Source organism: Typopeltis vanoorti, chromosome 15 (genome assembly GCF_054136105.1).
Source record: "Typopeltis vanoorti isolate ZY-2024b chromosome 15, IOZ_Tvanoo_1.0, whole genome shotgun sequence".
Lineage (NCBI taxonomy): Eukaryota > Metazoa > Arthropoda > Arachnida > Uropygi > Thelyphonidae > Typopeltis > Typopeltis vanoorti.
Genome location: NC_143563.1, coordinates 49,361,277 through 49,609,374, shown reverse-complemented (window position 1 = coordinate 49,609,374; position 248,098 = coordinate 49,361,277). Strand labels below are relative to the sequence as shown.

Sequence of the window (248,098 nt, the reverse complement as noted above, 5' to 3'; positions counted from 1 at the left end):
AAAAAGATACTACTTGATATATCTAAGAATCAGAACAGTGACTTAAATTTAGTCAAACACTGTAGAAAGAGCATCTGAGTGTTTTTAGTATGAAACAGTAACAAGCAAATTCTACCTGCTGTAACTGGTTGTGGGGTGAATATTATCGATTCCACTACTTTTGTTCAGCAGAGGTATTCAACTGTACACAGCCTTCCCCAAATTTAAACAGTTAAATACTGCATTAATAAAACGTAATCAAGTAAATGAAATAAAAAAGAAATAAAATGGAAAGCATTGGAAATAGCGAAAAGCTGTTCAAAAGATTTCCGAGTAGTTTTTCGAATTTTTCCTCGCGTGAAGAATTTCATGATAAACTATCGAATCAGCAATATCCGGACGCCCATTTGTGGTAGTGGGTATGGCCAGAGTCGTACCAAGATAATTTTACACCCCAGGCAGACTCCGTTTGTGATGCCCCTATTTTTTTTTTGTTTGTTTGTTTGTTTTGTTTTGTTTTTGTTTTTATTAATACTTACGGTAAGTCCTTTCTAATTGAAAGAATAAGTATTTTTTCAAATTATTAATAATTTCATAACTTCATTATTTCTACTTATTTTTATTCACTCAGATATACTACATAAAAAAGAACAAATAAAAATGATTACAAACAAAAATTATCGATTTTACACTCTAATTTTAATTTAATCAATTATATATATACATTTTTCTTGATTTTAAATCTGCGAAAGGTTTATTCTTTGACTAATGTCTATTTTCTGAGCAACATTTTCAATAGATAACAAGGCTAAGAATTTAATCTCACTTCCCATTGTCGATCGCAAATATGTTTGATAAATTTTAATTTGCTAAAACTTCTTTCAGTTGTTGCTACCGTTAAGAACTGTTAGCAAAATTCTCAATGCGATCCGCGTATCTGGAACTATATTCTGCAAATTGCTTGCTTTTAAAAATTATGAAGTTTCTAACGGCGAATTGATGTTTCTCGGAAGTAAACTGTTTAGAGATTTAATTTCTTCAAAGAGTTCATTCCCGTCGATGTCACTACAATTTTAGATAAGAACTATTGGCCTTTTACACACAAAAAAAAAAAAAAAAAGATAATTAGTTTAGTTTAGATAACTGTAGTTTTGGTGCCTTCTGTTTGGCGCCCCAAGCGAGTGGCCGGTCAGCCCGCCCCTTAATCCGGCACTGGATATGGATATGTCCTTCCTTTTATATCTGTATGAGACATGGTTGTGATTGTACATCACAACCATGTCTCATACAGATATAAAAGGAAGGACAAGGTCTTGCAATTTTCATAGACATATATTAACAGTATAAAGGACAGTGCTGGAGAGCTCAGTCACTTTTGATGTGTCACTATCAGAGTGCGCTTTTTTGGGGCAGGGGATGCAACAGTACGACGTACCGGCACCTTTATTGTGACACGTGACATGCGGATGAGGTATGATCTTAAATTTCAATTTTCCTGCTAGCAAAGAATGCATACCGACAACCGTTCTTTTATAATATTTAGAAAAAATAAAGAGAAATGTTTGGGAAAATTCTGTCCTGCTGCGTATGCCCTGATCAACTGTAAGTGATGTTATTGTCAAGTGGAAACGCCCAGGAGCAACAAGTGCACAATCGCGACCTAGTAGGCTACGTGTTATCGCAAAGTGGGACCGCCGAGTGATGAAGCGCTTGGCGCGAAAAAAATCTCTTGTTCTCCACTGAAACACTCACTACGAAGTTCTGACATGCCTCCGCAAGTAACGCCAGCACCGCAACTGTTCGTCATGGCTCAAAAAACATGACATTTTATGGCTGCATAGCCGTACACACGACCTAACATTAGTAAGAGCAACGCTAAACGTTGGCTGGTGTGAAGCTCACCGCCATTGTAGTCTGGAGCAGTAGAAACGCGTTCTCTGAAGGGATGAATCACGCCTCACTATTTAGCAGTTCGACGGAACAAGTCTGGGTTTGCCGGATGAGAGAAGAATGCAACCTGCCCAAATGTGTTCCTCTAATTGTGAAGTTTGGAAGATGAGGCATCATGATCTAACGCTTTTTTCATTGTTTGAGCAGAGGGCCCCCCTTAGTTCCAGTGACAGGGAAGCTTAACGTCGTGTCCTATAATGACCTTCCAGACAGTTCTGTGCTTCCAAGTTTATGGAAATATTTCTATGAAAGCCATTTTATGTACTAACAATGCCTACATCCACAAAGCAAGAGCTGTACAGGAATTGTTTAATGAGATGGGTGTTAAGGACTTGACTATCCTGCATAGAGCCATGAGCTCAATCCCTTCAAATATCAGTGGAATGAACAGATATGTTGAGTGCGGACCAGGCCGAATGGCTCGATATCAGTCACCGATCTAACCAATGCTCTTTCTGTAAGAATGGAAAGGGATTACTGTAGCAAATTCTAGTGGAAAGCTTTCCTAGAATATTAAAGGCTGTTATAGAAGTAAAGGGGAGGTGGAGTGAGTTGGGATGAGCAGGCATCCGGATATATTTCATCAAATAGCGCACCTAACTGATGAATTTGGTGTAATTATTTGTTCAAAACAAACTCTAGTGGAATAGTCAAAGTGTGAGATCGTAGCTACCGACATTTCATATCACCTACATCATCTGGTATGGGAAACGTTTTCATGCATTTCAAGGGATAAATTTTGCTTTCCAATAGGTTTCTTAGAAAAATATGACCTATTTGTAAAAAATAAGTAAAACCTCACTTAACTAAAAGCTTTTGTGTTTGTGTATTTTTATTGACTTGCAACAAAAAAGTTAAATTATTTGACTATTTGCTAAAGATTTAATTCAACGCATTAAGCCTCGTAGTGGTTTTCTACACGCCAGTTCATATACCTATAGATATGGTAAACTTCAGTTCTCAATACTTGTAGATATGCAAATTCCTATAGTTGCTTTGCAAATAAAATATTTATTTGAGAAAATTGATATTGATAAAAATATTGAAAAAATCGACATATTGAAAAAAAATCGATAAATAAGATTTTTATGGCTTAAATTCTTCCCATTCAAGTTACGTTAAAAATTAAGCTTTAACAGAGTTTATGACTCGGCGCACAACGGGAATTTCGTCTGCCACTTTTTCATATACTTCATCAGGATGCGCCATCGTCATTGTTACGCAATTGCAAAATTATTTGGATGCCTTATTTTTCTCCTATACGGCATACCAGGTTAAAAGCTACTTGCCATTACACAAGAGATAAAGCGTTATAAAAACGACCCAGTAGCGCTCCCCCCCCCCCAAAAAAAAAGAAAAAGAAAAAACACTACAAAATTTTCTAAAACTATTTTCCTAATTGAAATTTATTTTTTTATTTATGTTGTGTCGTGTCATCTATTTCTATACTATTTATGAATTAGCGGTCACATAAGGTGGGAATACCCTATAGCTCTCGGGAATCACGGCAGCCGTAAACGCAAGGCGAATGAGGCATGAACTTGATGGAGGGGAAATAGTCTTCTCTAGAGAGTTGCACTGTAGTAGAAGCTGATGGTGAGTCAGTGGTGAATCGAGTTTGTTAATTACAAGTGTCCAGCATCTTTTGCAAAATAGTGTATTGTGTTATAGTCAGTATCTAACAGTGTGATACTTTTCCATTTTTATGTTCTGTAGTTTCCCTTCATCGGAGTCTTCCTGTTATTAAGGTCATTATATCCGCTGTTGATTTCTCTGACGGTATTTTTATATCCGTGATGAGTCCTTAGACTCATGAAAGGAAGTCTAAGGACTAAAAAAATAATAATAAATAAATAAATAAATAAATAAATAAATAATAATAATAATAATAATAATAATAATAATAATAATAATAATAATAATAATAATAATAATAATAATAATAATAATAATAATAATAATAGGCCTGTGTAGCTCAGTGGAAGTGACGCTTGCATTCTCTGTGCTTGGCCGCTCGAAGTTAGACCTTGGTTCAAGTCTAGTCGCCCACTGGAGGAACTTTTTCCAAGCCTACCTTCAGCCGGTTCCCGAGTTAGTCGATCTCTGGCATGGGCAAGTAGGTTTTTTCTCCCGTAAACTCAAGAAAATCGACCGTAGTACCCACATCCTGTTTGGACTTGATGGCAGAACTTGTTTGCTGGTCTCTTCATCAGTAGCCACCTATAATTAGTGATAGACATGGGCCAGCTATCTCTGATTGGCTACCAGTGGATATTGAACAGCCCACTTATTCTCCAAAAGCTAGATAGGGTATAAAGGCCTCGCCAACTCCCTATTAGGGAATAAAAGGCCTTAGCAGATTTATTATTTATTTTATTTTTATTTTATCTGTTTATTGTAAAATTCATTTGTTCGAAGAGCAAGGCTGTCTATGTTCCATTTTTGTCATTTTCTACAGCATTTAAACATGCCTAGTCATCTGCCTTTGCCTGATGTTATACTTTTATATTTTGTTTTTTAACAGAGAAATTTGTCTGGGTGGTATTAGCAAATTTGTTTTCGGAGAGAAAACAAATTTGGTCGGTTTCATGAGTTATGGAGTTAAAGCTCTAGTTTCCAAGAGAGAAGCCTTCTTGTCCATTAAAAGAATTGACTAATTCGAGAACCAGTTGAAAAGGAAAAAAGCCCAGAGATAGTTCTTCTGGTCTTTTAGAATCGAACTTCGAAAGGTTTTTCTGCTGATGGCTTAGCGCTATGATAGCAAACGTTATTTCCATATGACAACACAGGCAACCGTAATAGTGTTATTAATCTGCTATTATTGTTTTCGCCACTACTCATTGTAATCAGCTTTTTTTTTTTCAACTTTTGTATGAATTGGATACAACAAATTTCTGTTTCATGTATCATGTCTCGTAGTACTATAATCTCTTGAAAAGATTAAAATACTTGATTTACTTAAGAGAGGCGTCCGTAGAATTCATACCCTTCAGACTGAATAATACATAGTTTCAGAGTTGGGAACCACGAGATGGCGGCAATTGTCTATCGTACTTGCTTCCCCGGATGACAATTAAATTCATTGATAATTTTGGACTAGCTGTCTGTGATAGGCTAGGAGTGGAGACTGGCTACCCCCAGATTCAAAATGGTAGAGTTAAACGGCCTCATCTACTCCCTTTGTGGTCAAGGAATTTGTGAATAACAGATTTATGAACTTTAGATATCCTCATGATTTAATTCATTACAATATCATATCATAAACACTGACATAATGGAATCACTTACACCTTCTATCTATCAGCTTCTTCACAAGCTTTCTACTGCCATGAGGAAAGACGCATCAGGAATAACTGTCCCTATTTTTTACACAATGTAAAAACAGATGGCCTATCTCAAGATGCCACTAAGAACAGGCCAGAGGCATAGAGGTACAATAACATTGATAACCGCGAAGTCAAACAGAATTGCCAACAACTACTCAACAAACTGAAAATCGGGAAACAAAGCTTGGATGACGAGGAATGTGTCCCACTACAGCATAAGAAAAGCTTACACATATGTTGCTCATCTCGTTAATCTCACAACAGAGATTAACGAGATGAGCAATACACAGAAGGAAGCTCTTGAAATGTACCAGAAAAATCCTACCAGTACACTCAAATCTCCGGAAGAGCATTAAAACCTATGGTTCACTGACAGAGTGAAGGAAGCAGCCTAGGATCTTCCGAAAACTGGAGAGGCAGAGATACCAATAATGAAGAGAGAAAAAGCCAAAAGTGAACTCCTCACTTATACAGAAGGTCAACTTACCACCAAACAAATTTCATATTTTCCAGAAAACATGCAGGGGAACAGTTTCCCTACAAATTATCTGTAGCCCTCAAGTCAACGACGATAATCTCAGAATTCATATCATGGCTCCAAGATATACATTCCAAACTGAAGTGAAAGAATAGAACCAAAGGAACATTCTACCAGTTTAATGGTTTGGAAAAACAACGCCAAGGTCAAAGTTAGAAAATTCAATCCTGTACACTCATTATCCATTAAAAAAATATATTCTGCATCCTGTCTTTAATTGTAAGAAAGACGTGTTTCTTTTCTACGAAATAAAGTAGTTCTTGAACAGATCGGATTACATGATGCAAATTTAATTCTCCTTCAAGAAAACAAAGTCAGTTCCACATCTAAACTTTCAACAAGATGGAGAAAATGGTTTTATGAAATGCATCAATTCCAAAGTGAACATCGTCATAGTGCAGGAATTGACCTAGATAATCCCATGGATCACCGTCAAAACTGGTTGATCGATTATGTAGCAAGCAATACCATATATGCTCAACTAGAAATGCCAAATCAGAACATTCTTCAAATCTTTGACATCTACATATCATACCACAATGCCTTAGCAACAAAAATTGTGATATTCATACAGAACAACTTTTCTGCAGTTGACATGGAACAAGGCATCATAGGTGCTGACTTCAACTGCACTCTTGACCTCAAGCTAAATATATTTGAGTGTGCTGAATATCGCAGCATACTCATCAACTGTCTCACAGCCTTAGACAACAGTCACGAACTAGCTGATTTCTATCGGCACGTGCCAATATGTAGGAAAGAGATCTTTCACCTGGAGATCAACTCACAAAACAGATGGTATACAACATCAATCACCGTTGGACAGGTACTAGATATCTCAACATAATGTTCCTCTTATTTGAGGCATTCTTGACACATCTTCCTTCGTCTCAGATCATTTCATTATTAAATTTCAACTTTCCATCTCCTTAAAACTATCCAAAAGAAAAACGCCTACTAGATCTTCAACAATATCCTCATGCAAGACCCACAATGTGTAGTTCGTCTGTAGTCTTTAATCTCAGGGATAATCCGATTCATAGTCATGAACCAATTCAGAAAAAAAATGGTTCTGTCGAAAACCACAAATAAAGTCTTTCAAAGAGACATATCTGGATCAAACAACACTTCAGGACTAGCTCCAATATCACCCATCATATCATTCTGTATTTCAGTCAATGCATGCACATACGGAATACATAACTAAAGGAGCCCTTCTCCGATTGCAGCACACAACTAGAAATTAATCAGATGCTTTTAACAAATACTTCTCTCTTCAAGCAAAATGTGATGGTTCAAACATAATTTTATCCCCTGTTTATAAGATAGCAGCACCATCCAAATGAAATCACATCTGAAATACTACAGTACCGGCAGACTTTACAGCTTTACTGGAACCTCCAAGGAAGATATTAGATAACTCCTGAGAGAAACCAAAAGAATACCCCCAAACTACCCAGAAAAGTCTATAAAAGCCGATTATAATGAAAGAAATAAAACAACATATAACTTCCTAAGGAAAAAGAACTCCTTAGGTATAGATGGATTTACATCAGAGTTCTCCCAGGTTTTTTTAGGAATCATTTATGACCGCTTCTTCTCAAAACATTGGAAGAAGCATACTCTAATGGATTTCTACAATGCGCTACAACGTCAGTAATAAGTCTCATTTCCAAGAAAGGGAGATCTGTCTGACCTTTGCAACTGGAGACCTATATCTTTAAACAATATTGCCTACAGAATAATTTTAAGAACCACAGTAAACCGATCGAACCCGACCCTTCCTGATGTTGATTGCCACCCCCAAATCTACTCGGTGCCAGGGTGCTCAGTACTGTTAAGTGCTGAGCGCCCTGTCATGTACAGTACTACTGTACCTGATAACCTACACTTAATTCTGATCTTATTCACATTGTTAATATTTACAATGAAAAACTACCACTGAATAGTCTCTTGCAACAAAATGCTTTGGACAGAATTAACCACGAGTACCTTTAGAAACTATGAGATAACACGAATATTGCTCTTACAATTACACAGATAATTAACACACAGAAATATACAGTTCTGTTTGAAAGGAACCCACCGCCTTATTCGCATCTTTCCCTATCTACAAGGGATAAAACAAGGCTATACTCTGTTAGGAATATTGTACATATCAGCCATATAACACTTCTTTGTAAAATTGCATATCAGCCTACTATCCGAACGAAGTCAAGCCTGTGGCCTCACTGGAATATCAAAGTATCAGCATATGCTGATTATGTGACAATCACAATAAGAAACGAGGAATAAATGAACGTCATTCACGAAGCACAAAAAATGTACTCGGAAACTTAACGAGCAAAATTAAAGAGGATAATGCTATAGCTTATATTCTGGGAACTGGAAATGCAGATATGATATTCCAATTAAATGCAGCTGGTCAAGTGAATGGGGGAAAATAGCTGGGGTTTACCTAGGCAACACCCAAACCTGTAACATGAACTGACAGAACTATTCAACCGATTCAATAAAGTATTGGGAAAATATTAATTTACAAGCAACGTCCTCTCTCGAAGGGAGAGTCATCATCATAAACCAAATGCGTTATTGATGATTTATGATTATGGAAAAAGGCTTCAGGTGGTGGTGTAAGAATTTTGAGAGTGTGCCAAAAAATGGCAGTCAACATTTTTTGGCACACTCGAAATTCTTACACCACCTGAAGCCTTTTTCAATAATCATAAATCATCAATAACACATTTCCTATGAAACAAAACAAACTTGAAATCCTACTCAGAACTACGCAAGCCACTCCACAGTACTGGTCAGAGCTTGGTCTCAATTGCAATCAAGACTGCATTCCTTCAGAATCATCTTCCTCAAGATCTTTCAGATGATCTCGCACCTATTCACCTAATCTAGAATATTCTTCACGTAATATAATATATTCAGCAAAAAGTTACCAGAGGTCTCCAGCTATCCGCACTGCTCAGAACGATTGACGCACCAATACCTTCTCAACAGTCAAGCTTTTTTGTTTCGAAATGTTATCCAGTGCTCAAAATGCTAAGAACTTTGCACACAGTATCATCCTTGTTACCTGTGCTCACATGATTTCTCTTCACAAATAGACACATCGTGGATCAAAATGACCATCGTCTTCTCTTCCCTAATTGGATCTAGTCAGGAATCAGAACAATTGTAGGCTTCTTACGAAGAATATAATGTGCAAAATCTTGAACAGCTGCCAATAATAAACCACAAAGCAAAATTACAATTTTGCCAGTTAGTTAAATTTACCAGTAAGTTAAATTATCAGTCGCAAAATTCTTCCCAAACCTCACAACAGCAAAAGGTATCCAAATCCCCACCACAATTCACAAATACCTACAAATACTGTACAAATACATCCAAATCACATTGCTGGGTACTTTTATACCTTTTTACCCACCGACTACAGGAAAATCTACAGCTTGTTGATATCACTGAATTCAGCCATCCCACCTGCATCATCTCTGCACAATCATCACCTTCCATGAGACAGCAGGTATCAAAGCTGACACAGAAATCCAGTTTCGGTTGTGTTGTATAACATCCTGCTAGTACCAACCACTGCACATATTCAAGCACATCGACTTAGATCACTGAATATACTGCAACACTGGAACATGCATATACTGGTACAGGTTCCAATGGAACACTGGAACCTGTCCTGTAAATACAGCAATGATTAGATATCCTGGACACTGCCTCCACTATCTGCAATCAATCACACAGACTGTAATAGATAGAATTTGCAACTACCACTTTATCGCTGTAAAGGTCATCATATACACTTTACATATACATTTCCACTATAAAATAAGACTCACCCATAATTTCCCCAAATCCAGGGAAAACGTCAAGTGGAGCCTTGGAAGGAAACACTTGAGCAGACTGCTCCTAAAATATCACCGCCAACACGGAGAACGAGAAACTTTATCCCATTTTGCAGAAGAATGGTGCCCACACATTCACCGCCAAAAGCTGATAAACGTCCCCCACCTCAAGTGCAACTTATATCTTCATCGTTCTTGTAAACAGCTCTATTTAATTTCGTCTATAGACAAGAAACTACACAAACTGCAGTGTGCTCTCGGCATAAAGAGACACATAATTTTTATTATTATTATTATTACCTAAAGCCTCCAGGGAGGTCACCTACTCTACATCTCTCCGTCTCCACCACTCGTTTAACCAACTGCAACTATCTTCGTCATCTATACCAGCGTTTCCCAAACTTTTCCGACAAAGGAACACTTCACAAATGCTGAAATTTTCATTACTAAATAACACCTTGGTTATTTAGTAATGCATTAATTAATAATTAATTGTTAATTCAGCTGATTTTTTACTATTAATTAATATTTGATCATTAATTGTTAATTAATTAAACATCAATTAAACATAAACATCATTAAATTAATTTGTGTTGATTTTCATTGACATATCCCATTCTGATCACCAAAAATTTATAATATTATTATAAGTACTTACCAGTGAATGCAGACTCTTCTCCTGTGTGCTGGTAGTTTACCCCTCCTTTTGTACATCCTGGAGATCACTTTGTAGGCTGGTGGTGGATGACACTATTTGTTGTGTCACAAACGCCTTCAATAAGAGATTTCTTAATACCAAAAATAAACAAAGTCCCTTGTCTCTTATTCATATTAAAATTTAAATCTGTAGGCCTATTACTTTTAAAAAATCGCGGCCCTACGGTTATGAAACTTTCACCCTGCAATACGAACTTGCAAAGAAAGTATTCAGTATTACTATATTTGAGAATCGGATACGGACTACCTTCATCTTCAATTTTAGTGAAACTTTTTATTTATACTTCCTTGCTGATTGGTCACTAACATTTGCAACATTATTTCTTTCAGTTTTGAGAACAGAGGATAAGCCGCCCGTTGTTGTAATCGGCTTGCAGGCAATTTTTTTGATCTATCATAAACAGCGATATTCTCTTTCCCGATTGTTGAAAGATTTTGATGTGTGAAAATTAACGATAAATCATGAATACTTCCATTTTTTAAAATACACTGCTTTGTCACTAACATTTGCTACACAGATGTTATTAGGCATTCTGGGTCTGAGCTTTTCGACATATTCACGAATATTATTTTCCTCAGAATATATCCACTATAAAATATTTATTCATGAAAAATGCTTAGAAACTAAAATGACAAATTCCAGGAGAACTTCTTGTAGAACATTTATTCACCTTTCGAAGAATGGAACACTGGTGTTCTGCAGAACACAGTTTGGGAAATCCTGATCTGATTTGCCGACCACCACCACTAGTATTTTCGCAGACAATCACAAACATCCATGCTCATGGTGGGATTCAAACCCCCAACCTTTTAGCTGGAGAGCTGATACGTTGACCACTCTGCCAACTAGGTCGGCCGATAAAGTTCTAAAAAAAATCAACTAACGCCTTTTATTCCCTAATAGGGAGTAGGCGAGGCCTTTATACCCTATTTAGCTTTTGGTGACTGAGTGGGAAGTTCAATCTTCACCGGTAGCCAATCAGAGATAGCTGGCCCATGTCTATCATTAATTATAGCACCCACCGATGAAGAGGAATTTCTTCTATAATCTACTCTTTCCCCTTCATTATACCCTATTCCTCCTATGGGTTTAAATTCGGAAGAAGGCTAGTTCAGAAGCCTTCAGGTAGCAGCCCTACCACTGAACTATTCCATCGTCAGGCTAGTCCCCTGACATGGAGAACATAATCCTACTTGTAAGCTGACAGAAAAAGATAATCGGATTGAATCTATGGGAAACGACCCTGGAATGGAAAAGGGAAAACGAAAATGGAAACGACAAAATATAATACACATAGCAAACTGGAATGTAAGAGGAATAGCATATAAAGAAATAGAATTAGACCAGTTACTAAATGAAAGAAATTTTAAAATAGCAGTAATCACTGAAACAAAAAAGAAATTAAAAGGAACTATGAGAACTGAAAATTTTAATGTGATATACAGTGGAGTCGACAGAGACCAAAGAGCACAAGTAGGAGTAATGATTTGGATACATAGCTCCCTTTCAAAACAGTTAAAACATTATAAATTATGGAATGAAAGAATAATAGAAGCTAGAATAAAAATAGATAGAGGCTATTTAACAATAATTGGTTTATATGCCCCAGAAGAAGGAAGAGAACAGGATAATATTGATTTTTATAATCAGCTACAAAACATATATAATAAAATAAATAAAAATGATTACATAATTTTAGCAGGAGAATTAAATGCAAGAATTGGAAACACGAAAATTAATAATAATATAGGAATACATGGAGAACACACTCTAAACAGAAATGGTAAAAAATTGATTGACTTTGTAGTTTATAATAACCTAAAAATAATGAATTCCTTCTATAAACATATAGACATACATAAATATACTTGGGCAGCAAGAGGATGGAAATCAATATTAGATTACTTCATATTAAATGAAAAGACATCAAAATTTTCACTAGATGTTAGAGTTCACAGAGGATATGAAATAAGCAGTGACCACTTCCTTGTTAAAATAAAATTAAGATTACCACCTAAATGGCTACAAGTAACAAGAACAGAAAGAAAAATTGAAACATTTGTTTATAAAACTAGACTATTGAATGACACAAATGTACAATGGATATATGAACAAAGAATTAACCAGTATCTAAATAAAATAAAATAAAATGAAGAAATAGAAATAGAATGGCTTAATATAAAAGCGATACTAAATGCAGCAGCAAATGAAAGCTTAGGAAAGACCAAACAATTCAATAAAAGAAAAAAACTGAAGATCTGGGATGATACAATCAAAGAAATAATCAAAAAGAAAAAAGAAGCCTATCACAAATGGTTAAGCAGTAAAAGATTAGAAGATGAAATAGAATATAAAAGAATAAGAGCCAGAGCTAAAAGAGAAGTCAGAAAAAGACAGAGAATCATGGAATAAATTTGTTTCTAATTTAGAACATGATTTATATAAAATAAGACCCAATGTATATAAGATTTTGAAACACCTAAATGCAGATACCAAAGAAAACATAAAATTAAACACTGAATTGAAATTAGAAGAATTTCTAAATTACTACACAGAACTGTGGACAGACAGATATTTTAAAAAAGACAACTGGCAAACAATTAACGAAAATGAAAAGGAAATAACTGAAGAAGAATTAGAAATCAGCCTGAAAGAAACAAGAAACGTAAAATCACCTGGAGAAGATAAGCTAGGTTGAGAACTATATAAATACGCAGGAACAAGATTCAAAAAAGACATACTATTTTTAAATAAAATTTACTCAACTGGTATCCCCCCCAATAGAATGGAAAAAAGCAATTGTGATTTCTATCTTTAAGAAAGGTAATAGAGATGAGCCTAAAAACTATAGAGGTATCAGTATACTAAATTCCTGTTACAAAATATATAGCAGAATCTTAAATAGCGAACTAATGAAATATTCCGAAAACTTTATTCTAGAGGTACAGAATGGATTTAGAAAAGGACGATCATGTATAGACCCAGCCTTTTGCCTAAAATTAATAGTAGAGAAAAGAAGAGAATATAATTCGGAAACACATATTGCATTTATTGACTTTGAAAAAAGCATTTGACAAAGTTAAAAGAAACATATTATTTAACATATTAAAAGAAAGACAAATACCAAATAATATCCTAAAAGCTATCACAAGTATATATGAAAATAATCAAATACAAATAAGATTAAATCACCAGCTATCATATGCAAGAGAGATAAACCAAGGGGTCCGACAGGGCAACTGAGCAACTCTTTTTAATATCTACTTAAATGAAATAATAATAAAATGGAGTAAACATTTACATCAAGGAATTAAACTTTCACCTACAGTTAACTTAAACACTCTCCTCTTTGCAGACGACCAAATAATAATTACAAATTCTGAAGATAACTTACAGAAAGCTATTTTAAATCTAAATGAGATATCCAAAGATTATGGTATGATAATATCAATGGAAAAATCAAAAACTATGGCCTTTAAAGGACAAGATCCAGCAAGAACTAAAATAGTAATAGATAACAAGATCTTAGAACAGGTGAATTCATTTAACTACTTAGGATGTATGATCACATATGAAAATGAAAAAGATGTAAACTTAAAAATTGCAAAATATTTAAAAATAACAGGTGTAATTAACTCTATATTTAAACCAAACCTAGTTCAAAAATAAACCAGGCTAAAAGTATACAATACATTAGCCTTACCGGTCTTAATGTATGGAAGCGAAATCTGGACAATAAAACAAAAAGACAAACAAAGATTAACAACAGCAGAAATGAAGTTTATGAGAAAAACTGCAAAGTATACCCTATTTGTTCACAAAAGAAACGAAGATATTATGAAAGAATTAAACCAAGAACCAGTAATAGAAAAAATTAAAAAATATAAACATAAATGGATGGAACACGTTTAAAGAATGAAAACAGAAAGATTACCAAAACAAGCCTTAAAGTACAAGCCATTAGGAAAAAGAAAACCAGGACGTCCTCTTAAACGATTCAACGATGACTTCTAAGGCCGGAACAGGCCATGCTAGGCCTAAATGCTTGATACGTATGTTGATGATGATGACCGATGAAGAGGCTGGCAAACAAATGCTGTCATCTCTTGGTACCTAACCCTAACAAGATATGTCATAATATCTTATTATATTACGACATAATATCCTGAAATAAGGTGGGTATTACGGTCTATTTTCTTGAGTTTACGAGACGAAAAACCCGAGTTTCCGAGATGAAAAACCCGCTTGCCTGTGCAGAGATCGAATAACTTGGGAACCTGTCGAAGACAGGCTTAAAAAAAGTTCCTCCAATCAGCGACTAGATTAGAACTGAGGTCTAACTTCAAGCGGGCAAGCGCATGGGACCCAAGCACCAATCCAACTTGGATAAAGTTGGATAAAGTTTAATTTTTGCGCTTATTTTCTTGCGAAATTAAAACTTTTGTTTAAAATGTTAGTGTTCGGATTAATTTGTTCGCTACTCTATATACACCTCTCTATCCTTTGATGAGTTCTTAATTCTTGGAGATTTAATGTAATAATAATATATAAAGCAATAAAGTAATAATGTAAAAATAATAATATACATATAATAACATATATAAATATATGATAATATATAATATATAAAGGAAAGTTACTGACACTAGAGGGACAGCTTAGTATCTTTCGAAACACGTTGTAATGATAACAAAGTCGTAGTTTAGCGTTGATATGTGTTATTCAAAATTTAGCATAGATGTGTTGGATTTGGAGTTTTATTAACCACCAGAATTTTATGAATATGCATGTCTTAAGCTGCATATAATTGAAGCACACCGTTATCCATGTTTATTGTTGTTCCTTTTTAATGTATATTTTGCGAATATCAGTACGCAATGATTTCATGCATTCTTTTGAACTTGTATTGTAGACATTCTTAAAGGTAATATGCGTCTGTTATTAAGATGGTATTTGAGGGTGTTGGAGAAACACCCATGGAAAATTCAGTCTGCAACTACAGGTATAACACCATATAGAATTTTTGGATTTTTTTTTTCTTAATCCTTTGAACAATTTCATTCATTCATCTTCCTCTTTCTGCAATGAAATAGGTTGTTAGGAATGTATATATCTATTTATTTATTTATTTATATCTATTTATATATATATATATATTTATTTATTTATTTATTTAAAGGACATACAGTAACTTCATTTTTTTGGACTTAGAAAGCTACAAAAATGGATTGAGCGGTGGAAATGGAGAGTTGAAGAGTAGGTGTCCTTCCTCGATGAGTCCTTGGAGGTTTCACATAATAATAATAAACCCAGTTCTTCAGAGGTGAAGTTGGGAGTTCTGAATTGGCTTGATAGAGGTTGATGTAGCATTGACATTCAAGGGACCAGGACCATAATTACACTTTTCCTAAGGTGGGAGGGGGCCCGAGGCTTAAATTGGCCCTAAATGTTTGGGCCGCCTCGTGCACCTGTGCATAAGTACGGCTCTACAAAAGACCACTGGACTGAGTGATGATGGTTTAATACAATGCGCAAAGAGTGCTCAATCATCCACAATTAGCAACGAAATCTCATTGTCATGCAGTTGAGAAAATGGAAAGGATGCTGGCTATATGGATCAAACCAGCAGAACATGCCTTTGTCTGGGGCAGTTATATGAGAGAAGGCAAAAAAATTTATATGATCTCATGAAAATGAAAAACAACTAACACCTTTTGCTGCAAATTGTGGGTGGTTTGGCCACTATGTGAGTTGCTACCCATGTGTTTCACATTCTCAACATGACTGGAGAGGCTGCAGCTTAGATCATGTTACCACTGAAGAATTTCATGAATTTCTCTTCAAAGTGAAAATAGGAGATTACACACTGAGTTTCCATTGAAAAATAATTGATAAAGTAGCCTTCAGTCTCCTACTAGTCTTCAACTTCAGCATGGCAAATAAAGGTGTGATTATGGTGTATTAATCATGAAAATAAAGAGCTACTTTAATAGTTATTTATTTTATAGTATTGAATATTTTATTTGCTACTGTTTTACCTTAACATGTATGAAAAATAGGTGCATTTTTGATTAAATTAATTTTGAAAGATAGGAATCTTGCTCGATTGGGAACATAACCTCTATTATCCCATGTTATAAACCTTCTGTTTTATGCATTTTCAATATACATGGCGATTCTCAAGAAAGCCAGTCCCTCATATAATGAGAGTTACTTGTTTGCATGCACACACACACACACATTCTACAAGCAAAAAATGTGTTCCTCACATCCATGCTAATCATGTTTCTGTCATATACCTACTCTTCTGCAACCAGTTTTTGTAATCCACAAGGCTATCTTCATATGAAACGTTCCATAATCCTAACACCTACACCCAAATCCACATTTCCTTTTCCTCAAAAAATGCATTATGCCTTTTTAGTGGGTACTTTCATGGACACTGCTCTGCTGAATTGAACTTGCTACTAGTATTCTCCACTCTTCTAATCTGAGCATGAGAACACCAGTCAACAGTGTCAGACCTCGACCATGATGAACAAACTTCTCATCTTCCTTCATCATCTTTCATCATCCACTTCTGTTCTTTGGAACATTCTCTTTTCCCACTAAGTATCAGTAGATTATTTCTTTCTCTTTAATCACTTACCTGCACATGGTACTGTTGTATAGGTCTTGTGATTCTTTATGTGTGGGGTTATTATGGAAAAAAAAACTTGTACTCTCACTTACCTGTCATCTCTCCATCTCTAGCTCCTGGACTATCTTGCCTTCCTCTCATTCTCTCTTGTCACCTGGTTGTCCTGTTCTCTCTCTCTCTTCCCCTCCTACTCTTGTTGGCTTGATATCAATTAAGCCTTTCCTGTCTCTTAACCTCATCTTTCATAACTTCTGAACTCATTTTTCATACATTCCACTTCTTCTGTCATTACTTCTCTGTCTATCTTTCCAAACAACCTCTTGCTTGACATTCACCCACCCAACATTCTTCTCCCTCACTCCTACTCTTGTTGGCTTCACATCAGTTAAGCTGTCTACTACACTCCCTTATGCAATATCCATTTCCACATGATGCTCATCATCCTCAATTACACTATCCGTTCTCTCTCAGCCAGTATATCTCAGTATATATATGTAGGTATATGTACAATATAAAACTAGTATTTAAATGATAAACTTAAAACAATTGTTCAGTTCAAATTGATCTTCTGTGAAACAACTGTTAAAAAAAAAAAAAAAGTAGCAAAAATCGCACAAGCCTATAGATTTTGAAATAGTTTGTCCTTAAACTTTCAAGGAGTATGAATGAATGGTACTGTTGAAACAGTACCATTCATATGTGAGAAGACAGACCATATGTTTTGATGGCTTATGTTAAAAATGCAACATAATTTCACAAGTTTCATCATTTCAAGATATTGAGAATAGTTTTGGTTATAAATTGTAAGGACAAACAGTATTTAAAAAATATCTTTTCACAGATAAGTACTTTGTATTTAAGGTTTAAAATAAATATAATTTTCATTATCTTGACTACCTTTCTATAATACAAGGTTTCTAAGAGTGAGCTGGACTTATAAGCAAATGGAATTTTAAGAGACTCTGAGAAATTTATTTACCCCCCCCCCCCCGAAGAGCTGCATTCATAAATTATTTTTAAGATTTTTGTACCTGATTCTCTCTTTTTCTGTATTATTATTATTATTATTATACAGTAACCTTTATACTAATACCTATTATGCCTCTCCTTAAACCGATTAACTAATTTCTGCAATCCATTCCACTTATCACCACTCCCAAATAAAAAATCTAGTCTGCAACTCTTACTAACCACACTCTTACACAAGTTAGTTCCATAGGCGACCTCTAGTGTTCTCTTTCTCTCTCTTTCTCTGTTTGTTATTTATTGGAAAAATTTACTTTGTCGATCTTCTTCTTCCTTAGCCTCTCTTTTCATCCACTGCTGGATATAGGCCTCTCCCTTAACTTTCCATTTCTGTCTATCTTTTGCTATTGCCTACTCTGTAGAACCCCTTCAATAATTTATAAGTTTCTGTGATGTCTCCTCTTTTCCACCTATCATCTAAACTCTGCAACCCACATACCTTGATTACTTGTCTCTGAATCTTCTCTGTCACCTACACAAGAAACTCACGTAATCAAATCTGTTCAAGTAGTCAAGATGCAGTTGAATCATAGCCTTTTAAAGATGGATGATAACCCTACCTACCTATCTTTACTTGTTATCACAACATCCAAGTAATTCTTTGAGCTATTTTACCAACGTTTGCCATCTGAACTTCAACTCTGTCCACCATTACTCCCAAATCTCCAGAATCATCAATTCCCTGCAATCCATTACCATTAATCTGATACACAATACGTAACATTTTCAATCCAAAGTGCATATAACTTTACATTTTGCAACATTAAATTGACAGTCATTATCCTTCACCTACGTTGCCTATTTATTACATCATCTCACACACACACACACACATACGTACATTCCATTAGTCAACTACTATCCTCCCCAGTTTTGTGTTATTGGCAAACAGTTGAATATTCCCCTTTAAATCATTCCCTATATCATTAATATACAAATTAAAAAGTAGTGGTTCTAGAAACCCTGAGTCACTCCACTAGTCGCTTTCATTCTCTTAGATTCCACTCCACTATATACTATTTCTGTCATTCCCTCCCTCCATCCATCCATGCTACCAGCGTCATATCCATTCCCATTTGCTCCAATAATTGTAATAGTTTTCCATGTAGTATTCTATCAAGTGCCTCTGCAAAGTCCATCAGTATCATGTAGCTGTTTCCCTTATCTGATTCTGCTGTCACTATATTATAAAATGTGAGTACATTACTAAGGCAGGATGTATCTTTTACAAAGCCATGATAGTTGCCATAGAATAGGGGTTCTCAACCTGTGGTATGTATGCCCCTTGGGGGGGGGGGGGGGGGTACATGGTAAAATTTTTGGGATTACGCCCTGAAAGCTCAAAAGTTACTAGATCTTGTAACAAAGTCGCTAAATTGTTAACATTGACGCTGATTAATTTCTGAGAACTGAGTGACAAAGCGTGCTGTTGTAGTTCATATCTGTGCACGTTTGTCAATCCTACTTCCTCTTCCCTACCTGAGCCAAATCTACCCGAACAACTGATCACCCAGTCAAAACATCCATTCTAAGTGAGTAAATGTGCCTTCTTACTGCTCTGTATATTTGTTGTAATTTTTCTCACTTGCTGTGCTTAGTTATTTTTAGTCTTCAGTTTACTGTGAAGTTAAATAAACGTGTTTCTAAAGTGTTTATCAATATATGTAATTATGAATACAAAATTTAATGTGTGTATATATATGTTTTATTTTATTCCCATTGTTATACTATAATTATAGTTTTATCTATCTATACAAGGGTTACGGCAGTTACATACACATTTCCAGAGGGGGAGGCACATGAAGCATAAAAGGTTGAGAACCACTGCCATAGAATATTGTATTCCTATCCATTCACTGCTAGATTTTATCTTTAACTAACTTTTCCAATACTTGAACCACCACTCTTGAGATGTTAATTGGTCTGTAATTTGCTACTTATGTCTTGGAGCCACCTTTGTAATGGAACTATCATACCCTCTTTCTACTCCATTGGAATTTTGACAGAGCTGAGACTTAGATTGAACAACTTTATTGAACAACACATTTGCGTAACACATGTGCTGACATGCAATCCAATGCTACTGCTGATGGTATGTTGACCTGTGCAGATAATGTGATTAATATTCTGAGAGCATCTCCTGTTCATCTACCTCAATTCTGACATCAGTCTCTGTCACATCAGCAACTGTAAAATCTCCACCTGGATGATACGCCCTTGCAAAGTGATCACTCATGAACTCGACTATTTCTTTTGCTTCTGTCACTTAACCTACCATTAGCATTTTTTAAAGTTGTCCGTCCATAGTAATTCTTCCTTGTTACTAGCCACATAACGAAAAAAACTCTTTTGGATTTACTTTGGCTTAACTAATTTTCTCTCATAATCTAATTTGGCCTTTCTTACTATACTAGTTACCCTTCTTGCTCTCACTTTATACTGCTCATGAGTATGCTGATCACCTTTTCTTTATATTTCCTCTACAACGTTTTTCTTGTTTTATATCTCTACTCATCTGCTAACCCCTCCCCCACTTGGTCTATCCTTCTGACCATGGGTATGCTGTCTGATACTGCTTCTATCAATCAATCTCTGATTACTTCCCATGTACTACTGACATTCTTTCCTTGTAGCTTCTCAAGCCATGGCACTACTCCAAGATGCCTTCTGAATCTGTCACAATTACCAGTGTTATAGTTCAATATAAACTGTTTCTTGTCACAAAAGTCCACATTTAGCAACCTCCCAGAACAAGATTGCAGGGTCACTCTCACTCCCTGATTGGAGGAAGAGTGTCTACCTTGGTTATGGATACATCTTCTGATACTGTTATGAGATCCAGCACTTTCAAACCCATGATCCCCCTCTGTAATATGTTGTTTCAGGTAATTATAAATTCTGCTTCCATCTTGCCATGTCCCCTTTCCTACCTCATATCTATGTCCCTATAATTGAATTCCACCATAATAATTGCTCAGCCTCCACTCATTGTGCTAATTTGCCAATGCATGTCCTCCACACGGATCCTCCCTAGACTATAGCAGCAAACAATAATATATTTTGTTGTATTGGCATCTATTACACACCGAATAGCATCAAATGAACCATCACCCCAGACCTAAAATCTTAACTTTTTTTTTTTTAAGTTCTTGTTTTTCAGCTATTATCAGCAATGCTGATACTAGTCAACATTGCTGACTAGTATCAATACTCTTACAATAGCTTTCACTTCTCCCTTTTGCAAACTAAGAGCTTCAATAACATCCTTGATCTTTGCACTTGGGAAACATGCTTTTATCACTTTTGCATTTTCATCTCCTGCCATATTCCATCTCTCATCTCTGAAAAATATAGTACCTTTTTTGCATTCTATCTGTAACTTCATTATTTTTCTGTCAGCCAGGTCTCACTGATGCCTATAATTTTTGGCCAAGTTGAGCTGACCAGTGCCAAAAATTCACCTTTATTTTTAATACCTCTGGTATTTGTGTACCTTCATTTCAACATCCCCCATCCCTTTGGACCCACAGTTCCCAGTTGTGTAATGTCATACCAACTCATTTGGATTTGAAATCTGTGAAACTGCATTCAGCATTGAGACTCATTTCTGTGCATACATTTGTCTCTAGTGTGTGTCTTCCCCCCCCCCAGTACTTCTAGTTTCCCCAATTTTACTTCCATCCTTTCACTGAACTAGTCTTTTTCCAAAGAACTAACTCCAAATTGTTCAAATGAAGTCCATTTGGCATATATAAATCCTTTAGTCCATTATATTCACTCCATACATCTATAATCTGCATGCCATTCCTCCTGTGCAGTCTTCACATGACTCATTAGCAATCATGGCCCTTCTCAATTCAGTCCTGTCATATCGTGGCAGCAGAATCACAATCTTTACTTTCTCACTCTTCTTTTCGCTTCTATCAGCAGCTCTTTCATGTCTTCTCTCATTGCATATTTCTCACCTATCAAATCATTTGTGCTAGCCAAAAGAATCAATGCTTTCACTTCTCCCTTTTGCAAACTAAGCACTTCACTAACATCCTTGATCTCTGCACCTGGGAAACATGCTTTTATCACTTTTGCATTGAGTATACCTCTTATCATCATATAAGTGACATACTGTCATGCTTAATTGGAAGAATGACTAATAGTGGTAGATCCACAGATGGACAATTAACCCCTTATGAAGAAATCAAGGCAGAAATGGAAATTATCTAACTTTTATCAGTTAGGTGATAAAAAGAAAACTGTCTGTAGAATTAATAAATGAATTAATAATAATAATTAATTTTTACTTGTGCCTATGACACGCTTTTTTTGTGTGTGTGTGAGTAACAGTACAGCATGATGTGTGTATGCACCACATATGCTGTATTGCATATATATATATATCACCATAATTTTTGGCATATACTCTCAAGGGATATACTGAATGATATTTTGGCATTCTAACAGTTATTTTATGACTTATTTTAAATCAGAATTATATATATATGTCTCTTAGCATTGATCAACTCTTATATTTTGATTTTCTGAATTTCTCTTTTGGCTTTTGTTTCCTATCATTTTTACTTTAAACATTTTATTTGCTAATCTTTCATCTCTTATTCTGTTTGTGATCATACCACCTTAGATTAGGTTTGTCAGGTTCTTTTTATAAAAGTGTGTGCATGCATACAAATGCAATATTAAAAATATTATACTGTCATCCTCATTTTTCTTAAATCTCGGTGTGAAACCACATGGCTTAGCACAGGAATACATGCCAAATGACTAGTTTTAATAAATGAATTAATAATAATTAATTTTGACTTTTGCCCATGACTGCCTGCTTTTTTTGCTCAACAATACAACATACTGCAAGTGGGCATAGTTTGGCATTAATTGCTAATTTAGTTGGCTGACATTAGTGTATTTACTCTGGAAATAACAAGCTGGGGCATCTTTGTGATTGCCTTTAGGTGGAAGATGGATTTCATTGCCCATTGTGAGATCACTGTCCCATTTATTTTCTAATTCTCGTAGACAAGCTTGTATGTTTGGTTATGCATTACTAAATCACTTAAGGAATTGACAACGTACATAAGAATATAAATTAAATTACACTTTAATAAATATTCCAGCAACTTCATGTTGCCATCTTTAAAAGGAACTTACAAAAAAGGCATGTGCACGTAGGCACTACAATACAGTAACTGAGAAATATTTATTAAAGTGTAATTTAATTTATATTCTTATATACGTTGTCAATTCCTTAGGTGATTTCATAGTTTATTTTCTAACTTTGCACTGAAACAGCATTACATACTATGGTCTCGCATGTTGGACCAGAAGAGGCCTAGGCCCCAGCAATACCCTGTACTATCCAACTCCAGACCTGGTAATTCAAGAAGTCATTCTCTGGTAAGACCTCCCTACCATTAGTGTGCTCTGCAAGGCTCACACAAAGAGAGTATCTTGAAATCAGCTCGAGCGAGTCCGAAGCTTAGTAAGTCCATGTAACTCTGCTGACACTATACACCTCTAAAAGATACAGTTGCAGATGTAAATTTTGGTATGATGTAGTGTCTTCCTAAAGTAGCCATACCAAATCTCAGTTTTCAGCATAGTAGGCAGTTTTCTCATGATGTAGAGTAGTTAGTGGTTGCCCAGCACTGACAACTTGCACATCAATAACGACTAACTCATCTCCTCTCTTTACTACAAGGTCAGGCTTCCTCAATCCATTGTTAATCCTATAGTGGGAGTTCTCCTGCTGTTATCCAACCTTAGTTCTTCAACCTATTCTCTATAATCCTCACTATTGCATTACATCTTCTGACCTGTACTCCATGTGTATAATAACATTAAGCTACATGAGCCAAAGTTTCTATACTCTTGACAGCCACCTCTGTAGTTCTTGTCATTGCTTATTCCCAAGTTGTACACGCTTGGATTGGCAGAGCATTGATTCTCATCCTGATTAAATCTATTCAAAACCAGGCAGGGAGCGAGTTCCATCCTTGCTCCATTGATGCTGAGAGGGAACATGTTTCGATTCTTGCAAACTACTAAATGGTGCAATTTTAAAGCCAATCGTTTTTGTTCAGCCAAGACATTCATAATCGGTGTTCTTCGTTCAAGCATCCATCCATCCAGAGGTACATCTGTAATCATCTTTAATATATGAAATCCTAGAGGCAGCAAGACACTTCTGAAGAGGAGATAGAAAATTTCTATAATCTAGATAGACGTCATCTAAGCACTAACTATCGCCATGAGGGAATACCAAGACCTCCATTTACAGTGGTATGGAAAAATCCTAGTGGCACATCGCGAGGAAGACATAATCACAAACGGACTGCTTAGTAAACTGCTACATCCATCCAGGATAATACTGAGAGAGAGAGAGACTCTTTACCTAGGGATAACTTATGATAGAGTCTAGGAAGGAGGAAATAATTCAGAATAAAGAGCCTCTGTTTGAAGTTTAAGTGGAGCTTTACAGAGAGAAAAAAGAAAAGATCTTGGAGTGAATGGGGAAGTGCATGCACAGACATGTGCAGGAAAAGCTCAAAGTTCTCAACATTCACTTTCTTGTCTACCTGACTGACAAGAGAAAGTGTACTTGACTTTGTCACATGGATGTTTAAGCCACAAACTTGAAAGAAGTCAAATGCTTGGTTGAGGAGTTCCTGCATGTCTACTCTAGTAGAGGCTTTGCGTATGGGGACAGGAAGAAAGCCAGTGTCTATGCCATGCCAAGACCAAGTTCTATGGTTGTGTCAAGAGGGTAGCCAATATGGCTTGGAAAAGAGCAAAGAAACCTAGCATACAGCATGGCAAAGTAAACTTAGTGTATACCCTCGAAGTGCCTGGATGGACATTGGTTTGGACTCCAGAGTGATGGTAAGGAAATTTGCAGAATAAATCTTTGATATGTAGGTGAGGAAAGCTCCTGGACATGCTGCAGTAGACAGAGCTCAAAGTATAGCTACAAGGGAGACACTGTCAAAGGCCTTTTGGAGGTCCAGGGATGCCATAAAGAGAGAGTGGCTGAAGTTGGTGTCAGGATTCATAGAGAAGAGAGGATAGAATGAAAATATTCTCAGCACAGCCATCTACAAACATGAAGGGTCTCTGCCTAAAATCATGGTGGATGTATGACTGCAGACAATTAGTTAACACTTTATGAAACACAGACACAAGAGAACAGGAGCAACTGTAATTGGATGGTAGTCAGAGGATATAGATGCATCTTCCTCCTTTGGAATGAGCACTGTTCTTGACTGGGAAAGATAAGATGGTACACGTTTGGTAAACAGAAGTAGATCACTTAAATCTTGCAAGATAGGCAGAGAAACCTGTCAAAGCTCCACAGCAGTAAAGCCATCTGATCCCACAGTTGACGAACTACAGTTGGAAGTGAAGACTTTATTTCATCAAAGAAAGATGAACCGGAAAGTTCTGCTTTTGAAATAGAAGGAAGGCCTAAATCAGGTAGGAATGGTGGAGGAGTGAAGAAAACTTCTCTCCAAAAGCAGACAAACTCCTCATGCATCTCACTTGAGGAAAGAGGCAGTGCTCCAATCCAGCATTGTTCTAGCACAAGTGCATCTGTTCCTCTTATATAATGCCTGCATTTGGGCATAAAGATATTTTCTTTCTTTCTGCTTGGACTGAACAGGTGATTCTCAACTAACCAGGAAGGAGAACACTGCCTGGAAAGTTCTGTCTTCAAATAATAATTCAACTTTACAGTAATAGATACTTCACTGAGTGAAGTATCTATTAATATAATAGATAAAGAAAGATTATCTAATAATATTCTTTAAAACTCTGTAATTATACTGAGGGAAAGTAGGCTCATTCTGAGATTTTATAAGACATACTTGAAGAAGAGATGGAATTGTACTGACCCTACTCTCTTAAGATGATAATGATGGAAGGAGGTATGGAGATATTCCCCCCCCCCCTCTGGGATCTTCTAACATGGTAATTTACAATGTGATCTGATTGCAGCTCCTCCTAGAGACAGAACACCTGCCTAAACCTCATTGATATGAGCTATATCTTCTGTAGCTAACAAGGCTTCTTGGAAGGCAAGATATTCCTCTTTAACAGTTCACCATGCCATAAGTTAAGGGGATAAAAATCCCTTCTTGTTTTTCAGCCAGTAAGCGAAACTAAGATCGAACACTACGATCTGTAACGTTTCATGCCGACGGACTGTCAGCGTATCCAAGCGTAAGTGACCACTTGGTAGTGACACACCACGGCAACTCGTTGCAAAGGTGAAGCAAGCTTCCTCACTGTTCTTGATATTTTCTCATAATGTCAAACACAGCTCTTAAGAGATGTAGTACTGTTTTACATTATGAGGAGAGGTCACTACCCAGACCGGTTTCAACCTTTTTTGAGGTCTCATCAGTGAGTAGCTAGACCTAATGTAAAACAGTACTACATCTCTTAAGAGCTGTGTTTGACATTATGAGAAAATATCAAGAACAGTGAGGAAGCTTGCTTCACCTTTGCAACGAGTTGCCGTGGTGTGTCACTACCAAGTGGTCACTTACGCTTGGATACGTTGACAGTCCGTCGGCATGAAACGTTACAGATCGTAGTGTTCGATCTTAGTTTCGCTTACTGGCTGAAAAACAAGAAGGGATTTTTATCCCCTTAACTTATAACAACCTCGCCAGAAAAAAAAAAAAAAAAAAAATAGCCTTTTGGCTTTTCATCTTAGTTCACCATGCCTTTGCACCTTCAGTACAAATTTCAGCATTAATAGCAACAGAATGTTTTGCATGGCAGTGAACACCAAAACTGATAGAAGTGGTAAAGTCTTGCTCACATTCTGAGCAGACAAAGTGTCTTTGAGATGAATGTTTGAAGTGACTTGAAAAAAGTTCCATTTTTGGTCTCTAGAGTAGAGTTTTATGACTAGGCTACCTATTGATGGCTTTTCATCATTTACTTTGGTATCCCATAATACAAAGCACACTTCCTTTTGGACATGTATAATACTGTGCATTATGGGATACAAAAGGCAACTGATGTGAAGCCATCAAACTTTATACACAAGTAGCCTAGTTGTGAAGATATTTCATGCAAACTTTGCTTGCTTATACTTGGATAAAAGATTAAACAATAATATAATTTCTTGGAAAGTTTAATTTAATTTGGAACCAAATGTAAAAACTTTCCACAGCTATCTCTGATCCAGAATGTTATATTCAACTTTGGTATTTCTTTAATTCAACTTTGGCATCTCTTCTGGGTCTTGCTTCCATGAGAGCATTTATTAATGTCTGTCTTTGGGGTTGCTTGCCGTGTGGAGAGTAGAAGAGGCTCTGCTTGGTGGCGGGTTTTTGCCTGTCACTGATTGAAGCCATCACCAAGTTTCTTGTCCTAGAATGATTCAGGTCAGGATGAGTTTAGTAGTGCTCCTTTAGGGTCACCCAATGAGATTTAAGTGATCTTGTAGGTCACTCAGAGTTTTTATCCCATCGTGAGGAGAAGGTTTATTGAAAAGAGTTTTAGATCACGAGAACAATTTAGGCGGGAACAACGGATATAAAAAGGAAAGAACGCTGAAAATTAAGGGGAGATTAGATTATTAAGAGAGAGACAAAGGAGAGGATTGGCATTAGGTTGGAATCGGAGCATTCGGCATCGGGAATCATAGTGCGATAATAGCGAGTCGGCAAGTCACTCAAGCATCTAATAAAGTCTACTAGTCGAGAAGCAGTTAGCTAACAAGTTGTAGAATAACAATTATAGCTACGGAAACAGCTGAGAGACTATTAATTAGACTAGCAATACTTGAATTGAGATATAATTTCAGGGCCGACCTGTCAAGGACACAGAATCTTGAAATAAAGCATCGAGTAACTAGGGAATAGTAGAATTGTAAAATTGAAGTTTACCGTTAGCTGTGTTTAGAATTGTAGTGTCTAAAGAATTAATTGAATGCCAGAAGAGTGAACAACTGTGCATATAAAACCTCAAGTTAATGAATTATTGTGTGTTGCCTTATTTCATGAGTGATCAGTAGTACTTTATGCAACGTTTGTTTATGTGTATAGTGACCGATTAATTCAGTTATTGCTTAGAGAAATTATTTTAATGAGTGCCGTATACTGTTTAAGTGTTTACGTATAAGTAGGTGAAGAAAAGGGATTATCAGTAAGATTATTCCAACCATTAATATTTCTATACAGAGAAGTGTGTGAGTTTCATCCTAGAATTTCCTTATATTAACAGTAACTATTGAGGAAGTTAGCAAGTGTATATTTAAAAGTGTTTGTTTGTGAAGAGGTATTACTGCAATTTTTGTTGTATTTGGAACTTAAGGAACTGTGAGAAGACTGTATTATAGAGACAACAGATTTACCATTGTATGAGTTGAATGATTGAATTTACCTGAGGAGTTAAAATGTTTGTGATATCTTAATTACTGATTTAAACTTAAGTGTAAAATTTTTGATTTTAAAATTAAATGTTTGTTTTTGTTTATCTAAAGTTGTATTTTGCCTGAATCTCTTTTACTGCACCATTCATAAAATATTCGAACCAAAGCAGGTAAATTAAGTAAGTCAGATATACTCGGCCAGTATATATTTTAAGGAGAAATAGTTGATGATTGATTTTTCTTGATTTCTTGAACTAATTCAGATATAGAGTGGCGCAGTCTTTAAATATAAATTTTCTCTATATTTGAATTAGAAATCAACTCACAACTCATCAATTAGTTAAGAACATCGTAATTGTAATCATGTTGGATCCAAGGTACAAATTAAGAAGTAGGATCCAACAATGGCAATATGCTATGACAATTAATGAGAGGTCATCAGCCTGTATATGCAGGTTTATTTTATTTATTTTTTTTTTTTTTTATGTGGCTTCCACCCATGAAAGGATTTGTGAATTTATAGTATATTCATATGTGGGTGGGTTAAGGATTTTTGTGGTTTAGGTGAGAGATGAATTCCATTGCCCATTGTGAGACCACCTCCCCACTTATTGGAGGCCTGAAGTGGCTTGAAAAAAAGTTTCATGTTTGGTCTCTAGAGTAGGACTTCTGAACTATGTAAAAAATAAATTAGAAATGCAAAAAATAGAAAATTGATAAAATAGAAAAAAAAAAAACACCTAAGCCCACCGAGAGTACAAAATGTATTATAGATTTGCAAACAACCTTTCTTGGGTGGGAGCAACATAAAATAAATAAATACACACACACACACACACACACACATTCATACATAATACACTCATGCTCATAGAAACTGCATCACATTACATAAGTATATATTGATTTTAGTAGTTAAATGGTCATTTTTATTGATTTATCATTAGATATTTTGTTGTATTGTATCATCTATCATTTCGCTGGTTTCTGTTTAATGTAATAATGCTCCTGTTGCATCAGAATTTTTCTGCTATAAATAGACAGCAAGAGCTAGTTTTTGATCTGTAATAGCTATGACTAGTTAGTGCCTCTGTAGCGCAATTGGAAGAATGATGGTACGTTGTACCCTTTGATTGGAAAATGCCTACTTTTGATTCTCATTGTGACAGGAAGAATCTCTATATGGAATTTTTCAATTGAAGGTGAGTTAGCTGATATCAGATATCATATGGAGGTATGAGGTTTTTTTTTTGTTTTTTTTTCCCTTTTTAAGTCTTATTTGGTGAAAGCTTTATGACAAAGAGATATAACATTTATGCACGATAGAGATTTTCATTTTACCACCTAGCTGAGGAATTAACAAAAAAAAAAAAAAAAAACTGCATTTGGAATCCTCTTGTAGGTATAGGTGTGAAAAATTTTATAGGCCCTTTGCAGTTGATTACAAAAAGTTATTTCTTTTGATGGAGAAACAACTATGAGAAATTTGTTTAAATAAGAAAATACAGGTAGCCACAGTAAAGATATTTTAATAAGATTATACTGTAAAATCCAGATGTTGCAGTTTGAATGTCATTAATCGTTTTCATTGTAGGATAAGGCAGGACATGTGGCATTTAATCAATTTAATGTAAGATTGGAGTTCAGTATGTATTTCAGAACACCAATCTTATATTCACTTTATTTAATGTCACAAGTCTAGTCTTGCAGAATGTACGATTAATGACACTATCTGCAGGATAATTTGGAATGAGAGAATGTTGCTATAGAAGCATCTACAAATGAAGACTTTGCAAGAAGAAGGAGGACAGCTCCAATTTTATCAACTTTTGGAAATTAAGTAAAAATGTATTCCAAAAAATATTTTTAGACTGTTACTTGAAACATTTTGGCAACATATAATATACATATGAATACACATTTGAGCTATCTATTATTAAGGTAAAATCCTTTTTCCTCAGAACTGGATGCTTAGTGGCTGTGTTAATGTGTTATATTATTATAATAATAACTGTATCCCCAGGCATATGGTTGTTTCGAAACCATATGCCTGGAGAAGGAGTGTCCTAGGTGTTTGATTCCCGTTGGAGACATGAAGAGCTGAAGGATCTTCCTCAGCCATAGCCAGGTTAGCTGGTCTTGAACATGGACAGCAGGATTTTTCTCCCCAGTTTCTAAGGTTTTTCATCCCACAAAGCAGGCAAACCAGCCTTGAGAACTCAACACCACTGCGGACATAGGATATGCCAGGGCATGGGGCTGACCACCTTATCCTGTGAACAGTTTAGGTCCAATGATTAATAAACCCTTGACAACACAAGGTAAAAGAGGGGGAAAGGAAAATGAGATGAGATGCATAACTCAGTTTTTGACTGAAAATAGAGCTGTCTCCTTTTTTTGCAGCAATGTCTACAAATTTGAACACCTATTTAAAGAGAGTGCTGTGGTTCTTCTACATTGTCTAAACCTAAACTTTCACAGACTATTCATGCCCAAAATTGGGAAAGTATTATTAACAACCAACTGTATATATTAGGTTCCTTAAAAATTGTTTATTTTTAAGGAACCTAATAATGTAAGTTTGCACCCTTGAAACAGCACATAAGATAACCAATGTTTATATAGTATAGTTTTAATTTGTTGTATTTGAATTTTCTCTCATTTGTTATATACTAAAGATAGTGATCCACAAACCAAAAAATGGCTTTATTATAGTTAAGTTTTGTCATTTTAAAGAGTTATGTGGAGACAGCAAGGTTTTTTGATGATAGAAACTGAAATTTTTCTTCCTACAAGTCAAGCAAAGCCATCCTATGAATTCATCACAACAAGTCATCGTGCTTTTATAATAATTCCATGAAGGGGGGGGGTCAAGAATTTCATTTAGAAACCTAAAAATGGTTTTATTCATATGAGCATTTGTACTTTTATTTGGCTGTATATTGTACTATATTCTTGAAGTAAATAAAACAGGATAAAAGTGTAGAAAATATAGTAGTATCTCCTTCAGTCATTGGCAATAATGGACATTATTACGAATTTTGTTCTTCACGGTCTAGAAATTGTTTGACTATACAAAATCTATCAGTGTACATCAGAACTGCAATCACAGGTTTGTTGCATGATTTTCAAGATGATGAAACTGGAAAAAGTCAGGTATAGAACAAGATATTATCAGGAATGTGAAATATTCTGTAAAGGCAGATTGTGGGAGTGCTATCCGTAAAGCCTGGTGGAGGTTAGGAAATGGAATAGTATGCTAGAAATGTGTGTTTAGGTTTTTACCAGATTAATATAGTTGAAACCACTGATAGAGTAGCAAGTTCGGGGGGAATTAGTAGAACAAGATACCAATTCTTGTAACCGGTATTGAGAACATACTGTTCTAGAGATATCTGGATTTTTATTTCAGTAAGATATTAATTAAAATTCCATGCTTTAAGCAGACAAAAAAAGACAGTACATATTGTCTATCAGATTGGATTTACACAGGATGATAAATCCAATTTTCATAAAATAAAAATCTTACTAGTAGCATTCTTTAGTGATTGCACATAGAATAGCTTACAAAAAAGATCACCTTTGTTAATAAACCCAAATTTATAGAAAAGAGATGTTTTAAAAAAGCTACTATCCCAAGGCCTTAATAAATTATCCTAATCCAAAACAATGTTTTTCGAACTATTTTGACTATAACCCACAATAATGTTAAATAAGGTTAAGGCTGCAAATTATAGGTTGATCTCTGTATCTGAAATTGTATTTAAAGTATTGGGGATTGGCGAGAGCTAGGATATAAAAGTGGATTGATAAGAGCAGTATTCTCTATGCTTTTCAGTATGAGTTTTTATTTAAAGGGAGGTAATGTTTTACCGACTTGCTATGTGCTATAACATGGTGATGAATGCTCTGGACAAGGGAGATGCATATACCATTGTATGTGCATCTCCCTTGTCCTTGGATTTTGCAAAGACTTTTGGTAACTAATTTGGAGCAGATGGGATTGGATGATAGTCAGTTGGATAGGTAACTGGCTCTCAGGTATCAACAAGTTGGGTACGGAGTGCAGTATCACAGAAGAGGAAGGTCACTATTGGTGTGTCATATGGGTTTGTTTTGGGACCATTGTTATTTAATTTGTATATTAATGATATTGGAATGGGTTTAACTAGTGATATACAGCTGTTTGCAGATGATGGAAAACTGGGGAGAGTGCTGAGAAATGAAGCAGATGTAGCCATACAAGAGGAGTTGAATAGATTGTATGAGTGGGCAACAGCATGAAACTGTCAGTTCAGTGTTGCAAAGTATACATTTGATGGGAAAATTTTGGAGGAAGTTGAGTAAACGAGACCTTGGATTGGTGGTAGGTAAGGATCCGAAGTTCAGAAGTCACACTGCATAAGTTGTGAAGTCATCACTTCAGATGATGGCAATGATGTGGAAGGCTTAATGTGCAGAAATAAAGAAGTTTAGGATCCATTGTATAAGGCCTTGGTCAGATCTTATATGGATTATTGTGTACAGATTTGGTCCCCTGTTTTTCATGGTAATGTGCATATATTGGAAGGGGTCCAAAGAAGACTGACTAAGGTGGTAACTAGTCTTTGGGATGTGGGATATGAAAAAAGATTAAAGGAATGCAGTTTGCAAAGCCTTGGAAGAAGGAAGAGAGGAGATGTGATTGAGACAATTAAGTTGATAAAGGATTGTTACTGGGTTAATGCGGAAAAAACTTTTCATGGAATGGGAGAAGGAATAGAATAAGGTGACATTCCTGGAAGCTGTGAGGAGGTGTGAGCAGTAAGGAGTATGTTATTTGCATGGAGAGTGGTTGATGAGTGGAATGCATTGCCTGAGATTCTGGTGAATGCAGATACATTGAATGTATTTAAAGCAAGGTTTGGTGGGGTTTGTGTATAGCAGTATACCTCCCACAATGAATCTTTGACTCCATGGTTGTCTGGTGTTAATTATAATAAGAAGAAATACATTTTACTTTACACAGCAAAAACAAAATAGTAAGAAAGTTATCAAACATGATTTTATTAACACTTACATGTGTTTATATTTGCATTAGTGAGTGTAAACATTTTCATTAGCATATAATAAATTTAGTTTAATCCTTTATTCAAGTGTGAGCAAAAAAATTTTGCACGTGGAAGTATCTTCGGAACTGGGGTAAGGTAGTACAACACCAGGCAGCTCATAGCAAAGGTGGACCAAGCTAACGTCACTCCTACCTCAATATCTCCCATAATGCAAAACACATCTCCTTGCGGATATGTATAATGTTATACATTAAGAGAAGGGCCACTACCCAGATTAGTTTCGACCTTTATTGAGGTCTCTTCAGTGGGAGCCAGGCTCAGAAGTGGAAATACCAGGCAGAAGCAATAGCGAGGTCATCTTTATCTATAGGAGTTGTCAAAAGGCGTGGCACCTTTTTATTAAATTACTCTGGATTTAGAGAAAGATGTTGAAAGTTTATTTTACACTATAATAAATTTAGTTTAATCCTTTATCCAAATGTGAACAAACAAAGTTTGCGCCTGAAAGTATCTTCAGGACTGGGATAAGGTAGTACAACACTGGGAAACTCGTAGCAAAGGTGGACCAAGCTAACATCACTCTTACCTCAGTATCTCCTATAATGCAAAACACATCTCCTTGCGGATATGTATAATGTTATGCATTAAGAGAAGGGCTACTACCCAGACTAGTTTCGACCTTTATAGAGGTCTCTTCAGTGGGAGCCAGGCCCAGAAGTGGAGATACCAGGCAGAAGCAATAGCGAGGTCATCTTTACCTATAGGAGTTGTCAAAAGGTGTGGCACCTTTTTATTAAATTACTCTGGATTTAGAGAAAGATGATGAAAGTTTATATTTCACTTGGTTAGGCTATAATAGTTTAATCCTTTATCCAAGTGTGAGCAAACAAAGTTTGCGCCTGAAAGTATCTTCAGGACTGGGGTAAGGTAGTACAACACCAGGCATCTCGTAGCAAAGGCGGACCAAGCTAACATCACTCCTACCTCAGTATCTCCCATAATGCAAAACACATCTACTTGTGGATATGTATAATGTTATGCATTAAGGGAAGGGAAGTGAAAAATAAACTTTCAATGTCTTTCTCTAAATCCAGAGTAATTTAATAAAAAAGGTGGCACACCTTTTGACAACTCCTATAGGTAAAGATGACCTCGGTATTGCTTCTGCCTGGTATCTCCACTTCTGGGACTGGCTCCCACTGAAGAGACCTCAATAAAGGTCAAAACTAGTCTGGGTAGTGGCCTTCCCTTAATGCATAACATTATACATATCAGCAAGGAGATGCATTTTGCATTATGGGAGATACTGAGGTAGGAGTGATGTTAGCTTGGTCCACCTTTGCTATGAGTTGCCTGGTGTTGTACTACCTTACCCCAGTCCTGAAGATACTTTCAGGCACAAACTTTGTTTGCTCACACTTGGATAAAGGATTAAACTAAATTTATTATTTTCATTAGCATGGCATCCATTTGTGTTTTAGAGTTAGACTTGAACGCTCATATAAACTCGAATCAATGTGTTTTTAAATCTAAGAAATTCCTGGGATCCACTTTGATATTTTTTATTCTATTTCATTTAAAAAAAAAAAAATGCTTGTTGCAATCTATTAAATCGATATCATGATCCACTAATGGGTCACAACTTGCAGTTTTAAAAATATTGATCTAAACCATAATTGCATCTGTAAAATAGATTAGTACTTCACATTCAATCGAATTATTTTGGTTTTGTGACCACATTTTTATTAAAAAAGACTGTTTTTAAAACTAAACAAGTACTAAAAAACAAACCCAACAAGTTTTATTAGTCGTCAGACTAACATCTTCAGGGGTAAAGAGAACTAACAGTTTAAAGCACAAACTATAAGAAATTACAAAAAAACAAGTTCATTTGTTGGTATTATGAACATCAAAAAAAGTTCGTTAATAAACCAAATAACAGATCTATACAACCATTAATACATGTTAGCTGGAAACAGTGCTATTTGATGTCACGTTCTGTGGTTCACTTTCACTCTATCTTAGGTCTGAAGTGGGTAAATTTTTGATAAACACTGACCAAACTTGATTTAAAATCTGACCTTGATTTTTGTTGCATTGTGTTGGAATTTTGATCATATTTGCTGCCTCTTTGAATTTTCTTGTGAAACAGTTTTTATCAATGTAGGACATGTTTGTTCTATCCCAGAGTACATCATGACCAGTTGAAGTTGTGTGAAATGTCAAACCAGACTTATGTTCTCTCTTTTTGTTGTTATTTTATGCATAACTGCTTTGTTTTAAATCTTTCATTTTTTTTAATACAATCACACTTTAGATTTTCTTTTGTGTATTATTTTTGCATATACTGTTCAGTATTACTGTTATTAGAATTAACTCTCTAAAAGATTCTGGTCATAAGTAGTGAAATATTAATAGCATAAAGTATTTTTTTTAGGAACATTTATGCTTATAATATTTTAAAATATTTATTGGGCCGAGAGTAGTATGCACAACTGTGGATGAACCCTGGCCACAGCCTATAACAGGCATGTAGACCATATAATATTATGCCTAATATATTTCTTGTTACTATGTTAATGAACCCAACATATCCTGCCATTACACTCCTATTCAACTTGAAGAAATAACTTCTATAGTTCACATAATGTTTATTATAAATCATTAAATTTATTTATTGTCAGTGCACTTGTTACCATCTTTCATCAGCCCATTTACCAGCCCACTCCCTTCCATGAGAAAAATCTGCATCTCACTCTATGCTGATCTACTATTACTCAGTTTTCTCTCCCACCATATAATGAAAATGAATCCTATATCTATCCTATAAGAATCCTTCACCAGTTTTATGTTATTCTTATAATATCCAATCTCATAATATCATCTTGACCACATATCCAAAAACTAGGTGACCAAATTTGTATGTGCTATTCAAGTTTGTTTGGGTCAAAACTTTATAAAGAACAATAACTTCTTGAACAGAAATTTTGTCACTTTTTCTAACTTTGCATTATCAGAAAACAAATGTCTATATATATATATATATATATATATATATATATATATCCCCCTTCAAACCATTCACTATCACTCATTTTCCTCAGTTCTTCTACTCCTTACATTTCTTTTTCATAACTCTCATGTCAATGACTCATTATTGACGTGAGAGTTATGAATCTCAATTAACTCAGACCTAGTGGGTTGCTGCAATACTAGGGACTGACTAGTAGAGATAAAAGAGTGGTAATTCCATTGTATAAAGTCCTGATCAAGCCACATCTGGACTATTGTGACCAGATCTGGTCACTGGTATTTGAAGGATGAATTAACTTGGAGAGGATATAGAGACATAAATAAAATGCAAACTACAGGAGGGACATGATTGAGACATTTATACTTTTGAGTCATGGGAGGTTTTCTGTATGTTAGAATAAGAGGAGACGGTGACAAAGATAAGAAGCCATCCCTGGAAGTTGCAAAAGAAGGTGATGAGTATGAGGTTGAGAAGTGGCTTTTTTTTGCATGGATGGCGGTTTGACTATGGAATTCATTGCTTGATAGAGTGATGAATGTACAGGCAGTGAATGGGTTTAAGAAGTGGTATCATAAGACTATTTTGATTAAAATGGGCCTCCTGCGATGAGCCGTATAACTTCATGGAGGTCCATAATAATAATAATAAAAAGATAAGAAGCCATCCCTGGAAGTTGCAAAAGAAGGTGATGAGTATGAGGTTGAGAAGTGGCTTTTTTTTGCATGGATGGCGGTTTGACTATGGAATTCATTGCTTGATAGAGTGATGAATGTACAGGCAGTGAATGGGTTTAAGAAGTGGTATCATAAGACTATTTTGATTAAAATGGGCCTCCTGCGATGAGCCGTATAACTTCATGGAGGTCCATAATAATAATAATAAAATATGGTCATTCTTTTGTGAAAATTCCATATTTCTGAACAGTATCAGAATTATCATCAAATCTCCATGGAGTCAGAATCATCATGAGAGGTTCTCACTGTCATGGGCAAAGCTTATCGAGCAGTGCATTAAACTTGTTCACTAATTTTGTCACTCACTCTCAGGCATTGTATTCCACTCTCCATGGAAAAAACAAAGCAAATAAACTTGCTTCTCATTCCCCTGCTCGTAGTCTCATACACAGCTTACAGGGATAGCCTTTTATTCATCACCTGTATTCCTCCATGCTATGAAAAATCTTTTCCACATTAATCTGGTAGCAACCCCTTATATGTCTCAATATCATCCCTTTCAATTCAATAGTACTAGGCTTGTCAAATGGCATTACAGAGATCTGACACTACCTGAGTTGCTATATCTGGACCACCCTTTCCGATATATATTCTTACATAATTGATTTAGATCTTTCTAGTAAAATGTCAAATTTTACTAGAAAGAGACCAGAAGTCTCCTATCTTTGATTGTTGTGAAAGTTTGTGCTCCAGAGCTCACTCTGGTTCTTTGTCACCTTTTTCAGTGTCCCATTTGACTTTTTACTAGAAAGAGATCAGTGGCATTTTTCTGATTGTTGTGAAAGTTTGTGCTACAGAGTTGACTCTGGTTCTTTGTCACCTTTTAACTCACTCTCTTGTATTCTGTTTGTATTATCTCCCCCTCCCCCCCCTACAGTCTGGGAATCAGCCCATATACAACACATTTACCATCAGCTGACTGGCCAATTTTCTCACTTCATTTCTCTCTAAAGTAATGGAGAAATCCATTAACAAATTCTTTGCAAAATCAAGCAGTATCATTATGTTGCTGTTTCTGTTATCCAGCTTAACTCTTAGAATATTATCATAACAAACTGGCTGCCCTTTTCTAACTGTAGAGATCAAGCTGGAAGGGGGAAAGCAAAGTCATTTGATATTAGCCATGATCTAACATGAATAGATAACCTATCAACCTGAATATCAGACAATCTTCGTCATTCTTCCAACAATGTGGACCTTTCCTTAACCAGCTATCCCTCCAAATACACTGTAAATATCTGCTCTTCTCTTGGCAACTATAATGAACAGTGCAAATTGAGACGCCCTCCTGGATTTCGTTATCTGTTTTCTATGGTCTGGTTATTATTTACACTCCCTTGATCAAAATCTGTTCTGAACTAATAACCAAAATAATCCACTGTGCAACCTTTCCCCCCCCCCCAACCTCTCTCCAAACCCTGGCTTTCAAAAAATTGTTTCCTCTGTAATTCATAATAAAAAAAAAGCAGGTCTTCAGCTGAAGTCAAATTCTGCAACTTCTCACTCAGCTTACACTATAGCCCAAAAAACAAGTGTATATCAGCAAATCCAAACAGACTTTGTAAGGCCAAAATGCGGTAATTTGCTTCATGCTCATCTGGAGTCAAGCCTTCTAGTTCTTGCTAAGGCTGTTGGGCATTACTTTCCCTCCTTCTGTTCACTTTTTTTTCTCACATCCTGATGGTACCATGATAATATCTAAAGCAGAACTCTTGGCATCAGTCCTTTCCTCTAGCCTTTGTTTAGATGACCAGGCAAATCACTTCCTGCATGGTAATTGCATACCTCCTCTGAATTTTTGACAGAAAAATCCTCATTAGTCATGATACTAATATCTCCTGGTCCAAATGATAACCCTCCAATAGTGCTCAAAACTTGTGCTTCAGAATTAACACCCATTTTGTATTGCCTACATAAGTTATGTTTGTCTGGAATCTACCCAACAGCATGGAAGTAATCCTTTATTCAATCTCTACCTAAAAAAGGAGATAAAAATCAGCCATCAAACTATTCTTCCATTGCTTTCATCTGATTACTCTCAAAAGTTGCTACATGAAACATTAGAAGCATAGCACATGAATAGCTGGTATAATGATTTGGATCCATAAATCAATTAAAGCAAAAATAACTCATTATACATACTAGAATGAAAGAATATTAGAAGTGTGATTAAAATTAAATAAAGAAAATTTAACAGTTATTGAAGTGTATGCTCCTGAAGAAGAAAATGATTACTTTTAGATAAAATTACAAGGAATATATGAAAAATTAAACAAAACAGACCATATAATTATAGCCAGAGATCTTAATGCCAAAATAGGAATGAAAAAAATTAACAATAATATACAAAAATTTGGAGAACCAACAGTAAACAAAAATGGAAAGAGACTCGTTGATTATATACAGTGGCGTAGCTGGAGGGGGCGGTCCACCCTGGGCAGCACTTTTTTGGGAGTTTTCACGTGAGACAATTTTATTTTTCAACTATTTTATTTATGTTAACTTAGTAATTTTATTACTTGATTAATAATTAGTTTTTAACAACTATACTTACAATGAAAATAAATACAATATAACAAATCCATTACATTTTCCTATCATACTATAATTCAAATTCTTAAAAATAAAACAATAAAATGCATGCCACAGCAATTGCTTTATTGGTTATTGCTTAAACCGTGGCGGTTGCATCTCAGCAAAGAGCAGGCACCGCACAGTCACTACACATTTGCAAAAACGTTTTTTTTTTTCATTCTAATTTTGTTTATAACTAAGACCATCGACAGGATTTTAGGGTCCCAGTAATAATAATATTTCTGCATTAGGGTATTTGCTTAACCCTTTTGATGCGTTTATGCAGTGTATAAAAATGATTTTTTAAAAACAAACTAATTATTAAAAATGTTAACAAGCATGATTCCGTTTTTATCCTAAAAAATGCTAAAATGCCCAATTCATTATTAGTTGTTTTTTTTTTTTTTTTAATCTGTTACACATTGATATCATTTGGGTTGTTATCGAAACCATTGAAAACATATTTATTGTATTGTTTATGTATGGTTAGTGTAGAGCAGGGGTGGGCAACCCTTGGCACGCATGCCAAACGTGTCAATTCCACCCAGGGTTCACCTTAAAAAATAAATAAATAAATACATATCCAACATCTTTGCTGACTTGTATATTTTAATTTAATATAATACAATTTTATTAAGTACAGCGATACCAAATAAAAATGCAATAAAGAAGCAAACCCTACCAACTGTTTTAGTAATAATAAGAAAATAAGAAACAAACATCCTATTTCCAAGCCATCTATTCAATGGTATACTGATGTTCAAGTTTCGTCCAGTTCAGTTCTTGCATCATTCGTCAGGCATCCAGACGTGGCATGACTCCTTGACCATCGTTTGATATATCTTTTCGTGTTTTGTAAAGAACGTAGCAGTTTTCTAAAGTGTGTATATATATTTGTGGATTTGAATTTTATTAAATCGTAAGTCATTAAAATATGGATCGGGAGTATTTATTGTCAATTAATATATTTAACTTATTAGATATAAAAGCAAATTTCCTTTAACATTGCCATAAACATATCCTATTTACTCGGATATAACTCGCACTTATTTTCCCCAAAAAATTAAAGCTAAAAATCGTGGTGCGAGATATATATGAGGGTTTGAGGAAAGAAAAGTCCTCAGTTTTTTTCGTAAAATCGCCGTATATATCTCGTACCAAGATTACTATTCTATTTCCTGCCTAGAGAGTAGTTTCCTTGTGTACATCCTACCCAAATAGCATCATCTTCTTTCCCATTATTTCAAGCAAAAATTAACAGTAATTTACGAGACTTGAGATACTTAATGAACAATCCTTCATGAATGACTAATGAAAGTACTTCTCATTAGTCATTGAAAACAGAATGCGAAATGGACAGCAATGGTACTAGGCCAGTAAAGATAGAACAACTATGAGATGTGCATATGATTGGTGCGGTATTAACAAAAGATCATGCGACTCAAAGATTAAAGCAAGCCGAAAATTTTTGAATTGAAATGCTAATTCTCTTCAACTGAATTCAATATCTGAAACTGCCATAACAACATTCACTCTATATGCCTTAGCTTTAACACGGTTGAATTTTATTACTGCTTTGTGTTTGAGCAGGGGAAAGACTCCCACACATCTAGTTTTTAGTTAGATACTGTGTTTGCCGGTGCAACATATAGTTTTGCTTGAGTCTAAATAGCATAGTTTCTGTGGGAAGGGGACATGTGATTAATTAGCTAGTGCCATTTATATCCCACTTGTCTCTAATTGCACTATATGTTGAGAAATATATTACATACACTGCAAATGTGTGTACCTTATTCAGTAATACAATAAAACGACTTGTTTTACTTGTGTCTGCAGTGACTGTTGTCTACTAGGGAGGACGTGTGGTTTACCATGGGAAGCAAGTTACTATCGCCTGATGTTGAACATGTTTAAACTTTTTTTTACCTGTGCGATAATTTATATGGACAATTTATATGTGAGGACGAGTTATATTTGAGTAAATATGGTAAGTTATTTTTGCTATATAAAATATGTTATCAATATTCAGGATTATGAAGTGTTATCTGCACGTGATTAGATTGCATGTGTGTAGGTCGGCTTATAATTGTAATTTTTGGTTTGCTTAAACTTGGTTGGTATATGCAGAGAGTGATTATGATGAGATTTTCCGAGTCCAAATTATAATTTTTGTCAGTGTCTATATGTCTCTGTCCATATTTTTACACTCCATAATCTGATTTTCATTAAAGTTAAAAGCTGTTTGAAGAAAGCAATTATTTATTGCTTTCTTCAAATATGTATTTGTATTTGTATTGTATGTATTTGCTTCCTGCTCTTTACAGATTGAGCAGAATGTCACAACCACCAGCAAAGAAACACAGATATTCAAATAAAAAGGATATCAGAGAATTTAAAGAATACTGGACTGAAAAATTTGGCATGATTAAGAAAGATAATAAAACATTATGCATTTTATGTTCCGAATCAGTTGTTTGTAAGACTTCTTCTGTAAAGAGACATTTTGAAACTGTTCATAAGAAATTAAGTAAAATACAAGTGAGCAAGAACAAAGAGAATTAATTTCTCGTGAACTGAGCAAGACAAAAAAAGTCCAATACTTTGATGAAATTATTTCAAGTAGGCCTAGTTCCAAGTTAGTTGTAGCTAGTTTTGAGGTGCCAAAAGTTATTGCCCAACACAGAAAAAACCACTCAGTGATGGGGAATATATTAAAGAAGTGTGACTAGAATGTGCTCCTTTTCCTTTTTGACAATCGAAAGATAAAAGTTATTCAGTGCATTTAAGATTTGTCTGAAAGTAGAAAAACAATTAAGGATAGAATACTTAAGTTGGAAAGGAATAAAGCAGAACAATTAACAAAATAGTTGGCTTCGTGTAAGTTCTTTTCTATTTGTGTTGATGAGAGCACAGACATTATATCATCAGCTAGGCTGGGAATTTTTGCTCGATTTTGTAGGGATGATGAAGTATGCGAAGAGATGATTAACCTTGTAACACTACTTGAGCATATCAGTGGGGTTGAAATATGTAAAGCAGTTATAAATGAATTATCTATTCGGCAAATTGATATTTCAAAAGTGATATCCATCGCAACAGATGGTGAGCCCAGCATGATTGGTAAAGAAGCAGGATTTGTAAATCTGTTTGCAAAACATGTTGGTCATACTAGGTTTTCATTGCATCATGTATAAAATATGTGTAAAAAACATACATGTGCAAAAGCTGGCCTAAAGGAACTTCAAGAAGTGATGCAAACAGTAACCAAGGTTGTTAATTACATTTCTCATGTGCTTTGAATAAAAGACAATTTCAGAATCTATTGAATGGTGTGGATTCGGTGTACAAAGGACTACTAATGTAAAACAATGTTCATTGGCTTAGTTGAGGTCTTGTTCAGAAACAATTTTTTGAATGCCTGGATGAGATAAATATCTTTTTTGACTAATTAAAAAAATGTCTTATAAAGAAATGTACAACATCATGTGGGTTTGTAAAGTGATGTTTTTGCAGATTTTTGCGAACATTTAAACGACTTGAACCTCAAACTACAGGACATGAAAACATCTGCAAATAAACTTGCAGATGTTTTTCTGGATAAATATGGATGATTTTGAATACAGTTGATTGATTTTTCAAAGTAGCTTAATTTGGAGGCAGAAATTTGTTGACCCTCAGAGTGTTGACTTGGAAAATATTGAAAAAGAGCGATTAGAGATGGGAGTAACAGAGAAAAGCGCTGGAAAAGAAGTACTAAGAACTTGGAATGCTATTCCCGAAATGTTTGTATGTTTAAAAACCCTTGCAACAGCATTATTATTCTTGTTGAGAGGCTTATACGCTGGTTAGACATAATAACTAATATTTAAGGAATTGACAGCTTATACTGGAAATATAGATTAAATAAACTTTAATATACACTTTCCTTGGAAAGTGTATATTAAAGTTTATTTAATCTATATTTCCAGTATACGCTGTCAATTCCTTAAATATTAGTTAACAGCATTATTATCCATTTTTGCATCTACATATTCTTGTGAATCGTTGTTCTCAGTGATGAACTTTGTTAAGTCTTGTAACAGGAATAGCCTTACAGATGAAACTAGTAGCACATGCACATCTCTAAAGGTTACAAAATATAAACCTGATATAAATTATCTGTCATTAGTGATGCAGCAGCAGAAGTCTCATTGATGTTAAATAAATAAAATGTCCAATATTTTTCTTTCTCTAGTTTTGATTTGATGTTTAATATATTTTGTAGGTAAAATAACAATTCATTTTATCTGTAATGTTTATGTATTGCTCATAAGGGATTAGGAATTAATAAAATTATCTTTAATTTTATTTTCTTTTATTGTGCTTTAGTCAAGTAAAACGATTATGAGCTTGTGCACTGCAATATATATTAGAAAAACTTGAAAAAAGTAATGTGTGATTGATTTTTTTTTTAAAAAAAATAAGAATTATTGTTTACTCTTTTGCTGATGTTAAAAATTGCGTTTTTAAATTGTGCGGCTTTATAGGTGCAAATTTCCGGATTTGCCAACTCAACATTGAAGAAATCAGCTTTGCTAAAAGTCAATATCTCTCAAAAATCCTTCGAGAAAATGATATAGACATAACTGTCATTCAAGAGATACTCGCATCTAATGAACAACAATTGAAATCTAGAGGAAAAATTGCAGGGTACGATATACTAGGAGCTACACATCACCAAGCTCATGGCTGTGCAACTTATGTATGCAATAATATAGAGAATGCTCACTTAATATCAGCAAATATTAATCAGAATATACACACTGTCATAGCCAAAATTGAAGATCTCACAGTGATTAACATCTATAAGCCTCCCTTGATAGAATGGTCACCTGAAGTAATTCCCATATTTCCACATCCTACTATTTACATAGGAGATTTTAACAGCCATCACACCATGTGGAATTACAATAATAATGGTGAAGCATTAACAAACTGGGCTGAGCAAAACAATCTTAGCTTAATATTTGATGCAAAGGACAAAAGAACCTTTAAGACTGCAGCATGGAAGAGGGAATACAACCCAGACCTCTGCTTTGTTACCCAAAATTTGCAAAATCAACCAATAAATACAACAAGACAAGTCCTTGAAGATTTTCCACACAACCAACATCGCCCGGTATTGGTAGAAGTAGGAATAAGCAACACAAATACCAATAATACGGTCTATTCCATGACCAAGGTGGAATTTTAAGCGAAGAAGTATGTTCCAAGAGGTTTCCAAAAGGAATACATACCTGGCTGGAATAAAGCCTGCGAAGAGCTATACCAAGTCTACTCAGAATCTGGTGACTGTGACATAGCTGACGAATTACTCCAGAAGCTTGATAATGAGCGCAGAGAAAAATTGATGAAAACTACAGAAGACTTAGACTTTAAAAAATCAAGTAGAAATGCATGGAGCCTATTAAAGAAGTTAGGTGGAAGTAACCCAATCACTCGTAAAGATCCTTTGGTGACTCCAGATCAAATTGCCTGTTGAATAATCTCGCTGTCTAGAGCCCCTCAAGATCATCAACACACATGGGAAGTTAAACGAACACTCAAAAACTTATGACAAAGTGCAGATGGCAGTTCCCAATTTTCAAGAGAATTTACCACAGACGAAATAACTGAGGTCTTGAAGTAGGTGAAAACTGGCAAAGCACCAGGCTTTGATGATGTTCGCCTTGAATTCTTGGTAAACTGTGAAAAAAATCTCGTCTATGGCTATCAAGATTCTTTTCTCACATTTTAAGGACTGGAAACCTTCCAACAGGCTTTAAGAGAACCAAAATAATAGCCATATTAAAACCCAACAAGCCTCAAAATCAAGTAGAGAGCTATCGCCCAATTGTGCTCCTCAGTTGCTGTTAAGCTCCTCGAGAGACTCCTCCTAACAGAATTGGGTCAAAAATATCTGAAGTTATCCCTGTTGAGCAAGCAGGCTTTAGGACTCAGCGTAGTTGTACGGACCAAGTACTAAGCCTTACTACCCATATCGAAGCAGGCTTCCAGAGATGTTTGAAAACCTCTGTTGTGTTTGTTGACCTTACTGCTGCATACGACACTGTATGGAAAAAGGGGATGCTATACAAGTCATACCATGCCAATCCATCATAAGACATTGGTAACATGCTTTCTGACATGTTCTTCCATGTGGTACTGGGAAACAAACTGAGAAAGCTGAACAATGGGCTCCCACAGGGCCCAGTATTAACACCAATTTTATTCAACTTATATACATCTGATCTACCGACAACTAGGTCAAAAAATTTGCTTATGCTGATGACATAGCCCTCGCCATCCAACACAAGAGCAAGTAACAGAAGATATTCTCAATGACCTTAGAACTATTGGGGAATACTTTCATAAATGGAGACTAACACCAAACCTCAATAAGACCGAGGTTAGCTCTTTTCACCTAAACACCAAATTGGCAAATAGGAAACTTCAGGTCAGTTTTAACAACACAATGCTGCAGCACCAAGATTTCCCTAAATATCTGGGTGTTACCCTGGACAGAACACTATCTTTCAAAAGACATCTGGAGAATCTCTCTTTAAAGATCAGAACCCGTAATAACATCATACAAAAACTGTGTGGTTCTACATAGGGTTCTTCTGCTATTACACTGCGATACTCCATGTTGGCCTTAGTCTGCTCTGCGGCAGAATATTGTTCACCAGTTTGGCATACTGGTCAAACAGTCCTCATATCAAGAAAATCGACACACAAATAAATGCAGGGATGAGGACAATAACAGGTTGTGTCAAATCCACCCCCCTCTACTGGCTTCCAACTTTGAGCAATATTGCACCACCAAACTTATGCAGACAAAATGCTCTAGTAAAAGAATACAAAAAAATAAATAGCAATCGCCTGTTGCCGATACATGAAGATCTCCCTATATATAAACATGAATCGCCTTAAATCCCAACAGTCTCCACTAATACTGGCTGAAGAACTAGTCAATAGCAATTTCAATGTTAATTTAAAATGGCTAGAAACTTGGAAAGAAAAATTGTTACCAGACTTAAACAACTATATCCTTCCCAACCAAAATCTGAAAGGGATTGAGCTTCCACGTCACCTATGGAAAAGCCTAAATAGGATATGCACAGGACATGGTATCTGTGCAGACAGTTTATACAAGTGGGGAAGAAAACCTACACCCCAATGTGACTGTGGGGCCATAAATCAAACCATCCGGCACATTGTGGAGAACTGCAGCATAAGAGCCTACCCTGATGACCTGAGAGACTTTTTTGAGGCAGATCCTTCAGCTCTTGATTGGCTATCTGAACTAGACTTAAAATTTTAGACTTTTTTTTTTTTACCTGATATTTGTATATGTGCATTACTTGTTTCATTTTTATTTTCTGCACAAATATGTATTTATATATTCTGATGTCATGTGTCTTTATTATGCCATACGCTAAATAAATAAACATTAATTTAATCTTACATGACTTACAATAATCGCTCTTACAATATTCTTTGATGTTACCATTCTAGTGCGATTTCTGATTATTTGAAAAGGTCTTCCCAATACTTAAAAAACACGAAATATTAATATGTTCCCCAAAATTTCGGTTGACACGTGGGAAAACTTTTGCATCAAAGATTTGGCAATTTTGCACACTTAAAAAAAGTTGCCCACCCCTGGTCTAGAGTCTAGATTTAAACAAATCTATATCATATTACTGCTGTGTCTACTCCCAAATTCCCAATTATGGCAATCAGGCAAAAACACCCACCAGTCTGACCAGTGGTGACAGTGACGAAGCCTCAGATTGTTATAATTTGATCTCGTTAAGCACGTGTAATTTTGTGATTTTACATCATTCTTTGTTTTTCTGAGTTGAGTTAGAATATCACGGTTTTTTAGATGTGCAGACTACAAAAATTAATTATTCCTTATTTATTTAATTTAATTTATTCCTTGTTTATTAGTTATTATGAATATATTGCTTTTTTCTTTATTATTCTTTCAGTTTTACTTAAGATGAAGCGAATAAAAGAAAGTGGTGGAGCCTTTAGAAAAAAGAAAAAGGAAGAATTACAAAAGAATGAAGGTGCACTACTGAAATACCTCGGTCGTGAAACTACTACTACTGAAGCAATTTTTGAATTCAAACCATCGTCAAAGTCAAGTGATTCTTCAACAAGCGATAAGGAATGTACTGAACAAAAAATTCCAGCTGTTGACTTAAAAGATGTTGATCTTTGGCCAAGTAAGATTAATGATGACACGCGGATCTTACTGGTACAACAAGATGCGTCTGTGGTTCAACATCTAGATTCTGATTTTGATGAAGTGATTCATGAGGGTGCGTCAATCAAAGAATGAAACAGAAAACTTACACGTGAGTGGTTTTTTCGAACTCTGCCAAATAACGAAAAAATGTTGAGGTCATGGATGGTATACTCTCTCCTTCCAAGAAAGCTCTTTACTGCTTTTGTTGCAGACAGAAGTCATTCAGATTTTGATTCTGCAGATGGATTCAATGTGTGGTGGAAACTTAATCCCAAAATATTTGACCATGAATCTAGTGTGGCCCATGTTCGATCTTTCACACAATAGAAGGAGTTGGAAATTAGAATCCGACATAGTGCAACAATTGATAAAAAGGAACAAGAACAAGTTGAAAACGAAGTGAAGAAGTGGAGGGAGATACTTTCAAGATTGTTGGATATCATTAAATTCCTATCTAAACAAAATTTGGCTTTACGGGATGACCAAGAAGGAATTCATTACGAGACTGATGATGAACCTGAATCAATGGGAAATAGAGAAAATTTTTTGGAACTAGTTCATTTGTTGGTGAAATACTATCCAGTGCTACGTGAACATATTCTAAGATCAAGGAAAAAACGTTTGCTAAATCCTATATGTCGCCTACTATTCAGAACGAGTTTATAGACATTTTGGGAGAAAAAGTAAGAAGAAAAGTTATTGAGCAAGTAAAAGAAGCAAAGTATTTTGCAATGATATTTGACAGCACCCCTGATATTTCTCATAAGGATCAAACGAGCCAAGTTTTACGCTACATTATGATCGACGGAAATAAAGTGAAGGTTGTGGACTCATTTGTTGATTTCATTGAAACAAAGGGTAAAACTGCCAGGAATATTTCAACTATGATTTTGCAAAAATTAGAAAACGACGAAATTGATATTCAGAATTGTAGAGGATAAGCATATGATAATGCTGCTGTGATGACTGGTCAACATACTGGCATTCAGAAATGCATCAAGGAAATTAATAGAAAAGCAGAATTTGTTGCATGTACAAATCACACACTGAATTAGGTGGGTGTACATGCAGCTTCTGTTGCTGTGAATTTTGTTACCTTTTTTGGAACTGTGGATCGTTTGTTCACATTGTTTACTTCTTCAACCCATCGCTGGGATATTCTGACTTCAATCACTGGTCAAAGTGTCAAGCATGTAGTAGAATCTCGGTGGAGTGCGGGGAGATGCTGTGAGTGTTGTAAAAAAAAATTGCTCGAAAATCTTAAGTGCTGTAGAACATTTTAACTGGTGAAGAAGAAAATAGAGTTACCAGGTCAGATGCTGGCATGCTGCTTGTTGCGTTACAATAGTTTTCCTTTCTGCGCTTTCTTGGCCTGTGGGAATCCATCCTTCTAGAAATTAGCGATACACAGGTCTACCAAAGGATTGAATATACAGCAATGTGACATAAAACTTGGGAGTTTGAAAGCATTTTTAACTGAAAATAGGAACGAATTAGTTAACAATTCAGTAACTTATGCCAAAGAAATTTGTGATCTGAGAATGGTCATGGATCACTGGTGTAGGAAAAAAAAACTGATGGCAGATGAAGAATCATGAGATGCTGAATTGTCATACGAAACTGAGTTGAAGAGAAATGTTTTTTTTCCTCGCTGGACAGAGTGATACAAGAAATCGCCACGAGATTTCAACAGCTCTTCATGTTCTTGCTGAAAAATATGCCTTCCTTACTCCATTGAATCTTTTGAACGATAAATACAAATGTCAACTAAATGATGATCACGATGACATTAATAAGGAAGAGTTCCTCGTTGAGAGAAAAAGACTTCAGAGTTTTATTTCTGTTGCTGCTACACAAGACAAAACAGAGACGTGGAAGGACGGTCCCCCCCTGAACGTTTACAGTTTATTCTAAACTGCGGTCTCGAGAACTCAGTTACAGATATTGTAATAATACTGCGAATTTTCCTCACGATTGCTGTAAGTGTTGCTAGTTGTTAGAGGAGTTTTTCTAAATTAAAATTGATTAAAAATTACCTAAGATCTACAATGATTACTTTGCATTTAAGAAATCTTGCCATACTGTCTATCGAACAGCAACTAAATGATGAAATAGACTTAGACAATGCCATCGATTTTGCTAACAGAAAAGCAAGAAAAATAACATTGTAGAATGTTGGAATTAAAGTTTTATTTCAAAAATAAACAGTGTTTTAGAAATTTTTTCACTTGGCTATGCTACCAATTATATATTTGGTTTAATCCTTTATCCAAGTGTAAGCAAACAAAGTTTGCGCCTGAAGTATTTTAGATATAGTATTATAGTGTTAGTTATTTAATTAATTAATAAAAATTTCATCAGAGATTATTAAAATTTTTAAATAAAATATATACAAATGGACAAATACCAATAGAATGGAATACAAGTATAGTAATATCTATATTTAAAATAGGGGATAAAACAAAACCTGCTAATTACAGAGGTATTAGTTTATTGAATACATGCTACAAAATATATAGTAGAATAATTAATGAAAAACTGAAAATATACAGTGAAAAAATATTATTAGAATGTCAAAATGGATTTAGAAAAGGATGTGATACAATGGATGCATCTTTCTGTTTAAAACTACTTATAGAAAAAAGAAGACAATTTAATTTAGAAACTCATCTTTTGTTTATAGATTATGAAAAAGCATTTGACAAAGTAAAAAGATATATACTGTTTGATATATTATAAAGAATAAATATACCTAATATTTTACTACATGCAATATTGAATATATATAAAGATAATAAAATAAAAATAAATGAAAAATTGTCTGAAAAACAATCTATAAACCAAGGAGTAAGACAGGGATTCTCTCTGTCTCCAACACTTTTCAATATTTACATTAATGAAATATTAATACAGTAGAACACCTTAAATAATCAAGGTATAGAAATTTCTCAGAATAACAAAATAAATATGCTATTATTTGCAGATGATCAGATATCAGATAAGGAAGATAATTTACAAAGAGCAATACAGTATATAATTTAAATGTTATAGTAGAACAGTTTGGAATGAAAATTTCCATAGATAAAACTAAAACAATGGCATTTTGTGGACAAACTCCAGTTAGAAGTAAAATAATTATTAATAATAAAATAATAGAACAGATAAATGCTTTCGGTTATCTTGGATGTGAAATATCATATGAAGGAGAGAAAGGCATAAAATTAAAAACTTGAATTCAATTAAAATTAAAAACTTAAATTTTTACAGATTATATGCCTGATAAATAGAACACTCAATCCAAATATAGTACAAAAAGAAACATGCTTGAAAATATACAATACTTTAGCAGTGCTCACATTATTATATGGTAGTGAAATTTGGGCAATTAACAAACAAGATAAACAAAGAATAAAACAAGCAAAATGAGATTTATGAGAACTGCAAAATACACATTATTTCACCAAAAAAGGAATGAAGACATTTTAAAAGAACTAAAAACAAAATCAGTAGAATAAAAACTAAACAATTATAAGCAAAAATGGATAGAAGATGTAAACCGAATGGCCAACACCCGATATCCTAAACAAATACTAAAATATAAGCCAATTGGGAAGAGAAGGCAGGGTAGACCTCAAAAAAGGATATACTGGATTGATAATGAGACCAGAACAGACCAATATGGTCTACACCCATAATTAGTATTATGATGATGATGAGCCTTATGTAATATATATATCAAGATAATAAAATATCTGTGAAGTACAATAATTCAATATCAAGCTGGAAACCAATAAATAGAGGAGTACATCAGGGTTGCCCTTTCTCACCGGTTTTATTTAATATATACACAGATAAAATCATAAAAGAATGGAAGATAACTAATGAAGGAGGATTCAAGATAAACCGTAACACCAGATTAGCTACTCTTCTTTTTGCTGATGACCAAATAATCCTTGGAAACAATGAAGATGAACTACAAAAATCATTATGCAGTCTAAATAATCTGATAAAAACATATGGTATGGTATGGAAATATCAACAGACAAAACAAAAGTCAAGGCCTTCACAGGTGCTAATCCAATAAGAAGCAAAATAGTAATAAACAACAAAATAATAGAGCAAGTAAATACATTCAAATATTTAGGTTGCACAATGTCTTATGAAAATGAAGCAGATATAGAACCAAAGATATCAAACTTTTTAAAAGTAACAGGCATTATAAATAAAATTTTTAAACCCGATTATGTACAAAAACACACACGAATAAGAATCTACAATATAGTAGCTAAACCAACCTTACTTTATGGCGGTGAGATATGGACAAAAAAGCAGATAAAAGAAGAATTGAATCCTCCGAAATGAAATTTCTGCACAGAACTGAAGGAGTCACAATAATGGACAGAATGAAAAGCAGCGAAATCAGAAAAAACTTGGAATTACAACCTCCTTAAATGAAACAGTTATTTGCTGTAGAGAAAAATGGAAAGAACACATACTGAGAATGAATAGAAGCAGAATACCTAAACAAATTCTAAATTACCACCCAAAAGGTACTCGATGCAGAGGAAGACCCTTAAAAAGATGGAATTGAGTGCAGAACAGGCCACTTGGCCTATAAACCTGGAAAGGAAGAAGATGATGACTCTTGAAAGTGATGGAGAAGGCCATTAACAAGCCTCTTCTTCTGTACTTGGAGACCTATTATTTAATCAGTGATCCCCAATATGGATTCTGCCATATTCTGTCTCAGATAGTAATAATAAAAAATCCATGTGCTCACTCTTGATATCTCAAAGGCATTTGACCATGTCTGGCATTGAGGCTTTCTTAACAAGCTATCATCTTATGGTCTCTTCTGCCCTTTGTGATTTATTGTCAGCTTCCTTTCTCTCTCTCTCTAGTTGTTCTTTGTATGCCATGGTGGATGGTTTCCTCTAATCAGATATCTTGATGCTAGAGTATTCCTGGATTCTGTATTCTCACCCACACTCTTCATTCTATACATGAATGACTTCCTCTCTCTGACTTCAGATCCTGTTCATAGTTTTGCTGATGACACTGCTCTCTATTCCTCTTCTTCATTTGAGAAACCCTTCAGTATAGTACTCTAATGATTAGCTTCAAGACCTGCCATAACCAGTGTCTTAAACACTGATTTCCTCACCATTCTCAAGTGGGAAGTGAAGACAACTTAGTGAATTTCAGCTGTTAAAACACAATCCTATCTCACTACCAGCAAGAAAGATTCTGCTTCGCTCACTCTTACTTTAATAATGTTCCGATATTCTTTCAAGATCAGTTCCCCCTTTTTGGACAAACTTTAACATCCAGCTTATTCTGGCATCAGTAGTCTCCTCAGCCTATAAAATCTTGGTATTCTGTTTCTAACATTTACAAATCTTGAATCTGACCAACTTTAGAATGTTGTTTTGCATTTGGGGTGGTGCACCCAAATCCTTCCTAAGAATTCTTGATTATATACAGATAAAGCCACTCTACCTAAAATGTGACCTTTCTCTGAGAGACTTCCTACAGTCACTTTCCCATAATATGTTTCTGCATTAAGCTTTTTTTATAGGTACTTATCAAAACACTTTTGATAAGTGTTTTGACAAGTACAACTGCTCCTTCTGTAGTATCAACTTTATGATGCAGCTAATCAATTTAATTCCTTCCTGATTTATCCTCTGACCCTAGGGTATGCAGTTTGATATTACTTTCCTCATGGGTAATTATCAGCTAAACTAGCCACCACCATTCCTCTGCTTTCCAATAATCATGTAAGAGCTAGATAATACAGTACAACTCCAAGCAAACCAATGTTTCATCATCAATATACATATTTAAAAAAAAAAAAGAACTGTCACTATAAAAAGTATGTGTACATTACTAAAGCATGATCTGTCCTTCATTATGCTGTGCTTCCCTCACTCCCTCTCAATAGGGTATCATATTCTTATCTACTCATTCCTGAATTTTGCTCTTAACCAACCATAGTCTCTTTTATGTAGTGGAGCTCAAATGTCCTCAATCAACTTCTTATGAACTTTGTCAGAGGTATGACGTAATTAAACAACCTTGTCAGTGGCCATCATCCCTTGCATCTTGTAACACACAGGTCAGTATTTCATTCACTCTTCTGACAGTATTCACATTGAAATTTTGTAATATTCTAATCATTTCCAGTTCACCTACCACTCCTTTCACATCAGTATTTGTCATCTTTGACTGCAGTATCTCCATGTGGATCTTGAAAAATGATCACAGAATTCAAGTGTTCTTTCTGTTTCTGTCACCTCCTTACCATTCTTCTTTTTTTACTCATTATAAAGTGAAAGAACTCTTTGGGATTTTGTTTATCTAACTCAGCTGTTTTATCTTTCTTGCCATGGGCACGTTTCTTGCCTGTGCTTTATGTTTCTCATAAGTTTGCTGGTCACCTTTCTTTTTGTGTTGTGTTCACAACAATTTGAAGTGTCAGCTTAATGATGCAGCTCATCAATTTAACTCCTCCTTGCTTTATCCTCTGCTCCTAGGTTATGCAGTTTGATATTACTAGGGTATGCAGTTTGATCATACACTGCTTACATCATTCCCTTGTAGCTTCTTCCCTCTCCCCATATGCTATGGCACTGCTCCAAACTCTCTCCTAAATTTGTTATAATTACTAATCTCTCTAATTCTATACATAATATCCTTAACTGTGAATTCATCATGCCACCTTCCAGGTCCAGAGTGTATGATCACTGTACCCAGTTGGAGGCAAGGAACCTCAGTTATGAACAGATCCTCTGATACTATCATCATATCCAGCACTCTCAAACTCTGAGTCCCTTCATCACATGCTGTTTCAGATGACTATCTCTTTAGCAGCTGCATAAATTCCATTTTTTCTCTCTCCCCATCCATTCTTTTCATTCAGTCTGTCTCCCCATAGGTGTAGTCCGATAATAATTTTTGCTCTACACTCATTGAGCTATTTTGTCAGTGGTTGTCCTCTTCATCTTCCTCTGCCCTGAACTTTTGCAGCAACCAACTATATATTTTGTCTTGTTGGTCTCCGTCTCACACCAGAAAGCCTTAAATGCACTGTATTTCACATCCTTGCCTTTCTGCTGAACTTCTTAGTTGTGCTTGGTTGGTTGGTTGCATTTCTTCTGCTTTATCAGGATATGCCACTTTCTCCTCCTTTCCTTTTCTCTCTATCCTTCCTGAAAATACAATATCCTTTATATTCTGTTCTTATAATTTTATTATCCATGCTCTATCAGTTGTCTCATTATTGCAGAGTAGAGTTAACCGGTGCTGAAAGCTCCTGACTTATTCCTGGTGCTTCTGGCATTAGCAGACAGTATCCCTCTGCATACACAACTACCTACCTTTGCTTCTTGTAATGACTGTCCCACCAAAATTCAAGAACTGAGAAACTATAGTCATCATTTTTCAATTAGTGTTTCACATTCACTTGCCTGTATATATATCATCTTCTCCCCCCCCCTCATAGCTCTACTTTCCTTGATTTTATCCTTGAAAACTTTCACTTTTTTTTTATCAGCCATTTAAACCTAAAATCCATTCAAGTGCAATGCAACAATCATATACAGATTATTTTGTCTGTTGAATTCACTCTATACTACAAAGTGCACACCATTCCTTTTGCACAACTGATACAATGACTTGTTTGCAATTGTTGTCCTCTTTTTCAGTTTGTCTTATCGTAAAATGCGAACAAACTTCATCTAACTTTCTCAGTCAACTTTTCACTTCTTCCAGTAACTCTTTCATTCCGTACCTGTTATCTTTCAGATCATTTTATACCTGTGAAGACAGTCTGCTCTTTCAGTTGCTCTGTTGCATTCTAAGTGTTAGTAACATATTTGCAGCTAGAAAATACAATTTTATCATCCCCTCCCCCTCTCCAATCAAGTGCACTTCTTATTATGAAATATATCATACTGTATTCTCTCCTAGCTTATCCTGCATTCACTCACCTCTGCTTTCTTTCTCTTCTCTAATCCAATATAGCACTCATCAGATATCAAGTTGGCCACAAGAATAATGTGCTAGCCTCATGGCCTTAGCTGCTTTGGCTGTAGAAGACAAAGACTGAATCTCAACAGTTGGAGAACAGCTGGCTGTAATTCCAAAACAAACTACTTACCAGCTGTTCTCCAACTGCTGAGATTCAGTCTTTGTCTTCTGAAAGAACTCTCTGTATGTGCCCTCTCTCTCTCTCAAACATACACATTACGACATCTCACTATTCTCTCCTTTGTATTTTGTTCACTTACACCCATTCCTATCCACTCTCTGGCATTCACATTTTCATACATATTGTCACCAATGTTCATCAATTTGCTTTCTTGTTTTTAATATGAGCTGCACCTCTGGCACACTGTCTCACCACTCACTTTTAAACCATAAACCATTCATCCTTAATAACAAGCACATCTGACACACAACATTCACAGTATAGTGAATATAACGTGAATGCTGACTGCTTTAAATAATGATGATTAAAGAATCATTGGCCATCATTAGTATATTTTGCATGGGGGTGCTGTATACCACACTAAAATCATACATTATACAGTAATAATGTATTACTGTATAATGCAAAATGCCAAACTGAAACAAGCATTTGCTCTTCATTACAATTATCTTGATATATTAAATCTGGCATAAATTATAATAGAATACAATACAGTATTGTTACTTTATAAATAAAATAATCTTATTTGGTGCTCTCTGGTATATTGATATTTCATTGCTCCTCTTTTCTCTAATGTCTTTCTAATTTTTAATTTTTTTGCTTTAATCACTCTTCTAGGTTTAATTATGGCATCAGGTGATATCATAAGTCAGACTGTATTGGAAAAAAAAACATGGAAACATTTGGAACCTCAGAGAATAGTAAGGTTTGCTTTTCTTGGAACATGTTTTGTGGTAAGCAGAATTACTCTATAATACTGGTCTTTTATTTATTATGAAAATCTTATGGAGACTATTACAGTATTTAGTTAATAATCCCATCCCTGCCAAAGGTTATGTTTTTTGCCAGCAAAAGTTGGTCGATTGGTAGAGCCTCTGCTACTAAAGGCTCATGCAAAAAGTTAAGCAAGTTTGAGTGTGGTTAGTAGTTGGCACGGATCAATCATTCGATACTGTTGGCACACTCTCTCTCGATGAGTCTTTGGGCTCCCTGGTGGTGTCACATAATAATAATACTTTTAATTAAAGTGATCTTAATTGCTTCACATCAGTGTTATGTGAAGCAATCCAGCATATATTATTATTGTTATTAAGTAAGCATCTTCACAAGTCTTAAGACCTACTATAGCATACTATGCATGAAGAATATAAGACACAGGCCAGAAGAGTGACTAGTGTGGTAAGGAAAGTGAAACTGGAATATGAGAGGAGATTGGCCCTAAGATCCAAAGAAAATCCTAGGGAATTTTTTAGCTATGTGGTCAGTAGGAGGAGAAATGACTGGAAAAATGATATTGTGGGATAAAAATGGAAATAGAGTGACTGATGCCTAGGACATAGTGGAATTGTTCAATGAACACTTTATTGGAGTATTTCATCCTAGAGGAGTCAGTTTTAATGCTAGAGGGATAGGACTGGTTCGAGGTTTAGAGGTACAGGAGGAGAGTGTGTTATAATAATAATAATATAGGAAGCCATACTAACTGTTCACACAATATCATACCTTTCCTTAAATTCATTTGCTGACAGTGCAACAATACACTCATAGCTGCCAAATATGGTAACCCATTCTACTTTCACCACTCTAGCAGAAAGTATAGCCCTCACATCTTTGTTAGCAAACTGTTATTCAGATTCCAGGGTTTTCTTCTTCTCACAGTTTCTTTTCTTTTACTTACATCCAATACCCCCCCCCCCCAGAGTAACTTATATAAATGTGCCTTGGGATAGATTATCCCCATGTGTGGACATAGTACTCAGTCCAGTACTCCTCACTCCCTTCCTGTCTTCATGAAAAACATAATTTCCTTCCATTTCTGTTCCTGCTAAGATATCTTCTCATCCAACCATGTTTTACTTATTCCAATATTTTTAAGCAAATAAACTTGACCAATGTAACAATTTCATTCACCTTATTTCTGATACTTCTGGCATTCATAAATAAGCATAAAATGCATTTTTTGGTCTATAACCAGTCTTACCCATACTGCCCTTCACCTGTAACTTTTCCACGCTTGTTCCTCATCTGCTCATCCTTGTTCTCTCTCTCTCTTCCATATATCTTCTCAAACTCGCCTACTCCCCATTTATTCCAGTCCATTCCTATGCTGATCATCCTCATACATGCATTCATTACTGCTTTCAGAATTCACTCTCCTTACACTGAGTCACCTTGGCCCACCCCATTTCCCTGTCTAACTTGTATTTGTGTTTTCACATTCTCTCTCATCTCAATTCACAATCACATCAGTCTCACCTGCTCCACTCTCCTGCTCATTTACATCATCTGTGACTTCCACTGATACCTTGTTTGCATCACTCATTACACTTCCTTCTGGAAGCAGCCTTTCCAGATAACTCACTCCAAAACCATTCAGCTGTAATCCATCACTCTTATACAGTTTCATTCGTCCCTTAAACACCCCCCCCCCCAGGCATTCACAAACTGCACCCCTTTCTCTTCACACATTTCCACTAACACTCTATTCAAAATCTTTGCTCTTTGCTGCAACTCATCATTGTCATACCTGGGCAACACACAAACTACTCTTCCTAACATACTGTTGTTTTTCACTCTTCTCAGTAATCTGATATCCATATTCACATTCTCACTATGCCCAACCAAATCATTCATTCCAATCATAACCACTAATTCCCTTGCATGCTAACTTTTCATATCCAGCACCTCAATCACCTCTTAATCTTCCCTCCTGGAAAACAGACCATGTGCATCCTCTCATCCCCAACACCTTTTTAATAGAATTTCCATACAGTGTTACTCTTGAGTTATTTGCCTATCTCTTTTTCTCCACTGTCTTTTAGTTGATTCTTTCATACTTTTCCATTGCATCACTCATTACACTTCCTTCTGGAAGCAGCCTTTCCAGATAACTCACTCCAAAACCATTCAGCTGTAATCCATCACTCTTATACAGTTTCATTCGTCCCTTAAACACCCCCCCCCCCCCCCAGGCATTCACAAACTGCACCCCTTTCTCTTCACACATTTCCACTAACACTCTATTCAAAATCCTTTGCTCTTTGCTGCAACTCATCATTGTCATACCTGGGCAACACACAAACTACTCTTCCTAACATACTGTTGTTTTTCACTCTTCTCAGTAATCTGATATCCATATTCACATTCTCACTATGCCCAACCAAATCATTCATTCCAATCATAACCACTAATTCCCTTGCATGCTAACTTTTCATATCCAGCACCTCAATCACCTCTTAATCTTCCCTCCTGGAAAACAGACCATGTGCATCCTCTCATCCCCAACACCTTTTTAATAGAATTTCCATACAGTGTTACTCTTGAGTTATTTGCCTATCTCTTTTTCTCCACTGTCTTTTAGTTGATTCTTTCATACTTTTCCATTACATCACCATGTATTTAATTTCATTTGTATTGAAACCAACTCAATTCTCATCTTAATCATTTCATTCTTCAATTTTTACATTCCTGCAATCATTCCAGCCCACTCCATCAGTCAGGCTTACTTCCATTCCTGCATTTATGCTCAATTTTGCTTTAGCAGTCATTTCCATATTCATAATCGCATTCTTATAGTCTCATAGTCAATTATAGTCTCACACTCGCCCTTCTGGCTATCATTCTCAGTCTTGCACCCATTGCTGCCTGTTATTTTCATTCATTTCCTGAACATATTCTGTTCAGGAACTGATAGAAGACATGAAAACAGAGTGGTACTTGTATTGAGTGATGAGACAAATTAGATGAAACAAAAATGCTAATATCATTTCTGTGAAATGAATAATTTAATGACAGGAAAAAGTTTATTTAAACATAAGAAATATATAAAATGGCCTGGATAATGCCTGATGGATAAAATAAAAATGAGATTGACCATTTCACAGTCAAGACTAGCCTTATAAGTTCATACTTAGATGTTAATACAAGATTTAACCATTACTTGTTGATGGCTAAACTTAAAGTCGAGTAGGAATAGAAAATGAACAATCTTAAAAGGATAGATAAGATATTACAGCTAAGTTAAAAATGAATGAAATGAGAAAAATTTTCCATTATGATATAGAATTCATTTGAAATTTTGGCAAATGAGAGAGTAGCACAAAGTGGGAAAAAAGAAAGTTCATAAGATTAAAAAGAGATGAAAAAACTTTAGGATAGTATATAATAAAGTGGTATGAGATTGTTTAGGTAGTAAGAGGGGCGAAAAATCGCAACAGAAAATAATTATCAACAAGACCTGGAAACCAATAACATAAAGCTGAAAAATTCAAATGATGTATAAAAATACTAAAAAAGTCTAAAAGCATTAAAGAAATGTGTTAGAGAATTTATGGAAAGAAATATAAGTTAAAAGAATAGCAAAAGATTTTAAGAGCCATTCAATTATATATGTCAGAAGAAACTGAAAAGGCTGCAGAGTTAGGTGAGATTGGATGATTTTATGAAATTTAAAAAAAAAAAAAAAAAAAAAAAAAAAATTAGTAAAAGAAGGAAACAAGAAAAATGTAATAAAGGGCGTACTAATGCCTAAAAGGGATGAGATTACTGAAGGATAGAGATGTCAGGTATGACAGAAGCACCAATAATCAAGTATTTCTGTCATACCTGATTTATTATTAAAAAAAGTATTGCTTCTATAAGGGTGAATCAGAATTATTCATTATATAATTCTATAATTATTCATTACAGAATTATATGGGCACTCCATGGAGTCAAATGACTCGTTGCAGGAGACCCACTCTTATCCAATCTATTCACTGTTGGGGCACTAACAACCACCTCTGGCAATCCATTCCACTCATTCATCTCTAAGAAAAGAACCTAGTCTGCACACCCTTACTAACTACGCTGCTAGACAGCTTCCAAGTGTGACCCCTTGTTTTCCCTTCCCCTACTCCCCATGTATCGAAACATTTTTTCTGTGTCATTCTTATAGTATCCCTTTAGTAGTTTCTATCATATCCCCTTGCCTCCACCTGTCTGCTAAACTCAGTAATCCACACACCCTCAATCTATCCTCATAGTGAATATTACACAGACCTGTCCTCAGCTTGGTCACTCATCTCTGAATCCTCTCTACCACCTCCCAATCCCCAAGAAACACAGGTGACCAAATCTGCTCACAGTAGTCAACATGTGGCCGAATCATAGCCTTATAAAGAGGGATATAACCTCCCTATCTTTATTGTCAATGTGCTATTCAGCATCCAAGTAATCCTCTGAGCTATTTTGCCAACTCTTGCAATATGTCCTCTGAATTTCAAATCTCTATCCACTGTCATCCCCATATCCCTAGCCTCATCAATTTCCTGTAAACTAGTATGATCAGTATGATACAAAGTGTGTAATCTTTTCATCCCAAAGTTTCTTTTCATTCAGTTGACAACCATTGTCCTTTGCCCACACTGCCAGTTTATTTAAATCATCTTGTTAATATCCTTGTAGATAAACTTATAGGGAAGAAACTTTAAATTTTTTAGAAAATGATAATATATACTAAAATATTAATTAAAAATCTTTAATCGATACCTTCCTATATTTCAGCAATGTTACATTGCCATCTTCTGGGAACATAAAACTATGATATGTGCACGCAGGCACTAACAATGAGCAAATGAGGCTGATGAAGACAACTGAAGTTGGTCCTAGAGTCCTAAAGGAGCCCCCTAGCAGACTAAATTGAGTTGTCTAGGATGTTTGGCTGATGTTCTTAGGATGCAGACTTCCCAAATATGGGGCAGTCTCATGCACCCAAATTTGTTGAGGTTTGGGAAATGTTTTAGTGCTGAGGCTGATTCCAGGAATAATCTTTCATACTTATATTTGCTGCAGTGTAGTAAATTGGCTTTCCAGTTTACAGCTGCAAGGGACTTGGTATACTCCATGTAGGTCTAGGGGGATATGGCTTGTCTTTGGAGCAGATAATGGATTCCGATTTCTTATATGGTTTGTAACAGGTAGTCAGGTTATATTTTTTTACGATTTTTGTTAACTTTTCAGGGTAATTTTCCAGGTGTGCCCTGGATATAAGTGATGGTGATAGATTACACTAAGTGTAATCTCTGTTATGAAGGGGGAGGGGGGTTGTGGTTAAACAATATCAGACTGGATGTAGCTGGTGTTCTTACCAAAGCTAAACCACCAAAAATCAACATATCTAAAGAAGAATTAAAAGCTCTACAAGAAATGAAGACCAACAGCAAAATAATCATCACCAAAGCAGATAAGGGGAAATGCCACTGTTGTTACTTCTTGACCTGTGGAAGTGACTAGCAAATTAAACCTTTCAACTCTAGACCCCCCCCCCCCCCGAATATATGGACTACCAAAAATCCATAAGCAGGATTGTGCCATTACATCCCATTGTAGATGGCATTGATTCCCCCACATACAAATTAGCTAAATGTTTAGCCAAAGTGCTCACTCAAAGTGCCCCAAATTTGGGAAGCTTGCATCCTAAGAATATCAGCCCAACAGCAAGACAACCCAATTTAGCCTACTAGGAGGGCACCTTTAGGACTCTAGGACCAACTTCAGTTGCCTTCATCAGCTTCATTTGCTCGTTGTTAGTGCCTGCATGCACACATCATAGTTTTATGTTCCCAGAAGATGGCAGTGTAACATTTCTGAAATATAGGAAGGTATTGATTAAAGTTTTTTAATTAATATTTTAGTATATGTTGTCATTTCCTGAAAAATTTAAAGTCATCTTGTAAGATATCTACATCACTTTTATCAACTATTACCCTGCCTAGTTTTGCATTATTGGCAAACAACTGAATGTCTCCCACTTCCATCTGCTATATCATTAACCCTTTAGCTGCTGATTTTATATTCTGCTGACATTGTCCTATGTGCTGAATTAATTTTGCAAAAAGTTTATAAATAAAATTAATTAAAATTCTTGCAAGCAAGAAGTGCGGACAGCATCATACATTCTTGATATACACTTGTTCACTCACAAAAATGGCAATAATAGTGTTTTATAAAATTTGCATAATCTGCAAGGGGTGTCCACTTGAGGGTGCCATTTTTTTCCGCACTCGAGTTAACTTGACCTTAGCAGTTAAAGGGTTAATATACAAATTAAAGAGTAATGGTTGTAGTAGAGCCCTGGGCACTCCACTAGTCATCCTCATTCACCTTGATTCCACTCCACCGTACACCATCTTCTGATGTCTATCAGCCTCATATCCATTAAAAAAAAATATATATATATATATATAAATATATATATAGATCTGATCACCTGGGTTTCTTTGAGATTAGGAAGTGGTGGAGAAGATCCAGAGGTGAGTGGTCTGTGGAATGCTTCCCATGAGGGTGGATTGCAGAAGTTGGTTGATAGGCAAAAAATTGGGTATATGATGGAAACATAGAATTAATGCTGGAGAAATGTTTCAGAACTTGACTAGAGGGACAAAACAAGAGGTCATCCCTGGAAGTTTGGGTAAGAGTGTGGTTAGCAAGGGTGTAAGGACTAGATTTTTTACTCGAAGAGTGGTGAATGAATGGAATGGGTTGCCTGAATCAGTTGTCAATGATTTGTTTGTTAATGGTTTCAAGGAGAGGTATGATAAATATCATGTTGATAGTTTGCATCTCCCATGATGAGTCTTAGGACTCCATGGAGGTGCCTGTGTAATAATAATAACAATAAGAACAAATAAATCGGAGTACTGTACATAAATGTAATACCATTAAAATTTTGTGCAGTATTCCTTAATTGAAATTTATACAATATTAGAGAAATTTCTCATTTTTATGTGTGTTGGCTATAGATTAACAAAATAATTTTAATGGTTTATCACAGCACACCATAGCACATAAAAATAATAATTAAATATTTTGCATATAATATTATTTAGGTATTGTTACTGAGTATTTTCAAAGACTTAACAGCAGCAAAGACAAGCAAAGCATAACTGAATAGCAACAAGAAAATTCAGGCAAGTGATCAAACATTCTGACCAGCCCCATTGACTGCACCCAGTGGGAACTGGGTGCAGTCAATGGGGCTGGTTTTTTGGTGATTCAGGACAAGAATAACAGTCTAAGTATTTGGCAGTTTTTACATCTGAATTTGTTTAAATTAGGAGAGTTTCTGTAAAGTTTATGCTGATTCCCAGAATAACTTTTTACTTTTTGAAGCAGTCTTTGTAGAGCAACTATTTTTTTTTTTCTATTTCTGTGAAGGGTGTTGAGCACACATGTGCTCAACACCCTTTACAGGTTAGTTCACTTTTTCCATATTAATTCATTTAGCGTTTGATCTACAAGATTGTCCATAATAAGGAAATATACATTGGCAATGTATTCTATACTCCTGGTGATGACAAAGGACTTAATCTTTTGGAAATTATGTTCTTAGTTAATCTTTTATCCAAGTATAATCAAACAAAGTTTGCATGTGAAGCTTCTTAGTAGACTAAGTTGTATATGAATAACTGTTGACTTCACATCAATTGCCGTAGTATCTCATAATGCAAAGTATACCTTCTTTAGGACATGCATTAAGGGAGGGGTCACTACCTAGACTGGTTTAAATTTTTATTGAGGTCTCATCAGTGGGAGCCGGACCAGGATGACAAATATAACTTGATATAACCAAGCGAAAAAATATTCTGTGACTATCTCTGACCCACAATATTTTAATAATAAGGTGATGATACAACTTTTTCTACTTCTATATGGAAAATATAAGGGTGGAAGGGGTGGTGAAGCACAATACATAGCCTCTCTCACTCAAATGTCAGCCTCGCCTTCCCGTGGTCCATCCTGTTCTAAAAGTACAAATGAGGCACTGACGACCAAACACCCTAACAGAGTAAATGCTGTTAGATCTGCCTGTCCAGAGGTGTTAGGTAGCAGCCCTACCACTGGACTTACCCAGTGACAGGTTAGTAACCTGCCCTGGGGAAATTCAAATTACTTTCTAGTCTCATCCAAAGAAAAGCTGGGCAAACTATATCAGGGAAAAGACCACAATTCAGGAAACAGTAAATGAAATTGGAAAAAGGAACACATAATGAACATTGCAACATGGAATGTGAGATGCATCGCACACAAAGAACTTGATAAACACTAAACCAAGCTAACAAAAAAGTACAAAAGAAACAACAACTATATACACACACATGGACAAAGAAAAAGCGCACCAAGAAGGAAGCATAGGATTCAACTGAAATTTTATTGGTGTAATGATACAGGTGAGTGATGCACATGATGGCAAAAACAGAGCTGAAAGATAATTACAAAGGAATCTGTGGTACGCAATCCGGTCATCATCAATAGTGTGTTGCACCACCTCATGCGGCGTTACATGCTGCAATACAGTCCGGCATGGTGGCAAACAGACACCTGATGTTGTCCTGCAGCAAACTGGCCCACACATGTTGGATGCTGTTCTGCAAATCCCTGATGTTGCAGCATGGTGGGAGCTGGCATTTCAGCTGCTCCCAAACGTGCTCGATAGGGGACAAGTCCCGGGAGCAGGCAAGCCATGGAAGTGTCTGTACACGATGTAGGCAGGTCTGGGCAACCCGAGCCATGTGCAGACGGGCATTATCCTACTGGTATAGCACTCCTGGTATCCCGGCCAGGAATGGGAAAATGTGGGGCTGTAGGATGTCGTCCACATACTGCTGTCCCGTCAATGCGGCACGTACCACTGCGAGGGGTGATCGGCTATCGTAGGCTATGGCTCCCCAGACCATAATGCTTGCAGTGCAGGAGGTGTGGTGCTCAATAGCAAGGTCGGGATTGTGTCCTTGACCAGGGGTCCTCCACACCCAGACACGATGATCATCTGTCCCCAAGACGAAGCGGCACTCATCACTGAAGACCACACGTTGCCAGTCTGTGACGTTACACATCGCTCTCGCCTGGTGCCACTGCAAACGGAGTCGGCGATGTTGCAGTGTTAATGGAAGCACATGTGAGGGGCGCTGGGATCGTAGATTCACCTCCATGAGGCATTGGGAAATGGTTCATGGGCACACAGGAGCCTACATCTGCCTGTATAGTGGGCCGGGTCACCGTGGGATACCTCTGTGCTTTCTGCACAATCCGTCGACCTTCTCTAGCGTTGGTCCTCCTGATCCAACCAGTGCCGCTCTGCTGTGTGGCAGTGCCAGAGTGTGTCCACAACTCCCAACACTGTCGGACGGTATGGTCAGAACGGTTCATGTGCATGCCTATATGGCATGCTGACTGACCTCGGTTTTCAGGCCGATGATCATGCCTCTGTCAAAGTCCATAAGTTGCTTAAATTGACGTCTCTGGTGTCTACCCGGCATTATTGTAACTCTGTACTCTAACTTGCATCGGCCGGTGCTTTTCGCTTTAATCAGCTATCGACTACACGTCGGCTTTATAAGGCTTGCTCCACTTTTGTTTTGCTTAGTTTTGCCGTTGTGTCATGTTTTCTTCCAGGCACGCTAATTTCTTTGTCTATGTGTTTACAAATCTACAGTGGAGTAAAAAAAAGAAGAAAGAGCAAAAGCAGGTATAATGATTATGGTACATAAATCCCTAAAGAACAATATTGATATTACAAATATTTGAATGAAAGACTAATAGAAATTAGACTCAAGACATTAAGAGGACACATAACAATAATTGGTGCGTATGCACCAGAAGAGGCAAAAGAAAAAGACAGTAATATATTTTATAAAGAATTACAGAATGCCATAGATAAAACAAACAAAACTGACTATTTACTACTAGCAGGAGATTTAAATGCCAGAATAGGAAATAAAAAATACGAAACAAACAGGTAAATTTGGCAAAGATACATGTAATCAAAATGATTGCAGACTGCATGATTTTGTCATTTATAATAATATGAGAATAACGAATTCAGTGTTTAAACACAAAGAAATACATAAATATACTTGGTCAGTCAGAGGATATCATCATCAAATTCCTGCCATGTACCCTCAAAGGGTGTACAGGATATGATAGTACTACATGAAAAAAAATTACATCATTACTAACTTCCTATCTACAATTTTCCTCCAAATCAGTCTGTTACTTGTCAAGACTCCAACATTATCAGATCTTATATTTCTATCGTCTAAGGCACTTTGTACCGTATCAATTCACCTATATTTTGGTCTTCCTCTGGGTCGTTTTGCTGCCAACCTGGCAGAGAACACTTGTTTTGCTAATCTTTCCTCACCCATTCTATTTAAGTGACCATACCACCTGAGATTAGCTCTGCTAACTCATTCCTGGATGCTGACAATGTCAAGTTCTTTCCTAATATCCTCATTTTTAATATGATATTGCCATTGATGCCATCTGTTCACGCCCCTAATCTTTCTCAGGACTCTCATATCTGCGGTCTCTAGTCTTTGGTCAAGTGTTTTACTTCTGGCCCAGCTCTCAGATCCATAAGTTAAAACTGGCTTGAACACTGTCTTGTATACAGCTAATTTAGTGTTTCGAATGTCAATAGAATCAACAGAATCAGCAAAGCTGGTATGGTGGGAAGTCAGTTGAATAAACTTCCCACCATACCAGCTTTGCTGATTCTGTTGTCTATTTCTATATTTAATTTACCATCTTCAGTAAAAATCGTGCCTAAGTAGCTGAAATGTTTCACTTGTTCCACAGGTTCTCCATTCACAACACAGTTGACATTTTCAATGATTCTGCCTATTTTCATTGTCTTTGTCTTTTTATTGCTGACCTTCATACCATATCTATTACAACAGCTATTCAATTTAGTCAGAGAATCTTGCAGACTTGTAGTGGATTTATTTAGAAGTATAACATCATCCGCATAAAGCAAAGAGCTGACATTAACATCTCCAATTTTGATATCATGTATAATACCACTTTCCTTTATAATATGATCCATATAGATAATGTCTAACAGATGAGCTTAGGTGTTGATGGTTATTCATGACTTATTTTTCACGGTATTAACAACACCACAAACACTTTTAACAACAAAAATGTTTTATTAACGCTTATATTTCGCTGATTTTCAACTCAGCATCATCATCAGAGCACAACACACATGTAAACGTGACAGTGAGTGAGTGAAACAATATAATTGCAAAAGACAAAAGATCTAAAGTCCAATTTAGCCAAAAATAGGACTTTAGATCTTTAGAAAAAAACAGCAGTTATCCAGGAGTTTTTCTTAGGATAACCGTCTCCCAAATTTTTGGCAAATTAATGCAACCATATTTGTTAAGGCTGGGAGAATTCTTCAAAGCCATTGCTGACTCAATAAAATAATCTTTCAGATCTATAACAACTCCTAAATAGCACATTCGTTTTCCTCCATCTAATCCTGTGTGAAGGAGTGTCCAAAGCGTGGTCTGCCAGTCCCAACTTGCCATAGTAATAGTAGCGAATGTATCTTTCATTCTTCCAGGCAGATGTTCACTGATCTTCCTGTTTGCCCATAATAGGCCAAATCACAGTCACACGGAACTTCATACATTCCTGGGTGTGCTAAAGGGTGAAGTTTATCCTTAGGCGAGTGGATCAGAGTTGCCAGCTTGACATGAGGTTTGAAAGTGGTGCGAAGGCCATGTTTCAACAATACTTTGGCTATCTTTTCCGATGTACCTCTGATATAGGGAATAGAAATGGTCAGCTAAAACTGCTGCTAAAATTCCCCCGGATATTTTTGAATTATTTCAATTTACCATGAATGTAGGTTACTTTACATTGGGGGGGGGGGAATTCTACAAACAGATTAATGGTACTGCTATGGGTTTCCCCCTCTCTCCTTGCTAGCAAATTTTTACATGGAACACTTTGAAAACAAAGTACTTACCACAGCTACATACAAGCCACAAGTGTGGTTACGCTATGTAGATGATGTGTTTGCCATCTGGCTCCATGGACAAGACACTTTGGATGCTTTTGTCACCTACCTAAACAGCCAACACCCCCAAAATTCACTTCACAGTAGAAAAAGAATCAAATAACTGTTTACTATTTCTTGACACATTAGTCACCCGCCTTTCAGATGGTGCACTATCTTTTTCTATTTACAGAAAGCCTACACACACAGGAAGATACCTACATAAACAATCACATCATCATCCAGTCCAACAGTATTTCAACGGCTACAATCCCTACAAAATAGATAAAATACTACATAGGCTTATTACTCTGCCCTCCCCTAATACACAAGAATACACCATGACCATTTCTATTCCCTATATCAGAGGTACATCGGAAAAGATAGCCAAAGTATTGTTGAAACATGGCCTTCGCACCACTTTCAAACCTCGTGTCAAGCTGGCAACTCTGATCCACTCGCCTAAGGATAAACTTCACCCTTTAGCACACCCAGGAGTGCTAAAGGGTGAAGCACACACAACAGGAAGATCAGTGAACATCCGCCTGGAAGAACATGAAAGATACATTCACTACTATTACTATGGCAAGTCGGGACTGGTAGACCACGCTTTGGACACTCCTTCACACAGGATTAGATGGAGGAAAACAAATGTGCTATTTAGGAGTCGTTATAGATCTGAAAGATTATTTTTTGAGTCAGCAATGGCTTTGAAGAATTCTCCCAACCTTAACAAATATGGTTGCATTAATTTGCCAAAAATTTGGGAGACTGTTATCCTAAGAAAAACTCCTGGATAACAGCTTCTTTTTTTTTTTTTTTTTTTTTTCCCCCGTTAGAGGGTGCCAAAAATAGGACTTTAGATCTTTCGTCTTTTGCAGTTATATTGTTTCACTCACTCACTGTCGCGTTTACATGTGTGTTGTGCTCTGATGATGCTGAGTTGAAAACCAGCGAAATATAAGCATTAATAAAACATCTTTGTTGTTAAAAGGACATATAGATAATGAATAACAGAGGGGATAATGTACATCCTTGTCTCACACCAGATTTAACATTAAACCATTCTGTACTTCAATTCTAACTGCTGACTACACCTCAAATAAAGACTAAATATTGCTTGATATAACTGCAGCATATTGAATAGCTTCTCTCTTGGCACCTTGTCATATGCCTTTTCCAAATCGACAAAACTTAATTACAGATCTTTGCTATATTCTCATGCTTTCTCGACTATTTGTCGTAAAGTGATGATCAGATCCTGACAGCCTCTATTTGGCCTGAATCCAGCTTGTTCTTCACCAAGCTTTTCTTCCACAATTCTTCTCAACCCTTTCTCAAGTATACTTGCATAGATCTTGCCAGGAACACTCAGTAGGGAAATACCTCTGTAATTCTCACATTCAGTTCTATTTCCCCTTTTATATATGGGTACTATGAGACCTCTAGTCCAATCATCGGGAATTCGTCCCTCTGTCCAGGTTTTCTGAACTACGCGGTGCAGCCACTGTAAGACTCTTATACCACCATACTTCAGCATTCCTGGTCGAATATCATCTACTCCTGTTGCCTTTCCACGTTTCAAGCCTTTGATGGTTTTTTCTGCTTCAAGTATGGATATGTATTCCTGACTGCATGCCTGGTCAGTGTTTTTTACCACTGTGCTGTCATCACTGCTTGTTTCATTTAGCAGTTTTTCAAAGTAATTACTCCATATACTTCAAGGATATCTTTTTCTCCTGTTTTCATGTCACCTTTATCATCTCTAACTCCTTTTACAGCACTCTTTCCTCCATTCCTAAGCTTCTTCAACAACCTCCAGAATATTTTGCTACCTTCTTGATATTTATTTTCTATATTCTTGCCAAAGTCCTCCCATGACTTTTGTTTAGCTAGTTTTACACAGTGTTTAGCATTCTTGCATTTGTCTCTATATTCTCTAAGAGCCCAAGCTGACTTATTTCATAGGAACTTTTGATATGCTTTCTTCATTTCGTTCACTGTCTCTTTAACTTCCTGTGTCCACCATGGAGTTCTGATTTTTTTATCCTTGCAAACACCCTCACCACATGCCTCTCTGGCAGAATCAATCAATGTTTTCTTCAGAGTTTGCCACTGAATCTCCAAGGTTTGATTCCTGTTCTCAAACTCTTTCATTTTTTTTTTTCAATAATCTTTGTGTATTTTAGTCTACAGTTCCCATCTGTGAGCTGCTCAACTTTTATTCGCTTTAAAACTTTCTTACATGTTATTCTTTTCAATATGAAATTCAGTTTTATTCTGCTCAAGACTAAATAGTGATCACTTCAAATTTCAAATCCTCTGTACACTCTGGTGTCCTGCACCAGGGAGAAAACATCACTGTTAACAATAACATAGTCAATGAGACTTTTCTTATTCCTAGCCTCTTCTCTCCATGTGAATTTGTGCACATTTTTATGTTGGAACATGGTGTTAGTAATAACCAGTCCATGTCCTGAGCAGAAATCCAACAGATATTTGCCATTATTATTAGCTTTGCTCTTTTCTCCAAATTTTCCCAAAACATTTTTGTATGTCTCACAATCATTTCCTACTCTGCTATTTAGATCCCCAACAAGGATCAACTTTTTCATTGTGTCAGTTGCTTTTTCTAAAGCCTCAAAAAATTCCTCTACTTCTACCTTAGTAGAACCTTCTGTGGGACCATAGGCACAAATAAGTCTCATTGTCCAGTTCCCCATTCTCATATTTGCCCACATTACTCTACTTGAGACTGACTGCCATTCAAGAAGATTAGCCTCGTATTTAGTGTTGAATACTATGGCTACTCCTTCTTTTCCTTGATTGTCATTGCCTGAATATAACATTTTGTATTTATTGCTCAGAAAGATCTCACAAGTTTTGGTCTTTTTTGTTTCAGTCATCCCTATTATGTCGATCTGGTACTTATCTAATTCCTCCATTTCTTTGCCATTCAGGCTTCTTATGTTGATAGTATCAATCTTTAACTCTGGTGATGTTGAGTTGGGGTTTGTCAGAGTCAGAGGATACAAATCAGTAATTGAGTACGTTATTGCAAATTTTAAAATAGCACAGTTAATTTTAGATATAAGAGCATATTGAGGCTTTAAATTAAACTGTGATCATTATTTGGTATCAGCAAAAATTCAATTTAAACCAAAGTGGCTAAAAACACATAAAATTGAAAATTCTTACCATCCAAGCTACAAAATTTCTTCATCACAGGATCTCCAAGTTAGACAACAATATCAAAAATGCACAAACTTAAAAACAGAAATCACACATGAATCAAGTGACATAGAAGATGAAATTTGAAACAAATTCTCACAACAGTAACTTTAGGAATAAAGTGCAAATGGATTAGAAAAAGCCGACTATGAGACTGGGACAAAGAAATGGAAAATATAATAAAAATCAAAAAAAAAGGACAGTTACCAGAAATGGCTAAATTCCTAAACAATAGAAGCAGAAAGAGAGTATAAAAGAAATAGTGCAATTTCAAAATGAGAAGTAAGGAAAAAACATAGAGATGGAACAATTTCCTAACAGAACTAGAAAAGGATTTATTTAAGCCACAACCCAAAACCTATAAAGTAATAAAATACATGAATAAAGAAATAAAAGAAAAGATAAAAATACAAACAATAGATTTTAGAAAAATAGGTGACCTATTTTCAAAATCTCTGGACAGATGAGAACAATGAAATAAAATTTTATAAAACAAAGAATGACCTAATAGAAAATGTTAGAACTGAAAAATACAATAAAGAAGGTGAGAAATAGGAAAACACCAGGAGAAGATAATATACAGGGTGTTCGGGATAAATTTGACAGTTTCGTAAGGAAAAAGAAAATCTTCTTTGTATCTATTAAATTTAATGAATTGACAAAAAAACATTACAGGCAGAGTTAATTACAATACTATCAACAAGATTTACTCAAAATAACCACCATTAGCATCAATCACAGCTTCAATTCTGCTTCGGAACCTCGAACAAGCTGATGCTACAGTCTCCCTGGGAAGGGCTGCAAAAACTGTTTTAATTTTATCCATTAACTGGGCTTTTGTATTACTGGAAGTGCGATTGGTGTCTTTTTCAACTGCGCCCCATACAAAATAATCCATGGGGTTAAGGTCTGGGGAGTTTGGAGGCCAAACATTTGGACTGGTGAAGTCGTAGAAATTTTCAGACAACCATTTTTGACTTTTCCCAGAGGTGTGGCAAGGGGCCGAATCCTGCTGCCATACATACGGCCTACCATTGGCTACCCTTGTTATCCAGGGCTTGACTACAGTTAGCAACTCCACGAACAAAGCCCGAATTCCAATGCCAGGGTTCTTCAACACCTGTTCCTGCAGATTTGCGAGGAATTCTGCTGTACGAACGCAATCAGATCGTCTGCTAGGGATCTTTCTTCTTGCTACATCCTCGTAGTCACCATTGCAAGTCTCTAGTTCATGCCTGATTGTTTTTACTGTATTCAGGGAGCATTGGGCAGCAGTCGTAATATCCTTATTTTGATGGCGGGCACGAATCATCATGATACAAGTTATTCTCTTCCATGATTCAGGTGGGTTCCAGCTATCCATCCTTTCTGACATCTTGTATATGAATGAAGAAGGGTCCAAACTTTTAAATGAAGAGAAGTGTGTGTTAATACATGTAACTTACGGAAAAATATAATTAATTATAAATATGTCAAATTTATCCCGAACACCCTGTATATATAGAACTATACAAAAATGCAGATCAAAAATTTAATGAAAGACTTCTGAAATTTTTTAATGTGGTTTGGATGTCTGGAAAAATTCCTAACTCTTGGAAAAAAGCACTGGTTATCCCAATCTATAAAAAAGGAAATAAAGAAGATTGCAGTAACTATAGGGGAATTAGTCTGCTCAATACAGGATATAAAATATATGCAGGAATATTAACCAGTATTGTAGAGGACAAACTACTAGAAGAACGAAATGGTTTCCGAAAAAACCGATCCTACATAGATCCAATTTTTACTTTAAAATTATTAATAGAAAGGAGAAGAGAATTTCAAGAAGAAACACACAATGGCCTTTATTGATTATGAAAAAGCCTTGACAAAATTAGTGGGCTAAAATTGTTTAAAATATTAACTGATTTAAACATACCAAACCAACTTTTGCAATCCATTCAAGAAATATATACAGGAAATAAAATAGCACTTAAATTAGAACACATCTCAGAATGGAAAGATATATCAAGAGTAGTATGACAAGGATGTACCCTCTCCTCTGCTTTTCAATATAATATATAAATAAAATTATAACAATCTGGAAACAGTATAACCCATTTGGTATACAAATAACTCCACAAATGAAGATACACTACTATTTGCAGATGATCAAATAGTATCAGCTATATCAGAAGGTGATTTACAAAGATCATTAAAATCGTTAAATGATATCTCAAAACAATATAATATGACTATCTAAAGAAAAAACATATAATGGCATTCAAAGGAGAAAACCCAATAAGAAGTAAAATAGTGATAGATAATAAAATATTGGAACAAGTAAATACTTTCAGATACTTGGGATGTGATTTATCATACGAAGAAGAAGAAGAAGACATAGACACCAAAATATCATACTTTGTCAAAGTAAATGGCATAATATATAATATATTTAAGCCATCGCTAGTACAAAAAAACACTAGAATCAGACTATATAAAACCAACTCTACTATACGGAAGCGAAACATGGACCATAAAAAGGAAAGATGAAAAATGAATTCAAACAGCAGAAATGAAGTTCTCAGAAAAACAGATGGATATACCAAGTGGGACCATAAAACAAATGAAGAAATCTTACAATCCCTGAAAATAAAACCAATTAATTACTACATAAGACAGTATAAACAAAAATGGCTAGAACATTTAAATCGAATGGACAACAGCAGACTACCAAAAATATTATACAGATACAAAATAAGTGGAAAAAGAAGAATTGGAAGACCAAGAAAGAGATGGCATGAGACTGGAACAGGCCACTTGGCCTTAAATCCATGTTAGGAAGAAGAAGAAGATATGGAAAATATGACTTCTGCATTCATTCATATTTTGTATCTCTCTCTCTCTCTCCTGGGTCTGGCTCCCACTGATGAGACCTCAATAAAGGTCAAAACCAATCATGGCAGTGTTGCTATGTTCCATCGAGTCGTTTTCGACTCCTGGTGATTCTATGAAACATGCATTCTCCATTCAGATCTGTCCCTGGCCATATCTTTCATAATTCCCAAGTGCATTCCAGTTGCTTCTTTAACTCTATCCACCCATCTAATTCTTGGTCTTCCTCTTCTCCTGCTTCCATCAACTTTAGCAAGCATCATCTTCTCCAGACTGTCATTTGCTCGCATAATATGTCCAAAATATGACAATTTTTGCTTGATGATCATAGCTTTGAGGGAGCAATATGGCTTTATTCTGTCCATCCTGATTTATTGGTTTTCTTTGCAGTCCATGGTGTTCTTAGTAAGCATCTCCAAACCCATAATTCAAATGCATCCATCTTCCTTCTTTCACTCTTTCTCAGGGTCCAACTTTCACATCCATACAGTACCATAGGGAATATCATTGCTTTCACAATTCTGATTTTTGTTGCAAGACTAATATCTTTATCTTTAAAGATCTTGCTTAAATTTGTCATTGCTTTCTTTCCGAATAATAATAATCTTCTAACTTCTTCAGTACAATAACCTTCGGAATCCTAGGAGCACGAAATTGTTAACTGCTTCCATTTTCTCCCCATCGACTTCAAAATCATTAAGTTCACGTTGCCATAACTTTTTTCTTTTTGAAGTTATGTTTAAGACAATATTTAGCACTTTCTTCTTTAACTTTCATAATAAGTTCCTCCAAATCTTCTTTACATTTTGCAAAGTGGTATCATCTGCATACCTCAAATTATTAATATTTCTTCCACCAATTTTAATTCCAACTGAAGACTCCTCCAGCCCTGCCATTCTTAAAATGTATTCGCTGTACAAGTTAATCAGGTACGGAGATAAAATACATCCTTGTCACACTCCTTTACCTAATGTGAAATGCTCAGTTTCTCCAAGATCTATTCAGACAGCAGCTTCTTGTTCATAATTAAGATTCCTCAGAAGGATAATGAAATGCTCTAGTACTCCCATTGTTCTTAACACATTCCACAGTTTCACATGATCTATAGAGTCAAAAGCCTTGCTATAATCAAGGAAACAAAGGTAGATATTATTTTGATATTCCTGTGCTCTTTCTATTATCCATCTCACATTGGCGATTTGATCTCTTGTTCCTCTGCCTTTTCGAAATCATGCCTGTTCATCTGGCATTTCTCTCTTCATGAATGGTTCCAGTCTTTTCTGAATGATCTTAAGTAAGACTTTACTTGCATGAGAAATCAGTGCTATAGTTCTGTAATTTTCGCACTCCCTTGCATCACCTTTCTTCAATAAAGGTATATAAACTGATGGCAGTGGTCCTCCCTTTAATGCATGCTGGAAAGGATGTGTGCTTTGCATTATGGGATATTAAGGTAACTAATGAAGTCATCAGCTTCTGTATACAAGTAGTGTAGTTCATGAAGATACTTCACATGCAAACTTTGATTGCCTCATACTTAGATGAGTTGGTTAGTGGAAGTCAATTTATATATTGGTTTATAATGCATGCTAATTTTTTCTCCAGAAACCTCCCTAATATAATGAACTACTGGAGTGATCTATTGTTACCTGCTAGACATGTTATTTAGGGATTTTTTTTAATTTTTAATTTTTTTTTTTTTATATTAAGAGTTATATCTATTAATAGTGAAACTATTTTATGCCTAGCCTGGTTGGTTAAGTTTTTGTGAATGTCTTTAAATGGAAGATGAATATTGTTATGCAGTGTAAAACCACAGTCATGCTTAATGAAGTTGCTTGGTCATTGGTTTCTAGAGTGAGCTGGATTTTTGAATTATCTAAAATTAAATTTGAAAAAAGAAAAAAACTAAAACAAACAAACCAAAAACAAAAACCTTATCCTAGCCCCCTTTACAAATGTGGTGTAGGTTTATAACCTTTTTGTGGGTTGAAGTTACATTAAAAAAAAAGGGGGGGATATGCTAACAGTTTTTACAAGTATAATGTCAAATTGGCAGCTGAGCCTTCTGGTCCTTTGCTAAAACCATTGGGCACAACTTTTGTCAATCAACATTTCCACTGCTCTCATGTCCACCTCACCAAAAGACAAGCTAAATTATGGGCATCACTTTTCTCTTCTAATTCCTGCATTGATGACAGGACAAAGTCTCTTCTTCCCTCCACTTTATCCAGAATTGCTTTCTCCTGTCACTCCTAGTCTTCTACCAGAAAGAAATCAGAAGAATCCTTAATAACTGAATGCAAACAAGACATCCAGTTCTGTTAGTTATCCACCTATTGTGTTGAAAACTTGTTCCTTAGAAATAACCCAAGCCCTATATCACCTCTTCAATCTATCTTGTTCAACTGGTATTTACTCTACAGCATGGAAACAGGCCCACATCCATTCCATTCCAAAGAAAGGCTATAAAAATCATCCAACAAACTACTGTTCAGTTACTCTCATCTCTTTCTCTCCAAAAATATGGAAATGGTCATCAACAGCCAAATTCTGGAAACCTACCAACTAACCAGTGACCAACAATATGTATCCCACTACTCAATCCTCAGCCAATCTTCTAGCCTTCACCACCCACTTCTGGACTCAAGCCATGGAAAAATTCAGAGACACTTACGTGGTTGCTCTCAACAATTCAAAAGCATTTGATCAAGTTTGGCACAGGAGCTCAGCACTCTATGGTCTACCTTTCATCCTGTGCAACTGGATCTCCAACTTTCTCACTGGTTGCTCATGAGTTATAGTGGATGGTTTTCTCTCTTCAGATATCCCATCCTGTATATAAATGAAATGCTCTTACAGACTTCAAATCCTATCCATAGTTTTGCAGATAACAGTCCATTCCATTCCTCCTTTTCATTTGACAAACCTTGTAGGAGGATTTGCTGGAATCCTCAAGATCCACCATGATAATTGTCCTGAATTCTGATCTCTTAGCTATATCTCAGTGGGATAAGGACAGCATTGTAAACTTCAGTGCTGAATGCAAACTGATCCTTTGCAAGAAAGAGCTCACTTCCTCCCCCCCTCTCCTAATCTTTAGTAATTTCGTGATATCCAAAAACAATCAGATTTCCTTTCATGGACTGACTTACACTTCCAACCTTTCCTGGCACAAACACATCTTAGCCATAGTTTCTGCAGCTGCGAAAAAACTTGATGTACTTTTTCACTCAAGATACTACTTCATACCTTTATAGCTACTAACTCTGTACAAATCCCAAATCTGCCAAACCATGTAATATTGCTCACAGCAATATTTTTAACTATTTGCTCTTATTTCTCTGATGAAAACAGAATAATGGAGCTTTGTTGAATGGTAACACTTCCTCCAGCATTTCATTATGTTGTACCATCTAATTGTATATGGGATTTAAACTAATACAGCACACTTTGGTTGGTTAAATCCCAAATTGCCAGCTTATCTTTATTTGTTCAAAATGGTGAACTGTATCAATGCTAATAGGGTGTGACAAGTTGTTTGGAGATCTTCATTTATTTATGTAACTTTAATGAAACTAATGTACAATTAAAGTTACATATTATAGTTACATTTATTATAGGTTTACAACCTTTTGGTTATAAACCTGTAATAAATCAGTACCATGAGTGGGAATCATATTAAAACAAAAAAGAATAATATTTTTAAAGAGAAATTGTATTTGTTTACTAGATTTTTATATTAGAAGTTCTGAAGCTCTGCGATGTGACAGCTTTAGATCAAAAAAGTCCTTAAAAATTTACAATTTAAGGACGATAATTATGGTGAATGGCTGTTTTAATAGCAAGCCTCATTTTGACAAAATGCAATGAAATGAGCATTCCACTATTCTTATGCAAATTTCTGTTCATCATAAAAAATGTAGAGGATCATGGATATGTTATATAAGTGATTACAGTTCCCACAGGGAGAAAAAAAAAAAAAGTCCTCCTCCTAATCCACGATCCTCTCTAGAATGATTTTAGTAATGCTATCACCATCTTAGGCATATCAAAACTTTTTTATTTTTTCTTTCCTTCAGCGACTTCATAATATAGCAGTTATAAATAACAAAAATAGATGCAAAAAGATATAGCAAGTGCTGGGTACTTATTGATTTGAAAGGGCACAAATATCAAAATAATTACAATTCAGCAGGAAATATTATGCATTGGTTAACTGAACAAAAGACACAAAATATGAAGAAATATAAAGTTTTGTCTGACATATTTCAGGAGGTCAAGGGACCTCCTAGATGAGTCTTTGACTCCATGCGGTCTTGGATAATAATAATATTTTAGTAAAGAGATAGAATGTCATCCATGATTACAATAAAATTAGTTTAATCCTTTATCCAAGTGTGAGCAAACAAAGTTTGCACCTGAAAGTATCTTCAGGACTGGGTTAAAGTGGTACAACACACCAGGGAAACTCGTTGCAAAGGTGGAGCAAGATACCAACACTCCTATCTCAGTATCTGCTATAATGCAAAACACATCTCCTTGCGGATATGTCTAATGTTATGCATTAAGGGAAGGGCCACTACCCAGACTAGTTTCGACCTTTATTGAGGTCTCTTCAGTTGGAGCCAGGCCCAAGTAGAGATACTAGGCAGAAGCATTAACAGGTCATCTCTACTTATAGGAGTTGCCAAATGGTGTGCCACCCTTTTTTTTAATAAATTACTCTGAATTTAGAGAAAGATGTTGAAAGTTTATTTTCCACTTGGTTAGAGTATAATAAAATTAGTTTAATCCTTTATCCAAGTGTGAGCAAACAAAGTTTGCACCTGAAAGTATCTTCAGGACTGGGTTAAGGTGGTACAACACCTTATAGGAGTGTTGGTAGCTTGCTCCACCTTGCAACGAGTTATCCTGGTGTTGTACCACCTTAACCCAGTCCTGAAGATACTTTCAGGCACAAACTTTGTTTGCTCATACTTGGATAAAGGATTAAACTAATTTTATTATACTCTAACCAAGTGAAAAATAAACTTTCAACATCTTTCTCTAAATCCAGAGTAATTTATTAAAAAAAAGGTGGCACACCATTTGGCAAACTCCTATAGGTAGAGATGACCTGCTAATGCTTCTGCCTGGTATCTCTACTTGGGCCTGGCTCCCACTGAAGAGACCTCAATAAAGGTCGAAACTAGTCTGGGTAGTGGCCCTTCCCTTAATGCTTAACATTAGACATATCCACAAGGAGACGTGTTTTGCATTATAGCAGATACTGAGATAGGAGTGTTGGTAGCTAGCTTCACCTTTGCAATGAGTTGCCCTGGTGTTGTACCACCTTAACCCAGTCCTGAAGATACTTTCAGGCGCAAACTTTGTTTGCTCACACTTGGATAAAGGATTAAACTAATTTTATTATACTCTAACCAAGTGAAAAATAAACTTTCAACATCCATGATTACATTTTAAAAATTTACTAAAATTCCAAGAACCTCATTCTATATGGGCTCCTGCTAGTAAATTTGGCAATGCTAACATCAAAATATGAATAAGTAAACATTTTAATTTATAATATAAATAAATATGTAGTGTTTTTTTTAGGCACCTGTTCTTAAAACTTGGTACACATGTTTGGAGAGGCTTTTTGGAGCACAGGGGTCTGCAGTAGGACTGAAAAAGATGTTTGTGGATCAGGTAATATGTAGTTTACTTTTTTCAGTTAGCAATATTAACTTTTTTCTTACCAAATAGCTAATATTTTCTTAAAGTTATTAGTTTTTACATACAGTAACTGTTATTTAAATGTCCAGTATGCTTCAGAAATCAGTGGGCTGCAAGTTTCAGTATACTTTTTCTCTCTCTCTCAGTCAATCTCCACCACAGCTGAAAACTTGTTGACCAATTGTGTTAATTTTCATCATCTGTCTCTTGTATCATTTTAAGTGCATCCTCCAACCTTAGTCCAGCAATTTAATCTATCCATTTCCCATAGGAGCCTGTCTCTTCTAGCTCCTGGCATCTTGTGTTGCATGAAAAGTTTTTTCAGTGTTCTCTGCCTCTCTTTCTTCTTGAGATGTGTCCAAAATATCTGAGGATTTTTTTCTCTACCATGCTACAGAGACCCATTTCAAAATTCAGTTGACCTCTGATACTCAGGTTGATTCTTTTCTCTGTCCAAGGAATTTGAAGTATCCAGGTCCACATTTCAAAACATTGATCTATTCTAATTGCTTTGTTCAGTGTCCAAAACTCTGAGCCATAAAAAACCACAGAGAAAACCTGAGATCTGACCAGTCTGATCTTTATGTTGATAAATATTTTTCTATTCTTCCAGATCTTTGTGGGCTGAGTCATTGCAGATCTCCCTATTGTAATTCTTCTTACTTCCTCCATATGACTCCCTTTGTTAGAGAGCAATGTGTCCATATTGATAAACTGATCGACTGCATTATTGTTAGTAAGCTGTTCTGAAGTATTTCCATATAATTCTTATTTAGGATCATTGCTTTGTTTTATTGATGCCAATCTTGAGTCTTTATGTTGACAAGCTATGCCATTCTATTCTTCCAAGAAGTTTATTCATGTCATTTTCATTTTCTGTTATTATGTCATCAGCTTATCTTAAGTGGGTGATTCTTGAGTTGCCTATCAGTATGCCTTTCTTCCAGTCATCCAGAGATCTCTGGATTATCTCCTTACTCACAGAGATTGAAGAGTCCAGGAGATAGCATACAACCTTACTAATTTTTAAACAGAACTAATCTGATAATATGACTGCAGTTTTGTTATTGTTGTAAAGTTGACATTAACTGGATAAGATGTTCTGAAAACCTAGAGACATCAATTTCCAATTTATGCAGTTGAAGACTTTGGTGTAGTCAGCAAAGCATAACTAAGTACAGCTATTGAATTCTCTTGATTTCTCTATAAGGTGTCTGAGATTTGAGATCTAGTTTCTGGTATCTCTTCCCATTATAAATACTACCTGCTCCAAGAAATATGATCTTTCAAGTACTCAAGAGAGTATTGTATAAAGAGAGAAATGCTAAAATCAAACAAATAAAAAGAAAGTGACATGCACATGCTTTCATGCTACAGGAAACAGTGCAGTTAATTAATGCTAGGATGTGATATTGATAGACTTGAATAATGGAACATAACTAAGATATTTCAATATCTTAAATATCTAGAAGACTTGTAGCAGGGATAAATAACCACATATAATATTATATGTGGTTATTTATCCCTGGACTCCAGAAATCCATTCTCCACAGGTGAATGATCAGAGACAAGTGGCAAGTGAATTTTTAGCCGTGTTCTAAATGCATTCAATCTATATATATTTTTTTTTATTTTTTTTTTATTTTTTTTTTTTATTTTTTTGCATAATTTGCACTTTGCATTTTTAAAATATCATCTCATTTACTGTCAAGCTATTAATCTTGGTTGGCTGCCAACAAATTTATTAAAGAAGTTTTATTTCTAGCTCTCTGGAAATAAAACTTTCCCTTTTAAAGAATCAGCATTCCCTTTTAAAGAATTGCAAAAACACTTTCAATTTTAGTTTCAGGTTTTTTTTTTTTTAAAGTCATAAAGTAAACCATTCATCATAGCTTTCTTCTGTCCTTTTATCTCCTTTAAGGTCCAGAACTTTATTTTTATTTCTACATTAATACGAACTGTCATGAAAGACTTTGTATTTTTCATAGCGATTAAAAAGTTAGCCTACCTTATCTTCTTCATTTCAACAGTTGTTCTGTCATCATTGTCATAACATAGCAATTAATAACTTTTAAATGTTTTTCTTTCTGTATGAGACTTCATAATATATCTGTTTTTTGAGTTCCAAACAAACCTCATTATTCTTCATGGCAATATTAGTTGTTCTTTTTACTCCACCCATGCTACACTATACATCACACTTCCAGTTTTCATTTGTTGTGAAGTGAGAAAAATGAGCTGCCATTACATGTAATAGTTGCAGCATTTACTTGAAAATAAATGTCGAACTTGAACTATGAGAAAACATCAAAGCTTTAAATCTCATGAGTACATCTAATCACCAATAAATTTTTAATGAAATCAATGCATTCATTTAGCTCAGTATTAGCCTTACACGTATTCTACCTGATCTTACTTCCTACAATATGCACTTGGTATATCATATCTGTAGACTGGTCTTCTACTCCTCTTTCCTATACTCTCTCTTACTTCTTACTCCCCCCCCCTCCCCAGTGCTATTAGAGCAATTCAAAGATGAAGGGGTGACTCTTTCCTCTTAAACTGTAGTTTCCACTATCTACCAAAAAAAAAAATGCAAGCCTAGTCGTCTTAAGGTGGCACTAGGATACCTATCATCATGCTAGTCACTTAACATAGGGAAACGCATGTTACTTTCAAGTCTCAACAAAATCTAAACTGGGCAGAAAACATGGGAAAAGAACACAAACTGGAAAAGGTTATTTTTCTTTTGGAAAAAGAAAAATGTGGTGAAATATGCTGCATGGAACATTAGAATCACAGCACATAAAGAAGAAGAATGATAAAATTTTAAATGACAAAAATATAGAAATTGCAGTTCTTACAGAAACAAAAAGGAAACTTAAAGGAACGAAATAAACAGCTAATTAAAATATCATATATATATATAGTGGAGTGGACAAACAAATACATGCAGAAGCTGGTGTAATGATTTGGATCAATAAATCAATTAAAGCAAAAATAACTCATACATACTGGAATGAAAGAATATTAGAAGTGCGATAAAAATTAAATAAAGAAAATTTAACAGTAGTTGGAGTGTATACTCCTGAAGAAGTAAAAGAAGAAAATGATTACTTTTACAAAGAGTTACAAGGAAAATTATATGAAAAATTAAATAAAACAGACCATATAATTATAGCCAGAGATCTTAATGCCAGAATAGGAATGAAAAAAATTAACAATAATATACAAAAATTTGGAGAATCAACAGCAAACAAAAATGGAAAGTGATTCATTGATTATATAATATATAATAATTTAAAAATAATGAATACATTGTACAAACATAAAAATATACACAAATATACATGGTGTGCATGAGGACAAAAATCAATAATAGACTATTTTATAGCAAATGAGAAAGCAGCAAACCTCTTCCTAGATGTTAAAGTCAGAAGAAGGCTAGAAATCGACACAGATCACTGTTTAGTGCAGGCAAAACTAAGGTTTCTACCAAACTGGATACAAAAAATATAAAAAAATAAACAAACTAGAGAAACAAAATCTAATTACAAAGTAAGACTACTAAATGATTCAAGTATAAGAAATTTATACCAACAGAGAATTAACAACTACTTAGAAAAAATACAAGAAAATGAAGACATTGAGAAAGAATGACATAATATAAAAGAAATTATTGTATCAGCAGCATATGAAAGTCTAGGAACACACAAAAAATATCATAAAAATACTTAAGTATAAAGAGCTAATAAGCTTCATTTCAGCAATGAAAATTGCCGATACTTTATAGTTTACTATATTCGGCAAGAAACTCTCTGATTCCAATCCTTGAGTTTCTTATTCGGTTTTAAAACTATGTGGGATTTAATATCCCCTTAATTTAAGTAATCATAAAAATAAAAAATTACATATATGGTGCATTGAAATAAAAGCAGTAATTGAAAATAAAAAGCTGGCTTTTAAAAGATGATTAAGTAGCAATAAACAAGATAAAATTGAATATAAAAAAAAAGACAAGCAATAGCCAAAAGAGAGAGAGAGAAAGCTGGGAAAAGTTTGTATCATATCTAGAAAATGACATATACAAAATAAGATCCAATGCATATAAAATACTAAAAACACATGAATAGATAAACTGCAAATATAAATTGTGAAATAGATGTAAAAGAATTCTTGGATTACTTGACAGATCTTTGGATGGATAATACCGGCATCAAAAATAATTACACCAGAAACTTACAAAATACTTTAAATGATAGAATAACAATGAAAGAATTAAAGGACAACCTAAATAAAATAAAAAATGGCAAATCAGCAGGACAGATGGGATAAACTCTGAACTGTATGACACCACACTCTCAGGCAAGGCATTCCAATCATTCACAACTCTGCATGAAAAAAACCTGCTTCTCACTTCCCTACTCACACCCTCTTTATAGAGTTTCCAAGAATGACCTCTGGTTCTCCCTTGATCTCCCACTATTTTCTGTAGAACCTCTCCAGCATTGATCCAGTAACAACCCCTTACTAACTTGTAGGTCTCTATCATATCTCTCCTCTTCCTCCTGTCCACCAGACTCTGCAAATTGCATCTTCTCAATCTTTCCTCATACTCGACATTCCAGAGCTTAGAAACCACCTTAGTCAGTCGCCTCTGGACCCCTTCCAACATCCAACTTCCTTCCCAGATTTGGTCGCCTGAAGACCAGGTGATTAAATCTGGGCACAATAGTCCATGTGTGTGGCCTAATCAAAGCTTTATACAATGGAACAAGAATCTCCCTACTTCTACAAGTCAGTGTCCTCTGCATCATTCCCAGAAGCCTTTGTATTGTCTTCACAATTTTGGCTATGTGTCCCCTAAATTTCAGATCGTTATCTACTATCACCCCCAGATCTCTTATTTCCTCCACCTCCAACAATATATCCTCATCAAGCATAAATTATGCATCCCATCTTTGTTTTCCAAATTTTAAAACCCTACATTTTGCAACATTGAACTCACATCCCCATTCCTGTGCCCAATCACTCGATCTATTCAAGTCTTCCTGTAAGGCCACAACATCTTCACTACACTTCATGGTTCGTCCCAACTTTGCATCATTTGCAAACAACTGAATATCTCCATCCAAATCTTCACCAATATCATTAATATACAAGTTTAACAGTAATGGACCTAAAACAGACCCCCTGAGGCACTCCACTAGTGATTTTCCGTTTCCTGGATATCGATCCCCCATACACAACTTGTTGACACCTATCAGAAAGCTAGTCTCCAATCCAATGCACTAATCTAATATCCAACCCCATCTGCTCTAGTTTGACTGTCAACATATCATGAGTTACTCTATCAAAAACCTTTGCAAAATCCAAGTATATTACTGTGTATCCTTCTCCTCTGTCCAAGGAAGCAGTCACTTTATTGTAATAAGTAAGTAGATTACTAAAACATGACCTCCCTTTAGCAAATCCATGCTGTCCATCAAAGATTATACCTTTGTTATCAACCCAACTCTGGATCCTAGTTCTCACAAGCTTCTCCAACAACTTAACCACAACACCTGACACACAGATAGGCCTATAGTTTGATGCTTGAGTTCGATCACCTCCTTTATGAAGTGGCACAATCTTGCCCTCCTTAGGAACTTGACCGAGTGCAAGACTCGTATTAAAAAAATACGTCAAGGCAGGTGTCAACTCCCTGGTACATTCCTTCAACGTGATGATATATTATCAAGTTCCACAGCCTTATTAACATCTAGTTTGCTCAATTCCCCATACACCTCTTGCTTACTTAAAGTCAGTCTCTCCTCCCCATCATCAACTGCTCTCAATCTCTCCATGAAGTCACATTCACAATATTGAAAGATCTTTATGAACTGCTCATTAAGTATCTCCACCACATCTTCTGCAACAGTTGTCTTTATACCATTTTCTCCAATCAATGTCATCCTTCCATAATCATTCTTTCTTTTGCTGGCTATATATTGAAAGAACTTCGTATACATATATACAGTGAAAAAATATTATTAGAATGTTAAAATGGATTTAGAAATGGATGCTCTACAATGGATGCAGCTTCTGTTTAAAACTACTTATAGAAAAAAGAAGAAAATTTAATTTAGAAACTCATCTTTTGTTTATAGATTACGAAAAAGCATTTGACAAAGTAAAAAGATATATACTGTTTCATATATTACAGAGAATAAATATACCTAATATTTTACTACGTGCAATATTGAATATATATAAAGATAATAAAATAAAAATAAATGAAAAATTTTCTGAAAAACAATCTATAAACCAAGGAGTAAGACAGGGATGCCCTCTGTCTCCAACAGTTTTCAATATTTACATTAATGAAATATTAATACAGTGGAATACTTTAAATAATCAAGGTATAGAAATTTCTCAGAATAACAAAATAAATACGCTATTATTTGCAGATGATCAGATATCAGATAAGGAAGATAATTTACAAAGAGCAATACAGTATATAATTTAAATGGTTATAGTAGAACAGTTTGGAATGAAAATTTCCATAGATAAAACTAAAACAATGGCATTTTGTGGACAAACTCCAGTTAGAAGTAAACTAGTTATTAATAATAAAATAATAGAGCAGATAAATACTTTAAGTTATCTTGGATGTGAAATATCATATGAAGGAGAAAAGAGCTTAAAATTAAAAACTTAAATTTTACAGATTATAGGCCTGATAAATAGAACACTCAATCCAAATATAGTACAAAAAGAAACACGCTTGAAATTATACGATACTTTAGCAGTGCCCACATTGTTATATGGTAGTGAAATTTGGGCAATAAACAAATAATAAAAACAAGTGAAATGAGATTTATGAGAAGAACTGCAAAATACACATTATTAGACCAAAAAAAAGGAACGGAGACATTTTAAAACAACTAAAAACAAAATCAATAGAAGAAAAACACTAAACAATTATAAACAAAATGGCCAACATCCTAAATAAATACTAAAATATAAGCCAATTTGAAAGAGAAGGCAGGGTAGACCTCAAAAAAGGATATTGGATGGATAATGAGACCAGAACAGATCAATATGGTCTATACCCGTAATTAGCGTTATGATGATGATATTCTACAGTAATCAGAACAATATACCATAGATAATCTATTATTTAAAAAAATATTAATTGTACTTTTCTCACAGTATAATTTCATTAACATAAGCCAGTAATTATAAACACAAATTAAATTTGATATAATCTAATTAAATACTGTAGTACATCTATATATCTTATTCTTATGACACCTTTATCTCTTAACCCCTTAACGTACCAATTAAAAATCAGAAAGCATCGTTTTTCTGCCAATTTTTTTGGGCGAGGGTGGTTTGCTGGATCAAATTCATCATTATTTTAAAAATAATGATGAATTTGTGCAAACGCAAACAAAATAGCTGATACACGCCATTGGCAACTTTTCTTGGCTGAAAGGAAATAGGCACAAGATTGTCTAGCGTCTATATTCAGTTGTATTTATATGTGAAACCAATATTCAAAATCAATTTGGTGCAATAAACAAAAGACGTATCGCAGATGTCTTTGTAAGTAGGGACCAAATTATAATACAGTATTGTCTTAAATTTATTTTCTCAGCTCACAATATGAATTAACTACTGCAATCAAATGCTTGAAAATTGTAAATAATGATGTTTTTAAATATTGTTATTTAAAAAATAGTTATCTTCAAACAAGTCAAAGACCTGATCATGCGACTGAGTGCATCATGAAAAGTGAGTCTGGCTCCACGTCTTTCCTATTAAATTATTGTTTATGGGAAATTTACATAAATTCATCCTTTATTATGAACAATAAGCAAAAGAAAACACAAACTGAGTTGCAAGCATACACTTTAACCCCACATTAAAGGAAAGCATATTTCTGTGTAATTACTTATAATGTATAGTGAGAATTGAAGAATATGTTACTTTATTTTGGCACCTTTTCTTTTTTTTTAAAAAAATCACCTATAATTATATTTATGTAAAGTGGAACGATAACTTGGGTGAGTAACTTTTTTTTTTGTGTGTGTGTGTGTGTGTGTGTGTGTGTGTGTGTGTGTGTGTGTGTGTGTGTGTGTGTGGTTAATAGATTTAAGTTGTATTTCTGGAGCACCATTAATACAAGAACTTGTGCAATATCTGGTTGTTAATAACCACACAATATCCAACTTGAGCTACAAGTTTCATGCTGAATACTGAGTGGTTTACTGCACATTCACTACATGTCATGTTTAATGATATCTGGTGTCTTTAACTATTAATAAATTTAGTTAATCCTTTATCCAAGTGTAAGAAAACAAAGTTTGCGCCTGACGTATCTTCAGGACTGAGGCAACTCGTGGTAAAGGTGGACCAAGCTCTTATCACTCTTTGTCTCAGTATCTTCCATAATGCAAAGCACATCTCCTTGCAAGCATGTATAATGCTATGCATTAAGGGAGGGGTCACTACCCAGACCGGTTTTGACCTTTATTGAGGTCTCGTTGGTGGGAGCCAGATCCAGAAGTGGTGATACTAAGGCAGCAGCAATGGAGAAGTCAAATTTTGTGGAATGGCGTGTCATTCTACTTAGCCCATTCTATACACGTATTAAAACCGTCAACTGCCTGTTCATGTTTTGCTTTTTTTTTTCTTTGAGTTCTTTATCATCATCATAGTCTTCTAATTCATTCTGTAGTGTCATATTTATAATTTCAGCATCTGATTTGATTTTGAATTCACTTTCGGTTCTACCTGTAACCCATTCCGTAACATCTGTTTGTGAAATTTCAACATCTGGATTTATATTTTTAACCAAATTATGCAAGTTTTGAATTTCCTCTTTTTGTGTATCACCATAGTTATCTTGGTAAATTCTAGAAGGCCACAGTTTTTTCCTTGACGCTTGAATTGCTTCAGGTTCGACGACTTCCCAAGCAGTAGCAACTGAGAATGCTACATTCTTCAAACGTATATTTTTTATTGATGTGGTAAAGTCATAATTTTGGGAAATTACATTTAAAAGCAGTTTGGATTACTGGAGGATTCGGACTAAAGAGGTTCGGATTAGCGAGATACCACTGTACTTAGCAATAAAGAGCTCCAATAAAATCTGTAACATCAGGATACACTTTTAGCAAAAGATTGAGACATAACCTCAAATGGGACTAAATAATGTTGACTTTTATTTTAAATGCATATTATAGAAAATTACTCTAAATGTTATATCTAAATATTATGTCTCAGTTATATTCTGTGTGTATTTAATTTTTTAGTGACTGGTATCACCTGCATTTTATTTTTATAGCAATCAGTATAGCTACGGCTCTTGGTTACAAACATTGTACAGTTCCTTCTAATCTATTTCCATTTTCTCTTCTTTATTTCTAAGTCTTTTCTTTAACTATCAATCTCAACATTGCACTCGAAAAATAATTGTAAGATATATATATTTTTTATAAATATTATTATTACATAACACCTCCAAGGAGTTTAAAGACTAATGGAGAGAGGAAACTTACTTTACAATTCTCAGTCTCCACCAACTATAGCGAACTGTCACTACCATCATCATCTATACCAACATCATTTAGTGCCACTACTAGTATTTTTTTTGTCTGTAAGTTGGGTGTGTTCTCAGGGCCAGTTTTTCTGTATGTGGGATGAAAAACCTGCCACTTCCATATGAGATCAGCTAACTCACATTCAATTGAAAAAAAAATATATAAAGATCCCTCTTGTGGCAATGACAATTGAACTTAGGCCTTTTCCAGTTGAAGGGCACAATGTACTGTTCTTCCAATTGCACTAACATATGTAGTATTACTTTTTACTATTTATTATTATCACTTGTATTGTTGTTCTAAATACTTGTTACATTTATTGTATTATATTTTCATTTGTGCTACTACTACTATTTTAATGTTAATAAATTTCAATTTTTCAGACTCTTTCTTTATTCTTTCAACATTTGCTCTTTATTCTATATGGTTAAAATAAATTTGTATATTTTGTTTTCTAGTTTCTTCTGCTTTCAGAAAATGGAATTTTATCTATTCCCAGGGATTTATTGTTCCTTAATATGCTAATGTGTTATTATATACTATGTGTTATGAATATACTAATGTGTTATTACCACTAAGTTCTTAAGTTGATGATAGCTCTACAGATACATCTTCTACAGTATGAGCAAGCGTATAATTTTGAGTTGCAGAAATAATGTTTCTATTTAGTAACTCATGGAAATATTCTCTCCATCAGTTTTTTTTTTTTTTCTTTGTTTGTTGACATATTCCCTTGTCTGTCTTTGCATATACCTAGCCCAGGCTTATATCATTGAATTTGCTTAATTATGTTATATGCTTATCTAACCTTTGTTCTTCAGTTGTTGTTCTGTTTGTGCATATTCTTTCATTAAGGACTAATCTTTTCTTCCTTTGACAGTCACCCTTGTTCTTCATTTCTTGTTTTATTTGTGCATATTTTTTCATTGAGGACTAGTCTTTTCTTTCTTTCTACAGTTTCAATTCTTATGTTTTCCTGGCTTAATCTTAGTTGGTCTTGCCATAAATTCTTTGCATGCTTTATTTCTTTTTATTATTGTTTGAGCATGTTTTTCTTCAAACCAGTTTCCTTTCTTTTGCTTATTTTTGTATCCAAGAATTTCTTTTGCAGTATTTAGAATCCATATATGTCCAGCCTCTTTCTATATCTTGCTATTTTTGGCTTCTATGTTTTCTTTAATTTTTTGTTTGCAGATGATGTGAAGCCAGGAAGGGTATTAGTAATAGTACAGATGTGGCAGCCCTGCAACAGGATTTCAATAAACTGGAAAGATGAGCATCTCTCTGGGGGGACATCAGTTTTGGGGGGGGGTATCAGTTTAATGCAGCAAAATGTAAAGTCTTGAAGTTTGGGATACATCAATGGGAAGTTGCAAACTCTGTTGGAGGAGCTGTACTGGAGGAAGTAGGGGAGGCAAGAGATTTAGCAGTGATGATTGATAGAAACCTGAAATTCAGGGAACATGATAGGTATTAGACAGTTGTGTATGGTGGGGCAGTATCAAGGAGACAGAAGGTTACAAGTGGGGTCCCACAGGGCTCAGTACTGGGACCTGTATTGTTTAACCTTTATATCAATGACACTGTCAGTGGATTGCATGGAAATATTCAGTTGCTTGCAGATGATGTGAAGTTGGGAAGGGTTATTAGTAATAATGCAGATGTGGCAGCCCTGCAAAAGGATTTGAATAAACTAGACAGATGGACAAATGAATGGGGGTGTCGGTTTAATGTAGCAAAATATAAAGTCTTGAAGTTTGGAATACATTGATGGGAGGCTGCATACTCGATTGGAGGAGCTGTACTGGAGGAAGTAGGGGGAGACAAGAGATCTGGGGGTGATGATTGATAGAAAACTGAAATTCAGGGAACATATTGCAAAGGTGGTGAAGGTAACCCAGAGGATTGCTGCAATACTGAGAAGGATGCTGACCTGCAGAGATAAAAGAGTTATCATTCTGTTGTATAAGACTCTGATCAGACGACACTTGGACTATTGTTCTCAAATTTGGTCTGCAGGATTTGAAGAGGATATATTAACTGTAGAAAGGGTACAGAGGCAGATAACAAAGATGGTTTCAGCACTCTACAATGTTACTTTTTAGAATAGGCTGAGGGAATGTTGACTGCAGAGTTTGGTAGATAGGAGAAGTGATATGATTGAGACCTAAACTGTTGAGAGGTAGTTACATAGCTGACACTGTGGAGTTAGTGGAATGAGGGAAAGGAGCGAAGACAAGGGGCCATCCCTGGAAGTTATGAAAGGAAGCTGTGAGCAAGAGAGAGTGAGGAGTGGTTTCTGTGCACAGAAGGTGGTTGAACAGCGGAATGCATTGCCTGATAGAGTGGTGGGAGTATTAACAGTCAGTGAGTTCAAGGAGTGGTATGATAGACTTTGTGTTTTCTAGAAAGGGCTTCCCATGATGAGTCTTTTGACTCCATGGAGGCCTGAATCATAATAATAATAATAATGAAAAAATTGATTTTAACTTTATTCTTCTTTAAGCATCTACAAATTAAACCTTAGTGCTCTTTCATTTCTTTCTTGTTTTTTTACTGAGATGCTGCACTTATACTTAATTTTGATCAGGTAATGATCTGAATCACACAAGCTTCCCTATATCGTATCCATAATACTCGATGCTGATCTTTTATCTATAAACACATGATCAGTCTGATTAAATGTTGTACTGTCTGGGATATCCATGTCCTTTTATGGATGTCTTTATGAGGAAAGCATTTAGAAGATATAACCATTTTTTTACTTATAGCAAAATCTATCAGTTTCTCTCCATTATTATTAGACTGGATATGTAGACTATGTTTACCAGTTGTTTCTTTATATATATCTTCCTGTCCAATCTTGGCATTGAAATTTCCAATAATTATTTTTGTCATTAGATGGTGTTGAATCATACAGCATCTCTATTTTACAGAAAAAATACCTTTTTATATATATATATATATATATATATATATCTCATCCTTTTTCTTCTGTTGGTTCATGAGCATTTATAACTCATAAACGAAAAAATTTTGTTCTGATTCTTATTTTGCATAATCTTTCATTTGCAGATCTAAAATCTAAAGCATTTTCTTTATTGTGTCTATCTGCTATAAATGCTACTCCAAATTCATGTTCCTCTACTTTTTTGCTTGAAAAAATTTCTGTTCCAGTCCATCTTGTTTCTTGTTGTACTGCCACTAATTTTAATTCGTATCCATAGATTTTTATATGAGTGCTCTAAGTTCTCCTGTCTAATATAATGTTATTGTATTTCATGTCCCAAAATCAAAACCCATTACAGTAGATCCTTGGACAACGCAGGGGTTAGGGACGCCAACCCCCCATATTGTTCAAAAATCCGTGTATAACTTTTAGCTCCCCAAAAACTTGGCTACTGATAGCCTACTGTTGACCAGAAGCCTACCAATAACATAAACAGTTGATTAACATATTTTGTGTGGTCTGTATGTATTTCATACTATATTCTTACAATAAAGTAAGCTAGAGCAAGTGAAAATATATTTACAGTATTGTACTGTATTTAATGGTACCATAAGTTTACATTGTCTGTTTACAAGATGGATTGTATGTCTGTCAGTACCTACATTAGTATTGTCTTATATGATACGAAACACTGTAGATATTATATGCATTACTAATACTAGACATCAAAAATGAAAAGATAATGTGAAAAAGAAATTTATTTATTTATTTTCAGGCACTGTATGAAGATTCATGGTCAGATTCATTCTAGGATTTATGGTAGCCTATATGCTAATGAATGAATGAATCATTATAAAATTTTTATTTTATGGTAATTAACTAATTAAGTTAATGTTATACAGTTATGATTCAATGCTGCATCTTTACATTTGTTTACATTTCTCTTGACTGCAAATAGCCATATTCGATTAAGTGTTTGTGTGTATAAGTTTTGATAAATTTTAACTTTTTTTAATAGATCTGTATATACTTTATGGTAGTAAGTTATAAAATATACTAGTATCTACATATATTTTATGCATTCATGACATACCTAACATTTTCTTAATTTTTTTGATATTTTTATTCTACGCGATTCGTTTGAGAGTTTTTTCGAATTGTCAAAATCTAAAAATTTTTCCAATATATTTATTAAAAAAACCACATATAAGTGGATCCATGCACTTCAAACCCACATTCTTCAAGATTCAACTGTAGTTGTTTCTTGAGTCATACACATTTGGTCTGTCCAGTTTGATGTTTAACAAGTAGTAGTTTTCTAGGAATGCAAAAATATGTCATGTATCTGAAAATCCAATTTTGCAATCTCATTCAATATGATGAGAATTACTCTATGCTGAAAATATGTCAAAAAAGCTTTTTACTTGAGTTTTTAATTATTATGTAGTTATGAAATATAAGCATGATTTTAATGCATTCTTGAATTAGAAAGGTTGCAATATGAAGTCTTTTTACAGGGTATGTTTGCACCATTTTTTCTGGCTAATTTCTTGGTGGTATCAGAAACACTTCAGCATCATTCCTGGTTCCAGATAACAAGCAAACTGCAGAAGGTATATGCAGGTTTACATTTGTGTGTAATAATTTTCATAACTGAGTGATCATTTGAACTTATGATATTTGTACTCATCATAATTTTTTTTAATTCATTTATGGATATTGATTCTAATTAATCTTTAAATGGGAGATACTGTTATATCTGATTCTATAGTGCATGAAAACAAATAGAAATATATGTTTAGGGTGTGTGAAAAACAACAGTAACCCTCTGATTATCCTAAATAAATAGAATTTGTGTGATCTGTCACATAAACATTTTTGCTTATTTTGTAATTACTTATCAAGAAAACTTAGAACTAATAACAATGCAAGTGGATTATGGGATGCCATGTGAACCTAGTTGAGTTAGTGAAAGATCATTTTCTGGATGATATTCAATATTTATCTTCCTTTTTAAAATAGAAAATCCTGTGTGTCTGCAGATAAATCATGTTTAATTCAAGGTGTATTCAGTCCTCCCTACTTTTTAGCATAATAGCAATGGCATAATTTTTAATTTGAATATGAACTGACCATTAGTTTTGATTAAGTCGATATTTTAAAATATAGTAACTAATCCAAAAAAAAAAAAAAACTACGTCCTTCCTGGATTTTCCTTTAAACATGTCTATGTGAACTACATACTTACTGAATTTCAACCAAGTTTGTGTGGCACAATCACTCCCATGAAACAGCATAATCTTCAACTAATACATTAGCTACTACAGTATTAGAATTAACTGCTAGCGAATATCATTCAACAGCTGCTTAAATCTGCACAAGCAAATTCAGACTCTGTTGGTTCATTTTAATTCCTAATTGATTCTACTTATTAAAATAACTTAATAGATATAATTTTTATCTATGCAACTTAATACATTTGTTCCTTTGAACTCTGATAGTGTAATATCATATACTTTAGATGTGACCAAGACACAAGCTGATATGTGCATAATTTATGACTCATTATTTTGATTTATTTTTCGAATAGTTAACGGTCCATCTCCCTGGCAATGTCCACGTAACATTGGATGAAATGTATTAGATCTTTTGAATAAATTCTATATAATTTTTGCTATATATGTAAGCAGTGAAAGTTATTTTAATATGTCTATTGCACATGTTCCATTAAAACTATTAATTGCATTTAATTGAAATGCAAAATGAAACATAATTAAACATTTAATGAGGATTAATTTGATATCTGACAACTTATGGTCAAGTAATTTAAACTACACTGGCTTGCATTATTAATGTAAATATACATGGAAATAGTTCTCTTAAAAAATTATATTCATGTGATATTCCTTTAATATGTATTAAAATAACTCTATTAGAGGTACTAATGTTTCTATAATTATTCATCTGCATAAAAAAAAAAGTTAAATATTTTGTTTGTTAAGAAATCAGTGCCTATTCTAGTCCTTTTGCTAGCATATATAGATCTGTTTTAACAATCTATAATTTAATTAATTATATTAATTTATTAATATTAATAAAATGTATTCATTATATTTCTGCACATATAAGAAGCAGAAATAGCTCACATGTTCTTCATTCGAAGGTTGTTAATTGGATTCAGGAAAAGATCATCTCTGCTTCTTATATGTGCAGAGACATTGGAATATTTAACTCAAATCTAAAGTTATTGATACCAAAAATCTGGACAGAAATTCATTTTATTACAACAGAAATGGCAATCAGATTTAAATCAAGTAATGCTTGCAAGAAAACATCCCCCTGATGGAAAGTTGGTTATGTTATTATTAGTAGTAATAACATAACGTGATGGTGGTGGTGATGATGATGATGATAACATCCTGTTATCATCATCGACATTCTCACAGGATCTCCATGAAATCGAGAAACTTATTGTGGGAAGCCTTGTCTCACAAAGCTCATCATATAATATCTGAAAATCATTAATCATTTCACACATGCAATACCTTTTTGGCAATGTATTCCACATCATCATCATTGCTCTCCATGTAAGAAATCTACTTCCCATTCCCTTGTGCAACTTCTAGGGATGGTCCCTTATCTCTTTTTCTTTTTTTTTTCCTGGAAAAATCTTTTTATAATCTATTTGGTAATCACCTTTTAATAATTTATCTCTCTCCTCATAGCTGACATTCCAAAGTCCTGATATTATGTTTGTTATTTTCTTCTGTACATGTTAATGTTCTTCATCCCTTGAAGTCCAGATAGCAAAATTTGCACACAGTAGTTTGTATATGAATAACCACATCTTTATCTCTGCAAGTCATTGTCCTCCTTTACCATTGCAACAGTCTGCTGAATAGTCTTCATGATATTATTATTATTATTACGTAACACCTCAAAGGAGTCCGAAGACTCAGCGAGGAAGGGCATCTACTCTACAACTCTCCATCTTCACCAACCACAACTACCTTCATCATATACAATAACGCTATCTTCCGCCGACCACTACCACTAGTATTTTCACAAACAATCACAAACATCCATGTCCACGGCGGGATTCGAACCTGCAGCCTTTTGGCTGGAGAGTGGATACGCTAACCACTTGGCCAACCAGGCTGGATATATAGATAAAAAATTAAAATTTTGTGGATAAAATTAAAACAAAGTTGTAATTTTTATTAAACAAATAAATAATATGATATAATTATGTCACTATTTCTTTTAATGAGATGGATGAGCTTCTCGGTCTTGCAGAATTACTGGATATCTGGCTCAATATTGGTCAACTGCAGTTGAAGATCGGCACACACACTAAGTGTGTGTGCCGAATTCTGTATTTTCTTTTTATTTGAAGGAGCGATGAAAATCCTTTCTCGCAAAGATAGGTTGTAGAATATTGCATGACGATTTTCGATGCTTCTTCAGATAATTCGGAAAATTCACTTCTTACTGAAGGCGAGATCCAGAATTAAGCCAAACCACGAAAACGGAATTGCATATTAAGCCCACTGTCACTTGAAAGCTCAATTAGCTGTTCTTGTTTCGATAACGAAAGGTCGTTCTCATGAATGCAAGCCTGAAATGGATCGTGAACCCACAGAAATTTCTTATAATAGTTACACGGAAAATATGTTTCCAAATTCTGTTTCAGAGTTTTGAGGTGGACACAAACCCAGTGGTTAAATTTCAAACTAATAAGTTTCGGGACCCTATACAAAATAACCAATTGTATTTACCTTTTGAATGCTATCCAAGGAAGCTCCAAACATCCCCGTCCCTTTCACCACCCGTTCGTAATCAGTCTACTGTTGATATTGACTTTATATACACATTCAAAACTGTAAACAGTTGTTGAATAATAACACAATAATGTAGGCATAATTACCGTAAAGGGAGAAAAGCACAAAAGAGAAAAATGTTCCTACAAAATAACCAATTGTATTTACCTTTGAATGCGATCCACTGGTCGAGTGTCCAGCAAGTCAGCAAATCTTTCCTTTCGTTCAGCATGTTAATATTATCGCATCGCAACTGATGAGAATTCTGTGTTTCTGTGGATTCATTACAGACTTCTTTCTCTTCAGAAACTACACACAAACTGTCATTACAAACTCATTTTGTATTATCACTGTCATCCAAGCTATTTTTCCGTTTAAAGAAGGTACCAATGTACTTATCATCATCATCAATTTCCTGCCATGTACCCTCAAGGGGTGTACAGGATATGATAGTACTACATGAAAAATTTACATCATTACTAACTTCCTATCTATGATTTTCCTCCAAATCAGCCTGTTACTCATCAAGACTCCAACATTATGAGATCTTATATTTCTATCATCTAAGGCACTTTGTACCGTATCAATCCACCTATATCTTGGTCTTTCTCTGAGTTGTTTTCATGCCAACCCCTGGCAGAAAACACTTGTTTTGCTAATCTTTCTTGCCCATTCTGTTTAAGTGACCATACCACCTGAGATTAGCTCTGCTAACGCATTCCTGGATGCTGACAATGTCAAGTTCTTTCCTAATATCCTCATTTTTAATATAAAATTGCCATTGATGCCATCTGTTCACGCCCCTAATCTTTCTCAGGACTTGCATATCTGTGGTCTTTAGTCTTTGGTCAAGTGTTTTACTTCTGACCCAGCTCTCAGATCCATAAGTTAAAACTTATTTTGAAACTGTTGTATACAGCTAATTTAGTGTGTCGACTAATTTCTCTCTTATTCCATATGAATTTATTAAATTGACTTCCTACTATACCAGCATTGTTGATTCTGTTGTCTATTTCTATATTTAATTTACCATCTTCACTAAAAATCGTCCCTAAGTAGCTGAAATGTTTTACTTTTTCCACAGGTTCTCCATTCACAACACACTTGACATTTTCAATGATTCTGGCTATTTTCATTGTCTTTATCTTTTTATTGCTGACCTTTGTACCATATCTATTACAACAGTTATTCAATTTAGTCAGAGACTCTTGCAGACTTGTAGCAGATTTATTTAGAAGTATAACATCATCTGCATAAAGAAAAGAGCTGACATTAACATCTCCAATTTTGATATCATGTTGAATACCACATTCTTTCATAATGTGATCCTTTTAGATAATGAATAACAGATTGGATAATGTACATCCTTATCTCACACCAGATTTAACATTAAACCATCTTCCTGTACTTCCTTCAATTCTAATTGTGACTTACAACTCAATTAAAGACTAAGTATTGCTTGATATAATGCCCCATTGACACCATTTAACTGTAACGTATTGAATAGCTTCTCTCTTGGCACCTTGTCATATGCCTTTTCCAAATCGATAAAACTTAAATACAGATCTTTGTTATATTCCCATGATTTCTCCACTATTTGTCGTAAAGTGAAGATCAGATCTTGACAGCCTCTATTTGACCTGAATCCAGCTTGTTCTTCACCAGGCTTTTCTTCCACAATTCTTCTCCACCGTTTCTCAAGTATACTTGCATATATCTTACTAGGAACACTCATTAGGGATATACCTCTGTAATTCTCACATTCAGTTTTATTTCCCTTTTTATATATGGGTACTATGAAAGCTCTACTCCAATCATCGGGAATTCGTCCCTCTGTCCAGGCATTCTGAACTATGCAGGGCAGCCACTGTAAGACTTTTATACCACCATACTTCAGCATTTCTGGTCGAATATCATCTACTCCTGCTGCTTTCCACGTTTCAAGCCTTTGATGGCTTTTTCTACTTCAAGTATGGATATTATTCCTGACTGCATGCCTGGTCAGTGTTTTTTATCACTGTCCTGTCATCACTGCTTGTTTCATTTAGCAGTTTTTCAAAGTAATTACTCCATACTTCAAGGATATCTTTTTCTCCCATTTTCATGTCACCTTTATCATCTCTAACTCCTTTTACAGCACTCTTTCCTCCATTCCTAAGCTTCTTCAACAACCTCTTTGATTGTTGAAGCAAAAATTGGTGGCAAAAATTAGAATATTTTGCCACCTTCTTGATATTTATTTTGTATGTTCTTGCCAAAGTCCTCCCATGACTTTTGTTTAGCTAATTTTACACACTGTTTAGCTTTCTTACATTTGTCTCTGTATTCTCTATGAGCACAAGCTGACTTATTTGCCAGGAACTTTTGATATGCTTTCTTCTTTTCCTTCACTGTTTGTTTAACTTCCTGTGTCCACCAGGGAGGTCTGATTTTTCTATCCTTACAGACAACCTCACCACATGCCTCTCTGGCTGAATCAATCTGTGTTTTCTTCAGGGCTTGCCACTGAATCTCCAAGATTTGGTTCCTGTTCTTAAACTCTTTCATTTTTTCTTCAATAATCTTTGTGTATTTTAGTCTTCAGTTCACATCTGAGAGCTGCTCAACTTTTATTCGCTTTAAAACATTCTTACATGTTATTCTTTTCAATATGAAATTCAATTTTATCCTGCTCAAGACTAAATAGTGATCACTTCCAATTTCAAATCCTCTGTACACTCTGGTGTCCTGCACCAGGGAGAAAACATCACTGTCAACAATAACATAGTCAATGAGACTTTTCTTATTCCTTGCCTCTTCTCTCCATGTGAATTTGTGCACATTTTTATGTTGGAACATGGTGTTAGTAATAACCAGTCCATGTCCTGAGCAGAAATCCAACAGGTATTTGCCATTATTATTAGCTTTGCTCTTTTCTCCAAATTTTCCCAAAATATTTTTGTATGTTGACAATCATTTCCTACTCTTCTATTTAGATCCCCAACAAGGACCAACTTTTCATTTTTCATTGTGTCAGCTGTTTTCTCTAAAACCTCAAAAAATTCCTCCACTTCTACTTAGTAAAACCTTCTGTGGGACCTTCATAGGCACAAATAAGTCTCATTGTTCAGTTCCCCATTCTCATATATGCTCACATCACTCTACTTGGGACTGCCTGCCATTCAAGAAGATTAGCCTCGTATTTAGTGTTGAATACTATGGCTACTCCTTCTTTTCCTTGATTGTCATTGCCTGAATATAACATTTTGTATTTATTGCTCAGAAAGTTTTTGCCTTTTTTGTTTCAGTCACCCCTATTATTATTATTCGTGATGCCTCCAAGGAGTCTGAAGACTCATCGCGGGAGGACACTTACTGTACACCTCTCCATCTCCACTACTACACAGAACCTCTACTATCAATTACCTAAATCAACGCCATCTACTGCCCACAACCACCACCACAGCTAGTGTTTTTTTTGTCTGTAAATTGCGTGTGTTCTGAATGGCCAATTTGTCTGTATGGAGGATGAGAAACCAGAGTTTCTGGGAGAAAAACCCTGCTACCTCCGTATGAGATCGGCTAACTCACTTTCAATTGAAAAAGTCCATATAAAGATTCCTCCTGTCATGACAAGAATTGAACTTAGGCCTTTTCTAATCGAAGGGTGCAACGTACCGTCATTCTTACAATTGTGCTATGGAGGCGCTTGATACGCTTTGCCATTCAGGCTTCTTATGTTGATAGTACCGATCTTGAACGCTGGTGATGTTGAGTTAGGGTGGGTTTTAGGATTTGTTTCAGTAGCTGACTTTTTTGCTATTTGACCTGGTTCCCTTGCGAAAACAACGGGTTCCTTGTTTAAATGGGTGACGCCCCAGCCAGCATGAAATTCCATCATGTTGTACCATCGTTTTTTATTTTGGTTTAAGCCAATAAGATTACCATTTGGTCAGCTAAATCCCAAATTGCCAGCCTATTCTCATTCGTTCAGTATCCAGGTAGATACCTAACAGGGTGCACCACGAGAAGGTGAGGATTGGACAGTAGATCAGAAGCCTTGGTTGGTTCTCTGTATTCCTTCAGAGGCTATGTGGATGTCTCCTTTCAGTTATATAGCTTTGACCCTTCTTCAACACCCTGCAATATATGTGGGTGATTTTAATAGTCATCATGCACAGTGGAAATATGAGAATAGTGATGAAAATGGAAAAGCCCTGGTACGTTGGACTGATATTAATAATCTGCAAACTTGTTTTTGATGCCAAACAACTAGGCACCTTTCACTCTGAATGGTGGAATACTGACACCAACGTTTATGCTTTTTGACTACTGACAGCAAATTGATGCCAGTCCCTGTAACTTGACAAGTACTCCCTAGCTTTGTCAAAACACACCACCACTCAGTCATTCTCCAGGTAGGCCTGGGAGTCCTTCTAACCCAATCATTGCCCCTCCTAAAATGGACCCTTTACAAGGCAAATTGGAGCATCATTACAAAGAAACTTGATGACCTTGTATGGCTCATTAAGCCTGAGCTGAATAACTATGAAAGATTTTCTGGAGCGATCCTGTCTGCAGCCCAACACTGTATCCCAAGATGATATCGAAAGGAATGTATTCCCTGTTGGAACATAGATATTATTAAAGAGACCTCCAGGGAGTCAGAGACTCATCAAGGTAGGCCACATACCACACGCACCAGCTATCATACTTATTCTTGAATTCATTCACACCACTTGCACTCACAACATCCAATGGCAGTCCATTCCAATTATGCACCACCCTATGAGAGAAAAATCTAGCCCTCACTCCCTTCTCAGTAGCATTCATTCTCTGCTTCTAAGGAATCCCTCTTGTCCTTTCCCCACTCTCTATAAATTGAAAAATTCCATCAACTGAAATCCTGTATGACCCTTTCAGAAAATTGTAAGTCTTATTCATATCATCCCTCTTTCTCCTATTTGCTAGTGTCTGTGGTCTACAAATTCTCAATCTTTCTTCATAATCAGTATTCCATAATCCTGAAATCATTTCTAACACTCTCCTTTGCTCTCTCCAATATATCAGAATCACAATGGAGACCAGACCTGTGCACAATAGTCCAAGTGAGCTCTTATCGAGCCCTTGTAAAGAGGTGAAATGACATCCTTATCTTTACTTGTAAACATTCATTTCAGCATTACAATTATCTTTTGTATTTGCAATCTTTGTTACATGGCCCCTGAACTTCAGCTTACCATCTACTAACACTCCAAGATCCCTAGCCTCATCAGTTTCTTCCAGCATAATCCTAGTCATATAATATGACATAGGATATCTAATCATGCCCAAGTGCATGACTTTACATTAAACTGACATCCATTTTCTCATGCCCACAATTCCAGCCTATTCAAATCATTCTGCAAGTACTGCATATCAGCAGCATTCCTGATTACCCTACCTATCTTTGCATCATCAGAAAAAAAGGGCCACAAGTGTGCCCTGTGGGGCCCTCAAGGAAAGAACTTTTATATCCTTCTGCGTAAGCCCAAGCTGTTTTAAGTCCTTATAACTATCTGCACTCCATACGCCATGTAAAGAGATGGTGGGCACTGGTAAACCTCGGAGTTGCCCCATGCTCCTCCCATATCTCACTAACTAGATCTTGGTTATTTTTATAATAATTTACTTTATTATTATGGCTATAGGCTAGTGGGTGCCCTGTTCCCACCACCTGGGCATATACTACCCAAACGTCACCATCTCTTTTAATCACTAAGTCTGGCTTACGCAAGCCCGCGGAGGTCCTATAATGTGGTTCCACTGCAGTCTCCCAACCTTTGTTCTTAGAGCAGTTGTTCAGAATGGAGACCATGGCATCATGCCTCCTAACATGGATCCCATGGGTGCAGAAGCAACACTGGGCTATATGAGACAATGTCTCACTGTAGTGGCAGCCAGCCCTACTGTTGGAGTCGTCACTACCCCATCGAGCTGTGTGGGCTCGAGTAGGCAGGGCATTAATCCTTGTCCTGATAAGGTCAATATACTCGAACCCAGGGAGGAGTCTGGTGCCATCCCTTACCTAATCATGCTGGGGAGGCACCAGATATGACTCTTTTAAGGAGCACCGTCTATAGAACAGTGCAACAGAGATACCCATCTCTTGTGTTCTGCGGGTGCTGACTCGATTAAAGTACCTTGATAATGGGACCAGCCTTTAGCCCGCCTAAAGTCTTCTTGTATTAATGGGCTATAGAAAGCCTCTCTGCAGATGTGGGAAGAAGATAGTTATAACTGCACGATTCTTGACAGCCGCAGGCGTGGGATCAGCCATCTAAGCGATGGAACCCCAAGCCCACCATCCTTCATCCTCACATGGAAATATGCAGTAGGAGTGTCACGTGGCAGTCGGAGCCATGATCTCACAGCTGAATTTTTTTATTTTTTTGCTTTCATAACGTTGGTTTTAATGGCCTGTTCTTGTTCTGCAAAAATTACCGAATCTGTTTCTTTCTTTATCACTCCATTTCTCAACCATATATATATATATTTCTTCAAAAATAATCAGAATAGTCAGTAAAAATTCTCTTTGTTATAGAGAGAAGTTTTAAAAAAATAACTGCTAGTAGCTTGCTCTTATATATTTTGATTTGATGTCTTTATAACACTTAATATCTATATGATATTGCATCATGCTTGTTTTGTTTACAGGATTATTTCAATATACTGAAGTCCAATTATTTGGTATGTATCTTGTAGATCTGAAAATTTTAATAGCTAAATTATAACAGTAGGACTGATAAAGTATATGCATTAGATCACTATACTTTGCCAATATTATAATTGCTTATAATTGATTTATAATCTATATCTTTCCTGAGTTGTTATCATATGTATATGTAATATGTATACATGCCAAAATGTGTAGAATGTGTTTGTGGAGAGACTGAACAGGAAATGAGAGAAGGTATGGATATGTTGAAAATGTGATATTCTGTTGGACTATGAGTTATCGGTAAAAGAGAAACTGACTGATGGAATGAAAGTGAGTGTAATTGCAGAAGCAAGAGGCTGTATGAATCACAGAACAAAAGTGAATGAGACTGTGGAAGTAAAATAAAGTATGACTGATGAAACGAATGCAAGTGACACTATGGGAGCAAAGGAAAGTAGGAATGAGGAAACAAAAGAAATGAATGACAGACTGACAGATAGTGTAATTGCCAGGATGCAAGACTTGAAAAATGAGTTCATTAGAATGAGAAGTGAAATGAAAAATATGTGTAGTGAGATGAGAAGCTTAATGAGTAAGAATGAGGGATGCAAAAGGATGATTAAGAAAAGAAGAGAAAAAGAGGTGATAAATGACCTGAGAATAGCGATGCATGGAGATTCCATTATTAGAGGTGTAAAAATGAGAAAAGGTGTTTTCCATGAGGGAGAATTAACAGCATAATGGATGTTCTGGGTATGAGAAAATGACAAGCAAGTGAGTTACTGGTGGTCATTGAAACAAATGACTTGGTTGAATATTAGGAAGTTTTTGAGGAGAGTGACAGATAACATTGTGGATGGAAAGGTAGTCAATGTGTAGGAAGGTAGCAAAGATATGATAGTAATGAATTGAGACAGAAAACTTAATCATAAATAGTAGAGCTATGTGAGGAGAAGGTGGTGGAGTTTGTAAATTTGTAGGGTGAATTTGAGGATAGGATGGATTTGTACAAAAGTGACAGGTTGTATTTCAGTAGATTTGGCATGCCATCTTTAGAAATTGTTTCTACAAGGAGATGCAACGAGTGATGTAAGCAAGAGCATAGGAAAGTAAGAGGTGAAGCAAAAAATCAGGAGACAAGAACTGGACTTAGTTGAAATCAGAGGACATAAATTATACATTTTTGGTCGTTTTATAATAGAAATACAATTTTATTAATACAGACCAGTATTTTACAATAAAAACATTTATTCAAACCTACCAGTTTCGCCAGCAAACTGTCTGGCTTTTTCAAGGCATTACGGAGATATGAAAGTTAGTAAATGCAAATTAAAAGGAACATAAAAAACATTGTAAACCAAACTAGTATCTATGGTTACACGTTTCGCGTGACAGAGATGACTTATTGTTCTTATTCATTATCACGCATGCGTGTTTGTTGTAGACTTTGCAATGTGATTACTGGCTAGCTGTAGTTCAGATTGATTGAGAGAGATGATCAAGTTTTTCCACGAACTGTTTAGAATTACACCCTGATTTCTGTTGAGGTTTCCGCCGGTTATTAGTACTATTGTGGCTTCCTTAAATACACAATGGCTGTAGTCGTCATCGAGATATGGCATGGAGCTGTTTTTGCCATTCTATCGTGTGGTTAGACGTGCAGAAATGATGTGCTAAGCCGGAAGAGATGCTTCTGTTGTGGTTTACATCACCAACATGTTCTTTTTGTCTAAGATCCATGCCATATCTCGATGACGACTACAGGCATCGTGTATTTAAGGAAGCCACAATAGTACTAATAACCGGCGGAAACAACAGAAATCAGGGTGTAATTCTAAACAGTTCGTGGAAAAACTTGATCCTCTCTCTCAATCAATCTGAACTACAGCTAGCCAGTAATCACATTACAAGTCTACAACAAACACGCATGCGTGATAATGAATAAGAACAATAAGTCATCTCTGTCACGTGAAACGTGTAACCATAGATACTAGTTTGGTTTACAACATTTTTTATGTTCCTTTTAATTTGCATTTACTAACTTTCATATCTCCGTAATGCCTTGAAAAGCCAGACAGTTTGCTGGCAAAACTGGTAGGTTTGAATAAATGTTTTTATTGTAAAATACTGGTCTGTATTAATAAAATTGTATTTCTATCAGAGGACATAGTTGAAGTATTCAGTGAAAAGTTTGTAAGGGGTGTTTCATCCTCATCAGTGTGAAATCATGAGAAGCTCAAGTGTGGAGGAAATAAGAAAAGATAGCTTAATTGTGCACAAGCAGGAAATATACAAGGAATTAAATAAGCTTGATATCAATAAGGTTGTAGGATGTGGTAATATATCACCATGTATCTAAAGGGAAATATTCCATGGAGTTGCACTAGCATTGACTTGCCTGTTTAATAAGTCTTACCACAGCACAGTTCCCAAAAAAGAGTGGAAAGAAGGTAAAATTGTTCTGTTGCATAAATGTAGTAAAATTGTTCTGCTGCATATAAGGCTGTGGCTACAAATTATAGGCCATTCTCTATATCTGAAGTTGTTATTAAGGTATTAATGAGAACTAGGATAGATACAAACAAGGGTTTGATAAGAGCTTTCTGTGATTGTCAATATGGGTTTAAGGGGAAGTCATGTTTTAGAAACTTGCTAATGACTGTAACAAGTGCATTGGCCAGGAGAGATATGTATAAGCTGGTATACTTAGATTTTGTGAAAGCTTTTGATAGACTAGACCATGACAAGCTGTTAAATAAATTAAAACTGATGGGAATTGACAAAAGACTAGTGATTTGGACTAGTGACTGGCTGTCAGATCAGAAAGTTGTATATGGGAATGCAGTATCCTGAAAGAGGAGTCACTAGTGTGCTTCAGGAATCTGTATTGGGGCCATTGTTGTTCAGTTTGTATATTAATGATATTGGGATGGATTTAACTGGAGATATGCAACTATTTGCAGATGATGCCAAATTAGAGAGAACAGTGAAGAGTCGAGCAGATATTGTGGTCTTACACAAGGACTTGAATAGATTGTATAAATGGGCAGGTAAGTGGAACTATCAGTTATATCTTGCAAAGTGTAAAGCTCTGAAATTTAATAAGCAATGATGGGATTCATAGGTGAGGAAACTTTGAAAAAAGTATAGGAGATGAGAGATCTGGGAGCAGTGGTAAACAAGCACCTGAGGTTTAGGGGGGGCCATGTTGCACAAGTTGTGAAGTCGCCACATCAGATAATGGTATGCTTGGGACCTTGATGCAGAAATAAAGAGGTTATGGTTCCATTGTGTGAGGCCTTGATCAGGCCTCATATGGATTATCATGAACAGATTTGGTCATCTGGTTTTCATGGTGATGAGAATATGTTAGATAGGGTCTAGAGAAGATTGACTAAGGCGATAATGTTCTTTGGAATGTGAGGTATGAAGACAGATTGAAGGAATGCAATTTGCAAAGCCTGGTGAATAAGAGGAGAGAGAATATGATTGAGTCCTATAAGTTGGTAAGGGGTTGTTACCAGGTTAACATGGAAGAAATTTTTAATTTTTCAAGGAAGTGAGGAACAGGTTCTTTGCATTAAGAATGCATTGCCTGAATGTGTTGTGAATGTGGACACATTGAATGAGTTTAAGGCACAGTTTGATGAGATTTGTGTGTGTTTGTGTGTAATAGCATGTACCTCCCATGATGAGTCTCGGACTCCATGCAGGTCTAATGTTAATAATAATATGAATATGTCTGTATATATTTCTTTATTCATGCATGAATAAATTATGATCTTTCTGAAATTTTGCTAGTCAGCGATCAAATAAACTAAATATTTTTAGAGCATCACTTCCTGTATGCTTAACATATAATTATAAATGGAGTTTTCATTGTGAAAAAATACATCTGACACCACAGGAGTACACTTATGTTCATAAGCCAAAACATTATGACCACCTGCCTAGTAGCATGTTCACCCCTACCCCATTTGGCCAAGATAACTACTTACATCTGTGTTGGCATTGATTACACTCAGTGGGTCTTAACCTTTTTAGTGATCGGCACCCCCTTGAATCTAAAAATAAGTTCTTGCACCCCCTTGAAAAATGTGTTTCTATTTCTTTATTTAGGAAATTACATCTATTGCAAGATAATTTTTTTATTGAAAAATAAACACATACATTTACATATACATACAAAACAATATCTCAATTTTTAATGGCTATGTTGTTGTTTATTCATAATAATACTTTTGAAGTGCGGCTCCCTTTTTGAAAGAGCCATGCATAAGTTATCACTTGCATTTAAGCAATTTCTGGCTTTTGTTTTTATGTGCAAAAGTGATGAAAATTCCATTTCACAGAGGTAGGTGGTGGCAAATGGTAAAAGTGTCTGCAATGCTGCTTTTGCCAGCTGTGGATAAGGTTCTAACTGTGTACACCAGAATTGTTCTAAGTCCAGTTTTTCAAATTCCATTTGAATACATGCATTGGCTCATATTTCAATAATGAGATCATCTTTTATTAAATAGCTGTTTGATGAGATTTGTGTCAAATAGAAATGGATCCAGTATCCATCTCTGAACTTTGCTAATATTTCCCGTGGTAAAGTATCCATGAAATGATTCACTCAATTGTTGGAGGTGTATTGCAATTTCAGGTATAATTATTATTTTCTCATTTTCCAGAATGATTGAATCGAGCTAAGGAAAGATTGTAAAATTCCCATTTTCAACTCGACGTTTCCAAATTTTTAGTTTTTCAATAAATGAAGATAATTTTTCACTAGCTGTTATTATGTTCTTACCAAATCCTTGCATTGATGTGTTTAATTCATTCAGGTGGCTAAATATATCTGCTAAGTAGGCTAGTCGAAGTATTGCTTCTCTTTTTTCAAAAGCTTTAACTAAATCACAGTTTTAGTTAGTAAGAAACTGTATAATTTCCTCGTGTAATTCAAAAACCCTGCTTAGCATGCAGCCCTTGGAGAGCCACCGTACTTCGGTGTGATAAAGACGCACAGCATGAACAGCACCGATTTTCGATTTGGTGCTGTTCATACTGTGCAAGTTTGCACAAAGCACGAAAGATACGATGATTAAGCGCTCATCCTCGGATATACTTTACTACATTTACTGCTGTAGTTAAGTGTTGTTTTAAATTCTCTGGCAAAGCTTTCAATGCAAGTGCATGACGGTGCAACATGCAATGCGTTATTGTAACTTGCGGTATTTCTGTCTTGATGTATGAAAAAAATCCAGAATTTTTGCCCAACATTGCAGGGGCACCATCAGTGCAAATTGAGCCTATCACATTCATGGGTATTTGATGCTTCAAAAAAAAGTTTTGGAATCTGCTGAAGTTTCCTTTGTGCTTCAGAACCCAATACAATTTTTGGATTTTCAAGTGCACATGGTTTTACCAATTCCTCAGCTATTGTATGACCTTTTCTTTTCTTAGCACATAGATATGCACTTGATAAGAAGCTTCTAACAAGGGCTTTTGAACTGCCATAACGTCAAATTTTGTGATAGTACCACTGGTATCAAATCATGCCTTCTCAGACTTCAAGGTGTTAAGAGTATGTCCTGCAGATTCACCACCATGCTGATTGTTGAAATGCTCTAACAACTTTGACAGTTTAAGATTGGAGTTTGAAAATATTTTGCAACATAAAATGCATTGCGGTCGTTGCATACCATCTTTTTCTGTTGTACGAGTGAATCCATAAGCAACGTAATCGTCTTTCCATTGGCATTTTTTCGACATAATGAGGGTTACTACAATCAATAAAATAATATAATTTTTCAAAATTTGCAGAAAATCTTTATGTAATCAATCGATCGTATCCAGTATGGGCTGTAGTCACTGATTAATGTTAGTAAACTAAAGAAAATAAGTATTCGTTTCTGCGTCAAGCCACCTTGTGTATATAGTGTTCATAGTTTATACAGCAATCCCTCGATTAATGCGTTCTTTAAAACAGGCACATTAATCGAAAATGCACTAATCGAATATAATGACTTATGGGAAAATGTATACTTCGTTCCTCAAATTTCTTTTTTCACCCTTAATTTTTTTTTTATAAAAGAATTAGGGTATGTTAAAGGAAAACTATGAAGCTGAAAGACAATAAAACATATTCAGAATATAAATTTATTATTCTGCTTCTTAAAGAATTGAGCTAACGTAGTTTGGCTGGCATTCTGTTTCTTTTTTCATACAACTGGCGATATGGCCCTATTGCCTCTTCTGCATTTACTGGTTGTCTCTTCACCAGGGTCAGTCTCTAAGCATTGCTGCTTAAAAACTTCAATTGTACGAAAACTATTTTCAAATTGTTTCTGTGAAACCTCTTTGGGCTTGTCAGTGATTAAATTTTTTTCATATTCTTCAGGATCTTCCCTCTGTGCATCTAATTCTTGTAGAAAGGCTTATACATTGGCAACACATGACTATTAAATTATTTAAGGAATTTACAACATATACTGGAATATTAATTAAAAGAAAATTTAATAAATACTTCCTATATTTCGGCAATGTCACATTGCCATCTTCATGGGAACATACAAATATGGCACATGAGACACCATCACACATAAAAAAACTCGGCCTACTTCAAAGCCAGTATAGAAAGCCTCTCACTCCAACGCACTGACATAATGGTCAGTTTTGACATCTCCTCCCTATTCACAAATGCCCCTCTCAAGGAAACATTAGAGCTCATACAAGCCAAATTTCCTCCCAGTACTCAGCCTTATTTCAGTTCACAATGAACTCATGCTATTTCGTTTGGCAAGAAAAATTCTACAAACAGATAGAGGAGATAGCCATGGGTTCACTGCTTCCCCCCACTCTTGGCCAACTTCTTTATGGAGACTTTTGAAGAGAAAGCCTTAAACTCTGCCCCACAAAAACCCACTATTTGACTTCGTTACATGGATGACGTGTTCGCTATTTGGCCACATGGCTCAGATACATTCCACTCCTTAACACACTTAAACAACCAACACCTCAGAATCCTGTTCACCCTGGAAAACGAGGACAACAACAGTCTCCCTTTCCTAGACACTAATATCACTCGCCAACCTGATGGATCCTTGGCTTTCTCTGTTTATAGAAAACCCACCCATACAAGCAGATACATTCACCAGTAATCCCCCCCCCCCCCGACAACAATATGGAGTTATATTTAAACACTGTATAACAGGGAAAAATTAATCTGTTCAGATGACAATGCCCTAACCACTGAACTAAACCACATCCGTAATACTTTCTTAGCCAATGGCTTCAACCCCAAAAAACTATTAAAATCAGTAAACCACAACCCCCCCCTCCCCATTCACAATAAAGATTACACTAAATCTACCACCATTCCCTACATTCGGGGCACCTCGGAAAAAATAACCAAAATCCTTAAAAAATATGACCTGACTTCTTGTTACAGACCATATAAAAAGTTGGCATCCCTTATCTGCTCTACCAAAGACCAGCCACTAGACCTACCTGGGATAAACCAGGTCCCTTGCAGCTGTAAATTGTCCTACTTTGGCCAAACAGGCAGGACAGCGAATATCAGGATTTCAGAACACAAGGACAACATCCAGTTTCACCAGTATAGCCACTTTGGGCTTGGGCTTGCAGACCATGCTTTAGATACCTGCCACAAGGTACGTTGGAAGCCAAAGTAATACACCGTAGCAAGTTCAAGTACGAAAGATTATTCATAGAATCAGCCTCAGCTCTAACAAACATTCCAAACCTCAACAAATTTGGGTGCATGAGACTGCCCCAAATTTGGGAGACTTACATCATGAGAACATCAGGCCAGTGGCCAAGACAACCCAACATAGCCTGCTAGAGGGCTCCATTAGGACTTTAGGAACAATAGTAATTTATCATCTTCTGCCATATTTGTATGTTCCCATGAAGATGGCAGGGTGACATTGTCGAAATATAGTAAGTATTTATTAAATTTTCTTTTAATTAATATTCCAGTATACGTTGTAAATTCCTTAAATAATTTAATAGTCATGTGCATCTAAATTTAGCAGGTCGGAATCACTCAACTTCTCAGAATGAGATTTAATTAACTTAGATTCATTTGAAAAGCATCTAAAATCATTTGCACAATGTGCTTCCAAATGGTTTGCATATTGCTAGCAGTAATTTCATTTGAATTTGCAACTTTATAACCAGATTTGGCTAGAAAAGTCTTGGAAAGCATTCACTTCAAAGAAAAGCTGGTTTCATCGACATTAAATATTTGATTAAATCACAATAGTCTCCTCCTTACACAATTTTCTTCAGAATCTCTGGATATCTCCTTATCTGCACTTGCAGCTTTGCCTGCGATTAGAATATTATGTAGGCTATTTCTCTTTTTGAAATGCTCAAATCGCCCAGCACTAACATGGAATTCTTCTTCTTTTCCATCATTGATAGCCCTTTATTTCCAGGTTACAAAGAGACAATGCTTGATTTAATAAGGCCAGTGTTTAGCGGGATCCATTTTTGGTTACAATCTTCAATCCATGTAAAAAGAAGTCTCTCTAATTCAATCATTATAATACTTTGATTTTCAGTGCATGCATGATGAACTTGAAGCAGCCTTACCTTTCTCTTTGTATTCATCAGTTGATTCACCCATTTTTGTGTTCTTGTCCTATCTTTGCTCTGGACTCGTCTTGTTCATTATTTCAAGTTTTTCTTCCAATCAGATTACTTTTCGAATAATTTTCATACTTCTATTTTTTTTTTTTTTTTTGCTCACTAATTCTTTTACTCATGATTAAAGGTTAGGAAAATAATTTAAAATAAAAAAAAGTAAGAAACACAATTAAGACGTATATAGGTGCACTAATTGAATTTTAGAGGCATGTTAATCGAATTTGTGCGCCTCTAATGCTTTATTAATTTGATTAATGATGCAATAATCAAACTCGCATTAATCGAGGGATTGCTGTATAGCATTTATATATATTTAACGTTTAGTTTAGTAGTTTTTTGTGAATGATGGTGGCCGCAGCTCCAAATACAAATGACTTGTCACCAAGTCCTCCGCCATTTAAGGATGGTATTTTGCGTAATATAATAAAGGATTTTGTGGTATGTATGTATGCATCCCTGGAGTTGGATATGTGGTGGGTGAGTGCGTATATGTGCCAAATGTAGGCAATGGGAGGAATTTAATGAATTAGATATTTCGATAACCGACCTAGTTGCATCAGGGATGGGAAATGAATGCCAGGAGAAAATGACGAGCAAAATATGAATGAAACAATAAGAGTTGGGAGCGTGGAAGGCTTGAATGAATTAATAGTTGAAGTTTTCGGAGATGATCTTGATTGGAAGAATGAATGGCGAGTAAGTGACTAACTTGCAGAGAGAGAGAGAGAGAGATAGGAGCTGAAAGAGGAGGTGGAATGTCTTGGGAACAAGATGAAGTATGAAAGATGAGATTAGCCGAATGGAAGAGATGAATGCAAGGCGAATCAGAGTAGGAGTGAGAGAGAGAGTTATGGGAATGTTAGAAGAGGAGAGAATAGAAACAGTAGTAGAGGGGGAATGATAGAAGAGTAGAGAATAGGAGCAGTAGAAGAGAGGGAATACATCGACATGGGAATGGTAGAAGAGAATGGGAGCAGTAGAAGAGAGGGAATGATAGAAGAGTAGAGAATGGAAACAGAAGAGAGGGAATGAGAGAGAGGTATGGGAATGATAGAAGAAGAGAGAATGGAAACAGTCCGAGGGAGGAAATGAGAAGAAAGCGAGGGAGTGCTGGAACCAGAGATAGAGTGATGCCAGGACAGCAGATAAGCAGGGGAACACAGAAAGGGTTAGAGAGAGTGAGGAATTCAGGTGAGCAATCAAGGAATAAATTGGTGAGAGGTGTGATGTATGGAGACTCAATGATCTGTGGTGTGCAAGATAGGATGCCAGAGGAGTGTTTGTCTGGAGGGACGATGGAAAGTGTGACTATGGCAATTAAGATGGGTGAAAGGATGGATGAAATGATTGTGATGGTGGGCACAAATGACTTGAGAGGCAATGTAAATCAGGCAGCCAGAGATCTGAGATTCTTGCTTGAGGTTGTACAAAAGAAAACACAGAGAGGAAAGATTGTGCGTGTGTTACCCAGGTTTGATAGTGACAAGCTGAGCAGAAGAGCAGTAATACCAAATAGCATAATAGCCAGAATGTGTCAGAAGAGAGGATTGGAATATGTGGATGCTTGGCGGGCATTCAAGGACAGAATGGAACTGTATGCGAGCGTTTGCATTTGAATGAGGAAGGACGAAGGCATCTGAAGAGATTGCTGTTTTCTGAACGAGTCAGTGTGTCAGTGCAGGGAAACTAGAATTCCCAGGGTGGATGGTAGCAGGGGGTGGCCTCTTGGGGGAAGGGGACAACATCAGGTAACACTGAGTCCAGTGCAGTCTAGAGGGGGATAATAAGTATAGAAGCAGTGACATCTTTATGCTTTATACTAATGCCAGAAGTATCTGAAATAAAAAAGATGAATTGGTGGCTCTGATAGCATCAGCCTGGCCAAAGATTATCGGGATCTCGGAGATGTGGTTGACGGAAGATGATATAATAACAGGAATTGAAGTAGCAGGTTACAGCATTTCAGCAGGATGGTGGTGGAGTACTGTTTATGTACTCTAAGAGTGGAGGCTTTGGAAGGCAGTGACACTAATGGTTTTGAAAGCATATGGTGTGAGGTAAAAGTGGCCAAGACAGGATTTTTAGTAGGGTGTTGCTACAAACCAAGAAGTACAGAAGGTAGGGAGCAGGAGATGTTTAGGCAGTTGAGCTTGGCAAGTGCAAGAAGAATGATTGTTATGGGAGATTTTAACTACAGCAGTATAAGCTGGGAAGAGGAAAATGCATGTAGTAATAAGGGGATGGAATTTCTAGAATTCTTGAGGGACAAATGTCTTAGGCAACATATAATAGAGGGAACAAGAGGTTCAAGAGTTTTCGATTTGGTCATAGCATCAGAAGAGCTGATGATAACTGAGATGACATCTTTTGCACCAGTTGGAGAGAGTGACCATGTGGTTCTGACTTGGAAGATGAATAGACATGCAGGAGTATCAAAGAAAAGGGAACATATGTGGAATTATAATAGTCTTAGATATCAACTTGGGGCAGTTCCATGGAGGGTGAAATTGGAAGGCCAGGATATCATTAGTGCTAGGGAAATTGTGAAGAAATATTTATTAGCAGCAATAGTAAGCTGTATTCCACGAGTGAAGAAGAGGACACAATTTGGTGTAAAGTGGATGACAAACAATATCAAACAGGAACTGCAGGTGAAAAAGAGATTATGGAAGAGATATAAGGAGAGGGGTGGAGAGCAGATGCACGAAGAATATAAAACATAAGCTAGGAGAGTGACTAGTATGGCAAGGACAGCAAAACTGGAATATAGAAGAGATTGGCACTAAGATTCGAAGAAAATCCTAGTGAATGTTTTAGCTATATGGCTAGTAGAAGGAGAAATGATTGTGGAAGAATGACATTGCGGTATAAAAATGGGAATGACTGATGCAGGGGACATAGTAGAGTTGTTCAATGAGCATTTTATTGGACTATTTCATCCTGGAGAAGAAGGTTTTAATACTAGAGAGATAGGGCAGGTTTAGAAGTGCAAGAGGAGAGAGTGTTCCAAATACTGAGTACTCTGGATGTCAGCAAAGCTGTGGGACTGGATGGTATTTCACCATGGGTTTTGAGAAAATGTGCTAAAAAACTGATAGCTCCACTGACCTGGCTTTGCAATGAAAGTCTGGCTATGGGAAAGGTACCCGAGGAATGGAAGGAAGGTAAGATAGTGCCATTGCATAAGGGTGGTAGCAGACTGGAAGTGTCTAATTTTAGGCCAGTTTGTGTGTCATCAGTAGTTGTTAAGGTCTTGGAGAAATTAGTGAGGGACCATATACAGCGTTGGGAAGATGAGGGTAACGTTATCTATGAGAATCAACGTGGATTTGTTAAAGTGCTCTTGCTTTAGTAATATGATTGCCTTTTATAACAAAGTGACAAGAGCAGTTGATGAGGGAAAGGCATATACTGCCATTTTTTTGGATTTTACAAAGGCATTTGACAGGGTGCCACATGATAAGCTGATATTTAAGTTGCAGCACATGAGTTTAAATGTTGGGTCAGTCAGCTAGATTCAGGATTGGCTGTCTGATATCAAAGACTTGTGTATGGTGGGGCAATATCAAGGAAGCAGAAGGTTTCAAGTGGGGATTCGGCTCAATACTGGGACCTGTATTGTTCAACCTTTATTTTAATGACATTGTCAATGGATTGCAAGGGGATATTCAGTTGTTTGCAGATGATGTGAAGCTGGAGAAGGGTTATCAGTAATAGTGCAGATGTGGCAGCCCTGCAAGAGGATTTGAATAAACTAGACAGATGGGCAAATGAATGGGGGTATCGGTTTAATGCAGCAAAATGTAAAGTCTTGAAGTTTGGGATCCATCGATGGGAGACTGCACACTCGATTCGAGGAGCTGTACTGGAGGAAGTAGGGGGAGACAAGAGATCTGGGGGTAACGATCGATAGAAAACTGAAATTCAGGGAGCATATTGCAAAGTGAAGGTAACCCAGAGGATTGCTGCAATACTGAGAAGGATGCTGACCTGCAGAGATAAAAGAGTTATCATGCTGTTGTATAAGACCCTGATCAGACCACACTTGGACTATTGTTCTCAAATTTGGGCCCTAGGATTTGAAGGGGATCAATTAACTGTGGAAGGGTATAGAGGCAGATAACAAAGATAGTTTCAGGACTGTACAATATGAGGATCGACTGAGGGAATGTGGACTGCAGAATTTGGTGGATAGAAGGAGGAGAGGTGATATGATTAAGACTTTTAAACTTTTGAGAGGCAGTTACAGGGTGGACATTGGGGGAGTTCTTTTGCTTGGTGGAACAGCGAGAGGGAGCAATGACAAGGGATCTTCCCTGGAAGTTACGAAAGGAAGCTGTGAGCAAGAGGGTGAGGAGTGGTTTCTTTGCATGGAGGGTGGGTGAACCGTGGAATGCCTTGCCTGAGAGAGTGGTGAGAACAAGAACGGTATGATGAGTTCAATGAGTGGTATGATGGACTTTGTTTCCTAAGTAGGACCTCCCACGATGAGACTCTTGACTCCATGGAGTCCTGAATAATAATATTATATGTATATATTAAGTATAATAATATACAAATGATAAAAAAGTAAATAAAAATTTTATGGTGGAACTACATTAAACATATCTCTACAGTCCTCTTATATTAAGTTTTTTTGTGTGTTGGGGTTCTGCCATGGTGTTCTGGATGCTATATAGGTTGTCAACGGGTCCTCCATATTCTTGGAATTACAAATCCATCATTCTTGCTGAGATTCAGTATCTCACAAGCTTTCTTGAACTTTCTTACAAACTAGATTTTGGTGCTGTATAGGGACTTGGTGCCTATCCAGTTGATTCTGTGACATATTTGAATTGCATGGTCTGACAGGCCTATTTTACCATAGTAGAGTAATTTAATGTGCTCTTTGTGTTCATCTTTTCTTATTGGAACGGTACACTATGTTTTCTCTGTGTAGGGTAGGTGTCATGTGCACTGAATTTTGTAAAACCCTGGATGGAAAAGTAGGAAAGGGGATATTTGGATGAGCTGAGTTTACTTTTTATTTTACAGGCGGTTTGAAGGTTGTCTTACTGTTGTATTTATGTAGAGTTCTATTTATTTTTTCTGATATTCTCCTAATGTATGGTAATGGCATTTTTGTAATATTTTTTGCTTTTAATGGTGTTATTGTGGAGGAACTTGTGAACTGTTTTTTTTTGTTGTAGCCATTTTTTATAAACATTTGGCTAATAGTTTCATATTTCTGCTTTGGTACCTCCATCATCTGGATGGAGAGTTGTAGAGCAGGTGCCCTCTGCTAACCACTCAAGAGGAGGTAGTCCCTTGAGTGGTTAGCATATATACTCTATAGCCAAAAGGCTGCAGGTTCGAATCAATCATAAACATCCATGGGCATGGATGTTTATGATTGACTGTAAAAATACTAGCGGTGGTAGTGGGCAGTATATGGTGCCGGTGTAGATAATGCGGTTTGCTGTAGTTGATGGATCAAATTTTTGAGGTTCTGTGTTTGAGAGTGCTGATAATGTCAATAACTTCAATTATGAGATGATTACATATCTGTCACCAACTGCCAAGAATCAGCTGCTCATGTTCAGCAGAATATTCTGTAAGAACGTTTTTATGGGTACCTGGCAAAAGGTAATTATTATTGCCTTTCCTAATCCAGAGAAAGATCCAAAATCCTCAAACTATTGGCCAATTGCTCTGGCTGCTGCCTGTGCAAGAACACAGTCTGACTTCCATAAATATCATTCCACAATCAGTCAATAGTCCAGCTCGAAGTGTCCATTTGAGATGCCTTCCTAAAATGAGAGCACTTAATATCAGTTTTCTTGATATGGAAAAGCACATGATACTGCTTGGAGATTTGGAATATTGAAATATCTACACAACTTTTGTCTCAGAGGGAATCTCCTTAACTTCATCAAGAACTTTTATCCAACCAAATCTTCCAAGTCCGAGTAGAAGCCACTCTCTCCCAACTGATATAATCAAGAAGAGGTAGTCCTCTTGAGTGGTTAGCGTATATGCTCTATAGCCAAAAGGCTGCAGGTTCAAATCCCACCATAGGCATGGATGTTTATGATTGTCTGTGAAAATACAAGTGGTGGTAGTGGGCAGTAGATGGTGTTGGAGTAGATAATGCGGTTTGCTGTAGTTGATGGATTAAGTGGTGGGGATGGAGAGTTGTAGAGTAGGTGCCCTCCCTCGATGAGTCTTTGGACTCCTTGGAGATGTCATGTAATAATAATACTAACTGAACAACTTCCTTCAGCTTCTTCCCAACCAAGAGTTCAAACTAGGACAAATTTTAATCCCAGTTTTCACCAGAAGCCGAGTTCTTGAGACTCTTTGACAACAAACTCAGTTTCATCCCTCACATATGCCAGTTGCGAGATGAGCTGTAAAACTGAATATCCTTTGCACCCTATCTTTTACCTCTTGCACTTGGAGGTTCAGATGTTCTTTGCTTTGATTGCACTCATTAGATGAAAACTTGATTATGGGTCCCATGTCTATGCCTCTACCAGAGACAGTGCCCTGCAATAATTGGATCCTATCCACTATCAATCCATAAGAACTACAAATATAGCATTTTCAACTACGCCAGTCCCCAATCTCTACATCGAGGCAAATGAACCGCCTTGTCACTTCAGCATCAACATCTGTCTCTATTATGTATGATGGATATAAAATCCCTGCTAGACCACTCCACCTGGCCAACTATTTTTTTTGTCCCTGGCAGAAGAATCTGTGCAGCACCCAGATGGCCATATAGCCCTTTGGTTTGCAAATAACAGCTCTCGTACAAGCTCTAGATATTGGGATATATGATGGTTCACTGTATTGTCTATCCCAATATTTAGAGCTTGTACGAGAGCTGTTATTTGCAAACCAAAGGGCTATATGGCCATCTGGGTGCTGCATAGAAAATAGTTCGCCAGGCAGGATGGTCTAGCTGGAATTTTTGAACCATCTGTCTATACAGATGGTTCCAAATCAGAGGATCTAGTTGGATTCTGTTTCCAGACAGCATAATATCTGCTCCTAATCTAATGTAACATTTCACTCCTAAGCTATATGCAATAAAGCTCGCTTTAAACTACATAAGACTGAACGCTAACCAAAGGTGCATCATATGTACAGATTCACAAAGTTTACTACAAGCAGTACAATGTCTAGAGCTCTCAAATCCAAAATGTTGTCTCTCAGTTATCGAAGCTACACCTTGGATCTATACCTCTGTTGGATTCCAAGTCATGTTAGGATTAAAGGGAACGAGGCTGCCAGGGGCGAATTCTCCATGCTTGCTGCGCAAGCTCATTAATTGAGAAAGAAGTAATATTTATTTGTTAATAAATGCATGCATTTATAAGCATTCCATTTAGGCTTTTATTTTTGTAGACAGAAGACGTCTTAAGCTAGTGTGGCAATAATTGAGCTTTGCATTGTGTATCGAAGGCCGATCTCATCTAGTCAAAGCTACCATGTCTTGCTCAGTTGTAGGAGCCTGCGGGTCCTCGCAGCAGCACTGTGATTTCTTGTGCATGCATAGCCATTTCACGTCATCTCACTCTGTTGCTTAAACACAGGCCATACGCAGTCAACGTAGCTCTAGCCAGTGAGCTTCAGCCAGCCTTTACGTGTGCATGTTGCTTGGGAAAATTAAGTTACAACCAACTTTTTATGACGATGTTATTGACCAGGTTCAAAAAGAAGATCCGTAGGGTAAAATTTGTATTCAAGTAGCTAAATTGAAAAAGATAGAATATCATTTGTAAAATAAATGTTATATTTGTATGATTAAATGTACATAAATTTCTAAATATATAGTTTTAAATGGTCAGTAATTCATTATTTCACTAATCAGACTTCAATCAAACCTCTCACTCCCTGAATGATAAGAGCAAGTGTGAATTTCAAGACCAGCATTCACCCCTGGAGGCTGGATGCTGCAGCTAGGGCAGCTCATTTCTCAAGCTTTCACCATCTACCTGTCTCATATGCCAAATTATTGGAAGCAAACTTTTATACCAGTGACAGTCATCATGTAATAGACAAATCAATAATAAGCTCCATCAAATCAAGCCTGAAATCAAATCATGGCAGTCTGATCTGCACTGGGACCATAACAAGAAAGTTGTTCGTACTCAGCTCTGCATGGGTTATAGTCATCTCGCATGCTCCTTCCTACATGCATATGTGTAAGTTATGTGGTACTAGACTAACTATACATAATTTAATCGACTATCCTCATTCCATCATCTGTCTGAATGAGACTAAATTAGTGACTGCACTTGTTCATAATCTGTCTGAGCACTATATACTCAGGCAGTTCATCAAGTGTCACCTCCTGTTTTTAAATTTTTACAGATCATCTAATGTGAATTATGTAAATGTTATATAAGTTTTTAACATCTGGTGTTTTATGAATTTTTCTACTTATTTTTATACTCCGTTTTACATTAGTTTCTACACCATTACTTTGTGTACTGGTACAGTATGACCATAGCTGTCCTTGCACTTTTAAATCCAAACAAACAAACAAATAAGCCATGTATCGCAAATGATTAGAGAGAAAAAGTAATTTATTGATATGTTTATTGAAGACCTGAAGGCTGTAATCATTTGGGAAAACAGTATTGGAGGTGAGGGTTCCAAAAAAAAAGCAGAAGTGTAGGAAAAGAAGGGAGTGGAGGATGACAAGTTGGTTTGATAAGTTTAGAGCTGAACTTTATGGGTGTTAATGAGTAACTGCTGATGATCGTGCATGATTATGAGAAAGTGGAGGGATGGTAGTGGGCAGCCCCATTAGAGCCATGCCCATAGAAATACCTATTAAAAAAAGACATCATGCAGCAACAGAACATCTATGGGAAAGCAACTGGAGAAAGTCAGTAATCAGTTAAATGAATTGTTCTCTTCTGAATACAGCAAGTGTTATTGGGGAGGTCTTTGGTACACCACCCCAAATTGAACAGTATTCTAAGGTCAAGCAGATTTGTTTATAAAGTATCAGGAATTGAGCAGGCGAGAAGTACTATTTGGAATGAAAAAGAAAACAAACCTTGTGGGGAGAGAGGAAGCTATGAATCTTGATGTGCTCTTGCCAAATAGTTAGATGTGAACATTAACACAAGGAAAGAAAGTTATCTTTCAACGCTGAGGCACATGGTCTTGCTTCTGGAGAATGAAACTACAGGATTACATTTTGGTAATATTAAATTTACCATGTTATCTTTACTTCACTTGAGAATGGCAAAGAGATCAGTGTTTACAGAATTGGTTAAAGATCTCGAAGCATGAATCGCTTGAGCACAAGATTTTGAAAATGAAAAAGCGGAGTGCAAAGTGTCTGCAGTTTTTCCTATCCTCATGTCATACATGAGGATGGGGAAAACTTTCCTTCCACACTGTCATATCTGATTATTCCCATTTTTACATTCACTGATCTCAGTAGTTCATACACATAGACTCACTTATGTTTCCATCCTAACAGCTCTAGTTAGAAAAAACATCTTTGTGACTCGTATTCACTCTCTCACTGACCAACACTTTCATTAGATACTTAATTGTAGATCTATTCTGATGCACACAATTTTTCATATATTAATCTTTTCATCCAAAAACCTTTCTCATTTTACCCCTATCATTTTTACCTTACAAAACTTTTTTTTTTTATTCTCTCCCCTTCTTTGCATTCAGAAAGCAGTTTGGTCAGTCAGTCTTCAACTACATCCTTAATCACTGAATTGCTATACCACTCCATCCTTTCAAGCTCCTGCTTTGTCTATTGTAAGACTTGATGCAAGCATGTCATTTCTTTCTTCACTTTGACTTCACCAATCTCTTCTTCCATCATCTGCTTTGCTTTTTTGCTTTCATCTTCATTCATTCCCATTTACATTCCTATCGTCCTGCTCTAAGATACTAACACTTGCATCCTTTATCATGTTATTAATGATGCCACTACCTTGCTCCTGACATGATACAGTTTTGCACACCCTCTCCTTTTTTAACCTTCATTCTCCATCTTCTCCAATGAATACATATACATTGCATGTGCGTTGTACAATTACTCATGTTGAACACATCAAATAGCGATTTCTTTTTATTTTACACTATGACTGCTACTGTTAATAAGTTTTAAATCTATAAACACAGTAATCCTCAATTATTCAAGTACATTAGGAAATCATTTTGCTTGCCAGATAATTAAGGGTACAGTTACCTCATGTCGGAGGATTAATGGAATATTTAAAGCACTAGGAAAGGATTAAAAACTAATTTTAATACTTCCTAATTTTTAAAAAACTAATTTTAATAATTCGTCTCAGTCACTGAGACATCTTCATGGATTACAATTAACTCTTGTAACACTCACTCAAAGACAACACAATACTAAATGAAACATGGGTGACTCTAAAGTCCTCTTTAGGTGGTGCGCCTCTGTGGGCATTTTTAAGTGGCCTAGGATTTTACATCCTAGGCCACTTAAAAGTGGGACCTCTGACAATTATTGTTTCCCAAATTTTTGGGAAGTTTTATGCATCCATATTTATCTAAATTTGGTTGATTTCTGAGTGCCACTGCAGATTCTAAAAACAGTCTTTCCTTTTTAAATTTAGTATGATGGAGCATGGTGGTTTTCTTCTAAGAGATCCTGTGGGTTTTATCCAATACATGGACTGCAAGGCCAGATTGACCATAGTCGTAATTGCAGATGTACAATTTTTGTTCTTCTAAATGGATGGTCACTGATCTACCTGTCTGTCCGAAGTAAGCCAACTTGCAGGAACAGGGTACTTTACTTCGAACAGACAGGTAGATCAGTGACCATCCATTTAGAAGAACAGATATCGTACATCTGCAATCGTGACTATGGGCAATCTAGCCTAAAAGACCATGTATTGAATACAACCTATAGGATCTCCTGGAAGAAAACCACCATGCTCCACCATAGTAAATTTAAAAAGGGAAGACTGTTTTTAGAATCTGCAGTGGCACTCAGAAATCAACCAAATTTAAATAAATACGAATGCATAAACTTCCCAGAATTTGGGAAACAATTGCCACTTTACATCCTAGGCCACCTAAAAATGCCCATAGAGGGTGCACCACCTAGATTGGACTTCAAAGTCTTTCATGTGTTTCATTTAGTATTGTGTTGTCTTTGTGTGTGTGTGTGTGTGTGTTACAAGAGTTATTTGAAATCCTTGAAGATGTCTCGGTGACTGAGATGAAATATTGAAAGCATTAAAATTAGTTTTTAATCCTTTCCTAGTGCTATGCTATAAATATTCCATTAAGCCTTAACATACAGGTGCAGTTACACAGTGCCACACTAGAAGTCAGTTGATATGTAACCAAATTATAGTTGGATTATAAGCTCTATTTAAGTCCTCATTGAAATCAGTGTGTAGGCATACTCGCACTCACATGCACACACACACTCTTTGAAGAAGTCTCTACCCAGTTTTCTAGCTTTTGCTTTTAAACAACCACTTTGCATTTGATAAAAGCAAATCATTCTTATTGGCTTGGTGCATTGAATGGTTAACATACCCACTCTCTAATCAGCAGGGTACAGGTTTGAATCATGCCATGAACATAGTTGTTTATGACTGTCATTAGGTTGGAGGTGAATTTCATCATCCAGTGTGAAATGGCCACCCTATTTACTGCAGGCTTGAAGTAGCTTGAAAAATTTCTATGTTTGATCTCTGTAGTAGGGTTTCTGGACTATTGAAAATAAATTTGAAAAAAATTTTATAAATAATTTAAAAAAAATTCTTAGACTGCCCGCTGTACTAATGTACTATAGATTTACAACATTTTGTGACAACAAAAAAAGTTATTTGATTTAAAAAGTAATTCTTTGGAAAAGCATCTAATAATAATAATAATTTCCCCTGTAGATCACAGTGAAAAATATTTGCATAACATTCTATATCATTTTAATATTGAAAATTTTTAAATGTAATTCTGTTATTGCTTTGGGTAAGAAGTGATTATTTTAATGCTGATGATAATTCTAAAATATCAAAAAAGTGTTGGATACTGGTTTTTTAGAACTAACTAAACTAAATTATTAATCATCATCAGACCTTCATAAATCAATGACACATCATGGTAGGTCCTCTCAATCCTATGGAATGCTTATCCATGCGTTAAACTCTTAACTGATTTTGCACTCATCACACTCTCGGGGAATGCATTTCAAGCAACAAACTTGTTTTCATCCTTCACATTATATATATATATATATGGGGGGGGGGGGGCTATATTTTAAACTTATGTATATTTATTATAAATCTCATATTGCAGGTATGGCCAGCAGCCCAGTTGGTAACATTCTACATTATTCCATTTAAACATAGGTAAAGTATTATATCATATGTTTGCATTTAAACATACATGTTTATGCTTTAGTAATACACTTGTTTATTCTACACTGCAATAAAGAATCATAGCTTTTGCATAACATTATACATTCACAGTCCTATAAATACACTTTATTTTTCTAAAAATAAGGTGCATTTCCATGGATGTTCATTGACACATTGTGGATAGGTCTACCAGAAAACAATTATCCTCAGTTGCATGAAAATGTAGCAAAATATGCTTTGGTGAGAGTTGACTGTATTAGCTTACATTCAGCAAATAACATAATTATTTTAATATTATCATTTCTCAAAATTCATTAATGCTTCATTCCTAATTTGAGGTTATCATAGAAAAGGTGTACAGTGAATAAAGTCTATTTTCACTGTAGAATAAACTCAGGGACTGAAGGAATAATTTATTATGAAAAGTTGCTGTATAGTAGTGAATTTTCTTTAGAAAAGCACTGTGTTATTGAGACTTTTCATAAGTCTGTTTGAGTGAGCAAATTTATTATAACATCATCATCAAATTCCCACCATGTACCTCCAAGGGGTGTACAGGATATGATAGTACTACATGAAAAAAATTACGTCATTACCAACTTCCTATCTACAATTTTCCTCCAAATCAGTCTGTTACTTGTCAAGACTCCAACATTATCAGATCTTATATTTCTATCGTCTAAGGCACTTTGTACCATATCAATCCACCTATATCTTGGTCTCCCTCTGAATCGTTTTGCTGCCAACCTGTCAGAGAACACTTGTTTTGCTAATCTTTCTTCGCCCATTCTGTTTAAGTGACCATACCACCTGAGATTAGCTCTGCTAACACATTCCTGGATGCTGACAATGTCAAGTTCTTTCCTAATATCCTCGTTTTTAATATAAAATTGCCATTGATGCCATCTGTTCACGCCTATAATCTTTCTCAGGACTTGCATATCTGTGGTCTATAGTCTTTGGTCAAGTGTTTTACTTCTGAACCAGCTCTCAGATCCATAAGTTAAAACTGGTTTGAACACTGTCTTGTATACAGCTAATTTAGTGTTCCGACTAATTTCTCTCTTATTCCATATGAATTTATTCAATTGACTTCCCACCATACCAGCTTTGCTGATTCTGTTGTCTATTTCTATATTTAATTTACCATCTTCAGTAAAAATCGTGCCTAAATAGCTGAAATGTTTTACTTGTTCCACAGGTACTCCATTCACAACACAGTTGACGTTTTCAATTATTCTGGCTATTTTCATTGTCTTTGTCTTTTTATTGCTGACCTTCATACCATATGTATTACAACAGTTATTCAATTTAGTCAGAGAATCTTGCAGACTTGTAGCAGATTTATTTAGAAGTATAACATCATCTGCATAAAGCAGAGAGCTGACATTAAAATCTCCAATTTTGATATCATGTTTAATACCACTTTCCTTCATAATGTGATCCATATAGATAATGAATGACAGGGGGGATAATGTACATCCTTGTCTCACACCAGATTTAACATTAAACCATCTTCCTGCACTTCCTTCAATTTAAACTGCTGACTTACAACTCAAATAAAGACTAAGTATTGCTTGATATAATGCCCCATTGACACCATATAACTGTAACGTATTAAATAGCTTCTCTCTTGGCATCTTGTCGTATGCCTTTTCCAAATCGACAAAACTTAAATACAGATCTTTATTATATTCCCATGCTTTCTGGACTATTTGTCGTAAAGTGAAGATCTGATCCTGACAGCCTCTATTTGGCCTGAATCCAGCTTGCTCTTCACCAAGCTTTTCTTCCACAATTCTTCTCAACCGTTTCTCAAGTATACTTGCATGGATCTTGCCAGGAACACTCAGTAGGGAAATACCTCTGTAATTCTCACATTCAGTTTTATTTCCCTTTTTATATATGGGTACTATGAGAGCTCTACTCCAATCATCGGGAATTCGTCCCTCTGTCCAGGCTTTCTAAACTATGCAGTGCAGCCTCTGTAAGACTCTTATACCACCATAAGACCTTCACATTTCTGGTCGAATATCATCTACTCCTGCTGCCTTTCCACATTTCAAGCCTTTGATGGCATTTTCTGCTTCAAGTATGGATATGTATTCCTGACTGTATGCCTGGGCAGTGTTTTTTTACCACTGTGCTGTCATCACTGCTTGTTTCATTTAGTAGTTTTTCAAAGTAATTACTCCATACTTCAAGGATATCTTTTTCTCCTATTTTCATGTCACCTTTATCATCTCTAACTCCTTTTACAGCACTCTTTCCTCCATTCCTAAGCTTCTTCAACAACCTCCAGAGTATTTTGCTACCTTCTTGATATTTATTTTCTATATTCTTGCCAAAGTCTTCCCATGACTTTTGTTTAGCTAATTTTACACACTGTTTAGCTTTCTTACATTTGTCTCTATATTCTCTAAGAGCACAAGCTGACTTATTTGCCAGGAACTTTTGATATGCTTTCTTCTTTTCTTTCACTGCCTCTTTAACTTCCTGTGTCTACCAAGGAGTTCTGATTTTTTTTATTTCAGACAACCTCACCACATGCCTCTCTCACAGAATCAGTCAATGTTTTTTCAGAGTTTGCCACTGAATCTCCAAGGTTTGATTCCTGTTCTCAAACTCTTTCATTTTTCTTCAATAATCTTTGTGTATTTTAGTCTTTAGTTCACATCTGAGAGCTGCTCAACTTTCATTCGCTTTAAAACTTTCTTACATGTTATTCTTTTCAATATGAAATTCAATTTTATCCTGCTCAAGACTAAATAGTGATCACTTCCAATTTCAAATCCTCTGTACACTCTGGTATCCTGCACCAGGTAGAAAACATCACTATCAATAATAACATAGTCAATGAGACTTTTCTTATTCCTAGCCTCTTCTCTCCATGTGAATTTGTGCACATTTTTATGTTGGAACATGGTGTTAGTAATAACCAGTCCATGTCCTGAGCAGAAATCCAACAGATATTTGCCATTATTATTAGCTTTGCTCTTTTCTCCAAATTTTCCCAAAACATTTTTGTATCTCTCACAATCACTTCCTACTCGGCTATTTAGATCCCCAACAAGGACCAACTTTTCCTTTTTCATTGTGTCAGTAGCTTTCTCTAGAGCCTCAAAAAATTTCTCCACTTCTACCTTAGTAGAACCTTCTGTGGGACCATAGGCACAAATAAGTCTCATTGTCCAGTTCCCCATTCTCATATTTGCCCACATTACTCTACTTGAGACTGACTGCCATTCAAGAAGATTAGCCTCGTATTTTGTGTTGAATACTATGGCTACTCCTTATTTTCCTTGATTTTCATTGCCTGAATATAACATTTTGTATTTATTGCTCAGAAAGATCTCACCAGTTTTTGTCTTTTTTTGTTTCAGTCACCCCTATTATGTCAATCTGGTACTTATCTAATTCCTCAGCTAGCTCCATTTCTTTGCCATTCAGGCTTCTTACGTTGATAGTACTGATCTTTAACTCTGTTGATGTTGAGTTGGGGTGTGTTTTCAGATTTGTCCCAGTAGCTGACTTTTTGCTGTTCGTCCTGGTTCAATGCCGAAAACAACAGGGGCCTTGTTTAACTGGGTGACGCCCCAGCCGGCATGAAATTTTGTCATGTTGTACCATCATTTTTTATTTTGGTTTAACCAATAAGAATACAATTTGGTCGGCTAAATCCCAAAATGCCAGCCCATCCTCGTTTGTTCAGTATCAAAGTAGATACCCAACAGGGTGCACCACGAGAAGGTGAGGATTGGACATTAGGTCAGAAGCTCTGGTTGGTTCTTCGTATTCCTTTAAAGTGCCAGATGCCCCAGCCGGCATAAAATTTTGTCATGTTATACCATCATTTTTTATTTTGGTTTAACCAATAAGAATACAATTTGGTCGGCTAAATCCCAAGTTGCCAGCCCATCTTCGTTCGTTCAGTATCCAAGTAGATACCCAACAGGGTACACCACAAGAAGGTGAGGATTGGGCATTAGGTCAGAAGCCCTGGTCGGTTCTTCGCATTCCTTTAAAGGCTATGTGGAGGTCTCCTCTCAGTTATACAGCTTTGACCCTTAACCACCCCTTTATTATAACATTGTTTGATATATCAAGAGTTGAATGTATATTTATTTGAAAACAAAATATTATCATCAGCATACAGATTTGCTGAATACATATCTCAAATGTGTAACTTGAGTAAAATCATTCTATTATGCATGAGGGTTATCATAATTTTGTAGAGTAATGATACATCTTTATATAGACAACAAAGTTTATTATTATTAATACACCATGTTTACCTAAAAATCAGATATTAAGATGAGAATTCAAGAATAATATCGTATTTACTATAATAATGAAAGGTAAAATATAGCAACTTTTGATTATGATTTTTAAGCCTTGCTTGCTCCTTTCATATTGTAAAAAAAAAAAAAAAAAAATTGTTAAAGGTTCAAAGTTACTTAACTGTGAGGAGACTTCCATATAGAATTTATAAAGAATCTAATAAAATTGACTGTGACTTCTCGACCAGTCTCCATTCCTTCCTTGAAATGTGCTCCATTATCAGGCATTTACTTGAATATTAAATGAACTAGATGGACTTACCTGACTTAGCCAACCAAGTATTAGTAATAGCGTTATTTTTATTTTCACCCTCCATGGAGTCATATAACTTATTGTGAGAGAACAATCTCTCTCTCTCTACAGACTATGTTACACATCATACCTTGCCTTGACCATTCAGTTCAGCATTGGTACAGTCACTGCCTACTCACTCACTCATTGACATTCTCTATGCAAAAATTTACTTTTTACTTCCTTACTCACATGGTCTGTATACAGCTTCAAGGAATTGCTTTTTGATTTATTTAATTTTTTTTCTGGTTAACTCTCAGTCTATCCCCATATTCAATATTCCAAAGTCCTGAGACAGTCTTAGTCACCTCTGAATCTTCACTACCACCTCCTGGTCACCAAGAAACCCAGATGACCAAATCTATGCACAGTAGTCAAGATGCAGCCAAATTATAGCCTTATAAAGAGAGATAATAACTTCCGTATCTTTACTTGTTAGCTTTGGAACTATAGGAACAAACAAGCCTCATTCAGTTGCATGTTTTGAAACGTATTTACATTGCCCAACTTAAAATTGGCCTATCTTTAAGTTTAATGTTTTCATTATCCATGTAATCCTTTGAGCCATTTTACCAACTTTTGCAATATGCCCTCTGAACTTTATTTCTCTGTCCACCATTATCCCTAAGTCCCTAGCTTCATCAATTTCCTGCAGTCATGCAGGATATCTACATCACTTTTATCAACTATTGCTCTCCTCAGTTTTGCATCACCAGCAAACAACTGAATATCCCCATTTAAATTTTTCCCCATGTCATTGATATACAAATTAAAAAGTAGTGACCCTAGTATAGAACCCTGAGGTACTCCACTAGTCACCCTCATTCTCCCAGATTTCACTCCACCATATACTACTCTCTGATGTCTGTCTGTCAGTCATCCTCCATCCATGCTACTAGCTTCATATCCATTCACGTTTGCTCCAACTTTTGTAATAATTTTCTATGTGGTATTCTGTCAACTGCCTTCATCAATAAGAATAAGATTAGTCAAACGGGGATTCAGGAAAGGAAGGAAGAAACAGATGCAGTATTCAGCACTAAACTTAAAGATAGGTTAGTTTTAAGTAGGACAACGTAAACCAATTCCAAAATAGAAAATTGAATACGAGGCTTGTTTGTTCCTTTTAGTTCCAATGAACAAACCAGTAGGAAAAGAGGAGAAATTTTTTGAGTCTTCAGTAAGGACAACTGAGAAAGCTGTCAAAAGCCGAAACTTTTATATCAATAGAGCCTTACAATTATTCTTGGTTTTAGTCATTAAATCTCTTTATAAAAATGTATCAAACAACCGATAAAAATTTTTTTTTTTTTTTTTTTTTTTTTTTTTAATTTCTATTTTAAGGACATGATCTGGGGAATACACTTATATACAAAGAAAAAAACTGCACTACAATCTACATGGTATACTAAAGTTATTTTGATTTGGTCAACCATTAAACATATAAGTATACATATAAATTAAAACAAAACAGTATGGATGGTGGCCAATAAAAGCTGAAATAATTGCTTAGAGTCTTAAAGTCAAGGTTTGCTGGAAAACTTGAACTAAGTGAGCTGAATGTGTGCCATTTCAAATTCTTGGGATTTTTATGCCACCGTTATTGTTAAGATTAGAATGATTAATCAAAATTTCACAGGATTCTTTAAATTTGCTTTCATAACCAGGTTGTCTTATGAAAACGTGGTATAAACGCAAATTTAAAGAAGCTTTACACCCTACACCAATCAGTTTGTTGAGGGTGTAAAGAGCATTATCTGAGAGGCCTTCTTCACCAAAATTGTTAAATTTAATGTGTCATTTGTGTTCTTTTTTAAGGTTAGGAATTGTTACACGTGCAGTAGATATGATAAACTTCAGGGTGAGCCAATGGGGGAGAGGATCCTTAGAGGAGTTAAATATGTTTAATTTTATAGGTGGTTTAAAAGTGGCATTAAAATTATAATGGTATAGAATTCTATTTATTTTTTCTGATAACCCTTTAATGTATGAGATAATTGATGAAGTTTTATGAAGAACTTTATTGATAGTATTTTTACTATAGCCGTTATTTATAAATGTATTGCTAATAATTTGTAATTTTTGTTTAAGAGCTTGTTCATTAGAGCAAATGGTTATAGCTGTTGTGTTTGAGGGTGTTAAAGACTCCGATTTCAATAGTAAATTGCATGCATTCATGTTGTTTGTTTTATGTCTGAGGAAAGTGTTTAACATTTGGTGGCCATGTTGTAGGATTTCAAGTAAAGGAATCTAGAGCACGTTGCTCTAAAGCTTCCATATCAAATTTAGTAATTGCAGGGGGGGGGGAGGATAGTGGTGAGCTCATGGTCATATCTTCCTTTTTTTAGGTAAAAATTATTTTGCCACACAAAGCCGGAACATGGTATGGGGGCAAAGAGAGCCATAATGCCGGACAGAAATTTATTCTGTAAGAGAAGAATTGTCACTGATTGGAACATTTATGAAAAGGGAAGAAATGCAAAAACTAACTAATAAATAATCTTTGCCAAATGCTGTGTTTTTAATTTTGTTTATGAAGTCTTGTGTGTTCTTTATATAAGAGGTGAATGACCTACCAACTCCTTGAGTGTCGATGCTAATTTATTGCCTAGGTGATAATTTGGGCTGTCTATACCCTGAACTATCAGCCGAAGCAGAATGTTATGTTTGTGTACCTTGGGAACACCATATATTCTGGGAGAATGGGTGTAATTGGGTAATAGTTTTTTAACAGTGTCCGATGCAGCTTTTTTTTTTATTTTTTTTTTTTATTATTATGTGTGTGTATACACCAGATGATGACCTTAATGCAAAGGTTGAAACGTCGAGTGATTATTTTGGTTTATATTAAACTGCAGTTTTATTATAACACGATAGTTGTTTCCGTAATGATTATAATGAATTCTGATCACCATGTAACCATGAAGGAAAGGATCACCCTCTGTCCAGAAAGAACCCAAACATTATTTTGAAAATAGAAGAAACTAGTGGCGCCACCCCTGTTTTATCTTTATGTTGTCGAAAGCGGCAACCTTCATTAGTGTTGTGTCAACTGTTTATGACATTTGTTTCATTAGAAGCAGAGTTATAGTGACAATGTGTTTAGACGAACAGTCGGTCGTCACAATATTCGTGCCATACGTGACAAATTCTCACTATCAATCACGTCAAAATTTCGAGATAAAACTCATCATTGACCGTTTGGCCAGGTAGAATGAATTCTTTGAGGATAATGCCCTTGGAATCGTAGAAACAAATCAGCATTGTCTTTACTTCTGACTTCTCCAAGCGACTTTTTTTCGGATGCCCCTCTTCTGGTGGTTTCCACTCAGCACTCTGTTTCGGCCTCATACTGAAAACACTATGTTCCATCACCAGTAATGATCGTTTCAAGGAAGTTTGGTTTTATGAGTGGTTTTTAATGAGGTTCCTGCAATGTTCAATTCGATACATTTTTTGGTCGTCAGTCAACTTGTGGGGAACAGATTGTTAATTCAATTAACGAAGGTCCAAACTGTTGTGCACAGTAGATTTTGGAATCCCCAATTCGATACATTTTTTGGTCGTCAGTCAACTTGTGGGGAACAGATTGTTAATTCAATTAACGAAGGTCCAAACTGTTGTGCACAGTAGATTTTGGAATCCCCAATTCATCTTCAATCAATCTCACATACGATTTTGGGTTTTCTTTGATGAAATCACGCACTTTTTGGATGTTAACCTCACCCAGTCCAGTTTTTGGACGGCCCAGATTTTCATTGTCCTCAAGCGTCTCGTGGCCACCTTGAAATCGCTTAAACCACTCATAAACTTGAGTATACGGGATAAGCATTCATCACCATATGCTTTTTGAAGCATTTGATGTGTTTTGGTAAAACGTTTACCAAGTTTAACACAATAGTCAATCGTAGCTCTCTGTTCGAAATTCATTTTCTGACCGTTCATCAAAACTCACTGTCACTCTTGGCACTAACGAAGGTTGCCACTTTCAACAACAAAAAGATATAACAGGTGGCCCCACTAGTTTCTCCTATTTTCGAAAAGTTCAGTTTCTTTTTGGACAGAGGATGTATATCTACAGTTTCTTTTCCCTGATTGCCTGAATATAACATTTTGTATTTATTTCTTTGAAATATCTCACCATTTTTTTTTTTTTTTTTTTTTTTTTTTTTTTGTTGTTGTTGTTGTTTTGTTCAGGCTTTCCGGCATCTTATGTTGAGAGTACTAATCTTAAACTCTGGTGATGTTGAGTTGGGATGTCTTTCAGGATTTGTTCCAGTAGCTGACCCACCCTGGTTCCCTGGTGAAACATTTTGTATTTATTGCTCAGAAGGTTTTGTATTTATTTATTTTGTATTTGTGAAACATTTTGTATTTATTGCCTTTTTTGTTTGTCACCCCTATTATGTTGATCTGGTACTTATCCACTTCCTGAGCTAGCTCCATTTCATTGCCATTCAGGCTTCTTATGTTGATAGTACCGATCTTGAACTCTGGTGATGTTGAGTTGAGATGTATTTCAGGATTTGTTCCAGTAGCTGACTTTTTACTGTTCACCCTGGTTCCATGGTGAAAACAGTTGGGGGCCTTGTTTAATCAGGCGACACTCCATCCAGCATGAAATTCTGTCATGTTGTACCATTGTTTTACATTGTGGTTTAAGCCAAGAAGAACCCAGTTTGGTTGGCTAAATCCCAAATTGCCAGCCCATCCTCATTCGTTCAGCATCCAGGTAGATACCTAACAGGGTGCACCTCCAAAAGGTGAGGATTGGACATTAGGTCAGAAGCACTGGTCGCTTCTCTGCATTCCTTTAAAGGCTATGCAAATGTCTCCTCTCAGTTATACAGCTTTGACCCTTAAGCACCTACTCGGAATCCTATTACCCCCCCCCCTCTCATGCCTACCAATTTCCATTCCCTCAATCTCTTCTCACATTTGCTCTGATATGCCAAATTCCTGGTATTATCTTCGTTATCTGATCTGGTATCATTTCTCAAGTTTTTTCATCTCTGAAAAGCCTGGTGAAATTTATAACACAGTAACAGATGTGGTCAAATTTAGGCCTTATACAATGGATTCATGGAATATTATCATTAACATTACAGTAATACTAGTTCTGAAGTCTTAACTGATTGAATACAAAACTTCCATTTTGGAATCTCAAAGATTGAAACCTTATATTTAGCGATTAAATTGGTATCTCTATTCATTTGTGTACTTTCAAGCTCTTCATTAACCAATGCATTAAACACTGATCTCCTTACACATTGTGTCATACTGCATCAGCCAATCATACACAATACCCACAGGAGCTATTACATCATTGGCTAATGCAGTCAAGTCACGACATCACTGTCATAAGTTAATGCAATCATTAGCATAAAGTGAAGTCTCGTAAGGTGAGCAAGTGTTTGTGTGACTTCCTGGATTACACTCCCATTTACTCCTGCATCAAAAATAGTATACAAGTGATTCCTACTTTGAGCAATTAACACAAGTATGAGTGATGCCTCATACTTGTGTTAATAATGTAACAAAAAATTTTTGCACTTGCAGGGAAGTAATGTTTGCAAGTCAGAAAATGGTCATCACTCTGTTTGCGAGAAAGGCATATCAGCTTTATTTAGGATGCAAGATTGGGGACCAGGACAAGGCCTGGGCGGCATCACAAGGAAAAAGAAGTGGACAATAGCGTACTCGAATATACCCTCTGCTCTCCAACCTGTTCTGCACGGCAAAGGACTTCTCATTCCAAAAGCATTTTCCATCAATTCAGAGGATGGAGGCAAACTGATATTGGGTTCTCCTGAGCCTTCAGCATCTAGTGTGTCATCTGCACCAGACATTCCCACACAAGAAGTGAATGATCTTGTTCACAATCTGGAGCTCTCCAAGGCGAAAGCAGAGTTACTGGAATCAAGACTTCTACAATGAAAAATGTCTGAATTACTTCATTTCGCACTTGTCAAGAGCAGTTTGTGCCTTACTTCCGAAATTCATTAGATGATATAGATCATCTAATGAATGTCCTTTGAATCAAACATGACCCGCATGAATGGCAATTATTCAGAGACTCATCAAAATTGAATCTCAAGGTAGTGTTGCAGCATAATGGAAACCAGCTTCTATCCATTCGTCGGACATGCTATCTACATGAAAAACCAATGACAACCTAAAACAGCTGTTGAACTGTCTTCAATACAACAATTACAGCTAGCATCTGTGTTGATGGGTCTGCAGCTGGGATATACGAAGTACTGTTGTTTTTTGTGTGAATGGGACAGCTGAGCAAGGACTTTGCACTGTGTCAAGAGAGCCTAGCCTGCGAGTAAATCTCTGAAGATCGGAAAGAAGAATGTGCAATGCCCAGCACTGACAGAAATGCACAAAATTCTGCTACAGTACCTACATATCAAACTCGGTCTGGTAAATAAAGTTTATAAAAGCCATGGACCAGAATAGATCAGCTTTCAAGTACCTGGCTGAAAGTTTCTTGACTCAGTGAAGCAAAAATTAAAGCAGGAGCTTTTGTGAGTCCTCAGATCCGAGCACCTTTCATTGATGAGATGTTTGAAAACCTCTGACAGGGTGATGAGAAAAAGCTTGGGATTCATCTCATCTGGTGTGAACTAACTTCCTCGGAAATGTCAAGGCAGAAAACTACAAGGAAGTGGTTGAGGATTTGGCTGCAATGAATAAAAATAATCAGCTGATGCCTTTTATTTCCTTATAGGAGTAGGCAAGGTCTTGGAAACTGAGTGGGCAGTTCAATCTCCATCAGTAGCCAATCAGAGATTGCCGACCCATGTCTATCAATAATTATAGGCAACACCAATGAAGAGATGAGCAAACAAGTGCTGCCATCTCTTGGTACCTATCCCTAACAGGATATGTTACTGTCTGAAATAATGTGGATTCTGCAGTCAATTTTCTTAAGTTTATGGGATGAAAAATCTTAGTTTTCAGGAGAAAATACCCACTTGCCCATGCCAGAGATTGACTGATTTGGGAACCAGTCACTGCAATATGTTCCTTAAAAATGCACTTGCTCAATTTCCACTTGGATTCCTTCCCTGACAACTGCGGCATGGTTAGTGATGAGCATGATGAATGTTTTCATCAGAAAATTGCAACAATGGAGAAACGATACCAGGAATAGCGATCCACATCCATGCTGGTTGACTACTGTTGGACACTTGCTAGAGATGATCCTGAGCAGCTATACAAGCGCTAAGCAAAGCGATGTTGGATGTAGAAGTGGACATTTACTGGTATATGTGATAAGTATGTAAACTATTCTGGATCTCACAAACCATAGCCAATTTTGCATTTTCATTGTCATATTCGTGTTCAGCACCTCAAATTCTAAGAAATGACTAAATGGGGGCATGACTTTTGTAAAATTTTGTTGTCCAGTGTTATTAAGGAAAGTGCACAAAAAAATTATCAGCTATGCCCTTTGACCTGATTTTTTAATGAGAATCTTGCAGTGACAAAAACAACCACTGCACAAGCATGGTCCTTGGAAAGAAGTTTCCAATTATATACACCCTCTGTGCAAAAAGAAACCAAGCTTTTCAAAAATAGAAGAAACTAGTGATGCCACCTGTTGTATCTTTTCGTTGTCAAAAGCGGCAGCCTTCGTTACTGTTGTGTCAACTATTTATGACATTTGTTTTATTAGAAGCCGAGTTATATTTCGCTTGGGCCAAACGGTCAATGGTTAGTTTTATCTCGAAGTTTTGAAGCAATTGATAGCGAGAATTCGTTGATTACGGCATGAATATCGTGATGCAGGAAGCTGGTCACTTTTGCATGATAATGCACTATCTCATCGTTCGAACATTGTGAGACAGTCTTCGAGCAAAAACCAAGTTTGTGTGTTGGATTACTCGCCGTATTCACCTGATTTAGCACCCTGTGACTTCTTTCTCTTCCCCCGACTTCATTTGCCAATGAAAGGAAAGCGATATGACACCATCGGAAACGTTCAAGCAGCAGTAACACGACCCTCAGCAGTATCCCAAAAACTGATATAAAAACTCATTTAACGAATTAATTGACCATGCCAAACGCAGTATTGAAGCTGAGGGAGAGTATACTGATTGAAATAAATGTTTGAATAATTATAATTGGCCTGTGTTTTATTTTCTATCAAAAGTTGGGTTTGTTTTTTGGATACAGAGTGTAGTATTAAACACTAAATATGAGGATAATCTTCTTGAATGGCAGGCAGTATCAAATAGAGTGATGTGGGCAAATATCAGAATGGGAAACAGGACAATGAGACTTATGGTCCCACAGAAGGTTCAACTAAGTAGAAGTGGGGAAATTTTTTGAGGCTTTAGAGAAAGCACTAAAAAGAGAAAAGTTGGTCCTTGTTGGGAATCTAAATAGCAGAGTAGGAAATGATTGTGAGACACACAAAAATACTTTGGGAAAATTTGGAGAAAAGAGCAAAGCTAATAATAATAACAAATATCTGTTGGATTTCTGCTCAGGACACGGACTGGTTATTACTAATATAATGTTTCAACATAAAAATGTGCACAGATGCATATGGAGAGAAAATGCAAGGAATAAGAAAAGTCTTGTTGACTATGTTATTGTTGATAGTGATATTTTCTTACTGGTGCATGACACTAGAGTGTACAGAGGAGTTGAAATTGCAAGTGTTATATATCGAAAAGAAGAACATGTAAGAAAGTTTTAAAGCAGATACAAGTTGAGCAGCTCTCAGATGCGAACTGTAGAATAAAATACACAAACATTATTCACAAAAAAATTAGAGTTTGAGAATAGGAACCAAACCTTGGAGATTCAGTGTCAAGCCTGAAGAAAACATTAATTGATTCGGACAGACATGTGGTGAGGTTATCTGAAAGGATAGAAAAATCAGAATTCCATGGTGGACACAAGAAGTTAAAAAAGGCAGTGAAGGAAAGGAATAAAGCATATCAAAAGTTGTTGGTGAATGAGTCAGCTTGTGTTCTTAGAAACTACAGAGACAAATGTAAGAAATCTAAATACTGTGTAAAACTAGCTAAACAAAAGTCATGGGAAGACTTTGGTAAGAACATAGAAAATAAATATCAGGAAGGTGGCAAAATATTCTGGAGGATGTTGAAAAAAGCTCAGAAATGGAGGAAAGAGTGCTGTAAAAGGAATTAGAGATGATAAAGGTGACATGAAAGCCGAAGAAAAAGGTATCCTTGATATATGGAATAATTACTTTGAAAAATTGCTAATTGGAACAAACAGTGACAGTACAGTGGTAAAAAACACTCAACAGGTAAAAAAACACTCAATCAGGAATACATATCCATACTTGAAGTAGAAAAAGGCATCGAAAGCCTCAAATGTCTAAAGACAGCAGGAGTAGATGTTACTTGACCAGAAATGCTCAAGTATGGAGATATAGGTGTGTTGCAGTGGTTGCACTGTATAGTTCAGAAGGCCTGGACAGAGGGATGAATTCCAGAGAATTGGAGTAGAGCTCTCATAGTACCCATATATAAAAAAGGAAATAAAACTGAATGTGAGAATTACAGCAGTATTTCCCTACTGAGTGTTCGTGGTGCGATTTATGCAAGTATACTGGAGAAACGGTTGAGAAGGATTGTGGAAGGGAAGTGTTAGATCTTACGTTCTACTCCGATGTATATTCTTAACTGTTGACTGACTCCACATTCGAATACAAAGAAAATTTTTTTTTTGACTGCACCATTCTATGTTCTAATTTGCATAAGCAATGTTGTGTGAAACCAACTATCAGCTAGCACAATATTGTTATCAACTTAATTCAGGCCGAAATTCTCATTATATATATAGGGTTCCCACCGAGAGTCGAACTATTTTAATGAGTGGTGCAATAAAAGAAATCAGGCAAACACAAGATTCAACTCAAAAAAATTATTTAATGCTTTAACACATAAATTTACATTAAAACAAGAATTTCTAGTAGGGATAATACAATTTGAGAATGAATAAGTTCTCATTAAGACATTAGTAATTTACTCAGCCGAGTATATCATTTACGATTAGAATTTATGCATATAAATTCTACTCTTCTTATTATCCAAGATTCCAAACACAATTTCACTCTAAACAAAGCTATCGTTCAATGTACTTCAAATATTGATTCAATTTAACTATTCAGAACAATCACAAAGCCCAAGTCATCAGACATTCATTAAGCAACCTTTAAGTTTATCAATCTAACACAATAGTTCTCAGAAAATTCAGTCTCAAATTTACATTGTGTTCTCTCATAACAGGCTTCTTTATATCACACATTCAATCTTGAACTATTAATCCAAAGATACTTCATATTGTTATATCGTACTGGCTGCACCATTGTTATATTTGGCTCATAGCGTTAATTTATTGATTTATATAATGTTCTTCTTCTTCTTATATCTTTTATCTTTTTCACCGTTATATCTATTAACACAATTTGGCCGATTCTTAGAATGATTACGTATGTTAAATAAATTGACAAAGGATTGACTTCTGAATAGAGGTCTGATCCTCAGCAATAATGGTCTGGAGTTACCTCCTAATCAGATTATTTGTTCAAGCTCCTGATTATTTATTTGTTCAAGCTGTGCCAACCAGATCAATAGGTTAGAAATTCCTTTTAACCATGAAGTAACCCTCAGAAAATATACAAAGTAAATCAATCTATTAATTACTCCTTATATCAATTTTATCTATCTCTCTTAAAATACTTTAGATTGCAGTCATGGTCTCTGTCATATATTTCTCTCCCGCTCAGATTCAAATATTAGCAAGCGGTGCATTGGATTCAAATCAAGGCACAAAACAGGTTAAGGTAATCAAGATACATTTATTAGATTCAAAAGATTACACATTTACAATAAAAAAAAACACTCAATAGGAATAGAGTCATCCCAAGTTATAAGGTTAGACATATCAACTGTAATTCACATATCACATCTAAGAATAAGCTCATTTCACTACACAAAATCCTAGCTAGCATCCCTTAAATATCTTTACTATCTTCCACATTTTCTTAAAACATTCACATCGATAATTCTGTAGATCATTACTTATGGCAAATTAACTACTACTCATTCAGACAAATATTAAAGAAACAGCTATTTGGTTCTAAACACTGGTATCTAAAATCTCACTATAGTCCATCATACAAGTTTAGAGTTATATAACCTAACATCTCGTTTCTTCCATGACATTATTTGGTTCTTTGTTAACAAAGGAATTATAAAGGGTTTTACATTACCACATTCCTGTAACTTATTCTGTCTATCCTTTCTTTATAATTTCCCTCCGAATGTTCAATCGTGTCCTTGGTGATTATAACTCACGGCTAGGTTTGACCTTCTTTGTTCTGTCCTTTCATCGCATTTTCGACTGGAAACAGCATGGATTGAATCGATCCACGTGGACATATGTGGCGGCCAGTTTCTTCAGGATTACTCGGAAAGGTACCTAACATTCCTTGTCTATTCCTCTACCCCCCCCCCCCCACACACACACACACACATCGCGAAACAACAGCAGAGAATAGCTGCCCACTATCGACTAGACCCCGAACTGGGAACTCTTCCCGACTCCACCAGAACTTTCCAGCAATTCCAGATGAAAAAAACCTAAAAGCCTTCAACAGGGGGGGACAAACCCGTTTTATACCCCGTATCTCTAGCACCCTTTTTCACCCAAAACTTCCTATTTTTTTGCGCCCGGCTCCTACTTCATTCCTATCTTCCGTACAATTTCCCAGAAAAAACATTGTGCGCATGCCGTTCGCATATAAGCAAATTGCCGTGGGCTACAATTTATCCAAGTTGTCGTTAATGGACTTTGATCCTTCGTTATTATGCTCTAACATATATCTTTATAGAGAAACTTCTTACATTATAATCTTTTTACAAAAAAAAATGACATCTTTCACTTTTAATTAATATTACAAAGTTTGTATTAGTACAATTCTTTAAACAAAATTGGTATCTTCACTTATTTACAAGCATTTCCCCTTTTAGTTTTTTTCTTTTTCTTGTTAAATTCTGAATGAGATATTTCTTAGTAAAAATATTTTCATTCAAAATTCAACAATATATTACGTTTACGAGAAAATGTTTCACTGTGTCACACATTCAATCTTGAACTGTTAATTTCAGCAATATGAACTATATCATGTTCTCCAGAAACAAGCTTCGCTACTTCACACAAAGCATACAAAAGATATCATTACCGGTATAGACAGCATAGCTTCCTCATTATGGAGAATCCTAGAAACTCTCCTTGGTTTTTGAATACTTTCACTTTGAGAACACACAAATATTATAGAATCCTGGGTTTCAGTAACTGATTAGTTAACTTGGGAGAATTTATCTTCTTGCTCGCAATTATATAACTTTCAATATTTCTTACTCATTCTTATTATCCTTTCGTCCAACGCTATCCTTCTGCGAGGCGATAGGAATTTATAAAAGAATAAGAGCTCGAAGAAAGATAAGTCAAAATACAGAGCAGTTCCCAGTCCTTTTACTCCGTTCAGCCCCAGGTTATTTCTCTCTTGCTTACTGTTGTGTCCTTCTTTTTCATGTACTACTCATGACATCCTACTCCCCCTTCCTGCCAAAATCTGGTTCTAACTGGCTTTGTTGATACCGAACTGGCTTCTTGTATACTGTACAGTAACTCACGATAAGGCACGTGCTGGATAAAAATAACATAATTTCTCACAACAACCAATCAAGTCTTATTTTGAAGAATTACTTGGATACATTACATTTTACTAATAACATAAAAAGATTGCATAATTCACAATTTTTATCTCTGTATCAGTAATATTAATTTCATAATAATAAGTGATATTTAGTACACAGTTTTCATAACTGCACTTCATCTCAAAACATTAAATGAACAAATAAATATTAATAAACATAACTTGAAAGAAATCATATGAATAGCATACTATTAATAAGAGATTATTAGTCTGATGAGCAAATTTGGCTTAGGGAATGGCTGATTATGTTGGACTCTGAATGAAGTATTAATAATTTCCAATTCTCCTCATTCAGAATCCAACAGAAGCTTGGTGAAGAACAAGCTGGATTCAGGCCAAATAGAGGCTGTCAGGATCAGATTTTCACTTTACGAGAAATAGTATATGACATACTATATATATAGAAAAAGGCATATGACAAGGTGTCGAGAGAGAAGCTATTCAAAACACTAAAGTTATATGGAGTCAATGGGGTGTTATATCAAGCAATATTTAGTCTTTATTTCAGTTGTAAATCAGCAGTTCTGTTATTCATTATCTATATGGATCACATTATGAAGGAAAGTGGTATTAAACCTGATATCAAAATATCAAGTTTAATATATATAATGGGGTGTTATATCAAGCAATATTTAGTCTTTATTTCAGTTGTAAATCAGCAGTTCTGTTATTCATTATCTATATGGATCACATTATGAAGGAAAGTGGTATTAAACCTGATATCAAAATATCAAGTTTAATATATATAATGGGGTGTTATATCAAGCAATATTTAGTCTTTATTTCAGTTGTAAATCAGCAGTTCTGTTATTCATTATCTATATGGATCACATTATGAAGGAAAGTGGTATTAAACCTGATATCAAAATTTGATATGTTAATCTCAGCTTTTTACTTTACGTAGATGATGTTACACTTTAAATAAATCTGGTACAAGTCTGCAAGATTCCCTGACTAAATTGAATAACTGTTATAATTTTTTTTATGTACATCAGCAATAATGACAAAGACAATGAAAATAGGCAGAAGCATTGAAATATCAACTACATTGTGAATGGAGAACCTATAGAACAAGTAAAACATTTCAGCTATCTAGGCACAATTTTTAGTGAAGATGATAAATTAAATATGGAAATAGACAACAGAATCAACAAAGCTGGTATAGTAGGAACTCAACTGAATAAATTTATATGGAATAAGAGAAATTAGTCAAAACACTAAATTAGCTATATACAAGACAGTGTTCAAAACCAATTTTAACTTATGGATCTGAGAGCTGGGTCAGAAGTCAAAGACTAGAGACCACAGATATGAGAGCCCTGAAAAAGAGTAGGGGCATGAACAGATGGCATTAGTGGCAATATCACGTTAAAAGTGAGGATATCAGGAAAGAATTTGACATTGTTAGCATCCAGGAATGTGTTAGCAGAGCTAATCTCAGGTGGAATGGTCACTTAAACAGAATGAGAGAAGAAAGATTAGCAAAACAAATGTTCTCTGCCATGTTGGCAGGAAGATCAAGATGTAGGTGGATTGATACAGAAAAAAATGTCTTAGAAGACAGAAATATAAGATCTGATAATGTTGAAATCTTGACAGGTAACAGATTGATTTGGAGGAAAATTGTAGATAGGAAGTTAGTAATGATTTAGGTTTTTCGTGTAGTGCTACCATATTATCCTGTACACCCCCTTGAGGATACACGTCAGGAATTTGATGATGATTATGAAGTTATTGAGAGATGTTTAGTAAATAGATAATGGGGAAATTTTCCAAAACATATAACAAAGGAGCTATCCCAAAGTTGCACTAGAAAAGTTTTTTTTTTCTTTTTTTTTTGGGGGGGGGGGATGGATCAGCTATATTGTGAATGTATTGCCTAAGAGTAGTGAGCATGACAAGATCAGCAATTTAAAGTAGGGATTTCAATGGTTGGTAAGGCATCAGCCAGGTACCTGACAGAAAATCAGGTGGGTACTCAAAATTACTATTAAGCAAGAGAAATAAGAATGCACAGAAGTGTTAATTAAATCAACTCGTTTTTGTTGATATGTTTTTGCAAGCAAAAAAGCAAAGTAGATATACACACCTATGAAATTATAAACTAAAATGTGTACTCATCTCTTTTAATCTCTACTAATCTCTGCCAGCCTGATTGGCTGAGTGGTTAGCATATTTACCCTCCAGCCAAAAGACTGTGTCGAATCCTGCCATGGGTATGGATGTTTGTGATTGTCTGTGGAAATACTAATGGTGGTGCTGGTGGACGGTCGATGGCATTGGTGTAGTTGCGGTTAGTTGTAGTTAGTGGATTGAGTTGTGGAGACAGAGAGCTGTAGAGTAGGTGCCCCACCCTAGATGAGTCTTTGGACTCCCTGGAGGTGTCATGCAATAATAATAATAATTAAAGAAAGAGGGGGAAAAATGTTCTAGGAAATAATGCATTTGTTATCCAATAATAATTTAAATCAATTTTATCCAAACAATTGAGTGGATAGCATACCTGCTCTCCAACCTACAGGTTGTGGCTTCGAATTTCACTGTGGACATGGATGTTAGTAAAAGTCTGCTCTGGACAAGCTTGTATAGCTCCTTGAGTTTATAAGGCTTGCCTTTTTTAAAAAACAGTGGTAGTCAGCTGGAGCTGAGGATTAGCCTTTCTCTAAATTTAGTTATTAATCCCATCTGCAAAAAAAAAAAAAGGGTTCTTCATGTGCTGATGTGAAAGAACGTGTTAAGTAATTAGACAGTTTGGGCAATGTGTTTTGATTCGTCCTCTCTTTCATCATACATTATAGGGATTCTATTTTTCATGCGGGTAGAAAATTATATCCTGGAATTATATATAAATATTAAACTTTTTAAAATCCACTGACAAATGACAACTAGAGGATTCCTTAATTATCATATTTGTAATAATATCTGTTTCCTTTCTATAGAACAGTTACATTTTGATGAAGCAGAATAAGCTATGCTTTTTTTTTTTTAGTTTCTGTGTAGTTTAAAAGTGAAGCATATCCTGTGATACGAGTTATGACAGCCAAAAGGCTGTGGGTTCGAATCCCACTGTGGGAATGGATATTTTTGTGATTGTCTGTGAAAATACTAGTGTGGTAGTGGGCAGCAGATGATGAGGTTTGTTGTAGTTGGCAGATTGAGTGGTGGAGACGGAGAGCAGTAGAGTATGTGCCCATCCTCGTTGTGTCTTTGAATTCCCTGGAGGTCATTATTAATAATAATAATGTTTAGCAAGTGATTTGTAGAGCTGCTATTATATGAAGGATAATAGTTTTTTTATAATAGAATTTTATCAAACATTTGATGCTATTTTTTTTAATCCAGGATATTTTCAAAATATTGCCAGAATTTGCTTTCTTTTGAATAGCCATATTGCTTTATTTTGTAAATAATCTGCCAAAAAAAAAAAGAATTATTCTTTAATAAACATAAAAATTTTATGTTTATTAAAGAAATAAAGAAAAAAAAACAAAAAAAAAAATTAAGATCATAGAGTACAGCAAGTGGGGTGCTAAAGGGTCAAAGCTGTATAACTGAGAGGAGACCTCCACATAGCCTTTAAAGGAATGCGGAGAACCGACCAGGGCTTCTGACCTAATGTCCAATCCTCACCTTCTCGTGGTGCACCCTGTTGGGTATCTACTTGGATACTGAACGGACGAGGATGGGCTGGCAATTTGGGATTTAGCCGACCAAATTGTATTCTTATTGGTTAAACCAAAATATAGAATGATGGTACAACATGACAAAATTTCATGCCGGCTGGGGCGTCGCCCGGTTAAACAAGGCCCCCGTTGTTTTCGCCAGGGAACCAGGGCGAACAGCGAAAAGTCAGCTACTGGAACAAATCTGAAAATAAACCTCAACTCAACATCACCAGAGTTAAAGATCGGTACTATCAACATAAGAAGCCTGAATGGCAAAGAAATGGAGCTAGCTGAGGAATTAGATAAGTACCAGATCGACATAATAGGGGTGACTGAAACAAAAAAGACAAAAACTGGTGAGATCTTTCTGAGCAATAAATACAAAATGTTATATTCAGGCAATGAAAATCAAGGAAAAGAAGGAGTAGCCATAGTATTCAACACAAAATACGAGGATAATCTTCTTGAATGGCAGGCAGTCTCAAGTAGAGTAATGTGGGCAAATATGAGAATGGGGAACTGGACAATGAGACTTATTTCTGCCTATGGTCCCACAGAAGGTTCTACTAAGGTAGAAGTGGAGGAATTTTTTGATGCTTTAGAAAAAGCAACTGACACAATGAAAAATGAAAAGTTGGTCCTTGTTGGGGATCTAAATAGCAGAGTAGGAAATGATTGTGAGACATACAAAAATATTTTGGGAAAATTTGGAGAAAAGAGCAAAGCTAATAATAATGGCAAATATCTGTTGGATTTCTGCTCAGGACATGGACTGGTTATTACTAACACCATGTTCCAACATAAAAATGTGCACAAATTCACATGGAGAGAAGAGGCTAGGAATAAGAAAAGTCTCATTGACTATGTTATTGTTGATAGTGATGTTTTCTCCCTGGTGCAGGACACCAGAGTGTACAGAGGATTTGAAATTGGAAGTGATCACTATTTAGTCTTGAGCAGGATAATATTGAATTTCATATTGAAAAGAATAACATGTAAGAAAGTTTTAAAGCGAATAAAAGTTGAGCAGCTCTCAGATGTGAGCTGTAGACTAAAATACACAAAGATTATTGAAGGAAAAATAAAAGAGTTTGAGAACAGGAATCAAACCTTGGAGATTCATTGGCAAACTCTGAAGAAAACATTGATTGATTCTGCCAGAGAGGCATGTGGTGAGGTTGTTTGTAAGGATAAAAAAATCAGAACTCCCTGGTGGACACAGGAGGTTAAAGAGGCAGTGAAGGAAAAGAAGAAAGCATACCAAAAGTTCCTGTCAAATAAGTCAGCTTGTGTTCTTAGAGAATATAGAGACAAATGCAAGAATGCTAAACAAAAGTCATGGGAGGACTTTGGCAAGAATATAGAAAATAAATATCAAGAAGGTGGCAAAATATTCTGGAGGTTGTTGAAGAAGCTTAAGAATGAAGGAAAGAGTGCTATAAAAGGAATTAGAGATGATAAAGGTGACATGAAAACGGGAGAAAAAGATATCCTTGAAGTATGGAGTAATTACTTTGAAAAACTGCTAAATGAAACAAGCAGTGATGACAGCACAGTGGTAAAAAACACTGACCAGGCATGCAGTCAGGAATACATATCCATACTTGAAGTAGAAAAAGCAATTAAAGGCTTGAAATGTGGAAAGGCAGCTGGAGTAGATGATATTTGACCAGAAATGCTGAAGTATGGCGGTATAAGAGTCTTACAGTGGCTGCACTGCATAGTTCAGAAAGCCTGGACAGAGGGACGAATTCCCGATGATTGGAGTAGAGCTCTCATAGTACCCATATATAAAAAGGGAAATAAAACTGCATGTGAGAATTACAGAGGTATTTCCCTACTGAGTGTTCCTGGCAAGATCTATGCAAGTATACTTGAGAAACGGTTGAGAAGAATTGTGGAAGAAAAGCTTGGTGAAGAACAAGCTGGATTCAGGCCAAATAGAGGCTGTCAGGATCAGATCTTCACTTTACGACAAATAGTCGAGAAAGCATGGGAATATAACAAAAATCTGTATTTAAGTTTTGTCGATCTGGAAAAGGCATATGACAAGGTGCTAAGAGAGAAGCTATTCAATACGCTGCAGTTATATGGTGTCAATGGGACATTATATCAAGCAATACTTAGTCTTTATTTGAGTTGTAAGTCAGCAGTTAGAATTGAAGGAAGTACAGGAAGATGGTTTAATGTTAAATCTGGTGTGAGACAAGGATGTACATTATCCCCTCTGTTATTCATTATCTAAATGGATCGCATTATGAAAGAAAGTGGTATTAAACATGATATCGAAATTGGAGATGTTAATGTCAGCTCTTTGCTCTATGCGGATGATGTTATACTTCTAAATAAATCTGCTACAAGTCTGCAAGATTCTCTGACTAAATTGAATAGCTCTTGTAATAGATATGGTATGAAGGTCAGCAATAAAAAGACAAAGACAATGAAAATAGGCAGAATCATTGAAAATGTCAACTGTGTTGTGAATGGAGAACCTGTGGAACAAGTAAAACATTTCAGCTATTTAGGCACGATTTTTACTGAAGATGGTAAATTAAATATAGAAATAGACAACAGAATCAGCAAAGCTGGTATGGTGGGAAGTCAATTGAATAAATTCATATGGAATAAGAGAGAAATTAGTCGCAACACTAAATTAGCTGTATACAAGACAGTGTTCAAACCAGTTTTAACTTATGGATCTGAGAGCTGGGTCAGAAGTAAAACACTTGACCAAAGACTAGAGACTTCAGATATGAGAGTCCTGAGAAAGATTATAGGCGTGAACAGGTGGCATCAATGGCAGTATCATATTAAAAACGAGGATATTAGGAAAGAACTTGACATTGTCAGCATCCAGGAATGCGTTAGCAGAGCTAATCTCAGGTGGTATGGTCACTTAAACAGAATGGGTGAGGAAAGATTAGCAAAACAAGTGTTCTCTGCCAGGTTGGCAGCAAAACGACCCAGAGGAAGACCAAGATATAAGTGGATCGATACGGTACAAAGTGCTTTAGACGATAGAAATATAAGAGCTGATAATATTGGAGTGTTGACAAGTAACAGACTGATTTGGAGGAAAATTGTAGATAGGAAATTAATAATGATGTAATTTTTTTCATGTAGTACTATCATATCCTGTACACCCCTTGAGGGTACATGGCAGGAATTTGATGATGATGATGAGTACAGCAAGTTTAAACCTAACAGTATTACTGATTCATAATGTTTAAACATCTAATCGTATAAAAATAAAGAACTTTTATTATTAAAAGACCAGAAGATAAATGATAAAATATACAAAGAGCCAACAAGTTTCACTAGCCACTGTCTAGCATTTTCAAGGCTGAACTGGTGTGAAAACAAATGCATTAAGTTACATTTCAAAACATACACTTTAGTAACTGTTAGGCCATTACATTTGATCATTCTGTTTGAAGGCGTGCATGTGTTCGAAAGCTTCAGTCAGATTCCGGTACATGACCACGTGTTGTGTAGTTTTTTGCATATTGTAATTCTGTCGAGCTGAGAGAGATGATGAGATTTTTCCATATGTCTTTAAGAATAATACCCTGATTTCTATTTAAATTATTGCCTGTGCGTAGTACCACAGCTGCTTCTTTTAAAGTTCTGTATCTGTAGTCATTCTCGATGTAAGGCATAGAACTGTTTTTCCAATCTATAACGTGATTTGATGTTGAGAAATGATGAGCTAAACCAGATGTGATGATTCTGTTATGATTGACATCCCCCACATGTTCCTTCTGTCTTATTTCAAAACTTCTGGAAGTCTGACCAATGTAAGAAAGGCCACACGTGCATGGAATTTCATATATTCCAGGACATTTGAAGAAAGGTACCTCATCTTTAGGTGATCTTAAGATTTGTGTGATCATGGTAGTTGGTTTAAAAACCACTCTGATGTTATGAGCTTTTAACATTCTCGCCAATTTTGTGGAAACTGAATTAATATATGGAATGACACCTGTGGACACATATTGGGGCACCGTAACACGTTGTTGGTGGTTGTCTTTAAATAGCCATTTGTTTAAAATGTTAGAAGGGTATCCATTAAGTGATAGCTATTAGTGACAGTTCTCTCTGCACATCTGTTTCTTTTGAAATAGATCTTAAGGCTCTATTACGGAGCATGTGAATGATGCTGCGTTTTTGTGATCTATGATGGTTGGACGAATAATGTAGATATCTACCAGTATCTGTGGGTTTCTTGTAAATGGACAGTTGGAAATTGTTATCTTCTCTCCTCACTAGGATGTCAAGAAAAGTAAGTTCTTTGTTCTTCTCTAGTTCTATAGTGAATTTGATCTTATTGTGTAGTGAGTTGATTTTGTTCAGAAACACGAGAAGGTTTTCCATGATATCTTTCCAGATGATGAACACATCATCGACATATCTCCACCAAATTGACGGTTTCGGTACAATGGTGGAAAGAATATCCTTTTCAAGTTTTTCCATAAAAAGGTCTGCACGTGGTGGTGACATGTGGGGGATGTCAATCATAATAGAATCATCACATCTGGTTTAGCTCATCATTTCTCAACATCAAATCACATTATAGATTGGAAAAACAGTTCTATGCCTTACATCGAGAATGACTACAGATACAGAACTTTAAAAGAAGCAGCTGTGGTACTACGCACAGGCAATAATTTAAATAGAAATCAGGGTATTATTCTTAAAGACATATGGGAAAATCTCATCATCTCTCTCAGCTCGACAGAATTACAATATGCAAAAAACTACACAACACTTGGTCATGTACCGGAATCTGACTGAAGCTTTCGAACACATGCACGCCTTCAAACAGAATGATCAAATGTAACGGCCTAACAGTTACTAAAGTGTATGTTTTGAAATGTAACTTAATGCATTTGTTTTCACACCAGTTCAGCCTTGAAAATGCTAGACAGTGGCTAGTGAAACTTGTTGGCTCTTTGTATATTTTATCATTTATCTTCTGGTCTTTTAATAATAAAAGTTCTTTATTTTAATACATCAGACCAAATATGTACAATTTAAGTTCATCTAATCGTATAACTGATTCACAAAAAAAAAAAAAAAAAAAAAGTTTAAACAATAGCCATTGACCTTTGTGGGTGCTCGGTTTAACATTCTCAGAACTGAAAATTTGGAACTGGCTATGATTGATATGGGTAGGTACCTGTTTCAAACCTTAATTTAAAGGTATACTACTTTGGTAGATGACGTCCGGAATAGACCTCCATCTTGATCCATGTTTGGTCCCTTGATAAGAATAATAAACATTGCCAGACATTTATAAGGAAAATTTGAGAACCCTACATTGCCCTGATGATATATGATTTTCCTTCAGTGTTACTTGTTATGTATTGGGAGCAGATTTTCTAATATATAAAAAGATACACAGTAACACTAGTGAGTATAACTTATCATGAAATGAATTGGAAAATTCAATAAAAATTGAACAAAAAAAAAAAAAAGTTAAATCATTATTTAGCAGAATCAATTGTTTCCAAAAGTGTTATGGAGGTCTCCTTGTTATTGTTTTGTTTATTACGAAACCTGGATAGTTTTATATGCTTTACCAAGGCAGCGTGTATTCCAACACTTTTGTGTCACTCATGTAACAAAATATAATAACCTTGTGTATTATTGCTGCTTATGTCCATAACATTTTTATGGGGTTTTAAAATATAGCTACTTGAATATAAATGCAGATTTTTAAATTGAATGTTGTCATGCCACACTGAAAAATGTAGTTTAATGTGTTTATGAAATGTCATACATGTTTTGCTAATGTAAAACACAAATTCCTATTGTAAAACTTCATTTATTCTGAAACCAACTCAGTACCACATGAAACTCCTGTAGTTTTCAATAGAAGTTAATGCCCAGATCTTTTGACTTGGGAGAAACATGATGAATTAAATCACTGTTAATTAATTTGTTTAGAAGCAACTATTTATATATTATAGAACTGAAAAACTATTATGTAAAAAAATACAGAAAAATAAGTTTCTCAAAGAAAAAATATATATATATTTGCTCTACATTAATTTTTTAAAATTTATTTTATTTTTCTTTTAGGATCTTGTTTGTAAATGTCATAGCTTTATTTTGGAATACTTATTTGGCATCAAAAGCAAACAGAACCAACATCAAGAAAGCTGAATAGATGCCAAATAAAACATGTACTCATTGCATAAGATGTAAATTATTTTAATTTTTGTATAAATGCTTTTTATATAAACATATTTGCATTAGAAATGTTAATTTGTATATGAAGAAAGGAGAAAAAAAAGGCATCATGAGCAAAAAATAATTAAGTTATTCTTATGACATTTTTATCATGTTGTGGAAAGGAGTAAATAACTGCACAGATTACTGTTTAAAGCATCTTAAAAACAAAATATAGAAAAAAAGAAAGCAAAATAGTTTGTGACCAATGGGTTGGTCACAAACTATTTACTGGAAGTCATAACCTTAAAGCTGCCTTTTCTACTGATGTCGTTTTTGAGAATTTACCTGTCGTATAATGTCTATTGTTCTTGCTTGCTTTTTATTTAGTTTTTTTTATGCGACTCTCGCCCATGAGGGACATCAGTACAGTGGGTAGGCTAAGAATGTTTTTGATATTATTATTATTTGTGTTTCTATTATTTTTACGACTATTTCTGCCTGTTTTCATTTAGGAGTGTCCCTTATTTTAAATACATTGGCTCTTTACTCAAGAATTCTTAGGGTATTATAAGTGTATTTTAAAGGTAAATATATGCAGATTAATAGAGGAGGAAATTTTGCATATACCTTGTTTGGAAGTTAGAATGTCTTCTTTCTCCATACTTCTGCTGTTTGCTGTTACAAAATGGGGGGTTGAAAACGTGGAGGTTCAGAAAACATGGGGGGGGGAATGTTTCATAAATATAGAAACACCTTGTGTTTCTATATTTTTACATTATCTGGAAACCTTGCTCTAGAGATCTAACATGGAACTTTTTCAACCAACTTCAGGCCTCTAATAATCAGAGCAGTGTTCTTAATGCCTGAGAATGAAATTCATCTCCACCTAAGGACACTGAGAATCATCTATGTACAGTGTGAATTCAAACCTACAGCTTGTTGGTTGGAAAGCAAGAATGTTAACCGCTTGCCCCAATCAGCCCATCAAAATAAACTGACAAATTAACCTTTGTATTCCATTCCATCTGGGTGCTATAAAAAGAATCTCTTCAATTGAAGACAAAAAAAATATATGAAGAAACCCGGGTTTATTGGTTATATGATCAAATATAATTTGGTTAGGAGTAGAATACAGAATTGGGTTAATGGACATAGGATTCTTTATAATGGTTAGCATGGATTTTTAAAGGCTAGGGCTTGTTTTAGAAATGTACTTGTATATTATGATAAGGTATGTTAGATAAAGAAGACTCATGTACAGTACTATTCTTGAACTTTGCAAAAACATTTGATAGATTACCTCAAATTGTTGGTGTACAAGCTGCAAAGGATGGGAATGAATAGTTTATTGGTTATATCAATCAGAGATAGATTTTCTGAACAGTACCAAGTTGTTTATGATAAAGCATTGTCTTAAAAAAGGAGGGTAACCAGTAGTAGGGGTCCTTGCTGTTTAACTTGTTTGTAAATGATATTTCATGTGGATTGACTAGGGATCTTCAGTTGTTTGCTGATGATCCAAAGTTGGGGATAATTATAAGGAGTACTGCTGATGTTAATTCCCATCAGGAAGATTTGAATAAACTTTTAGCTTGGACAGTTGAGTGGAGTTTTAATATTAACAAGTGCAAGGTGTTGCATTTTGGAGTTCAGAGATAAAAGGCTGTGTACTATATTGATGGAGCTATACTGCAGAAAGTGGATGAGATTCGTGACATGGAAGTGATGGTTGACAGTGAATTGAAGTTTTAGAGGGCATACTGCAAGTGTTGCAAAGACTGCACATCATATTGCCAGTATGATAAGAGGTACACTCACATGTAGGGATAAGGAAGTGGTTATGCCACTGCATAAAGCACTAGTGAGACACTTGGACTATTGTGCTCAGATTTGGTCACCTGGTTTTCATTGTGATGTGGAGACATTGGAGAGGGTCCAGAGATGAATGATTAAGACAATACCAGGACTCTGGAATGTTGACTATGGAGAGAGAGGTTAAAGGAATGTGGATTACAGAGTTTGTTGGGTAGGAGGAAAAGAAGTGATATGATAGAGACATTTAAATTTTAGATATTTATCAGATTAATACAAAAGAGATTAAGGTGAGATGGGAAGAACCAGTGGTCATCGCAGAAGTTGTAGGAGTGTGAGAAGCAGATTTTTTACATGGAGAATTGTGGGTGAATGGAACACATTACTGGAATATGTTGTTGATGCAGGGAGTGCTATAATTATGTTGTCAGTAAATGAACTTCCCCACGATGAGTCTGCTGACTTTGTGGAGGGTGGTGATAATGTTCACCCTCTGGATAGCCAAATGGTTAGTTTATCTACTCTCCGATCATCATTCTGCAGATTTGTATACCACTGTGGGCATGGATGTTCATGATTGTCTTCAGGTTGGAGATATATTTCATTGCTTTGTGTTGAGACCACCACTGCTTATGGGAGGCCTGAAGTAACTTGAAAAAGTTTCATGTTTGGGTTTGAGAACAGGGCTATATAAAATTAATAAAAAATAATCATTAGCCTGCCCACAGTACTAATGTACTATTCTTTACAACCATTCATGATTGTGTCACATAAAAAAAAATAAAAAAACAATATCCTTTGGTAACACAATTGTCTAAATGGTTTCTTAATCCTCCCTTAGGGATTAAAGGAGAATTAAGAACACAAGAATAAAATGAATGATTCCTTTAGTGATGATGAAGAAAGTTGACTTTGTTATTATCGTTACTAAGTAGGGAAGCTTAGTTACAATACCCAGCATTGTAAATTACAACCAGAGCAACTGATCACTGTAACAAGGAGGTAGTGATGCATTATATTTTCCACTTAACAGCAAATTAATAAAATGTTTGCTTTATGCGGTATTAGTTCAACTGGTAAGAAATTCTACAATCATTGATGATCATCATCAATTTCCTCAAGGGAGTGTACAGGATAAATGACAGTATGACATGAAAATGTTACATCATTGCCAACTTTCAACAACCTTCCTCCAAATTACCGAATAAGATGCACCCCCTTTTTTGGAAAAATCTTTATCACTGAATATTATAATCAATTTACAGTATTTCAAATATAAAGTAATAAGTAGGTCTACTTTCAACAAATACCTAATCTAACTAGGAAAGAGTCCCATGTTTTAATCTTCTTCGTCAAAACACAGAAATTCATCTCCAGAGCTAAATGAAGAGACACTTGAAACCTCTTCTAAATCAGAATCTGAGTCCTCATACAAATTGTCCTCTGTACCATCCAGTGCATTACTAATGCCACACTTCTTAAATGATTTAACCACTGTCTCAGTTTTCGCAGCATCCCATGAAGCTTTGATCCATTCACAAACTTGCGAAATAGGCCTCTTCCTTCTTCCTGACCTCAAAATCTGAAGACTGCATCCAGCTGTTCTACTTCCCCTTCATAAATCCCTTAAATGGTTTATTAATACAGACATCTAAAGGTTGAAGCTGACTAGTTAGACCTCCTGAAATTACAGCTAACTAAGTTTTTAACATCTTCTGTTCTGTGAGAACGAAACTGATCCCATACTAACAGGGCAGGCTTTTTCAACAGTCCTGCACGGCGTCTAGACCAAATTTTATCTATCCATAACTTTATTCCTTCTCCATCCATCCAGTCTTTTGTGTGAACATGTACAAACACTCCTTTAAGCAGTTTTTTTTCTTTGGGTAGCGTCTTCCTTTTAAAAATCAATAGTGGTGGCAATTTTATCCCATCAGCACAGTAGGATGAAACGACCGTGTAGTAAGTTTTTTCATGCCCAGAAGTTTTAATAGTAACACTTTTTGTGCCCTTGGAATCTACAGTTTTGTTTGAGGGCACATCAAAAGTCAGCAGAACCTCGTCCATGTTTCCTATTTGCACAAGTTCAAAATTTTCTCGTTTCCTTGCATTAATGAGAATCGATGAAATTCAATTTGTAGACACTGAAAGTCCTGCTTTTCTGTGGTCTAAAATCCAAGTATTCAGTTTTGTCTCAAATTCTGGTTATTTTGCAGTTCCACTTCGTACACTGTTTATTGTGAGTTGCTTTTTTAGATCCTCTTCCTGATTCCATCAAGTTATCATCATATTCTCAGCTAGGAGTAGCCCGAAATGCCTTTCTGAAGTCCTGTTTCCATTTTTGTATGCAATATTGTAGCAATGCCGACGTTTTTCAGCCATAATTTGCCAAGAAATTTAGAGAAAATTTAACGGCAGAAATTTATCACCGTTCACAACAACCGTGACAACAATTGGAAAGTTTAAACAAACAGGACACAGCTGTGATCAGGGCCGGCTCTACCGACGGTGCAAGACATGCATTTGCATAAGGCGGCAAGTTTTTTTTTGGGGTGGCAAAATTCCTAGGGGCGGCCCTGGCTGTGATCATCTATGACAGCGCATGGGCATCCTCTAAACTCTACGTAACTGGAATGCTCTCACACACTGCAAGGAAGAAATCATGTATCTCGGAACAGAGAAAATTTCCAGAAATGAAAGTAATAAAAAACTGAATATCGGCGTATAAGAGGCACCCTGTTTTTCAGACCTATTATCGAAGGAAAAAGGTGCATCTTATATACGCCGACAAATACGGTAATCTATTATCTGTCAACTCCAGTAATATTAGCTCTTATATATTGTTCTTCTAAGGCACTTCTTATTGTATCAATTTGCCTACATCTTGGTCTTCCTCTGAGTCTTTTTTTGCTGTTCTGCAAAAAAAAAAAAAACTTATTTTACTAACCTTTTCCTCTCCCATTCTGTTTAAATAACCATGCCAAATGAGATTAGTTCTGCTATCACATTCCTGAAATCACTGAAACTAATATTTATAAAAGAGGTGACATGGCCTGTGGTCTTTTCTAATGGAGACATCATAATATTTCCTTTTGAAAATGGAAATATCAGCAGTCAAAAATTGTTAATATTTTCATCATTGTGATGTTCATTTTAATATTAGCATTAGTTTTTGGCCTTCATATAATCAGAAGAATCATCATGGCAGATCAAACTCTCACAGACCACTGTCATATCTTGCCATGAAGATGTTCAGGATTAGAACATTCTACCTGCTCTAGTAATCATTTCAGTAAAATTATGGACATTACAACCGTGTTAGGAATAATTACTTTAATTTCCTGACATTTCGTCCTTCATATTAAGGTCATCATCTGGAGTATACACACACACATACAAATGCAAGCTATATTACATTTCAAACAGTATGCCAAAGTGACAATGATTTGATCAACCATTTGGAATGCCCTGTAGTGAAGAAAGAAAAAATAAAAAACTACATCAAAACTATATGCTATTTATAACATCATCATCTGAGAAACAAATTCATATAAATAGTTTTAACACAGCAAAAGTGGCAACCTAGTCAACCAATCAGTGTTGTTATATTAATTAAGGTCTTAGATTGGTTACAGTCCTGATTATAATTAACTCTTAGACCAAAAGATTATGTAGGTAGAATATGTGCCATCTGTATTCTTGGGGTTTTTAGACCACTGTTATTGTTAAGATTAGGGTAGTTGATAAGAATTTCATAGGCCTCTTTAAATTTGCACTCATACCACATTTTGGTGTGATTTAAAGAACAGGTGCCTTTTCACTCATTCCTATGTAGATTATTCAGAGCATGATCAGAAAAGCCAGATTTACCATATTTATTAAATTTAATGTGCTGTTTATGTTCCTTTTTTTTCGATAAGAATTGCTGGTGCAATGAATACAATATGCAATACAAAATGAGCTACCGGAAGTGGATCCTTGGATGAGTTGAATAAGTTCTTTAATTTTGCAGGAGGTTTAAATGTGGCAATAAGGTGGTATTTCTGGATATCTGTTTATTTTATCTGATATCCCCTTTAATGTATGGAATGGCTACAATTTTATCGTAATCTAGTTGTTTTTGTTTTTTTAAGTGGAGTCTTGTGAAGAATTTTGTTGATAGTATTTTTGCAGTACCATTGTTCAGGAAGGTATTGCTAATAACTTTTAATGCATGTTTAAATGCTTATTCAGTGGAGCAAATTTTCACGTTATATATTAGCCAGTATGTGTAGGCTTATGGTAAACAGTGAAGGAAAGACTGCTGGAAGGAAGACGTGTGACAAGTGTAGCTAGAAAAGAAAGTGTGTTCTGACTTTCAATTTCAACTGTGAATTGTTATGCATTTTGTGTTTGTTTAGATGGCTGAGGAAAATGCCTGTCACATTGGTGGCATGTCCATACGTACCATTGCTGCTCAAATGGAGCATCCAAAATCAACAGTTGGTGATGTAATCAACAAATGGAGATATGCTGGCATCTAGTGCAGGAAATCACCTATGGCAGATGCTGAAAACGACTGATAGGGACAGGAGGGTGTTAAAACGGGTGGCATGCAAGACTGGCTACAATCAGCACAGACCATCCATGATGAGTTCCAGAATGCCAGTAACACCATGGGTGAGCATTAATACAAAAAAGAATTCCATCTACTAGGATTCCACGGAAGAGCATTGACACACAAGCCGAACATCACAATAACGAACACAGCAGCTTCTTGTCTGGCCTGGTGTAAAGAATGTGTGAACTGGACAATTGACTAATGGAAAACAGTACTCTGGAGTGATGAATCAAGGTTCACCTGTTTCCAGTGTGATGGCAGCCTGGTGAACACTTGTTACCACAGTGTGTGTGTTATACCCACAGTAAAGTTTGGTGGTGGTGAAGTAATGGTGTGGGGTGCATTCAACTGGTTTGGAGTGGTCATTTTCTCTGGTTCCATGAAGGCAGTACCTTCATGGAACCACAAACTTCAAGGAACCTCAGTACCTTGATATTCTGGATCAGTGTTTCTCAACCTGTGGTCTGTGGACCATAGGTGGTCCACAGGCAGACTTAAATAAATATATATTTTTTAATTATCCAAACAAAACTAATTAAAATTGAATAAGTAAGTAAAAATTATTAAAATAAAATGGATACTTAAAAAAACACTCAACAAATAGTGGCAGAATGATGAGTAATAAAAGAAGGGTGAAGTGAACAACAATATGACTTTATTGCTTCTGCCTTCCCTTGCTGTTTTGTCAAATTTTGAAGTAAACATTTGAACCAATTACTTGTTGTTTATTGATTTTTCAACCAAGGCTCAGATATCTTCAGAAGTGCTAAGTGATACTTGGACAAAGAGTGTCATGAGTTAACCCCAGTATTTATATATTTTTCGGAAACGTTTTTTAATAATGAAAAAGGTAGATTAGAACTATGATTTCGAAAAGAAAAGCAAATGAAACAGGTGATGCTAACTAATTGTGATAAAACAGGTGATGCTAACTAATTGTGATACATGTGTTGTAACTGCGAGTAAATCTAATACTACAGGGTGGCCATAAATTAACTTTCCCTCTCTGGAGATATCTGTAGCTAAAACTAATACACGGAATGAGACCACATTTTATATTGAGACTTTCGAAGGCATGGGGAGATGAAATCCGCAAAAAAAAAAAATTTAGTACCAAAAGTTGGCAATAAGGGAAATTTTGGCGCTGGCGGAAACGAAAGCAGTCAAATATTTGCAGGATTATGCAAATTTTACTGTGGGTACATGACAGCAGCACCACCAATTCCACTTAAAAAGGGATTGGGAACATTCAGGCAGTTATTTGAATGACTGACAAATTGTGCTCAATATGCGTCCTACGTTGCCTCAGCATGCTTTATTATTAAGTTGTTTTACCTTAAACAGTGCAATGCCGTAGCAGCCCTTCGGGAATTTCTCTATTTCTATTAGTCACGAGAACGATCTTTTGTTATCAAAAAAAAAATTAATTGAGCTTTCGAGTGATAGTGGGCTTAAAATGCAATTCCATGATCTTGGTTTGTCTTGATTCTGGAACTCGCCTTCAGTGAGAAGTGAATTTTCCCAAATTATCTGAAGAAGCATTGAAAATCGTCATGCAATTTTCAACAACCTATCTTTGTGAGAAAGGATTTTCATCGCTCCTCCAAATTTATTTAGAGGAGCGATCTTCAGTCAAAGATCGGCTCTACCAATCTTCGACTGAAGTTCACCAATATTGAGCCAGATATCTAGCAACTCTGCAAAGGCCAAGAAGCTCAACCATCTCATTAAAAGTAAATAGTAACATAATTTTCTCATATTATTTGTTTAATAAAAATTAAAATTAAGTTATGCCATTTATAACATAAGAAATTAAATTGGAAGTAAACAATTCAATGGTGATATACTTTCAATCGTTTACTTCCAATTTAATTTATTATGTTATAAATAGCATAGTTTTTCCCAAATGCCGGTAAACATTTGGGAAAAACTATGCCATATTACATAACTTAGTGGTTTGTAGAATTGTTTTAGGCATTTTGCTGGTCCTTGGGCTTAGAAAGGTTGAGAAACGCTGTTCTAGATAATCAGATGTTGCCTACACTGTGAAATTTTTATGGAATGGGCCCGTGTCACTATCAAGACGACAATGCTCATATCATTGTCGAATCTCTTATGGAATGATATGAATCTCTTCATATCATTCCATAACAGCTGAGTTTTAAACGACTGCCCTGGCCTGTGCAGAGTCCTGACTTTAATCCTATCAAACACTTATGGGACGAATTGGAGCAGTGATTGAGGTCCAGAGCAGCATGTCCTTGATCTGTTGCTGAACTCAGTGCTGCTGCTCTATTCCTCCATCAAAGCAGCACTGAACTCAGTGCTGCTTTGATGGAGGAATGGAGGCAAATTCCACCTGATGTCTGCTGCACATTGGTGGAAAGCCTTTCTCAAAGGGTGCAGGAGGTGATCAAAGCCAAAGGTGGACATACCCAATATTAGAGTTTACCTGCTGGTATTAATAGTAAATTGCTAAAGTGTCTGGACAATTATTGGTAGGTAGTGTATATCTGATAAGCCTGACTTTTTTGTCTTGATCATATCTTTTCCATGCTATGCATAGAATTCCCATAATCTGCTTTCATATTTAATAGTTCAGCGTTTCTGAGACAATGTTAGTCATTCTGCTTTGCACGCACGCACACACTGACATTTCCTTATCACAGAAATGAAGATGTGACCTGATCAGTGCCTTATTCATACAGAAGTAAGTAAGTAATAGTTCCACTGCTTAGCTGGATTGCATGTTACTTTTTCTACACATAATCAATGACTTGCCTTTGTGGATACAAAGGTAAGTCATTATGTGTATGGCATTTCCACAGCTGACAATTAAAACTTGGCTATTACTATCAAAGTAATCTTTAGGAAGGTTGACTTGTTTGGTAAGTAAAAAAAAGTAGAAACATACTCATTGTAAAGCCAGTTTCTCTTTAATATCATTAGAGAAGAGAACTGCTGCTATTATTAGGGATTGGAGAAGTAAAACCTAATGCATAAACGTACTTTATGGCAGTGCAATATTTTTATCAGTCACAGCATTACAGTAGTGGAATATGCTGCTTGTCTAGTTTACCAGATTTGATGTGCCCTAGAAATAGAATTTTTAAAAAAAAAAAAGCAGTTTTCTTTAAAATCCAAACAGAAATGTCAATACAATGACTTAATGTCAGAATTTTATATTCAGTTACAAACACATAACTTAGCTGAAGGTTTCTGTAAAAAAAAAGTTTGAAGACTGTAATAATAATAAAAAAAAAAAAGGTACATATAAATTTGAGTACAAAACAAAATATATAATTTAGAAACAAACGTGTTTAGATATGTAAGATTTTAAAATTCTCTTAGAGATATACACACCAATTCTTTTGTGAATGTGGTTATAAATCCAAGCAATGAAATAATGCACAAGTATCCAAATACAAGCATTAAAGTAAGATGCAAGCAATATACATGCAGAGCTGGAAACTGTTAGGTACACAGCATTAACTATTTTCAGATGCATCCCACTCTTCTGGAAAAACAGTCTCCTAAACTTCATTTCTCTCAACAGTTCTTAGGCTTGTAGATAGGACAAGCAAGCAAACAATCTGTAAAAATTCTAAAAATTGTAAAAGGCGGAGAAGTGACCAGGGCTTCTGGCCTAATATCCAATCCTCACCTTCTCGAGGTGCGCACCCTCTTAGGTATCTACCTGGATGCTGAACGAATCGGGGTCGGTTGGTAATTTGGTATTTAGCCAACCAAATTGATTCTTATTGGCTTAAACCACAAGTTAAAATGATGGGACAACATTACAGAATTTCATGCCACCTGGAGTGTCACCCAATTAAACAAGGCCAATGTTGTTTTCACCAGGGAACTCAGAGCAAACAGCGAAGCTACTGGAACAAATCCTGAAATACATCCCAAATCAACATCACCAGAGTTCAAGATTGGTAATAAGAAGCCTGAACAGCAAAGCAATGGAGCTAGCTGAGCAATTATATAAGTACCAGATCGACATAATAGGAGTGACTGAAACAAAAAAAGACAAAAACTAGTGAGATCATTCTGAGCAATAAATACAAAATGTTATACTCAGGCAATGACAATCAAGGAAAAGAAAGAGTAGCCATAGTATTCAACACTAAATATGAGTCTGATCTTCTTGAATGGCAGGCAGTCTCAAGTAGAGTGATGTGGGCAAATATCAGAATGGGGAACTGAACAATGAGACCTATTTGTGCTATGGTCCCACAGAAGATTCTATTAAGTGTGGAGGAATTTTTTGAGGCTTTAGAGAAAGCAGCTGACACAATGAAAAATGAAAAGTTGGTCCTTGTTGGGGATCTAAATAGCAGAGTAGAAAATGATTGTCAACATTGGGAAAATTTGGAGAAAAGAGCAAATAACTGGTTATTACTAATAGAATATTCCTACATAAAAATGTGCACAAATTCACATGGAGAGAAGATGCAAGGAATAGAAAAGTCTCATTGATTATGTTATTGTTGATAGTGATATATTTCTCACTAATGCAGGACACTAGACTGTGCAGAGGATTTGAAATTGGTAATGTTCACCATTTAGTCTTGAGCAGGATAAAACTGAATTTCATATCGGAAATAAGAACATGTAAGAAAGTTTTAAAATGAATAAAAGTTGAGCAGCTCTCAGATGTAAACTATAGAATAAAATACACAAACATTATAAGAAGCCTGAATGGCAAAGAAATGGAGCTAGCTGAGGAATTAGATAAGTACCAGATCGACATAATAGGGGTGACTGAAACAAAAAAGACCAAAACTGGTGAGATCTTTCTGAGCAATAAATACAAAATGTTACATTCAGGCAATGACAATCAAGGAAAAGAAGGAGTAGCCACAGTATTCAGCACAAAATACGAGGCTAATCTTCTTGAATGGCAGTCAGTCTCAAGTAGAGTAATGTGGGCAAATATGAGAATGGGTAACTGGACAATGAGACTTATTTGTGCCTATGGTCCCACAGAAGGTTCTACTAAGGTAGAAGTGGAGGAATTTTTTGGCGCTTTAGAAAAAGCAACTGACACAATGAAAAAGGAAAAGTTGGTCCTTGTTGGGGATCTAAATAACAGAGTAGGAAATGATTGTGAGACATACAAACATATTTTGGGAAAATTTGGAGAAAAGAGCAAAGCTAATAATAATGGCAAATATCTGTTGGATTTCTGCTCTGGACATGGACTAGATATTACTAACACCATGTTCCAACATAAAAATGTGCACAAATTCACATGGAGAGAAGAGGCTAGGAATAAGAAAAGTCTCATTGACTATGTTATTGTTGATAGTGATGTTTTCTCCCTGGTGCAGGACACCAGAGTGTACAGAGGATTTGAAATTGGAAGTGATCACTATTTAGTCTTGAGCAGGATAAAATTGAATTTCATATTGAAAAGAATGACATGTAAGAAAGTTTTAAAGCGAATAAAAGTTAAGCAGCTCTCAGATGTGAACTGTAGACTAAAATACAGAAAGATTATTGAAAAGAAAATGAAAGAGTTTGAGAACAGGAATCAAACCTTGGAGATTCAGTGGCAAACTCTGAAGAAAACATTGATTGATTCTGCTAGAGAGGCATGTGGTGAGGTTGTGTGCAAGGATAAAAAAAATCAGAACTCCCTGGTGGACACAGGAAGTTAAAGAGGCAGTGAAGGAAAAGAAGAAAGCATATCAAAAGTTCCTGGCAAATAAGTCAGCTTGTGCTCTTAGAGAATACAGAGACAAATGTAAGAAAGCTAAACTGTGTGTAAAACTAGCTAAACAAAAGTCATGGGAGGACTTTGGCAAGAATATAGAAAATAAATATCAAGAAGGTGGCAAAATATTCTGGAGGTTGTTGAAGAGGCTTAGAAATGGAGGAAAGAGTGCTGTAAAAGGAGTTAGAGATGATAAAGGTGACATGAAAACAGGAGAAAAAGATATCCTTGAAGTATGGAGTAATTACTTTGAAAAACTGCTAAATGAAATAAGCAGTGATGACAGCACAGTGATAAAAAACACTGACCAGGCATGCAGTCAGGAATACATATCCATACTTGAACTAGAAAAAGCAATCAAAGGCTTGAAATGTGGAAAGGCAGCAGGAGTAGATGATATTCGACCAGAAATGCTGAAGTATGGTGGTATAAAAGTCTTACAGTGGCTGCACTGCATAGTTCAGAAAGCCTGGACAGAGGGACGAATTCCCGATGATTGGAGTAGAGCTCTCATAGTACTCATATATAAAAAGGGAAATAAAACTGAATGTGAGAATTACAGAGGTATTTCCCTACTGAGTGTTCCTGGCAAGATCTATGCAAGTATACTTGAGAAACAGTTGAGAAGAATTGTGGAAGAAAAGCTTGGTGAAGAACAAGCTGGATTCAGGCCAAATAGAGGCTGTCAGGATCAGATCTTCACTTTACGACAAATAGTCCAGAAAGCATTGGGAATATAACAAAGATCTGTATTTAAGTTTTGTCGATTTGGAAAAGGCATATGATAAGGTGCCAAGAGAGAAGCTATTCAATATGCTACAGTTATATGTTGTCAGTGGGTCATTATATCAAGCAATACTTAGTCTTTATTTGAGTTGTAAGTCAGCAGTTAGAATTGAAGGAAGTACAGGAAGATGGTTTAATGTTAAATCTGGTGTGAGACAAGGATGTACATTATCCCCTCTGTTATTCATTATCTATATGGATCACATTATGAAGGAAAGTGGTATTAAACCTGATATCAAAATTGGGGATGTTAATGTCAGCTCTTTGCTTTATGCGGATGATGTTATACTTCTAAATAAATCTGCTACAAGTCTGCAAGATTCTCTGACTAAATTAAATAGCTGTTGTAATAGATATGGTATGAAGGTCAGCAATAAAAAGACAAAGACGATGAAAACAGGCAGAATCAGTGAAAATGTCAACTGTGTTGTGAATGGAGAACCTGTGGAACAGGTAAAACATTTCAGCTACTTAGGCACGATTTTTACTGAAGATGGTAAATTAAATATAGAAATAGACAACAGAATCAGCAAAGCTGGTATGGTGGGAAGTCAATTGAATAAATTCATATGGAATAAGAGACAAATTAGTCGGAATACTAAATTAGCTGTATACAAGACAGTGTTCAAACCAGTTTTAACTTATGGATCTGAGAGCTGGGTCAGAAGTAAAACACTTGACCAAAGACTAGAGACCGCAGATATGAGAGTCCTGAGAAAGATTAGAGGCGTGAACAGATGGCATCAATGGCAACATATTAAAAATGAGGATATTAGGAAAGAACTTAACATTGTCAGCATCCAGGAATGCGTTAGCAGAGCTAATCTCCGGTGGTATGGTCACTTAAATAGAATGGGAGAGGAAAGATTAGCAAAACAAGTGTTGTCTGCGAGGTTGGCAGCAAAACGATTCAGAGGGAGACCAAGATATAGGTGGATTGATATGGTACAAAGTGCCTTAGACGATAGAAATATAAGATCTGATAATGTTGGAGTCTTGACAAGTAACAGACTGATTTGGAGGAAAATTGTAGATAGGAAGTTGGTAATGACGTAATTTTTTTCATGTAGTACTATCATATCCTGTACACCCCTTGAGGGTACATGGCAGGAATTTGATGATGATGATGTTGATGAACATTATTCAAGAAAAAAATGAAAGAGTTTGAGAACAGGAACCAAACCTTGGAGATTCAGCCAGAGAGTCATATGGTGAGGTTGTCTGCAAGGATAGAAAAATCAGAACTACGTGAAAGACACAGGAATTTAAAGAGGCAGTTTAGGAAAGGAAGAAAGCATATCAAAAGTTCATAGCAAATAAGTTAGCCTGTGCTCTTAGAGAATATTCACAGAGACAAATGTAAGAAAGCTAAACACTGTGTAAAACTAGCTAAACAAAATTCATGGGAAAACTTTGGTAAGAACATAGAAAATAAATATCAGGAAGGTGGCAAGATATTCTGGGGATTGATGAAAAAGCTCAGAAATGAAGGAAAGAGTGCTGTAAAAGTAATTAGAGATGATAAAGGTAACATGAAAACTAGAGAAAAAGATAGCCTTGATGTATGGAACAATTACTTCAAAAAATTACCAAATGAAACAAGCCATGACAGCACGGTGGTAAAAAAACACTCATTAGGCATGCAATCAGGAATACTTATCCACTTATATATTACCATGATTTCTCAACTATTTGTTGTAAAATGAAAATCTGATCCTGACAGCCTCTTGGCCTGAATCCAAATTGTTCTTCACCAAGTCTCTTCCACAGTACTTCTCAACCGTTTCTCAAGTATACTTGCATAAATCTTACCAGGATCACTCAGTAATTCTCACATTTAGTTTTATTTCTCTTTTTATATATGGGTACTATAAGAGCCCTGCTTCAATCATCTGGAATTCATCCCTCTGTTTAGGCCTTCTGAATTATGCAGTGATCCCACTGCAACACATTTATATCTCCATACTTGAGCATGTCTGGTCAAGTATCATGTACTCCTGCTATCTTTCCACATTTCAGGCTTTTGATGACTTTTTTACTCCATACTTGAAAGTTTGGTGAAGAACAATTTGGATTCAGGCCAAATAGAGGCTTTCAAGATCAGATTTTCACTTTACACAAATAGTTGAGAAATCATGGTAATATAACAAAAATCTGTATTTAAGTTTTGTAGATCTTTAAAAGGCATATGACAAGATGCAGAGAGAAAAGCTATTCAAAATGCTACAGTTATGTGTTATCAATGGGGCATTATATCGAGCAATCAATACATACTTAGTCTTAATTTGAGCTGTAAGTCAGCAGCAGTGAAGGAAGTACAATGGTTTAATGTTAAATTTGGCATCAGAGAAGGATGTACATTATCCCTTCTGTTACTCATTATCTATATGCATCACAGTATGAAGGAAAGTGGTATTAAACCCCTGATATCAAAATTTGAGATGTTAATCTCAGCTCTTTACTTTATGCAGATGATGTTGTACTTCTAAATATAAATCCAGTACAAGTCTGCAAGATTCCCTGGCTTTGAGCATATGGCATCCTATTGTACTTATCAATATAGATTATAAGTTATTCATGAAAATATTCATAAACTGATTAGAGGTCAGTATTCCAGTTATCATCACCAGCACACAGCATTCCATGCTGGGAGATGGGATTAACCTTTTCCTGCTACAACACATATAGCTCTCAAAGAATAACTGGTAACCTTAGGCTGCAGTCAGTATAGACATGGGAAAAGTCTTTGACTGAGTCTGTCATGAATTCCTCTTCCATATCTTACATTTTGCAGAGATAGGCAAAAGCCTACATTGGGCCATTAAAGGAATCTACACCAAAGCCCAAATCAGCCTTATATGGCTACATCTCAGATCCTATCATTTACAAGGGGTGCTTCAAGTTTGTCCTTTGGGTCTCTTATTCCTCCCTCTGGCTTTAGAAACTATTTACTGAAATGTTCAGAAACTGTGTAACTATGAAAGGAATGTTTCTGAAGTGGATAAAACAGTACCACTGTGGTAAGAGGAATGTCACTACCATCAGCTGCACAAGACTGCAAAACCATTGCTTAGCACAGCATTTCCCAAATTTTTCCTATGATGGAACACTTCACAAATCCTGAAATTTTAACAGAACACCTTGGTTAGAGTTGAGTATCATCAGTCTCGTATTCAATGTAAAGCTAAGCACATACTATCGCCAATCAGGTTGTATCGCATCACAAATTTGCGACAGACCACACTACAGTGTGCTGGGCTGCAGCACATCACATTGACCTTGCTTGTGACCCCACGTTTTCTAGAATAGATACCTACATACTTTACTCGCACTTGGAGGTGTCGACAACCTTGGGCGGCTGTCAGCCAGTGGCTAAGTCAAGGCCAGTGCACGCTGGCATGCTGGCCTTAATAGCACTATCCACATGCAAAATGAGGAGCACCTGATTTTCAAACATGTTTGAACTTGTCGCAGCATTTAAAACTATTCCAGGCTCATATTAATTTTGATAATTTTTCACGGAACACTTATTAACTTTCTGCGGAACATAGTTTGGAAACTATATTCCGCAGAAATGATTTAATCTGAATCTTCAGAGACAACAGTTCCATCAGTTTGGAAGAAGTAGCAGACATGATACGATGCCAATCCTAATGAAACCCAGCTGTTAATTATTAGAGAATGGGATGCTACCAATTTTTTATTCGGTCGAATCCGACGGATTGAACTCCTTAGGAATCTAAGTCAACAGGTGTGGGCATTTAATATGCCCACACCTGTTGTCACATTCCATTGTCTTTAAAGGAGAAGGCATATTAGCCATATAACACTAAATTACTAAACAAGTAGTCATATTAGCTTGTTAATGTTGAATTAAATGAACAGTTTAAGTTTTGTGAATTATCTTTATTAAATGTTGTACATAGTTTATGATGATATTAAAATGTGTGATTATTCAGAAAGGGAGTTTATTTGGAAACCATAAGATGCCATGTTCTTACTCTGTTTTTCTTATAAGAAAACCTCTTTTCATATAATTGAGTAAACAGATTTGTTTTCCTAAACAAATCTGTTTACTCAATTATGTTCAGCTTAAACTGAATATATAACTACACAAGTTTAACAAATGCAATTGTAATAATAAGAACATATTCATTTTACCAAGAATTGGATGCTATTTTATCTGTTTAAATAAAAAATAAACCAATTGAAGATTCAGCTATATATCCCTGTTGAAAGTTTATTTTTCACTTGGTCAGACTATAATAAATTTAGTTTAATCCTTTATCCGAGTGTGTGCAAACAAAGTTTGCACCTGAAAGTATCTTCAGGACTGGGGTAAAGTGGTACAACACAGGGCAACTTCTTGCAAAAGTGGAGCAAGCTACCAACACTCCTATCTCAGTATCTCCCATAATGCAAAACACATCTCCTTGCAGATAGTATAATGTTATGCATTAAGGGAAGGGTCGAAACTACCCAGACTAGTTTCGACCTTTATTGGGGGTCTCTTCAGTGGGAGCCAGGCCAAAGTGGAGATACCAGGCAGAAGCATTAGCAAGGTCATCTCCTCCTATAGGAGCTGCCAAACGGTGCGCCACCTTTTTATTAAATTACTCTGGATTTAGAGAAAGATATTGAAAGTTTATTTTTCACTTGGTCAGACTATAATAAATTTGGTTTAATCCTTTATCCAAGTGTGTGCAAACGAAGTTTGTGCCTGAAAGTATCTTCAGGACTGGGATAAAGTGGTGCAACTCCTTGCAAAGGTGGAGCAAGCTACCAACACTCTCTAGTTAATTGTTAACAATTAACTAAGTTAATTGTTAGCTTTATCTATTTTATTCTGCTACACATCAACATGAACTTAAATAAATAAAAAAAACTTGAAACTGATATTTTTTTAAAAACCTAAATCAATAAAAAAAAATATCAGTTTACATCAAAATAGAAAAATAAAACCATAATTACAACACAAGAAACCTATATAATCTCCCCCACTCTCAATTAAGATTAGTTGCTAAGACAACCATGAAAATCAGTGATGCATCGATTCTCATGGCAACCGCTTTTTTTTCAACCATACATTTTGTCCCATCTGAAGTTTCCATTAAAAATTTTATTTCTTTTAAATTTTTAATTCACTATCTCTCAGCAGCATAGCTAGAGCTGTTGCCACCTCTCTCAATGCACACCAAAAATACTACAAAAAGTCAAAACGATGTACAGGGAAATGAAGTAAAACTTTAATTTCAACATTCTAAAATGTTATTTTTCTTGCTTTTCTGTTAGCAGAATCGTCGATGACATTAGTGAAGTCTATTTCATAGTAATGTAAATCAAATTTTATTTAGAATAACTCCTCTCACAACTAACAACACTTACAGCAATTGTGAGGAAAATTCACAGTAGTATTACAATATTTGGAGCTGAGTTCTCGAGACTGTATTTTAGAATTAACTGCAAAAGTTCAAAAAGGTTCAAAGTGCTGCCTGGGTCAGACCACCTCCTCTGCACCCCCCTTCCCCAGCTATCCCTAATCCCTATAAAACACTATTAATGTTAAAATGTTTAATCATCTTTTCTTTTGTTTATTTAGGTTTCATTTTTCATTCAAAAACACTTCAATTTATATGAGTAAATTATATATATATATATTAATGATATAGGGAATAATTTATAAAGGCGGGAAATATTCAACTGTATGCTGATGATGCTAAGCTGGAGAGGACAATAGTTGATGAAGACGATCTACAATATAAATTAAACAGATTGGCAATGTGGATGAAGGATAATGTTTTTCAACATTATCCTTCATCCACATTTTTAACCACAAAATGTATAAGTAACCTTATACACTTTGTGGTGAAGAGATTACATGCTATGTATTATATTGATGGTACTGGACTGCAGGAAAGCAACGAGACTAAGAATCTAGGTGTCATGTTAGAGAGTCCAAGTTTTGATTGAACATTTGACAAAATAGTTCAATCAAAACTGATTATTCAGCTTGACCACTGTGCTTAGATTTGGTTACCTGAGTTTCTTGGCCATTTTTCTCTGGATCCTCTATATCACCTCCAGAGACAAATGACCAAGTTGGTGACAGGTCTGCGTGCTATTCCCTATGAAGATAGACTTAAGGTGTATAGGTTGCAAAGTTTAGCTAACAGGTGTAAAAGAGAAGATAATGATAGAGACGTATAAGTTAAAGGAGGTTCTATAAGATTAGCACAAATTTTTCAACATGACAGGTAGAGAGAGAAAGGAAGAACTAGATCACCCCTAGATGTTGTGTAGGAGTGTGCAAAGGTGCATGGGCTAGATTTTTTTTTTTTCTTGGAGAGTGGTGAATGATTGGAATGGGTTGTCAGAGGCAGTGTGAAAGCCCTGACTGAATTTAAGGCAAGTTTTGATTATATGAATAACAGTTAGTGTGGATCTCCCACATGGAGATTTTTTTTTCTTGGAGAGTGGTGAATGATTGGAATGGGTTGTCAGAGGCAGTGTGAAAGCCCTGACTGAATTTAAGGCAAGTTTTGATTATATGAATAACAGTTAGTGTGGATCTCCCACATGGAGATACCCATAATAAATTTCTCTAGAAATTAAAAGAAATAATTACACACCATTAAGTTACACTTTCTGAGAATGAGATGACTCAGAGTCAGTCTCCTTGAGACATACACAAGCATTGACTAGTCCCATGGGTGTGAAGAATGCTCACAAAAAAGCATTTTTGAAATAAGAATGTCATGATCATTCTTGGTTGTCTGCTAAAGAAAATTGCTGCCAGTGATCTTATTTGAGCTGTTGGTAAAGCTCATTTTAGGTCCAATTGGCCCAGTAAAGACTTATGGCTGAATTTAGGACTCATCCTTGTCAAGGTTAAAAATTAGCCAGCCTGGCTGGCCAAGTGGTCAGCTTATCCACTCGCCAGTCAAAAGGCTGCGGGTTCGAATCCCGCTGTGGGCATGGATGTTTGTGATTGTCTGTGAAAATACTAGTGGTGGTCAGCGATAGATGGCATTGGTGTAGATGCGGTTTGGTGTAAACTGATATAGGTGGAGTTGGTGATGGAGACAGAGTTGTAGAGCAAGTGCCCTCCCTTGATGAGTCTATGGACTCATCAAGGGAGTTGCCATAATAATAAAACCTAGTAAAGAGATAATGTTGATACTCCCTACCAGCAATCTGACCTAACCATCTGAAATCTGCCACTAATCAGCAATGTAAAAATCCATCAATGAGGCGGATTTTGTTGGTGAAATAATATGAAGGACTTTACTAAAATAGAAAGTGAAGCAACTTACAGGTACCGTGTATGATTGAATTTTAATAAACATATTTAGTAGCACAGCTTTTATTTCAAATGAGAATTAATTCACAATAAATATCAAATAATATATGAAGTTCTTTATTTGGGTAATATGTGGATGGAAGGAAGAAATAGCATTTATTACACTTCTTTATAAGCTACTGTGTAATCAACACACTGATATGACTGACATCTGTTTCTCAGAGAAGTTAGTTTCTAACATCATCTCTTTCTCTCTCTCATATAGGATATTATATACACACACACACCAGGGGGGCTTTGCCCCCTCCTTGAGTTCTGGGTTGGTAAGCTGGTAAGACAAAAAAGGTTTCAAATTTTGGCTTATCTTTTTATATATATATAGAGTAGATATATATATATAATTTCCTGCAGTGTTCATTTTTCCACTGTTAATATATGCAATAGAAATCACAATTGATATTTCCTTCATTAATCAGGCAATCTATGCCTACATTTCATTTTAATGTATATTTGAATACTATTCCAATGCTTAAAAGGCTGTCAATATCACTCTCACAAGTGAGATCATAATTACTGTGATTCATTCTTTCCTCCTAACAAGTCATAATAATTATTTGCCTTAATTAGTAACAAATTAACTTAAAAGAATATCACACATTTGTATTTGATTCCAAATGCACAGCTGAATGGATATTTTCTATAAGAATTGATAAAACAAGACATAAAAATTATTTAATACTCTCATATAATATGTACATTAAATACTGAATGTAAAATAAAAGTATATAATAAAAATTATGTTAAAACTTAGTGTTTTAAAAACACTTTCTCTCTCTCTCCTAATTCTTGGTGAATGTTGATTATTCAAAATAAACGGACACATATAAACATCAATGAAATATGCATAAGAATCAGCAAAAACAATGATTAAAATAGGATTGAGTTATACAACTGATGTCTGATGAGAAGAAAAAAAAATTCATATTGACTCATTAGGAAGGCTCAATCAGTCCTAAGGGACAGTTGAGGAATGGGGGAATCCTTAACAGTTTTCTATATATCTGTGTAGTCATATTAGATTAGACAACTCAAGCAAACATCTCTCCATCTAAAGAAATTTTTAGCATTTTCTCAGTAACATTGGTTTCCTTAGTAAACCATATCCCTTTGATATATTGAGTCACTTCATTAGAAACTGTACTTTTTCAACCAATTGATCAGTGCTGAAATAGTTAAGATAACTAGAAAGAGCTCCTTCCAGTAATACAATTTAGGTGCAACAGAAAATTAAAATTTGTTTTTCATATGCATTCTGGATTTTTTTTTTTTTCCAAAACTTTCAAAAATGCTAAGTTTCTGTTGTTTCATGAATGCTTCTTTTCATAATATTGTCAATACCAAGTGAAGTAACCAGAATTAGGGTCAAAGTGTCTTATACCATGCATTGTGATATCACAAATTACATTTGTAATATAATAATAACATGCTATATACAGTCTCCATTGTTAACATAGAATTACTAGATGTAGTTAAATAGTAACAGTTTATTGCTGCTTAAGAGGCAAAGATTGTCTTTTATTTTTTTTTAATTAATCAAGGTCACTGAGTTATAAAGCAATACTTCTGTTTTATATGACCCTACTTCTGGTTTAAGAGCCAGAATACAAAAACAATATTTTTCACCTATTTCCCCCTCTAGTATAGAATTACAGAAATTGTTTCTTTTCTCCTTCCCCATACAAATTTGAATATAATGATACTTAGAAAAGTAAGAAAAGAAAATTAAAACAGAGTTGGCATAAAACAAAGCAGCTGTTCATTGAGACCACCGAGAAAAGCAAAACTATAACTGAATTCCACAAATATTTGGTAGTCGTACCATATGAATTATAAGAAAGAACATCACCATTACCTAGCACTTTTTTAAAAAAACTGGTTTGTGACATTTATGGATTATGTCCTAATTCATAAACATTCATTCCCCAATGATGAATAGTCTCATATAAACATAATGGCTTTTATATCCATATATAGATTCTGTGTGCACATATTTGATCTTCTGGGTTTGGAAGAGGATAAAGAAGTGGTGGAAAGGATGGAAAGAAGGGTGTAGAGATGACAACTGTTACAGAGGTAAGAAAGTCGATATCAGGATTTTGGAATGTAGATTATGAGGACAGATTAAGAGTGAGCTGCAGACACTGCCATGGGATCTCATGCCAGTCCCAAGCTTGGATAAAGGAGGAGGGGCGGTCAGATGAGTGTCGATGTTCTGACCGTAAAGAAAAAACACGATTGTTATCTGGTGCCTATACAATCAACAGCTACAACATGCCAGCTCGGGAGTCGCCCGGATACCAATCGAGCGATCGGGGTTGGATCGAAAAGTGGGATACCGAAAGGAAACTGAAACTAACAGAACTGTTATCAGTAGGAACGTGGAATGTACGGACACTCTGGATGTCAGGAAAATTAGAACTACTTCGTGAGAAAATGAAGAGATATCGGTGGGATATACTAGGATTGGCAGAGATGAGATCATCATCTGGTGAGATCAATGGACACGAAGTAATATGGTCAGGACATGACACCATGCACGAAGCAGGAGTTTCCTTCTTAGCAAAAGAGCTTGAGAGGCACTGTTAGGCTTCAAACCAGTTAATGAACGAATCATAGTAGCAAGATTTCAGGAAAAGCCATTCAACATATCAATAGTCCAATATGCACCCACATCTGACAGTACAATGAGGATATTGACTTACTCTACAAAGATCTGACAGAGACAATAGAAACAATACCAAAGCAAGATGTGCCAATTATTGAAGGAGATTGGAATACCAAAGTTGGAATAGATAATGATGGTTGGGAAAGAGTCATGGGGAAATATGGTTTCGGAGAAAGAAATGAACGAGGTGAAAAATTGTTAGAATTTGCTGTGGACCACGAGATGATGATCTGTAACACAAGATTCCAACAAAAGGAGTGTAGAAAATGGACGTGACGATCAAATGATGGGAAAATCAAAAACATAACTGATGTGACTATGATTAAAAGAAGATGGATAACATCAGTACAGCAATGTCGAACGTTTCAAGGAGCGGATATAGACTTGGACCATAGTTTAGTGATTGCAAACGTCAAGTTGAAATTAAAAAAGAAAGAAATATAAACCCCAACATCAGAATAGAAGAGATACAGCACGAATAAGTGAAGCAGAAATAGGAAGAAGGTACAGAACAGTGTTAGAAGAGAAACTTAAAAGTGTGGAGAAAGAAAAAAACTCGAATTTAAGAGTGAAAAGAGTAATGAAGGCGATAGAAGATGCAGCAGTTGAAGAAACAGTACCAGAAGAAGAGAAGATCAAGAAGAAATGGATTACACAAGAAACACTGAAGTTAGTACAGGAGAAAATGTTGAAGATAAGAAGGGATACATCAGAACAAATAGAAGAAAGTGTAATGAGGTGATAAAAGCAGTCAGAATGGATAAGATGAAATGGTTACAAGCATTTGACAGTATTGACCAGAAAGTGACATTAGCAGTTTGGAATCCTATGGAATTGATAAAATACTAATAGCTATATTAAAAGATGTTTATCAGAATGCAGTTGCAGCAGTTAGAATAGGTGATCATTTGGGGAAATGGTTTAAAACAAGCAGAGGTACTAGACAGGGAGACCCAATATCACCAAGCATTTTCATCGCACATTTAGAAAGAGCAATGGACAAATTGAAGGAAGATGCCAAAGGAATATCTGTACACGGAATGAGAATTAACAATCTGAGATTTGCAGATGACATTGTTATTATTGAAGAAGACGAAAGAGAACTACAAAAAACACTGAAACTGTTAAATGAGGAAGGGAAGAGATTTGGACTTGTTGTGAACTTGGAAAAAACAAAAACGATGGTATTTGGTGAGAAGAACGTGAAACAAAAGATACAAATGGATGGAACTGATTATAGAAAATGTAGAACAATTCCCATATTTGGGAAGTAAACTGACATATGACTTGGACTGTAAAAAAGAAATAAAGATCAGGATTGCAAAGGGAAGAACAAATCTGAAGGCCATGGATAACATCTGAAAAAGTAAAGTGATCAGTCTGCAAACAAAACTAAGAGTACTGTACAGATCTGAAACGTGGATAATAAGGAATCAAGAAAAAGAATTTTGGCATTTGAAAGAACTTGTTACAGGAAGATTCTAAGAATAGGATGGGTACAGAAAATCACCAATGAAGAGCTCTATCAGAAGATACAACCAAAACAGAATCTAATGCAGAAGATTATAAAACGGAAGCTGCAATTATTTGGACACATCTGTAGAATGAGTGAGGACCGGAAGATAAAGACATTTATGTTTGGTATTTTGGATGGTTAAAACAGAAGCGGTAGACCATACAGAGAATGGATAGACGATATAAAAGACTGGTGTGGAATGGGTGTACAAAAACTGCAACACTGTGCATTGGACAAAGAAAGGTGGAAGAAGATAGTGAAACGGGCATCAGACATTAACGGGCAGTGAGCCCATGGTTCGTGATGATGATGCAGACACTGGTAAAGAGGAATGATATGATAGAGGCGGCCTATAACTTCTGAAAGGGTGTTGTAATTTATCAACTGATGAAATCTTTCATTATTTGGAAGTTTGGGGAGAGGACATCCATGAAAGTTAAGTTTGTATGCAGTTAAGAAAGGGTGAGAGCTAGATTTTTCTCTCACAGAGCACAGTGCATACAGGGTGCATGAATTTGAGAAGGCATGGCAGCTGGCGTGGGTAATTTACAGCCTCCCTCAATGAGTCCATGACTCCCTGGAAGTCTCAGATAATAATAATATTGCATCCCCAGTTTTTTTTCTATTTAATACTTTGGGAATGGAAGTCCAATGATGTGATAGATCCAGCTTGCATAGTGATAGCATATATACTACTTGAAAAGAGGTCAAAGGACACCATAGTGTGAGAAACAAACAGCCATGGCACCTTAATAAGATATAGGACCTTTCACTGTGATCACAGCAGCAATACTACAGGCTTGTAGTATATGCTTTCCACAAGTGCACGATGGCAATCAATGGGAATTTCGGACCATTCTTTCCTTTAAGCATGTAATGAGGTAACTGTTGTAGTGCAGACATCCCTTTGACCACACCAATCATTCCACAGATGTTCGATAGGGTTGGGATCAACATTTTGCAGGTCAGTCAAGTGAGATGTTCATGTTTACAAACCATGCAGTTACAGCAGCAGCCTTATGACATGGAACACTGTTTTGCTAAAAGAGATAATGGTCAATTCTGTAGAAATGCCACAAAGCAGGAAATGCTGTCCAGAATTCAGATACCTCGTGGAATTCACTGTTCACTGCACCACAAAGAGGTCCAAGGCCAAAACAGGACCATACTATCACCTCTGGATTTCATAGTTAGGGTTACACACACTCTGGTAAGAGACATTCACCAGGCATCTACTCTTTAGAGAGGATAGCATGATTCTTCACTCCATAACACAGCTTTCCAAGCTTCTGCATCCTATCCTACTGTACATGCTCTTGTTGGCATCACTGAAAACGTCTCTGCATTTTGTTTCGAGTAATGTGGGGCTTGCATATTGCAGCCCTGTCATGGAAACCCATGTCTGAGCCTTGGTTCTGAACATTTCTATGCAGATTTGTGTTCCACTGCCTGGAACTCTGCATTTAACATGTTGGTTGACAAATGACTTTTTTTTTTTTTACATATTATCCTTCATAGCACCCTATGATCACATTCAGTGAGTCATCCACTGCAGGTAGTACCTGACTACCAGCATTTCCATCTCAGTATGGTATCGCTGATGTTGACCTGAAATGGCCCCTGCAACATGGCATCCTATCACAATGCCTCTTTCAAACTCCGTCAGTTTCCTTCTCGCACCTGGCCACCTTTGCACTGACTTATGAGCATCATATTCCTCCAATTTATACCATCTACAAATATGTGACTTCTTACATGGCACAATGTACCTTCTCCATTGACTTCTTTCCATGCAGTGTAATGGACATAAGAACCATAATATAGTTGGCACTTTATAAACTCCTGGATGTGTCAAAAGATGTTGTTTTCCCCATATGAGAATGGATAAAATTTGGATAATGGAAATTATATTTAAAAAAAAATGCATGATGATGGTATTTAAAAAAAAAAAAAAAAAACGAGTATTAAATGATGAACAGGGTTTTACATCAGGCAGATCCTGCACAGAACAATAATAAATTATTTGACAGTATAAAATTTCATGACATTTTAAATATAATAGTGAAAAGTGTGATATAAAAAAGTGAACGGTGGTAGCAAAGCTTATCAAAGATATTTATCATATGAAACAAGCTACTGCAGTAATGAAAACAAAAGAAATTGCAAAGAAGAATTTGTAATTTGTTTTGATGGGTTCATTAAGTCCCCTATTTCAATACGCATGATATAAATAACAAAACTAAAAGACAATCGAACAAATGATGAATTTTAAATACATACTTAGGAATTCAGATTAACTCAAAAGGAATAATAACAGAAAATAAAATGAGCAAGGACTTACAGGCAAACAAAATTTCTGGATGTCCAAACAGAAAACCACACCAAATATTGCAATGAAGACAAGTATGTATAAAATGTTTTAAACATACTTGTCATTTTTAACATGTTTTAAACTTAAACTGAAACAGTTAAGCTCAAACGGTTAAATACTACAAAAATTAAAACACTTAAGAAAAACAAAAATTTGATATGTTACAAAAAATTTTTTTGCTTGGTTAAAAATTGATTATACTTGCTAAAAATAAAATTTTAACACCTCAAACTCAAACTGAGTTTGAGCATAAAGATACTTCATGTGCAGAGGCATAGCTAGGGGAAGGCGGAGGGGACAGTGCAGCACTGAATCTTTTTGAACTTTTGCAGTTAATTCTAAAATACGGTCTCAAGAACTCAGTTCCGAATATTGTAATACTACTGCTAATTTTTCTCACAAGTGCTGTAAGTGTTGCTAGTTGTGAGAGGAGTTTTTCTAAATAAAATTGATTAAGAATTACCTACATTACTATGAAATAAGACTTTGCAATGTCATCAATGATTTTGCTAACAGAAAAGCAAGAAAAATAACATTTTAGAATGTTGAAATTAAAGTTTTACTTCAAAAATAAACAGTGTTTTAATTTATTTCCCTATATACGTCGTTTTGACTTTTTGTAGTATTTTTGGTGTGTTTTGAGAGGGACGGCAAACTCCGGGACCGCCTCGGGCAGCAAAAGCTCTAGCTACACCACTGTTCATATGCAAACCCAAAAAAATGTTTAATAAAACATAATGAGCCTTGACATGGTTAGGAACACAAGATAGTGGCAGGAGTTTGGAACTATTCAGAAGCTGATTGCATGAATCATGACTAAGGCTACTTGTATATAGAGTCTAATGACTTTGCATCAAAAAGATTAAACAAGAATATTATTTCTTGGCAATTATCGTTTATTTTGTAACCAAGTGAAAAACCTTTCTGCAGCTATATCTAATCCAGAGTGTTTTAATGAAGTGATAACACCTTATTAAAATACTTGTCACAGGAACCTCTGTTTACTACTTGTATTTGGGAAATATATAACTTCTGCATTCATTTAACCTTGGTATCTTCCTGAGTCAGGCTTGGACTTATGAGATCTCAATGAAGATCGGAAGTGGTTTGGGCAGTGACCACTCTATAATTATTATTATTGCACAGGCACCTCTCCGTGGAGTCCTAAGACTCATTGTGGGAGATCCCAACTATCAACATCCATCATACTTCTTGAAACCATTAACAGACAAAATACGTATACGTACGACTGACTCAGAAAACCCATTCCATTTAATCACTAGTTTCCATACTAAAAACCTAGTCCTCGTGGCCTTGCTAACCACCCTCTTACCCAACTTCCAGGAATGACCTCTTGTTCTGCCTCCTCTAGCCAAGTGCTGCAACATTTACCCTGCATCAATCCTATAAAATCCTTTAAGTAATAAATATTTCTATCATATCCACCCTCATTTTTTTCATCTATCAACCAACTTTTGCAATGCACAAACTTTCAATCTATCATCATTAGGAACATTCCACAGACTACTCACCATCTTGGTCACTTGCCTCTGGATCCTCTCCACCATTTCCTCATCCCAAAAAATATGCATAATACATAGCATTATGCATGTAGAAAACAAAGTGTAATTCGTATTATGGGATACTAAGGCAATTGATATGAAGTCATCAGCCTCTATAAAAATAGCCTAGTTATGAAGATACTTCAAGCACGTATACTTTGTTTACTTACACTTGGATAAAGGATTAAACAAGATTATTTCTTGGCAAGTATAATTTAAAATTGATACAGTATGATTAGAAATTATGAAATATACGAAAGATGTATCTCAGTGGTGTAGCTAGAGCTTTTGCTGCCCATCTCAATACACACCAAAAATACTACAAAAATACGAAAGATGTATCTCAGTGGTGTAGCTAGAGCTTTTGCTGCCCATCTCAATACACACCAAAAATACTACAAAAAGTCAAAACGATGTATTGGGAAATAAATTAAAACACTGTTTATTTTTGAAGTAAAACTTTAATTTCAACATTCTAAAATGTTATTTTTCTTGCTTTTCTGTTAGCAAAATCGCGACGACATTGTTGAAGTCTATTTCATAGTAATGTAGGTAATTCTTAAACAATTTTATTTAGAAAAACTCCTCACAACTAGCAACACTTACAGAAATTGTGTGAGGAAAATTCGCTATAATATTACAATAGTTGGAACTGAGTTCTCGAGACTATATTTTAGAATTAACTGCAAAAGTTCAAAAATGTTCAAACCCCCCTCCCCCTCTAGCTATGCCTCTGGTGTATCTTACCAGTGTTTGAGTGTATAGCAAACAGGGGAAAAAAAAGTCAGCAAAAATGGGGGGGGGGGGATAGAGAAATGGAAACCAAGTGCTAGAAAACCACAAAAATAGTGGAAAGGTGAATGACAATAAAAATAATACATAGATCTAAGACCGAAGGTTGGAGATGAAGAGAAATGGATATAAATTGTTAATATTATGTTTGCTTTAAAAGTTTTAATTTATTTATTAAGTAGTTTTACTGTTTTCAAACACACACATACCCAAATTAAAGGGAATAGATATACAACTTCAAACCTCCAAAAACCATTATATATGTATATATACATCGTGGGCAAATATTCAGAGTGTGCGGTGCTCATCCACTGAATATCGATATTATACTTTTGCACCTATTCACGCTAAAGACTCCTGTAATTGTTTCCAGACTTTGCGTGATTCCTAAAAAGTAAACACAGTGAAAATATTGCATCACATTTGCGTTAATAGCCCGGGTGTGTAGTCAAAATATATATACCTTTGAGCCCTTTGAAAAGATATACAGATGCTGCAGCAGGTCAAATTCTTCGTGTTCTAGTAGTTTTAAATCGCTCAGAAGGCAAGTTCTGAGACAGTAGCACCTAGAGGCTGTGATTGATTATTGTGTCAACCAATCCAATTGAACATTGTGATGAGTAGCTGTTTTTGTTTTCTGAGTTTCATCTGTTTTGTATGTTTGAAGTGCAAACTGACGCAGTAGGCAAGTTTAATAATTTTATAACTTTTTTTGCCCATATTTACAATGGGAAACAGTATTGTAGTCGAAGGAGGTAAGTTTCGTTCTACATTTCCAAATTTTACACTTTTGAGCAATTCAAATATACCAACTAAATATCATCATCAAATTCCTGCCATGTATCCTCAAGGGGTGTACAGGATATGATAATACTACATGAAAAATTTACATCATTACTAGCTTCTTATCTACAATTTCCCTCCAAATCAGTCTGTTACTTGTCAAGACTCCATATTTTATATTTCTCTCGTCTAAAGCACTTTGTACCATATCAATCCACCTATATCTTGGTCTTCCTCTGGGTCGTTTTACTGGAAACCGGGCAGAGAACACTTGTTTTGCTAATCTTTCCTAGCCCATTCTGTTTAAATGACCATACCACCTGAGAGTAGCTCTGCTAACGCATTCCTGTATGCTGACAATGTCAAGTTCTTTCCTAATATCCTCATTTTTAATATGATATTGCTATTGATGCCATCTGTTCATGCCTCCTATCTTTCTCAGCACTCTCATATCTGTTATCTCTGGTCTTTAGTCAAGTGTTTTACTTCTGACCCAACTCTCAGATCCATAAGTTAGAACTGGTTTCAACATTGTCTTGTATACAGTTAATTTAGTGTTCTGACTAATTTCTCGGGGTGCTTAACGGTCAACGCTGTATAACTGAGAGAAGACCTACACATAGCCTTTAAAGGAACGTGGAGAAATAACTAGAATTTCTGACCTAATGTTCAATCCTCACATTCTCGTGGTGCCCCCTGTTAGGAATCTACCTGGATACTGAACAAATGAGGATGGGCTGGCAATTTGGGATTTAGCCGACCAAATTGTATTCTTATTGGCTTAAACCACAATATTAAACGATGGTACAACATGATAGAATTGCATGCCGCCTGGAGCGTTGCCCGGTTAAACGAGACCCACATTGTTTTCGTCAGGGAACCAGGGCGAAGTCAGCTGCTGGAACAAATCTTAAAACGCAATATCACCAGAATTGAAGATCGATACCATCAACATAAGAAGCCTGAATGGCAAAGAAATGGAGCTAGCTGAGGAATTAGATAAGTACCAGATCGACATAATAGGGGTGGCTGAAACAAAAAAGACCAAAACTGGTGAGCTCTTTCTGAGCAATAAATACAAAATGTTATATTCAGGCAATGACAATTGAGGAAAAGAAGGAGTAGCCATAGTATTCAATACTAAATACGAGGCTAATCTTGAATGGCAGGAAATTTTAAGTACAGTGATGTGGGCAATAATATGATGGTCCTTGTTGAGAATCTAAATAGCAGAGTAGGAAATGACTGTCAGGCATACAAAAATATTTTGGGAAAATTTTGGAGAAAAGACCAAAGCGAATAATAATGGCAAATACTCCTTGGATTTCTGCTCAGGACATGGACTGGTTATTACTAACACAATGCTCCAACATTAAAATGTGCACAAATTCACATGGAGAGAAGAGGCAAGGAATAAGAAGTCTCATTGACTATATTATTGTTGATAGTCATGTTTTCTCTCTGGTGCAGGACACTAGTGTACAGAGGATTTGAAATTGAAAATTAATCACCATTTAGTCTTAAGCAGGGTGAAACTGAATTTCATACTGAAAAGAAGAACATGTAAGAAATTTTTAAAATGAATAAAAGTTGAGCAGCTCTCAGATGAGAACTGTGGACATATACAAAGATTATTCAAGAAAAAATTAGAGCGTTTGAGAACAGGAATCAAACCTTGGAGATTCATTCGCAAGCTCTGAAGAAAACATTGATCGATTCTGCCAGAGAGGCATGTGGTGAGGTTGTCTGCAAGGATAGAAAAAATCAGGACTCCACGGTGGACACAGGAAGTTAAAGAGGCAGTGAAGGAAAAGAAGAAAGCATATCAAAAGTACCTGGCAAATAAGTCAGCTTGTGCTCTTAGAGAACAGACACCAATGTAAGAAAGCTAAACACTGTGTAAAACTAGCTAAACAAAAGTCATGGGAAGACTTTGGTAAGAACACAGAAAATAAATATCAAGAAGGTGGCAAGATATTCTGCATGTTGTTGAAGAAGCTCAGAAATGAAGGAAAGAGTACTGTAAAAGGAGTTAGAGATGATAAAGATTACATGAAAACAGGAGAAAAAGATATCCTTGAAGTATGGAGTAATTACTTTGAAAAATTGCTAAATGAAACAAGCAATGATAACACAGTAGTAAAAAACACTCTAGGCATACAATCAGGAATACATATCCATGCTTAAAGTAGAAAAAAGCCATCATAAGTCTGAAATGTGGAAAGGCAGCTGGAGAAGATGATATTAGACCAGAAATGCTCAAATATGGAGGTATAAAAGTTTTACAGTGGCTACACTGCATACTTCAGAGGGCATGGACAGAAAGATGAATCCCAGATGATTGGAGTAGAGCTATCATAGTACCCATATATAAAAAGGGAAATAAAACTGATTGTGAGAATTACAGAGGTATTTCTCTACTGAGTGTTCCTGGTAAGATTTATGCCAGTATACTTGAGAAACAGTTGAGGATTGTGGAGAGAAGCTTGGTGAGAAAGCTGGATTCAGGCCAAATAAAGGCTGTCAGAATCAGATATTCACTTAACGACAAATAGTTGAAAAGTCATGGGAATATAAGAAAGATTTGTATATAAGTTTTGTCAATTTGGAAAAGGCATTAACATCTCCAATTCTGATATCATGTTTAATACCACTTTCCTTCATAATGTGATCCATATAGATAATGAATAACAGAGGGGATAACATACATCCTTGTCTCACACCAGATTTAACATAAAACAATCTTCCTGTACCTCCTTCAATTCTTACTGCTGACTTACAACTCAAATAGACTAAGTATTGCTTCATATAATGCCCCATTGACACCATATAACTGTAGCATATTGAATAGCTTCTCTCTTGGCACTTTGTCATATGCCTTTTCCAAATCGACAAAACTTAAATACAGATCTTTGTTATATTCCCATGCTTTCTCCATTTGTCGTAAAGTGAAGTTCTGGTCCTGACATCCTCTGTTTGGCCTGAATCTAGCTTGTTCTTCACACAGCTTTTCTTGAACAATTCTTCTCAACCGTTTCTCGAGTATACTTGCATAGATCTTGCCAGGAACACTCAGTAGGGAAATACCTCTATAATTCTCACATTCAGTTCTATTTCCCCTTTTATATATGGGTACTATGAGAGCTCTAGTCCAATCATCAGGAATTCATCCCTCTGTCCAGGCTTACTGAACTATGCAGTGCAGCAACTGTAAGACTTTTATACGACCATACTTCAGTATTTCTGGTCGAATATCATCTACTCCTGCTGCCTTTCCACATTTCATTTCAAGCCTCTGATGGCTTTTTCTACTTCAAGTATGGATATGTATTCCTGACTGCCTGGTCGGTGTTTTTTTTTTTTTTTTTTTTTTTTTTTTTTTTTACCGGTGTGCTGTCATCACTGCTTGGTTTGTTTTTAACAGTTTTTCAAATTAATTACTCCATACTTCAAGGATATCTTTGTCTCCCGTTTTCATGTCACCTTTATCTCTAACTCCTTTTACAGCACTCTTTCCTCCATTCCTAAGTTTCTTCAACAACCTCCAGAATATTTTGCCAACTTCTTGATATTTATTTTCTATGTTCTTGCCAAAGTCCTCCCATGACTTGTTTAGCTAGTTTTACAGTGTTTAGCATTCTTGCATTTTCTAAAGGCACAAGCTGACTTATTTGCCAGGAACTTTTGATAGGCTTTCTTCTTTTCCTTCACTGCCTCTTTAACTTCCTGTGTCCACCATGGAGGTCTAATTTTTCTATCCTTGTCCTTGCAGACAACTTCACCACATGCTTTTGCTGGATCAATCAGGGCTTTCTTCAAGGCTTGCCACTGAATCCCCAAGGTTTGATTCCTGTTCTCAAACTCTCATTTTTTCTTCAATAATCTTTGTGTATTTTGCTCTACAGTTCACATCTGAGAGCTGCTCAACTTTTATTCGCTTTAAAACTTTCTTACATGTTATTCTTTTCAATATGAAATTCAATTTTATCCTGCTCAAGACTAAATAGTGATAACTTCCAATTTCTCTGTACATACATTGGTGTTCTGCACCAGAGAGAAAATATCACTATCAGCAATAACATAGTCAATGAGACTTTTCTTATTCCTTGCCTCTTCTCTCCATGTGAATTTTTGCATATTTTTATGTTGGAACATGGTGTTAGTAATAAACAGTTCATGTCCTGAGCAGAAATCCAATTTGCCAATATTATTAGCTTTGGTCTTTTCTCCAAATTTTCCCAAAATATTTTTTGTGTCTGACAATCATTTCCTACTCTGCTATTTAGATCCCCAACAAGGACTAACTTTTCCTTTTTCATTGTGTCAGTTGCTTTTTCCACATATATAGCCTCAAAAAATTCCTCCACTTTACCTTAGAACTTTTTGTGGGACCATAGGCACAAATAAGTTTCAGTGTCCAGTTCCCCATTCTGATATTTGTCCAGATCACTCTACTTGAGACTGCTTGCCATTCAAGAAGATTAGCCTTGTATTTAGTATTGAATACTATGGCTACTCCTTTTCCTTGATTGTCATTGCCTGAATATAACATTTTGTATTTATTGCTCAGAAAGATCTCATCGGTTTTTTGTTTCAGTCACCCCTATTATGTCAATCTGGTACTTGTCTAATTCCTCAGCTAGCTCCATTTCTTTGCAATTCAGGTTTCTTATATTAATATTAACTATCTTTAACTTTGGTGATGTTAAGTTGGGTATATTTTCAGATTTGTTCCAGTAGCTGAGTTTTTGCTGTTCATTCTGGTTCTCTGGCAACTGGGCAATGCCCCAGCCAACATGAAATTTTGTCATGTTGTGCCATCATTTTGTATTTTGGTTTAAGCCAAGAGGAATACAATTTGGTTGGCTAATCCCAAATTCCAGTCCATCCTCATTCATTCAGTATCCAGGTAGATACCCAACATACCCAACAGGGTGCACCACAAGGTGAGGACTGGACATTAGGTCAGAAGCTATGGTCAGTTCTCCACATTCCTTTAAAGGCTATATGGAGGTCTCCTGTAAGTTATACTGCTTCGACTCTTAAGCACCCCACTAAATAAATAAAACAATGAAGAACCATATATATATATTCTTCATTGTTTATTTTAAAACAAACATTTTCCCTCACTCTGTGCAAATTTGGTTAGAATTAACTGATAAATTAAAGTGTTCAAATTATCCTACAATTAAGATGAGCAGTGATGTGCTATAATCTCTTAAAACTTTCATACATTGATAAAGGTGAAACTGATGAATTTTGTAGTGCAGGTTGTGTATAAGCCATGCCAGTACACCAACCAAAACGGGCACATGATGCTACTGGTATACATAGATGTGCACTGTGGTGTTAAAAATTTGGCTTTCCAGGAATAATTATTTTATTTATCAGAGCACAAATTGCAGTCAGACAGCCACTAACTGACTTTGGTTACCACTTCTATAACAAAAGCAGAGGTTGGGAAATTGCAGCTCACAACACTACTCTCATTTTGTAGGATGAATGAAGTTATGTATATTACAACGCCCCTAATGGATTATTGACTTGTTCACTGTTTGCACTCACCACCCTCTCCGGCATTCTATGCTCCTACCATTCTCCATGCAAAAAAAAATAAATAAATACTTTATCTATGCTTACACACCATCACCTTCAAAATAGTTCCCTTGCATAGCAATACAGCACTCCCGCCACTTCTGGAATACGTCCTGGAAGTCTTTTCGAAGAGTATCAAGCACCTTATGCGATTCGCACTGGATCTCCATAATGGTGTCAATATGGAAACCTTTGAGCTGGATCTTCCATCTTCAGGAAGAGGGCAAAATCCACAGGAGCCAAATCTGGCAAGTAGGGGGATGCAGAAATGAGATAATGTTGTTTCGGGCAAGAAACTCTCATGTGAGGAGAGTTCAGTGACAGGGTGCATTGTCATCGTGGAGCATCCAGTTTTCCCCACGCACCACAGATCCAGTCGCTTTTGCCCAATGTCTCCTCCCTCAGACGCCTTAAAACCTGGCAGTAGAACTCTTATCAACAGTCTGGCCCCTGGGAACGAATTCGATGCACATTGCCACAAACGACGAGCATGCACTTGGTCGAGTTGCAGATCTGCCTCTCCTTTTTCGGTCGTGAAGATGATAGGCTCTTGCACTGTGAAGACTGTTGCTTTGTCTCAGAGTTGTACCCGTACACCCAAGTTGTCACCAGTAATGATTCTCGACATGAAGGATAGATCATCCACGGCACACTGACAGTTCTTGGCAGACTTCGACATGATATTCCTTCTGCTCCTGGGTCAGCAGCCTGGGACAAACTTGGCAGCAACATGTTCAAATCACATCACATGTGAGGATTGCCTGGACTGTTCTGTATGACATGCCGATAATGGTAGCAATGTTGCAGAGTTCTCCGACAATCCTCATGCACAAGTTGACGAATGGTTTCTACATTTTTGGGGGTTGAGCTCGAAGGTCTTCCAGTGATGTTCTACAGCTCTTGAAACACACTTGTCACTCAAAACACCTTGAATAACTCATTGCAGCATTGCCGTAAACTTGCCGAATGATGTCAAGCGTCTCTGTGGCAGATTTGCCCAGTTTCACGTTCGTCCTTTGTTCTAACTTGGTGTCCATGATGAAATCTCAGACATGGTCAGAACAGCACCAGATGCACAGGACGATCTGTGCATGCAGCCTTCTGCTGCCATATTACAAAACTAGTCTCAAAACTTTGATACAACCTTGTATAATTCTATACATTATATATATTATCATAATAGGATATACATAATATAATACGATACCAAATAATTTGGCAAGTAGACTTAACTATGGAAATACCTAGAACTGAGGATTTCACCATAGCATAATGATTACAAGAACAATAAGTTGCTTCACCTTCATTCTTCAGGATTGGTTATATATGTGAGATTAAGATTGTGAAGATATACTAACTTGGGATATTTAAATACAATTGGAAGGAGTAAGGACACCTTATTTTGATTATTAGTCAAGATATAGTAAATGATGCCAGTAGATCCTTACCTTTGGCTAAGGTTACAATAGTACTATCTCAAGGTGAAAGGAAATAGGTAAGGTCTGCTCTAACATCTTTTCAAATTTCCAGCACGAGTTCAAGAACTGGTAGATTCAGTTTAAATATTTTCAAGAAGGCATGAGAAGCACACTTCAAAACTCACAGGAATACAAACTCCAATGATGTCTAAAGAATCTGCTTCTATGCATCTGAACATCAAAATTTTTTTTAAAAAAAATCTAAAGATTTCAATTATAATTGGTTTCACATAATATGATAAATTGGAAACAATTTCCCCTGTGGTTCTATCATTTCCAAGTAACACAGAAGTTCTACTACTTCCCTAGAACTAAAAATACAGAATTTAAGTTTTGTTCTGCTTACCACAACCAACTATGAAGCTCTCCAAGAGCTTACTGAGAACTAGTTTTTATAACTATACAAAAAACATGTTAAAGCTGGCAAGAAGAAAAAATCACCAGTAGTTACTATATTGATGAAACTACAGAAAATTGGGAACAATTATGGATAGGAAGTTGAGAGCATGTCGCAAATGTCAAAACACAAAGCAGAGAAATTATTCAAGGCTATAACTCTCCAACAGATTGCAGGTTTGAATCATGCTATTGACATGATTGTGATTATCTTTACTTTGTGTACTGCTATAACTTTTTGATATGGCACAGTATGACATTTGTTTTCCTTGTACCAATAAAAACTGGAAAGCAGATCTGGATTGCTTACTCAGCCAAATTCAAACTTGATAGCTAAAGCCCTTGCTTTTATATAAGCAATATAAGTAAGCAACCTTCTCAGACCTTTTTTGTAAAAAATGGCCAAGAATGTTGTGATAGTATGTAACAACACAGCTGTCACCACAACAAAGCTATCCTTAATATGCATATTAGATGTCATTAACACTGGGCATGTACTAGCACAATACCAAATTAAAAAGAATTCTTATTTAGCATTTTAAGCACCGATTTTTTTTTTTTTTTAATTTTTTAAAAATTAAACTGGCAAGAAAATTAGGCATTTAGATACACAAATGTTGCTTTTCAGTCATTTACCAATTCTTTGAAAAAGTGAATTTCGGACATGCTGAAAATGAATCTAAATTCATTGCTAATATCAATGTTAAGGAGAAATTAATACTTCCACAACTAGTATGTACATAAATATAAATAGATGGTACACTTTCAAATGATGGGAAAAAACATTTAGTTCCTTGATCATCCTGGACATTGTCATATTAATCAGACCCACTTGGTTGACAAAAATTAAGTAGGATAAGGTATAGCAGTAAACCAGCACTCAGAACTTAATTGACCAAAAGATAAGCCACGTGCATGAAGGAAATTTTAAGCTTATGCTTTGAAGTTAAGGTGCACAGACTAATTTTGAACGGCTGATAACTATATATATAATTTAATTGAAATTATGTAGAAAAGTAGATATTTTGGTCTGGAGCACAAGCAAAATTTAAGCCAACTGCAATCTAGTGAATGTTGTCCTGAAGCAACAGATTGCTGTAGGACAACTACATTGTTGCTTTGAGTTTTTAAATGAATACTTTATCAAGCTCACTCTTTGCTCTATTAGTCCTAGTTGTCCATATTTCAGAGTGAACCACAGGGTCATTCCTTCTGCTGTTGGTAATGAATTTGAGTGAATCCTTTTAACAGGTGGATTTAAAATGAGAATTTAAGCCTTGTGTTTTTATCTTGGTCCTATCCAGAAAATCTGATATGCTTAATCAAGAACAAGTATGAGTTACATCACCTCCATGCACAGGGTTTTCAGGAAGTGATCTTTATGAAAGAAATTTAATTCCATTATAGATAGTTATGGAATAAATGCCGATTGTTTAGACCTCAACTTTGTTAGCTATAATTCAAATTGTTACACATATACATTAAAAACCAAGTGTTTTACAAGTGATGAATTTATCTGAGCATTTAAGATAATTGTTTAATATGAAATGAAATTAAATGAAATTAAGTTGCTCAAGTTCTAATTTTATCTGATTTTGAATTTTTCAAAAGTATTTAGTATGTTTTAGTTGCTACTTGCAATTAAGATGTTAAAATTATTGGAAGTCTCAACCACAGGCACAGCACTGTGCTGAAAGCAGTGCATTCTGCATGAGTTGTATCAAAAGGACCAAAAAAAAAAAAAGTTTTTTTTCCATTAATGCAAGGAATACATGTTCCTAAATCAAATCTGAACCATTTCAAACATTGATAATTTGTTTTAATCTATGTGTTGGACAAAGCAAATGTAAGGTAGATCTTTTTTAAGGTAAGAATGGTTATTGAAGATGTGAACTATGTTTAATAAAAAACTTCATAATATGCTTAAGACTTTATTTGGACACCTGGAATACACATACAAACTGGCACAGAATGGCTGCCTTTCCTTCTAAATTCTTTTCTGTGGCATTTATGCCATAATAACCAGAAGTTTAGAAAAAGAACTATGACACGATATAAAGGAACAGTTCTTAAATGAAACTGTACTTTCAGTTGAGACACAAAACTTGATTTTTTACACATACTATTTGTAGGTGCTTTAAGATACCTCCATGCCAGAAAGTTGGACCAGTGATTTGTGTCCTTGGCCAATAGTTATTTCTTCTTTTGGGCCTTCTCAGCAGCTTTGGTAACCTTACCACCAGATACATCCTTGGTTTTGACAGCCTTGATGACCCCAACAGCAACAGTTTGCCTCATGTCACGTACAGCAAATCTTCCCAGAGGGGGAAATTCTGTGAAAGTCTCCACGCACATGGGCTTTGAGGGAACCAAATCTATAATAGCAGCATCACCAGACTTGATAAATTTGGGGTTATCTGAAAGATAAAACAAAAATGTTAATACTGAGTATTATAGTTTCCATCCAATAAAATCATACAAAGCTAGAAACTAAATATTTTAGTTTAAGGTAATTTAAATTTTGAACTATCTGGTATTCTAAATGATATTAAGTGCTGAACATTTAATCTGAAACCCAGTGACCTAGGAGTGATTTGAATTTACAGTTCATTGGGGTAGTTTATTTTTATACTGAGGAAACGTTTAATGTAAATGCAGCCATGTATTTCTAAGAAAATATTTACTCTAGCTTAATTACAAAGAAATTAAAGCTATTACCTTCAAGTTTCTTGCCACTACGCCTATCACATTTCTCCTTGATTTCCCTAAACTTGCAAGCAATATGTGCAGTATGACAATCAAGCACTGGAGTGTAGCCATTGGAAATTTGACCAGGGTGGTTTAGGACAATAACTTGGGCAGTAAATTCTTCAGTAGCCTTGGGTGGAGTATCTTTGCTATCCCCAGCAACATAACCACGGCGAAGTTCTTTTACAGACACATTCTTAACATTAAAACCAACATTGTCTCCAGGAAGTGCCTCAGTGAGTGCTTCATGGTGCATTTCAACTGATTTAACTTCAGTGGTGATGTTGACAGGAGCAAAAGTCACAACCATACCAGGTTTTAGAACACCAGTCTCAACTCTGCCAACAGGAACAGTTCCAATACCTAAGTAAATTTAATTAATTTACTAATTAAAATTTTTACTGCTATAACAGTAGGCAAAGGATCTAAATCTACATTAAAGCAAAGTTTTATTTAAAGTTTTATTTTATTTTTTTATTAAAAATAAAAACTTTTAATTGACTTTTTATTCATGAGAAAAAGAATGCATGATTTTAAAGCTTAAAGTTGAGAAATTTCATTATGTTTTTGTTCCAACCTAATACACAAAATGACTATGCAAACTAGCACTCCTTTACAGGAAAGCAATGTGATACAGTAAATATGAGTTTCAAAGTTCAAGAAATGCCTTTGATTTGAGAATGACCAACATTTATTGCTAGTAAAAATTCCCTATAGTTCAGTATTTTGTGAAGGATCTTAGTGATGACAATCATTTGGAAATATTCTCTGGAGAGAATATGGAAAAAGAGGATATTTCTTTAAAAGAAGAAGGTAAGGTCTTATGGTTAGAATTCACTACAAAATTATGAAAGCTAAAATTTTAGCTTTTACTAAAGCCATGATTAGTTAAAGGCTATCTAGTAAAATGCACTGGGTCTGCCAGGAATTGGAAGAAGCATAGAGGAAAATTCTTCCAAGTTGTTTCTAGCTTCAATTTAAAGCTCAGCAAACAATCAAGAGACATCTTCCTTCAACAGTTCTGTGCAGTGGCTCCAGCATGTGTCTCTAGGGACAAGGCAACATTTAAAGAAAAAAGCCAATTACATTTTTGAAGATTCTAAGATGATTTAAGAATCCAATTCATCTTTATATTAAAAGTTTAGTTATAAGGTTTGAGATACATGTTGCCAAACTTGGCAACATGTATCTAGTGATAAGGATGAGCAACTATACCAGATGAAAACAAAGCAATTTAGTTGATTTAACCACAGCCCCCATTAGTTCATGATTAAGGGAATCAAGAATTGATTTTCCAGGTAGCATCTAACCACAAAACCATTTTTGCAAAATAAACCTTAAACCCAAACTTAGTTTATAGGTTTTTCATCTAATGAATAGCAATTACATGGAAAGTCAACCACAAATTAATATGCTCATGCAACAAGAGATTTATCCATACAAGTCAAAAAAATGAATACTATTAACCTACCCTGTGAAAGTAGCTTCAGGAGTATATATTACCAGGAATTACTCAAATTTAACTACAAGGGACATGTTAAGTGCATCTGTTATATTTGTAAAATATATTAGCACCTGTTAAATTGCAAGAAATGTCTTGCTTATCTATGTAAACTCAGAACCACCCATTGTAAAAGAAAGTACTTACCTCCAATTTTGTACACATCCTGCAATGGAAGACGCAGGGGCTTATCAGTAGGTCTTGAAGGTGGTTCCATAGCATCTAGAGCTTGTAAAAGAGTTTTCCCTTCTGATTTGCCACTTTTACGTTCAATTGTCCAGCCTTTGTACCATGACATGTTGGTGCTTGGTTCTAACATGTTATCTCCATTCCAACCAGAGATTGGGACAAATGGAACAGTGGCAGGATTATAACCTATTTTCTTGATATAAGCAGATACTTCTTTTTTTATTTCTTCAAAACGAGACTAAAAGGAAAAAAAAATTAAACCTGAATTCACTTCATTCGAGTAGCAGTAAAACCTGAACTTTTCATTTGAGTACCAATTAGATTTATATCAAATTCTTACCTCACTAAAAGGTGGCTCAGTTGTGTCCATCTTATTAACACCAACAATCATTTGTTTTACACCTAGTGTGTAGGCAAGCAGAGCATGTTCACGAGTTTGTCCATTTTTAGAGATTCCAGCTTCGAACTCTCCAGTTCCAGCAGCAACTATTAGGACAGCACAGTCAGCCTAAGTAATTAATAATTGTCAGTAAATATTACTCGATAATATGCTTGTAACAAGTTAGTTAAAGGATAAATTAACATTAATAAACTATTATTAATAACATTAATAATAGTTTCCACATGCATGACACTAAGTTAAATGCTTTGATAAGTGTCATTATAGCAATGCTTTCTATCTTGATAATTAACTGAGAATTTGTGGAAGTACTGCATCACAGAACAGTAAGTTGATTTTGGCCGATCTATAGTATCAATGCTAAATTAATACCATCAAGGGCAAACATTGTTGATCTTAAAACCTAAAATAACCAATGTTCAGTTAAGATTCAACTTTATCCTTCAACCTACCTATAACATTAAACTGAATTAAGTTATATTGTAGCTTTCCTGAATAGGACCAAAACAGCTGGATTCATTCTAAGTTCAATCCACTTTATAGAATGTGTTTATTATTGCACAACAGAAAATAAGCTTATGAACATTCCAGTTTTTAAAAAGTTTTTTAAGACTATTTTGCTTGTATAACAGTTGGAAAATTTTGCATGGTGACAAATTTTTATATTCGTTATTTCTTGTCCCTTTCAAGATTGACTGCCAGCTCATCTGAGATTATAATTAAAAATGGCATTTTTATCATGAGATAAAAGAAAAAATTAAGTTTAATTGTGGTTTGAATTCATATTTTAAATAGATTCAGGAGTAAAAAATGCATAATTGGGTTACTTTTATTGAAGTTTTTTCACAATTTACTGAAGTACATTTAAAAAAAAAAAAAAAGCCTGGTTATGAACTGCTTTAAAAAAAAAAAAAAAAAAAAAAAAAAAAAAAAAAAAAATGGAATTTATAACAGACAAGCAATATTTGGCTAACCTGAACAACTGAAAAGAGCAAGTTCAAAATTTGATTCTTAATTTGAAAGATTAAAAATTCAGCCACAATAGTGAATCTTTCAAGATGGTAGATTACTTTCTATTTCAGAAAGAAAACTTTATCTTAACAGAAAGATTAGAAACCTTAACTATAGCTTTATAAAAATTGATTTTTCACATCTCAGAAAAAAATTCCGTAAGCAGAACACTGAAATCTGCTAGTCAAAGCTGGTTTAAAATTCAAATAAATTTCTTATACATTTATGTACTTACTTGGGAAGTGCCAGTGATCATGTTCTTAATAAAGTCTCTGTGGCCTGGAGCATCAATGACTGTCACATAGTACTTTTGAGTTTCAAACTTCCAGAGTGTTATGTCAATTGTGATACCACGTTCTCTCTCTGCTTTCAGTTTATCCAAAACCCAGGCATATTTGAAGGAACCTTTTCCCATCTGCATATACAAAAAGAAACATGTAATTACATCAATAAAAATTTTAATTGAAACCAGTTTGTTAAATTAAGCATAAGTTCTCATATAAAGAGAACTATCTTTTTGCTAAAGATATACTATAGCATATGCATGTTCCTTATTGTGTATAAATTTAATATGGTTATATCAACATCTTAAAATCTATACATTCACATAAGTTAGATAACCAAGAATAATCACACAAGGCGATTCAAGTCTTGCATAGCAGATGGGAACCTTCCTCTGCATATAAATATTAAAATCTAGAAAGCTAGAACAGCCTATATTCAAAATTAAATAGATGAAATCAAGAAAAATTATGGTATAGCTCTGAAAGGTTAGACAAATAAGAGTCAGTAATTTAACAAAGGAACTAGATATAATGGCTTGAACAACAGCAGACCAACAATATTTTCAACAATATCTTAAGCTGAAATGAGCTAAGAAATACGAAACATCTAGTTACCTCATTTAGAGCAACCTACCTTTAAAAAAAAAAAAAAAAAAAAAAGTTACTTGACTACAATTTTCTAGAATTAATAAACCACCTTCATAAGCAAAAAAAATCAAAGCTTAGTTTAAAAGAGAAAACCTTTTGCTAAGATAACCTATAGCATCTTCATGTTCCCTGTTGTGTAGTATTTATTTATACTATGGCTTGTACACATGGTTAAATGACAGCAAGATATAATACACAAGTATAGATAAGATCTACATATGATAAAAAAATAAATAAAGTCTACATTCAGGCAAATACAAATATGAAATTTATGACAAGCAGACAGAAGATTAGTCATATTTTAACATTTAGGTTTTTGATCTAGTTGATCACCTCTGGGGATAGGTCAGATATCATTAGTCACCTGGATATGCTGTCAGCTCGCATTTCTGTACTCTATGGTAAATTGTTTGGGTCTCTGTTCCACAGGGACAGTGGGGATTTGGTATCTTACCCCACTTTGAAAGTAAGTCTCAACACATACACCATGGCCATAGTTTGTGTAGTATACTGCTATTAATTAAACTGCCTCCATGAAGTCCAAAGACCAGATTCTTCAGATGCTAAACAGAGCATAATTGTTCTCATTTCCTCCTCAAGGAATATCAAGTCAGTAATGCCACTGACAATGCACTTTTTTATTCACCAACTACCATGGAGAAAAAAAAAAGCTTTCTAGAAGAAGCGAATCTCAGATTCTTTCTGAATCAAATTCAACATGCAAGACAGATTTTATGGAGTTTTTTTTAGATTACTGGGTACTCAAATTAAGGATTTGTATGGACCAGAAGGTAATGTGTACCTATACTACATGCATTTTCAAATAGCTGTGAATTCACATACCATCTGAAGTTAAGTCATGCTTAATGGAGAAACAAGAAATAAATTTAGTTAAAACATTGCTTTTGTCAAAGCATCTGTATATAAAAATATACTAAGCAGGTGCACACAAACTAAATGGCAGGCTGTCCTAATTAGCTTCTGCTATGGTGCAATAAGTTGGGGGGTTCTAGAATTTTCTAGATGCCCAATGGATCCTTATGGAAACCTGGTCCATCAAAACTGCAAGAATTATATAGATGAAATCAAAACTTAAGGTATAACACAAAAAAACTTGTTAAGAACAGACAAATGGGTCAGAAAGTAATTTAAAAGTAACTTGATATATGGTTTCAAAACAGCAGACCTGCAAAAGGCTATAGGTTCGAATCTTGCTGTGGGCATGGATGTTTGCGATTGTGAAAATCTAGCAGTTGTGATTTGTTGCTGTTGATGAATTGAGTAGGTGACCTTCCTCGAGGAGACAATTTTATTAAGGATTTAAGCTGAAATGAGCTAATAAATATCCTCTTCATGTAGTTGCCTCATTCAGAATGACCTACCTTTAATGGGGAAAAAAAATGATTGAAACTACTTACATTAACCTCCAGTGAAAAATTTGGGCCATACCAAAAATCTGCTATCTATTGGCTGCTAACCAAATCCTCTCGACTCCTGTAAACTTATTTACAAGTTACACTGTTAATATCTAGAACTAGTACTTGAGCCATTCAAGCACTGCAAACCAGTGGAACCTCATACAGAATAAATTCTCCAATCCTGGATACTAAGATTGAATCTATAGAATACACAAGTTAGGATGGTTGGAGCATGCTGCTTGCATGTAGCATAGCACATTTGCCTTCCTAATACATGCACTTAGTATTTCTTTGTGCCTATGAATATATGCTTTGGTAACAAGTCTGAAATGTTGCTGATTAGCCAGATTCAATTTTAGGTGTGCATCTCCACTGATCAATTCATGCCTATGCATGAGTTAAGTCATTAAGAAATTGTTAAAACCCATCTTGGTTAAGGTTATACCTAAATTCTTTCTTTAGGCAAGATATTAGGTAGCCATTACTGAATCAAGTCTTTCCAGAAAAACTTTAAATAAATTCAAATGCATACCTGCACAAGATCATAGAAAGAGAAAATAACTAGAAATTAAGCTAATTTAGAAATGCTCAGCATGTCTCCCTAAGAATTTTCTACTGTGGACATATGCTGAAATCAGCACACCCTGAACTGGACTCCATATATATCCTATCTGGATATATATGGAGTCCAGTGAAATTAGTATAAGTATTAAATGATATGCAATCTAATTTATTGCATAGAAAATAATTACTAAATATAAATTAGCATCAATAATTATGTATTTTATAGATTATATAACTGTATAAAACACTCTGATTCCAATCTTCGAGTTTCTTATTCAGTTAATGTGGGATTTAATATCTCCTTAATTTAAATAAAATTATGTATAAAAATTTAATATAAATTAATTTATTTGAAAACATTCAAAAAATTGGAATTTTAACATGGTTCACAAAATATTAGAATGCAAAAATAAATGCACACAAAAATTACATAATTAGTACTTTGTTACATCCTCAGCTTTTATGACTGTTCAACTGTCATTGTTTTGATTACATATATAAAAAAAAAAAATCTGCAGACCAGTAACAGTTCATTTGTCTCTTGGGGCAACTTCTTGGAAGATTTCCTCATAATTCTCAAAACTTCTCAAATGGGGTTTAGATCTGTTTGCCAGCCAAGGAATTACATTGATTTGCCTTTGAGCCATCTAGCAGTTGTCTTGGAAATATAAGCTGAATCTTGCTAAAAAAAAATAAAAATAAATAAAAATGCATAGTTGGTACACTTTAGAGAGACAAATGAACTGTAAAACCTACCTGGATATACCAGGACAGAGGTTGCAAATTTCACTGAATGATTCTTGCTTAAGATGGCAACAGCTATCCCTTGATGACCATGGACATACAACACTTCACTAAAATCAATCACAAAAAAGTACCTCTTTCCAGTTCTCTTGACCCAAGTCTTTGCTTACACCATTGCACTCTAGCTGCCTTTTGCTTGGAAATCATAAGCAGCTTTGTCTTATCTTACAAAATTTAAAATCCAATTTGTGAATGCCGAATATCAGATTTAGACATTCGCATCTAGTTTTTACCATCTATGAAAAGAACTCTTTAGAAGTGGTTTTTCTTCACAATATTTGCAATCTTCTCATCTTTTGATGCCTTTACCTTTTGACTGCTATTGCAGCAATTATTTTGAAAGCTAGTTATTAGAATAGTCAATACTCTACTCACTTGAGAAGATTTCAATCCTTAGCAATTTCACTATGCTTTACATAATCTTATGGTGCAGGACACTAGACAAAATTGAAGGGTTTTTTTTTTTTTTTTTGCTCTGAATAACCTGAGTAAAATACAAAAGGAAAAATCTCAATTTGAGCAAGAATGAAAAGGCAAAAATGCATGTCAGCCACTTTTCAACGAAGTGAAACTAGGAACCATGGAGAGTTCTAATGTGTCTGTTGCTGATGTTCAAGTCAGAAAAAGCCACAAGTAGCACTGCCACTTCACAGCAATTCCCTCAAGTCAACTCCATATGTAGCCTAACTGCTCCCAAAGTTCAGTCGAAATGAGTAAAACAGCAAATTTACACATCAGGTCTACCTGGAGTAATTCACTAATGGTAGGGAGAATACATTATGATTCAATATTTGGTTGCAATTCAGTCTGAATTATCCTGCTTTAGGTACTACTTAAATTACCATCTACATCAGGCCAAATGAAACTTGCAATTAAGGATTTGAATGACTAAACCTCTCAATTAGTCAAATGAAGTAGGTTTTGGAACCTCAGCTGCTATAGTCATGTTCACTACCACCATTATAAAAGAAGTGGACATACATACATTACTGGTAGTTAATTTAATGAGTAATTTATCAGTAATGATTTTCGTGGTACAATGGTTATAAAATACTTACTTCCTGTGCCTCTTTTTCGAACTTCTCAATTGTTCTCTTGTCAATCCCACCACATTTGTAAATGAGATGACCAGTAGTTGTAGATTTCCCGGAATCTACATGTCCAATGACTACGATGTTGATGTGGGTTTTTTCTTTTCCCATATTTGTCGATTAGTTGTATCACAGTAGCAAACAAAGCCTACGAGAAAAAATAAATATAGTTCTCTTTACAAGAGATATTTGAATATTAATACAAATATTACTTTTAAATAGGGTTGCCAAATTATACACTACCCATTACGAAATATTTAATTACTTTTTTTTTCAAGAAGATAAAAAATATGATTCGAAAGCGTTTTTATAGAAGGGGGGGGAGAAAAAATGTTAAGTACTTACAGAGTAATTAACATATGCATAAAACCAAAATGTACAGAATATAAAATAGGACGACTTTGTCCGGGAATAAGAAAAAAATTTCCCTATTAATGAATAATTTAAAACAAGTTTAAATACTCAAAAATTATTATATTTCATAATTTCTTCGCAACGAATCAGAAGTGTACAGGAACAATGGGAAATAATGCTGTAGGGTTGTGCCTCGCTGTCGCATACGCCATTTTCCTCCCCGGTTTAAAGACAAGCTTTTGCCAATGCTATTCCTACTTTCCACCTGGAATTTTTCTCTTAAATTATAAAACTAAACTTCACAATTAATTCCAAAAACATGATCAAACGAAACACATATTTAAAAATTAGCAAAACAATTGAAACAATAGCAGATTACCAAAGATTAGAAAAATAACGTATACTAACCAAAACCGTGCCACGACAAGAAAGAGTTCACAGAAATGGATCACGTGGCTTTATATATGAGTAGGCCCAGAAAACCACTTTAATGACGTCATCATATAAAATTTATTGAAAATTTTCGAAAATTAATATCGGAGATCAAAAGAAATAACAAATCTTATAAAATAAATGAGATATATAATTTTATTCATTCAAATTAGATTATATTTAATTAATTATATAGGTATAGTGCTACTTAATAAAATGCGAATATAAATATCTCTCTAATGCCCTCTAGTGCAAAAGTATATTAGTCTTACACAATTCAACGTCATCAAAGAAAATTTTAATATTTTTTTCCTAAAATATTTAAAGCACACTTGTAGGAAAAGCGATTTTTAAAAAATAAAATGCATTTTGTTTTCAATGATATAAGAAAATTGAATAAGATAATCAATCTCAGTTTGCTTCTGTTTTTCTCATTTTCTAAATTCTTAGATAATCAAACTTTTGAAATTTTCTGTGAAACTGAATAGTAGTCATGGCAGCCCTGGGTAATGTTTGTGCAAATATATATCGATATTTTTCTAGAGGCTCTTCAGCTTTACCAAATCTTTATAACATGAGACATATTATGTTTCCGCATTTGAAGGTAATTCAATAACTAATATTCCTCGTGAAAAATTAACATACAACCAGTCACCCTTATTCTCTAATAATAACTAATATTATTCCAATATAAAATTATGGAGTCAATAATATTCAGATTATTTGACAGTTTTAACTAAATATTATTGACCCTTTATATAAAACTAGTCAAATTTGGAGCGAATTGGTATATATTATTATTATATACGAAATAATTTTCTTCTAACTTTGCATATATAATTAATATACATAATTAATTATATATTAATATAATTAATGTATATAATTAAATTTTTCCTATTTAATTTTCCAAGAAATTAGTATTTCACAAAGATAATCCTCAGAATTCATGTTTAGAAAAATAAGTAATCACAGGTTTAATTTTTATATATTAACCATATTTTGGATGGTTTGATGGGGAGAGGATTATTTGCTGATGATGCTAAGTTAGAAAGAGCAATAAAAAAAAATTATTTGACATAATGTGAATTTTCTCCTTAATTGGACACATTGGTAGTGTGGACAAAGAAAAATAATGATTAATGTTGCACAGTCCTAACTTAATCTTGCCTAGTGTGGCAAAGTAAGTTTGAGCGCAGTTAGTAGTTGGAAGGGGGGCCAATTGTTCGATGCTGTTGGCACACTCTCCTTCGATGAGTCTTTGGACTCCCTGGAGGTGTCTAATAATAATAATAATAAATTTGTACCAAAGAGACTAAAACCTGTATATTCCATATTGAAATGCAATCCCATCAGCATATCATCAGTGGGATTGTATTTTGAGAATAGAAAATAATAGTGCTCTAAATGTTGATAGTGGTCAGTAAATTGAAGTTTGGGAGGCCTGAAGGAATAAAGTTACTATCTTCATCTCTCTCTAAGACATTGATGTGAACTACTGTGTACATCTGTTGCATGGATATCAAGAAGAAAAAGGAGATTGCACGTGACCATAAGGTGCTTGTCTGTGCAGTAGCCAGTCAGGTGAAGAAAGGATATATGTGTGGAACTACAAAACTAGTGATTATGAAAAGCTTAGGAGATAACTGGATACTTTCCTTCATGGTTACATGGTGATCAGAATTCATCATAAAAATTATGGAGACAACTACCATATTGGAGTAAAACTTCATTTTAATATAAACCAAAATAATCACTTGACGTTTTGACCTTCACATTTAGGAGTATACACATATGTACAAAGAAGCAAGCTGCACTACAATCTACATGGTATGCTAAAGTTACATTGATTTAATCAACCGTTAAAACTATTGGCCTGACCTCTGGTGAAAAAAAAAAACTTATTACATTAAAGCTCAAGTCCTGTTATTATTATCTATTTGGTTACAAAAATAAATTAAGCTAGATAGCAATATGTTGACACAAAAGTTACTCATATAAGTATACATAGAAATTAGAACAAACCATTATGGATGGTGGCCAATAAAAGGCAAAATAATTGCTTAGAGTCCTAAAGTCAGGATTTGCTGTAAAACTTAAAGAACTAAGTGGGATTTTCTCAGCCACCTGAACATACAACATGAGCACATACAATTTACTATTGAAATTGAAAATCAGAACTCGCTTTCTTTCCTAGATACACTTCTTCCCTCAGGCAGTTTCTCCTTCACTGTTTACCATAAGCCTACACATACTGGCCAATATATATGCTCATATTACTACCCTTTGAAAAAACTTGGAGTCATTAATACCCTCAAAAACAGAGTATAACAATTTGTTCTAATGAACGAGCTCTTACACAAGAATTACAAATTATTAGCAATACATTTATAACACTATTGCAAAAATACTATCAATAAAATTCTTCATAAAACTTCATCAAAAAATACATACAATACAGATTGCAGTAAAATCATAGCTATCTCATACATTAAAGGGTTATCAAAAAAAAATAAATAGAATTCTACAATTATAATCTTAATACCCTTTTAAGCCACCTATAAAATTAAAAAACATATTCAACTCCTCTAAAGAACCTTCCCCCCCCCCATTGGTTTACCCTGGAGTTTGTATCTATTGCACTTGTAACTTACATTATATTGGTGAAACTGGATATACAATCCCTATCCATAAAAAATAACACAAGCAACACATTAAATTTAATAATTTTGGTGAAGATCACGCTCTTAACACCTTACACCAAATTTATTGGAAAAGTACATTTTCTTTACATCATGCAAAAACTTGGTATGAACAGAAATTTAAAGAAGCCTGTGAAATTTTGATTAACCATCCTAATCTTAACAATAATGGTGGCATAAAAATCCCAAGAATTTGGATGGCACACATTCAGCTCACTTAGTTCCTCAAGTTTTCCAGCAAACCCTGACTTTAGGACTCTAAGCAATTATTTCACCTTTTATTTGCCACCATCCTTACTGGTTTGTCTTAATTTCTATGTATACTTATATAAGTAACTTTTGTGTCAACATATTGCTGTCTAGCTTAATTTATTTTTGTAATAACCAAGTACATAATAAAATTAGTTTAATCCTTTATCCAAGTGTGAGCAAACAAAGTTTGCACCTGAAAGTATCTTCAGGACTGGGGTAAGGTGGTACAAAACCAGGGCAACTTGTTGCAAAGGTGGAGCAAGCTACCAACACTCCTATCTCCGTATCTCCTATAATGCAAAACACATCTCCTTGTGGATATGTCTGATGTTATGCATTAAGGGAAGGGCCACTACCCAGACTAGTTTCAACCTTTATTGAGGTCTCTTCAGTGGGAGCCAGGCCCAAGTGGAGATACCAGGCAGAAGCATTAGCAGGTCATATCCACCTATAGGGAATTGCCAAATGGTGTGCCACCCTTTTTTTTTTTTTAATAAATTACTCTGGATTCAGAGAAAGATGTTGAAAGTTTATTTTTCACTTGGTTAGAGTATAATAAAATTAGTTTAATCCTTTATCCAAGTGTGAGCAAACAAAGTTTGCGCCTGAAAGTATCTTCAGGACTGGGGTAAGGTGGTACAAAACCAGAGCACTCCTTGCAAAGGTGGAGCAAGCTATTGAAATTGATATTGAAATGACCTGCTAATGCTTCTGCCTGGTATCTCCACTTGGGCCTGGCTCCCACTGAAGAGACCTCAATAAAGGTCGAAACTAGTCTGGGTAGTGGCCCTTCCCTTAATGCATAACATTAGACATATCCACAAGGAGATGTGTTTTGCATTATAGGAGATACGGAGATAGGAGTGTTGGTATCTTGCTCCACCTTTGCAACGAGTTGCCCTGGTTTTTTACCACCTTACCCCAGTCGTGTTGGTATCTTGCTCCACCTTTGCAACGAGTTGCCCTGGTTTTTTACCACCTTACCCCAGTCGTGAAGATACTTTCAGGCGCAAACTTTGTTTGCTCACACTTGGATAAAGGATTAAACTAATTTTATTATACTCTAACCAAGTGAAAAATAAACTTTCAACATCTTTCTCTATGTTCAGAGTAATTTATTAAAAAAAAAAGGGTGGCACACTGTTTGGCAACTCCCTATAGGTGGAGATGACCTGCTAATGCTTCTGCCTGGTATCTCCACTTGGGCCTGGCTCCCACTGAAGAGACCTCAATAAAGGTCGAAACTAGTCTGGGTAGTAGCCCTTCCCTTAATGCATAACATTAGACATATCCACAAGGAGATGTGTTTTGCATTGTAGGAGATATGGAGATAGGAGTGTTGGTAGCTTGCTCCACCTTTGCAACGAGTTTACTCTGGTTTTGTACCACCTTACCATAGTCCTGAAGATACTTTCAGGCGCAAACTTTGTTTGCTTACACTTGGATAAAGGATTAAACTAATTTTATTTAATAAATAAATGAAAAATAAACTTTCAACCAAATACATAATAATAACAGGACCCAAGCTTTAATGGAATAAGGTGGTTTTTTTTTTTTTTTTTTTTTCACCAGAGTAATAGTTTAATGGTTGACCAAATCAATATAACTTTAGCATACCATGTAGATTGTAATGCAGCTTGTTTCTTAGTATATATGTGTATACTCCAAATGATGACCTCGAGGGATTATTTGGTTTATATTAAACTGAAGTTTTACTCCAACACAGTAGTTCTTTCCATAATTTTTATGATGAATGATGACATTTGGATACTATAGCATGGAAAGAGGAGTTGGGTGGAAAAGAGCTGGATGATGCTTGGGCACTGATAACAGCAGCAAAATCTGAATGCATTCCAAAACTGTACCATCATTTTGCATTATGGCTTAAGCCAGTAGGAATACAAGTTTGTCAGCCAAATCCCAAATTGCCAGCCCATCCTTGTTCATTCAGTATCCAGGTAGATACCTAACAAGGTCCACCATGAGAAGGTGAGGAGTGGACATTAGGTCAGAAAGCCATTGTTGGTTCTCTGCATTACTTAAAAGGCTAAGTGGAAGTATTCTCCCAGTTATCCTGCTCCAAAAGTGAAAAGGCTAAATAAGGTAGGAGTAAAATGGATGAATAAAGCAATTAAGTATGCACTTTTGAAAAAGGCTTTATGGAGGCAGCATGGGATAAAGCATAACAATGAGTCGCCTCATTGTATTCCTGTTCCAAAAGTGAAAAGGCTAAATAAGGTAGGAGTAAAATGGATGAATAAAGCAATTAAGTATGCACTCTTGAAAAAGGCTTTATGGAGGCAGCACAGGATAAAGCATAACAATGAGTCGCCTCAAGAGTAAAAAGCAGGTCAGTAAGGTAACTCATTTGGTAAGAAACAGTACAAGTACGGTATAAGAAGAAACTGGCCAATCAGTCCAAGAAAAATCCTTTCAATATCAAAAAGTTCTTTCAATATGTGGAGTAAAAGAATGATTATGGGAGGTTAATGTAGGAAATTGGTAGATTGGTAACAGCTATAGAGGATATAGTTGAAGTAGTCAATGAGCAGCTTATCGGGATATTTCATCCTCATGAATGCAACATTGTGAGGGACTTGAGGGTAGGGGATATGTTGTTGGAGAACGGACTAATGGGGAGTGTACAGAAGGTATATGTGAAATGAAGTAAACTTGATATTAATAAGTTAATAATGGGCTTGAGAACATCTTGGAACAAGGCAAATTCCAAAGGATTAGAAAGAGGATAAAATTGTCCAACTTCATAAAGGAGGTAATAAGACTGAAGCTGAAAATTATAGGCTAATCAGTGTGCATCTGGAGTTGGGGTATGATGGTTAGCATAGGTTTGTTAAGGGAGGTCATATACTCAAAAAAAAAAAAAAAAAATCCTAATCCTTTTGAATTTGCCTTGTTGCAAGGAGGTCATGTTTCAGCAATCTGCTCACATATGACAAACTCATTCTATAAAGGAGATGCATATACAGTAGTGTACTTGGATTTTTCAAAGGCCTTTGATAGACTGCCACATGACAAACTGGTAACTAAACTGAAATAAGTGGAATCAGAAAACAGATTAATAAGTTGGATAGCTGATTGGCTGTCAAATAGGTATCATCAGGTTGTTTATGGAAGAGTGGTATCCTAAAAGAGGAAAGTCACTAGTGGAGTGCCACAAGGATCTGTTTTGTGACCATGATTGTTTAAATTGTACATTAATGACATTGGGACCAGCTTAACTGGAGATGTGCAGAGTTGGGAAAGGTTATGAGAAGTAGAGCAAACTTATCATTGCAGGAAGATCTGAATAGACTGTGCATGGGCAAATAAATTTAGCTGTCAGTTTAATGTTGCAAAATGGTCTTGAAATTTGGTAGGCATGGTTGAGATGCAGAGTATATCAGGTCATCCCAAAAGTAATGTCAATTTTTATACTCTACTTGTTCAGACGTGTCTCATCTTGTTTAAACATGAATTTTTAAAGCTTTATAAGTACTGCTAAGCAGAGGTAGCATCATTCTAAGGAATTCCACCCTGCAAGAACATCATACATAAGTTTGTTTAAATAACCCTTTATTACTCTGGAGGTCACTGAAGAGCACATTAGGTACATCATGCTTTATGAGTTCAAAAAAAAAAAAAAAAAAAAAGCAACATTGCTGCTAACACTGTAAAAAATGTGCAAGAAGTGTATGACAATAATGTTTTGAATGTGCAAAAGTGCCAGCAACGGTTCCAAAAATTTCAACAAGGGGACTAGCTTGAAAGACTCCGCTTACTCTGGGTACCGTCTCTCTCTCTCAATAATGATATGCTAGAAGCCACTGTTGCAAGAAATGCCAATGCAACTATTGAAAATTTAGCAGAAAATCTTAATTCATCGTCATTGATCATCCATCGCCGTTTGCAAGAACTTGGAATAGTGTCTAAGCTCAGCAAGTGGATTCTTCACAAACTGTTGAACAACAATCAACATCTGCACTGCTCTTCGTTCTCAGGAGGTTCAGTTTCCATTTTTGATTCATGTAGTCACCACTGATGAAAAGTGGATACTTTTCAAGGATATTAAATGCCGAAGGCAGTGGGTTCATTCAGGGGAACAGGCAAAACCTCAGCCAAAATAAGAACTTCACCCTCAGAAGGATTTGGTAGGATATGGCTGGTATTACACACTTTGAACTCTTGCCACAAAACGAAACAATCGCAGCTGAAGTATACTATGAATGACTCGATTAATTAAATGAAAAACTGAAAGAAAAGAGGTGTTCTCTGGTGAATTGGAAGGGTGTTGTCTGAGGAAAGATTGAGGGAATGCAACTTACAAAGTCTTATGAATAGAAGAGGAAGATGGTTGAGACATATAAATTGGTGAGGGGTTGTTACAACACTTATGTGGAGAAGATATTTCATAGAGTTGAGAGGACGGCAAGGGTAGAACTAAAGGCCATCCATGGAAGATATATAAGGAGGGTGTGCATTGGAGTTGAGAAGCAGTTTCTTTGCATGGAGAGTGATTAGTGAATGGAATGCATTGCCTGAAAGTATGATAAGTACGGAAACCATGAATGGGTTCAAGGTACGGTTCGATGATCTTTTGCCATAAGAAAGTATAGGCCTCCTTGAATCCTTGACTCCATGGAGATCAGATAATAATAATAATAATAATTTCAGTGGAATGTGAGTTAACCAGTGAGGATGACTCTGAAATAGGGAGGGGGAGGAAGGTTACCCTGCATACAAGCAAATCTGGCAAAGTATTCATGTATACACACATCTGACAGACAAAATAAAGTTGGTTTACAATGGGTAGTCATGTGTGTGTAGATGATTATAGATGGTGGATTGTGTAGAATGGTGTGCCTCCTTCCCCCCATAGTGAGTCCTTGGACTGCATAGAAGTGTCACGTTATTATTATCCTAAGACCACATGGAGTCAAAGACTCATCTAGGAGGTCCCTTTTGTCATACACGCAACTCATCATACCATGCCTTAAACACATTCAAATTCTCTGCAGACACCACACTCTCAGGCATTGCATTCCAATCATTCACAACTCTCCGTGCAAAAAAATCTTCTCATAGCCTCCTTATACAGCTTCCAGGAATAACTTCTTGATCTTCCCTGATCTCTCACCATTTTATGAAAAAAATCCTCTTCAGCATTAATCCCATAGCAACCCCTTACCAATTTATATGTCTCTATCATATAATCCCTCCTTCCTCCTATCCACTAACTCTGTAAATTGCATCCTCTCAACCAGAGATCAGAAACTACCTTAGTCAATCACATCTGAATCCTTTCCAACATCTCTTCATCCTTTTGAAAACCAGTTGACCAAATATGTGCGCAGTAGCCCATATATGGCCTAATACAATGGAACCAGAATCCCCTTACTTCTACAAGTCAGTGTCTTCCACATCATTGCTAGAATTTGTTGTTGTTCTCACAAATTTGGCAATGTGTCCCTCTAAATTTTAGATCTTTATCCACCATCACCTCAAGAGCTCTTATTTCTTCCACCTCCAACAATATATCTCCAAGTGTAAATTCTATATCCCATCTTTGTTTCCCAAATTTTAAACCCTTACATTTCGCAACATTGAACTGATATTCCCACTCTTGTGCCCATTCACTCAATCTATTCAAGTCTTCTTGTAAGGCAAGAACAATTGCTCTACTCCTCATAATTCGTCCCAACTTTGCATCATTTGCAAACAGCTGAATCTATCCCCATCCAAATCTTCTCCAGTATCATTAATATACAGGTTAAATAGCAATGGTCCTAAAAAACACCCACAAGACACACCACTAGTGACTTTCCTCTTCTAGATATTGCTTCCCAATATACAACTTGCTATACCTATCAGATAGCCAATCTCTAATGCAATGCACTAGTCTAATATCCTACCCCATCCATTCCAGTTTGACTATCAACTTTTCATGTGGTAATTTATCAAAAGCCTTTGCAAAAATATACTACTAAGTGCATTTTGTATACTTAGTAGAATAGTAGGACAAAGCCATCATCTTATTGAATAAATAAGTAGGTTACTAAAACATAAAGTATAGGCCTCCCATGGCATCTCTTGGGAGGCCTATGAGGCAAGGACTCATGGCCTCTCCATGAGTCCTTGACTCCATGGAGATAAGATATTAGCAAATCAAAGATAACACCACAGTTATCGACACAATTCTGGATCCATGTTCTTGCCAGCCTCTCCAACACTTGAACCACAACAACTGACACACAGATAGGCCTATAATTTGATGCTCGAGTTCTGTCACCTCTGTTATGAAGCAGCACAATCTTGCCTTTCTTCCACTCCTTTATAACTTGACCCACTGCAAGACTCATATTAAACAAATATGTCAAGGCAGATGCCAACTCCCTTACATTCCTTCAAAATACATGGCGATATATTATCAAGTTTGCTCAATTCCCCATATACCTCTTGATCACTTACAGTCAGTCTCTCCTCCTCATCAGCTGCTCTCAAACTCTCCATGATAAGAACACAGCAGTTTTTTCTTATACAATTTTTTCTAATCATTGTCATCCTTCCATAATTATTTTTTTTTTTTTTCTGGCTACATATCGAAAAAACTTCTTAGGATTTTTTTTTTTTTTTCTGTCTGCATTAGCTAACTTCCTGTCTATTCTTTGTAATTCTTATAGACTTGATTATTACCACTAATCTTATGTCCCCCATCATGCCTTTTTTTTTTTTTTTCTATATCACATACTTAATTTCTTCATTCATCCATTTCATCCCTACCTTATTTAACCTTCAGATTCTTGGAATACATTTAGACGTTGTTTAGATGTTTAGACTATCTACTAGATAGTTCTTGAATATCGCCCAAGTAGCATTGATCTCCTTTCCACCCAACTCCTCATTCCATGCTACACCTGCAAGCTGTCTCCTGAGCTTCTCATAATCACCAGTCTTGTTGTTCCACATATACCCTTTCCTCATAGAAGTCCTCACATTGCTGGCAACCATCCAGGTAAACATGTCATGGTCACTCTCACCAACTGGAGGGTGATTTGACACCTCATTTATAATAACATCCTCTGATGAGGTGATCAAATCCAAGACCCTCTATCTTCTTATGCTCTCTGTTGCATATCACCTGATGTAGTTGTCCCTTAAGAAGCTCATTTTCTTTATTTCTAGTTGCTATCTCATCACTCCAGTCTATATTGTTATAATTAAAATCACCCATGATGATCACCCTTTTCTTATTAGCTTGACTAATTTGATTATACGTTTCATAGTCGCTGCCATCCACGTTACCAGGGCCTATAGCAACATCTGACTAAGTATTTCATTCTATTCACTTCTATCTTACACCATACTGCCTCAAAACCACTGCCACTATTTCCTTCTTGCATCTCTACCTTGTATCTACATAACTCTTTTCTGTCATCAGTAGCCTCCCCTTTTACCCTTTCTATCTTCACAAAATACATCATATTCTTCCATCTCTATTCCTGTCAGGATTATTCTCATCCAACCATGTCTCACTTATGACTGTCTCACTAACAGCTGTTATGTTGTTCTGATAGTTGTTAACATAATAGCTGTTAATGAAGTGTTACTGTGATAACACAGATAATGGTAAATAATCATTTCCACTGTTTTAGTTATCTGAACTTAATTATCGCTTGGTATATTTCTCATTTAGACCTTATGTTATGTTACAATTTAACTTGTGCAATACATAGAACACACGGCTGTTCACCACAGCCTTGCAATCATGAGAATGAAATTATGTTCTCTGCCTTCTCGTGTGTTTGCTTGCTCTACTGTTTGTCAAGTCTGAAGGTAGTACCATATTATTATTACATGACACCTCCAGGGAGTCCAAAGACTCATCGAGGGAGTCCACCTACTTTACAACTGTCTACACCAACGCCATCTACCACCTACCACCACCACCACGACTAGTATTTCCACAGACAGTCACAAACGTGCATGCCCACGGCAGGATTCAAACCCACAGCCTTTTGGCAGGAGAGCGGATATGCTAACCACTTGGCCAAACAGGCCAGATCATATATTAATATGATCAAGTATTAGTCGTCGTCGTCCGGTAGCATCCTCTAGCAAGAGGGTTGCAGCAGATGAGCAGCTCTTCTCCATTTCTCTCTGTCTGTTGCTTCCATCATTCTTAAACCATTCCATTCCACAATGTCATTAAACCACTCTCTAGTTGGTCTTCCACGTCTTCTCTTCCCCTCAACTTTCCCTTGTGATATAGTTCTTGTCAGGTGTCCCGAAGAACCTCTTAGAAGATGTCCTGCAAATCTAGTCTTTCTTTGCATAATATTCTTTAACAGTGTTCTTTCCATCCCAACTCGTCTTAAAACTTCTTGATTTGATATTCTTTTTGTATAGCTAATCTTTTCCATCTTTCTATAACATCACATTTCCAATGCATTAATTCTTTCCATATCTCTCTTTCTTAGTGTCCATGACTCACTTCCATAACTTGCAATACTCCACACTGTTGCTTTAACTATTCCAATTCTAATGCCTATTTAGTGTTCTTGTTTATTAAAATTCTCTTCATTTCCATAAATGCCGATTTAGCTTTACCTATTCTATTTCTAATGTCCAACTCTGAAGTTCCTTTCTCTGAGATCCAGCTACCTAAATATTGAAATCTTTCCTCTACATCTTATTTTTACATTATCTCCTATTTTTCTACCCATTATCATTATCTTGGTCTTTTTTGTGTTAATTCTTAGTCCATACTCTTTACAAGAGTTTTCAATTCTTTGAATAATTTGTTGTAACCCATTTTCATTTTCTGCCATCACTACTACATCATCCGCATATCTTAAGTTATTAATGATTCTTCCGTTTATTTTTATTCCTTCTTCTACATCCTCAAGTGCCTCTCTAAACATTTGTTCACTATAAAAGTTAAACAATAATGGTGATAACTTGCATCCTTGCCTGACTCCTCTTTCCACCGGGAATTCTCCTGTTTCCTCTCCATTTACACATACTGACGCTATTTGTGACCAATATAACCTCTTTAAAATTTCCAAGTTATAAGAGTCAATATCAGTATTTTCTAGAATGTCAAAAAGCCTTTCATGTTTCACTGTATCAAATGCCTTTTTCAAAATCTAGAAATCCCAAAAACAACTTTTCACCATGGTTTAGTGTTTTCTTCCCAATAATTCTTAGACAGGTTATAGCCTCTCTAGTTCCTCTATTGGGTCTGAATCCAAACTGTTCCTCATTCATTTCTTTTTTTATTTTATTCCTAATTCTCTCTAAAATTATTTGCACCAGAATTTTTGCTGTGTGAGTTATAAGACTTATCGTTCTAAAATTGTTACAGTCTAAAACTCCCATCTTTTTTGGAATGGGGATAAAAATTGATCTTCTAAACTCCTCTGGTAATTCTTGTCCTTCATAAATTCCGTTAATAATTTGCCATAACACTTCCATACCTTTTTTCACCTATATTCCTTATAAGTTCTATCTGTATACCATCTATTCCAGGGGATTTTCCTTCTTTCATCTTTTGAATTGCTAGATTCAATTCCTCCCTCATGATGCACAGTCTCTGCCCACTATGTTCTTTCCTTTGATTTTCTCCTCTTTCCCTGTCTTCGTAAAGTTTACTTACATATTCTTCCCATCTCTGTAATATCTTCTCTTTTTCTATCAGAATTTCACCTCTTTCAGTCTTGATTGCTCCAGTCTTTAGCATCTTTCTCCTTCCTGTCATCATATTAATGTTTTTATAAACACCTTTTATGTCCTTTCTTTCTACTTTTGATGTTGTATCTTTGCTTATTTCATCTAACTACTCTTCCTTTTTCCTTCTTATCTCTCTTTGTATCTCCCTACTCAAGTCTTTATACTGCTTTTTTTTTCTCCTCTGTTTTACTATTAACTAATGTTCTTCTTTGTGTTATTTTCCTCAAAATATTTTCCGTCATCCATGGTTTCTTTCTTTTCTCTCTTTCCTCCTCTTTTTTAGCTAAATGTAATTCTGTAGCAGTAATTATGCTTTCCTTCAGAATCTTCCATTTTTCACTTGCATCATCATTTTCTTGTAATTTCTCTCATTCATTTCTTCCTCTACTTTCTTTGAGAATTCATTTGCCGTACTTGGTATCTTCAGCCACTCCATGTTCCATGATTTGTTCCATTTCCCTGTAGTTATCTTTTTTAGATTAATCCTTATCTTAGTTGACAACAATATGTGATCTGTATCACAGTCTGCTCCTGGATATGTTGTCACATCTTTTATAATGTTTCTATATCTTTTGTTTATCAAAATATAATCTATCTGATTTCTTCTATTATTTATATCCTCCCCTGGGGCTTTCCATGTGTACAATCTTCTTGGATGTTTCTTAAACCAAGTGTTCATAATTGCCAAATCATGCTTTCTACAGAAATCCAACAACATATCTCCTCTTTCATTTCTCACTCCCAATCCAAATATCCCAACAATATCTTCCTCCCTTCCTCTTCCGATTTTTGCATTCATATCGCCTGTATTATAATTATATCTTTTGTTTCTTTACATTTCAAGCCCTGTTCGATATCGCCATAAACTCTCTCTACCTTCTCATCCTCATAATCACAAGTAGGTAAATATATCTGGATAAGTAGAATATTTCTTGGTTTTGCTTTCAACTTTACCACTAAAACTCTCTCTGAGATTTTCCAGTAGCCTTCCACACATCTTGTCACTCGTTTATTCAATATTATTCCAACACCTGCTTGATGTTGCTCTTCCCCTCCTGAGTAAATTATTCTTATTCCATCCTCTGTTCTAAAATCTCCTTTTCCTTTCCATCTCACCTCAGCCATTCCCAGAACGTCTATTGTCAATCTTAGCATCTCCATCTTTACAATCTCCAATCTTCCAGTTTGATGTAAGGTATTCACATTCCAAGATCCAATGTGAAAATTACTTTTAGCCCCTTTTCCACGTGAATACTTTCCATCTTCCACTTCTCCACCTCCCACAGGCTTTAGTAAAGAAGATTCATATGATTGACATGCAATCTGGTCCATATCCATACGGGAACAAGTGACCTCCCTGGTAGCCAATTGCGCAGTTCCGGACCTAGGGGACCCATCCTGAGCTGTGCATCGCTCGTCATTTTGATCTTTACTGCTCATCCAAACTAGGGAAAAAGTAGAAGCATAGTGGTTTCTCGTTGCTTTCTATGCATGAAGAGATGAAAAAAGTAGAAACATTGAAAGATCACCCCTAGTCCTCGATTACTCTAATAGCATTGGGGGGGGGGGGGGGGGGGGGGAAGGAACAAGAAAGAAGAAAAGGATAGAAAGAAATAAGAGTAGGGACCATCCTATACAGGGTGTTCGGGATAAATTTGACATATTTATAATTAATTATATTTTTCCGTAAGTTACATGTATTAACACACACTTCTCTTCATTTAAAAGTTTGGACCCTTCTTCATTCACATACAAGATGTCAGAAAGGATGGATAGCTGGAACCCACCTGAATCATGGAAGAGAATAACTTGTACCATGATGATTCGTGCCCGCCATCAAAATAAGGATATTACGACTGCTGCCCAATGCTCCCTGAATACAGTAAAAACAATCAGGCATGAACTAGAGACTTGCAATGGTGACTACGAGGATGTAGCAAGAAGAAAGATCCCTAGCAGACGATCTGATTGCGTTCGTACAGCAGAATTCCTCGCAAATCTGCAGGAACAGGTGTTGAAGAACCCTGGCATTGGAATTCGGGCTTTGTTCGTGGAGTTGCTAACTGTAGTCAAGCCCTGGATAACAAGGGTAGGCAATGGTAGGCCGTATGTATGGCAGCAGGATTCGGCCCCTTGCCACACCTCTGGGAAAAGTCAAAAATGGTTGTCTGAAAATTTCTACGACTTCACCAGTCCAAATGTTTGGCCTCCAAACTCCCCAGACCTTAACCCCATGGATTATTTTGTATGGGGCGCAGTTGAAAAAGACACCAATCGCACTTCCAGTAATACAAAAGCCCAGTTAATGGATAAAATTAAAACAGTTTTTGCGGCCCTTCCCAGGGAGACTGTAGCATCAGCTTGTTCGAGGTTCCGAAGCAGAATTGAAGCTGTGATCGATGCTAATGGTGGTTATTTTGAGTAAATCTTGTTGATAGTATTGTAATTAACTCTGCCTGTAATGTTTTTTTGTCAATTCATTAAATTTAATAGATACAAAGAAGATTTTCTTTTTCCTTACGAAACTGTCAAATTTATCCCGAACACCCTGTAGATAATATAACAGATGTATATTACATGAAATAAGGTATGGTCCAGCATCAGGTACCTCGGGTTCGCCACTCCTGTACTCACTAAAGTGAGCCCTTGAGGTTCTAATATGTATTAGTACTGAATATTAAATAAAATAATTATTTTGTTTGCCTAATATTCTCTAATGTCTTATAATCTAATATGTTGTTATATCAAAACTTGCATGTTCCATTTACAGAAATTATGGAACCCATTTACTTTGAAGTTAGTTTCCAGCATGTGTGTTTCTTAAACTTAATAACTACAGCAAACTGATTTTCTTTTTGTTTTATATTATGGTTTTTGTAAGGATGCTTCCAGATCAGTCATCCAGATGGTACCTTGCCGAACTAAGTTTACAGACTGGCGTATGTTAAGAGATCATAAACGAAGAGTGGTTATAAAGCAATATGCAAAACTTAGACTACAGATTAATTCACTAAGGAAAAATGATATTCTTCCTAAGGAACTCCGTGTAAGTACAAAATTCAAAATGGGCACATTTAAGTAGTAATGTGAAATTGTAATGTTTTAATCCTAGATTAGAAATCCGTTTTGAAATACTATTTATATAAATTATTATTTTTATAATATATTTAAATACATGGGGGGGAGTGTAAAAACCCAGGCCACACCTCCCAGTTGGTGTCCCCTGGGAAATGCTAGGTATACTTCCAGTAGGCTAACATGGCTGCTGAAGCATGTTGAGGCCAGTCACCTGATGTGTGGATTTATTGTTGATTACGAAGTGAATAAGAGTTACAGAAAAATTATGTAGTGAACCTCCACTTTGTTTTTTTCAAAAAGAGATGTTATGAAGCCTGTTGGTGAAAGTCTTTTTTTGAGAACAGGACTGGTGATGGGAGGACTACGGGACATCCATGGAAGCTGGGCAAGAGTGTGGTTAATAAGGGTTTTAGAGCTGGGTTTTTCCCTTTTAGAGTGGTGAATGAGTGGAATAAGCTGCCAGAGTCTGTTGTGGGTGCTATGACAGTGAATAAGTTCAAGGCAAAGTATGATAGATACTGTGTGAATGTCGAATAGTTGTGATGGACATGATGTTTAGGACCTCCCTCGATGAGTCTAAGGACTCCTTGGAGTCACCTGTAATAATAATAATAAATAATCAATGGAAAGTGGGTGACATCAGCCCAAAACCTGCAGAGCTTACAATAGTGTAAAACTCTGATCATAGAACAGTAAGTGCACATATAAACTTTGTCTCAGTGTTTTTAAACTTAAAACAAGAAAAAATAAATATCACTAGATTGTATCATACAAACTCGGTATAAAGAAACACTCGCATGAAAATCTCTGAACAGTGCTTGGAGTGTTTTAACAAGAATAAAACTGATTTTGTGTGTTGATTTATTACTATGGATGAGACTTGGATTCACCATTACACACCAGAATCCAAATAGCAGTCAAAACAGTGGACAGTAACTGGTTGTTCAGTGCCAAAGAAGAGATGGCATCGGTGGTTTGGGATGCTAAAGGCATTTTGTTTATTAATTATCTTGAAAAGGGTAACAATAACCGAGGAATATTATTCCCGTCTTTTAACTAGACTAGACGAAAAAAATCATGAGAAAAGACCCGGTTTGCAGAATAAAAAAAATCGTGTTTCATCAGGACAATGCACCTACCCATAAAGGTGTTTTAGCAATAGGAAAATTAAGGGATCTGCACTATGAATTGTTAGAACATCCACCCAATTCCCCAAATTTGGCTCCCTCTGACTTCTATCTCTTCCCAAAACTAAAACTCTTCCTCACTGGTCAGCGTCTTTCTTTGATTCGAGAGTGATTGCAGCTGTAGAGTCCTAAGGGGCAGTGGAGGAACTGGGGGGGGGGGCATCCATCTAAATTAAAAATCACTACAAATACTAAAATTTTTTCTGTACAAAAACCACCAATCAAGCCACACGGTGCCCAAATACGATACATCACTACTCAACGAGCAGTTAATATCATTAATAGCTTTGGGACAACATGTCTTTGAACAGTACTAGGATATTCATGGCAAGATCGCATTTGTAATATTGTCATTCTTGAAGAAAGTTAGCAAAGACCCCTAACAGAAATAATTTAAAATATGTCAACTGAGATGGTTGGGACACCAACTTAGACATCCATCTTCACCTATGGAAAGAGTTCTGGCAATACAAAAGCAAGCTTCTTTTGAAGAATGAGGCTCATGGACCATCTGACATCTACCATTTTGCACAAAACAGAGCAGCATGGCTAACTTTGATTTAATAGACTTGAACTCCATGAAATTTTGCTATATGAATATTTCTGTATATAATTCCTTATTCATACATGAATAAATGATGATAGTACATTTACACATATATTGTATATGAAGATATCTCTATGCTTACAATATACTTGGCTAAAGTGACTACCTAAATCCCCCGACTAGAAGATTTCTGAGCAATTTTTGAATGGGAGAATAAGTTAAGAAGAAAATAATTTTTACATACAACTGCACAATTTACTCATTCTTTTTATGAAGATTTTTTTTAATAATAAAATTACATTTGCACATTTTCCAACCTTACTTTATTACATGTAAGGAATCAACTGGAGGTATCATGTAAAAATAATAATAACTATTCTATTGGGGGGGTGAAATAATAAGGCTTTAAACCTTGTTATTATTAGTACTTTTTTTTTTTTTGGTTTCATTAATCAAGAGTTTATTATATATTTTTGTGAGATAAGTTAAGTAATAAGTGCACTCAAAATGTAGGAATGAAGTTCAAACCACAGGTTGAAATAAATATCTGAAGAATGAATATTTTTTATTCTGAGACAATTATCCTGCAGCAGAATGATGTATTTTTTTATAAATATATTCTGCCTGGGGTGCTTAAGAGTCAAAGCTGTATAACTGAGAGGAGACCTCCACATAGCCTTTAAAGGAATGCGAAGAACCAACCAAAGCTTCTGACCTAATGTCCAAGCCTCACCTTCTTGTGGTGCACCCTGTTGGGTATCTACCTGGATACTGAACGAATGAGGATGGGCTGGCAATTTGGGATTTACTGATCGAATTGTATTTTTATTGGCTTAAACCAAAATAAAAAATGATGGTACAACATGACAAATCATGCCAGCTGGGGCATCGTCCGGTGTTAAACAAGGCCCCCTGTTTTCTCCAGGGAACCAGGGTGAACAGCGAAAAGTCAGCTACTGGAACAAATCTGAAAACACAACCCAACTCAACATCACCAGAGTTGAAGATCAGTACTATCAACATAAGAAGCCTGAATGGCAAAGAAATGGAGCTAGCTGAGGAATTAGATAAGTACCAGATCGACATGATAGAGATGACTGAACAAAAAAGACAAAAACTGGTGAGATCTTTCTGAGCAATAAATACAAAATGTTATATTCAGGCAATGACAATCAAGGAAAAGAAGGAGTAGCCATAGTATTCAACACTAAATAAGAGGCTAATCTTCTTGAATGGCAGGCAGTCTCAAGTAGAGTGATGTGGGCAAATATGAAAATGGGGAACTCGACAATGAGACTTATTTGTGCCTATTGTCCCTATTTGTCCCACAGAAGGTTCTACTAAGGTAGAAGTGGAGGAATTTTTTGAGGCTTTAGAAAAAGCAAATCACCCAATGAAAAAGGAAAGGTTGGTCCTTGTTGGGGATCTAAATAGCAGAGTAGGAAATCATTGTCAGACACAAAAATATTTTGGGAAAATTTGGAGAAAAGAGCAAAGCTAATAATAATGCAAATGCCTGTTCGATTTCTGCTCAGGACATGGACTAGTTATTACTAACACCATGTTCCAACATAAAAATGTGCACAAATTCACATGGAGAGAAGAGGCAACGAATAAGAAAAGTCTCATTGACTGTGTTATTGTTGATAGTAATGTTTTCTCCCTGACACTCAGGACACCAGAGTGTACAGAAGATTTGAAATTGGAAGTGATCACTATTTAGTCTTGAGCAAGATAAAATTGAATTTAATATTCAAAAGAATGACATGTAAGAAACTTTTAAAGTGGATTAAAGTTGAGCAGCTCTCAAATATGAACTGTAGACTAAAATACACAAAGATTATTGAAGAAAAAATGAAAGAGTTTGAGAACAAGAACCAAACCTTGGAGATTCAGTGGCAAGCCCTGAAGAAAACCCTAATTTGATTCAGTTAGAGAGGCATGTGGTGAAGTTGTCTGCAAAGAGAGAAAACTTAGAACTCCATGATGGACTCAGGAAGTTAAAGAGGCAGTGAAGGAAAAGAAGAAAGCATATCAAAAGTTCCTGGCAAATAAGTCAGCTTTTACTCTTACAGAATACAGAGACAAATGTAAGAAAGCTAAACACTGTGTAAAACTAGCTAAACAAAAGTTATGTGAAGACTTTGGCAAGAACATAGAAAATAAATATCAAGAAGGTGGTAAGATATTCTGGAAGTTGTTGAAGAAGCTTAGAATTGGAGGAAAGAGTGCTGTAAAAGGAGTTAGAGATGATAAAGGTTACATGAAAACAGAAGAAAAAGATATCCTTGAAATATGGAGTAATTATTTTGAAAAATTGCTAAATGAAACGAGCGATATAGCACAGTGGTAAAAAACTCTCAACAGGCATGCAGTCAGGAATACATATTCATACTTGAAGTAGAAAAGCCATCAAAGTCTTGAAATGTGGAAAAGTTTCATGTAGATGATATTTGACCAGAAATGCTGAAGTATGGTGGTATAAAAGTCTTACAGTGGCTGCACTGCATAGTTCAGAATGCCTGGACAAACGGACGAATTCCCGATGATTGGAGTACAGCTCTCATAGTACCCATATATAAAAAAGGAAATAAAACTGAATGTGAGAATTACAGAGGTATTTCCCTACTGAGTGTTCCTGGTAAGATTTATGCCAGTATACTTGAGAAATGGTTGAGAAGAATTGTGGAAGAAAAGCCTGGTGTAGAACAAGCTGAATTCAGGTCAAATAGAGGCTGTCAGGATCAGATCTTCACTTTATGACAAATAGTGGAGAAATCGTGGAATATAACAAAGATCTGTATATAAGTTTTGTCAAGTTGGAAAAGGCATATGACAAGGTGCCAAGAGAGAAACTATTCAGTACGCTACAGTTATATGGTGTCAATGGGGCATTATATGAAGCAATACTTAGTCTTTATTTGAGTTGTAAGTCAGCAGTTAGAATTGAAGGAAGTACAGGAAGATGGTTTAATGTTAAATCTGGTGTGAGACAAGGATGTACATTATCCCCTCTGTTATTCATTATCTATATGGATCATATTATGAAGGAAAGTGGTATTAAACATGAAATCAAAATTGGAGATGTTAATGTCAACTCTTTGCTTTATGCGGATGATGTTATACTACTAAATAAATCCGCTACAAGTCTACAAGATTCTCTGATTGAATTGAATAACCGTTGTAATAGATATGGCATGAAGGTCAGCAATAAAAACACAAAGACAATGAAAATAAACAGGATCGTTGAAAATGTCAACTGTGTTGTGAACGGAGAACCTGTGGAACAAGTAAAACATTTCAGCTACTTAGGCACGATTTTTACTGAAGATGGTAAATTAAATATAGAAATAGACTACAGAATCTACGAAGCTGGTATGGTGGGAAGTCAATTGAATAAATTCATATGGAATAAGAGAAATTAGTCAGAACACTAAATTAACTGTATACAAGACAGTGTTCAAACCAGTTTTAACTTATGGACCTGAGAGCTTGGTCAGAAGTGAAAAACACTTGACCAAAGACTAGAGACCGCAGATATGAGAGTCCTGAGAAAGATATGATTTAATATGATATTGCCATCAATGGCAATATCATATTAAAAACGAGGATATTAGGAAAGAACTTGACATTGTCAGCATCCAACGGAATGCGTTAGCAGAGCTAATCTCAAGTGGTATGGTCACTTAAACAGAATGGGCGAGGAAAGATTAGCAAAACAAGTGTTCTCTGCCAGGTTGGCAGCAAAACGACCCAGAGGAAGACCAAGATATAGGTGGATTGATACGGTACAAAGTGCCTTAGATGATAGAAATATAAGTTCTGATAATGTTGGAGTCTTGACAGGTAACAGACTGATTTGGAGGAAAATTTTAGATAGGAAGTTAGTAATGATGTAAATTTTTCATGTAGTATTATCATACAGGGGCACACCGGCCATATGTGCAATGTGTGCAATGCACATAGGCTCCAAACAGGAGGAAATACTTAAAAAGTATTTCCTCTTTATAAATACTTAGAGGCACCAACTAAAGTTTAGCAGATAGGTACCGGACACTACTGGCAGTCCCCTGCTATCATATCCTGTACACCCCTTGATGGGAATTTGATGATGATAATGATTTCTGCCTTAATGAAACAGTTGATCTTTTAAGTTCTAGGATATCCATCTTTAAGGATATAATCTGGAGGAGGAATTTCTTTTTTTTTTTTTTACTCTTAGAAAATAATTCTCTATCTGAAAAAACCATGTTTATTTATTTTAAAAATCCATGACAAAAAAAAAAAAAAACCCATGCTTATATCTTCTCTATAAATGAAACTTTTCTTTTATTTCCATCTTGTATTTCAGTAAATTTAAATTGTCAATATTCTTTTTCCTTGTTAATAGTAACAATAAATAATGCTATTTTTGCATAATAAAATGCTGCAGCAACTTGACTTAAAAAAAAGATTAACAAGAAATGAAATTTACAATGCTGATTAAAAATTTAAGTAAAAAGATTTTATTATAAAAACACGACTAGTTTCGGCTTGTAACAGCCTTCATCAGGTGACATTGTAAAAGAAAGAAAAAAGAAAAAACACTAAAACACTGAAGCTTAAATAAACTATGAACATCATAGAGAGTCTCTATACATAATTGACATTAAATCGTTATGGTTGTATTTAAAGCTGTTCTTCCATTAGTTGTATTGTTGGGAAAGTGCGTGCTAGTAGCATCTCGTGAACGCCAGTACATGATTACAGCTGAATGACAATCTGGGAGGTTGTAGCTCAAGTTATTATTTAGATGAACAGGGTTGAAGATTTTTTCTCTAGATTCCACGATTTTTCTCTCTATTTCATCATTGCAACGGAAGATGTTAGTAGATTTTTCCCAGCAGACTTTGTGACTTTGGTTTTCATCATTTGGATTAGCCGAGAAAAGGATATGATTTGATAATGCACTGGCTCGCTCTCTCTTGTAAGTAATGTCCCCCGTGTGTTCTTCCATACGCAATTCGACAGATTTGTCTGTCTTCCCAAAATAAGGAATATCACAATCACGCAATATTTTATATACACCAGAGTATTTTAGTTGATGATGACAAATTTTTGGGTGGCTTATTAAGAAACGGATCTTTGGAAGTGGAGTGAACAAGGTTCTGATATTGTATTTTTCTTAGAACTTTTACTAATTTATGTGAAACTGTACTTATGTAAGGAATAGATATATTGCCTTTGAATTTATTTGTTTCTTCTGAATGATGTCTAAGAGGATTAAGAAGGAATCTTTCAATGATTCTTTTGGAATATCCATTAACTTCGAAAGAAGTTTTGAGATGGTTTATTTCTGTAAGAAGTTCATTTGGGTCATCCAGAAGAGAATGGGCTCTATGTCCCAAGGTGGAAATTATTCCAAGCTTATGAGGAGGGAAGTAATGGGACTCATAAGCTTGGAATAATTTCCACCTTGGGACATAGAGCCCGTTCTAACTAACAAAACAACACGAAAGAACAACTTTAAATACAACCACAATGATTTAATGTCAGTTATGTATGGAGACTCTCTATGATGTGCATAGTTTATTTAAGCTTCAGTGTTTTAGTGTTTTTTCTTATTTCTTTCTTTTATAATGTCACCTGATGAATGCTGTTACAAGCCGAAACTAGTCGTGTTTTTATATTAAAACCTTTTTACTTAAATCTCATCTCGGTTCTAGTCATTCGATTCTTTATAAAAAATATGTATGTTAACCAAGTTAATGATCATTCTTTCATATATATATATATATATATATATATATATATATGACTATCTGTTATATTAATTGGGATATGTTCATATTTTTATATACTGACTTTGATCCAAAAGGTAGAACAAATAATTAAATTTATTCACAACGCAACATGTTTCATCAGCCATGAGGAAATATAGAAAGCAGATAAAAATCACTATAAAGAAACATCGTGTCACTGAAATTCGACTATTATAAAGTTCAGTTAACTTTGAACTGGAGCTACAGTCCGTGTTAAAGTTCTATTGCTAGGCATTGTGCGTGTGACTTCATGAGTGCGGCAATATCTGATAGCAGAGTTGAATGAGTCCATTAAATTGTAACTAAGGTTACTGTTTATATGATGAGGGTCCATAACAATTTTCTTAGACTCTCATATGCGGCGTTCTACCTCGTCTGGCATATATGAAGGTTTGAAGTTGTTGTCTAGTTTATCTCATGTTGGTAGCCTTCATTATTTGTGTTTACTGAAAACAGGACATGGCTTGACAGGGCACTTGCTCTAGTTCTTTCGTAGGCAATATCTCTCTGTTGTTGTTCGAGACATAGGAGGATGGATTTCTCAGTCTGGCCATAGTATGGCTTACCACAGTTGCACGTAATTTTGTACACTCTTGGGAACTGTAGATGGTTGTGAGCTGGTTTGTGTTTGCTTAAAATTGATCTTAATTTGGGAAGAGTAGAGAAGCAAGTTTTTATGTTAAACTGTCTTAAAATTCTTCGTAGTTTCTTTGAGAGCGAGCTGATGTATGGGTCCAGTAAATTGTAACTAAGGTTACTGTTTATATGATGAGGGTCCATAACAATTTTCTTAGACTCTCCTATGCGGCGTTCTACCTCGTCATGGCACATATGAAGGTTTGAAGTTGTTGTCCAGTTTATCTCATGTTGGCGGCCTTCATTATTTGTGTTTACTGAAAACAGGACATGGCTTGACAGGGCACTTGCTCTAGTTCTTTCGTAGGCAATATCTCTCTGTTGTTGTTCGAGACGTAGGAGGATGGATTTCTCAGTCTGGCCATAGTATGGCTTACCACAGTTGCACGTAATTTTGTACACTCTTGGGAACTGTAGATGGTTGTGAGCTGGTTTGTGTTTGCTTAAAATTGATCTTAATTTGGGAAGAGTAGAGAAGCAAGTTTTTATGTTAAACTTTCTTAAAATTCTTCGTAGTTTCTTTGAGAGCGAGCTGATGTATGGGTTCAGTAAATTGTAACTAAGGTTACTGTTTATATGATGAGGGTCCATAACAATTTTCTTAGACTCTCCTATGCGGCGTTCTACCTCGTCATGGCACATATGAAGGTTTGAAGTTGTTGTCCAGTTTATCTCATGTTGGCGGCCTTCATTATTTGTGTTTACTGAAAACAGGAAATGGCTTGACAGGGCACTTGCTCTAGTTCTTTTGTAGGCAATATCTCTCTGGTGTTCTTCAGGACGTAGGAGGATGGATTTCTCAGTCTGGCCATAGTATGGCAAGGAGATATAACCTTTGGGGTGTCCTGTGTTTCTGAGTTGTTTTGATGGTGGCAGTATAAATGCTTGTTCATAGTTTTTGAAGAGTAACCATTACTCATGAAGGTTCTTTTTAGATGTTGTAGTTCATTTTTTAGCTCTTCATCATCTGACAGTACAGAATCTGGCATAATGCGCTAGAGTTGAGATGATACCCACTTTCTGTGCTGGATAGTGATGTGAAGAAGCATGCAGGTATCTATCCGTGTGTGTAGATTTTCTAAAGATGGAGATTTTTATGGAGTCAGGTGTCTTGGTAAGTTTTACTCCCAGAAAAGGAAGAGATCCATTTTCTTCAACCTCCCATGGTTAATTTGATGTCTTGGTGGAAGTTGTTTAAGTAATCTAAAAAAGTGTGAAGGTTATCAGTACCATGTTCACAGATAAGGAATGTCATCTACATATCTCAGCCAGACTTTTGGCTTAAGAGTAGATGAGGAGATTGTCTTTTGTTCGTAGTCTTCAAAAAAGATGTTTGCTAGTATTGGGGATAGGGGGCTGCCGACTGCCAATCCTTTATTTTATTTGTAAATTTTTCCCTCAAATTGAAAGTAGCCAGAGTTTACACAATGTGATAGCAGGGAAAACATCTTTTTTGAAATCTTGTTGTTTAAAATATCGAGAACCTCTCGAGTTGGAATGTTTGTGAAGAGAGCAACTACGTCAAAGCTCACCATGATATCCGAAGACTTGAGTTTTAAATTCTTGATTTTAGAGACAAAGTCAGTTGAGTTTTTGATATATGAAGGAGATTTTCCTGCAAAACCTTTTAAGGATGATGCCAGATATTTAGATAACCGGTGGGTAGGTGAGTCAATACTATCTACAATAGGTCTCATTGGGCAATTTTCTTTGTGTATCTTTTGGAGACCGTATAACCTTAGAATGAGTGGATGTAAAGAACGAACAGAAAGGCATATGTTTCGTGGAAGTTCCATGGTTTTTTGTAGGTTATTTGTTTTGTTATGTATCTCTCTCTTGTTGGATCTCTTTCAATTTCCGAGTATGTATCTGACTCTAATAAAGCTGAGATTTTGTCACGGTAATCTGTTTTATTTAGAACTACAGTTAGAACTAGTTGATCTTTAGCACAGAAAAATATTTTTTTCCTCCTGAAAACTCAAATTTTTATTTCTTAGAATTCTAGGGAAAACCAGCCTGGAATTTTTGCGCTATTTTTCAGAACAATGGTACGATTGGATTTAGGAGTACAAGATAGCAGCAAGTGTCTGGCCTATTCATATCCCCAATTCCTTGAAAATGCATTGCTTTCCATAAATTAAGGAACAAGGAGAAAAATCACAAGAACTCAAACACTGTATAATACATTTTTAAGAAATTCGGTGAAAAGCAGTATGATATGAGATGTGAAAGAAATACTGATAAAAATTGTAGATGAATAGTTTTGTTTCAGTAAAAAATGGGTATACGAAGACATGAAGTCAAAATGAGATTGTCAGAGTGTCTGAATAAGGAATGTGGTCACCATTCATAGCAATACAGCACCACAAGGATGTTTCGTACTGTTTATGTTGGTGTCCAGGTTTGTAATTATGACCATTGCTCCTGCAAAGATCTCTCAAGGTTTGGGTGGGGGTGGGGGGTGACAGCAGCAACACATCTGCTTAGAGCAGGGGCCAAGGCGTCGACTGCAAGGCACTGAATGTAGCAAATTAAATGAATAAATAAATTGAAAATGAATAGATAAATGATAATCAAAAGTATTAATTGATAAAAAAAAATTGTCAAACATGTCAAACTAATTTATTTCTAATCCGATGTAAAGTTTATAATTTAGCGGTTAACAATGAAGCGATCGCTTTACAGCAGTCACATGATTCGCTTTGTCCAGAAACTTTCTCTTGATGGTTCTGAATGCGTCCAATGGTAACACGTTTGATGACGTGTACACTGGCAGTTGACAGTCCATCTGTGTATTGTTTTTGATCAAGATTCTTGCAGCCAAAGTGTCCCGATTATCCAGTATTTTAGTACCGAGTAATCCCATGAAATCGTTTTCCATTTATCGATCTTTAGTGTGTATTATTTTAAATTAAGCAAGTGAATGCAATTAGTATTGTTAAAAAATAAAAATTATGGATAACAATGAGTGAGCCAAGAACAAGTGTGAAAAAAATAAAAGCTTATCACTGATATAAAGAATGGGAAGAAGATTTTTTCTTTATTATGATGAAAGACAAATGTGTATGTATAATTTGCAATGTGAATGTGGCTTGACCGAAAAAAGCAAACATTGAAAGACACTATCGAACTGTTCATAAAAACTACGAAGAAGATTATCCACAGGGCACTGCCTTAAGAAAAGCAAAGGTACATCAAATGAAGACACTACTGACAGCACAACAAAATATTTTCATCAAGTACAATACATGCACAATGGCTGCTACAATTGCATCATTCAAAGTTGCTGAAACTTTAATTAAACATAATAAGCCATTTCAACATGGAGAATTATGGAAGGAAGCCTTTATCAAAGCTGGTGAAATATTATTTCAAAATTTTAAGAATAAATCAGAAATAATAACTGCTATTAACTATGTCATTAACACGAAACACAATCATGCATAGAGCAGAAGAAACCAGCCGGAACCTTGAAGAGATTCTGCATGAAAACATAAACAAGTGCAATTTTTTGTCACTACAGTTTGACGAATTTACTGATTACGCTGGTACTGCACAATTATGTATTTTTGTTCAAGTGGTTTTTGAGGATATGTCAGCCACAGAAGAATTATTAACCATTATTCCAATTCAAGGATGAACAAGAGATCAAGATATCTATGTTTTATTTAAGAATTACATTGCATGTACAAGTTTTCCAATTCATAAGTTAGTGTCAATAACTACAGACAGAGCGCCTGCAACTGTAGGTAATAAAATCGGTTTCGTCACTCTTTGTAAAAACGATGAAGATATACCAAGTTTTGTGGACTATCATTGCATCAGCCATCAGCAGGCCTTGTGTTCAAAAGTACTGAAATTCAATAAGATCAAATAGCTTGCTGCGTCGTCAATTTCGGGCTTTGCTAAAAGAATGCAAGAGTGAGCATAGTGAATTATTGTTACATACTGATGTAAGATGGTTAAGTCGTGCCACATTTTTCGCAAGATTCAGAGAACTTCTTCCAGAAATAAATTCGTTTTTGAAAAACAGAGATGATTCACATCCAGAATTAAATGATAAAGAATGGCTACTTGACCTCACCTTTTTCTGTGACATTACAGAAAAACTAAATAACCTAAACGTAGAATTACAAGGAAAAAATAAAACAATCGTTGATATGATAAGCTCCTTAAAATCATTCAAGGAAAAATTAAACATGCTTGAAATACAATTAAAGCTGTTTGAATTGAAACATTTTAAAAATTTGGCCAACCAGTCAAGGGATATGCAAAACGTCACCTTTGATAAACATGCTGAAGGCATAAGACTTTTAATGAACGAATTTGAGGTAAGATTTTTAGGAATCAGTAAGCTCGATGATATCGCTACTTTTTTATCATATCCCTTCAATGAAAATATTAATGTTGAGAATACAGCTTCAAAATTGAATGAATTTCTCAACACAAATAGAGTAGATTTGGAAGAAGAAATTATAAATGTGAAATGCGATATCCACCTCAAATCAGTTGCTTCAAATAATAGTTTTTGGAAGTTGATCCACAAAAGTAAATATCTAAATATTTGGAAAATCGCCACTTATTTTAACGCATTTTTTGGATCAACTTATTTGTGCAAATCGGCATTCTCGTGTATGAATGCTATTAAGACAAAGCATAGATCACAGCTAAGTGATCAACATCTGTAATCGTGTTTACGAATTTCTTTAAGTTAGTACGATCCAGATTATGATTGCTTAGCTGCATGGGAATCCAGGACCTCATCTCTATAAGTTGCAGCATTCATGGTTCTACTAGAAAGTATATACAGGTCAGTATATCCTCCCAAACGTACCTTCAAACCTCCACAACATGTGGTCCTCTCACAGAGATTAAAAGGATGATAACATGTCCCTGACTCACTCTACAAAGCAATACCAGGCATGCTCTGGTTTGAAGAGAAAAAAAGGACATGTTATCATCCCTTTAATATCGAAAAAGGAATATTTGTGGAGGTAGTGTAATGATTTGGGGAGGCATCTTGTTGGATGGATGGATTGATGCACTGACATGTATATGCTTCCTAGCAGAATCATGAATGCTACAACTTATAGGGATAGGGGGTCATGGATCTCTATGTTCATCTCTATGCAGGTATGATAGGAGTAACATTTATCCTACAAGATGCTAATACTCATCCTCATCGAGCGAAGAGCTCGTGGATCAATATCTTCAGCAGGAGAATATTGTAATTATGGACTGGCCAGCCGAGTCCATTGACTTTAATCTTACTGAGCATATAGATTATCATCTATTCCATATAATCAGAGACAAACAAGATAATAAAAAACTGAAAATAAAGATATTCTGGTTGTCTGGAATAATTACTCTGAAAAATTATTTGAAAAATTGCCCAAACATGCCACTGGGAGCAGAGTGTTATTTATTTATTTTAATTATTCTTTTTTAAAGAGAGAGAGATAAACAATGACCAAACTGGTACAAAATATTCAAGAGGAGTAAAATGAGGAGCATAACAGTAGATAAAAGTAGTTGATGGATGAGGTAAAACCTGCAGAGACCTGAAATATGGAAAAGCAAGCTGGAATAGGTGATGTTTGACTACAAATGTTCAAATATGAATATGTAAAAGTTTCATGGTAATTGCCTGCATAATTTAGGAAGTTGAATTCTGGATAATTGAAGTAGCACTTCTTGCTACTCCTCTATGAAAAGGGAAATAAAATAATGTTACAATTAGAATTTTCTTGCTGAGTGTTATGAGTATGATTTATGCAGGTATACTTGAGAAGAGAGACTGACAGAAATCATGAAATAGGGAAAAACAGTAAGCTTAATTTGTGCCAGATAAGGATTGTAAGGAATGAGATTTTTTAGTTTACAATAAACAGTTTAAAATAACATAACATGTCAATTTATGACAAAATGCTACAATTATATGGAGTAAATGGAACATTATACAGAACAATACTGATATATATTTAAGTTGTAAGTCAACAGTTTAGAACTGAACAAGATATGAGAAGACAGCATGATGCAAAATCTTTTGAAACAAATATATATATACTATCTACACTCTTATTCCTCATCCAGTATGGATCCCATTAGTAAGAAAAGTGGTATTAAACGTTATCAATATTAGTGATATTAAGACTCGTTATGAAAATTTAAAACAATATGAACTCTAGGCCCACAACCCATATATTCATCTTTTATTAATGCATTGAGTTTCACATTAAGTTTCACCACCCTGAAACACCAGGCTTCAAATCAACCAAGTTCAAAAAAAAATTGCAAGCTGAAGAGGAGACAAAATCTCATTCAGTGCTGTAACCAAACTATGTCCGCACGGTTAGCCGAGTGGCTATGTGCTTCGCAGCCTATGCCTGGGGAAGGAGTGTCCTAGGTTCAGTTCCCTTCAGAGACATAAGGAGCTTAAGGATCTTTCTCAGCCATAGCCAAGTTAGCCGGTCTTGGGCGTGGACAGGAAGTTTTTTCTCCCCAGTTTAGCTGGGATTTTTCATCCTGCAAACCGGTACTGCGAACACACATGGATACAGTCAGGAATACCTTACACAATCCCTCCAGCCATTGGTCTGAAGTATCAGCTATGCTGATCCAGACCCCGGATAAAAATAGGGAGGATTCAGGTGGTGTCGTATCTCCCCGTAAAAGAGGTGCACAGCCATTGAATCACTATACGAAATAAAATAAATAAAAAACAAAGCTATGTCATTAAGTTAAATAAATGCCAAAATGAATACATTTAGTCTCTTTGATATTTACTCTTAAGAACTGACTGCCGTTAATTTATGAAAATTACAATTCATTATAAGTGATCTCTAGGTGTGCATCATAAAATATTAAACATAGAGAGCTAAGAAACTTTTGTTTGTCTTACATAGATATTATAATAGACAATATTACAGATTCATCTATAATTAACAGCAAAATTTGCAAACAAGGGAGAGTACGAAATATAAAAAAAATTTTCTTACATTCGAAAAATTATGATAAAGCTTATCATAAAGTTATGTTCTTACAAACTCTCTTTTAAATTTTCAGAAGTTGTAAGTTTTTACTACATTTGACTATAAAATATGGATGGATCCATAATATCCTCCATTATAATATCTCATTAATTTCAAATTAAAGCATCTCGATTCTGTACGTAAAAATTTAACACTTATTATATTTAGGGAAAGCAAAATTTTATTTTTATTTTTTATCAAAAAAGATCCTAAATATCTTCATTTTGGCATTGTAAAATAAACATAAATAGGAGATATTAAAGATACATGCTTATTTTGTGGGCGAATATACATATATATGGAAACGTAGAGAGTTTATGAGAATGCAATCCTTGCCATCGGAGTTGTCTTAGCTTGCAGTTCTTGAAAGCTTTCCAAATTTCTTAAGTAGTGCATGAATATGAATTTATTTGTTTATTTTAGAATACTAAAATGAATACATTTATTATTATTATTTTCCTGAACATGGAGTCACAAGACTCATCATGGAAGGTCAACACTAGTGAACACAGTCTATCATACTACTCCTTAAAATCATCCAGTCTGCACACCCTCTCACCACTTTCAGGGATGACCTCTTGTCCTTGTTCCTCTCTCTCGTTCTGCCATATGAAAAATCTCCTCAGTGTTATTATTATTATTACTTGACACCTCCAAGGAGTCCAACGACTCATCGAGGGAGGGCACCCACTCTACAACTCTAAGTCTTCACCACTCAATCCACCAACTACAGAGAACTGCATCATCTACACCAATACCATCTACTGCCCACCACCACCATTAGTATTTTCACAGACAATCATAAACATTCATGCCCACAGTGGCATTCGAACCCACAGCCTTTTGGCTAGAGAGCGGATATGCTCTCCATTGTCATTTATAATTTTATCATATTATATATGATATAATTTATCATCATTATCACATTCCTGCCGTGTACACTCAAGAGGTGTACAGGATATGATAGTACTACATGAAAAATGGGGTGCTTAAGGATCAAAGCTGTATAACTGAGAGCAGACCTCCACATAGCCTTTAAAGGAATGTGGAGAACTGACCAGGGCTTCTGACCTAATGTCCAATCCTCACCTTCTCGTGGTGCACCCTGTTGGGTATCTACTTTGATACTGAACAAACGAGGATGGGCTGGCAATTTGGGATTTAGCCGACCAAATTGTATTCTTATTGGTTAAACCAAAATAAAAAATGATGGTACAACATGACAAAATTTCATGCCGGCTGGGGCGTCGCCCAGTTAAACAAGGCCTCCGTTGTTTTTGCCAGGGAACCAGGGCGAACAACGAAAAGTCAGCTACTGGAACAAATCTGAAAACAAACCAAAACTCAACATCAGAGTTAAAGATCGGTACTATCAACGTAAGAAGCCTAAATGGCAAAGAAATGGAGCTAGCTGAGGAATTAGATAAGTACCTGATCGACATAATAGGGGTGACTGAAACAAAAAAGACAAAAACTGGTGAGATCTTTCTGAGCAATAAATACAAAATGTTATATTCAGGCAATGACAATCAAGGAAAAGAAGGAGTAGCCATAATATTCAACACAAATTACGAGGCTAATCTTCTTGAATGGCAGTCAGTCTCAAGTAGAGTAATGTGGGCAAATATGAGAATGGGGAACTGGACAATGAGACTTATTTGTGCCTATGGTCCCACAGAAGGTTCTACTAAGGTAGAAGTGGAGTAATTTTTTGACGCTTTAGAAAAAGCAACTGACACAATGAAAAAGGAAAAGTTGGTCCTTGTTGGGGATCTAAATAGCAGAGTAGGAAATGATTGTGAGACATACAAAAATATTTTGGGAAAATTTGGAGAAAAGAGCAAAGCTAATAATAATAGCAAATATCTGTTGGATTTCTGCTCAGGACATGGACTGGTTATTACTAACACCATGTTCCAACATAAAAATGTGCACAAACTCACATGGAGAGAAGAGGCTAGGAATAAGAAAAGTCTCATTGACTATGTTATTGTTGATAGTGATGTTTTCTCCCTGGTGCAGGACACCAGAGTGTACAGAGGATTTGAAATTGGAAGTGATCACTATTTAGTCTTGAGTAGGATAAAATTGAATTTCATATTGAAAAGAATAACATGTAAGAAAGTTTTAAAGCGAATAAAAGTTGAGCAGCTCTCAGATGTAAACTGTAGACTAAAATACAGAAAGATTAGTGAAAAGAAAATGAAAGAGTTTGAGAACAGGAATCAAACCTTGGAGATTCAGTGGCAAACGCTGAAGAAAACATTGATTGATTCTGCCAGAGAGGCATGTGGTGAGGTTGTGTGCAAGGATAAAAAAATCAGAACTCCCTGGTGGACACAGGAAGTTAAAGCGGCAGTGAAGGAAAAGAAGAAAGCATATCAAAAGTTCCTGGCAAATAAGTTAGCTCGTGCTCTTAGAGAATACAGAGACAAATGTAAGAAAGCTAAACAGTGTGTTAAACTAGCTAAACAAAAGTTATGGGAGGACTTTGGCAAGTATATAGAAAATAAATATCAAGAAGGTGGCAAAATATTCTGGAGGTTGTTGAAGAAACTTAGGAATGGAGGAAAGAGTGCTGTAAAAGGAGTTAGAGATGATAAAGGTGACATGAAAACAGGAGAAAAAGATATCCTTGAAGTATGGAGTGATTACTTTGAAAAACTGCTAAATGAAACAAGCAGTGATGACAGCACAGTGATAAAAAACACTGACCAGGCATGCAGTCAGGAATACATATCCATACTCGAAGTAGAAAAAGCCATCAAAGGCTTGAAATATGGAAAGGCAGCAGGAGTAGATGATATTCGACCAGAAATGCTGAAGTATGGTGGTATAAAAGTCTTACAGTGGCTGCACTGCATAGTTCAGAAAGCCTGGACAGAGGGACGAATTCCCGATGATTGGAGTAGAGCTCTCATAGTACCCATATATAAAAAGAGAAATAAAACTGAATGTGAGAATTACAGAGGTATTTCCCTACTGAGTGTTCCTGGCAAGATCTATGCAAGTATACTTGAGAAACGGTTGAGAAGAATTGTGGAAGAACAAGCTGGATTCTGGCCAAATAGAGGCTATCAGGATCAGATCTTCACTTTACGACAAATAGTCGAGAAAGCATGGGAATATAACAAAGATCTGTATTTAAGTTTTGTCGATTTGGAATAGGCATATGACAAGTTGCCAAGAGAGAAGCTATTCAATACGCTGCAGTTATATGTTGTCAGTGGGTCATTATATCAAGCAATACTTAGTCTTTATTTGAGTTGTAAGTCAGCAGTTAGAATTGAAGGAAGTACAGGAAGATGGTTTAATGTTAAATCTGGTGTGAGACAAGGATGTACATTATCCCCTCTGTTATTCATTATCTATATGGATCACATTATGGAGGAAAGTGGTATTAAACCTGATATCAAAATTGGGGATGTTAATGTCAGCTCTTTGCTTTATGCGGATGATGTTATACTTCTAAATAAATCCGCTACAAGTCTGCAAGATTCTCTGACTAAATTGAATAGCTGTTGTAATAGGTATGGTATGAAGGTCAGCAATAAAAAGATAAAGACAATGAAAATAGGCAGAATCATTGAAAATATTAAAAATGAGGATATTAGGAGAGAACTTGACATTGTCAGCATCCAGGAATGCATTAGCAGAGCTAATCTCAGGTGGTATGGTCACTTAAATAGAATGGGAGAGGAAAGATTAGCAAAACAAGTGTTCTCTGCGAGGTTGGCAGCAAAACGATTCAGAGGGAGACCAAGATATAGGTGGATTGATATGGTACAAAGTGCCTTAGACGATAGAAATATAAGATCTGATAATGTTGGAGTCTTGACAAGTAACAGACTGATTTGGAGGAAAATTGTAGATAAGAAGTTAGTAATGATGTAATTTTTTCATGTAGTACTGTCATAATATCCTGTACACCCCTTGAGGGGTGTACAGGAATTTGATGATGATGATGATACATGAAAAATTACATCATTACTAACTTCCTATCTACAATTTTCCTCCAAATCAGTCTGTTACCTCTTAAGACGTTATCAGATCTTATATTTCTATCTTCTAAGGCACTTTTTGCCGTATTAATCCACTTATCTTGGTCTTCCTCTGAGTGTCTTTTCTGCCAACCTGGCAGAGAACACTTGTTTTGCTAATCTTTCCTCTCTCCCATTCTGTTTAAGTGACCATATCTCCTGAGATTAGCTCTGTTAACACATTCCGGGATGCTGACAATGTCAAGTTCTCTCCTAATATCCTCATTTTTAATATGATATTGCCAAGAACACTTGTTTTGCTAATCTTTCCTCTCCCATTCTGTTTAAGTGACCATATCTCCTGAGATTAGCTCTGCTAACACATTCCGGGATGCTGACAATGTCAAGTTCTCTCCTAATATCCTCTAATAATACTATCTTATATACAGCTAATTTCTCTCTTATTCCATATAAATTTATTCAGTTGACTTCCTTCCATATCAGCTTTGTAGATTCTGTTGTCTATTTCCATATTTAATTTATCATCTTCAGTAAAAATTGTGCCTAAGCAGCTGAAATGTTTTACTTTTTCTATTGGTTCTTCATTCACAATGCAGTTGATATTTTCAATGTTTTTGTCTTGTTATTGCTGACCTTCACACGATATCTATTACAACAGTTATTCAATTTAGTCAGGGAATCTTGCAGAGTTATTATTTAAAAGTATAACATTGTCTGCATAAAGCAAAGAGCTGAGATTAACATCTCCAATTTTGAAATCCGATTTAATATCGCTTTCGTTCATAATGTGATCCATATAAATAATGAATAACAGAGGGAATAATGTACATCCTTGTCTGACATTAAATTTAACATTAAACCATTTTCCTGTACTTCCATCAATTCTAACTGCTGACTTATAACTGAAATAAAGACTAAGTATTGCTTGATATAATGCCCCATCGACATCATATAACTGTAGCACTTTGAATAGCTTCTCTCTTGGCACTTAATCATATGTCTTTTCCAGATCTACAAAACTTAAATACAGATCTTTGTTTTATTCCAATGATTTCTCAACTGTTTTGTCATAAAGTGAAAATCTGATCCTGACAGCCTATATTTGGCCTGAATGTAGCTTGTTCTTCACCAAGCTTTTCTTCCACAATACTTCTCAACCATTTCTCAAGTGTACTTGTGTAAATCTTACCGGGAACACTCAGTAGAGAAACACTCAATATTATTCCTCTGTAATTCTCACATTCAGTTTTATTTCCTTTTTTATATATGGGTACTATGAGAGCTGTACTGCAATCATCGGGAATTCGTCTGTTTGTCCAGGCATTCTGAACTGTACAGTGCAGCCACTGTAAGACTTTTATACCTCCATACTTGAACATTTCTGGTCTAATATCATCTACTCCAGCTGCCTTTCCACATTTCAGACTTTTGATGGCTCTTTCTACTTCAAATATCGATATGTATTCCTCACTGAATGCCTGTTGAGTGGTTTTTTTTTACCACTTTGCTATCACTGCTTATTTCATTTAGTAATTTTTTGAAGTAATTACTCCATCCTTCAAGAATATCTTTTTCTCCTGTTTTCATGTCACCTTTATCATCTCTAACTCCTTTTACAGCACTCTTTCCTCCAATCCTAAGATTCTTCAACAACCTCCAGAATATTTTGCCACCTTCTTGATATTTATTTTCTATATTCTTGCCAAAGTCCTCCCATGACTTTTGTTTAGCTAGTTTTACGCAATGTTTAGCTTTCTTACATTTGTCTCTGTATTCTCTAAGAGCACAAGCTAACTTATTTGCCAGGAACTTTTGATATGCTTTCTTCTTTTCCTTCACTGTCTCTTTAACTTCCTGTGTCCACCATGAAGTTCTGATTTTTCTGTCCTTGCAGGCAACCTCACCACATGCCTCTCTGGCTGAATCAATCAGGGTTTTCTTCAAGGCTTGCCCACTGAATATCCAAGGTTTGGTTCCTGTTCTCAAACTCTTTCATTTTTTCTTCAATAATGTTTGTGTATTTTAGTCATTGCCCATTGGTGTCTTGTCCAGTTGTTATGGAAACAACACCACTTAAAACGTCCTTCGACCTGTACTCTACAGGCCGAAGGACGTATAGGCCTACTTTTCACAGACATCTTGTCACAGTTTATCGAGATATCCATGCTGTGCTTGAACGGAGCTGACTTGCAAGCTGACCTGCCATGATGCATCAATTACGTTTTGTTGTTATAACCAAAAATCTGTCTATGTGCTCTGTGGCAGAGCGATGGCGACCTCTTAGCAAATGCCTGGATACAACACTATGTGAGATTCCAACCTCTCTGCAACTTTCAAGTGTTCCAATAATTCTTTATGATTCTATTTTGATGCCTTGTAATATCTTTGAGATATTACAAGACATCCAAATTTGCAACTTTATTCCTTCAAACACAGTTTGCTTTGGCAGCCTTTTGCCTTTTATCCTTTTAAGTGTCACTTCATGATCCTTTTGTGCATGATTCAAAAATTTAAATATATGCTCAGTTTCTACTCAAAATTGCCACATGTTGATTTGTCTGAATTTGTGGTTGTAATCTTTAAAAATAGTGTTCATCCTTAGGTTTTGGACAGCAGTGTATGAAATGAATTATAATATCTAAGTAATTTAATAATGTAATAACTAAACAATTCTGTAATTCATTTTTGATTTTAATAATAAAAAATAATACATATGAGCTAATTTGTGGTTATGTTTGGTTAGGAATGTGCTGATGCTGAAATTGCTGCACTGCCGCGTCGCAGTTGTCTAACATATGCCCATGGTCGTTGTGTGATTACATCCAGGGCTCGAGGGAAACTTCGAAAATGGAGAATGTCTCGTATTATATGGAGGCATTTAGCAGATTATAATTACCTTGCTGGTCTACAAAGAGCATTGTGGTCATAATTCCATCTTAATAATGCTGAAATGTTTTGTGGTTAGAGCTTTATATTTGAATAATGCTAATTTAAAGATAAGTTTCTTTTTATTATTTTTTAAAACAGAAACAGATTAATAAAACCAATAGAAAATTGTTTGTTGTGATCCTGAAGAATAAATCAAGCCAGCTTAAAAATAATAAAAAAACACGAGATGGTATCCCACTGGTTCTGCAAGATTTAGTTAGGATTTAGTTCTAAAATACAAAATAATTGTGTAGTGAGTGCTATGCCATCCTTGTGAATTGAAATAACAGTTTTGTTATATATAAATAGACTCACCTGAAATGACATTGTGACTGATATGTGATTGGGAAAATATATATTCTTGCATTCAGTGATATTGGTAATGTTGTAGCCTCTTATTGCAAATAAGAAACAAGTGAATTGTTTCCTATTTACTTCTTTGTTGTATTCTGTCTTGTCATAAATTTTACTACACAAGATGTCTATTAAAATTAATCTATGTTGTTGGATATCAGTTTTATGTTCAAAAAAGTCTAGAGACTTTTCTCCAGACTTTTTGAAAACATTCCTGAAGAATGTTTTAATTTAATGATTTAACATCAACACTCCTTATAACTTAACCCCAACTTTGCATCATCAAACATGAATATCATTAACATATTTTCTATCCTGTATCATGCGATGTAATTAAAGTTGCCTTCAAAAATGCATCAGTGTTCATAAATAAATTTCTTGGCTAAATTATTTATCAAATAAATATCATAAATCATAGTAAAAATGTAGGTGATAAACTAACAGTTTTGAGTAAATGTAATTATTCCCAAATGTTTCATCTCCTATAGGCAAAACACTACTGAAACATACTGATGAGCTGTGGTATTCAGATGTTACTGTTACATGTGACATATGGCATTTTGGAGGGAAATAAATTATAAACTGAATAAACTCTGCTATAAACATAACAATTCAGCCCCTTGTAACATTTGTATAATAATTTCTTCAGTCATCATGGAGGGTGATTGAGCCGTGGAATGCATTGCCTGATAGAGTGGTGAGGGCGAGAACAGTCAATGAGTTTAAGGAGTGGTATGATAGACTTTGTGTTTCTTAGGGGGAACCTCCCCTCGATGAGTCTTGACAGACTTTATGTTCTTAGGAAGGACCTCCCACGATGAGTCTTTTGACTCCATGGAGACCTGAATAATGACAATAATAATAATAATAATCTAGTAGTAAACCTTGCCAAGTAAAATCCTGGTTGGTAACAATCTTGATTGATTTATATATAACCATAACATTGTATAAAATGGAGAAGTAACTGGACTTGAAATTTAATGTCAAAGCCTAGGAAGGTGCAGTGGGAGTATAAGAGAAAAGGATGGAATTCTGAAATGAAAGAGAGCTGATTAGTGTTACCTGGGCCTCCAGAAGACTAGATTCTAAAGTCAGACCATCATGCTATCATAGTATTTACATCAGGAAAATTAATGGCAGTTGGCAGTCTCCATTGAATGCAGATATTCACTGTAGCAATTGTATTTTCTGACGTATGATCTGAATTCATAGTCTGAGACACTCTTAGCATTTTGTAAGTGCACTTGGTTTGTCCAACATGTTGCTCTTTTCTGATTAATATTATTCAAATGGCAAACTGCAGAAGCATGAGATTTTGCAAATTGTTGAAGTCACGTGAGTCTATTCTAGCAGCATATCTTATGTAGAATTAATGGAGTGCACTGTTGATTTCCGTGTGACACAACTTTAGTATATAATATTGCTATTATGTTTTTACAATCTGCTTTTGTATGGTGTGATTAATGTTGAGAGATTGTTTAATCTGTTTCTGATAAATGTTTTTGTGAAATTGGCCTGGACTAATAGTGATTAGAGTGTTTGTTTAGGATGTTTATAACAATTTTGTGAATAATTTTACATACCTACTGTCCACTGTGGGAGAATATGTGATGGACTGGAAGGAATAGACAGCCTGATGTATCAAGCAATTTGTTTTTCTAATTCAGAATGCAAGTTGGATGTGTTGATTGTTTAGATGAGTAAAAAATATTGTCTATGGAGTTGAATTACAGAACATCACAAATCTCGCTTATACCTTTTTTTTAATAAAAAAAAAAAGATGAATGCAGTGCAGCAAAAGATTTCATGGAGAAGTAGTGGTACTCCATCTCTATGAACTTCTTCATTGACTATGAACTCAGAATATGAGTCAATAGTTGATTTCTTCCATAGATTAAACTTTTGCCAAAATATCTTTGAAGCAGGAACATCAGAAACCAGGGCTTTTAATATAATCAAAAGTTTGTTTTTAGAAATAGAATAACATATGGTAACCCTTCAAGTAGGGAAGCAAATATGAATGCTGATTAAAATGTTGGGTGTCCTTTATACAGGAGGGGAAAAAATCTGCCTGTCTTCTCCAATTTGTCTAATTTGTGGAATTGTAATTAACCATGTAATAGGTACTGTGGTTGAAGACTAAAACATTTTATCAACATAGACCTTCAGGTGTAAAATAACAGCAGCATATCCTTTGTCTCCTTTAATTATATAATAAAGTAATCCACCATTTATTTGACCCTTCAGTTATCAGGACGGTGAGTTTGGATAACTGAAGTACTATTACATGGTGCTCTACAGAGAAGTTGGTCGACATACAAGGATTATTGTTTTGAAGTCAGATAAATAGTAGATTACTGTTCATAATAAAGCTTAACGGTATAACTAACATCAAGAGGGAAATAAATTTATTAATGATTAATGATACAGCATCATCATCAGAGCACAATGAAACAGTGACAGGTACACAGCACTAAACAAAGTAATTGTAGAAAATTTTAAATTGTAACTGATACATACCGTCCTTGCATGGCACCCTCTATGAATCAGATAACTGCAAAGTTAATTCCGAAAAGTCTGGCTATTAGGTCTTCAAATGATAGTCTCCCAGTTCTTTGGTAAATTAAGGCAACCATACCTGTTGAAGTTGGGAGAGTGCTTCATAGCTGATGCTGATTCTAAGAATAGCCTCTCAGATCTGTAACAACCGCTATGTAATAAAAATGTTTTTCTCCATCTGATCCTATGTAAAGGAGTATCTAGAGCATGGTCTGTCAATCCTGACTTGCCATACAGATGATCTCAGAAGTAATTTTTATGTTCTTCAAGGTGACTGTTAAAAAGGGCTCTTGAGGAGATAATGTCATATGTTTGTGGTTGAGGTTTTAATGTGCATTATTGCTTTGTGTAATGTTGTTCATTGTTTCTAACGTTATCGTCGGCTACTAGATAAGGAAGTGCAATAATGCCCTCCTCATTGTGACTAACCAAGAATATTGATGGACTTAAAGTGAAGAAGTAAGGTCCTGTATTTGTAATACTACTTAAAAATTGATATTAGTACATCTGCTCTTTATACTGTGAAATAGTTGTGGATGAAAGAATTGCTTTTATTTTGAAATTACAACTGTTCCATAAAATAAAAAATAAAAAGTTGACATATACTTTCTGTATTAAATGAGAAATAATGAATCTTAAACATATGACATCCAAGTATGAGAATGTGATCATTCAGATAAGTGTTTTTATGTGACTCCCAGTTGTGCAGCTTTACAGGTAAATTATAGATTCAACTATACAAACATTACTGAAGAAAGAATGAAATACTTCGAAAACAAGAACCAAAGTTTGGAGTCTCGATGGCAAACACTAAAGAAAAACACTGATTGACTCAGCTACTGAGGCATGTGGTGAAGTTGTCTGCAAGGATAGAAAAATAAGAATACCATGGTGGACACAAGAAATTAAAAAACCAGTCCTAGAAAAGAGAAAAGCATGCTGAAACTTCTTAGCAAATAAGTCGGGAGATGCCCTAAAAGAATACAGAGAAAAATGCAGGAGAGCTAAACTATGTGTGAAAGTAACTAAAGTGACATAAGAAAATAAATATCAGAAAGGTGGGAAAATGTTCTGGAGTCTATTGAATAAGCTTAGAAATGGAGGAAAGAGTATTGTAAAAGGAATCAAAGATGATAAATGTGACATGAAAAATGAAGATAAGGATATCCTAGATGTCTGGAGAAATTTTGAAAGAATTGATTCAGTACTTGAGGTGTTAAAAGCCATCATAAACTTGAAATGTAGAAAGACAGTTGGAGTAGATGATGTTTGACTAGAAGTGCTCAAAGATGAAGGTATAAAAATGTCTTGCAGTGGCTACACTACATAATTCAGAGGGCCTGGTTAGAAGGTTTGAATTCCAGATAATTGGAGTAGAGCACTCATAGTTCCCATCTATAAAAAAAAGGGAATAAAGCTGAATGTGAGAATTACAGAGGAATTTCTCTTCTAAGTGTTCCAGCTAAGATTTATGCAAGCATGCTTGAAAAGAGGATGAGAAAAATTGTGGAACAGAAACAGGGGGGAAAAAAGAAAAAAAAAGCTCGATTCAGGCCAAATAGAGGTTGTCAGGATCAGATTTTCACTTTTACAACAAATAGTTGAGTGGGATGTGACTGGGATCTGTACTTAAGTTTTGTAGATCTGAAAAAGGCATACAATGAGGTGTCATGGAAAAGCTTCTCAATTTATGCCATATAACTGCAGTTATATGGGGTAAAGTTTTATGGAACATTATACAGGGCAGTACTAAGATTATATTTAAGTTGCAAATCAGCAGTTAGAAAAGAAGGGAATGCAGAAAGATGGTTTGATGTAAAATCAGTTGTAAGACAGGGATGCACGTTATCTCCACTCTTATTCATCATCTATATAGATCACTTTATGAAAGAAAGTGACATTAGGCCTGATATTAGAATTGGGAGGGTAAAAATACGTAGTAAAAATAAACAAAATGCCCGTGTTTTTTTTTTTTTTTTTTTTTTTTTTTTTTTTTTTTTGTATAGAATGTAACAGGGAAAATAAAACAAAAACGATTTTCATGGGAATTTTTGTTATATGAATCACCTGATCTAATTCCGGCATGTATGTTCCTACATGCAGAAATTGGATTGGGATTACATTACATTGTCAATTGATCTAATTTTATAGGTATTTAAAATAATCCATGATGTCAAAATAATACAGAATTACAAAGTGAATTTAAATTTCTGAAGCTAGAACTAGAGAATGAAGAGAGTGACACTGCATTTTGTTCTTTGTGCAATAGTAAATTTTCTTTTGGATCTGATGGCTGGCACAACATTGTTAAACACATACACTTGAAAACATCAAAAGGCTGTAAAGGCAGATAATATTAAGACTATGCATTTTTCAAAAACAAAAAGCCAAAATCTGACTACGCTCATGCAGCTAAAGAAGCTACTTTTTTTCTTCTTTTTTTTAATATATATATATATATGTATATATCATGTGACTGCCAGTCGAAACTTATTTCAAAAGCTCATGGAGTTCATCTTTTGTTTGCTGGGATCAATAGTGCCAGTTGAAAGAGTTTTTTCTCTGATGAACACTATTTCGTCTGCTGATGGAAAGCACACTCTTTAACTGACAAAATCACTAAACGTCTCCTCCAAATAAAAGTGAATTCAGATGTGAATTGCTTGGACTTCCGTGAACTGATAAAAAATGACATGACTTTCTTAAAGAAAGTTCATTCCTCTGAAAAATATGAATGGTACAATTAAAGTAAATAAATATTTATTTGAAGGTAAACAATTCGTTTTTCTTTTTTTTTTTTTCTTTTTTTTTTTGTCGATGTTTTGTTGGTATTTTGCCTTCAAGAAATACGGTAACACTAGAATTAAAGATATCAAACTAAGCTCTTTGCTTTATGCAAATGATGATGTTCTCTTATACACATCCAGTACACGAGTCCAGGATTCTCCAACTACATTGCATAGCAGCTTTAACAAGTGGATTGAAAACCAGCAGTGTAAAGACAGAAGTATGAAAATAGGCAGGAACATGGGAAACTTCAGCTGCATTCTGAATGGAAAGCCAATAGAACATGGCAAATCTGGAAATAGACAACAGAATAAGCAAAGCTAGTATAGTGGAGCCAGTTGAATAAATTTATATGGAATAAGAGAGAGATTAGTCAAAACACCAAACTAGCAGTATGTAAGACAGTTGGGTTAGAAATATAACTGTGGTCTCTAATCTTGATTAAAGATTAGAGACCACAGATATGAGAGTTTTTAGAAAAATTAGGGGCCTGAACAGATTGCATCAATGTCAGAGTCATATTAAAAATGAAGTCATTAGAAACTAGACATTGTTTGCGTTCAAAAATGTGTGAGCAGGGCTAATCGAAGATGGTATGGTCACTTAAATAGAATGGGAGACAAAAGGTTAGCAAAACAGGCGTTTGATGCCAAGATGGCAGGAAAAACACTCAGAGGAAGACCAAAGTCTAGCTTGAGTGATTCAGTCAGAAGTACCTTAGAGAAACGAGATCCTAGATAATGCAATATTGGACTGCTGACAAGTAGTATGCTAATTTGGAGGAAAATTGTTGATAAGAGATTATTAATAATGTAAACTTAATCATGTGGTGCTGTCATAGTAGCCTGAACATCCCTTGAGGGTACAAATCAGAAAATTGGTTATATCAACTAGGCTTATGATTTAAGAAGAAACTTGTTAATGTCTGATTTGAAGATCTGTAGATTCTACTCTCTAGGCTCTAATCACATAAGAAGGAAGACTGTCCTAAAAGATGCTGGTAGAAGGAATGAATGATATAGAAGAAAAATTTTTTTCCATACATTTTGAGTTTGAATAGTTATAGAGTTTTCAGTAGTAGTTGTTGTATATATTTTAAGCGACATAGAGAAAAGAGGAGAAATCAATGCCATTTCTGATGAACGGTGGCAATGAAAGTATTTGTAGAAAAATCAACAGAACCAACATCTGTGAAAAAGAGTGGATTAAACTGTCAAGAGATGGGTCATATTTAGGGAGGTCTTTTTTGTGGTCCCACCCATCAAAGGTTTATTTTTAAACCTATAGTACATTTCTACTGTGGATGGCCTAAGGATTTATTTTTACTGCTTTTATATTTTTTATTCATTTTTTAACTAGTCAAGAGACCCTCCTTCTAGCCAAACGTGGAACTTTTTCAAGCCACTCCAGTAAGCAGGATAGTGGTCTCACACTGGGTGATGAAATTTATTTCACACGTAGACAATCCCAAAAATGTAGTGTGCACAACAGGATTTGAACCACAGATTGTTTTTTGGAGGGCATATATGCTTACTACTCACTCATGCCAGCAATAGGAAATCACTGAAATTTGTCTCCATGATGGGAAAAAGAAGAAACTACATAAGGATTTCGAAATAATCTTCCAATGGATCCCATCCCATGTGGGATTAAAGGGAAACGAAACTGCAGATAAAGTAGCAAAAATGGCCGCAACATCAAGTAATACCACAGATTTCGATCTTTTTAAAACCACCCAAAAAGAAAACATAAAAAGAACAATTCTTCAGGACATGACTCACCACTGGTACTTTGCAGAAAATCCAGGAGCTACCATCAACTCCAAGTTTAATCGCAGTGCCACTACCATGATCTCTCGCCTCAAGACCAGCCACACAACACCAATCAAGTTTAGCAATGGCATAAAAGTCTTCCCCACCTGCAAAATCTGTAACATCGAGGAAGCATCACCAATGCATTTGCTAAACTGTATGAACATTTCCAAATGTGAACTCTATAACAACCCAGAAAAGGTGCTGTATAAAATACATGAACTTGACCTCTATGATCTGGTGTAATTATACCATGGGATAATATTAAAAAAAAAATAAATAAAAATAGGAAATCACCACAAAAGGTGAAGATTCAATGGCTAGAAGGATTTATAATTTCTGTCAAGTTAATAATTATTCGGGTGTAAGTAACACAAGCAAAGAGAAGACGTTTTTTTTTTTTTTTTTAAGCTGAAGAGGTGATAATATATAATTTGTTATGTCAAAAATTATCTCAGGTTAGAATTATTCCAAGGACAGATCTAATTTTCTCCAGAGATTTCATTGTCAAAAGTAAGA

The 248,098-nt window shown here is 35.5% G+C and overlaps 3 protein-coding genes across 6 annotated transcripts; 2 read left to right on the top strand and 1 right to left on the bottom strand.

Annotated features, from left to right (window-relative positions):
- The first annotated feature begins 15,064 nt into the window (after positions 1–15,064).
- Positions 15,065–153,368, top strand: LOC150098752 (mitochondrial inner membrane protein Mpv17-like). 4 transcript variants are annotated; one of them, XM_090405138.1, is made up of 9 exons: positions 15,065–15,376; positions 41,666–41,816; positions 47,845–50,086; positions 56,938–57,053; positions 80,852–80,944; positions 95,029–95,124; positions 105,007–105,039; positions 125,984–126,036; positions 153,202–153,368. In XM_090405138.1, the coding sequence occupies exons 4-9, from the start codon at positions 56,946–56,948 to the stop codon at positions 153,287–153,289; spliced, it is 471 nt and encodes a 156-aa protein (XP_090261264.1). In that variant the 5' UTR covers positions 15,065–15,376; positions 41,666–41,816; positions 47,845–50,086; positions 56,938–56,945; the 3' UTR covers positions 153,290–153,368. The 4 variants fall into 4 exon arrangements, with proteins under 4 accessions (XP_090261264.1, XP_090261265.1, XP_090261262.1 ...); XM_090405139.1 differs by lacking the exon at positions 47,845–50,086; XM_090405136.1 differs by lacking the exons at positions 41,666–41,816; positions 47,845–50,086.
- A 39,424-nt stretch (positions 153,369–192,792) lies between these two features.
- LOC150098751 (elongation factor 1-alpha 1) lies at positions 192,793–201,567 on the bottom strand. The gene is made up of 6 exons (XM_090404552.1): positions 201,361–201,567; positions 196,820–196,999; positions 195,514–195,681; positions 195,132–195,411; positions 193,454–193,846; positions 192,793–193,152 (listed from the first exon to the last, which is right to left on the bottom strand). Exons 1-6 carry the CDS (start codon positions 201,502–201,504, stop codon positions 192,929–192,931), a joined length of 1,389 nt encoding a protein of 462 aa, XP_090260678.1. The 5' UTR covers positions 201,505–201,567; the 3' UTR covers positions 192,793–192,928.
- Positions 201,568–202,457: 890 nt separating this feature from the next.
- mRpS14 (mitochondrial ribosomal protein S14) lies at positions 202,458–240,778 on the top strand. The gene is made up of 3 exons (XM_090405311.1): positions 202,458–202,783; positions 217,741–217,905; positions 239,884–240,778. Exons 1-3 carry the CDS (start codon positions 202,673–202,675, stop codon positions 240,067–240,069), a joined length of 462 nt encoding a protein of 153 aa, XP_090261437.1. The 5' UTR covers positions 202,458–202,672; the 3' UTR covers positions 240,070–240,778.
- Positions 240,779–248,098: the final 7,320 nt, after the last annotated feature.

What these genes read in the sequence shown, in the direction of transcription:
- LOC150098752 (XM_090405136.1), top strand. Translation starts at nt 15,304, where the DNA reads ATGCGTCTGTTATTAAGATGGTATTTGAGGGTGTTGGAGAAACACCCA. An exon ending in TACTGAAGTCCAATTATTTG is followed by an intron (nt 105,040 to 125,983) that starts GTATGTATCTTG and finishes CTCATATTGCAG; the next exon opens with GTATGGCCAGCAGCCCAGTT. An exon ending in ATTATTCCATTTAAACATAG is followed by an intron (nt 126,037 to 153,201) that starts GTAAAGTATTAT and finishes TTTTTCTTTTAG; the next exon opens with GATCTTGTTTGTAAATGTCA.
- LOC150098751 (XM_090404552.1), bottom strand. Translation starts at nt 201,504, where the DNA reads ATGGGAAAAGAAAAAACCCACATCAACATCGTAGTCATTGGACATGTA. An exon ending in TCGAAAAAGAGGCACAGGAA is followed by an intron (nt 197,000 to 201,360) that starts GTAAGTATTTTA and finishes TTGTATATGCAG; the next exon opens with ATGGGAAAAGGTTCCTTCAA. An exon ending in TGATCACTGGCACTTCCCAA is followed by an intron (nt 195,682 to 196,819) that starts GTAAGTACATAA and finishes TTAATTACTTAG; the next exon opens with GCTGACTGTGCTGTCCTAAT.
- mRpS14 (XM_090405311.1), top strand. Translation starts at nt 202,673, where the DNA reads ATGGCAGCCCTGGGTAATGTTTGTGCAAATATATATCGATATTTTTCT. An exon ending in TTATGTTTCCGCATTTGAAG is followed by an intron (nt 202,784 to 217,740) that starts GTAATTCAATAA and finishes GGTTTTTGTAAG; the next exon opens with GATGCTTCCAGATCAGTCAT. An exon ending in TTCTTCCTAAGGAACTCCGT is followed by an intron (nt 217,906 to 239,883) that starts GTAAGTACAAAA and finishes ATGTTTGGTTAG; the next exon opens with GAATGTGCTGATGCTGAAAT.